The following is a 288358-nucleotide window of genomic DNA, read 5'->3' on the forward strand; positions in this document are numbered from 1 at the left end:
AGTTAGAAGACGACATTAGGTGTGCCGACTGCTGATTGTCTTGGTAAGCTTGCAACACAGCTAGAGGCCAGTTTAGGTAATCTTTGCTCACAGCTGTGACTCCTCACAGCCTGCTCTCCCATGATCCAAAAATATCAGCCAAGCGTTTGCTTCAAGTTTAATAATTAACCTTAAAATAATCTACAGAATGGATCATTGGCTGAAGAAGGGGCATCAAATAATTTCACTCGGGGGATTTTGGTAGTTTGCTTTTCCATACAAAAGCAAAGTTTATAATAAATGCAATTCATACCGAGTTTGATGTGTTCCATTCATAACAGTGACTGGTGTGCTTTTATTTCAATCTATATACACCATAGAAGTCTCAATAAATGCATAAACTATAAAGAATTTCCTGTGCTGCAGCAAAGTGTCTAGTTAGTTCTGTAAATAGGGACTTGTGGCAGTGATGACAATTATTTCAACAGGATTTCCTCAAACAGTGAGAGTTTTCAGAACCATCTCTTATTGTAAACGCATGACTTCAGTTTGGCTACAACTGATGCCTTCCTACCCAATAATTCATAGGCTGATGGGAAGATAATTCTTTTTTCTTTGCCTCCCCAGAGGCCAAAGTATGGTCACATGAGTTATTTTAAAAACTTTTTAAAGAAACACTATATGCACACACTCTTTATTTGGGCATTAATTCAGTAGTATGATTGGTGCATGTTTTTCCATTTCTAAAGCTTTGGTTTTCATTCACCTCTGGGCTGTAGTCCCAGCCTTTCATAGGCTTCCAATAGGTAAGTTTAATTGGCTGAACTATATATCTGATGGATGCAAAACCAACGTGGTATAATTATCTCTCTAAACACCTTTTTGTGGATAAAGGCAATCAATTTTAAAGGAAAACAAAATATTTCTTCCTTTTTGGGTGTTTGTCTCATATATTGAATAAAAAAAGTTCAAATTAGTGATTTCTTACAAGTATATATCCATAAAATTGGTAAAAGAAATAAGTTACTTGTAATTTTTTTTTTCTGAAAACAGCACAAGTGGAATAAAAATCCTATTCAAAATGAGAAAAAAATAGAGTACTGAAACAGGTAGCCCAGATTTCATTCTTTTTGCATTGAAAAGAAAAAGCCAACTCATCCAGAAGGAATAGGAAGAGAAGAGAGGATTGGAGAGGCAGACCCTTGTGATTTGTGCCATTGTAAAAGAGATTCTGACGTGTCTGATCCACTTATAGCACCACACATTAAAGAAGACAAAGAATCCCTCCTGATATGTTGTTTCACCTCAAGAAAGTGGGAACCAAGCCTTCTGCAGAAAAATCTTACACCAGATCCTGGGCAGCAGAAAGAATCTGGGGCTACATTTGCTCACATCTCAGCTGGAAACAGCCCTCTGGGCTGGAGGGACTGAGCTGCTGTCACCTCTGATGGCCCAGGGACAGCAGTTTTCCCCCCAGACTTCTGGTCTTGAGCACTTGCCTCCTTCTCTTGGAGAAGTCTCCTTTGTTCAGAGGGAGTATTTTCAGTATTTTCTTAACATGTCCCCCTCATTCTGCCTTGCTTTCTCTTCTGCAAGCTCTGCAGCACAGGCGTGGGTGGGAGCACGGCCTCTGCCAGCAGCACCGAGGATGAGCAGTCCTGACTCCTTGCAAATAGGAATTCAAAGACAGCATCAAGGCCTAGCTCACAGCAGGAGACCTTTCTCACCCAAGAAGAGCACAAACGCCTTAGTTATGCACATATGGAATTCCTGCATGGGTTCAGCTTTTCTTCCTCTGCATCACTGAAAAAAATCCACTTTTTTCTAATATCATGCCCAGACAGTAATTGCCATTTGTTGTCCAGACAGATGTAGTCTCTCTAATTCTTAACTTTCTCAAGTTCTTCTTTCCGCAGTGCCAACATTAAAGATCAAAAGATTAGCTCAAATACGAAGAGTAGCATAAAGGGCAGATGAATTCCCAGAGGTACAAGGAGAGGCAGAGGGAAAAAGAAAGGAGGAATATCTTGGTTGATGGCAGCATGGTTGAAGTGTTTGTCTTTAAAGTGTTCAAAAGAATATAATGGTGATCTAATGAAATTTCAGTCTTACCTTTCAAGTACTCAAATATACCCTGAAGCAGAGTCAACTTTCTTTATTGTTAAAGTATCACAATAAATGTTGTATGGTTTAGCCGGATTTTTGGAGGTTTTTTCCTTTTTTTTAAATTTTTTTTTCCTCTTAAATGAACGTTCGTTATCAGTGTACAAAAATTTTTCAGACAAGGGCTCACAACCATGCTACTGAAATATTTTTTTAGAACTGTGTTCTTCAGAATAATTTTCAAAGGTTGACTTGACCTTCAAAAGACTATGTTATCTGTCCTTTTTCTTGTCATTTGATCAAAGAGGCTTTGCCTCTGTCTGGACAAGAAGAAATCACACAGATATTCCTTTCCTTTATTTTCTGGGAGGTTCCACCTTAAATTTTTATTTCTTGCCTTGCTAGACAAAAATTGGTGTCTGCATTCTAACTGCTGACACCAGCTTTCACATCCCTCCTGAAATTTATTCAGCTAATCGTGCCTTTTCAGTTAATACACTTACATGGAACTAATAACATAATCAAAACACTGAGAGGTTCCTTGTAATAAAATATACCCTGCCTCACTATGTTTCTAGTCTGACCTTGACAGTGAGCTTTTTTTTTTGCTTAAAGTAATTAGTTAGATGGCTCCTACTCCCTCCAGAAATTCCATTGCCTTTTGTGATCTGAGGGGTGTCTGAAATAATTGCTTCAGTGTTTTGTCAGTTTTTCAAATCATTGCCCAGCTGGGCTTTTTCTTTTCTTCATGGACACTAGAGTAAGGACTAATTTCTAACACAGATGAGAGCTTCTAGGTGAGGTGAGCAGGATCCACGGCACTGGTCACCAATAAACTAAAGTCATAAAAACCCAGGATATCTGAACCCCAAAACAGCACAGGTGCACCCGAATAACAAGAACCTGTGGCATGACTAAGAATTGAAAAAATAGAACTTTTTCCGTGCAACTTTTCTTCTAGATAAAAGTAAAAAAATGTGTTGGCTAGAAAACCAAATGATGCATATTAATTTGTAAGGGGTTTTTTAATGGCTATTCAAGGCCATTACAGGGAAATGAGTCACAGTCCCATTTTCTTCTACAGTCTGGACCTCCAAATGGGACCACACTTTCCATGAAGCACTGTGAGAGAAAGTTCCTCACAGCCTCAGAGCCTAGAATGCAGATAGGGATAACCAAACCTTTACCCTGAGGTTCTGTGGCCACAAAATATTTCAAATTATCTATGCTCTTCTATCAAGGATTTTTTTTCCCCAAAGGAAAATAGCGATATTTTCTGTGGGAAAATCTATCTCAAACTGTTTACAGTATAAACAGTTTCATCCTATTTTTCTCTGTCTACCTTGGTACTTTTCCCCTTTCTCAAATTCCTCAGGGAAAAAGAGCCTTGAAAATGGAGAAAATGAGCAAGATTCCCTGAGCATGTTCTCTTTTTATTTTTTAGAAATATATTAGACCTCAAGGAAATTGTATGTCCACATATAAGTAAAATATAGTATTTTACATTCTTGTAGAGAAATTTGCAAAATAGTCATTGTCTGAAAGGACATCCTCTAGAAAATGTGTAAAGCATCAAAATGTGGTATTTTAGAAAATTTTGTCAGGTTCGACTAAGAGAAACAGTACCCTTAGCTTGCAAAATTTAGAGCCAGAAAAGTACATTTCATTCTTTTCTTTCTTCTTTATAAATCTTTTTATTTTTAGAATAGTTCCTAATGTGTGACCCCATCATCTAATGTTACATAACCTGAAACTATTTTTTTTATATTGATCATCTCTAGCCAAAAACTTGAGCAGTAGGCTCTACTGTTGGATCTGCAATGTAAATGACCTTTTTTCTTTTCCTATGCTAAATTTCTGATACAGCTGGTGCAAATTCTGTGCAGACAGGAGAGCAGCAATCTGTTCTTACAGAAAAAAAAATGCAGAGAAATTGAGAATATTTTCCTTATCGTTACATGAAAATGCTGCAGTATTAACAACAGCATAAGTTGACAAGCACAAAGACTCCAACCCCTTTACAAAAACATTTTTTGAAAGATGTTTTCCACCACTGAGCCTTTTTTTAAAGGATCTTTAGAACGGAAATCTAAAAGAGAGTTTGATCATGCATTTCAGAGAATATAAGGCTGAAAAAATTCCATATGCTGCATTTTCAAAACGGCAATAAAATCCAGTTCATATTCCATTTTTCATTAAAGATATATAGAAATGAGTAACACTCGAGAGTTATATAAAGGTTGTGCCAGTAAAGCTTTCTTTCTGCCTTTATCACTTATTCTATGTAGGTCATAAAATTTACAGAAAACCTCAACCCAACTTTCAAAACATATTCTCTCTCAAAATACTTATCAAGTCTTTTAATATCCTTCTTCATTTACAGACATACCTGGTACCCTAGGTCTGCCTAGGTACACCTCTGGGAGACAGAGAGAGAAAATCAAAATATAAGATATATGCTTTAAAGATTGTGATCATCCATCAAAAAACTTGGGTTATCCAAGTACTATATATGTTTAACTTTATTACAAGCTTTCATGTGATAATTGTAGCATTGGGAAGCTTTTGAGATGTTTCATTAACCCAAAAACAACTTTAAAATCTCTGATACAGGCAAATGCTGGCTATTGTTACAGTGCTCACAACATGGAACAATGCTCATGCTTCACATTTCTGTGGTTAAGTTGGACCAGAGTGACTGAACAAAGCAGCCTAAAACTAAAGCTAAGGATAACACTACTGTGAGTTCTCTAGAAAGGCCAACATGGCAAAATTTTATGAAAGATAGGATACCCCAAACTATTGCTCTCAAAGAAGATTTCCGTTTGTTTCAGAATTTCCACAACTTAATAAATATGCTTCATGGAGTTTGAGTGATTGATTTCCTAGCTTTAGCTTTATGCACAGTTTCACTTTTCAGCCTGCCAATTGAGGATCATCACGCACAGTACTAACCAACTATTTGTTTTTTAGTGTAGCTACTGGCTGATAGCTCCTTACTGAAAATGCTCCTGCTGTTCCACGTGGCATATAAAGAGAGAAACTTACCCAGTCCCAGGAACAACTAAGAAAGTCACAACATGGGGACTGTATCTCACAGATCTTACAAATAATTTGAGCTCCAAGAAATGAAAAAATAAATAAATAGATTCTAAACTTTACAGAAGAAACCCTGAAGACGAGCTGACACTTTCTTTTTTTATAGAGGATGCTGCCTCTGCACTATCTGTAAGTCATCCATTTCTTGTGTTGGACATGACGTGTATTTATTTATATTACAGAAAGATAAAGTCCAAAAAGTAATTCTGGATTGAGCTAAGCATTTGCCTACTTAAAAGGTACTCATGCTTTTCCCTCCACCCCCCAAAACCCCAATTTCAAAATTTAATTTTTAACATTGACAGCTTGGTCAATCTGAAATCCCAGAAGAATTGAAGTAGAACTGAATGAACAAAGTTAGGAGTCAAAATCATCTGTCTTTTAGCAGAGGCTTATTCCTCAATAACAAAATTATCTTTTCTCTCTGACACTGGATGTTAGGTGAAGTGGACTCTGCTTTGTTGTCAAGCTCTGATTAATTAGCTTGTGAATTTTGCAATTCCAGAGGCTCGAGCATGTCTGTGTAATTTGCACATTGTATACATAGTAAATAGAGAGTACACTGAGCTCATTGGCAGACTCCTGTTATTGTCGTATAAGGCTATCTAAACAGAGGGGTTTTTTTAGTGCAGCATTATTAATTCTTTCCCTATTATTGTGTAACACGAGGAACAGAAGGCTTTTATCTCCTTTGTTGGCTGCAGGCTTTCAGCAAAGTTTAAACATGTACTCTCTTCTGCAAGTACAATCTGGTTCAAAACTAAATGCAAACAAATGCAGGTTGAAAAAAGTTCTTCAAGAGAAACTTTCTCTAACAACATCCTTCCCCATAACAATCAGTTCCTGATTAGGACTGACCAGTCTTCACTCTTCATTATGGATTTTGGAGTCTGATCTTCCTCTGCCTCATATTTCTCTCTCTGCAGATGTGCCAAGCTTTCCTTTTCAGACACACCCTATTACTGCTCTCCTCCACTAAAACTGGTGTAAGCTATGCAGAAGCCCCATGCTCCCAGTCCTTCGCACCAATCCAGGCAGCTCTGGTCCCAGTGTCCCTGTCCCTGTGCCCAGCAGGCTGTCCCCACTACTGCAGAAGCAGCACTATGGGCCCGGGCACCAGCAAGGCTGGAGTTCTTTGGGACTCACCCAGCACTGGCCTCCCACACACATGCGGACTTGAGGGAAACCTCTCTGTGCTGCTGAGAAAAGGATGAAAGGGATAATCCTGCCAGCACATCAAAACAAAAAGGGAGGAAGATGCAAAAATATTTAAGGAAATAAAAAAGTAGACAATAAAAAAAATTCCTTTTCCATATAATCCCTTTCTGGAGGCTTTACTGTTGAACATCTGGATTCAAAGCTATATTCCATGTGGGTTTTTGGTCATTTGACCCTTGTGCATCTCACCCAGCATTTTGCTCGTTGGAGGCCCTTGTGTTTGTCTGATGGGTAAATAAAAGTAATTGGCATTAGCATGAACCTGAAATAACTGCAGATACCACCAGTACATGTGAGAAATCACATTAAACTAATTTTAACCTGTGATCCTGCCCTTTCTCAATGGAAGTTCTCTCTCTGTTTAATGAGGTGTGTGTCAAGAGAAATCTGCAACGAACCACTTATCTGATTAACCAGGCAAAAGGTATGGGAATTAAATACCAACAGACATTTCTTCTCATGCCTCAAGCTTAAACATCCTACTCCCTACCCTGAAATATACACTTTAATTCTGTATTTGGTGAGAACAGATGACAGCCTCTGCTGTAAGACTGAGAATCTTGTAAGTAGCATAATTTCAAGTAGCCAGGAAGCTGCCTTCTGTTCTGTACTGGTGAGTAGAGGACTCAGTGGGCTGACATACATTTCACAGCTCTGCATATTAGAACTCCAGATTTCAATTATCACTTCAGGTACACATGAATGAGAAAAGAGGGCAAAATTGTAGTGAAAAGCTCTTGCAGGCATAATTTGTGCTTCTTAATGTGCTTGGTTATGAAAGAGGAGTACAAATGACCTACACAACAATGTTTAACAAATAAGAGACTAAAATGTTGGTGTGATGATTAGCCTTTGGTTTTCCAGCAAAGAAAAGTCTCCATTACTGTATTCTTGTGTATTTTTTCCCTAACACTTTCAGACTGTACTGGAGATTCAGATCAACAATCAGAAACATGTGCTAGCCCTCTGTCAGGGATGACTACCAGATTTCACCTTGATGACCATCAAAATCAAAGCAGAACATCTTGTGAAAGAAAAGTGAATACAGAAGGAGACCCAAAGAATTTTCAGCATTACTTCCTTTAAATTACTAATACTCTGAGCCATAGATATTTTGTAATCACTGATCAAAGTTTTTCAAACTTCACCTTTGAGATCAAGGGTATGGATTTTCAAATTTTCATTTTTGAGTGTAAGAGAGCTTACTGTCAAAAAGTCTCATAGGTGAGATGAATAACTATGTGTGCGTTTCAAAGGGAGGGAAAAGTTTGAATGTATCTTTTGAAAATTAGCAGCTTGCCTAATGGTGAGATTAGATTTCCTATTGTTTCCATGTGACTGCTGGCATATCATAATACAAGAATTCTAGACTAATTTTCTGTGCTTTGTTGTTTGTAACAAAATTTTTTAAAAAATTATTAAAAATTTATTTCTTTTTTCTCTTTGTTTCTACTTCATCCTATGCATACTTTGAACTGAAATCCTTAAAGAGACAACTGTTTCATCTTACAATGTAGGCTGCCAGAGCAAATAAGCAAATCAAATGAGGAGAAAAAGTAATATAAAGCCCTACTGTTCAAAAATTTTGGCATACCCCATTGTTTTCCATCAGCTGGACATAAATTTTTTGGTGCTACACATCTTAGTTTTTCATGTGAACAACAGTTATGTGTCTGGCTCCCCACCCTCTAGCAAACGCACTGAGAGCAGCCTGAGTCACTCTGGATGCCCATGGTGCAGGCATGCACATCTGAACGGAAATCATGGATATTTTACTGCCCATAGAAATTGAGCTAGTGCTGTCTGTGGAGTATAAATGCAATTCATTGTCTGCTGAGGCAGTCAATAAAGTTTGTTTGATTAGACCTTCACTATAAAGCAGGACAGGACTACTTCAGATGCAGACCCCCAGTGGACAGCTTCAGCTACCTAAGTATAGATGTCTCGTTTCGTGTTAGGTGCCGTGGTACATCTCCTGGAGCCTTCCGTAGTCAATTCAGAGCTGGGCAGATCTATTGGAACTCTTGGCTCAAACATACCATCACAAATTTAGAATTTCATGACATTGTACAACAGTTTTAAACAGACCTAGATGCCTCTGGACCCTAGAGTAAAAGCACGGAATCCCAACTGTCAGGACAGGAGAGCAAGTGAAAATATGAATGGCTTCCTCAGCTTAGCTCCAAGCCCTGTAACAGTTTACATGCGTCACACAATGGCAGTCAGACCTGAGCCCGTGTCATACTACTGGCCTTTGGGAATTTTCCTACAAAATGTAAAAGAAACCTTTTTCTTTTCTATTGGTGCTCTAGTCGTAGCTGTTGTTATTGCATTTTGATACTGTCTAATCAAAAAAGTCAAGTATTAGATCAGCAGGAAGCACAAGAGCAGAATCTGACTTTCAAAAATCTGATCTGAAGCCCAGGCTCTGGGCCACATGGGTTCTGTTTCTACTTCTTCCCACTAGTTTCCTATTCTTACTCTTTTCCTTAACACCACTGCAGTGAAACAGCAACAGAGAATTAGACCCATTCTTCTAATTTTTCTGACTTTCTTTCCTGACCCTAGATGAGCACACTTCTTGTTTCCAGGCTGGGACATATGTTTTGTGAAGTCATCCAGGTCTCCCTCTCCACTGAGCCCTCTCTGTCTGCCTGCTGCTGTGTTTGCCTGTAAAACACACTCTCCCCTGCTGACTCTCAGCAGGCTAACTGCTGGCATAGATTTTCACATTTTCTCTATTGGATAATTACATGGAAGGACTCCACATGACTAACATTACTTGTCTCTAAAGGTTCTCATTGTCCTGGGGTGCTGAAGCTAAAGCTGGACTTCCATCCATGATCCCACAGAAGGAATGCCAGGGGTTTTTCCAATGCCTGCCCTTGTGCACTCCAGGCTTCCCTTGCTGCATGAAGGTTCTAGATCATTCCATGGCACACTAGCTAAAGGCAACCTCATACAGACTCTGCTTCATTTCTACAAGAAACATAGTTCCTTGAATGAAATTGAAAAATTCACGCCAGAATTGGAAACATTAATTGGAAGTCCCTAGGAGCATGTACAGGGGAGCTACATACCTCCCTCGCTCCCGATTTAGATGTCACTCACTGTCATAACTGATCTCATTGCTGCAGTTATGCACACAGTGAGGACATCCTTGGAATCACGGTCGTAAAATGTGGAAAACACTGATGGACTGATACAAAAATATCTTAATTGGTGTCATATTCCTAGATTTACCTGTGCCCCCTAATCTGCACAATCACTGTCATGTACAGAAGGTTCATGGAAAGGAGGGATGAATGTTGTGGTAGGGTTTCTCTGAAGAATTTCCAATCTCGGAAAGGAAGCTGAAGCATTTAGATACTAAATTGGGAGGAGCTGTTGACTCCCTTGAAGGCTGAGAGGACCTGAAGAAACACCTTGACAAATTAGGGAGCTGGGCAATCACCAACCACAACAGAGCCAGATTCTGCTCCTGGGACAGGGCAACCATGGTTGTGTGTGGAGACTGGGGAATGAGATGCTGCAGAGCAGTGCCACAGAAAGGGACATGGGGGTCCTGGTCTGTGCCAAGTTGGACATGAGCCAGCAGTGCCCTGGCAGCCAGGAGGGCCAACCCTGTCCTGGGGGCATCAGGCACAGCACGGCCAGCTGGGCAAGGGAGGGGATTGTCCTGCTCTGCTCTGGGCTGGGGCAGCCTCACCTCCAGGGCTGGGGGCAGCTCTGGGTGCCATGATGTAAGAAAGGTATAAAACTATTAGAGGAGAGCCAGGAAGATGGAAAAAGGCCATGAGGGGAGGCCATATGAGGAGTAGCTGAGATCACTTGGTCTGTTCAGCCTGGAGAGGAGGAGACAGGGGAGACCTCAATTTGTCACAACAGGATACACACAAAATCCAAGTTGTGTTCTGTGTGGCATAATCATGTCAAAAGGTCACTGGACTGATAAGTTTTTAAGATTTTCCTGCTAAATAATCCTCTCTTAAGTTGTCCTTAATAGAAGAGATATACGCTTCATGTATGGAACAATGACAATAAAAAGGCGGTCAGATAGAGAAAGTGTCAGGAATATGCTGATATTTTTATAACATACATCAAATAAATCAATCCACTTACCCTTCTCTTGAGATGCCTTGGATAACTACCTTCAACGTGTCAGTGGTTTAAAAGAAATTGTGTAACCTTGAGATATAGTGATCCAAGCATTCCACAGTTTCATTCCACCTTCTCTCCCCCTGCTCTGTGCAGCACTGTGTTTGGCCATGCCTGGCTGTCAGGTCAGGGCAGGGCAGGGCAGAAGGCCTGACATTCCAAAGGCTGGCACACTTGGCTAGGGCTTCTCTACTTCTGTGTTTCTGTACGTGTTATATAGGCCTGTCACTAAAAAACAAATATACTGGATGTCACGGCAATAATAACTCTGATACAATGTGACATTAGGCACATTCAGAATCAGGATATGGTGTCTGCTCTGACCACATTGCTCAGTGTCATATGAGGCTTTCACTCGTTACCTACTGAAGTACTAAATATTGATCAAGAAGCATCCCTGTTAGCTCCAAAGGCTCCACAGCTTCGGAATAAGGATACACTAGGATCTCTGCACTCTCTAATCTATTAGGCAAACTGAGAACATCAACACCAGCCTCTCAGTCTTATGAAAATTTCAATTACAGATCTTTTTGTTTTGAGAGGTGTTTTTAGGTGATTTTTTAAAGTCTTCTCCAGCTACACTTTTCTTCCCCTACCTTAAGCTAATTTCTGTGTATGTTCATGGCAAAACAAATTTCAATTTCATGCATCTAGATTTGCTTCTGTAACTGTTTATTTGATAACTGCTGACATGCTTATCCAATCAGAGAACAAATATAATTTCTTTTCAGTCTATGAAATTAAATGGTGGGGCCTAAATACACAAAATTAACTACTTTCAGATCCTTCTTCCTATTATCTTTTGAATCAGGTATATTAAAGTGAAAAATTCATGCAGTGAAAAAAGATGTCCAGAGATGATGTGAAGTAAAAAAAATGACTGTTGGCTAACATAATACAAAGTGAGTGTAAATGACCTGGTACTTTTTCATAACTGCTGCTGCTATTCACAGACACCACAGAATCACTGTGATACTGTACAGACAAGGCTGAACTACCTAGCAACCCATCATGGATGTTTCAGTCAATACAGATTACAGTACAGATGCACTGCAAAAGAAGTCCTTTATGTATCAGCTGTTTAGGGACTTGAAAAACACACAAAATATTCATGTCAATCTAAGAAAATACACTAAAGGATTAGAATAACATCATGCCTCTTTGCTTAATGTTTTTGACAATGTGTTAAAAGTGTGGTTAATTAGATACAGAATAATGTAATCTATAAAATTTTTAGCTCTGCATTGGAAAACAGTCTTCTAATTTAGACTGAAGACACTGTGCAGAGAAAATTGAAAGGAGATGCAGTAAAGCATATTGAATAACCATCGGTTTCTTAGAAATTTTAAAAAAGGATTTTTAGATGGTTACAATTAATCTCTTGCTTTACAGACTAGTAATATTACTAGTAATGACTACCTGTTTTCACAGAAGTAAATTCACTTTATTGAAGTTCCCACACTTTAAAAGACATCCTTCTGACTGGCATTCTTGGAAGATGGTTTGTTCAACACTTTGGATTTTATAAATGAACATGTAGATTATCCTGCACTGTTACATATTTTACAAGTACCTCTGGATCCATAATCCCAAGGTGTACTGGACACAAAAATCTGAGGGAAGTACCGGAATTTCACATACAGTCATTGGGGAAAGCCAGAATCCAATAGGACTTCCAATGTCAGCTTTGTATGTACTAACAAGAAATGAGAGAAAATATTTTCTTTCTCTACATCTTTCAATGCCTATGAGAAGAAAATTATAGCCTGAAAACCCTTCCTGAATTTCCACATCCCTTCCCCTTCATCTCTCTCACAGCCTACTAGCCACACAGGTAGCAGGAGCAAGCAATTTACTGCCTCAGATCAAGCCTGTAGCTCCTCATCAACACTCTTGTAAAAGAGCTGAAGGCAAAGCCTAACCCATCCATTTTCCATTCAAAAGTGGAGCCAAAGACCAGAGAGGAAGGAGCCTGATTTTGTAACTTTGCAAAGATGACACCACCTTCCTACAAAGGAACTCTCTCTACTCCTGTACTACTTCAGAGTGTAAAGTTCTGATCCCATTAGTCTAAGATATGCTGCAATCTCTTGTCCTCAAACAGCAGCTTCAACATTCCTTCTACCTTCAAGGAGACTTGTAAGGTCACTCACTGCCATGTCAGCTGCTAGGGGAAAACACAGGGAGTGGCAGGAAAGGAGGCAAATTGAGGGACATCATTTGTAATGTAAGATTTTTCCACAGGGAAGGCAACTACATCTACCCTTATTACCACAATGAAGAAGCAGATGAAGCTGGAAGTGGTGCAAAGGAAACACAAAATCTGAGTGGTTTTGCACATTTACAGGGCTGGAAGCTAATTTTCTCAATAAAGAAAGGGCTGCAAGAATTTCCAAGGAATTATGACCTAGTCTGTCACAGAGGTGCTTGAGAAAGCACTTATCTTTTCCAAGAAACTGAAATTATTCTTTGGGCTATTGGAAGTTGAACCATTATTCTTTTCCAAAATATTTTTCTTCAACTCTCCAAATTCTGCAGCGTGCTTTTGTGAGTGCTCAAGTCTGCATGACAATTGTGATTCATGGTGGCCTTGAAATCTGTGAGGTTCAGCCTCTCTATCATCAGTTTCATAGATGAGTAGATACTGTTTTCAGCCTTACCTGTATTTGGTCACTTGCATTTTTACTTGTTATGGCACTTCTAATATAGCATTCTTCTCTGCAGCAGCTGTTCCTCAGCTCATTTCAAACATTTCCAATACAGTGCTGTGATGAATGACTAAGCTGAAATGGTTACAACTCTTTGTATAAGGCTCTTTAACTGAAACCAAAGGGAATTTGGTACTTTCAGCAAAACTTGACCTGACCATATTAGTAAAGAAAGATATTTCACAACCTGGTGTCATGAGTAGGGAGTCAGAAGGTAGTCTGACTTATGCTTGGTTGGTTTTGGCACACAACTCTCTGTCATGGTCTTCTGTCAATAAAAAGGACACAAATCACTGTCTCCAGAGAAAACCAATACTGCAGTGTGTGATATTCAAGGCCCTACCCAAGACCTACAAAAGCACCTCGAATATGTTGCTAGGAAAAACTTCCTTATAAGAAAAAAGGAGTTGTCATTAATTCTTTCCTAATGTCCAAGTCAACTCAGAGATGATATAGACATAAGGAACACCTAGTCAAGAGTATTAGCTGTGTTTATCTGGATCAATCTAACAAAAGTGTCAGAAAGAGAATTTAGAGTGTTATTTGTTATCTGAAATCAATTAAGGGCTGTAGAGATAATATCTTTCATTAAACACGTATAATCTTTAAAGGGTAAAGATATTTGATTTTGGACACCTGAGATGTTCTCACATTCCAAAAAAAAATATATATACAGAATAAGACTTCACAGCTATGGAGTGGAGCCAACTGCTCTAATTCAAAGAAGGTATGTCAATCAATCAGGTAGGGCATTGGAGGGAAATAAAAATTGATACTTGCTCAACAAATTACAGGAAGGTAAGAAGTGATTATGGCCACTCCCATAAAAAGCTGCTGATAGAAGTCTTCTATGCTCTTTAAAGGAGCATTCAAATACAGAAAAACAAAGTTCTTGTTCCATACAAGTGTGTTTCTCAAACATAATAGCAAAGTAAGTTTTTCTGCACTGACCAGCGATGTTTGCGGCCCAAAAGAAGAAGAATTCAAATATTCTCATCACTCTCAGACAGAACTTCATATTTCATGTATGAAATATGAAACAAGATATTTTCTAAGTTATAGAGTGGGACCTAGAAACCAGGCAGTAATTTGTGAATTTGGGATTGGAAGCTAGAACCACTTTTGTCCATCTTTTCCTTGATATGATCACATTGGAAATTAAAAAAAAAAATCATTGCGATGTCAAATTACATCTTTATTAACTGACATTAATTAGCCCAAGAATCTGATTCACAATTAGTATGCTAATTTCACACAAACTGCTAAAATTACTTTTTTAAAAGCTGTGCAAAAAGATTGGATTTTAATTTGCTTATCTGTAAAGGGCTCACATTTTTCCTTTCTTACTGGCTTGCTCACTGTTGGAATGCCACTGTTTTGTAAACATTCATCTCTATAACATGCTATTACCACCCTCTCTTTCATTATCATCTCATAGCACAAGATCTTCTAACTCCCAAACATACCAATAAAGAGTCCTTCCCCTTAGTGCAATTCAACAATAAAAGTTACTGCAACAAGAGGATGTTTCCCAAGCAAATGATTGTAACAGTCTGGATCAGGTAAATAAATCTAGTTACTACACCAAAATATCAGCACAAAGCAAAAGCACAATTCTATATCAGGAAACCAGATCTGAAGAAGACAGAGCAATGTTACATGTGCATAGCTCCAGTCTGTGCCAAAACTGTAGGAAACTACCGAATAAGTAAGGAGGAAAAGACTTTACTGAAAAGCATTATGAAGGTGACAGATTTTAATGATTTTACTAACATATACTCTTGCACATCCAAAGGCAGCCCCTACCTTCAAAGTAATCTCAAAACCTATTGAGCACTCTTCCCTTGTGTTCTTTTAAGAAGCCTAACTTCTTTTCTGCCTGGTCTATTCTGGCTGTTCCAAAAGACTCACACATAGTGTTGCCACACCTGTATTGATGCAGGTAATATCTGAGCCCTACTAGTATTCTGCATCATTTACAATGATTTAGACATGCAAAATGAGAAGCGATCATGCTGGTAGAAAACATTGGTTATAGTCAGCTGGCCTTGATTTTCTTACTCAGAAGCTTCTATTTTTCCCTTCTGCTTCCCTGAGCTTACTGAGACAAATTGGATGAAAATAAATCGTATTATCAGGTCAAACAGACTAGATATGATTATTCATGGGCCAGACAATTGTTCTGAGAAAATTTCATTGACATCTAAGCCTGGGAGCTTTTACATTTCATTTTATTTACTTCTGTTCTGCATAGAAATGAATGAATATTACTTATTGACAGAAAGAACCCTTAAAACACCGTGGCACAGAAGTCTCTTTCACAGAACTGTCAGAAGAGACACGAGGTGACTGGTAGCCCTTCCTACCCAACATCATCTCTCTGAAGCCAGCAGGCTACAAGTCAGGATGCAGTGCAACCTGGGGAGGCAGAAATGAGGTAGAACTGTCTCGCCCAACTCTGGCAGCTACTGCAGTGGGATGCAAACTGGGAGAAAGCAGAAAGCCCCTAAACTTCATTGTATGTCCATGCCTAGTGGTGAAGCAGCTATGAAGAAGGGGAAGAAGCACAATCTCTAAGCCTGTACAGTAAGAGAGGGAAGATTTCAAGCATCTCTTCTCTTCCTCCTTCAGTTCTCAATACAAATGTGTTGCTTACTCATGCAAAGCCACAGTTCTTTGCACCCAGACCCCTCCCACAGTTCATTATTGCTCCTAAGCACAAATGTATTGAGTACACATCAGAAATTGCATTATCTTGAAATAGCTGCACTTTTCATCATCCTCCCTTCTCCCATCTTATGTCTGCCTTAATTGCTTCAATCAAAACAGCTCTTAGAAAGAAACATCAGCTAGACTGAAGGTACTTAGCAAGATTTAGGTCCTTCTGTTTCCTCCCACATAATGTTAGCAGATGAAAATAGATGGCCCTCTACAAACAGATGATCTGTGTATTACCTGACATCATATTCCACTTTGCGACCAGAATGGGGCTGTTTGGAGCTTTTTATTCCGAAAATTCTAAAGAATGCTCCTTTTCCCTGAATCTTGCATTTTACAAGTGAGTTACCGTTCCCTTAGGTCAGAAAAAGGAAGCTTTGATAGCCAGAGACAGCTGCAACATAGCTGATATAGTATATCCATTATGAGTTTGCTTTAGTCACATAAAAGTTCTGTTGATTTAAGTATTCATGTGTGTCTAATTCTGCTGCATGAGACAGAGTTTTCAGGCATCTGTGTGCAATATATCTTTCTATTTACCTCTTCCATGTGAAATGAGGGAGTAGTTTGTCAGTCTTCATCCTGATTTTTTTCCTCTGTAGTGTTCCACTTTGCCTTTTGCCATGCTCACATCCCTGCATCCCACTTTTCAATGCAACTTTATTTTGGCAAGGAAATCTCCTCAATTGTCATTTACAGGTGGTAAGGGAACAACTGGCACTGAAATTTTTCAATTTGCATCACATAGGGCTCTTGGAAGCTTTAAAATTCCAACTTATTTTGAATCACATTTCCTAGAGATCAAGTAAAATTTCATACAAATTAAGGGGGGTTCCTGGCTCCTTCTAAGCCCATGCAACTCTGATAAATCAAACCAGCTTCCCTAAATTTAAGTCAGCTGAAGCCTTGGTCCTGACTTTTTCTACTACAAGAAGCTTGGAAATGGGATAAAAGACATATAATAACAGATTTCTTGCACAAACAGATGGAATTTTTAACCTTTAATCTGTCCAGGTGTTGAGTAAATCTTCCTTAACTCATATATTGTACCTCTTTAAGTAGAAGAAGGGGCTGGAAGTAACACCACTGATATTGCAAAGTACACTACAGGATTCACTGCATCATCTAGCTGTATCTTGGGCATTTGAGAAAAAAATGAACTTATCCACATGCCTAAGATTTCACACTAAATTTCATTATATTCCCCATGAAGTCAGTGCAGTTATTGGCTTTGATAACTGCAGAGTGGGCATTTTTATAAACAATGGTTGTAGCTTGGTAGCACAAATACAAACAAGTCTCTCCGAGATCTGTTGGCTGAATGACACCTGTTGATATCCCAAATAATTGCTAATTAATTGTAATATATTTAACACAGCATCTTATACAGCAGTAGGTCAGAGGCATATAGCAAGGCTGTGGAAACTGAGCAATGAATAAAGCAAAATATTAATAAAATAATATTATATATAACTCCATACATGTTAGAGAGGAGCTTCAGACAATGAGAATAAATTTAAAAATAAATGTAAAAATATGAAAAAGACAAGGAAAAAAGACAGGCAGTAATTATCATAATTAACATTGGTTTTGTTAAAAATAGGATTTCTTTGTATAGCAGGAATTTAAGAGAAAAAGACAATGACACCATATTTGATTTAGAACAGGCTATACAGGAAAATCCTTCATACAAAATGAAGTGAGAACAAGTGTATGCGGCACCTGGTACTTCCTTCAACACAGTGCAGTTGAACCTTTTCTAGGCAAAGTAGTATCTTACCATGGATGCTAAATATAGACTTCAAAGAGACAATCATGGGACAAGAGCACTTACTTACACAGCCTATACTTCTTTTTAATAATATTTTAAATTAATTTTGACTTTGTATTGTCTGCAATTTCCATGCCTTGGGTAATTTTTTCTAAAACTGGTTTAGCAAAAAATATACTATTTGTTAAAAAATATTTTAAAATCAGAGAATATCCTCCCAAGAATAACCATTACATGAAAAGGTCTGTGCCTTTTTAAGGAGACAGTTCCTTCAACAAGGGCTTGATATTCATGTCTCTTTTTCTCTTTTATGGAATGAAATTACTAAAGGACCACTAGAACACATTTGCTGTATGAGAACTGGCTGCTTTACACAATATGAGATGGTGCTCAACTTAGTCATGAGATGCCTTGGGTACTCTGCTAAAGCAATACAGTAATACAGGACTGGATTAATATGATGCAAGAGTTTGCAGAACTGCCTTGTACACCACCATGGTTTGAAACTGATGGATACCACAGTCCATAGGGATATTTTGTACAAAATTTTAAGAAGCTTGAGAAAACCTTCCAAGTAAGGAGATGTATTTTGAGTGATAAAAAATAAATAATAGCAGAACTAAAACAAGAAATCAGAACTCTACCAGTAATAGAAGTGCATACAAAACCCTAAAAAGTAAAAGAAGTCTCTTTGAATGTTACTGTAGGAAGTATAAGTATTTTCCCTTGCTCAAGAAAAAGTCACTCAAGCACAGCTGCAAGAGAATGGGATTGCACATAGCTCAATCCTGTCAGCCCAGTTACATATAGGAATTGTTTTCCACAGGCCACTTGGAAAGGGAATTATAGCTTCTCTCCTTATATTCTCTTAAGAACTGCTGCACAGCCTTGGGTCAGTCTTGTCCCAGGGATAGATCTTCATCCCTTGAATGAATAAAGGACTTTATTAATCAAGTTCTTGAGTGGAAATTTAAAAAAAGCATTAGGCTTTCATTCATTTCTTAAAATGATCATTTGCTGGCTGCCTGATTTCTCACATGCAAGACTGTAGAGAGACAGATATGTCATCTGGTAACATGTTATATTACATTTACCTTTTATAATGTTCTCCAACAGGTGCTCAGATTGTGGCCTACATCCAAATCATGAGGTCAATGTCTAAATCATAGGGTCATAATATATATATATTTAATTAATGCAATTTATAGGCTTTAAAGTTAAGACATATTTTAGTATGCAGAGGTATTTGGTGTGGCCAGTAGAATTTTATGCATCCATCCACAGAGCTGTAAATTGATTTTCTACTTGAACTCCCAAGGTTGCTCAGTAATTTCAAACTATTATAGAAAGATAATTTTCATTATATTTTCAAAGATCTCATTAAAGAAGAAATTTGGGGTTAACATCTTCTTGCTCTTCATTTTCAATAAGCATTTCTGGGAATCTTCTATTGCGTTTTTTAAAATGTAAATAACATGCACACTGATTTATAATTTTTGTGCATATTGTCCATATGTATGCAACTGTGTGTGAAAAGGAAGAAATTAATTACTCCAAAGCTATAGTTTATCTGTTAAACATATTAGTTACATATGGAACGCAGAACCAGGATCATAATTTTGTGTGAAATATGTGTCACTGTTTTGCAATCCCAACAGGCGGCTGACATTGCTAACATTCTGTCAATTTGCATCTTCTGTTTTCATGTTCTTTTTCTATTATTATTTGTTACAATCAAAATAACATTAGACAATCTTTTACCTCTCTTCCTTGCAGCCTCTCCAGGAAAACACACAGGCTCCCACACACTTACAAACAAAACCAGCACAACTTAATCAAACTGATTTTTTCCGATGAGAAAGCAGCAGAGATTGTCACGGCAAATGCGTTACTGAACTACTGCAAAGCCGTGGGGAGAGAGCGTGGTGAGTTATGCCAAGCCATCGTCATTCAGGTCAGAGAGTGGGCACGGATACCAAAGCAATCCTGAATTCAGGGCTGCAATCCTAAATCCTGTTAGCAAACAGCTCATTGCAGCACAGATCTCAGTGCCTTTCACTGGTATTAATCAGCCTGGATAGACCCTTAGGCCGCTTAGCCAGGCTGCCTCCAGCTAGCCAGAGCAGTTTAGTCTGATGCTCACACCACTCTTGCCTGTGCAACAATGTGTGGTGGTACAGTCTATCTTTAGAGGAGCCAGAAAGAATGAAAATCAACAAGAGTCATGAGATGAATTTATTTCAGTGATTTTTAAAAGCTCACCACAGTTAAATTACTGTATGAATTTCTTCAGCATATAAATGAAATGCAGCTCTGCAACTGAGGTTTTATTCTTTAAACATCCAAGAAAAAATGTGATATATATTCAAAGATTTCTGCAATTATTTCTGTGCTGAAATTATGAATCTATTATTTAAAAAAAGATAAATAACATTAGTAAGCAGACTACACCCTGTAATGATCATTTTATCATTTAGATGACTCCAAGGTAAAACCTATATATTTTCTAGCCTTCCTCCAAATTTTTATATAATCCTTCTGTCAGGATAACTTTCCTTAAAGTCTGAAATACATCTCAAGGTTTTATTTGCAAAGGCAGGAAAAAAAAATTTCTATGCACAGGGAAATTACCTTCCTAGCATAGGCTCAAAGCTAATAAAATCTTCTACTTAAGATTTGTCTTTATGTCTATTAATCAGTATTTTCCAGCTTTTTTTTCCTCCTCTTGCTTTTAATTTTTTTTTTATTGCTACTAAATGGTATAAAATACTGTTCTAGATGCAAAGTTGTGTATGTGAAGCATTGATCCTGCAAGTGATAGCAAATAATTGAAGTATGTACTGCCAAGTCCTGAGTAATTTATATGCAATGTAAAACCATACAATCACTTGCAGAAGTCTGTCATGGGAAAAAAGAGAAGTCTAGAAGATATTCAGAAGCCTTTTTTATCTATCCATCTACCTATCTGTCTGTTTCGACATTTTAGCTTGCAGCAGTTCTCAAAATGATTGCAATAGTTAAATCTGTATCTTTGCTCCTACTTTAAATCCCAGTCTTAAGAGGATGAGAACTCAGAAAAATTCCCTCCAGGCTGGTTTGACATATGGTTTCTGACAACACTGCCAGCGCTGCATGGTGGAAGAAAGACCAGATAAAATAACTTTCAGGAGGAATCTTGTACACACCTAATCCCACCTAGGACTTCACCCAGACAAGCTTGAAACCTGGTTGAAATGCAACAGATAAATCATTAGTAATTACAACTTCATATCTCATTTCCCCTAGAATAACAAATGATTCCTCATACTCATGTGGCCTAACAAGCCTTCAAGTTGACTCCTTATGAGCCAAACTATGACTTTTTCCCAGTACAATTATTAATTTGTTCCTTTGCATTGTACGTGGAGCATCACCAAAAATGATTATTCTTTTAGCAATTAGAATACTGTAGTCATAAGTATTTACTTACTATATCCCTTCAAATTTCACTAAGACATTGAGTCCTTACTACAATCTAAAATTAATGTGATCACCTCCCTGCCCTAAACAACTTTTAAGGAAATTGTCTGAAAGAAGACACCTGCTGCAGCAGAACAAATCAAACAAGAAAATTTTAGGAGAAGCCCCCTTAGCCACTGTTTTGGACTATACGTTTTAAAAGGCTGACAAGAGACAGATGACGTCAGAAAATAAATAAGATACTGTTGGATATTTCATATCTAACGTTTTCTTTATTTTTTGAACTGTCATGGTTCAACCCCAGCTGGCAACTAAGCACCAGCCAGCCATGGACTCAATTCTCCCTTAGTGATATGGGGCACAGGATTGGAAAAGTGAGAAAAATTGGTGGATTAATATAAAGATAGTTTAATAGGCAAAGCATGGTGTGCAGCCATCCCCAGGAAAGCAGGACTCCATCACACATAGAAGTTGCTTAAGAAGACAAATGACATCACCCCGAACATCCTTCCATTCTTTCTTCACCCAGCTTTTTATTACTAAGCAGAACACCATATGGCCCTGAGTACCCCTTGGGTGAGGTGGGTTCTGCTGTCCCAGCTGTGTGCCCTCCAAACTCCGTGTGCACTCCAGCCTCCTCACTGGTAGGGTGGGGTGAGAGGGTGAAGAGTCCTTAGCTCTGTGTAAGCCCTGCTCAGCAGTAACTAAAACATCCCTGTGTTATCAGCTCTGTTTTCAGCACAAATCAAAAATTCAGTCCTGCAGTAGGTACTATGAAAAAAAATACCTACCAGCCAAAACCAGCATATTAACCAAGGGAAATAATTTCCCTTTCTCCCCAAAAACCCTTTCTCACTTGGAAACCAGTAGGAAAAACTAAATAAAATTGCAATTAACCTCCCACTCCTTTCCATATTTAACCATAAAAAAAATAATGAAGTTGTAGCTATGATAAGCCATTCCACACAGCATAATGCTACTAAGTTGCTCTCCACACATTAAAAAAAAAGTTTAAAATCACATGGGTCTGATTGCCATTTGCACAAAAGCCACTAATCGCCACTTTGGCAGTATAAAAGAGCTTTGAAGTGGGTACAAATTCTTGTTCTGCATTCTTATTAAGGCTCCTTTCATCTGTCAGAAACATCTAAAAAAAGACAATGGTAATGTCTGTAAAAACTTCCCATCTCACTGTAAAACACACAATCTCATAGTAGCTGTTTATCACAGTGTAAAATTCAGGGAACCTACAACTCAAGAAACTACATCAAAGTAACTGTGTCTTGTCTCCTCTAGCACTTTACACTTAACTGTCTGCCTATAAAAGCAGTGTTAATAGAGTTTTCAGAGAAGAATATAAAATGCTGAATCTTATTAGATTCTATTAGATTTGAATAGGGTACCCAGTTGTTATCCCTGGGTCTGGCAGTAATGATCACTTCACTCTACAAAGGCAGGCTTTTTAATAGGAAAGGGCTCTGCTATTTCACCCTCATTTTAATCTTCCTGTCCTATTTCAGAATAACAGGTATCTGTTTTAAACAGGAACATGTGATTAAATCTTTATTAAGAAGTTCTGAATCAAAAACATTAGTAAAGGGATTCTTGTTTTATAAAAGATGTTGATGAGGTGCATGTATGGATATATCTGTAGGTATGAGGCATGCACCCATACAGGACAAAACACTTTCAAACGATGTTGGGCATACAGGTGAATAACAACTGATGTCACTGGAAACAGTCTGAGTGTACAAGCATAAATAAATGCTCTTGCAAGAATCACAGGACTGACTATGCTCTGACTCTTCTCTCATCTACCTTCATGACCTTTCCTTGGCCTATTTTCTCTAATCATCCTGCAAAGTCTACAGGTCACAAAGCTCAGTGCTGCTTCCAAAGGTCTATTACCATCCAGACTAAGTTTTTCTGGTCATACTGCAATCCCCTACCCCTGGTCATTCATGGCTGAGACAACATCAAAACATGAAAATATTAAACAAGAGAGTAAAATGGTTTATTTTCATTTGTCCTGTACTTCAGCAGTGAGATTGGTTCAGAAAACAATCTGCAATGCACCAGCTTAACATTGTACTAGGAAACCACATGGCAAGACCCACACAAAACAGCTTGAATTTCCTAGCATCACTTATCAAAAACAAAGAATCAATCTATTAATTTAAAGAAACACCAAAGAAACAAAACAACAAAAAAAAACTCCCCATGAATCTCCAATGACAACAAGAAAATACAACCACAACAAAACAAAACTGAAAGAAACCAGATGTAAATTTGAGCAGCAATCATATTTGAATGAACCCTTACACCACGACAGTGTTTGAGAGAGAGCTCTTTGTGTTTGTGGTCTTGCATGATGAATGGTTTTTACAAGCCTGTTTCAGACAGCAGAGTGGGGTGAGTAAACTCCAACAGTAGCTTGGGGAGAATGCCACCAGCCAATAGGGTGTAGGAACAAACAAACAAGTTACTCAACTGAGAAAATTCAGGAAATTATTTTCTACATCCTGGACTAGTCTGTCTGGTTGCATTTCTCCCCATCCTTAGCTGTAATTCCTTTGGCTCATCTTAACATTTGAAGATAATCTTTCCCTAAGTGATTATTGATTACTACTTTGAGTATCATCTACTGATAGCTGACTACTTGCTGTGCCTGCAATGTGCTATTGCTGCTGTCTGTGCAATGGATGGGTTTCAATCCTAAAGGTTTTTATGCTGATTTTTAGCTGCTGCCAATACAAGGAGGGCATCTAAGCACACAAATGGTATGCTCCATTTGTAGGAATACTCTGATATGAATATTCTATGAGCTCCTTGTCAAGGAAATTGGTTTTGCATGAATCTTAATTTTAAGTGACTAAAGGGATCACAAATATTATCTTGGTGATTGGTTTTGTATCATTCTTGCAGCTATGTTTCTAGTTATATAGAAAGTTTTCTGGCCCCTGGATAAGAGCGAACAATTCATCTCCATCCAAGGAACATATGCTTCTCAAATAATACCTGTAGATCATTATTAAAGGCAGAGTAATCGTGATTTAACCAAGCAATATGTATAAAGTTATTTTAATATTTTCTCATAAATCCCTTATGCTAGCCATTTAATCAATTAGGTAGAAGTCCACTAAAGGCCTGCTAATTTGAGAAAAATCTGCTGGTACAGAGACTTACAGTACTTCAAAGTGTCCTCTAGACATTATTTTAGAAATGGCAGATTGAAAAAAAGGTCTTTCCCCAAATAAGAGAGTAGCTCTGCACTGCTTTCAGGAGAATTTGGTTGACTAGCCCATAGCTATCACAGCAAATGAAATTGAGGGGAACCAGAACACTGTAAAAGTAGGAATTGTGGTCTTCCAATGCTCTCCAGTAACACAGACAATATATCCAAACAGTACCTCACTAGCCATATGCACTGCAAATTTCAGTTCCTGATCCTGAATTAGTTGAATGGGCTCAGACTGTACATAAATGTTCTTCTACTGGTTAGCAAGCATATAATCTTATTCTTGGAGAATATTTTATCAAGATAGACTGAATAAAATTGAATGACTATTTCAACTATTCTGTCATTTTTTCCTGAATTTTGGCAGGCTATTCTTTACTCAAAGGTTTAGTAGGGCGACATGACAAGTCTTACTGTTGTGAAGGTAAGTAGCTTTTAACAGCAATGTTGAGTTACTCAAGAGAGAAAATTTCAGTCCATAATTAGGGAAATAGAATTCTTCGCTGTCACAGCAGCACTGGAACATCTCACATCTTTAGTTTAAACAAATGTGTGCCACTTATGTCATAGGAAATCTACCTTTCAGTTTGATCCTTTTGGATGTTTGCCAGCATAGTATTGAGGGCTTGAAAAGCGAATCTTTTAGTGGTACATAATCCTGGCACCTGGCATCTTTAAAACCATTTCCTGTCAAGCCAGCAGAAACAGATGTTCCTGTCTGTTTGGCAGTGCTGTTGAAGCAGGTTAAACTCTCTGTATCTATCTTTATGAGAAGGAAAATCTTTATCATTTTTCTGATCATTATTTATCTAAGAATCATTAATCTGCTTTACAGTTTATATAATACAGAAAATACATGAGCCCTTCTCTTTGGCCATCCACATCTTATAATAAATGTGGTAAACATTTCTTACAGTAACTATCCTGGGTGCTTGTAAGGAGAACTGACTTCAAATGATCTTCCACTCTTTACCTCATTGCCTTTCTTCTTCTCTTTTTTTTTAGTTTTCTTTCATGGAGTGTGGATGGACTTAGTACAACTTGCAGGTTCAGCTAATGTTATCAATCTAAACTTTAGTCTCAATCAATTAAGATGGTAAAATGCATAAATTTTCACCACTGGCTAAACAAAAGCAGCTATTCTAAGAGGAGTATTGGCTATAACCATGGTGACCTACCAACACAAAACCTCTGCACTGTCTTGTAACTGTGGTATTATAGTTATTTGTGATATCAACAGCAACCTTTCTTCCTTTCGCATTTATATTTTCAAGAAAAAGAAGCTTCAGCCATAAACTCCTAGTTACAAAGATGTTTCATTCCCCTGATCATACCAGTAACTTTTCCCAGCATATGGCACTATGAATAAAGAGAATTTCACAGGGACTGTGAGGGCAGCCACAGCTTTAATGCTTCCTTGTCTTTACTAAAACAGCAGAACCAAACCTGTTCCACTATATTCTAAATGCATGACTGCATTTTTGTAGTGTCTTCATTTCAGGAATACAGACTCATCCTGGTATCAACTTCTGCAGTCCACTGACTCCAACACCACCCAGCTGCTACTAAGGTTTTGTATCAAATGCACATTCATTGTGTCTAATAAAATTAATTCAACAGTACCTAAAGAAATAGCTGAAGCAGCATCAGAGCCATTAATGTTTCTCTCTGAGAAATGACGAAGTGAAAAGGCAGCAAAATACTTGGAATGTTAAAAAAAAGACTGAATATTGTGTTGTTTTTTAAAAAAGGAGCAAAATAAGAGATTATGGACTATATACTGACCGTTTTTACTTACATTCCCAGCAGATTTTTTAATAAATAAATAATTTAGATATTGGCAAAAAGCTTGCAAAAGACATGCACAATGGCTATCATGTACTTTTGAAAAACACCTTGTGTTAAATCAGTCTATATCGTCTTTTATAAGCAAGATAGCAAAGACTCAAGTCTGGACATGAGCTATCTGATATTTAGGAATTTTTACTCCAGGTAGCTCAAATGATGCTTTCACAACCAAGTTATAAGCATATGATCTAGATTTAAACATCATACTTTTTGTTGCTTTTCAAAATAATGTATTTTACTAGTAATCAAATTGAAGAATACCTAGCATAAAACTTCACCTGGGTTTGGGTTTGTCTTTCCCTTCATGGCAGGAATTATGAAATTGAGTTTATGCTTTTGAAATCTGCAAGAAATGTGAAAGTGGATAATTCAAATGTGAATGGATAATTCAAAGTAATCTTGACAAACTGGACACAGGGAGTAGAAATAATAAATAAAATTCAAAGGGTGATAAGGGGCAAGTTGTACACTTGTGCAGGAAAAATCCATTTAAACAGAATACAGAACAACTGCTCAGGAAACACACTTCAGAGTAGGGTCTGAGATTACAGCAGATGACAGCTGAATATGAGTCAACAGTGCCACACTTGTGAAAAAAAGTAGCATCGTCTGCAGGTCATACTGAAAGCATAAGAATCTGCAATTCTTGAAAAAAATTCATGCTGAGGCAGCTGCAGCATCTGGATCATTTTTGATCAAAACTTTCCAAATAGGAAAGTCCAAAAGAGAATTAGAAGAATGATGAAAGGACAGGAAATTCACCTGTCATTTGTTTAGAACAATTTAGCTCATGGTGTGAGCTAAAATCAGGAAGACTGAAAAAATTAAATTTGTCTAAAGAGGAGAAGATTGAGGAGGTAGCTAATAACTAAGTATGGCTGCCAGAGAGAATGTCATGCTAATAAGAGCTAAGATAGGTAGATAGGAGATTGAAATTGTACTAACAAAAGTTCAAGGAGGACTTTAAAGACATTTTTCCTTTGGTAAAGATAAAGGAATTAAACTGCTGAAATAAACTGCAAAGAGGAAAGGGAGAAGTTGTTTAAGAATAAGCTAACTGAGCATTTGTAATGATATATCTCAGAAGGTACAGTGGACTACCTCTCCCCCTCCCACCACCAAAAATGCCTTCTAGTCTTATTTTTCTGTTATGCTTTTCCTTCATTCTGTTACATTTCCTTTGTCTGGATATGGATTGGACTATTTCTTCATTTGTTATGTAAGTGTTTTATGATATTAGCTAAATCCCATTAAATCATCCCTTGGGAAGAGTTATCAATTATAATATCAGCCTCTTTAAAGTTAATAAAATGTCCATTTCTTTGAGATATGTCACTTCAGCTTTGCAGTTAACCATCCTGCATTTGAGCACTGCCGAGCTGTTTACTGTTGTATCTTTGAGATTTGACAGATTTTATTTGATAGATGGTGATTTATTCTTTCAGCATATCAACATTATCCATTTAGCTAAATAAATAATACTACAGATGAGTATTAAAATATAAATGGCTTACCCTGCTGCATGGATGAAATAATACTTTCTAGCAGGCCACATTCTTGGAATAAAAAGAATAAATTATTATCATCACTTCCAAGATTCCTAATAATTTACAAAATATATTCTGTGTTATCATTTATAGGGGTACCTCAAACAAAGTTTCACTATTTTATGACCTGAAAGCAAAAGGTAAACTACTAAATATAGTTCATATTGTGCAATGGAAATGCCAATGAAAAATGCCTACCTCAAAGAAGAATTTTAAAACCAAACCTCCCATTTGAGCAAGAATTTGTCATTTAGAATAGTAAGAGAAGCAGTATTGCTTATTGTGCAGATCACTTCTTCCAATATCAGTTGTATATTTTATTGGTACAATTACAAATCAGTGCAGAAAGGGAATGATGCCATCAGTTATTAATGTCTATAAAAACATTGTTGTAATAGCTTTAAAAAGAGTTAAGTACTGGTCCTTAGGGAAAGCTGGGGTGCCTGTAGTCCAGCCAGTACAATGTAGGGATGAGTGGCACTTAGATGACCCAAAAGTCCACTTGTTGGTGTTTGCATCACTTACCACACACAACTTTAAACTCCCTTCTGAAGGCTCTCTTGAGGCAGAAAAATTGTTTGTGTGTGGAATCAATCATCACTCTTTACTCCCAAAAACAGGGTGGCCAGAGCCAATTAAGGCAATGCTTATTGAGGGTGATCCCCAGCCCTTGCAAACTCCAAAATCATTCTTGCTCTCTGTCTGGAAGATTTCTGTTGGGCCTAGGCCCAGGCTATCATGGAGTCCAGACTGACAGACCTGGAACAGTGCCCTGGGGCTGGCACTGGTAGCTTGCCAACTGCAGTCTTTACCCAGCTCCTGAGGCACCAGTCAGGAGTGGACTGGTTGTCTGATTTCAGACCTCCAGACTGAATCTAATTTAACTGAGGCATTCACTGGGAAACAGGAAATGGACAGAGATACCTTACGTACAGCCATTTACAGTCACATATACTCCAAAATATGAGTCCAGACACCACTGTATTGCCATCATTTCCTTTTTTTTACCTGAAGAGAGCCCCAAAACACATATGGGGCTCCTCTGAAAACCTCCAATGTTCACCACTGATTGCAAAAGAAGGTTAGGGGTGTTTTATAGATCCTCTATATCATCTTGCAATGCAGTGCCCAAGTTAAAGGCTCTTGAGAAAACACTTCAGGTCTTACCTTAGACAAATTATAAAAGAATAGTTGTTCCATAGTTCTGAAGCAGCAGAGGAGAATTTGCTTTCAGGATTACTCTAGAGTGATGAGTTCTTTCCTGTGAGGGTGGTGTGACACTGGAACAGGTTGCCCAGAGAAACTGTGGATACCCAGTTCCTGAAAGTGCTCAAGGCCAGCTTGGATGGGACTTTGAGAAAACTGATCTAGTAAAAGGTGCCCTGCCCATGGCATGGGGGTTGGAACTAAATAATCTTTAGGAGGAAGGTCCCTTGCAATCCAAACCCTTCTATGATTCTGTGATCCAACTGGAACAGAAGATACCTGAGAAACTTGAATAAATTTTCCCTAGATGTCTTCCCCTGTTTGCAATAACTACAGACAGGGACTACAAAACTTCATGTAGTTTTTAAATGACAATATAAGGTTACATCTATCTAGTTACATCTAACAGAACAAATAAATTGAACTACTACATTAAGGCCTTGTTCTACCTATAGTCTCTCTGTTCAAATCTCCTCTGACATCCTTGGCAGTTGTGTTGTGGACTCAAATGAATTACAAAGAACAGAGGTACAACCTGTTCTGAATCAGTGTGAAACCTTTGCATTAAGGCCATAGCTCCAGTTTCCCCCCAAAGTACCATGACTTTTCTCAACTGATTTCATGGAAGTTTTCCCAATAACCTTCAGGACTTGGGAAAAAAAGAGCCCTTTCTGAGCACTTCATAATACTGATTTAGTACTGCAAACCTCACACTTGCCATTCCAATCTTACTTTACATATTGATGAATATCACATTTCCTCACCCAACTACTAGCAATCTGCAAAGAATTGCCTGCCATTGCTTTGTTTTCAAAATGAAAAAAATTTCTTTTAAATCTGGCCTTTCTTTGTGTGCCTTTCCTTTACTCAACACTCATATGCAGGTGATGTTAAAGCACACTATGCAATCCTTTAAGACTGCATTACCCATGGGTATGCACAAAAGAAAAAGTACTTTAGTATGAAAAATGAATGTAATATACAGTAGAAATAATCTCTGAATCTCAATTAACTTGGCTTCTGAAAGATTACAAAGCAAAAATCAAATTTTATTTTATTTACTAATTTATTGCCTCCGGTTAGCATATGCTGTTACAAAACACCTTGGAATTGCTGTCAATAAGAATTGAAACATCTGTCTCAATAAGGTTCTATTAGGTAGCTGTTGTGGTGTTGTGAGCGTCCCCAGGATGAGATGAGAGATGAGAATTTGACTCCAAGTTCTCAGAAGGCTGATTTATTATTTTTAACATTAGATTAAAATAAATTATATACTAAGTCTATACTAAAGAAAGAGAAAGGAGTCATCAGAAGGCTACACAAGAATGAATAATAAAAACTTGTGACTGACCAGAGTCCCGACACAGCTGGACTGGGATTGGTCATTAAGTTAAAACAATTCACATGGAACCAATGAAAGACTCACCTACTGCATTTCAAAGCAGCGAAACACATGGAGAAGCAATCAGATAATTATTATTTACATTTTTCTCTGAGGCTTCAAAACTTCCCAGGAGAAGCAATCCTGGCGAAGGGATTTTTCAGTAAATATCATGGTAACAGGTAGCAGCATACATGTTGGGGACGACTTTTTTCCAAAAAAGATTTTCACACTGGCAATTAATCTTTTAGCTTTCTGAGTGTTCATTCAGAGCATAAAATTATTTAGGAGAAACTGATAACCTGACAATATCCATTTGCCTTCCTCCTATCCCTGACATTGCTGCAAGTCCCTATTAGTTCCCACTTCTTTGGAAAGGCCATGAATCGGAGTGGCTCATGATCATATTTGCAGAAATCACACAATTGCCTAGATACAGGTTTATTCAAAGAATGAAGCCTTCATTAAGAATGTATAAGGCTCTAAAAATACAATAGACACCACGTCTAATAGTACAATGCACAATGTCAATTTGATATGGCATGAAACAGTCTTGTAGAGAAGATGCATTTCTGACTGGCTTTATATGTCTTTTTACCACCATATTTGAAAATAGGCCTGGATGCAGTACCAGCAGCTTTTTGGTTTCATTCTTTGCAAGATGAAGTCTAAAGATGACAGCAGTAACTATGAAATGCAAATTCATAATAGCCACATGGAAACAATATAAACTGTATTATAATGTGTTGAAGATATCATAACTCACTAAATTGAATACTCTACCAAACTTCTGAAATACTGCTGGGAGTTGGAAGATTATATGATAAGCAGTGCAGATTCTTTTATTGCCCTGTCAGTCCATCCTCATCCTCACCATTAAGTCTTCCATTTATTCATTTGTCTCGGTGAGTCCCTGTAAGCCTTTTCATAAAATGGAATCCAGGGATTTTTCAGGCTCAATTTATCATACAGTAGAGTTTGAAACATCATATCTTTCCCAGAAATTTATTGCTGTGTGACTAATAACTTTTTTCAATGACATTGCAGACCCAGCCACGATAGAAATATCACAAAGTTATGACCATTTGTCTGGGATACAAAACTGCACAAAAATGAGTTGATGCTTTCAGTAGATCACTGCTCTCAGCAAGACTCATTACAATAGACACTAATAACTCAAAGATTAGACTGACCTAGGAAAACTATATTCCTTAGGTAGTCTTCTTATGATTCCAGGTCACAGACATGCCATATCAGTTCTATCAATTTGACAGAATAAACAATTTGGGCTTCATGGAAATGTTATTAAGATGTGGTCTTTAAAACACTGTTTTTTGAGAGACATAATTTTCAAAGATAAGAAGCTAAAGCAAATGCTATATTAATGTTTTTAGTGCTGATGTTATTTGCATGCATAGAGGCAGAATTTTCCATGTATTTCTATGGCCATGCCAATAATCAGATATAATTTCCTTGACTAACTAGGTATGTGACACACTGAATATGTATACTGTATGTGATTGATGTCTACAGTATTGCATGTATTGTTACAGGTGGCATTGTGGTTTCACCTGCTAAACATTTGTTGTGCAGTATTCAGCGCTTGTACAGTCCTTCACTGTGCAAAAACACTTTATGTTAACTGTAAATACCAACCAGGTTAATTAAACCTGATATGCAGCATACTGAATATGGACTTGCAATACAATCAGTAAACAGCACTTCGATCTAGGAAACATTGGTTTTACTCCCGACTGCTCTGGATTCTGTGGTTCTGAATAACGTCTCTTAATGTTTAGTCTTCCTGAGTGATGTAATGACAGATTTATAACTGCCTACATAGGCCTTAACTTTAAGGGTCAGTGCGTTCAGCTGGTTGCAAGTTTTTCCAGTCACAGATGCTCCCTGAGATGGAATCACATTGCCCTAAAAACTCACTGTATCCCATTAAAGTAGTCAGTAAGAAAAATTAAATTGCCTAAAGCTCCAAGGAGAAATAGCATAAGCAAAGGGGACTGGTAAACATAGAGGCAGGACACTCAAATATTTAGGTTTTTATCAGTAATTTCATCCTTAAAAGATATATTTTTAATCTAATTTAATAACTTTAGTGCACTTCCTATTATCTTTAGCTTTTTAAAAACTATTTATATTTTTTCTGGAATCTTTTCCGTTTTATAGATGAAAATTGCTTGATATATGTTTTCTTGTTTTCTTCAAAAAACTAAGAACAGTCACTTTTTCCTTTCTTTAGTCTCACTCAGTAGATAAATCATTTTGCAGAAAACCTGCATGAAATCTAAAAAAGCACTAAGTTGTCCAAAGTGCAGGCATTAATGGCATCTGCAAAAGAGTTTGACAACCTTTCCCATGTTTCCTACATACAGTTTATTTGTTTATGGCTTATCAGGAAAGTAAGCTTTCTGAAGGTGTTTGAAGTTGTGTTACTGAAGACAGGTAACAGCTGACAGCAAGCAAGCTGACAGATTCTTTGCTTAGAGTGCAAGACACAGCTTTTCAGCTGAATGATGGAGGTATCTGGTTCCAATGTTGGCCTAGAACTCTCCACCTCAGCAAAATGCTTTAGTTTGACCCTCTGCTGTGAAGCAGAATGTTTAATTCCATCCAGGAAATTCAGGAATCAAGCCTGCATGCATATTGCCAGAAAATGCTCTAACTGAGGAGCTCTGCTGCTGCAAAGAAGCCAGTGGCTTGTTCTCCCATAGAGTGTGCTTTTTACACTCATGTTCCTGGCTGTAGTGGGAAGGAAATCAAGGAGAAAGGTGGTTTACTGGATACAGCCCCTTTGGCACTCCCTCTTTGCATGTTTAGCCATTCCCTGTTTTGTCTACTAAACACAGCCACAAATGTCATCTTTTGACATCCACCTTTCCCCATTCACTGTCCTCCAGCTTTGTCTCAATTGTATTCCTGAAGCCAGGCAAGTACATCTTTGTGCTGTCACCCTGGCTGCCAGGGCAGGAAAGGCCCTTGGGGGCCCTCATGCATATGCATTGTCCATTTGTATTTTTCTCTTTCTCATCATTAATTTTTCTGTTCACTGACTAGTTTCAAAGCTTGTTTTATGGAAAGGTCAACACCTGAAAAACTATTGTATATACAACACTTGTAGCAGTGATCAAGCAGATCATCAAGCAGGTGATGAAGCAGAGAATAAAGAACCTATTAACACCCCAAGTAAACTGTAGGGTGATGCAGGAGCTAAAGATGTCATTGGTGCCAGAAAACATAAGGGAGATGAAGTTCTTCCTTTTTCCTCTCTTTTCCTCGACGTAATAACCATGAGAAAGCTTCACTTGGATTTCACAAAGAGACACACCAAAATCAGATAGTCATGGGACACAAATCTGAACAAAGCCAAGATTTTTAATTTCCTGTATTCAAAAGACTACTTGGAGCACTCTATTCCTGATAACATTTTCACACAACAGTAGCTGAAGCAGCTATCATGTAGGCATAAGGACTAATTGTCAACAGATAATTTATGAGAAAGGTTTTGGTTTGTTCTGGTCACATATTGTCAATTCACAGCCAGATTCCTACTAATGAAGTAAATCAGCAGGTATTTCTCTTTAAGTGTGTATAGGATATTCACACATTCACACTAGAAGAGAGTAAATAGTTGTATCTGTTATCCCACATTTAACTGCAGTGGCTCCTTTGGATAGAAAAAAATCAATCAATACCACAAGTTTTCACAGGAGGCATAAAAAGCTCCCAAACTTGTAGTGATTAACTTGAAAATGCCTCAGTGAATATTTTTTCTTTTTCTGTCTTAGGGCTAGTCAAGCAGGATGTTCTGGCATACAGCTGGAAGGATGATGGCCAACACTTGTACTTTTGTGTTCTGGTCCCTGAAACAGGTGTTCTAAAAAGACAAATGCACTTTATAGACCCAGAGATTATCAGGGTTATCGGAAAGCAACAAACGTAAGAAAAGTTGTGGCTTATATAACAATAGCTTCAGTTTTCTATGGAATAAAAATAAGTAGACCCATTATTGAATTTAAGAACAGGATCAAAACGGGATTTTTGACAATAAAAGTTGAAAGAAGGTTACCTAGCTCCCACAGCAAATATTAAAAAAAAAAAAAAAAAAAAAACAACAACAACAAAAAAAAAAAAAAAAACAGAAAGAAAAAAAGAAGAAAGAAGACATAAGAAGCCCATATGAAATACCAGAGAGGAAAAAAGGTAGCATTTCAGTTTGTTGCAGGCATAGAATCATAGTATCATAAAATGGCTTGGCTTGGACCCTTGATATCATCTTGTTCCAGCCCTGTTGCCATGGGCAGGGAACCTTCCACAAGACAAGGTTACTCAGAGCCTCCTCCACCCTTGAACACTGCAGGGATGGAAAGTACACAAAATCTTTTGATTTATAGATTTTCTTTTTTTGAGTACAGATGTATAGTAGAAGATGAACAGAGAGGACACTAAGAAAAAAGGAGCTGTCTAAAAGTCATGCAGCTATCACTTAATGTCCAGGGACTTGACTAGACCTCTTCTTTTTAGGTTGGCCAGATGGATGAACTAACGAAAGGCAAAACTGAAGCAACACAGATATTCAATGTATACCCTAACAAGCTCATTTACAAATAAACTTAGAATTTGCTTTCAGTCTTGAGTGGTGGAAAGCAAAACTTTAGTAAAGAATGATGCTTCATCATTGCCTTGCTTTGCTCGTGTGTGAGTGTAGGAATTACATACTCTGCCTCAAATTCACATGGAATATTTTCATTTTATTTTCTCAGCCATGAAAATAAATATTTATTGAAAAGCAACATAATATTTCATTTTAGTACTTAGGATTTTTTCACATCTATGCAATAATTGATACCATGAATAAAATCATTACTGTACCCCTGATAAGACAGGAAACAAGGCCTTAAAACTCACTATATTGAATTTTCTAAAAGACACTGGTGTGGCAGGCTGATTTTTCATTAAAGTGGAGTAGTCTAAAAAACTAAGGAATTACTCATCCTACTGAGGTACTGCCCATGCAGTGCAACAGTTTCCTGTAGTGCTTTGTTTAAAGATGCATCTTTGCAAAGGCTTCCAAACATTCAAAATACAACTCCTTTTTCAATCATTTCAATTCCAAATATTCAAAATACATCTCCTGTTTCAATCATTCCAATTTCAGTAGGATCTGCATGCTCCATTTTCTTTCAAAGTCAGAGGAGAACATGGTTCTGCCTATAAGAAATCTACAAAAGTCAACAAGACAAGATTCCTCTGATGCTGAATTACATTGCACTGGTGAAGTTATTACTCTTACTATGAAGGACCAGGCAGACTGATTAGAACATAATGCAATCATGCTTCACGATGCTCATGCAGGGGGATGAGGAAAGCCATTTACTTGCTGGTTGGTGTGCTACTCCCAGCTGTATCTAGTGCCCATCTGAAACATTCTGGGCGCTGGCTCAGACTGTGGAGCCAGCCAGTCCAACTCAGGAGTGCTTAGCACCAGCCCTCTCTATTTAGCCAGGAGCAAAGCAGTTGGAATGCCACCAAACTGGGCCATTGGAAGAAAAAACAATCAAGCAGTACAGATGATCAAGGCCCCAGTGCTTCAAATAATTTCCTGACCTGCTTGTTTAGTCCTTGAGTTACCTTGACAGACGGACTGCCACAACACTCTGCTCTCTCTGTCCCTGTAACCTCCTACAATGAAAGTAAAATTGAGAGATCATGAAGCACATTGATTATGAGCAGAGGCTGGAAACACAGGAGTCACGCTTTTTTCAACATGCATGCTGAGAATCACCAGTTCTTGAAACCAGCAAGAGCAGATGTATGACAAAGTACTACTCTTTAATGTTGGGTTACTATTGAAAAAAAAAGTTTTTTTGTTTTCCTCAAGGCTTCTTCTAAAGGAGTTAAGCCTACCATATTGCCTGGAAGAAAAGACTGCAGTTTTACTAGCCTTTGACAACCAAGTAGCCTACCGAGAGGATGGAAATAATAGAGAGGAACCTGGTTTCCATATCTCTTTTATCAATTTACAGACACTATAAATTCCAATATGCAGCCACAGTTGCAGAATAAAAAGATGCCTGTTTTCTGTATCAGGCATCCTTCACCCATAAATTGTTCCAAAGCTACACTCAGTAAACACAAAATGAAAGGAAAGGTGCAACAGGAGGATTTCATACTCATGAATTTAATGTGAAAAGTTTCAACCCCATTTCATTTATGCTCTGGTTTGGGAGTCCCAAAGTAAAGCTCTGCCAAGGGAAGAGCCCTCATCTCAACATTTCTGGAAAAGCCCAGCTCCTTCTTGTGATCATCTGTACAACACTGAGGTCATTTAAGCTCTCCATCTAAAATAACATACAAATAAAATACTACAGTAACTCATACGGGCAGCAGAAAGAACAGGCCTCTGAAGCATCCAGATCCTATGTAATCACACAGAGAAAGGAAGAGAATAAATTTGGGATTCTTTTGTCAAAAAACTAGAAGAGAGTAGAACTGGGTTTTCTTTTTTAGTTTTTAGGTTTATTTTTTTTTTCTTTTTTGAGAGTTTGTTGGTGTTTTGTTGTTTTGGGGTTTTTTTTTGGTTTTTTTTTTTGGTTTTGTTTTTGTTTTTTTTGAAAAAGCATAAATCTTTTTCCAAGTTCTTAGGGAAACAAAGCAAAGAAAAAGTCTTTCCAATGCCACAGCTAGACAAGGTCAAACTTGGTAAAAATGTCAACCCATGTAAAAATTAACTGAGCCCTTTCTCTAGTACAGTTTCACAGAGAAACAAATCATGCAAGGAGTGACCTCACTGAAAACCACATATTTGGTCGAATATATAACATATGAACATTCAGTTTTAAATATCTTTTTACTTCTTTTAATCTTTCCTTTTCTTTTTAGGGGGGAGAGGGGGTAAAGAACATTAAAGCTGCCAATGGCTTACTGAAGAAAAGAGTCAAGTGAACTCAGCTGAATTTGTAGACAAGCAATCCCCTTATGGGCATCACAGAATGACTGAAAACTACCACTGGTCTTATAGCTCAAATGCAGCTTCTCAGCATGTCTTTCTCCCTGTGCATAATAAAGTCAGAGACCAATTTTTTTCGTGCCAGAAGCCCATAACTCACCCAACAGCTTTCTTCAAATTTTCTGCATGGGGTGAAGGAAGGGGCATTGAAAACATGAATTAAACATTGGAGGGGAAAGCAAAACAAACAAAAAATGGAAGGGAGGTTTTATTTAGTTTTAGCCTGAACAATAAATGTTTGGGTTAAATTATTTCTGAATATTTCTAAATATGTTACAATTAGCATCTTAGACAGTTTTCATTTTATGTGCTGTGCCACTGATTAGATATAACTTCACTGAAATAAAATCAAACCAGAAATTTAGCCTATTGTAACAGATCTTGTCATTCTCAAAGGAAATTTTCCAATGTTTCCAGCCTATTTGATGTTCAAGTTTATTTTGTCATTCAGTATAGGATGACCTTGGCTACCAGTTAACAAGGGACATTGTCTACTTAATAGAGCTGACAAAAGGCACATAAAAGACAGTGAAATATACATAATACTTACTAACTATGACTAAATCCCACAGGGCACAACTTTAAGAAAGAACATTTGTGTTCTGTAATCTTCCATTATGACTGGGGGGTTTTATTTCTCCTACAGTGTCACAAAATACTGGCATGCAAAGCCTCGGTCTCCATGAAGTGTATAAATCTAAATGAATTTCCTTATACACTGAGATTACAAGCTAGAAAAAAAAATCGGACAAAATAGCCAACTAACAGAATGGAAATTTAAAAGCTAGACAAGCTAAGAAAATGAAGAAAGTAACTCTTGGCAGTATTTGAGAGAAGTCATCTAGAAGGATGGTGAGGAAAATAGACTAGTAGAAGAAACTTGGCTGCACCACAGATTCTGGCCTTGCAAAGGCAGATATCACTTCTCAGTTCCACCATAATAAATGGCGCAGTACACAACTAGATAAATGTGATTTATACATATAAAAAATTATTCAACAACAGGGAAAATAATCTGCTTTGTGAAAGGAAGGGTTAAAGGATTTCTCTTCCCATTACTTCACATTATTTGTCCTATGTGAAGAAGTGCACTTGAGTATTCCATGGACTACATTTATGAAGGGAAAATAAATCTTTTGGATGTAAGCCCAAATAAAGAAGAAAGAAAGAAGGTACAGCTGACAGTATGTGACCTGGCTTCTTAATGTAGAATGGGGGATAATAACTCAGAGACACCAGAGCCTTCCAAACCCACATGGTTATAGCTGAAGATATCATTTCAGATAATTCAAATTATGGTATATCTTCTCTATGTCCAGGGAGATCCAAAGGAGGCCCACTGTGATATTTTATAACCTAAAAGCTAGGTGCAATCTCCAGAGGAGCTGATGGCATTATCTGACATAAGAGCTGCAGAAGCTTGTTTTCCAAAAACTGTGCATAATTTAACCAACTATTTTCCTGCACTCTGTTTTCTAGATGGAAATTTTTTAAGCTTCAGACAGAAAGAGGACAAAAGTGTTTATTACATCTGAGAGAGATAAAGAATTTTCTTCCAGATGACCTTTATACTTGCGTGCATGTATTGCCCAAAAATTAAAGTGGGAAAATGCAAATTATTTAAGCTGCAGTAAAACCAATATAATTTATTTCCCTTCCCTAAGAGTTATTGTCAAGACTACAGAAACTTGAAGCAGGTAAAGAAATGAAATTAATTTTAACAATGATTCTTTGGCTCAAGTGAGTGAGCTATCACATTCTTATAGGCACAAACTCTTCTTTTTAAACAGAGTTTAAATTTTCTGAATTCTACTTCTAGTTCCATGAAGGCTGATGCATACATAAAAATTAAATAGTTGAACAATTATTTGCATATCTAAAGCCTAAAATGTAGCCTAAGTGAAGTTTGACATTACACTCAAAAGGACATTGCAGTCGACATCTTTAAAATGCCTGTTTTCAACAATCTAGACTTTGATATGGTTTAAGACCCTCTTGTAGAGCAAAAAGGGGCATTTTCCAAGAGAAGCAGAGATTTTACAAAAACACTTTAAAAAAATTCATTCCTATGCAATCTTTGTTTTTTCAGTATGTTTAGCTATGCCCATGAAAACATGAAACTTTTTTTTTCCAGCTTGCTCTTCAAGACTGGCACAGTTACAGGTTTAACCTTCCCTCTTAGACCAAGACAAATTGCTCTATCATTGCTATTTTATTTTTATAGTCATTACAACCTAAAATTTTGTCTCAGCAGTGTGGCTTTTTATTGGCCTTTTGAAAACACTGGGTCAGAAAATTCAAACTATAAAGCAGCCATTACTTGGTTATTGATGCTAACCCTTTGATAGGTCTGAGGAAGTCAGGTACATTATGTCTGAGCCTTTGAACATTTTTTTCCTTTTCATTTCAGCAAGCATTAACATCAGAGACATCAAGCTAATCCTTTCAGCTTCTAATCAGTGTTGTGGACACTTTTATTTCAGCAACTGAGCCTCTCTTCAGCTGCTGAGAATTTCAGATTGAAATGTTAATGATTCTAAAAATGTCACTGAGATGACAGTGCCCCTTTCTGCTGCCTACAGTTTTGTAGGAAAACAAAGTTACTGGAAGAAACACTTAGTGCAGAGGAAGTACAGCCCGACTGCAACCATCCTACAGGTGTAACCTGACATTTTAGAAAAGACACTATCCTAAAGTACCACTGTTAGTAGTCAGCATAGATCTGTCTGCTCTGGTCCGTGCCCTCTTCACTCATCCTGCAGGAACTGGGTGTACTTTCTGCTATTCAGTGGTTTCACTAACCATGTCCTGTCTGGTGAGCTTCCCTGATGATCTCTGTGAGATTCCATGAGAACCCCAGACCTCAAGACTAGACTTTTCCTATAGTGTTACTTTACCTTCTCCAGAAGATACCTATGTTGTCCACCAGAGAGATGCCACGGAGAAGCCAGAGTGAGTGAAAGGGTTATTTTCTGACTGAACATGTTGAATGCTAGCATTTGTTCTTAAATAATCAAGCTTGGCTCTGCTTTCTTTTCTTCCTCTCTTGCGACCAAACAGCATGAAATAAAAGTGAAGAGAGTGCTTTTAAATTTTTTTTGAGCAACATGGAGCTCAAAAAGAACGGATCACACTTTAAACCCCTAGGAAAAGGAAAGAACAAAAACAAAAACAAAAACAAAAACAAAAACAAATGAAAAACAAACACAAAAGCAAAAGCAAAACCAAAAATTCCTTTGTTATAAGCCAGGATTTTCATATAAGTCCCAAAGTCCCAGATCTCAAACTCCAAAGAGAATATTAAAGCTTATTACAATTAACCCCCCCAAATCACAAGAATTGAAAATACTAAAAAATTTAAAACTTTTGTCCATTATAGAAGTGCACTAAAGAGCTTAAAAAGTTTTCATATTTTTTCAGGGGAATAAACTCTTTCTCTTCTACCTGCAAGAAAACTTTGATTCAGAGTGAAGGGAGAGACAGCTACTGATGCTTGCCAACAAAATGAGGCAGAGAAATTGTTCCTGCTCATAAAGGCACAGACACTGCTAGAAAGAATATCAAAATAATAATTGTTCAAGATTTCTAAAACCATTAACAAATTTCAAAATGTTACTATAATCAAACATTGGTCAAATCTTTTTTGCTTACTAGCTCTTTTCTTATAACAACAACTCCAGAATACTTCAGTACTGGTGGAATATTTTGACCAACCTGGCTGAAAGTATATATGCAAAACACTTAATGCAGAATTAAGGAACCCAGAAACCATTATAAACCCATGATTTTAATCTCTAATGTGTGCTGCTAAATATTTTTAAATTTTTAAAATATTTATTAATAGTGTCTGCAGTCAAAATCAGCAGCAAAACCATTTTTTACAATTCTAATACAAATTAATTGGTGCAACATCTGCAAAATCTTATCAGCACTGTCTTGCTAAGACTGAGAACTGATAAGCAACTCCACTATCCCTCCATCACACTTTTTTATACAGAATCAATGTTTAGCAAAAGGAGTGGTGTTAGCGATTGTTATCTGCCATATTACAGGCCATTTTGATATATCATGATAGGTCAAGCTCTTAAAATAGACATCATGCTTCAGAGCTTCAAGACTTCTAAATTTTGTGATAGCTTTAATTGACACACTTCTAAAGAACCAAGTCCTCTTCACTGATTTTATTATATGAACAAGTGGGGCTGCAACTAATTTTTCTTGATGGGTAAGTCAGGTACATTTCCACTGAAACAAGTGGGCACTGGTGTTTCATTCTCTTCCATTCTACACTGTATATGGTCTGCAGCAGAAACTGTCTTCATTTTGCCTGAGTCTTTCTAGATGGGTGGTGGTGTTTATTTAGTGACCGAATTTGGACTTTCTGATAGTTTATGTACAAAGACTTCACAGTTCTCAACAAAATAGTAATTTTTATCTCCAAGCCTTTCTTGCAGTAATTGCAAAGGAATATGGGTGCACAACACACAGAATTACGGTAATTCTTTCTAGTAACATTTGTCATTGGTAAACGTGCGTTTCGGATTTATTCACAAGTTCCTCTCTAAGCAGGGGCAGGCCTGGTTTCACAAACCTTCTCGGCAAAACACAAGACTTTCTGGATTCATGTTTGAATTTTCTTGAATTGTCACTATTCTGACCTAAAGACAGGTCCCATATTTTCCCAAGATGGATAATGTTGGATATCTTTTTCCTGCCATTTTTAAATGCACCTTGGTCCTGCTTATGAAACAATCTATTTCAATTAGGTAAATATGTGCATACAATGACCAGCTTTGTCTTCAAAGCATTTTAAGGATATTCCAGCCTTTTAGAGCATTAGCCTTTTCTTGATTAATTTGTAATGTCAGTATTAACATCTGTGTTATTCTTTTTTAAATAAGGAAAAAAATTCCTCAATGATCTCTATTGACCAAAGTTTCCAAAATAATGTTTACTTTCGCATCTTTGCAGTTAAATTAAAAGTCAGTACTAACACAAGCAATAGTTTGCCAATAAATGCAAACTACTTTGGCCTTTCCTGAGTCCTTCTAAGACAGCTCACTCCTAGAATAAATGACAGTAGCATTTTCAAAGCTGCTAAATTATTCCAATCCTACTGAAGCAGATACTGTCTGGCATGAAGGATCCTAAGACTGGTGAATCTGAACAGACAGGAGTAACTGAGTGAGCAGACTTCACTGTTAAAACTGTGATAAAGAGCTTAAGATAAAAGGAGAGATTTATATTGAAATAGCAGCTTACAGTAGCAGATCAGTTTAATTTACTCCACCATGTAGTAAGCAAAAAGCGTGTAAAAGGTGGGTAGACAGATTTGACTTGTGGATCAATATTCTGTTGATCTCTGGCCACAAAATAATTAATCTCTGCAGTGCAGGACAAAAGTAAAGGGGAATTTAATGTCAAATCAGTTAACCACAATCTGAAATTGAAAAAGCAGTATTGATAATGATGGTTAGCACAAGTTCCTCCTATTAAGTGATATCATCCAGTGCATTCATTGTAATGTATTAATTACACAGTGCAGTCAGCTTGATCTCCTAGGCTAACATCATAGCAATCAATTCCAGCAGCGTCTCCACCATTCTGTTAAGAACTACATTTCCTTAGCTGACTCAGAACTTCTTAGAGAAAAATTTAATTTCAGCTATCTGCCATAAACTCTCTTTATCTACAGAGCTCTTATTTCGGAGGGAACACAAGTCTTTGGAAAATAAATTTAGACATAATGCATCATTATTTTAATATATGTGGAAATTCCATTTGGAGACCAGCTTTATTTGTCAGGTGAGACTTTAAGAGACACAAATAGATTCAGTCTTCTTAAAAAAGGAAAATAAAAGAAAAGCATGCAGGGACTGATGGCAGAGGGGGTGATAGTAAAAAAGATAAAACAAGAGGAAACAGATAATTAAGCTCTTCCAAGAACAGGATATTTTTTAAGGAACAAATACAGACAGTGTGCATATTAAATTAATAATGGAGAAGATTAGAAAAAAACAAAAACACTATGCAATTGTACTAAAATAATAACTGCTTGAAATTACAGGAATATTCCAAAGACTAACATTCTTACTTCTGGGCATCCCCTCAAGTAGTTGATAACTCATCCCTTATTTTAAAAAAGTGAGATCTTGTCAAGTTCTCTCCTGTTGCTTTGCAGTTTTACCCTGAGTTGTTCACGTTATAAGTTCAAACATTTTTTTTCTTGTCCCTCATCAGAACCAAGGCTTCTCAGTTTTTCTCATGAAAGAGGAGTAGCCAAACAGACACATTGACCATGTTGGACTGAGATTTATTCACTTAATTTCAGCCAGCTGCCAGAGCTCCCTGATCAAGAAGTAGCACTGAGGTTCCAGTGCCCCCATGGGACACAGCATTGCCTTCCCACACAGCCATAAATCAGATCTCATGGCATCAGCTCAGTGCAAGAGAGACCCCTGCTAGAGCCACATCCACTTGGGTGAATTTGGAACAGGGCACTTTCCCTTTGTCACAGACACTGCTGTAAAACTAAGCCAGGTAAAATCAAGACTCATGTGGTGGGACACCTCAGCAAATGTCTGCTCTGAAACTAGTCACTCAAGGATCTCCCTCTAAACACAGAGAAAATGGGTTTTTTTTAAAGGTTTGGGTTATCTGATCCATTTTAGCTGTCCACAAGCTAAATCTCAGAAGCTCCTGTTTCTCTCCACTGACTACAAAACAAGGTTCAACAGCCACCTTAGGTGTAAGAAACCACAAGAAATATGAATTTGGTCAGATAAATGCATTGCCTACTCCTTTCACTGGCTCTCCATGTATCATCCTTTATCTTATTGCAACTTCTCAAAAAAGCATTTTTCCCTATCATGCACTCTTTTTTTTTTAAACAACCAGTTATTTACCTGCAACCTCTGCTATTAAAGATCCTTGAAATGAACAGGATAGAAAAAAAATAATATTTCAGGAAGACTTTTTGCATGAGTTAAATGAATTTGTTTTGAAACTGCTTCAGATACAACAATTATATCAGTCATTAGGGATTAAAGAAACATTCTTAACCCACTGTAACTTATTGTCTGCATCTGTAATCTACCTTGAGGAAGAAACATGAACCAGAGCTACAAATACTTGAAAGATGTAGTGGAAGACCAGCAGAAAGAAAAAAAAAAAAGACAACAGATAATGTAAGTATGTAAAGGGGCAGTATTGTCAATTAGAACTAATTTTTCAACAAAAAACCCTTTCAGTGTAAATATTCATACTACAAAGGCATACTGCCTCTGCTGTTAAAGAGAGTATGTTTGTAGATTCACTGGGGGAGGTCGAGAAAAAGAATTGTTGATCCTTCATCATGATCTGCCATTATTGACTGTACTAAAAATGAATTATGGCATTTTAAGATACTTACTGATATTGGCAAAACTCTTCCTGAATGAATCACTGCACTAGAAATCAGGGAAGAACTATTTAATCAAGATCACTGGTCCAAATGCAGGTAAAACTCAAATGAGTAATTTCTAAACTGAAGCATATTGGTAAACCAAAAAATTAATTACTCCTGAATGAATTACAACTTAAATTAAAGTAACGCTACCAAGTACCTGCAAGACATGAACATTCTTAAGTGCATCTTGTTAGCACGGCAATATCAGGACCCTATTCCCACTTCAGAGGCACTTACAGCTCAGCTCTGCAGGATGCCTTTTTCCCCTAGTTGCCTCAAAATGTCAAAGGAGGTGTCAAACATTTAAGTACCTCTTCCAAAGTGCCAAAGGAAATATTACAAGGGTGTCTCTAGAGTCCAACAGTGATATCAGAGAAGTAACCAGGTTAACTCAGGCAGCTCTCAGCAGAGAGCAATGCCAAACAAGCAATTTTACACCAGCTCCTGGTGTATATCCAGTGGTGATTAGCTTACCAGTTACAGGTTACAGGTAATGTGGGCTTAAAAACAGCTACATCCATACCTCTGCCAAAGGGGCTTGAGTCAGATGTACACAGGGGATGCCCAGAGAAGAAACAGACATAGAAAACAGTTCAAATTCAAACCCATCTCCAATGCTTAATTTTTAGACTAGATCTCATTGTTTATATTCCAGGTATTTTCCTTTGTTGCCACAATGTGAGCTGGAGACATCAGAAAACATGTGGATGGTTCAAATATTCAATATTCAAATATTCAATAAAGTTAAGTGATGGATGTAGACTTGTTTTCTCTGAACTCTGTACCAAACCATTAAACATTTGATGTTACATTCTCTGCTGCTGTAAAGACAAGTAGTTCTACTTAATCCCAGAGAATTGCACCCACTCAGACCTGTAAAACAATCTAACCTCCTTCAGTGATGAGTTTGCCTGCATATCACTCAGGTCAGAAGCACTTGTCTGTGTTTTCTTGGTTTCTACCTTTTAATGGCTGCACTTTGCCCTTTTTGCCAAGAGGGAGCTAGCAAGCGAACTCAGAGCAAGATATTATTTTTGAGTATGAAAAATGTTTATGCCCCACCAGTCCAGCAACCATTCCTTTTACACTAATGAGCCGTTAAAATCTGTGTTAGAGGATCACTAATCTTTCAGGAGGTTAACATGTAGCTCATCCAATTCTAACACTTTGATCACAGAAGCAGGATTTTTGGGAACAGAGCATGTTTTATTAAAAAGAAAAGGAAACACATGGAAAGAGAAACGCATTGTTAAGACTTAGGAGTGCCTGTGTTATTTCAGATATTTATACAGGAATAAAAGCTTTGACTCTGATCCCATTTTTTCCACTGTTTTGTCCTGCAATGACATCAGCCTTCTGACATTATTAAAGTCTTGAAAATGCAGAGTAGTATAAAGTCAAAGATGGAGCAGAGAATCAATTATGACCCATCATAACAGCACCTCATAAGAGGCATCTCTTGTGCATCTTCAAGACATTAAGCATGGACTGAGAGAGGCTGGCCCCCTTTGGGACAATGGAGGTCACCAAGAGGCCCCCAAAAATGGGGAATCTCCAAAAGCCCAGGTCACCAAGTGATGCATGGTAGACACAGATAGTGAAGCTGGTACTTAAGACTCTGTAACCTGAGTTTTAGCCACAAGGAAGAAAAATATCTCTAGTGGAAACATGAAGCTCGAAGGGCTCATACAGTGCAGCAAGCAGAATGCCTATGTTCCCAGTAATTCTCAATTCTCAGCAGTATGCAACTCAGAAACCAAATCTGCAGAGATAAAGCTGGAATGTGCCCTTGTTTTCAGCAGGAAAAAGAGGGGTGGTTTGGTCTCCTGCCCTCTCCTGGTGTTAATACTTGGTTGTGCCCTTGTTGGCCTCAGCAGACATATTTATCAACAGCCAGTGAAAAAATAGCCTTCAGGTCACAGCATCTCAGTCACATGCACTAAAACCTCCTTTTTCAAATGCAATCATTTATTTTTCAGCTACATCTCATCCTTTGAGATGGATCTTTACGTTTTAATTCACCTATGAAATTCACTGGAATTATTCACAATATAGAAGAGGGTGCAGGGTACCCAGCTATGCTGCATGTAGTATAAGAAAATTGAAAATCAAATAGGCTTACCAACAGCTCTCTGCTCTCTACAGTAACCTGTCAGCGCCGCTTCTCTGCAGCAAGTGACAGCAACAGGAAATGATGGGATGCTGACTGCTCTCTGCACTGCTGGGACCCAATAATACAGTATTTCCTTTGTGGTACCAGAGGAGCTACCTAGACCTCAGAGATGAATTCTCTAAGGACCCTGCAAAATATTATCAGCCTCTTTCTGAGACATTTGTAAAAACACTGAAAAAATGACTGAGTGATCTCCTGCTGCCTGTAGCTGATGCACAATTTGGTGAGCTCTGCAGAACTATGCTAAACAGAAGCATCTGTACATTTCCTGCTACTGCTATTCTAGGTTGGCTGTTTCACTGTAGCAATGTAACAAAACACATACCAAATTGGAAAACTGACTGTGGCTGTTATGGAGATTGCTTTATTTTATTTTATATCCTCACAAATTATCACAAACTATTATTAGCAGATCATGGAGGTTTTTTTCAGTGCTCCAGTCACTACTCGAAGTTCTTTGTTAGATAATTTCCAATAATCTATTCTGAATGTCAATTAAGAGTGTTCAAGGTAGGAAGGGTTTTGGCTGGGTAGTGAGCACACTATCTCAGTTCCCAAACAACCCAAATTCAACTCATCGCAGGCACTCATCAGAAAAAATATGGATCTTTAACTTTTCAAAACTTTTATGGCACAGTGTCTTGATTTGAAAGACAGGTGTCTGCTAAGGAAGGCAGGAGCTCCCCTTGGAATGGAAAAATATGACCCCCTTCTGAATTTTTATAATTTTGAAATTAAGGGGCTTTCAGGCAAAGTCATGGGAATAGGAAAAACAGTTCTTCACTAGTATGTATAATAAGGCAAACAAACAACAACAACTACAGCATTAACACCAAACAGAGCCGGGAACCCAGTGTCAGCCTTTCCGCTGTGGCACCTTTCCGCTGTGGCGCCTTCCCATGCAGTTCCGGTCAAGGCCAGCGGGGGCACTGGTGGCTCCTGGTGGGCGGGGCAGGCGCTGTGATTCCCCCGAGGCTGCAGGGGGCGCTGTGGCGCGGGGAGCACGTGGTGACAGGGGATGCGCATGGCGACAGCGGGAAGGGATGGAGAAGGGATGGAGGAGTTTCTTTTATGGATCTCCAGAGGGCGCCGGGATCCGCTGCCCATCTGGATAGCAAAAGGAGCTGTAGCAGTGTGAGACACAACTGCTCACGTTGAAAATTTAAAAAAAGGTTTATAAAACCTTAACAAAAATAAAACAAAGGACTACATAAGGAAAAAGCTGCAGTGCTGGGAACTGCCCCTCGTGCATACTACGTGGGCAGTTCATCTTCAAGACGGATGCTCAGTCCTTCATACCCCTGGGGGTTATTGCATCAGCCAGCCCTGGCCCCTCCCAAAATCGGTCAGTCAGCTCTTCTTTGCGATTTATCGGTGGAAACCATTTTCTTGTAACTTGATTGGAGATCAGGTGTTGCCATGCCACAGCCCCAAAGCACCAAGCTGGTCCATTCCCAACTGCCCCATGCAAGGGATGCACATGCACACCTTCTTTTTTACCTGTCCTAGACAACTCTGGCTGTCTGATGGCAACAATACAGGGGGGGAAAGGGAGCTATGGGGAGAACAGAGGACATCTAAACTACAATAACATAACTATACATCACTAAAGCTTTTCTTAAGATTCACACAATAGTTATCTTTTAATTGTGAGAGCCAATCATCTCATTATTCATCTATAACAGCATGAAACCTCTGGAGAAGCAAGCTAGAATGGCAGGACATCTGGCAGGCAGAGGGGGAAAAGCTGCGGTGCAGCACAAACCCGGAGCAATGGCAGAGGTACGGTGTGGGTTGGGCAGTAGCAGTATAACTCTGGGGTACAGTAAAAGGTTCCTTGGGCTTTTCTCATCGGCTCCAGTGGTCCCAGCTCCTGGTGGGGCATCCACTGGCTCTGGGCTCCTCGGCAGCGGAGCAGCAAAAGAAGCCAAGCGGGCAAGATCAGTGTCAAAGCATAAAACAAAAGCCAACAACAACAACAAAAAAATCCACACCCAAAAAAGCCCAAAAGCAACAAAAAAAAAAAAAAAAAAAAAAAAAAAAGAACAAAAAAAACCCCAAAAAAACCAAAACCAAAAATAAGCAGGCAAACCCCACAGAAACTGGAGGATCCCTGGTCAGAAATACCAGCCAGGCATGTTCAGTCTAACCACCCACTGGAAGAGAGCAGACTGCCTCTCGCCTTGCCCCCAGCTCTCCCCAGAAACCCTGGCTCAGCTTCCCTTTGTCGCGACAGCCCCAGAACTAGAGAGGACGGCAGGTGGATGACAGCTGCCACCCCTGAGCACACAACCAAGCAAAACAGATCAAAAACCCCAAAAAAGGGATGGGATAATAAACAATCCCCAAGACACATAGCCTGATTCATGCATAAGAAAACCAAATCTCTTTATGTTGCAGAATAGAGAGAAAAAAGCATCAGTTCAAAAGCCACTCTGTGCACTTCCCATATGGATATGGCAATGAACAGTGTGGTAGAAAGAAACCTGTGTTCTGCTGTGTCTTGGTTTCTACAAGTAAGGAGAGGCAAAAGACAAGAACAGCAAATAGATCAAAAGTCCCAGAAACTCACAAAAAAGGATGAGTAGACTCAGCTCAGAGAAGAAAAGAAACAAGAGATGTTCTAATAATGCCATGCAACCAAGGAGGGTGAAGATGGGGCAGATTACACTTTCTCATTTGTAAACAAACCCGTGAAGACCATGTCCTTGTTGTGCTCAGTGTCACTTGAGAGAACAAACCAGGGTTTCAGAAGCCCCTTTTGGTCCATGTGCAGGACAGAGCAACAGCACCCTGCTCTTGCCTCTGCTTCCAAGTAAAACCATGTGATTGTTTCTGCAAATGCCCTAGCAAAGGGCTGTGGAATGAATGCACATTTATGTCCAGACTAGGCCCTGTCCAGTAGCTGCCTAGTTGCTCTGGCTGCATTATTTTGCTGTTAAACAGCTCTAGCAAATCTTTGAGAGTTACCCAAAACAATGAAAAAAAATTTTAAAAAGTGCCAATAAAATAAAATAAACCCTCAACACTGAGCAGGTGACAAGGATATTTTTAAATATATTTATTTTATAAGAGATAAACAAGACTACTTTGCAGGCAGAAACACCTTCTGTTTCTGTTTCTTCAGAAATATTTTCCACAAAGCAAGCATGAATTTCAGCCATTTCTTATCAGAAACTGAAGCTGACTAAATCGTTCAAAGAGCATCTGTTTTAAAAATACCCTACATCATATTGTAGACTTCAGTGAAAAAAAAATTAAAAAATCACATGCAACTGGATGTCTAAGAGATTATAAATCTAAGGAGACATGTACAAGGAGAGGTAAATTGCTGTGGTTTAATATGGTAGCTAATTTTGTCAAACTGCCCATTTTGTCTGACAAACATCCTACTAGTTATTGAGTTACAGCTTCTTCAGTATATTTATTGATAAGAATCAAAGGATTATTCAAGTTGACTCTAACCGGCATTACTAATGAAAGACTGTGAACTTCAGTATGATTGAAACAATGATAAATTAATAAACTATTTGCTCCTTACTACATAAATGTTCAGATGCTATTCTTACTCCTAGACATCAAAAATTTTAGGAAAAGTAAGCCAAAAAACCTTTAAGAGTGGAGGTTAGAGAAGGAGGGGGGTGGGGTGGTGGGAAAGGTATCCTAAGTGTAATCTATCCAGCTTATCTAGAATACAGACAAATGCAGTGAGCTGGCAGCAGTTTATAGTGCGACTCCATAAACAGTTGGCATGTAGATGGCATAACAGTACCACTAGTCAAGTGTAAATCTGTGTGCACTGTGTTCAGGACTGCAGCTAAGAAACTTTAACTATAAAGACTACAATGGAACAATGAGTAGGTTTTACTGAAATATAAGCATCAAAACCCTCTTTCTCCCCATGAAAAAAACAAATCCTGATCCTTATATTACATCTGATGTGGTTTAGAATGCCTATAGTTGTTTTTCTGTGTTTCCAGCAAATGCACTAAAGAAGACTCATGGCTGTTTTAAGCCCATACACCTTGATTTACTAACCTACCTCACTTATTGGAACTGTTGCAGAAGAAGCTGGATCTGTATGTGATATATTGGCAGATAATACTCCAGTTTACAAAAAGTCATTACTGTTTATCAGAATCATGTGACAAGCAGACTTGAGAGGCATGAAGTAAATGAGCAGTTGTTACATGTGAATTAAGTAAAGCCAAAACAAGATGCATGATCCCCTATTCCAATCTTTTCTATAGTTCTTCCTGATTCTGCTTCCCCTTATTTACCTGAAATAAAGTCTACAGACTTTCAATATCCAAAAGGATGAAGAACCCACTACTCCTCATGGAAGGCACTCACCAGTTTTTTGATCAGAAAAAAAGTTTTAAACAAAGTTGTCTTTCCTTCACAGCCTTTGGCTTTTACCTCTTCCCTGCACCACTGACACACATTAAAGGTGTCTCCCTGTCACTGCTTCAAAACCACGAGTAACATTCTGTCACCACCTGCTTAGCTCCTGCAACCTGACTGAAATTGTAATTTAACAGTAGGCAGAGGTGTTGGGTGTTACTGAAGAACAAGGCACTGGGAGGCAGGCAGACATTCAAAGTTCTGGCCACACAAACCATCAGGCATCTCTGAGGAAAGGAACTCTGAAACCCTCAAGCTGTGACCTCCAGGCTGTGCCTTCAGCAACCAACAGGCTGTGTTCATCCTGGAGTTCCTTCCTGTAGATCCCTGGATTTTGCTGAAGAAGAACCATCCAAGTTTCAAGGTGTGGTTACTCACTGGCTCACTGTCAGAAACAGTGCAAGATAAATGTGACTTTGGGCAACGCTGCTATTTGGAAGTATGTATTTTGTCAAATTTTCCTGCTTTGCATGGAAAAGGTACCGACAAGGTATCTGAGGAGAAAACAGCTGGACTACAGAGAAACTTCCAAAATGCTATTCGGAGTCTGAATCCATCTAGTTTCAAATTCATGATTTTCATACCTTCTTCAGTAACAAATATTCTCATAGTTCCCTAATATTCCTCCTAAAACACCTTTAAGTTTTACTGGTTTTAAATCTGGACACTCTAGGTACTTCATCTTACTGTAATTCTTACTTCTATACTTTATTTTTTTTAAATAGCAACTATTTTCTTAAAATGCATTGAGAACAGATGTTTCTAGTTTAAAAATTCAGCTAGTAACTGCATTTGGTAGGGGGAGGGAAGTGGGGGAAAAATCCACTTAAAGGCATAGGGAAGGGGAAAAGGGGGAAAAAATGCTCATTTCTGTAGCAATCTTAAACAGCACTTACATGTTTTCAGACTTCTAGTCTTGCCATGTTAACAAATGTTAATGGGTTCAATTGCAGACAATTTTTAAAATTATTTTTGTATTTTTAAGGAGATTGTCTATGTCAGGCAGAGTGAGCATAGTCTGAAATATGTCTGAAAAAAAATAGCAGCCCCATTAGATGCAGTCTGAGATGCATTTAAAGAAATGAAATAAGGGGGTTTGATGCTATTCTAGCAGTGGCTAGCAGTATTCTGATAACACTGCTTGTCTTTTCATAAGATGTATCATGATCTCTTAGCAGGCAAAACCAAAGTCTCTTGCAGTCACTGAGGCAGGCGGATTTGATTCAAGAGATATATCACAGCTTCCCTCAACACAGCCCAGGAACATGGTGTCGGACACATGGAGCTGGCTGGGGACATGGAAAAATCTTCCTTTAACCAAGATAAAAGGAAGTTTTATCATGCTGTGTTTTCATTCAGAGTAAGAAAACAGCAGTCACTACACGAACAGCTCATAAAAAGCCTGACACGAAGCCAATTAAGAAGTAATACGAAAATTTCTGCTGTCATAAAAAAGTTTCAGATCTCACCTAAACGGTTTTTGAAGTCCTTGATGAGACTTATCCCTGAAATCCTAACATAAAGAGAATTACTGTAGTTTTTGTAAACATATATAAAAAAGCATACGCTCTTCAATTTTATTGCCAAAATTTATTACTACTCTCTGGTAAAAATTAGAGTGTTCCCTTTCTAAAGTACTCATAAAAAGACCAGAAATTCTGTCAAAGCCTTTTGTAGACATGTTCCATAGAAAGGCACCATTAAAATAAACTGCATCTATACTGGTGAGACTCACTAGGAGCAATCATTCTCCATACTCACATGATTCCTGGACTCCTCAAAGGTCATCAATAAAGAGACATACAAGGACATAATTCACAAAGGGAAGTCATGTAGTGCATCCTGTCCCTGGGCACAATTATTTCTGCCTAAATCACTCCTGACCTATGTTTATTTACCCTAATCCTAAAAATGGGAATTAAATCTTGCCATTTCAATGAGGATCTATTGGGCAAGCTTTGGTCCATTTCCCTGCTCTTCATGTCATCCCATTGGCTTCTCTTGTTTTCTCTTTGTTCAATATTTTTTCTTTCTATCAGTGGTATTTAATTTCTTCAGCTTTTTCAGTTTTTTCTCTGTCTCTTTGTTTGGATTTCTTCCCTGATTTCTGGATTTCAGTGGGAATAAATTTGGCAAGTTTTGGTCCTTTTCACTGCACCTCATTTCATCTCAGTGCAATTGCCTTTGGGCTCTGCATTTCAAATTTTCTGTGTTTTTTTCAACTGTATTTTTATTTGAGCACATCTCCTTTCCAGAGTGTTTGTTCCCCCCTTTTCCTTCAATTTAAGAAGAAATTCCTTCCAGGAAAGGTAAAGTAATCTTGTGATTTCAATAAGGATCAATTGGGCAAGATTTGGTCAAGTTCCCTGCTCTTCATGTCATCCTATTAGCTTTTCTTGTTTTCACTTCATTCACTATTTTTTTTTTTAAATTTTTGTGGTATCTCATTTCTTCAGATTCTTCTTTGTCTCTTTGTTTACATTCTTCAAGTTTTGGTTCTTTTCAGTGCATGTCATTTCATCTCAGTACATTCGGTCATAATCACTACATTTCAAATTTTCTGGTTTTTTCAATTGCATTTTAATTTGGTCATATCTCCTTACCAGAGCGTTTGTTTTGCTTGGTTGTCTGATTTCAGGATTTCATTTCTTTTCCTTATAGGAATTATTTTGTCATTTCTGTTATTTTCACAGGCACTTCAGACACATTGCAGAGCTGTTAACACGTTAAAGTGAGGTGTTTGCTCTCACCTCATCTCATGGCCCTAAGATTTTCTTTCTGTGTGGCTTAGGATCAGTATATACCACTCCTGGTCCTGTCCTTTTTTGTACCTGGAGTTGTAAAAGGCAGAACAGGCAATATTGCATCTGTACTTACTGGCCTTAGCCCATTCCCATGTCTCTACAAGTCTCTCCATAACTTGGTGTCTGTGTCGTAAGAGAAGGTAGGGAACCTGTGGCTGTGTGGCTAAGGACTTAGGGCCAGAGCCTTGCGTGAGCCTCTGGCTCTGGAGAAGGAGTGGCAGCTGCCATCTGTCACACCATGGACAACCCCTGCATGCTGTGTGGGCTCAGCCAGCCTGGCCTCCCCTCCATGCCCCTCTTCCTGCCCCTCTTCACCTCCCCTCTGGGCCAGCACTCACACAGCCTTTGCTACACTCATCCTGAGCCCCTCTGTCAGCAACAACCAGCATTCCCCCTGGTGCCACTCTATCAATTGAGGGAGCCACAGCCAGAGGGAATGCCCAGGCCTTTGGCTGCCTGGAGAAAATGGGCTGTCACTCTTCAGCCTTGTTAAATGTTGTGAGATGGATAAACCCCAGAGCTCAGGCCCATGGGGACATTGTGGCATTTTCTGGGCTCCCCATATGGAGAAGGAATTGAGAATCTGACTCCATTTTCTTAGAAGGCTATTTTATTATTTTATGATCTATATTATACTAAAGAATACTATTCTAAAACTATACTAAAGAATAGAGAAGGGATACAGACAGAAGGCTAAAAGATACTAATGAAAAACTCATGTCTCCCTCCAGAGCCTCAACACAGCTGGGCCATAATTGGTCATAAAGTTAAAACAATTCACGTGAAACCAATGAAACAATGACCAGTTGGTAAACAATGTTCAAACCACATTCCAAAGCAGAAAAACACAGGAGAAGCGAATCAGATAATTATTGTTTTCATTTTTCTCTGAGGCTTCTCAGCTTCCCAGGAGAAGAAATCCCGGGCAAAGGATTTTTCAGAAAATATGATGGTGATAAAAAATGGCCAACATGGTGATCTGATGTCACTTCTGTCTCTGTAGACAGCCTCTTGGGCCAGTGCTGTGGTCACCTCACAATAGTTTAGCCCCAGAAGTCACCCTTTATTCTCTAAATTTTATGTCACAAGTCATAACTATATGAATGGGTGTTCAATCACTTACTACACAATTCCTATATTTTAGTAAATACTGAAAACAGAATGACTGCCATGTTGGCTGTTGCTGCACAGGATGAATTGCATTTAGCTAGAGAATGATGACAAAGCGCTACTCCGTTCACAGCCCTATAAATTGTTTCTTGGCAAGGTACTTTTGTCCTGATCCAAAACAAAGTGCACATTGTTTCTTCCTTGGTCTACTTTTGATTATTGTCAAAATTATACAGATTTACAGACTTTATAACTGCCTTCCAAGGTAAATCAGCACTAATTTTATTTACAGGGATATAAAAGAACTTTAGGAACAGAAAGTTTAAACTGTCTGCCAATTTGAGATGCCCAGCCTCAAAATCTAGTTTTGCAGGTCTCTTAGCACAATATTTATCATTCGTCTCATACTGACTTTGTTTTTGTAACATCTGTGTACCACCAAAATCCCTAGGGATTGGTATTTTTCTCCTTTGAGCACAGGAAAATAGACTACTGACATATATAAAGATGTCTGTCTCTTTAGGTACATAGACAATTGAGTCAGTGGAGAGGGATCAGTACTTCCACAGCAGATGACCCCTTTGATTAAGATGAATAGCAACATTAAATGTTCCTGTTTCTCTCCACTGACTGTAACAAGAGTCTAACACAATCAGTCCTAAGGACAAAGGATGCCTCTTCAGCATCACAGACTGGTGGTTGTGGAGCAAGTCCTCTAACTACATGAACTGTTCTGCTTCCCTAAGCCTTGATTCTGTACACCAATATTTTAAACACACAAGAGCAGGAAGTTCTGGGTGTCACCAGGGCTATTTATGCAATCTGCATGGGATATTTATTGAATAATACATATAAACAGTAGCATCAAAAGCCTTTTTTCTTCTAATTTATTATTTCTTATTCTACTCTTAACATGATTCATGTTAAAAAAATACTTCAGTACTATGTTTATAGCTCCCATGGGTACTTGTGCCATGTAGCAACACCCTTTATTAGGGATAAAATCTGAGCAGGAAGGGAAAAAGTTAGGACTTTATTATGAACAGATTTCCTCTCTGCATAATACTGAAAAAAATATTCCTTCAGCAGCAAGGTGAATGCAAAGGTCAACAAAAATAAGCAATAGATATCTTCTCAGACTTGCCAAATCTACTGTTCTGCCCTTACCATTCTCTCACCTTAAGAATAAGAGAACCTATTCCAAGTTTTTGAAGCCAAATTTCACACAATGAGATTTAACAGAAAATATGTGTATTATTTTTTTCCTAGTAGCTTTGCTCACAGAAAATTTGACTTTTATTTTCCTATAATCTCTTTCAAACACCACCATTTAGATTACCCAAATCCAAGTTTCTTAGTTTATCCTATACATGTCAACAAAAAGTGTTTTTCCTCCCAGGTATGTAAAGTGTGTCATTCCCCAGGCACCAAGCAACCCAGCATCCCTTCTGCCCTTTGCATGGCACAAAGTATTATGTTACTGTGAGTGGTGCAGGTCTTGCCTGTTCTCACCTTTGCAAATCTTGGCAGAGAGGTCCCTGCAGGTTCTGCTTCTCTGCTGCTGGCATCCATCCCCTTGCACAACAATATCAGCCTAGCAGTCATTGTCTGTAACCTCTGTCAAAAGGATGCCTGATCCCAAACAGCTTTGAAGCTAAACACAAGGGACAGTAAGATATGGTGTGTGGGAAATTATATCACTCTCACTTTACAGAAGTCCACTTTTCTACTGTGCCCTATTTGGCTGCAGTTCAACATGGGCCAAAAATATTTCTTGTATTCTCACCTGCCATAGTTTTTCCTTCCCTTCAAGAAAAACACTATTTGGTAGGAAACAGAAAAAGTATGTGAAACCAAATAGATGTCATAGCCTTCTGACCTGGAGTAAGCCATTTCCCAGCACCTTCAATTCAGATCTTGCCATTTAATTAATACACATCAGTAGAACAAAACAGTCCTCTTCACCATTAATTGCAACTAGTTTGTGACCAGTTACTTGCAACTTATTTCAGGCAAGCTTATAAGAGGATGTTGGCAGACATATTTTGGTAGTAGTCCTCAATATGGAGGACCTGACCCTGCACAGAATACCTGAAGAATCACTCTATATGCCTGAGAACATTGTCCAAATACTCCGACAGGCTGGATGCTATGACCACTTCCCTGGAAAGCCTGTTCAGTGCTCAGCTACCCTCTGGATGAAGAACCTTTTCCCAAAATCTAACTTACACCTCCTCTGATTCAGCTTCGTGCTGTTTCCACAAGTACTTTCACCGGTCATGACAGTGAAGAGATCAGTGCCTATCCCTCCTCTTCTTCCACTCATGAGGAAGCTGCAGACTGCAGGGAGATCTCCCCTCAGTCTTTTCCAGGCTGAACAGACCAATTGACCTCAGCTGTTCCTTGTAAGGCTTCTCCTCAAGACCCTTCAACATCTTTGTTGCCCTCCTGTAGACCCTCTCCCATAGTTTAATGTCTTTTTTATGTTGTGGCACCCAGAGCTGCCCCCAGCCCTGGAGGTGAGGCTGCCCCAGCCCAGAGCAGAGCAGGACAATCCCCTCCCTTGCCCAGCTGGCCGTGCTGTGCCTGATGCCGATGTTCTTCGATGGTCATCTACAATCTTGGCAACTAAAATTCATAGTTCATTCAACTAGTGGAATCATAGACTGAATAGGAACATGGGTTCACAACCCTTGACAAATTTCCAGTACCTTCTTCCCTCTGCCCAGTCTGCTTTTTCTCTGGTATAAAAATATATCCATCTTAATTGATCACAGTTGTAATTTAGTTTGATACTTACTGTGTTACTCCTCGTGGAAAGTTTGTTCCTCTAACAGCTTGTCTTCTTTTTGATATATATATAGATATATATGTATATACACAAAAGCTAGAGAAATACAAATATTCCTCATTCCCACAAGCATTTTATTAAGTGCTCTTCTGTCTGTTTGCTAGACAAATGAAACAAAGGCTTTATTACTCTACTCAGTGATCATTTTAGATCATGGTTGTCAGCATGATCTATTGTCAAACAGAACTTGCATCAGGCTGTAATTTTGTTTCCTTTGGAATGCTGGTTTCTGCACAAAATGGACATTGCTTGGTGTAGACAGGAATGCTCTTGCTCCGAATACTTTGCAGATTCAGCATGAGGGTGACCCATGAATTTATACATTTATATAATTTTGTTTTCCCTTTTATCCCAAATAATTTTCTTATAGGTTCCAGGATATGATTTGTTGATTTTGGTTTGGCACTTCTTTTGTTTCTGTTGGTTGGTTGATCTGTCAGGTACCGAGTGCATTTTTCCACTGATCTATCTGTCATAACCTCAAGTCTTACTTTTATAGCATTAATGGTCACCTCAAACCCCATCATTTTATACAGGAAACTAAGTGTCTTTCTCCTCACATGCATCACTTCACATAATTTCATTTTATTGCCCAGTCACTCAATCTCATAAGCACCCTATGTAGATCTTCATAGTGATCACCTGTCTCTTTTATTTTTAATAGATTCATATCATCAGCAGACTTTGAGACCTCAGAGCTCACACTCTTCAGCTCATTTATGAGTATGTTGTCTGGAGAACAAATGTATACTGCACAGAGAAGAGCTCTCAGTGGAAGGTAAGTGTGAACCTTCAACACTTTGACTTTGGTACGAAAGCATCCACCTGGAAATTTTGTAGGACTGACTGTCAAATGCCAATGGTTGGAGGATTGCACAAATTGTCATTTGGATGTTCCCTATGGAGATGGGTGCACTAGGCTGCAGTGGTGCAGGCCAGAGAAAAGTTTTCCACTCACACATCAGAGGAGGTAAGGAAGTAGTAAATCCCAGATAAGATGGGAACGTTTGTGCAATATGATGACTACATATAAGTAGTAGATGACTCATATAAGTTTTTTAAGTGCTCTAGTTATAATTTGATAGAGTGAGGAAGATACTCTGACTACTTCCCAAACGACCAGAGCCATTGGAAGTTCAAACAAGACAAAATCCAATCAAAACTAACATTGATGCTTGAAGTGAAGTAATAGACTGTTGGGTCAATACCTTGACTTCACTTCAAGCATCAATGTTAGTTTTGATTGGATTTTGTCTGTATTACTTCATATATTTTGGTTGTGAGTTGGTATTTTTATACAATGATGATCTCACTGAAACAAGTTACATTCCTGTTATGAAAGCTGGTTTGTAGTTGATATTGCCTTTGTCATGCTTAGGGTTTTAAAATAGACAAAGATGTAGACTCAGCTTCAGACATAGGAGTAACTGTGTCTGAACTAATGTCTATGGAAAAGAGTTCAGAATATATATATACATAAAATTATATATATGAAATTTTAATGTATAATTCTATATATATCAAATTATACTGGATACACTTTATAAAGTGGATAAGCTTTATAAAGAGTCAGGATGTTCACAGACCCTTATTTCTACACCTCTGTGGCCAAACTGCAAAGTCATCTTATCACAGCTGCATGAAGCTCTCTATCCATTTCAATCACTTATTTGGTAAATAGTTCCATATTGGAATGAACCCCCATACCAGAATTTTAATATCTAAGAATAATTTTATGCATAGTGTTACTCTCTGGTACACTTGAAGTTAGATATATCTTGGATATAACAAAGCAATCATTAGTGGAATTCTATTCTGCTCTCAACTCAGGATCCAGTATTTTCATCCTCTGAGCAGAAGGCAAGATACACTTGTTGGTCTTACTGTAATGACTTATCTAAACAATAACTGAGAGCTTCACATCTCATTATTTCTTACTTTTCCACTATTTCATAGACCTAAATAATCCTCTTCCTGATGGGTCAGTTTGTGCCCAACAGTCCCAGAACCAACGCTACAGTCTTTCCAGATGATCTCATTTGAAAGACTCGTTCCACCAAACTACTTAATCATTGCAGCTTTAAATGCTTTGGTAAAGTTTCATAATTTCATAATTAGTCCACTAACTCTTTTGTTATATGATGTTCTTCTTCTGATAAAACATTAATCTTAAGTGATTTTGATATTTGTATTAATATAATGGAAGTATGCACAATTTTGTCCTTGTCTTTAGAATTCCACTGAAAAGTGCCATTTTGGAATGGATTGATTAGGTTTAATCACAGACCAGATTACTAAATATTACATATCCAGCATAAACAATTATTTTGCTCCCTGCTATTTTATGCTGGCCAGGAATAATGAATTATTTGTCACTATTTGTGGTGCCAAAGGTAATGGTTTTTTTCACACAAAGACAACTGATCACATTTTTCATTGCAGCAACTTTTCAGTTCTTATTGTCTCTTGTGAGTTTTAATGTATGTCATATCTACTGTGCTAGGTCATCTTGATGGCTTTTTTTTTTTTTTTTTTGATCCCACAAAGTAATCCTGCACAAGATTTAAGCTGTGTGCTTAATGCGTCAGGGCATCCAAGGGCTTTTTCTATCACATTTACTAGCACTACTTTTCAGTGACTCCATTTTACTTGCAGGTCAAGGCATTGCTAAACCACAGCCTTTTTCCATTGAGCATTACTGGCCTTCCAGAGCCAGAACCAGTCCAGGTAAATTAGCACAGCTCTACTTATTTCAGTGGAGAAATTCTTTCTATTGCCTAATCCTTTCTTTCTTAGTGTTAAAGCTTAGTAAGGTCATCTAGTGAAGATCCCACATAGGAATCAATTGTCCAGCACAGTTATCAAAAACTAGGGAAATAAAACCCCAGCCACATAAAAGAACTCTGGTAGACTCCAGCTGTTCAGAAAATCATTTGTTGTAGTTTGATTATGTGTTATTCCCAGGTGACATTTATGAGCCTCATGTTATTTTTTAATGTCTGTAATAATCCAACAGAAAGTGCACTTGAATAAATTCCACACTGCATTTTAGATGATGTCACTTTCCTGGGAAAATTGTAGCATTCCTCATAGTTTAAAATTTTTCTGAAGTCTGACTTCTCCATTTTCTAGTTCTAAACTGATACACCTGTGAACTTCATGTCTTTTTTTTCCACACACACATTTTCTCTGCTTCTTTTGTGCACTGGATCACAAAACCAATGGTACAAAGATCATGGCAGTGTTACCTATGCTTTGGGAAAGGCTGCCAACTGTCATAGGCAGTGATCAAATTCAAATATTGTTTCAAAGAGTCTTTTTTCCACCCACTCTGTAGAAGCCAGGCTACCTAGAATATGATTCAGTAATGAGTGGTGTTGTAGTAACAGAAAGGGCTTTTTCCTCCTGCTTTGGGTGTGACTTCCTCTCCTGAAATGGGTGTCCATTTTCCAGTGAATCCTAGACATTCTTTAAGGACAGCTAAACCCATGTCTTGCTCCTCTAAGTAAAAGTATTTTTGAACTATAAGAAAGCGAATGCTTCCTATGAAACATATAAATTACACTTATAAAGAAGAACCAGTTCAGAGAATATAAGGGAATTTGTCTATTTATCTATTGGTTTTTCAGGACTGTGTACAAAAATACCCTAATAAATAGTATTTTAAATACTGACATCCTCTAACAGTAATTCCCAACAAGTTATGGTACTTATAATAAAAATGAAATCCAAAATATATAATACAAGGTGACTTCGTGAGAATATATTGGTGTCTAAAAAAAGAAAGCATTCAAGCTCAGTGTGCAACAGTGATCAGAATGAAACTCCTATGTGATTTGCCAGGAAGTAATTTACATAGATATTGTAACAACTTAGAATTGTTGGAAGGTTTTTGTTTTTATTATGAGAGCAAATCTGATTAAAGAAAGTAACTTTTTGATTTAAAAATTACTGCCTGGATGTTTTGCCCCAAAATCTGTCCTGTGGGAGTGGTGTTTTAATGAACCTGTGAACTTTTTGTCTTTTTTTTCCCACCCACACATTTTCAAGCCAATCGGGCTGGTTTTTCTAGAGTATTTGGTGCCATTTAAAATGCCTTCTGTATCCTGTTGGGCCCTCAGATGCTACTGCAGAAGGGAACAGGCTTCTATAAGTCCTGAGTGGTACAAGTAGGCTGCAATGAATTCTCTAGAACATTTCTAATCTTACATACATTTTAGATAAGTGAATCATACTATGTATGCTCCAAATAAATAAAAAGAATTGGTGTGACACCCAGAAGAGCTTCTGCATCATTGCCATTTCTGTGCTGCCAAGCTGTGAGAGCATGAGGTCAACTGAGTACAAGGAGAGCCTCCTCAGACCACTTTAACAAATTTCTCCAGCCTCTGTATCTCTGTCTACTCTCAAGCATATGGAAGAGATGCCACAGTGATTACTCTGTCAGCAGGGCAAGCTGCAGATTTGAGGGCTATAGAATTGCACAAAGTATTCCATAACATTGAGCCACAGAATGATTTGGGTTGGAAAGCAATTTAATGAACCCCTAGTCCAACATACCTGCTATAGGCAGGGACAGGTTTCACTGGATCATGCTGCCCTAAACCTGAAACAACCTGACTTTTAATATTTCCAGTGGCGAGGCATCCACAAAGTCTCTCGGTAAACTGTTCCAGTGTCATACCACCCTCATGGTAAAAAAAAAAAAAAAAAAAAAAAAATTAAAAAAAAATTTCCTTACATCTATTTTAAACCACTCCTCTTTTGTTTTAGAACCATTGTCTCTTTTCCTGTTACTACAGGCCCTGTTAAAAAGGTCTCAATTTTTCTTATAAGACCCCTATAAATACTGAAGGGCCACAATAAAATTCCACCTGAACCCTTCTCCAGGCTGAATAATCCCTGGACACATTACTTCAGGTGCTGTCTCATGAGACAAGTGATGATTGTTAAAATTCTGTACATACTCTGTTCTTCCCTTTCTGCAGTAGCATCAATGAAGGAGTTGTTCTGTAAAACACTTTCCACTACTTAACCTTCTCTTTTTCCCTTTACTTGACAACTTCTCCATTCCTAAGAAATCTTGTTCTTTTGCTTGTAAAGGATGATAAATACAGAATCGGCCAAGTAATTAAACCTCCAACCTCTTTGTTTTCTAAGTCTTGTCTTATCTTTTTATTTTAGAGGGTATAGTATACCTCTATAAATATAGCTAAATCAGTAGATTAAATATTCTCAAGTCTTGTTGTGTGAACACAAAGGTCATTTGTTCTGATGCTGTGCTGATTCTGTAGATTCTCTTAAGAGAAATTAAAGGCAACCCTACTGAGCTGGGCTGCTCTATGAGTATGGACCGTGGGAATTCCTGCTCTCTGGAAAAGACTTCTTACTGAGTCAGGAGCCAAACATCTCAGCCCCCATCACAGACTGACATGTGCCCGGTCTTACCCAGGATAAGAACAGAAAGCATCTGCTGAACCTTACCATTGGAGGGATGGGATTAGTACCTGCATTTCTGCACTGGAATGTTCAAATTTCATGCAGCCCTGGGAAGGTGTCCAAGACTTCCATAATTTGATCACTGATATTTCCATATATCAGTTTCACCTGAAAAATACTCAGGTTCTTCACTTAGAACCCCCATGTTCCAAAGGTGTACTGGAGGTACACTACTGACCTGTAGAAATTCATAAAAAAAGATAGCAGGGATGGATTTTTCCCTCATAGCAGTGAGGCAGCCCAAAAACTTGGATCTTGACAGTGGTATCAATCAACCATTAAAAAAAAAAAAAAAAGTTATCACTTTTTAATCATATATCAAATTATGTAAAAAATCTATAGGAAGACTAAAATGAAAAATAGCAGAGATAGACTTGGCACATCTAAAAAAGCACCTGGTAGATTAACAGAGGATTTAGGAATTTGTTTAGCTCTTTGAAAATAATTCATTTTAGTCACTACACCTTTTTTTTAAATGGCACTTGAAATAATTTTCAATATCTTTAAATTTCTTAAGATAATTATGTTTCATATAACATATATCTGAAAAAGAGAAAATATTTATTTAGATATATATTTTAAACATTTTTCTTAGTAGCAACTGTGTATTTTTTTTCCATTTATTTTCCCCCCAGTTGTTTTCTGGGTGGTTTCTTTGGGTTTTTGGTGGGGTGGGGGCGTTTGTTGGTCTACATCCTTGGTGTTGCAATACACTGAGAAGTTGGGACACAGAGAAAAGCTCTGTTAAAAGCTTTCAGTAAGATTTCTCTCTCTACTGCTTCTGTGGTTCCCATTCTACTAAATAATTCCCATTCCACAAAATAACTAAGTGGGTGCTTATACTTAGGTTTGTAAAGTGGTTCAATTTGAAGATGGATACTGCAAGGTTTAAAATAAGGCTCAGACATTTTTCAGACTCAGGGCCTCATTATTTTCCTTCTATCTGAGGCATGCTGTATCAAAGGGCCTCAGAAAATCATCCAGCAGTAACGTAATCATAGATGCCTGAGAAGACAGGCATGGAAAAGTCCGTAAATAATGGCAAAGCTTTACTTTATTTGAAATAGTACAGCTGGAAAAGCCTTTACGTAGAGGCTCTTACAATTTTATGGCTTGCCAGTGCTGCAGGATTTCTGCCTCCCTTGAGTGGATGTGCAGTGAGAAAGCTGAGGTGACAGCTATCACTTACTGAAATGCAAGCCACTACAGCTAAGCAGTGTGTATGAATTTCTTTTACAAGCCACATGTGGCTTTTATTTGCCTACAGAGTTCAAATAAAAATGCTTTATTTGTGAAATTGTCTTATGCACCTTGTATAATTTATACAGTTCAGAATGCCATTTAGCATTCAATGATAATGTACTTTGCAGTTGAGCTAATTTGTAATATGTCTTATAGAATGAAAAAATTGAATTTTGTATCTTTCCTATTTTATTTTGTATCAAATAAAGTAAGTTTTGCCAGGTCTAAGTTTTGTCAGTATCTTCCTACTCTGATCCAAAAAGAAAAAATATCTACATGGAACAGCTCTATATTCTGTGGCAATAAGGATTAACAAATTGCACAAAATTTGGATTGGGGGTATTTTCAGTCAATGAAAAATACCCCCAATAACTAAAAAGTCACAATAAACTTTGGCAGCAAGATGAACTTTGGAAAAATCCTATTTACTAATGCCTTAGGAATTCATACTGAAACTCATATTGATATTTCATTTGCTTTGACTTCTAGGAAACCATCCACGTATTGGATCTCAAGTACAAGAGAATACTACAGAGAAATATACTAGAGATTACTGAGTACAAGATATTTTACAGAAGTGCCCATTTTTGGGGCTTTATATCTCATATAGACAGGTGACCCCATAAAGAAGTGTTGACTGCAGAGGACTAGAATTTAAATCCGATAGGTATTTGACACAGCTCTTCCACAATCATCAATTCCTCATCATCAATTTAGCACCTTTGAATCTGCATATACTGCTCTTTAAAAAAGCTGTCCAAAGTCTGCCAAACTCACAGGGCCCTGAGAATTTAATAAATAATATTTGAAAGGTAGATTCCTGTCTTAGTATTGGAAATGTTTGATAGATTAATGTGACTTGATTAGGAAAGATACTGGAGGACACAAGGGTAGGAATTAGGTGCCCAAATACATTCTAGAATCAGCCTCCTGCACTGTAGGCTTATTTAAATGTAGATGTTTACATAGTGACTGAGACTGGGACAGTCATTTTTATACTACATGTGAAAATATAATTCCCAGAAAAATCAGTCATGCTAAACTGCACCAAAGGAGTAAGGAACCTCTACTTCATAAACAGCAACTTGTTTTTGTTTTCTTTCATTTTTCTACTTTAAATTATACAATGAATACGATACTAAATCTGGGCTACTTCTAATTAGGAATATTTTCTGAAAGACCAGTTCCAACCACTAGTTTTTTATCCCATTTCACAGCAGGAACTAATTTTCCATAATAATTCAGTTGAACAGATAATTTGCAGTCCTTTTCCACAATATTTTGGAGACTTATCCTATCTTCAAAGAATTTTTGCTTCAGTTTTGTGTACTAATAACAGATCAATTGATTAAAGAACTGGATCAACTGTTTTTGACTCAAAATAGAGCCAAATTCCTCAACCTTTTAAATCTTAAATAGAAAGCAAAGTCCAGGGCAAATTTCTTGATGGAAAATACTGTGAAAGCTATGTTGTAAGAAATAAATAACATTAATGCTGAGGAGGTCTTACAGAGCTTGCAATAGAAGTCTCTTTCTATGGTGGTTTGAGATGATAATATACATTAAATTTGGTGGATCACACTGTTTTTCTGTGACTTATGAGTCAAGAATCACAAAATCACTGATTCATTAGGCTGGAAAAGACCTCTAAGATCATCCAGTCCAACTGTTAACCAAGCACTGCCAAATTCCCACTAAACCATGTCCCCAGTACCACATCTAACCTGGCCTTGATCACTCCCAGGCATGGCACATGCACAGCTTCTCTGGACAACTCATTCCAGTGCCTCACCGCCTTCACAGTAAAGGATTTCTTCTAATATCTGACCTTACCTTGACCTCCTTCAGTTTAAAGCTATTCCCCTGTCTGCTGTCACTACGTGTCCTTTTAAAAATCCCTCTCCAGCTTCCATCTAGGTTGTTCTTGGGTACTACAAGGCTGCTTTATGCTTACTCAGGAATCATCCAGTATTTCCTGTTTCCTCTTGAACTCTTAGCCTCAATACATTTTGTACCAATGAATGATACTAGTATTTCACTTGCTTATCTGTTTGGTTTTTTTTGATGTCAGCTTCACTCATGTTCATGTGTCTGCAGCTACACTTACTTCAACATCTCTTCAAGTCCTGTAAATTTGGAGTCGAACTCTGAAAGTTCTCCCCAGAGTATGGGATTAGCTTGGAGAAAGAATAAATTATGCACAAAAGCATTATATTCTTCTCCTGTACATAATAATGCTAGCATGAGAGAAAAATTAGCTTATTAATGTCATATGAAGTCTAAGAGTTTTAAGAGATAGTCCAATCTGGTATCATATTGTTTTCCTCTTTTATGCTGAAGAAATGGTGTTCTCTGATGTAATGCTGCCAATCTGCCCTTTCCATTTTCTGTTACAGCCAGACTAATTTTTATGTATCTCATGCCCTTTGGGTCTAAAATCTGCTTAGTAGTACTAAGAAGCCAAGTTTCTAGGTGCCTTTGAAATACTAGAGAAGAGAAAGCCAGAAAGATTGTCCAGGGTTCCATTTACCTTGTATCTATTTTAAAAGCGCATTAAATCAAGAGCTTAAAGCACCCTTGCTAATTACTACTCACTATAGTTAATCATGGGACAAGATGGTAAAACAGCCTACTGAATCATTTGGATAGACTGCACAAGGATTTGATCTTCTGTGGTGCTATGTCTTGAATTTCAAATTGCTCAGAAAATTCAAATCCATTATCTAAATCAGCTAAACACTGCAGCCTTTGGGTTCAGGGCTAATACCTGTGTACACAGGATAATAATCTCCTGCCTTCTCAAAAGTTTTGAGCATACTAGCTGGCAAGTACAAGTTACTTCAGTTATAGGACAGAAAGCCAAATATCCACAATATTACAATGTGATATGGTATCTACCTTGTCCTTGTAAGCAATTAGAATGAGGAATGACTAAAAGTTCCACTCTCCCTTGTAAATAATAAATCAGTACCTTCTAAGAATTTTGTTCTCTCTTGCATGCATGACATTAATCCTATGATGCCCCTGCAAAGGTGGGCAAGAAGTATGAAAACAGCCAGACATGGTGGATCTGCTGGGGTGGATCTGCTGGGGTGGATCTGCTGTCACAGCAGATAACAGCACCTTTGGATACCCTTTACAATGCAGGAGGTACTAGAAATTTTTCTACTGTGTACAGCAGCTGGCTTACCCTAAACCTGGCCTTTTGACAGTCCTCATGAATAACAAGGGCAATTACTGAATCTAACTTCAAAGAAAAGCATACACAGAACCTCTGTTGTCCAGTTCTTCTGTAAAACAATGACAAGTTATAATTAATAATGCATAACAGAGGTCTTACAGAAATTAACATATCTTGAAAATAGCTCAGATACAATTTAAGATACCGAATGATTGTAATTGCATCAGTTCCACACAGTATATTACAGAAATTGTATTAAAGACATGGTAATTCATTATTATTTTTAGTACTACTAAAAGAACCCATATACAGTTACAAGGTGTTAGCTGAATTTGCATAAGGATACCAAAGGAAATCTAATACTCCAGAAATGCATCCAAGTAGTGTAATCTCTAAAACAAGCAGATAAAAATCCTTATATTTGCTGGAATCAGATCCCAAATTTCTATGTGTATATTCTCCGGTATTTACAACCTTAAAACCATAGACATGAAAATCATAATCTTGCTTACGAAAAGAACATTAACTGAAAGTCTTTTTCACTTGCTTACTCACTTACTCAAATACCTAGGGTCCAGCTGGGTTCATCCATGAAAACTTTTCCATATGCAAAAAAATTGGGTCTTAGAGTAGTAAAAAATGAATCACTGATGACATCATAAACTGAACACAGGAGAGGATGGCTACAAGGTCTTCCTTATGTTGGTGATGGGCATCTAGCTGATAAAAAAAAAAAAGTTTTTGAAGCCCTCTTCTCCAGCAAATACCTAATTTATCAATGTCAACCTGACATACAGCCTACTAATCATATTAGTTCAACTGACTGAATTAGCCACACATTTTTGGCTAAGGGAATGATAATACACTGTGCTGAATAAGGCTGCTCTATTATCCAAGGTTTAATGGTCTGAAATGACAAATGGTTTGGTTGGAGTTTGGATTAAAACCTAGAAAAATATGTATTGAGGATATTGGTTATATGTGATTTTCTCTTGGCCCCACAATTAAACTGAAATTTTTTTTTTCCTCTGTAGATTGCTGCTGAAAAGTCATAGCAAGATACCAAGGAACTGGTTTTCCTCTATATTATCTAGAGCAGAGCTCATTTTGCAACAGATGACACATGAAGAAAGAGCTGGACCATTCAAAAAAAAAAAAATCAAATATAAACAATATAGGAATTTTCTTTTGTCTAGGAATAGCTTCTTTCCTTTGATCAAAAAGAATTCATATATATTATAAGCCTTATAATGAAGATGAAAACACAGTGATCCACAGTATCAAGATGAATATGGTACCAGAACCAAGATGAATTTCCATTACATTAAAGCTCTTTATAAAAAGTTATTAATTTGAAAACATGTTTTACAGAAATCATAGAATTGTTTAAGTTGGAAAAGGTCTCTAAGATAATTAAGTTTAACCCAGCTCTGCCAAGTGCTCCACTAAACCATGTCCCTGTGTGCCACATCTACACATCCCTTAAATACCTCCAGGGATGGTGACTCCACTACAGCTGTGGGGTGCCTGTTCCAGTGCTTGGCAACCCATTTGGTGAGGAATTTTTTTCCTAATATCCAATTTAAAACTCCCCTGGCACAATTTGAGGCCATTTCCTTTTGTCACCTGTTACTTAGGAGAAGAGACTGACACACACCCCACTGAAAACTCCATCCAGCTCCACAGACTTATGTGTATCTAAAGGGTGTACCAGCTGCTGACCATTTCCCTGGGTTACAGGGACTTCACTCCGCTCCTCATCCCTGTCTTCCAGCTCAAAGGACTGGCTACTGGGGAACAACTGATCTCAGTATTATGGACTGAGGCAAAGAAGGCATTAAGTTCCTCAGCCTTTGTTGCTAAGTGTTCCTCTGCATCCAGTAAAGGATGCAGATTCTCCTTGGCCCTTCTGTTTTTGCCATTGTATTTGAAAAAGCATTCTTTGTTGTCTTTTATGGCAGTAGAGAGATTAAGTTTTAGTTGGGCTTTTGGTCTTTTAATTTTCCCTTTCATGACCTCTCAACATCCTCACAGTCCTTGTGAGTTTGCTTGCCCCTTTTTCCAAAGGGTTCCATAAACTCTCCTTTTCTTCCTCAGTTCCAGATAAAGCTCTCTGTTTAGCCAGCCCCTCAGGCTTATCTTTTGGCACATGGGGACAGCTTTCCCCTGTGGTTTTTTAGATCTTCTGGAAGAACGTCCAGCCTTCCTTTACTACTTTGCCCTTCAGGTCTGCCTCCCAAGGGACTCTATCAACTGAACTCCTGAAAAATCTGTGCCCTATCATGCCAGGGCTCATGGGGACATAGAGCAGTCATAGAGGAGTTGCCTTTGAGAAACCTATATGGGAACATGATGAGAGCACAATGTTCTGACTACGTATCACATCCTTTTTTTAAATGACTCAAATAGAGTGTGGAAAACACAAAGTAAAGCGTTTTTTAAAAAATAAAAAAGGAAATAAAAATAAGTTCACCAAAGCACTAAATCAGAATAAAATGAATGAAACCTTTAAATGTCGTTTCAGTAACTATGTGCAACAATGGCCTTAACCAAAATGAGTAGAGAAAATTTAAAAGGCCAAGCATGGGGATCTCAATATTTGTTTGTCCTTTGTACCTTCTACACTGCAAATTAGAGGGAAGAAGGGGCAACACTCAAAGGCTAAAAATATGGTCTCTCAGCACAAAAAGAGCAAAAGCATAAAGAGAATGCAAAAGATGACAGCATTTGGATAAAAGCCAGTCATATAAAGATATCAGCACAGAATAATAAAAGACACTGGCACACATCCCAAATCAATTATGGAAGATTAGTGCAGCATAGGCCAATACACCTGGCTTCAGAATGTGCATAACAAAGTTCAAGAATAGCTACAAAAAAGGGAAGAAAAACTGAATTTCAGGAGATTGTAGGAAAATGAAGGCAATGTTAATTATAAATAAAAGGAAGGCACAAATGTATTATTATTTCACTACACCTGTTTATCACCTCTGTATGAACTACACAGCTCTAAATTTACTCATCACAGACTCCACCTAAGACAGTGGGTATGGAACATATTGAGACACCTCATCCTGTTACCAGGTAGATTGTCACTTGATGTTCAGTACTTTAGAAAAGATACAAATTGGTATAAGATCCCAAAAGCTGAATTTACTCAAAATGTGAGTCATTCTTACTAAACCAAGCATGTCTAATATGATGCATTTCAATTTTTAAAATTAATAATGTTTTATGGAGACTAACAAAAGACTTCAAATAGACTACTGCTCATGAATCAGTACTGCTTGTAAATAAGCTTAAGGCCATTTCCATCACTCCCTCAGAAAAGGAAACATGATTGCCTTGGGTACCTTAAAACTTAGAGTAAAGGTAAAGTAACACATAAATGCTGTGCAGGGTAGTTCAACATACATTAATAATTGGCTAGTGGGGCTATAACTGGCAATTACTTGGACTACAGCTCAGCTGTCAATCACATTGAGACTGTGACTGAAAATACCTACAGGAAGCCATGCATTAAATTCACCTACTGATCAACTGCTACGAACTACCATTGCTGATTTACTTCTTTAAACTATGGCTCTTTCCTCAGCATTATGTACTGAATTCCAAGCTAAGTATGCTCATCTTCCTTGGAGTCATTACTTTTCTTTCTTCATGCTTCTCAAACACCTAACAGAAGAGCAAGCCTCCTAATTTTACATCTAAATCTCTGTTTACACTATTAAAAGTATAACAGACTTTGAAGGGCATTTTCAGACAAACAGAAAATTGCCCCTTCAACCTCATTTGCTTTTTCTTCTGTATATTCAGCACCAGAAATGAGAAGAATGCATTATTATTGCTTCTGTAGAGTTATTATCGTTATTTTGTTATGAAAACGTTAAGAAAATGTGATTATAAAATAAATTGTAAATCATAGACTGGTTGCCTGCCTCACTGTCACAAAGCTACATTACTAGAACTGAGGTCCTTTTCATTACTGATTATATCCAATGAGGGACATAAGATCTTTCTCATGCAAATATATGACTCTGTGTGTGTTTGTGCAGGTGTGAAGAGGTAAAAGTGTCATCTGTAAGACTACAACAAAAATAGGCACATAACTTCCATTTCAATTACCTAAACAAATTCCTTCTCTGTTAAAACCGTGAGATTTGATCAGAAAACATTGTTTGAATGCTTTTGTAAAACCTGCAATAAGCCTCCTTTATCTTTTAATCCAAGAAAGAGACTGATCATTTTTCCTTTTACAAATTGTTCTTTTCAGATCTCAGTGACTCAGCTGATTTTTCTCCAGATTAGTTTACTTTGACACCTGACCGAAGACCATAGCTGCAGATTCTGTAGTTCAAAGCAGGGATATTTCTTTCATCAGTAAACAGCTGTAGATGACTTTGTTGAAGTTTTCGCTTGGCGTCTTAGATCTGCACCAGAACCATGATGTGCTTAGTCTAACACACAGCTGTCTGTGTATAGCATCACTATGTGACTCTTTGTTCTGCAGATCTGCACAGGCTAAATTCAGATATCTAATTGATAAATACAATTCATTCCCACCTCCAGTGACTTTTGATATAAACTAACTGGTAGTAGAGCCACGCAAACAGCAGTTCTCAAAAAAATCTTGGTTACTCAATGAGTAGTCCCACAGTTCTTCTTTAAACTGTGGGTGGAGAATGGTAGCAAAAAAAATGTGCTGATTTGGTCAGTGTTAACAGAATTATTAAAAAGTTCATGGTCCATTTCTCTTTTTCCTTCCCAAGTAAATCTGCAACAGCAATAGAGATACAATTGTAATGCCTGAGTATCCTACTGTGGCTGAAGATGATGCACTCTTCTGAAAATCAGATTTCCAAAATTAGTAGGCAGTTTTAGCAGTTTGACCTTTATTTAAAGGTCAAAATCAGTTTTCTGGTGTCATGTGGTAAACTAAATCAAGTCAGACTCAGAACTGATGCCCCCAAAGCCCTTTTACAATATGTTGGATGTTTATGCCCTGCCTAGGAAGGTCACAAGTTCTCATACACTGTTCAGTGGGTTCATAATGGCTAATAAAGACCTCACATGGCCTATCCCTGCTTAAAATAAATTTTCATTGCAACACAGCCAGAGTGACCCTGCAGCAGAGCCTCTAATGCCTGATCTCACTGACTTACCCCATCCAGGGCAGCTTCTAAGCAAGCCAAGTGCAGATGAAAAACTTTGGAAGGAAGTACAGTGGTATTTAATACTGTTTGGTGAGATTGAAAGACTTCAAAATATCCACAAGACTACACCAGGAAGGCACATGAAAGATGGCTGGTAAACTTAACATAAACTGTGTCTGAGGAACTGTGAATCAAGCACAACAATCACCTCCTGCCAGACACCGTAATCCCTGAGCTGTTTTAAATGATCATATCACACACTTTTCAGGGCTTAGTCAAGGTCCTTCTTTTAGACAAGCCTGTCACATCAGCATGCAAAGTCATTGCCCACATGCAATGGGACAGTGCAGCCTTGTCAGGAAGAAACAGAGAGAAAACTTTGTAAGGAACGTTAGCCTAATGAGTTAAACACTGACTCTTACTTCCATTTGTTACCTGATAGTTTTGTGCAATGTGACCCCAGACAAATAATTGCAGTTGATGATTTCCCTATTTCTACAGTGTGAATTCTACAGTGTCAACAAACACCTAGACAGTTTCCCATTCCTGAGGATTAGGCCATTTTTGTGAAAACTCTTGAAAATTAAAATGTCCTTAATAACTCCAGAGGAATGCTGAACATAGCACTAGAGCTGAGACATGCACTGGCACAGGGCTGCCCTGCAAGCTCTGTTGCAGACCACAGGACTGAGAAATGATGAAAGCTTCTCAGGGAGAGCTGGTTAAATTACCTGGTTAATAGGTTAAATTACCTATTATCAATTTGTTCTCTTTTCCTACTCTTCAATCTCTTTTCAAACTTTAACTGTTTGAGCTGAAATGCAACATTTCAAGTGTTTGCCTCAGGCTGATGTCTTTTCATTCCCACTGAATAACTATTATACTGCTATTAAGATTGACACGGCAAACTTTGAAAAAGCATTCTGTGCAAACTTAGTTTGGTCCCTTGTGCACAGCTATTGCAAAGACAACTAACAAATAACATGATCTGAGACTATTTTGTTCTTACAGTCTCTGCCTCTTTTAGTGCCCAAAAGGGAGGTCAGCAGAGAAAGCAGGATTCACCTGCACTGCCTCCAGATGTGTGCAGCCCTAAGGTCGACAGCTGAAGTAGACAGTTTGTGTTTCCCTTAGTTTCCCAGAAAAAAAAAAAAAAGGTACTTCAGGGTGCAACTCAGTTTATTCTTAGACACATTAACACTGTTCAAAACCTGTCAATTTTTGTCTATGTTACAGACATATTTATGATTAGATGCAGGGTTTTATTTGGCAGATCATATACTAGTTTTTAATTTGGATGCTACAGTGTATAGTGAAGTACATCATCCCTTTTCTCAAATGGGATTGGGGTGCAAAAAGATTAAGTTTCTGTTAGTTGTAGACTGAGATTTATAATGTTTGGTATTATGTAACACTACACATATTCAAGAAACAGCGGACAGCAACTGTTAACTTCAAATATAGTTATGCATGCTCTGAACTTTTTCTAATGAGACTCTACTGTCTCCAGCTGGGCATCCAGAAAATGAGAAACATAGAGCTGAAGACCAGCTGTGAGAAATCTGGTTTGTGTCATCTGTGTAACAACACACAGGTGGGTGTAGAAACCCTTCCATGACACTCAGCTGCCTCAGGGATTCAGTTTTCTTTTCCATCTACCTCCTGCCCCACTCAATTAATGACTTTAAACACTGCAACAAACAAATTAAAGGTTTTGCAGGCTATCTCCCTTTGTACTGCAAAGTCATGATTTATCTCCATTAGGTGTATTTAATCTTCTGAAAAAAGTAGTTTTCACACATAGTAATTACAACATATGCCAAAAGGTGGCTGAATTAAGTTTCATGAAGTGTTTTATTTCAGAAATGTTTTAACTCCTGATTGGTAACTTAGGTTTTCTTAAGATAAACACCTAAGACTGTGCTAATCATCTGCATTTGTCCTACAAGGCAAAGAGAAGGCCATTGGAGGTAGGGCAAGGGTTAGGGGAACTCAACACTTCTAAGTTAATTATGAAAATGGCATATTGGATCAAGCACCCTCTGGTGGCACCTGATTTTCTCTCAGACTGCAAATGGAATATACAATGTCTAAATCAGATTTAGCCCTCAAAGATTTGTTTACTGTTCTAATTTTTGTTTTTTAAATCTATGTTTAGAGCAGATTACTCCGACATTTGTTTATTGAGCGCATCAGTATTTTAAAATGTCCACAACTGCTGTAGGAATGCACAAATCTTTCTTTTCTTTGTATTTTTCTACTGCATGTTTTTATCTTGTTCTGCCATTCCAGTGGTCTCCAGAGAGGCCATGGTATTTAATCTAATACTTCTTGAATTAAAAATCGAGCTCAATAAATGACAAAGTATATTTTACTGTACATGCTACTTCCTAGGAATGCATTGAATTAGTATGCCTTGTTGGGTTCCCCCCCAGGAGATTGATTTAGTCTAATGATAGTGCAAGGTCATTAGCACAGTATCAGCATAAATTCTGCTTAACCAGTGCCAGGTGATTAACTAGTTTGTGTTAATGTGTTGTGTGCATAAAACTGTGAACTCAACTCCTCTGTATGACAATGTGATCTCAAGAAAGATTTGGGCAGCCTGAATGTATTCCCACTAATCTGGAACCAGAGATAAGTCATTCTCACCAATGCCCCTAAGATAAGTTGAAGACTCTCATTGCCATCCAAAGCAGATTGGATAATATTTTTTCTTAGGAAGCTGATTTAAGAACTACATATATTTAAAAGAAAATCTTAAGCATGCTTTGTGTGCTTTCTCATTATTTATAAATCATGTCAATTTGAAAATCTGGTTACTTGTATATTTTTATCAGTTATATATGGGTTCTGGTATTTTTATGATCTAAAACAATCTTCATTAAAGAAACCAAACCCAAACTGTAAGTGCAGAGGTACATTTTACAACAGCAAGGGTGACTGGAAGGTTCTGCACATGGGTCAGGACAATGCCCAGTATCAGTATGGACTGGAGAATTAAATGGATTGAGAGCAACCCTGGGAAGAAGGACTTTCATCAGTGGATGAAAAAATGGACATGACCTGTCAACGTGCACTAATGGCCCAAAAAGCCAACCACATCCTCAGCTGCATCAAAAGAAGCATAACCAGCAAGGCAAGGGAGGTGCTTTCCCCCTCAATTCCCCATTTGTGATACTCCACCTGAAGTGCTGCATCCAGGTCTGGATGCCCCAGTGCAAAAAAGACAGCAACCTGTTAGAGCAGGTCCAGAGAGGGACCCTGAAAATGGTCCAAGGGCTGGTATACCTTTCCCACAGACACAGGCTTACAGAGCAGGCAATATTCAGCCTGGAAAAGTCTCAGGGAGGACTTTATTGACTTCCTTCAATATCCAAACAGGGCTTATAGAAAAGATGAGGAAGACTTTTTACCAAGACCTGTAATGACAGGACAAGGGACAATGGTTTTAAAGCAAAAGAGGGGAGGTTCAGATTGGACGTAATACTTGTTTTGGTTTTTTCCATTGTGGGGGTGGTGAAGTACTGAAACATATCACTGATAGAAGTTCTGGTAGTCCCACTGCAGTAAATGTTGAAAGTCAGGTTGGATGGGGCTTTGAGCAACCTGATGTAGTGAGAGATGTCCCTGCCCATAGCAGGGAGGTTTCCCTATGTGACCATTATTGTTCTTTCCAACTCAAACCCTTCTATGAGTCTATGATAAAAGCTCAGAGTTTCGCATTTTTTACTTTTATGTTCTGGATTTTTCTGTTTAATTATGTCAAATTATTGATTGCAAATTGACTGAAAATGCTTCATTTTGCTATGTCTATGAAATGCAGGCAAATCAAGAAAAAATATGACAAGTTTGCTTTCCAACAACATAACTAAAGTCAGTACCAAGAGGGTCAGCAATGGAGAAATCGTTCTCCATTCTGCATTGCACATTTCTCACTGCTAGCCAGAATCTTCCCTATTTATGAAGTGGTGTTGAAAAATTCTTGAGTGGGAAAGAAAAACAGAAAAAAAAAGGGCTGAGGTTCTTGGATGATGAGATTTAGGAAATATGTATATTGCATATGTGTGCCCAGACCTCAAAAGGGAATGAAATTACCCATACAGGAATGAAAAAAAAAAAAAAACCCAAAAAAAAAAAACCCAGCATCATGGCTTGGCAGTTTTGGAACACTGTCAACAATATGAGTCAGTGATGTTCTGTTGAACTTAACAAAGGATTACATGCAAGTTGTAACTCAGGAGGACAAGAAAATTTTGCACAATTAGAAGGTTTCGTCCTTGTCAAATCCTTAAAATATTTCAATAAAGCTATGATTATCTGGGTGGCTGTGTAGAGGAATTCACATAGGACCCATATGTATGATGGCTGCTCAGAACTTCAGCCTTGGGAAATTGAGGGGAAGTATTTATCAACAAAGGAAGATATTTGAGCTCTTACATGTCTTCTGAATTGAGCACAAACTGCAACACAGTAGATGACAAGAAGTTCATGTGCCAACTTTGTTGTGCCAAGACATGAGTTAATGGCTTCAGCATCACGATGCATTTCAGTCTTTATAACAATGCTTGGGTGATATCTCCTAATTTGTTTACAAGATAATTTACAGAATTTGAAAAGTGTTCCCATGCTGAAAACATGCTGAAGAAAAAAGATGCTGAGGTCAAGAGAAGGCATATACATCTTGCCCCAGAGAAGAGAACACAGAGCAGCCCAGAAGGAATGTCTGGGCAGTATTACACACCATTACTGTTCTTACTAAAACTTGTTGTTTTATTTGTAAAGTATTATCTGCAACATACAGACAGAAAGCAGGAATTATCATGAAAAATTATGAGTCTGAAACCTCAGATCCTAGAAATACTATCAGTTGTAAAACATTTCCAGAATTTCTCTAAAATTTTAGATGTCAGTTTTCTAACTCAAATGTATTTGAAGACAAAATCTGTCATAATTTTGACAGGTGCAAAGAAATTGATCACAGGAATAACACAAGTGGTTAGGTAGAAGATACAAGAGTTTGAGGACAGCTCTTTTACTAAATCCAAACTAATAGTTTCAGATTACTGACATCCAAATATTTAAGACTGAGCACAGGATCCTGATAAACCATTACTGTTCATCCACAACACAAGATCCAGAGGAAAAAATCAACCAAATTAAAACCAGTCATTAATCACTTGAATTACCTAACACTGATGGTGGGCAATTCTGTGTCTCAAGATACTGTAAAATTGATTTCCTACTTTAAAATCAAGTTTTGATCTTTTCTTTTTCTAAAAGATACCACATTTTTAAGCAAACAAAGTAGGAGGTCAGACAGCAAAACAGTTTAGCTTATTAATGCAAGAAGTCAATCTATATTATGTCAGAAAGGTCTCTTCAGCTTTAAATCTACAAACCTGGGAACAGGGCTACAGAAGAAATACAGTCTTTTTGAAGCCATTGCTTTCTTATTATGAAAAGCTTACGAGAAAACATAGCCCAGTATTTTTAAACCTGAATTTATGTCTAAATGCTGGTCCCACTGACATAAATTGTGGGCAAAAACCCTACCTGACCTCAGGAAGGCAACATTTCCTATTTCATTGTGGATTATATTCAGTTTTTGAAAGCATGACTCTGAATATTGCATGCACACTAGAAGTCAATTGGTACTGTATCTAGGTACCAGGGCAACAGTCTGAGTGACATGACAGTTTCTCAAAATTTAATATATCAGCATGTTCAGCTTGGGATATTGTTTTTCTCCCCTTCCTACGTGCATGTTGGTGCAATATTTCTCTCAACATTTGCAGTGGAAAACTGTCCAAAAGTTACATAAAGCCAGCAAAATTCATTTAAGAGTTGGGACCAGAAGCACATATATGAAAGGGAGAAGGGCGCAGCATCCTGTAGCAGTGCATGCACAAAAAGGAAAATCAGAGACTGGATAAATCAAACCTGCCTGCAGCTGTTCTCAAGAATGGGCCAGACAAGTGACTTGCACCACTGGCTGCTGGAGGAGGACAAACAGCAGGTCTGTGGCCCAGATCTAATATTCAGTGTTTTAACATGAGGTTCCACAAATCAATGCTACATTTGTAGTGACACCAGACAGCACTGCTTGAGCTTGTGTTTTATAGGTCTGGTCACCTAAAATGATCAGTTTCACTGGGGATTTTCTGTCTGTGTTGTCGAATCACTGCCTGCAGGCTCAGGTAGTAAATCTGGCCATAGATCGCTGTGCTGCACTTTTTTTCTTGATGTCATGGTGCCTGGGGCAATTTTCTTAGTAACACATGACTCTGCCTGTGTTTTCCAAGTCCAGACATATAATGGCTTTGGTCTAATTTTCCTTACATTCTTTTGGTCTTCCATCATGGTTACAGTTGTTTACTTAAGAGATATTTCAGCAATTTTGAGATTTTTCTCCATCCTACTCTATGTACCTCTGCTCATTCTTACATCTTTGTCACAGATTATAAACTAGGGGATGAGGTCATTGCCCTCATATATAACAAAAATCACAGTGCCTGAAATTAATTTTGGAGGTTTATTTTTCTTAGTTGTGGTTTTCCAAGAAACTGCAGAATCACTTAAAAATTTATCTGTGGCTTGTAGTATAGAAGATATGAACATGCTTTCCTCTCTTGCCTTTACAGACTTTCTAGAAGTGATCAATAGACCCCAAGAGTTCCTAAGCACAGCTTGAAACCACTTGACTGGTTTTAGGAAAACATCAAATCTTGCCTTTCAGATTTTCAGTGGTGAAGAACTTTGATACCTCCATAGCTTTCCACAGAGGAAAATGTGCCTTTTACTTCTAACCTTAATTTGTCTGTCTCCAGCTTTCACCTTGATATGTCATTGTCCACTAGACAAAACAGCCTTCTAGGATCAATATCCTACCTCCGGGAGGTAGCTGTGACCCCTCTGATTTTCTCCTTGACAAGCTAAATGGCTCGCGATTTTTTAAGCTTTTCCCTTAGTGGCATATTTCTCAACCTCCAGCTAACCCTGTGGTTTTCCTCTCAGTGTTTCTCACTTTATTATGATCCTTTCTAAGACTTTATTCATAGGAACTTCAGGCAACAGTCTAATAATAACAGAAAAAGGCATAACGCCCCTACTTTAACTGATATTCTCTTTTTAAAATAAATATTCAAGGATCCCAGAGAAAACTCACAGATATCTTGGATTTTGCTACTTAATCAACATAGCTCAAATTTTCTGGAAAAACAGTGCTTTGAGCTCCACAGACAAACTGTATTACTTTGGAGCATCTCCCAGTCAAAAATGATAACAGAGATGGCTACAGCCCATTTACTTTCTTGATAATCTACCCCCATCATTATTTTCTGCATCAGTGCTTTCTAGAATTAAACACTCTATCCTATAACTATGAATGCATTTTTCCCCTGTACTCTCTTCATAGTCAGTGGAAAGAAACTGGACCTGCCAAACCACCCCAGCACGACCGCCTAAAACCTCTGGGCTAGAGGGTCCTCTGATGGGAACCCAATTCTCTCCATGAACAATGAGAAACTTGCAACTGGCTAACACCAGGCACTTTCAGGGGACTAAAACAAGGTAAGGTAGATGCCACAGGCACTGGGAAGTGCTGTCAGTGGCTATTTTGATGCATAAACTGGGCCAGGGCTCAGCTTTACACTTATATCCAGTAACTACACATCTGCTTCAATATATCACCAACACTATAAACCATCCTATTGTTACTCCCCCAAAGCTTTTGTCATCTTCAATAGTCATCAGTAATAGCTGCAATTTTCACAGGCCGTTGTTGGAAATGCATGTCACAGCATATGTCACAGTAGAGACAGCCACTACACACAGAGTAGCACCATACAATTTCAGAAAGCACCTGCCCATACAGAGTAACAGCACACTACTCCAAAAAGCTTTGTGGTCTAGGCTTTATTGCTCTTCAGCCCAACCTTTTACACCCCTGTTCATGCATTGCACCTGTGTGCCCTCTGTTCCCTTCCCTGACTGGTCAGTGCACCTGGGCATTCCCTGTCCCATGACCTCCAATGCTGCTCACCTGCTTTTCACAGCTGTAGCCCATTGGGGAAGAGGCTTGGCTGCAGCCCCACTCCCAATCACCACAGACTGTGTGCCTACAAGTGTAAACCAGTGCAGAAGTAAAAAATTAGCCTAAGTGGCACTCTGTCAAAGAGAATCCATTTAATAATTTTCCCCTTTTTCATAAACATTTTTAAGCCTGTCATTTAAGAAGTTTTGAAAACACTTAGTATGCATGGCTTTCATTTCATATGATTCAAATCATGCAGTACCAATTGGTATGTTATGAAAGCTATAATTGGATGCTATTCTACTAGTCATCCAGATTTCCAAGTTGGCATGATAAGATTTTCCAGGTTGCTAGAACACAATTATATTATTTTGTTTTTAATTTCTATTAATTAACTTTTTTGTGAAGACTTTTTTATTAGGATCCCAATTGAGCTGACAAATCTATAATTACTTAGATTTCACACTTATACATCAGCGTGTCTTTTTATGCAGCAACCATGACTTGGTATAGGTCTTCCTATAGAAGCCACCTGATGCTTTAAATTATTCCAAGCACTTAGAGTGCAGATTAGCCAATGTGCTACAATTTTTGCCAGAAAGCAAAGACCCAATGATATGCTTATAAAACTGTCTGAGTAGAATCCAAACTTCTCTCTCTTTGCTGAGGGTTCTATGACACCTTATTATAAAGATATTTTTCTGTCTTTTATTTAGTCTAGTGGTTTTGAAAGTGAACTGTAGAAGCTGTAGCAACAGTCATAGGAATGCAGGCCTTTCCTCTAACAGTCTACCAATGCATGTTTGCTTTGGTAGACTATTAGAAGCATTTTGCTTCTCTGTCCCAAAATCTTTCTGTCCACCTGTACATCAAATTGGAAAATCTGGAGGGTTTTTGATACTAGGGATAAAATAAATATTTGATAATTCATAGAGCTAGGCCTCTGTTTTGGACCCCACAATGTTATTCCCTGTTTTCTGATCTGAGAAAGAGACTTGTCTACTAGAGAAATATTGTTTTGCTTTAAGAACAGAGTGGCACTATCCCATGCTTTGTACAGGGAGAAACAGAAATGTACAGTGAGCATATGATATTAGTTACATAGGGCTCCTCTTAGCAGGTATCAAAGCCACAGGTGGTGGAATCCACTTGCCTGTATCCATCATTGTCTAGTTGATAAGGCCTCATGCTGTTTGCTTGAGAAGTCTCTAAGCAACCAGGTATCTCTGCTACATAAACATGAATTTCATCTTATGTACCAAAACAGTATGTACTCTTAAAAATGAAAAAGAAAAAAAGTGCTGAGGAAAGCTCACTTCTGTGCCCTGGTCAGCTTGAGGAAGTTTCAACTTACAGTCTCTATCAAGCCAGGGAGCATGTCAGCCAAACAGCTGTGGACTGTTAAAGACAAAAGTCTCTTTTACTCTTCTGTTAAAGTTGGACCTTTGCAGACAGCAAGGCATGGGGCCAGAGAGACTGTCTCTATACCCAGGTCTTGGGAAGACATATGAATTTTATATAAGCAAATTTATATGGATGAATTTCAATACAGAAAGAGAAACAACCTGGGAAATACTGCCATTTCTTGACTGAATTGAGCAATTGCTCAGATACTGTCGAAACATCTTTTGTCTGACTTTTGGCTGGAAGGTAATCTGTCGTTCTTTCTCTTCCACATTAAAATGGCCACTTCTCCAAAGAGAACCAATTACAGATTCCAGCATCCCGAATCTAAAAGAGAAGGAGAGCCTGAAGGCACTAAGAAAGGCAAGACAAGTTGTGGTAAATGTCAGAAGAGAGTTGGGGAGCAGGGATTCTATTGGCATTTTCTGGCATTTACCCTGTAAGGTAACTGGAGCGGCAGACCCATTGACTGGATGAAGAGAGAACATCTCCCAGGCTCCCCCATACTCATTCATTCTGTGTCCTCTATTTGACATTCTGTTTCTATTAGGATGATTGAATTGGCCACCTTCCCTCTGTTCACTAGTTCCCCCCTGAAATGGGCACCTAAAATATAGTCACATCTGCTCACAAATGAAGCACTGTTGGAGTCTTTCCATTATCTACCACATGGGAGCAGGATTAGGTTCGCTGTCAGTTTTGGGGAACATGAAAGGGATAAAGGAGCATGAATTATGCATAACAGAATTGCACCCTACTGGTTTCCTAAGACATACAAGATGTTTCAGTCCCATTGTCATCCTAGCATGCTCTTGGAGAAAATGCTTCACACAGCCAGAGGCAGAACTCACAGTGTAGCAGGACTCATCCAAGACTCCTGATACAGCACCATATTGACATTCTTCTGCTAATGACGTATGTTTCATGTTGTTAAAGATCTGGCAGCATATAACCGTCTGTTAGACTGGCTAAGACTGCATAAAGTGTTGTAAGAAATAAACTGAGTAGGGAAAAATTTATTAGAGAACTGTTAAAACCTGAGCGGGTTCTTTTTTATTTTGGGGTTTTTTGCATCTTCCTTTTGATTATTTTCATTGCAACTAATGGAAAGAAAAAGAATATTAAACTAGCAATCTGACTACAACCCTCACATACTTTGGTTTAGACCTAAACTCTTCCAGGCAGTAATACAATATTTTAATGCCAGAACCAATTTAATGAGGGTCTAAATTAGTAAGAAGTAACTTTTTATGAAAAGCTTTGGACGGTGCTTGGCATGACAGGAGAATCCCATATATTTCTCCCAGGGACAACTGCGGATCATTCCCCAGTTGTCCCACTAAGTCTTCCCACCCGCCCTGGCACAGCTCGGACATTTGAGGCATTCGGCCCAGCGATGACTTTTACGCGGCCACCGCGGGCCCGAGGGTGACGGGACCGCCGGGTGCGCGGCCCCTGTGCTGGCGGAGAGCCCTTGGCACACAGTTCCCGTCCTATCCAGTCGCCGGGAGCGCTCACTCCGCACCGGGGACAGCCCCCTCCCCGCACCATCCCTCCTGCCACTCTGCCCGGAGTGGGGACGGCGCGGCCGGCAGCTCAGGGAGGGCCCGGGCACCGCTCCCGCCCCCTTCCCGCGGGCCCCCTTTCCTCCCCCGGCGCGCAGAGCGGGCGCTCCCGGCGCTGCAGACCCCGGCTCCGGCGGCTCCGGCGGCTCCCGGGGGCGGTGCGAGGCGCGGTGCAGCCCGGCGGCGGCCGCGGGGGAGCGCGGCTGCGGCAGCCCCCGCCTGCTCCCGGGGCACGGCCGTGCTGGGCGAGGGGAGTGGGCGGCGGTGCCGGCCCGGGCGCTGCGCACCTCTGCCGAGGTTGGCCGGCCCAGAAGGGCAGCCGAGAGTTCAGCATGCAGGAAGTTTTGAGGCAGCTCGCAGAGTAGCGCGGCGGCGGTGACCGCTGCCTCGCGTGCTCCGGGGTTTTGAGCTTTTTTTACGGGGATTGTGCCTTTTTTGCCCCCCGCATACAACTCCCCCAAACACGCAAGCAACCCGCAACAATCAAAAAGTCCGGTAAGGGGGAAGAGAACACGAGCGAGGGAAGCACCCTCGGCGGGAGAGGAGAGCCCGTTTCTTCGCAGAGACACGGTCCCGCTCGCAACTGGTCCCAATGCAACTGCTCATCCTCCTCCTGCTCTACGCCGTCGTCTGTGCGAACTTCTGCAGCCGTCAGGACACCACCGCCCCTGCCCAGAGCGGATCTATAAAAGCCCTGCGGGCTTCCAACATCAGGCGAGATGGTAGGTGTCCTGCTGCTTTATTTATTCCCAAGGACTGCTTTTGCGGGGATAGCCCTTAAGCGCGCCTCGGGGCTGCCGCTGCCCCGTCCCAGCAGCGAGGGCCGCTTGCCCAGAGGGCGACTGGGGTCGGTCCGGGGGGAATCCCGTCCCGGGGGGCTCAGCCAGGTCGTGGGGTCGGTCCCCGGGCTCCGGTCCCGGCGGAGGGAGGTGTGTGGGATGAGGGAGCGACTCTGCCCGGCGGCTGCACCTCCGGGCCGTCCCAAACTTCTCGGGGCAACTTCGAGGAGGTGTCCGGGGAGTCGGCGTGCCGTCCGGGCTTCGGGACGGGGACAGACAACGCGGAGTGCTCGGTCCCGGCTGCCCAGGCGGGCCCCGCCGGGCGTCCCTCGGCACCCCATGGCCCGTGTGCCCGTGATGTGCCGGCGGCGGGGCAGAGCGGGGCGAGCGGCCGCTTCGTGGCGGCTCCGGCCGCACCGGCGCCGCTGCGGGGGCTCTCAGGGGCGGTGTGTCGGGGGCGCTGCCGTCGCCCCAGGGCTCCCTGGCGGGAGCGGGATCATTTCCCAGCCCTGCCACGGCCTCGCCGCCTTCGACTGCTCTGAGAGCTGTCGGCGTGCTGCTCGCCGGGTTAGGGGATTTCCTTGCCGGAGGGTCTGAGCCCAGGGCTTGGTGCTTCCCTGGGCACTGCCCCACCAGGACTGGCCTCGTCCCTTGTGCTGGCCGGGGATGGTGCGCGCCCCTCAGAGCGGCAGCGGGTCTCGGACAGCGTGGGAAGGGTGTTTTCAGCCTGAGCTCCCCTGCTGTTCCCTCCGGGAGCTGCCGGCAGGGGATGTCCTGGACAGCCGAGGTGCTGCCAGGGTCGGCAGAGCGGCAGTGCGGGACGCAGGTGCCTCCCGTGAACGTGGTCGTGTGCCGTGGCCCCACCGGGAGCGAACGGCGAGACTGCATAGAGAAATAGTGAAATTCACTCTGGAGGTGAATTGCAGCACTGGACTGACTTTCAGTTTGGGAAGAGTGATGGGCCTTTGGCCAGGGAGCAGCCTGGAATGTTCCAGCCTCACGTGGGAGAGCTTGCTTTTGCACATTGCCGTGCACCACCTTCGACGACGGAATGCAGGATGTTCTCCTTGTGAATGAACAGAGTTAACATCAGTCTTGAAGTTAACATCTTCCAGTTGACAGCAGTTATATATTTTATAAACTCTTTTCAAAAACCCAGGCCCTTGAGCCTTTTCCAAGACTGTATTTGCCAGTGTTTATTTTCCAGCATGTATACAATGCATATAATGGGTATACAGTTGATTTAGGAAGATGTTTTTGTTTAAAGTTTGGAGCCATATTGTATTAATAATATTTTTTATTCCTTTCCTAGTCCCTGAAAGAGGACTTAGAGAAGGTGGAGGATATTTTTTCTTATAATGCAAATGTTGAGTCAGGAAGCAGGATAGAATTGCAGTTCTTTCTGATACAGTAGTCCAATTTAATCTCATCAAAGAAAAAAAAAGTATGTTTTTGCAATAAAAGTACATTTTTGTTATTTCTGTTTCATTCTTTAAAATTATTCTGTGTTTTATCAAGCTTCATGACTTTTTAGCCTGCCATCTTCGTAGAACTGAGACCATCTCTGAATATGTCTAAGCAAGCTTGCATCCAGCTCAAACTTCAAACAAGCTTTTTCATTGAAAACTTACATACTTAGAACATCAAAATGTGTATTACACTGATCGTCTCTGTATAGTCAATGAAAAAATCACTAACCCCTAATATAAATAAAATTTTCATATTAATGGAAGTGTGATGGGTGTTTTACTCCTCAGAAGACTTCCAGTGGTGAAATTGCTTCTTGGAGTGATGAAGAGAACAAGCCTTTGAAATGATTAGTTAATTGCTGTCTTTCTAGTTGTGATAATTTAACAATCTGATTAAGCTTTGCACCTTTAAAATTACTGGAGGCAACTTGTAGTGATTGATCTTTGTGGGTACCAGGTGGACTAAGACTGGGGCTGTTGGAAGGTGGCAGATGTATGTGTAATTACATCCTACTTTCATCTTTGCTGGGACATGTGGGCCTTGCAGTCTGCAGTGGATGTGCCCATGCCAAAGTCAGACACTTCTGCAGTTCCTGAGTGGATGTTACAGACGTTCTGGAGAGGTCACAGACTTCATTGAAGTGCAGACCCCTAGCATGCTGCTGCCTTGCTCTCTTCTCTCCCTATCTTGGGAATTTTCTCTGCAAAGGATGGTTTGTTTTTGTGTGGTGTTGCAACGTTTAAAGCAGATCAGCTGCTGATCTCCCTGATTTTACTCAAATGAAACTGTTGCTTGAGTTGCTTGACTGAAGGTCCATAATATTTGTACAGCCGGAGGTTTTGAGCAGTATTCCAAATGTTGCATGCATGTGACGGGCTCACAAGCAAATGCTTAGACCACAGTTGGCTGTAGGCCACTAATAGTATTTCTTTCTTTTGTAATTCGCAGTGGTGTTTTTGTGTTGTTTTGGTCTGAAGCAATTATATGGAACAGCATGAAAGACATGTGAGTTGTGTTGCTGAGTCAGACAGTATTTTTTGCTTTGTAAATATTTGCAGATATGACAATACAGAATGGATCTGAGAGCATGCAGTACATTGGGGTAAATGTGTTTCAACAGTCTCTCTCAAAACACACAGCAAAGATAAAAGTAGTTTAATATTGTGCTCTGGATTAACGATCATGATTATTAGATTTTGAAATTAAAAGAGAAGAGGAAATAAGGCCTATTCAGCTTCAAAAAATATCTTAGGAAGTTCAAGACCACCTGCACATTTTATTAAAAAAAAAAGCAACCCTTTGAGTTCCAGGTCCAGTGGTACTGTATACACAGAGTTTAATATGAAGGCTTGGTCTTGCTTCTGGCCAAAACAAACCTTTGCAGTGTGCATGATTCAGTATTACCTTTCTTCTTGCAGACTAAAAGAAGTTGGCCTATTTGTAATTGCTCTTACTTAAGGCTGAAGTTGATCTGATAAGAAATCTATGGAGGAGGGCAGCTCATACGAAAACTGCTGTTTAATGACTACCAAACCTAACCAGACAGTATTTTCTGCTGAAGATATTAAGAATATAAATAACTTGCTTACCAGACATCCTCTTGTCCTAGTTGAAGGACAGTCATTGATGACTCAGCAGTCCAGTATAGCACTAATCAATTTTTTAAAGAGTCCTGGAGGTGCCAGCGACATTTATAGCACAAGTACTGGTATTCACTTAGAGTGTTTATTAATGCTATTAAGCTAAGTACTTTGAAGTTCATCAGAATAACACAGAGGTCTTCCAGATGCTTCCATTTTGCTATTTTGACTCAGTTTCCCAGTTTGCAGTGTGCAGGTAATACTACCTAATTACAAGAAGTCTGGTATTTTGTTTCTCCTGTTTTGGTTGTTGATGTGTCCTCGGAGATGAAAAGTAGAACATAAAAAGTCCTAAATAATATTATTTACTATATAATGTCTAACTGAAACATCACATGCTTTTTCTTATCAGTTATTGAATAAACATCTGTTTAGTATAGGGAAGTATGCCTAGTCTGTATCTTCAGACGAAGCATCACCATACATACTTTAAACTTCAAACTCCAGAGTTCAAAGAAAAGACAGAACAGAACAGACAGCATAGTGTCAGGTCATTTCAGTGTATAAACAACTGAAAGCCATGGAATCAGTATCTTCTGATGTGGATTTGAAACCATAACATCAGATGACTCATGATAAGATTCCACGCTCTTGTGGTTTTCATTATGAATCCAAAAAAACCTGGAATTTTCAAACTTTGCTTTGCTTGTGTACTACCAAAATACAAAGAAAAAACTGTACTTTACAATTCTGGATAACTGTCCACAGCTTTTGGCTCTTTAAGGCCCAGTCCAAATGGATGCATGCCATAAACTCTTGTTCCTTGTATTGGCTGATGCCTAATCACAGGGAAAAGTGTATCGTAATTTGGGCAGTATTCTCTCACCAAACAAATGTTAAGTGTCTGTCCGGGGAGAAGATTGTGTTGTTTTTTGTTGTTTGGTTGGTTTTTTAAAGAGGATAGGTTTAGATTAGATGCTTTAAGGTCCCCTCCAACCCAAGCCATCTTATGATTCTGTGGTATTAGGAGAAATTCTTTCCTGTGGATGTGGTGGGGCCAGATGTGGTTGCCCAGAGAGGTGTGTTCAAGGGGTTTCATCAAGCTGGTCTAGTGCAAAGTGTCCTTGCTCATGGCAGGGGGATTGGAAATGGATGACCCTCAAGGTTCCTTTCAACCCAAGCCATTCCATGATTCTGTGATTGTATGTTTCTATGATTTTATGAAGTGTCTCTGGTATCACTAGTGGTCTAGAACGTCACTTTTGGAATGCACTTACTGAGTTATTTTATAATAGGCTTGTATACATTTTTTTAGAGAACTCTGGTAACATAAAATTTTGTCAACTGTAAAATGGCCAAAATAAATTGGTTTTTACAGGCTTTATTTCCTTGTTTTCTAGATTTTTTTATAGAAATATGTATTTCAGGCTTCATCAGTTTGGAAAAAAAGGCATTACTAATGTCCCTGCAGTAATGCACTTAGGTCTACAATTATCTGACTTTGATGATGTCTCTTATCTGTATAATTAACAGTTTGGACTGAAATATCAAAGCATATTGCATGAGAATTCCAACCCTGAGTCAGCAGCAAGCAGCATAGAGGAATTCTCTAAAGGAACTTGAAATATGTTTTATCAGGCAGATGTATATCATAGTGTAAGTCACTATAAATTCTTCAGTCTCTCAAAACTTCTTGGTTTTCATTTGGGGCTTTTTTAAATATTACTGTGAAACTGAATTAGGCCTAATTCTTAAAGGGCTGGAAGACAACACTTAATAGTTGTATTGCTCTGATTTGTAGAAACTGAACAGTGCTGAAAATCTAAAATAACGTTGGGAGTTCTTTTCCACCGTTTTGCCACAGAGATGTTGTGTTTCATAAAACATCTAGGAATAGGCATAAATAGAAAATTCACAGGAGATCATTGGTGCAGTAATGTTCATCATGTGCTTAACTTTGACCATCTTCATAATTCTGCTAAAGTCAAGGGGTTCAAGTCACACAGGACAGTGTAATAAGAAAGCTGGAATAGCTTATATGTAAATGAGGTGAGTAAAAATAATTGTGTATTTTTTTATGAACCGAGTGTACCAAGTATTTGCAAAATTAGGAATCATAGAATTGTTTAGGTCACAAAAGACCTCCAAGACTGGCAAGCCCAGCTGTTTACTCAGCACTCTTACAGTTGGCCTTGGGCCGTAGCTCCAGCCTGTCCAGGTCCCTCTGCAGAGCCTTCCTGCCCTGCAGCAAGCCAACACTCCTGCCCAACTTGCTTTTATCTGCAGGCTTGCTGAGGGTGCACTCGCTCCTCTCATCCAGGGCATCGATAAAGATACTCAGCAGGACTGAACTCTGTTGAACTGACTTGTGAGCAGCCACCAGCTGGATGTAACTCCATTCAGCACCACTCTCGGCACCTGGATAATAGGGCAGTCTTCTATGCAGGAAACAATGCATCTCTCCTAGCCATGAGCATCTGTTTTCTGCAGGATAATTCTGTAGGATATGGTGTCAGAAGCTTTACTAAAGTGCCTTGGGACTGGCTGAGACGGCGTTAATTTTCCCACATCAGCCCTCACAGTGCTGTGGTTTGCATTGGTACTTAGAAAGGTGTGGGTGACACAGCAGTGTTGTGGCTACTGCTGAGCACTGCTGGCACAGCATCAGGGCCATCTCTGATATTCTGCCCCTCTCAAGGGGCTGGGAGTAGGAAACGCCCTGGGATGGGACACAAATTCAGGTCCAGATTAACCAAAAGGGGTATTCCATACCATATGACATCAGCTCAGATATAAAAGCTAAAGGAGGGAGGACGAATGGGGGATATTTGTTATTTTTCAGTGTTTGCCTTCCAGAGCAATCACTACATGAGCTGCAACTTTTATTCCTGGGAAGTAGCTGGATATTACCCCCTGATGGAAAGTAGAGAATAAACTTTTTTTCTCTTTGTTTATACACACCAAATTTTTGGTTTTTTTTTTTTTTTTTTGGTTTAGTGAAGTGCCTTATATCAAGCTACAAGTTGTTTTCCATCTTACTATATTGCTTTCCCTCCCTTGTCTCACTGAGAAGGGAGTGGTAGAGAGACTTGATGGGCACTTGGCGTCCAGTCAAGATAAACCCATTACATAAAGTCCTGGCAGACAACATCCAGAGCCTTTCCCTCATCCACTGAGGGGGTCACCTGGTCACAGAAGGAGATCAGGCTGGTCAGTCAGGACCTGCCTTTCCTACAGCCATGCTGCTGGGCCTGATACCCTGGTTGTCACGCATGTTCTGTGTGATGACACTCTGTGGACTAGCTGTGCTACGACACTGCCCTCATGGGTGTCACATTTGCTGACCTCCAGTTAACTGGACCTTCCAGATTTGCTAGGACTATTGGCAAATGGTGGAATGTAGCTTGGTGAGTACTTCTGCCAGCTCTGCATTTGCAGAATAAATATAATTTTCATCTTTAGAATATCTTCTAATATAGCAAAATAGATACTCGCCTATCACAGAATACGTTTAGTTGGAAGGGACCAAGAATGATCATTGAGTCCAGCTCAATGATTTTAATTCTCAAAAGGTTTTAGCATGATCCCAGCCCCAAAGAAGGGCTGCCCTGGCTTGCTCTGGCTTCTGTGCACCTGCAGAGATTTGACATCAGAACACTAAAGGAGTCCTAAGAAATACCATGAAGGCTCTCTGTTGGCATTCTCTGTAGTAAGACTTTGCCCACTAATGCAGGGAAATTTAGTAGTAATCTTTTAGTCAGTTGATTCAAGCTGTATTGAAGAATTGCCTCCAAAATTCCTGCAATTGTATCTGTGAGGTTGATTACATTACACCATATTTTGGATAAAAAAGAGCACTTTTATAATTGCTTCTGGGGATGTTCTCTTAGCTGAAATACTGGATTGCATAGAGTTTGGCAGTTTGTTTCAAATCAGTCTCCTGTTTACAAAGCTAAGGAAGTGTCCTGTTTTGTGTGAAACTGGAGATACTTTCTCTTGGGAGTTTGGGTTTGGCTCTAATATTTTTGGTAGTGAATAAATGCTCCATGATCTTGAGCTTCCTATTGTACTTGAGTAATCTTCAGTTTCATGTTTCTGTTTTGATCTGTATCCCACGCTGTGAAGGCCAACATCCCATGTTTCTGCTTTGTTAATTTGAGCTCTGTGTATTTGGAGATGGTGGAGGAGGACACACTTTTACTGTCTGTTCAAACTTCATGCTCATGTGTTTTAGCCTTGCTGTGCCTTGGGACTTGATGATGTTGAGACTCTGTAAAACTATTTATTAAGCACTTAGGTCCATGAAAAACTTGAAAAATAGCCATCTTGACTTTTGTTGCACTAAAATCAATGACAGACCTTCCATCAGCACTTCTTGTGGCAAGGCCTGGCACACAGTTCACACATAAATTAATACAAGATAAAATAAAATGCATAGGAATTCAGTGATGAGTTTGTAATACAGTCAAAGACTCATAGAAATGTTATATTTGAAAAAGACCCTAAGATTGAGTTTATCACTAAACTGTATCCCTTAGTGTCACATCTACACATCTTTTAAATACCTCTAGATGTAGTGACTCAAACGTTGCCCTGGGTAGCCTGTCCCAGTGTTTGACAGCCCCTAGAGTGAAGAAATCTTTCTTAATATGCAATCAAAATTTCACTTGGTGTTGCTTAATGACACTTGCCCGTGTCCTATTGCTTGTTACTTGGGAGATCAAGCCCCACCTGGCTGCACCCTCCTTTCAGGGAGTTGCAGAGAGTGATAAGGTCCCCCTGAGCCTCCTTTTCTCCTGGCAGAACATCCCCAGTTCCCTTGGTCACTCTTTGTCAGGTTTGTGCTCCAGAGCCTTCCTGAGTTTTGTTTCTCTTTGGACGTACCTCAGCCCCTCATTTTCTTTCGTGTAGTGAGGGGCTTGTGTACAGTATCAAAGGTAGGATGTTTGGTTAGTGTCCATACACTGAGACAAACCAAACAAATCCTTTGCACTGATAGAGATGGAGGGGTAACTGATGTAGTTACAGATTGTGTAGCAAAAATGCAGAACAAAGCCTTGTATTCAAATGTCCAGTTTCTTTTTCTCCTATACTGACTGCCTTATGTGTCACACACAGGATATCCTACAAGTGACTTCAGCTTCTAAACAAGACTGTAAGGAAACTTGTCCATATTTTTCAGTGTCTTGCATTGTTTCTGTTTGTGTTTTAAAGAGGCTCCAAATGTGATATGCGGGGTTTTCTGTTATTGTTTCTTTTTGGATCAGTTGCAAAAGATTTTTCTCATAGTTGAATGTATTTCTAAACTGATGTGACTCAGAAAAAGTGGATTGAGGATGAAGCAGAGACCCAGACTGGCTAGAGAGAAGGAATAAAAATAGATACACAGAATGTTGATCACCAGATGTACTGTGGGATCTAGAAACCCTTTATGTACTGTTCTGCCCTTAATTTTTCAGCCAGTTTTCTTGAAAGATAAATCCTTTGCCTTAGCAAACTGGTGGCAGTAATGCTGAGTGAGAACAGCAAGTAGGTGGTGATAATGCCTTGGCATTCTTTGTGGAGATGGACCAACACAGCTTCTTAATCATGATTCCACAGCAGGGATAATCACTGATGGGAGTGATTTCACTCACACATCCAGATGTCAGTAAAAGGGTTTAAGACCTCCTTGCAGAAGCCTACAGGGAATTTTCTGCTTTGAAATTGATAGAAACCCCAAAGTTACAGCGCTGTTTTGCTTTATAGATCAGGTTGTAAGTCTGTTCCCTTGCTCTGTCAGCCACATTCACATTGCTTTGTTATGCTTCTGAATGTTTGGCAGTTTGCACAGGGGGATGCTGGTTTGCTTAGTCGCTGGCCATATGGTGTGACCTGGGGTTCCCAAACCCCCAGGTATGCATGTATCACAGCTACTCTAGTAAGATGTCTTTGAAATTGTGAGAAGGGGAAAGGGATTGTTTTTTTTCATCCTCCTAATTGAAGAAGACTGTTCTGCACCTGAATAGGCTTGGCTTTATTTTTGTTTGGAATTAATACTTATCACCCAGGAGAGCTTATTGACATGATATGCATTTCTCACCAGTTCCTGATATTTATATCAGGATCCTGGAAAATTAAACTCTTCTTTTAAGCAAAATACAAAAGTCTAGCATCATATGTAGCAGTGATCTGGCTGCTCCTAGTATGTGTGTGGTCTGCTGTTACATAATTAGCCTGTGCAAGCGTTTGAACCTCCAGGGTCAGTTCTCTGCCAGCGCACACGCCCTGTTTACAGCATACTCTGGGTGTCTTGAGTGGTGCCGCTGAGAAGTGGCTGCAGTGACAACCACATCTTTGCAGAAGCCTTGAGTAATGTTGGGGTGTCTTGAGTCTGTTCTGGGACCTGCATGGCAAAGCTTGATCTCCATACATACAGCCTTGCCTCCCAACAGACTTCAAGAAATGAGGAATTCTCTTGGCCATGTGACAACATAGAAACAAGCATCACTCCAGAAATAAACTTGTTTGCACCACAGAGGAACCTCATGCTATACTTCAGCATACATCTGAGGACTGATCCTGCACCTCTGTTGTTCCCACACTGGCAAGCAAAGGAGGATGAGAAGTGGATCAGTATGGCTGTTCCTTGCTCTTTCCCCAGTCTCCTCACCAGTCACAGCGCACACAGTAAGCCTTTCCTGGGCAGTGTACATGCATTTGACAATATTTTCCTGCAGGCAGAATCACTGTATGTAAATACCTTTAGTTTCAGTGTCAGGGTTGAGCCCTGGCAGCTTGGAGAGGCAGAAGTGCCACCCACAGCCACGGATGGGCAAAGACTGGAGATCCTTACCAGGGTGCAGCCATCCTTAAAATGCTGTGGCCTTGCTGTGTGTGCTGTCCTACCTCCTGTCTACGTTCCTGCTCAGAGCTGCCACTGTTTTTGCAGACTGAGAGCCATGTGCCGTACATGAGGTAAAATAAGAGGGCATGTGAATAGCCAGTTTTGGAGAACAAAGAATTACACAAAATGACAGGGTGATGTCCTGTATAAAAGTCAAATATCTTGGTTTTCACATGCTTGCCTGAATATGACTTCAGTGACATGGGAGTTAAATAGCGGTCTCTTCTCTGAAGAAACCCTGGAACAAAACAGGGAAAGCTGTTATTCTGGTTTTGTTACTTTGCACTTTTGTTCTCTGGGTTTGGTTTCATCTAGTGCATAAGGATATAGAGGAAGGTCACGAAGAAGAAATCACAATGACTGGATATGTCAGTTCAGTTTATTTTTTTGAAGAATGACTTTAAAGGCCTTTTTATCAATGTGTGCAGGATATTTTTCAAGGCTCGCAGGAGCTCCCTTTTATTTTTGTACAGGGATCTCGTCTCAGGATTTGTCTCCAATGACCGTGCCATTTCCTGATTCTCCTGCTATCTTTTGTGCCATCACCAACCTTTGCAGGATCTAAAGTTAAACCTTGTCAAGCAGATTGCTTTTCAAGTTTACCTTAGGCAAGGGAAAAAGTGTCACCTGTTTTTCTTATCAGAAGTGAGACAAAATGTATTTCTATATATGTTTTTATAGTGAAATGATTGCAAATTTAAGTACATGTCATTGCAGTTTTGGCAATGAATTGCTAGCACATCAATTTCAAAAAGGTATTTGCAGGTAGCTTCAAAGGTATTTGGCCAAACCAGAACAAAAATACTGTGAGCTGCCTTGCTTCATTCTAGGGAGGTACCCAGCCTTGTCACCTAATGCAACTTCTCCTTCCCTTCTGTTTCCAAAGCTGGGAGAGAAGCATTTCCTTCAGTTATTTATTATAAATCAATATTGTAGATTTTTTTAATTCTTATTTTATAGTTACTGTAGCTAACACAAAGCCTATTGTTAAAAGACAAACCACTATGAACTCCACTATATTATAATTATCTTGCTGACTTGATGTTCTTTCCAGTTAAAAGTTGCTTAAAATTGCCAGATAAAATGGAGGATCTGCTGCCAGCACGTGAAACCAGGCAGTTCTCTAAATTGGTTTTGCTAGGGGTTCCTGTGTGTGCAGCAGCAGCTGGCAGAGCTTTTCACAGGGCACGAGTGGGGCTGGGGAAAGAGCTGACGCCAGGAAACCCAGGGGGCTCCACTGGGGGCTTGGCTGAACCCCTGTCAGAGCTACCTAAGACACACACTGTGCTTGCTTATCATGGGCACCAGCAAAGAGATGCTACCCATTATGACTGCTGAATAGTTTCACATAGAATGTCCACTTTTTCATGCACGTATGCACAGCATTTCTGTTAAAAAGCTGGTAAATTTTGACTGACTGGTGCTGACATCTGGGGCTCAGAAAAAGAAAATTGAGAATAGACTGGCAATACTTGAAGCTCAGGATTTCTAGAACCTGTCAAATCCTCACATTTACTGTATTCAAAACAAAGCACTGCTCTCACAAACTTTTCACTAAATATTTGCTTTTAAAATAAAGCAAAGGAAAGCAGCGAGAAAGAATGAAAGCATCAGAGATATTTTCGTTTTGGTTTTTGCCAGGACGTAAAAAAACCTAAAAAATAAAAGCACTGTCAGATCACTGAACATGTGGGTTTAACCTGAAACATACTTTTTAAAAAAAGAAATTCAAAACCACATTAGGTACAAAGCCGAATTGACTATGCAGCCTTGTTAAATGTTCAAAATAAAGAAAACAGATGAACTAAAAATCTTGAAGTTTTTTTTGTGGTGGTGGTGGTGGTGAGGGCGGTTTTTATGTTTTGGGTTTTTTTGTTAGATGCATTGTAGGGCCAGACACAGTGGGAGTAAAGGGTGGAATCCTGTATGTTCAGCCAGGTGCATCAGCAGCCATGTACTGAGTGCCATAAGGAAGATGAAGGAGCATCAGCACTGCTTCACTTCCCCAGATAATCTTCCCTTGGTTGTACCAACACATTGCAGTAGAAGGGGAGGGCTTGTTGTAAATGACTGGGAAGGCAGAGAGAAGTTGGATAGTGTGCCGAGACTCCTCCTTGCTTCCTGCTGAAGTGACAGCTCCATGTCTTGCTGGTGAATGTGGAAGGGCATCCTCTTGTTTCAGTGTGCATTGGAAGGGGCTCACTCCTGTGTCTGTATCACTGAAGCCTCATCTTAGCCCTGTGTCAGCAGGCAATCTGAGATATTGCCAGATTTCACTTTTCCCAGTTCCTCCATGTGGTACTGCAGCTCTGGCTAAGAAAAAGATGTCCCTGATCATTGCAGGGTGATTGGACTAGATGACATTCAGAAGTCCATTCCAACCAATTTATGATTAGATGATTCTATGAAAAATAAATTATGTGTTCAGTCACTGCATTCCTCAAAGAGCTGTGTGGGAGAGACTGTCCATGTGCGCCTCATGTGGGATATATATATATTTTGTGCGTTTGTTTGTCAGTGCATGCAGTTTTTACTTCCTGTGGAAAATGGACACTAGGTGTAGATCCTGTCTTCACCTTGTCCCCATGACTGGGAATAATGGAATTTTAAGCATTGTGTGATTGTATTCAATTTACAAAAAAGTAATTTACTGTAATTGTGACCTTATTAATGTAGTGTGATTTCAGCTGCAACTCACCTCTTGATAATGAATGGTAAATAAAATGCTAATCTATTTTACAGTTTTTCTGTTGTGAAAGTTCAGGTACTCAGATAACTTAATTAGCACTAATTTCCCCGGTACACTGATTAGTGTCTCAAATTTGTCAATTTTTAGACATCTTTGCTAAAAGTCGTCAAACTATAATGAAGCTGTTATTGCCACTGTGGCTTGAGGGCTGTCTTTTCAGTAATAACTGGTATCTTCACATTCATACTCTATGAACCCATATTTGACTTTCAGTAGAGAAGAGAAGGAATAGTAAATATAACAATTATGGCTTTTCTGCCTTGTGGTATGAAAGGAACATTACAGAAAACATGAGAGGGAATGTATTAATGTGTGCTCCACTCTGGATTTGCTGTATGAATGCTGTCCTGTATGCAAAGAAACATTTGACTGAGGAATAGAGTATCTGGCATAGTGTCTCATAAATCCATCAGGATCACTCAGTCAATACTGGGACAGCAGCTGATTCTGTCTAATTTTAAGTATGTAAATTGTGAGTTACTCTTTTATTATCCTTTAGTGATTACTGTCTCTGTCCTTATATTTATTCCAGTAATTCCTAAACTGAAAAAGGAATACCTCAGACAGCTCCTCATAAAGGTCCTCTGCTGCAACATGATTGAGGCTTGCATTCATCATGCCAGTGCTGGGGATGTCAAGTGAAAGTCTTACTGATTCTCTGGAGTTCTCTGGTTTCTAGTGCTCTAAAGGATCCAGTTTTAAGACCTTACCATATTCTGCCACCTTCTCCCACATCCTGTTTGTCTAAGAGAGTTGGTTCCTGTGCCGGTGTGTGCATAGCAGCTAGTCTGTCTGTGGAAAGGTGATCAAACAGCATGCAGTCTTGCTTGATTCTAGTGCAAATACCTGTTTCCATAGAGCATTACAAAGATAATAGGCAGTGTCTATGCTGTAACATTTTAGTTTTTTTCCTTTGGCTCTTTCTGCTGGAATAATTTCAGAATAATCCTTTTCTGTTTGCCTCTGTTTTGCAAAGAATTCCTGACAGACCGAGTGACATTGTCAGCCAATGATAAAGTTTATATGTCACATGTAGTTAGGATTTCTCTCAAATCAGTGCAAAGTTTTATAGATTCATTTAGGCTCACAATCCCTGGTGGTATGCATGGTCTCAAGCTGATGCTGATCTCTCAGTTCCTGAGACCTAACTCTGAATTCAGGTGTCAAAATGGTACAATTTTGTTAACAGGCCCTACAACCTTCTATTTAAAATCTTTCTAATCCTCTCTTGTTTTGAAGAATTGGTATGATATGGTGTTGATGAAATTAATAGCTTTTTGAAGGTCTGTTTACTTTTTCTGTATTGTTTATATCTGTTGCATTGCAAACTAAATGCTGATGGTGCTGCTACACTGCAGATTATTCTGCACAAATCTCCATGAAATCTGCAAAATTTTCTTTTCTTTTACCTAGGGCTCCCTTGTGTAATAAAAACATTCTTAATAAAAAATGTTTGCTACCTAGCTTGAAAAAGAAACCCATTTGAAATTATGGTAGCTTATTTGAAATTGTGAGCAAAATGTCATACTTAGCAAAATGTAAGACACGTTACTGGATAACTGTAAAAGGCTTTCATTGAAATCTGTTAAATTCTATGTGAAATTTTGCTGTTTTCTTAATTATGTATGGAAGTGAAGAACTATTTTTATCTCTGGAGGTCGGCCCAAGTTTTGCAACTATAGCACAGTCAGATGCAGTTCATTAAATATAAGTATGGACCACATTTACAGTAGGTTGGATGATAGTTTTGGCATTTCTTTTTTTTTTTTTTTTCAAAATCTGCAGTTTTCAATTGCTACTGTACAGAAATTTTGCTTTCATTATTCCTGTTTTCAATTGATCTGAAGTTGTAGAGTAAATATTCATTATTCATTTTGGTCAGTTCACTCAAAATTGAGAAGTTAGTTTGGGCTTTTTAAAGTCCGCAGACCAAACAGATCACAAACAGAATAATTGGTTTTCTCTTTCAGTCCATAAGTAAAACCCAAATGTACAAAGTCAGCACTGCAGAGAAAAACATCCAAAATAAAAATAGGAACGCACCTGCACAGATGCTTTAGAAAATATTTAAATTTTCATTTTATTTTTGTGTCCATGAATCATTTCAGAAATATGGCTGCTATTGGTGAATAGGAGAAGTTGGAGTTAATTAACAGGCAAATTTTCTTTTTACTAAGTCAAACATGTTATGGCAATTCTTTTTCTGATATTTTCAATACAATTAGGTGTTTTTTCTTAGCTGAGAACTATTTAAATTCTGAGATATAGATATTTTAATTTAATTCTAATTCCTGTATAAATGGAGCTTACCATAGTCAAAACAACTTTATTATGAATATGTTCTCTGACGTCTTAAAATCATAAAATTCAGGCTGCACAGTACATGTATGATGAGACAAAATAGATTTAAATATTATTAAACATAGCTCATCTTCCTGGCGAGCAGAACTGCTTGATCTTGTGCTAAGTTATATTTAATTGCAGACAGTGTGTTCTTGATGGTTGTGTCTTTAAATATTCTTTTAAAACAAGCAATCTCAAAAAATAAAAATGAAAACTCAGAATAAAATGAAGAGATAAAGCTAGGCTTCCTACCTGTACCTTTAGAACTGAGCTGAAATCTCAGATGTGATTCAGTCCATCTGCCTATCTCCACAACAGATCAGAAAATCTGTCATGAAGTCAGTCACTGCATCTCAGGTCCTGGCTGCTGGCCTTTGAAAGGTGTGTGTATGTGTATGTACAGCCATCTGTATCTGTGTGTTGGTTTGCTGTGTGCTTAAGGGATTTATACACATTTACATTTACATTCAGTCTGCCTTTCCTTTTAAAGGAGGCTGAAATGCAACTGGTTGAGAAAAAAAGTTCATTTTAAAAAACTTTGGTGGTTTGAAAAATGGGACATCCTGCTAAAGCTTCCCTTACAATTGAGGGGGAGAAAAAGGCACCTGCAGAGAACTGCTCATGCCATTTGTTTTAGATGTCTGCCTTCAGGTGGGATGAATTACCTTCTGCATGTGTCTTCTTTTTGTTCTCAGAGCAAGTCTGGGGCAAGTAGGTCAATAGCATAGCAAACTCACAAAATTACCTACAAATATTTCTGGTTTTATTGCTCTCTGGGAAACATGGTTTGGATCTTCTAGATCTATTCAAAATGCTGCATTTTTAAGATAAGACTAAAGATTTCTTCAGAGTGATGAGCAATGACAATATATAGTTATATTCTGACTAGTAAGTCGTAACAGTCCATTACTCTGCAAAATGCAAGCTTCAAGAATAAACATTGATTACCAATGCTTCTGGGATAAAATGTGGAGGGTTGACACTACTGTTGGAGTATGAGAAGATTTAGGATTAGATTTGGCTTCCTTTTTTTTTTTTTTTTTTTTCCCCAGGATCTCAGGCAGTTATTCAATAGACTAAGGCCAGCATATACTTCACAAGATCTTATGTTAGCAATTTTTTATGTGTACAGAGGTCAACTGAGATTAATACAGCTCACTCCTGTCAGCTGGTTTAGACCTTATAATGGTATATTAGGGTCTGACTCATGGAGAATGAATTTATCAGAGGTTTCTGGCGGAGTCTGAAATCACTGCTTGTAAGGAAGCAGCTCTTGGCCGCACCTGGTTGAAGGTACATAGTCACAAAAATAGAGCCAGGGATTGCTGCAGAATTGAAAGTGCTGGAGGGAAAGAGGATTGATTGAATGCTGCAAAGAACATCATAAATCTTGTTGTGGTAACATTTGTAGGATTATACTTTGGGTGTGGTCTAGTTGCACGAACATGTAAGTACAAACACGAATTTACATATTTTGAGCCCAGTACCTCTCTACCTTCTGAGTCTTTTTAGTTGTGTTTGTCTCACTGCTCAACCAGCTCTTTTCCCTTTCCCTCTACTAAGTCTTCCTGACCAAACCCGCTCAGGCATAGTGCTGACTGAAAGATCTGCGCCTGCAGCCCTCCTCCCTGGAGCAGCTGTAGTGCATGTAGCCACTGACTCCTGCCTGTGTTCTGCACCTCACACTGTGTGGTGGGAGATACTTGCTGCCCATCTGCTGCTCACGTGTTGTAAAATACTGTGTTCCCTTGTTGATCAGAAGATACGAAGCAAAGTAAATAATCCCAAATATATTTAGAATTTGTTTTAGCATTTTCTTCCTTAAATTACCTAAATGCAGATATAAAATGTCCAAATCTTACTGTGTTAAGGCTTAAGCATAATTTATTTTGTTCAAATCAAGTGTAATACTTTGTGCTGTTGAAGTATTGCAAACTTAAGGCTTTTTACCTCATTGGTAGGCTGCCTTACAGAGTTCCAGAAGTGTTTGGACAATGCCCTGAGGCACATGCTGTGGCTCTTGGGGATGGTCCTGTGCAGGACCAGGAGTTGTACTCCTTGATCTTGGTCAGTCCCTTCCAACTCAGTTGATTCTGTGATTCCATTATTGTGTGGTTCTGTGAATGTGAGCTGCATTCTAAACTTTTCCCAGTGTTAAGGCATGCCATAATGTTCTCCCTCTGGACTGACTGCTGAAGAGGGAGGATGAGGCTCTTCCCAGCTCCCTGGGAGACATTATTACAGTCTCTCTTCTCTCTCTTTTCCTGCTAGTCTTCAGAAGGCTTACAGAACTGAAATACCTTTGAGGCTTTATCCTCAATTTAGCCAACAGGTTCAACAGTTATTAGGGAAACTCACAAGTGGGAATATAGGCATAGAGCAAATCCACACTGGTGATGTTATTGAGTGCTTATGGATTAAAAATAGATTTTGTGTATACCTAGAAGTCCATTTATGGAAACATTACAGGATGAAATCAGGCTTCAGTGCTGCCTAAGCTCTCATTTCACAGGAGTGTGGAATAAACTAGCAGTGACTTCAATGGGAATAGAGTATTGGGAGCTTTCAGAAATCCCCATCCAGTCATATTTTTATTTCTGAGAGAGTTATGAGTATTTCGGATACTAGAATTTAAACACATAAAGGAACAAAGTCAGAGTCATAGAAGGTATGGAATTTCTCTTGTTTTTCAAGCAGAGAAAATTAATGTCTCTTTAAAATGGTAATAGTCAAAAGAAATTAATGAAAGCAAGAGCCTGGAAAGATTCTGTTCCATTAAGAATGAACATAAGCTTGTATATCTAAACTTGCCAGTAAAGGTAGTTAATGTATAATTCCTATCTGAAAGTAGAACAGATGCATAATATAAATGGCTGTTTGCATGGGAGAAGTAGTAGAGATGTAAATCACGTTTTGGATATTAGACTGAGATTTATATTGTGTCAGGAACACCATGAATCTGCAAGGTTTGTTTAGCATTGTGCAGTAGCTCTGAAACCAAAATAATTGCAGCTAGAAACTGAGCATTCTCTGACCATCCAAATACTGTTTCTGGTTCACACATACAGAATTTACAACACAACTAAAATTTCATAACTCAGCATGCTCCATTTCTTTCTTTTCAAGAAAAGACACAGCCAGCTCTTACCCAGCCCTTTACATTATTTTCTTTCAACTACTCATGTTAAAAAAAAACTTATTTGCAACTTGGATGTTTGTCTCCACAAATAATTTGTAGTTTAAATGGTATAGCTATTAACTAGTCATCTTCTCAAAGTTAAGCATGAAAAGCTGATATACACAAACATTCAGAGGGGGCTTTGGGTGTTGCTTTTTTTGTCTTACTGCTTTTATTTGGTTAAATTAACTGCACCAAAAAGAAAAAAAAATTGTGTATGTATATATATATATAAAATAATAATCATAGTAAAAGACCTAGTAAGTAGAAATGCAGAAGTGAGAGCATGTGTTAATGGCACAATACAGAAAAGCCATGGGGCTTTTTCTTTGGGGCTCTTTCTTTGACCCTCTTTGGGAATATAGTGGAACCCAATTTAAATGAAAAACAGTAATTCTGTAGAGGTCTCGTAAGGATTTATTTACTCAATAAATTCACTCGCAGAAGTTCATGTGGTAGAAGTCTTGATTCAGAATATTTCTAAAGGTATTTGATTGCATCTAATGTGAGATAAATGGTTTAATATATTTTGAGCAATGCTAGGAAACTTCTGGACTTGACCATATGCCCTGGAAGATAAAGACATTACTATCTTTGTTTCCAAAGTTCAGTACTGGACCCTGAATGAAATTGAATAGAAACTGTCCTTAAATTAACTGAATGTTTATAGGGCTAGGAGTCCAGATAGAATTAAAAAAAACCCAATAAAGCCATGAACCAAAAGATGTTTTTCTTTGTTATCTAATATTACAGAATTGCTTATGCCTGTTGTTGTTTTAAGTTGCCCTTTGAGGAACTTGGCATGAGCACTATCAGTAGAGAGTTATCAGACTGAATGACTGATTTGACCTATTTCATCAGGGTTCTTTCTTGGCCTCTATTATTATTGCACTTAGATTAAACGGAAAAGCAAAGGCAGATGTGTGTAATATGTTGGAGATAATGGTTTCTACAAGCTGTGGCTGGTTTTCATCTCATCTGGTTATTATCTGTTGACACACTGAAAAATTCACTCGGAAGTGATCAGAACCAAAGGATTTTAGCATCAGTCCTCTCTTGGACTGAATAGCTGTCCACTGTGGGAAGGGCTAGTTCAGAATGAAGGAACTGAAGAGAATAATAGCATTTCATATCTGAATTTTAGTCTGCAAATTGAAGGCTTTCAACATGAATTAAAAGTAAAGCTTTTAATTAAAAGTAAAGCTCTTCCTGCATCTCTTCATCTTTTCACTTGACATCTTCATGAGGTTCACAATTGTTAAGTGGCTTTTTCTTCCTCCTTTCTGGCTTGGTCTGAAAAATGCTGAGAGTCATGGCTCAAATATAACAACAAATTTAAATTTGTTTAAATTTAGAGTAGATCACTTGGTGTCCTTCACATTTTGCAAACCTGTGGTCTCTCTACCCTAAGCAATAGTCCACTTTCAGAGACTTGTTTTGCATTATGACTGGAGTTTCCTTATCTTGATTGCCCTCTCCCATTCTGCAACTGAACTATTTCCGTCCTTCATTTTCCTGTGCAGCTCATTCCACTTTGTATCCTTCAGTAGGGGTAAGTGTCACCTCACACTGTCTACAGGTTGTCTTACTCTTCTCATGCCTTTTTTATTATGCTTCATTAAACTAATTTTTCTGGGGTGTGAAGTTTTTCCCATTAAGGAGGATGCATCTGTCTTCTGGCTAGGGAATATTCCTAAGGTAATTTCCTTCTCCTCATGCTTTCTATGAAATCCTTTGCTAAAATTCACATACTTCATTCGTGCCAGTACTTCACCTTTGTCCCTTTTCTTGCTGACACTGCAACTGAAAGGGTTGCCTCAGTCCAAGCATACAGGTCAAGTGAACTCCATCTTAAAAATAGTATATTCTTTGCTACTGCTGGTACTACTTGGGGGCTGTAACAAAGCTGCTTAGCAGCCTTCCTACCATTCTGGCCATGATTTGTAAGTGCCAAGTTTTCATCTGTTTGCTCCCAGATGAACTCTTCCCTCCATGTTGGGTGTTTCTCTTTCTTTGAAATTAACACCGTGGTGTATTTATAGAAAATGAGCATGTTGTGTACCGATAAGCTGACCCTTGCTAATAGGAAGATGTTCTGAGTAGTTTTGTTTCCTAATCCCTTCTGGAATGCAGAACTAGCACGCTGGTCTCCAGTTTTAGCACATGAGGGCTATACTGCTGTTCGAGCAGTGGGCAGCGTATTAAGCGTGGCTGAAGTCTTACAGAGATGACAGATGAATTAGGTTCTGGGTGCTAAGCTATTAAAATGCTTTCCTGAGTGACAATAAGTAGTTTTATGAGCAGTGAGCTAATAGAGATTGGTTTCTTTAGGGTTTTCAGACTTTATGATGAGAGCCAGTGTGGATTCCCTGATACCTGGTAGGGGTCCTCCAACTGTGCAGCCTTTTCCTGAACCAGTGTCATTAGAAGAATCCCTTTTCTAGCTGGCATTCTGTTTTCTCTTAACTTGCAGAAATACTGTACTTTGCAGCCTCTTTTTCCACCTCCCATTGGTTCCAATGGGCTTGAAGGTTAAATATCCAGTAGTGGGTATTGACAAGGAGGCATGGTGACTTAGTGTGCTTCCATGGATAACCAGCTCTAAAATTCTGTGTGTAAATGTATGTCTTGTACAGGATCCCTTTGGCTGTTGAATGCTATTGTGCATGCTTCAGTCAAAGTGCAATTACTGAATTATAGCTCACCAAGTGAACGTGTCACATGCTTAAAAATAGTAATATACTTTGACAAGAAATATATATGACTGAAGAGTTTTTGTGGAAACAGTTTGAAGGCTGGTATCCTACCTCTGTCTAACACAGTTCTTTGTGGAAAGTGGAGATAATGATACTCTTGAAATACCAGGCATCCACACCCCATTGAGGTGGTAAGCGTTAGAGCTCTAAAGCTTTGCACCTCTGGGATTTTCCGTTGGCTTGAGTGTAAGAAAGTGAGCAAGATCCTTTGACACTCACAATTTACTGGGTGTTAAATACTTAGAAGAATTCTCCATCAGAGTCACAACTTCCAATAGCCATTTTTTGAACCTCTTGTTTTCAAGAGACATATTTTTTGGCCCTGAAACAAGATAACACTCAACTCCCATCCCATTGACTTCAGTAGCATTCAGCTTCTTTATGTCCATGTGTGTATATCCTAAACAAAGGGCTGATTGCAGAAGTGATATGAACCAGTGGCCTAAAGGTGAAAATCTCCTTCCGAGATGCACTGTCAAATCCTCATACTTAGAAGATCACAGGGCTGCTATGTGCCAGCAGCTAGAACTAGAGGGGCTCTCAGCAAAAGTTACATGTTACTGCGGGGTGAAATGTGATCAATACTTTATATTTGATATTATTAGTTGGTGTTTTTTTTTTTTTTTCTGTTGAGGGGAATAATGTGTTTCAAGAATGAATGGGGTTAACATAAACAGTATAGTAAAAGAAACTTGAATACAGTTTTAGGGTGGAAAGACTGAGGAATCTGTCTCTTACACTGAGATCTCTTTCCACACCATCTGTGTATTACTGTTATTTCCATTGTGGTTGCTGATCACCATGTGGACGTTGAATTGAAACACTGATCTCACCATCTCTCTCATTTCTAAACAAAAGCTGTGTTTTTTTGAGTCTTGGAGACCTTTTTCTTGTTTCATGCCACTGTAGCTTGAATGATTCCAGCAGAAGTAGGGTGCTGCATAGGAGAGGCCTGATGCATTACAGCTGCAATGCTGACAGTGGCCTTTCAAATAATGCCATTGTGGTGGGCTCACATGATTGGCATCAATGCTGGGGGTTTTAGCCCAGGGTAGTTATTCTACAAGAGTTCTTGCAGAACTGGCAAGCAAGTTATAGACCAGAAAAAACCACCAGATTGATTCTGGCATTCTTCATTAAACAGAGTGCACTATTTCATCAAAAGGTTACTTCATTGCAATGACATATTTCTGAATAGGGTTAGAATAAAATTTTTGTTTCATTACTTAAATATCTTTTTTAAAAAATTTAAACTTGCTGGAATCCATTGTTAAGTTATTCCACTGGTTTGGAGTTAATTTAATCTCATTTTCAGTCTGAATTTGTCTAGGCTTGTCTGAACTGTAGCAGCTTGCTGTGCCTCAAATATAAATATTTGTGTTAATGGTAATGAGAATAGAAGATGTGAACTGGCTAAGAAAATTTTCAGTCTGTGAATTATCTCTAGTGTGAGAGACTATTCCCAGCATTTTAAAGCAATAAAACAACTTGTTCTTTATGTCAGTTTTATATAGTTTTGTCACTTAAGAGGCTGACTGGAATTCAAATTTTTCAAGATAACTTTACACTTTATTACTAAACTTTAAAATAAGATGTGACCTGAAGTCAAATAGCCCTGCTATACTTATGTGAGGTATATGTCAGGATGATTTCCAGACTCAGAGCAGCTTATGTTCTACCAGTGAAAATCATGGTCATAACACAGCTGCTTTGCCAAAAATACATACCTTGCTTTATATCCTGGATCCTCCATTAAGGTTGTTGTTTTGAGAAGAATTTTTTCCCCCATGAAGTTGGATCTGTTCCTTTCCATACAGGAGAACTCTGGAATTGGCTATTTTCTAGCTGATAAATGGGGACCTCTGTCTCCTGTCTCCTCCCTGTGTTAGGGCATGTTGCGTTCCCTCTGACGTCTGCTTTATGTGTAATACCACGTCTTCCTTTTTCCTTTCCTATCATGAAGAGAGATGGTTAAGTTTTGTTTGGGAAATATTTGAATCCAGCAAGTGTCTCCAGCAGTGGTAATCCTTCAGATTTGGTGAAGCTTTATGATACTTCATTAGCTCCACACATAACTAATCTGAGATGTTACCTCTTGCTTAACAGAAGCAAGGGATTGTGGTTCAGAATGTCATTATGAAAAAAAGAAGTAGTGAAGTTCACTGGAAATTATATTAATCTATTAATTGTTGTAATGAAGCTTTCAAATACCAAGGTAATATTCCAGAGAGTTTGAGAGTGGTGCAAAGTCAGGAAAGAGTGAATAACAAGTAGTTTTCCAGAGGAAAATAAAAAGAATAGATTGTGGAAGTGGCAAGCTTCCTGGTTGGAGAATATTTCTAGCATTATCTAACATGCCAGTGAGACAGTGAAACTTTGACAGAGATCTTTCTGTATACAGTGTTAAATATTGTGCAAAAAAAAAAGCTAACATGTGTTGTCAGTTAGTGATTAGGGGGTAATGCTGATGAAATAGTTTGCCAGAGAAGATGAAAATAGAAAAAGATATCATCTTGTTTACAGGGAGATGCAGTAGAACACAGACTTGCAGTGGGTTCAGAGTCACACACTTGCACAGATGTTCCCTGAGGCTGCCTTATTGATAGATTTTTTTCCTCACTGAAGAATATCCCCTGAAATGGGGCAGAGTTGGTGACACCTTTCAGTTCATCTCACTCAACGATTTAAGCAGTGTGTATGTGAAGCTGTTTATCTGGGTTCTGTCTGCAGGCAGTGAACAGTGACGGGCTCATCCTGAAAAGTCTTTACCACACCTCAGACTGATGTTAAGGCAAGATGATACTAATCCCCTCATCTTTCCTTTTTTTCTTTTTTCCTAACCTTCTGACTGTCCTGTGGGACTGGTTTTACGCAACAGAAGTCTGCATCTCACAGTTAACATTTCAAAGCACGCTAGATGTTTCTTTCCATTCAGTTAAAAACTTTGGTTAGGGCATTTCTTTGATCTATGACCTGTCTTCTTCCTTCTGTTCCTTATTTTATTTGTCCTAGTCCCCAGGGAAAATATATTAGTTTACATTATTTTTTCAACTTCCTTTCTTTCTCTTTGTAAATGAATAGGCTAGGCCATGTGTTGCTCTGAAGAGGTTGTAGCACATGAAAGATGTTGCACAACTGGAACCAAAAATGGCTGGAAAAGCTGAAAGCTATGTTAAACTGCCAATTGCTGTGTTTGTGTCTTGTTGCTAGAGAGAAGTTAACACAGTTAATATATGGTTAAAAAAATTGTGTAAAGACTCAGTAGAGAATAAATGAAAAATCACTTGGAATGTAGAATGTTTACTGAGAGTCTGTCCCTCATAATTTTAGCATCTTAGGTTAAATTGGACTTTTCCTTGCACGGCACAGGCTGGAAGCTGCTGCACTTTTGTGCAGCAAAAATGGGTTAATGTGAGTGGTAGCAGAAGTTGCAGAATGGAATGAAGTGGAATGAAGGGATTTCAGTAGGTGTGATCATGAATGACCTCACTCCTTCAAATCCTCAGGAGAGCCACACTATAACCAGAATAGATGCTAGATAGTTGCATGAAAGTAATTCTTAATAGGGTTATTTTTGCCCCCAAGGAGAATGGACTGACCTTTCATTCAGAGGTCTGTTACTTGCTGGTCTACTACTATTCTATAGTACATATGTATTTCTTTCTAAGTATACCAATGATAATAGCAAGTAGCAACATTCAGCTAAAGGTCTGAAGGTCAGGAAGCTATGAGCTGGGGAGAGAAGAACAGCCTGTGCTGTAGCTGGGCTTGGTGAGAGCAGAGCAGGAGGAGAGAGGAGCTCCTTGCTCCTGCTTTCCTTGCTCCATTTGCACAGGAGATGGGTGTCAGCATCTTGAGGTGCCAGCTGCAGTCAGTGTCAGGGCTGGGGAGGGCTTTGCTGGGCAGAGGATGTGCTTCTGCACCCCATTTGCTACAGTGTGATGCTTGTCTGGTAGGAAATTCCCTGAATTTAAAATATTCAAAGTTCACTAAGTGGCTGTGGTGGCAACGCTTCGCTGTGCCTTTTGACATTGTTCAGTAACACTGCAGTCATTCAATTCTCTCCTTCCATTTTGCATAAAGGAGAGGAGATTGCTGTGCCTTGGGGATAAATGTGGACATTCCTCTTTCTTACCCTTATTGATTTCCTGTTATAACTTGTAGCATAATAGTGGTAATAGCTCGAATACACTGTTTTTCTCAGTAATAAATGATGTGATAAAGCACTGGTCCTTTTGTCTTTTAATTTGCTCTGGCAGCCACATTAAGGCTTTTTACATAGCACAGTGATAGTTTTATTACTTTATTCAATTAGAACAGCAGACAAACCTGAATGAAGTATGGAGGTACAAATGTAGTTCACGTCTGGTTCCCAGAAAATCTCACGTCCAGAACTGGATATTTACTATTACACACAAAATGTCAGATTTAGTCTGTGCTTGTACATTCCAGCTCTTTTGACTGTGGAGGAAACCCAAACATTGAATTAGATGGGGTAGAAAACTTCAGATGGCTTATCCCACCTAGTAAGCTCTTTGGCTGTAGGGACTGCATTTGTGTATACCCAGTGCAACATCGGACTACCTTAAATACGTTTTGCCATCAGCGTAGATACAGAGCTCTGGATAACTGGGGAAGCTTTCCCAAGGAGCTGGGTAAATGCCTTGGTAGTTATTTCACCAAGCTTTATGGTGCTGCACCTGTAGTGTTATAGGTATTCAGATTTAGGTGTAGTTTGAAAGATAAGGCAGGGGTTTCCATGAATTACTATTGCAGCAGACCATGCCATAGTCATGTCTGTGTTCTGCAGTCTCTGACTCGAGATTGATCTGGAAGATAGCACTTATGTAGTATCTCATCTCCACCAAAATTCTGGCATGATCCATGATCCATACAAACTTTGTATTGTGACTTTGAAGCTAGTACTGTGTAACAATTGAGAAGTGGCTATGTCATCTACATCTCACCCTCAAAGCTGTACAGTTCTAATACAATATTTTAATATACTGATGATTTTTTTTTAATGTCAGGTTGCTGTACTAGAAGCAGTAGCAGCTACTTCTTTGTACAACTTCTTAAAGAAAATGGATTTTTAATAAATAGTTTTCTGGGTGTTTGTTAAATGAGATTAAGTGATGATACGTAGAATATGATATGTAGTATCTTTGCACACATGTTATCAGGGCTCATTGAGTGACCTTTAAACTAGATTTGAAGGGGAAAGGATTAAAGCCAGAGGACATCACACTGATGTTTGAGAGATTGTGTGCTAGCTAGGTGATTCTGTCTGCCATCTCAGTGGAAGTTGTGGATGGACATCCAGTCAGCAGTAAAGATGGAAGGGTTGATGATGTGCCTGAGAATGGTCACACTGGAATTAGGACTTCTTCCCCCAAAAATGCAATGGGATCAGTAGCCCTGTGAAGTCTATCAGCAGCAATGCACACCCCATGGGCAACAAGCAGGAGGAAATAGAAACAGTGGCCTAGCAGGAAAAATTGTGACATTGCCTTCACAGAAATGTGGGATGACTCACACAACTGCTGTGCTGCAATGGACAGCTACAAGTTCTTGAGAAGAGATAGGCAAGCAGTGAGAGATGATGGGGTGGTAGCCCTGTGTGTTGGGGAGTGTCTCAGTTGTCTGGAGCCTAATGATGGTGACCATAGGGTTGAGCATTTAGGGGTAAGAACCAGGGGGAAGGCCAACAGGGCAGCTGTCCTGGTGGAAGTCTGTTACAGGCCACCCAGCCAGGATGAGGCAGCACGCAAAATATCCTGTAAGAAGCTGGGAGAAGTTTCACAATTACTAGCCCTTGTTCTTGTGGGGGATTTCAGCTTACCAGATGTCTGCTGAAAGTACAACACAGCAGAGAGGAAATATTCCTGGAGGCTGTGGAAAAGACTTTCCTGAAGCTGGAAGCTGGTGAGGGAGCCAACTAGGGAGGGTGTCCCCCTGGACCACCTGTTTGTGAGCAGAGAGGGACTGGCGGGCAGTGCAGTGGTTGGAGGCTGTCCTGGGCACTGCAGTCATGTTTTTGGTTCCAGTTCCTCTGAACTTGGACTTCAGAGGGCAAACTTTGATCCATTTTACAAGGGTAGCCAAAAGAGTCCTTGGGAGTGAGCCACAAAGGGCAGATGGGTCTAGGAAGGCTGGATGGGCTTTGAGAAGGAAATCTTAAAGATGCGGGAGCAGGCTGTCCCCAGATGTCAAAGAATGAGCCTGTGGGGAATGGATGGCTGAATGGAGAGATCTGGGTGGAACTTGGGAAGAAAAGGAGAACTTGTAACCTTTAGGAGAAGAGGAAGGCAACTCAAGAGGACTACAAAGAAGTACCATGAGGTTATGCAGGGAGAAAGTGAAAAGAGCCAAAGCCCAGCTAGAACTTAGACAGGATAGTGCCATAAAAGACAACAAAAAATATGTTTTCAAATACCTTAGCAGCAGAAGGGTCAAGGAGAATCTCTATCATTTACTGGATACATGGGGAAATACAAGCTCTCTGGGGAAATGGATGGTCACCACCCCAGGAGGTATTTGAAAGACGTGGTGCTTAGGGACATGGTTTATAGTGGTGAAGTTGGGAGTGCGGGGTTAATGGTTGAACTTCATGATCTTAAAGCTATTTTCAAATCTAGATGATTCTATAATTCTGTTTCATGGTTAAGACATATAAACATTAGCTAATTATTTGTCAAGAAACTACTTGCACGTTGGTGATGGCAGAACGAGAACTGAGGTCACATGCCTTCCCAGGGGCCACAAAGAAATTCAGTGCCTAATACAAAGTAGTTTCTGGCTTTCTTGGTGTAGCCTCTTGCACACAGAGAGCCTCTTTTCAGCTGTGCAAAGACTGCAATAACACAAGGTCGAGCCAAGGAATATAAAATAAGAGGAAAGCTGGAGACATTTCCTCTGCTACACTCTCCCTACTTTCAGTAATCAATATCACTGTGGAGGCTTGCTGAGCCATAGTTTGCATCCAAACTATCATATTTTACAGCTTATGATGAATCCATCTTCTACAAATGTCTAATATTTTTTAAACTCATGTAAACCTTTTCCATTTCCTGTTACAGCGAGCTGTACAAGGTAATTATGTGCTGCATGGAAGCTATTTGATTTTGCTGCCTGTAAATGTTCTGCTTATATTGCACAATGTCCATTTTCCTCACTGTGATGTGACTTTCATCCTGTCCCTGTGCAGAGGGTAGGAGGTTTTGGAGAGTGTGGCTCAGAGTACCTGGCTGAGCATGGGTACATGGTGACCATCTTTTTGCCTCTTCCCCTGTGCGAAATTGTGCGTGACTGGAGTGATTGGCCTCTTTACATGGCATTCCTTGGCTATAGGAAAGCAAAGGAATATCCTTTTCATTTTAAGTTCAACCCAACCATTTCTTGGTCTGCTTTCTTTTGGCAGAAAAAGGTGTCAGTGGCACTTTTGCTCACTTCCTGGAAAGAGACCAAAGTGAAGTTATATTCAATGAAATGTCTGACCTTCCGCACACCCTCTGTGTTGCTAACATGCTGTCCCATTTTCAGCCTAGGAATAGAAAGGCATTTAATTCTTAAAACCACCAGCCAGTTATTTCAGTTAATTTTAGTTAAGCCTCCTAAACACACTTACTCCTGCTAATTAAAAAAGAGAAACCTAAAGTCACATGTAATGTGTTTTTTAATACACAACCAATTGTATTTTAAATGGTGGATAACAATAGTATGTAAGGTGAAAATTAATATGCATTGAGATCTGAGTGGTTTCTGTTGTTTCTTTTTAATACAAAGTTGAGGGGGAGGGGTGTGTATTTGAATGCTGGACTGGTTTCTTAGCTTTCACAAGAGAAAGGAGCAGGGAGGAGGTGGTGTTCTCTCTTAAAGCCAGTGTGATGTGGTGCTCCTTGCAGAGCTGGTGCTGATCTTTGTGCAGTAATGAGTACCTCTGGCATGAGAGGGACCCTGCAAATGCAGCAGTATCAACTTTGCAGCGCAGCATCTTCCCAGGTCTGCCAGCATTGCTCAGAAATGCTCAAAAGCCCTAAATGCAAATTTTCAAGGTCTTTCCGAGTTGTTCACTTTTTAGGTGGAATTCCCATTTGTCTCAGGATGGCACTTTTCCTCATTCCTTTGGATTGTTCATTGGAGACTTTCCCACATGTCTTCCCACAGCAACCATCTCCAACAGCATGACTATGCAGCTCAGCTCATGTTGTTCAGGAAAGAATTTCCCTTTCTCTTCTCCTTACAGAAGTAGGAGGGGAGGTGGCAGGTGCTTCATCTCTTTCCTGTGCTGGGCAGCTAGCCAGCAGTTTGTGGAGAATGTGTCACCTTTTGCAAAGATCTAACAGTGGAGGGAAAAATGTCATTGAGAGACCTTTCAAGTGCTTTTGAACCACCACTGGACTAACAGACAAGGATCTCAAATAAACTCTATAGGAATAAAATGCTTGCTGAAAGCTCATGAAACCTTTAATAGAAAATATGAAAAATAAAAAGTTATATTGGGAACATACTCTCAAAAGCTGCATACCTGTAGTATTTTATGTGTGATAGGTCAAAATGCTAACAGAAAGTTTAACACCTAATAAATCCTGTGGCTCTTTAGAGTAATTCCTCTTAACTCCTAATATTTCTTTAGGTCCTGGATGTAGAATACCTGTTCTGCAGGACTGCTCTGCTACAGCCTGGCTTGCTTTATAGTGGTTTTTTTTTTTTTTTTTTTTTTTTTTTTTTTTTTTTTTTTTATGTTTCACTGATTATCCATGGTGCTGTCTCCTGACATCTCCCCAAGGAACTTTCTTCCCCACCTCAGAGACTAAATCCTCCCTTAAGTCGATGATTCTCAATGAGATAATTGATGATCTGGTAGGTTAAAGGTTGGCTTCGGGAGATACTGCTTTTTCAAGTTCAGCTGGGCAGAGCAGCTGGGGTGTTGGCGAGGAATGGCTCCATGCCCACCAGAAATGCTCTTAAAGGAATGTTGTCTGTGTTTGTGCAACTTCTTGTGCTCAAGACATACCACACAGGGCCACCCTGGCAGAAGCCAAGAAAATAAACCAAACAGCTAACTCCTGCTTTGTCTTGGGAAGCCAAGATGCTTCAGCAGCTTCTGTTCCCTCAGTGAGGACTCAGGAATTAATTAAGGATCCTTGAGTTCAGACGTCCTGCATTGTGTGGGTAGCATTGCAGCGATGGTGGTGCTGGAGATCATGAGAGCAGCGAGGGGTCTGTGTCAGATATCTGGAAGTGCTGGTTGCCTGTGGTGGCAGCATGGGAAGTCAGGTGGAGTTAGGATTGTCCAAGATTCCCAGTTTTGTGGTTGCGACTCTCTCTGCACTGGGAACTGGAGTCGATCAATGAACCGCTTGTCCTCCTTCTGACCCCCCAAATATAACCGGGCAGCTCAGTGTGAGGAGAGTGGTGGGGTGTGTGGGCACTGTGGGCCTCTCCTCTCCAGCATCTCAGGCATAGCAAAGTTGGGTTGTAGCCATACGTTGTGAAGTAAACCGTCTTGTTTTACTTTTTTGGCATGAAGCATAGGTTGTTTATACAGGTATGTTGATGAATGATCTCTGGTTTCTGCTAGTGGAAATAAAGCAGGCCAGCATTGTTTTAGCTTTTGTGACCCACCGCTGACCAATTCTTGCTGCTGTTTCTTTCCTTGCAGTACGGAAAGGGGTTGGGATTTTTCTAGTGCCAAACCATGCGATTCAGGCAGACTTTCTTGTCTGACACAGCAGCAGTCTTTTTCTTGTGCCCAAACAGTGTTTGACATGACCAAATATCATTTGTATATTGAAGTTTTAATGAAGTGTTCTCTTTGAAGAAAACTGCTTAGAGTCTTTCCAGCAATTGAATCTCTGCAGATAGTGGCCAGGCTCTCCTGGAGTCTGCCAGCCAGCCCTTCATTTCTAGCCCAACTTTGTGGGAAGCTGTTGCAGAGCTGTTCAAGGACAAGTGCCCAGGAGGCTGTACGCTACAGTGAGGCATTCAGAGCTTCACCAGTGATGGTATTTTATCTCCTTTGTGCAGTAATACAGCAGAGCTAAGAAAAGACTGCATGACTGAGTGTCAGGTGAAGCTTTCTTGCCTTCATCTCTTCTGGATACAAATTAGGCAGTGTAAATTTGTCTTCTCCGAGTGATAAAGGACCTGTGATATTTTAAATTCACAGTTTGAAGAATTGAAGAACAGAAAGCAAATACTTCAGCAACATGATCTCTGAAAGAGGAGTTCTTCACACTGACTTTCTTCATTTTCTTATTTTTTGAACTTAGTTATAGCGATCATTTACAGGTTTGAATCATCTTCTATGGGAGCAAGAAGCAGTTTTGAACACCTTCTTTTTCGTATTTATTTAGGTACTATTTCTTCAGTCAATCAAAGTATGTGGTGTATATGTTTCACTATTTTTTGCAAGTTTTATCATTTATAATAAATTAATTAAACAAAATAACATTTTAATTATTGACTTAATATGTTTATTTCTAATAACTGCATTCAAGGCTTCAGAACTGCAGTGCTCATCCTCTCACCCTGTGCTTTTACTCACAAGATGAAATTAGAAAGCATGCTATCTCTGAAGCTTTTTGTTTTGGTTCTTATTTCCTCAACTCTTTGCTAGTTTCAGCTTTTAATGAATTATTCAGTGAACCAAAAATACTTAAATAAACTGTCAAGAAAGATACATTATCTATATTTGCAGAGAGACTAGTGCTGTCAGAATTAGTTTCAGCACTTGGTATTCTAGGTGCTTAACCACTGTCTTCCATTTAACTTGCTACTAATAAACCACTTTAGGTATTTGACTTGTTTTGAAACTTTACAACAAGCATGTATTATTTAAATTAGCCAGTGTAAGTAAAACAGTATTAATGTTATATGTTTTAACAGACATAATTCTTCTAATTTTGAGTTTAAATAGGGTTATTAGACACAGGTGAATTCAAATGCAATAGCACACTTTAAAAATACAGTGTTTACGTTCTCCTTGGTCCTTTCTTAATTGACCTCTACTCACCTGTAGTTGGACAAGAGGCACCCTGGAGAGCCAAGCTCCATCTAGTTCTTAGGTCAGAGACAGCTGAAGCTTGTGCAGGGACTTGAGAACCCTAACCACCCATTCATGGAATCACAGAACCTTTTAGATGGGAAAAGATCTCTAATGTCATCAGGTCCAGCCGTTTACCCAGCACTACCAGGTTCACCACTAATCCATGTTCCTGAGTGCCACATGTAGAAGTCTTTCAAATACCTCCATGGGTAGCGATTCCCCTGCTTCCCTGACCGTCCTGTTCCAATGCTTGACAGCCCTTTCAGTGAGGAAATTTGCATTAATATCTAATTTTCACCTCCCCTGGGGCAACTTGAGGCCATTTCCTGTCATCTTTTCACTTGTTACCTGGGACATGGCATCATCCCCAACCTCTCTACAACCACCTGCTTTTAAATAAGGTCCCCCCTGAGCCTCCTTTTCTCCAGGCTGAACACCCCCAGCTCCCTCAGCTGCCCCTCACAGCACTTGTGCTCCAGAGCCTTCCCCAGCTCCGCTGCCCTTCCCTGGACACGCTCCAGCCCCTCAATGTCTCTCTGGCACTGAGGGGCCCAGAACTGAGCACAGGATTGGAGCTGTGGCCTCAGCAGTGCTGGGTACAGGGGGACGGTCCCTGCCCTGCTCCTGCTGGCCACACCTGGCTGAGCCAGGCCAGGATGCCATCGGCCTTCTTGGCCACCTTCTGGGCACATGTTCAGCTGCTATTGACTAACACTGTCAGATTCTTTTCTGCTAGACAACTTTTTTTTATTATTATTTTTTTTAATTTAGATCTCCTCTTCATTTTAGCCTTTCCTATTCTTTATGAGGCTTTAAAATTGTTCTATTTCAGGAATCATGGATCAACTCCAGCTCGCTTTTTATTATCATGCATAAAAACTGTTCTCAAAGTGTATCTCAAAGTGTATTCTACATTCAAGGTACCATTTTAGGCCTTCCTTCTTCACTTCCATTCATAGAAAGGAGAGGTTCTGAATCTTGTGGTCTACAGTTCGGATAAAGCCACGTCTTTTGTCAATTTTTGTTCTTCTGTACTATGTGTCATTCTTTCTTCTGCAATACTTTGCTGGGGATCCCAGATGTTCATCAAGAATGGTTGTCTTGTCAGAGTCCCTGCAAAACAGCCAAGCTGGGAAAACAATGGTTGAATAAATTTGATGGATTGAGCAAACATTTAATGAGGACCAAGGGAGCAGAGGAGTGAGGCTGCAAGGAACATCTAAAGTAGTGCATCTGCCCTCTGTCTCTCTTCTCCATCACTTTGCTTGGGATGAAAGAACTGCTTGGGATGAAAGAACAGCTGCCTTCGTACACTTAAACACAGCAAATTATAGCAGAAGATTCTCATCCCAGACAGTCTGTGTATGCTCCCCTGCCAGCACAGAAGTGCCACAAACACACTGCAGTTGGGCTAGGAGAGCAATCATATGACATGGAAACAACTTGGTAGCTTTGTCACATAGACCACAGACCTCACTGTGAAATCCAGAGAACACCGATTCACTGCTACAGAAATTCCTGACCTCATCTGTAGCTGGGATTACCCTAAACTGATGCAGACCATTTCTGTTTTACTATTATTGCTACAGAAATTCCTGACCTAATCTGAAGCTAGGATTACCCTGAACTGATGCAGACCACTTCTATTTTAGTACTATTTTGGCAATGGTTTAACTTCTCACAATTGTCTTATTCTTGTGTAGGAAAGAAGGTACCTGAAAAATGGCACATTTAGTCTAATGGGAATTTTTTATCCAGCTTTGTCCATTTAAAAGTAAATGGACACCTTTAAGTAAGTTTCACCTTTTCTAAGGGTGTATGGAGGTTGAGCTCCTTTCCAGCCTCTCTTGACCAGCTACAGAAAAAGCCTTGAGGTGACAGAGATACCTTGGCTTTAGATGACTGTACTTGGATGAATCCTGCCTTGGGTAGCGTAACATGCATTTATTTTCTACTACTTAGAGGGAGAGAGGAGAGAAAATTACCTGTGTGAGTTCAAGCGGGTAAGTATCTTGGATTCAAAGCAGGAAGAGAGGGAGTGGTCCATTCCCTCTGGGAGACTTTTAAGCCAGGGATAGTTGCATGATATAAAGAAGCCAGCTCAATCTTTCTGTTCAGAAAGCATCAGCAACCAAGTAAGTGTCTGCTTTGCCTTCTTTTTCTGGACTTTTTTTTACTTAGAAATCCTGGATCTTTGTAAAGGCCTGCATTCCTCTCTATTGCAATGTTGATTTCATTGTGGCTTTTCTTGTTGAGAAACTTTATTGATGATCTTTCTGTTTCCAAATGTCTGAGCAAAGAGTGGCCAGAATATCTGTTTCAGATCTTGTTTAACGGCAGAACTGCCGGCTTTCTCATCGGGGTTGCTCTGAAAGCTCCAGCCTTTCCACCTCTGTCACAGGTCCCAGCTGTCACGCCTGCTGCCGAGGTCTCTGCCAGACGTGAGCCTTGCTGGGGGCTGGCAGCCTCTGCTCTGACCTGGAGCCAATCTCTGCCTCCAGACTCAAGCCCAGTGAGACCAAGAGTGGGGAGAGCTCAGCTCAAGGGCAGGCAGTGAATTTCCTTTGGCCTCAAGGAGGCTTTTGGGGATTTTTATTTTTTTTTACAAGCAGCATACCATTTGCACATTTCAATCCCCTGATAATGCCAGATAGTTGCAGTGAGTGAAACCACAGAAGTGGCCAGAGTTAGGAGAAGCCTTTCAAAAGCAAAACAGTTTAAAGTTATGGTACTTTGCCAAAATGTGTTAGGCCCAGATTATATCTAAGTCAATATAAAAGATTAAAGTAGGGGTCAGGGACAAGGTCAGGTATCAGGCTGAAGGTTCACTTCAGCTAAGAGGCAGCAATTACAGCCTGTCAATAAGCAAAAAGGACTTGCCAGACAATTCAAAAGCTTTATGAACAACCATAGCTTGTTTTCAGAGGAATATGTGTTACAACTGTAGTTTGTGTTTATGTTCATGAGATGAGAGATTCTTCACATCTTGGTGAGTGATTGGAGTGAATAGTGTGTATTGGGTTTCTCTTCTTGCTTAAATACATAGAGCTAAACACTCTATACAGTATATTGTCATATGTGAGAAAATTGGCACTGATGCAAAGGCACTTTCCAGTGCTCTAATAAACTAATCATAGTGCTCTCACAGCCTCAGACAGCTGAAATTTCTGTGCTACTCTTGTAGATGTTTTTTGCATTTGGGGTCAAGGAAACGACTTTTATTTGTATGAACAACTCTTGCTGGAAGGAGTGGCCTCACAGTAGTCGCACTGACATGATGTGAATTCAGGTTATTTGGAGGGAGCAACATAAGGAACTGCAGGATTGTGTTGGTGCCATTGACATCCATTACCTATGCTCCAAAGAAATTGGTGTCAGTAGCATCAGGGGGGTCATGGTGCCTTGTTCAGTTATATATTAGCATGTGGGAGAGGAAAACAGATTGCAAAGAGGACAGATGGTAAAATGATTCTGGGTAATGAGGTTATGATGAAACTGACTTGAGGTGTAAGGGTTGTTTATTTAAGGATCTTATACACTTTTTTATTGGGTGTCTGTTGTACCCCATGTGCTTCTATGGCTTCTTTTAAGTTGTTATGGAGTTGTGCTGAACAGCTACTGTTTCTGAGAAGTCAGAGCTGCAAATGCCCCAGTAGGGCTGGTCCTTGCCCCAGGAAGGGAAGTGTAGCCCAGTGACTGTCCTGGGCCTTCCACCAGCCAGCCCCGGATGACTGCTGTGCTCTGGTGTTCCTCTGTGACAAGTGCCAGAGCTCTTTCCTGCTCAGACTGGTATCCAGCTGGTTTGGGAGATTTTAAAATTACACATCAAACCCAGGGAAGGCTTTATCAGTCTTTCTCCACAATCGGTGGAAAGAGCTGTCCACCTCTGTAAGAGGGTCCATCCAGTTCCAGCATCAATATCTCTGGTGAGTGGTATGAACCATCCACTGTGTATTTTTGGTACTCTGGTGACAACAAGGGAAGCTTCAGTCTGATTTTGTAGGACTAAGGTTTAGTCTTCATTCTCTTTGAGATGACAATAAAGCTGGGTTCTGGCAAGGGCATGAGAGTATGGCTGTGTGGGTGGTTTGGAGCAATGATTTAGATAGTGCCTTGAATGGAAAGAAAACAAATCACAGTAATATATAAAACTTACTGGTTTCAGAGGTGGAGATATAGGTTTCCTCTGCATTTCATCAAGTGCAAAGTGAATAAATTTTAAATATATTCAGTTTTCTTTCCTTTTTTTGAGTAAGATTTTCATTGTTAGAGGAATTAAATGCTTAAATAGTTTTATTTTTAATTTAGTCTCTTAATAGGAATAGGTAGAGACGTTATCATTAAGTTTTGTTTGCTTGAAGGTTTTTTGGTCTCATTTTTAAATAGAAAATGCTCATAAGTTCCCTACCATTTTTGTACTAAAATTTAATACTGCTTTAATGGTTAGCTGTGATCAAGAAGAAACTGCTACTACTGTGCAAGAATTGTTATTCTGAAGCAAAAGACCAGGGTACTTAACACCTTTAACAAAGCTGTTTTAAACATAAGGTAGTAAAAGCTGACTCTGTTATTGCAGTCCAAAATTCTATAGCTGCATGTAAAAGTGTGCGTTAGAACTGTGTCATTGCCTCAGGCAGAGGCATCCCTCTGCTTTGTGATTGATGAATGTCATCTGTGCCTGCAACGTCCTGTCCTTCAGCCCCATAAATGCACTGCTCAAACACAGTGAATTTTCAAAAGTATTGTGAGTGTACAAAAAGTATAAATGTTTGAAATATTTCAAATATCTGAATTACATTATAGTGGAAATAACTGTGTGTTATAACTGAGACTCTGCCAGCGTCTCCTCTGCAAGTGTGTTCTGTTTTACATTCCCAAACACATGCCAGACTTCAACCACAATACATTTTCCTTTTATCCTTAACATAACCATGCTATTTAGATATGTACTTTTTTTTTAATGGCCTAGTTTTTGCCATAGTTTTTGACACTGTACACAAATTATCCCTAATGCATTTAGGCAGTAGACTGTAACTGAGGTGGAGCTTTTGTATCTTTTCTTTTAGTGCAGAAACAGTCATTATAAGGCAAAAGATGCCAGACATAAACTGGAAATCAAAATACAGTTCCACATTATTTCCTAGGTTCTTTCTCTTTCCTCATTAAAACCTTAAAGAGGCTTGAGTTCCTGACATGAGTTCCCCTTTCTCTTTTTAAGCTGATAATTGTGGGGGAACAGTAGTTTTGTAATAATAGTTTGCTGTGAAGTCCTATGCAGATGGAAAATGTCTGCATGCACATGTCTGCATAAGTAGAGTGGGAGAGGAGTATGGCTGCTTTAAAAGGGATGGCTGCATTCAAAGAGTTAGGGTCAGTGGCTCAGGGTCTAAGAGGTATTTAGTGCACTCTCAGAAAGCTTGCCATCGACACCAAGCTGTGTGATGCTGTTGAAACCTGTAGATTTATTTTCTTGTAGTTTTGTATAATGACTTAACTACATCTGCTGTTTAAAAATTAATACCATGTTTGGTGTCAGGAGTAAATGTACTCTCTAGGTTGAGATAATGGCAGTGTCTAATCTGCGGTGTTTTTTTGCTTTGAAAGAGAATGAATTGCAACAGATCAGACTAATTTTATGCCATCAAAATACCTATACTTATAAAATTATCTGTAAGGTTGTTGTAAACTAAGCAAATTATACCAGAAGGTCGTGAAATTCAGAAGCTCTAAGATTTGTGTTTGGAACTTGAAAGCAGATGAAACAGTGCAAATAAAATAATTCCTATGTTGTACTTTTTCATGTCATTGATCTTAGTTTAGTTGGTAATTGCTTTTAATGCACTGAAGATTCCCTCATATTTTTTCCTTCAGTCTTACACAATGTTCAATATTAAAGCATTCATCACCCAAAATTTTAGTGATATTCTTGTGGGGAATTATAGTGGAGCATCTTATTGAGCTGGTATATCATTTCATCATAGATAATATTTCTAGAAGTTGAAGCTCTTATATGAAATAAAATAATTTCGTTTTCTCCGATCACAATCACAAGACATTCAACAATTTAAAAAATGTCTTCAAACCAATAGATATTATGGCTTTGATTTCAGAAGAAGCTTTTGCAATGTTAAAGGGACAATACAAGTTTAAAGTTTTTGTTGTAGTAAAGTAGTTGACCTTTTACTGTTGATAGACATTTCAATCCTGTAGGAATGTAGTTTGTAAGTTGGTTACATTCTGCAAATGTACTGAGGGTGAAAGTATCAATGACAAGGATCAGTCCCTGTTCAAAGTCTGGCCTCTGGTTCCTGCACAAGCGAATAATGCTGCTGTGCACATGTTCCTGATACAATAGAAAAAAGGTTAATACGGTGCAGAATTTCTCAGTAAGAAAAAATAAAAGCTGTTTTGCTGAAGTGTGTGGAACAAGCTGACATGAAAATGTACCCAGGTTTTATAAGCCCTTCTCAACTTCAAATATACCTACAAATAGACCTTCTAGTTTTACTATGATAAGTGAGTGCTCTTGGGCTCAGATTTGTATACTACATGACGTGTCTGGAGGAGTTACAAGCTCTTGAAATGGGAATGGTTTGCTGTTTGTTCTGTGTGTATGTACTGAGGGGTGTAGGTAATTGCACATTGACCTTTTGATATAGCAGCCCTAACAATTGCTGCTATAATAATCATCCTCCTTTCAATTCCATGGGAGAATAGAAACTGCAGTTCTACAGATGGCTTCTAATTTTATGTATGAGCTTGTTTAGGGTCATCTATCATTGAAGAACATGCTGTCTCCTCATTGTGGCTTTTAAAAAGTCTGTAGCATGTTGACAGTATTGGATGACATATGATGCTGAATGCAGGCAGATCAAGCCATCACCACATGTGCATCCTGGCATCAGCCAAATTGAGTTGCTTTACTCCTCTGCCCATGATGAGAGGTGGTGGTGAACACTGCTGCTCTTCCAAGTGATGGTGAGTGATGGCCCTGCCCTAAGTGCTGGCCAGGTGTGGAGTGGGGCTTCCTTCTGTAAGGATTGTTCCCTGCAACCTTCTTTAAAACACTGTGATGACTGGAAATTAATCAGCTTCTGCTGATGTGATGTGGCTCAATGTTGCTCAAGGGTGTGGTATTACCTTTAGGGGCATGGATGTCTTTGAGAACAGTACTTGACTTGTCAAAGATCTGCTTTGGTTTGATTTTGGTTGGGTTGAGTTCTTTTGCTTGTTTGAGTTTTGAGTTTGGAGTAAGGAGAGAGCGTGGTCTGGTCATCTGTGGTGACAAGAGAAGTCAGTGCCCTTCTGTGACACTAATTCAAGGTTTAGTGTTCTGGCACTGTGCCTAAATCCATGAGCTGGTTTCTGCTGGAGAGGTATAATCTCAGTGAGCTAAATCCAGAGCTTCTGGCTAAGCCCATATTCAAGTAATAGTTCCATGGCTTTTCTGTAAATGTTAATGGTGTTAAACCAACAGAATGACTTCAGAAAGGTTCAAAGTGGCAGGGGGCAGGAATGGGTGTCCATGTAGTGAAGGAGGGCTTGACACTGGGACTACACTGTTGGGAGACATGAAGGCAGAACTGTTAACATGGTGGGAACAGAAGATCATGGGCAGATTTTGAGAGGGATCAAACACAATGTGAGAGAGTCAACCATGTGAGAGAACTTCCAGCAAAAGTTAGTGATAGGATAGAAAAAAGTAATGAATATTTTTTAAGACAGAAAATAACAGGGAAGGTGCTGCATCATGATCAAGGCATAGTGATGCTGACATTGCCACGTGCCTCACTTCAGAGGCCTCAACATTAATGATTACAGGCATTGAGTTATCTTTGTGCTCTCTGCTCCTAGAATTGACTCCAGTAGGTCCAGGAGATAGTGTATTCTGGGGATATCATGGAGAATGTTTGCATTGTGTGCATGCATACTGCCAGTTAAAATACAAGGAAAAGCAGTCAGTAACATTTTTCAGGTTACTGTTTTGGATTTCAGGATTTTTTTTTTCTCAGCTTCTCAATGTCTTCATCTTTCCCTATATCCATCTTAGGACTCCTGAATTAAGAAGTGTGAAAGTGGTCTTTGTTTCCCTGGTATATAGTGAATGTTTTTGTAAAAAAGAAATAGGAACTGCTAAGAGGAATCCAAGGAAGCAGCTCTTTCCACACCTTAAAAAAGCTACAGCAAGTTCATTCCAAAAAAAAAGAGGTTGAAAGAAATGTGGAGGACTCAGAGGAGCTAAGTGAAATTTGGCTTCAATTATATTAATGGTAAAATTTCTTAGATAGCCATGGAGCTATCTAGTGTTGCAGCTTTGGATTTAGTTTCCATTACTGCCATTAGAAGTACTGCTGTTACCCTGATGTAAAATGAACACTGTGGCACTTTCCCATCATTGTACAATACTGCAAGGGTCACTGGAAAGAAAGCCCACACTAAATCCAGGTATTTGCTTCGTTTACAAAGCGTTGTTTTATTGCTGATTTATCATGGGGTAGAAAGTGTGGGGAGGTTTCCCAGCTGTTTCCAGACACCTCCTGTAGGGACTCTCCCCTTCCTGACAGCTGAGGCCATATCCCCTGTCTGGCATAACAGTTGTACTGACAAACAAGAAAGATAGCCACAGAAAACTCCATGTCTTTAGTGTGTAGCCTTAATTCCCCATCTGTCTAGCATCCTGCAGCTATTAGAGATGGATAATTTTCCTGCAGGGTAGAAAATATTCCCTGGATCTGTGGATCATGGGGGATTAGGGGTGCCATTACAAGGCCACTAGCTGGAGAGGGTCTTCACATCTCAGGCAGGCCCTTTGGTTTGTTATCAGAAATGTGTGCGGTTTTGTAGTGACTTTCCTGATATAGTTTGTCTTAATTTATATTGTTCTCAGTTGCTGTCTCTCAAAGTTTTTCTAGCAGCTGTTTATCATTGTGGAAGTGTATCTCCAGTGGAGAGGAGCAGATGGGCACCTCGCTTCAGACTCTCTGGGGAATTAGCTTTGTGAGTCTGCCTTACAAGCAAGTTGGCTTTAGAATTTGCCTTTGTTTTGCATTTGCACTGCCTAGGAGTTATGAAGTTAGCATGGGCCCAGTGAATGTGTAGAATCTGAGCTTCAAATACATTTTCCTTGTGATTGTCCATGTCCAACACATTCTCTCTTGGGTTAATCAAGTTACTAACTATATTTTAATATGAATTCTGATGCTGTGTCCCTTCTGTCTGATACTTCATATGTCCATGTATCTAGATAAGTTCATGTGCGTTTGTGGAAAATTACCTCATAATTTTGCATAGCTATAGTAAAGTAAACTTAACCTGAAAAATTGACTTGAGAGAATCAGGAAACTGCCAGTAAAAGTTATTAATTGGTAGAGAAGAAGCTAATGCCTCATCTTCATATTTACAGGGATCTTCCTGTTGACAGGATTCAGGCAAAGCACCGAAGGTGCTTAAGCAATATCATGTCAAAGAAGTGAGTACATAAGGAAGGATGTGCAGGTTTGGAAGAGGCCTGCCAGGCTGGTAGCTCCATCCTTGTGATCTTGCATGCATGGTTGCATGGCAGAGTGGCTGCAGTTTTGTGTGCAGCAGAGGAGCTGGACATTGACCAGGGCATGGCAGTGATGTGCTCACACCCGAAGTGGGAAGGTGGGCAATTAAATAGCATAGGACTGTGATACTAGAAACAAGGCATTTCATAACCAGTGCTGTCAGAGGGAATTTATGGAGATGCGCTTGTGCAGAGCGATCTCGACAGCTGGATCCATTCTGTGTTATCCCAGAGAGGGCCACTCCCTGTTTCTCCCCCTGAAGCACCAGCCACTCTTCTAACAGCATCTTCCCATATCCACACTTCCTGCACAAGAGCCTGCCTTCCCCACACCCCAAGGCAGCAGCAGGCAGCAGCAACCCACTCACACCTTTTCCCTCCTTAGGTATGCTGCCCCCCCACAATGCGCCACCTAAGGTTATTCCCTCTGTCTCTAACCACCAGAAATAGCAAACTTGTCCCATCTGCTCCGTCAGAGTCAGGCAGAGGAGCCTAGAGGCCTGTGAGCTGGCGTGGGAGGAGGGTTGGCTGCTCAGCCAGCCATTCTTTGTGCTGCCCCAGGAAAGGCAGCCAGCTGAATGTAGGCACTGGGTTTGACACTCCAGCTGCCAATTGGGCCATGCTGCTGCAGCACATTCCAGCCATGAGCAGTGTAAAATGATACTCCAGGAGTACAGATGTGGTTTGATGGCTGGCGCTTGCTTCCCAACATTCCTGATCTGTGCAGCATGCTCATCTCACTTTCTCTTTTTTCATTTGATTGAAAAATGATGAATACACTGCTTTTCTGCTGTGTAGGAACTTGGGTCAGTTCTCTCTTTTGGCAGAAGAACAGAGGTTGTGGTACAACTTCCAACAACACAGTATTGCAAGCCTGTAAAGGCATCTGCTATTCTGCTTGTGTAGACTGCTTGTGTGCATGCAAACATGTATGCCCTCGGTGCTTTTGTGCTCTGAAAATGCTTTGTATTTTCACGCTGTAGGAAGACAACTATCAGGATACTAGGAGAAACAGAATGGCAGTCACAGGACAGATGAAGTCAGAAGGCACCTCTGAAAATCATCAAGACCATTCAAAGCAAGGTCAGCTGGAGCAGATGACCTAGGGCTGTGACCAGCTGCATTTTGAATATCTATAAAGATAAAACTCCACACTTTCTGTGGGCAGCCCTTTGTAAAATTTGACCATTCTTGAGACTAAGTTTTTTTTTAATGATGTCTAAATGAAGTTCCATGCATTTCAGTTTGTGCCCATTATTGCTTTTTCTTTGATTCTAGCTTCATCTTCTTTACACCCCCATCAGGTATTTACATTCATTGATAAGAGCTTACCTTCTCTGGGCTGAGCAGAACCAGCTCTTACAGCCTCCCATCATATGACAGGTGCCCAAGACGACCATAATCATCGTTGTGTACCTTGGCTGGGTGTTCTCAGTCTGTCCGTGTCTCCCTCAAGCTAAGGACCCCAGAACTGGGCACAGCGCTCCAGGTGTGTCTCAGCAGTGCTGTGCAGAGGGGCAGGGCTGCCTGCTGGCAGTGCTCTGCCTGATGGAGCTGTTGGCCTTTGTCACAGGGACACATTGCTGGCTTGTGTTGAACTAGGTGCTTACCAGGACCTTCTCTGAAGAGCTGCTCTTCAGTTGTTTGATCAGTCTGTCCTGGTCCTTGGCATTATTTGCTCACAGGTTCTTTGTTGAACTTCATGGGGTCCTTGTCAGCTGATTTCTCCTTTCTTTTTGAGGTCTCTCTGAATGGCAGCAGATCCATCTCATGTATCAGCCACTACTCCAAATTTGGTATCATCTGCAAACTTTCTGGTGCACTCTCCTCCATCATCTAGGTGATTAATGAGGGTACTAGGCAGTATTTAGTAGATGCCAGTATGAACTATGGGGTGCACCACTGGTGATTGGTTTTCAGGCTGGTCTGGATTTCATCTCACTGGCCACAGCCCTGTGAGCTTGACAGTTTTCAGTCACACTCACTCACCTAGACTATGCTTCATCTGTTCATAGCTTAAAACTGCAGTTGTTTAGCTTAAAACTGCAGTTGTTTCCTTGTCCTTTGTTAGCAGATCTCAATTCCTATTCAGCAGGAGGCTTGCATTTCCCCTTAGCTTTTCTGTTGTGGATATACTTTTGAAAGCTTTTGCTGTTGCCTGTAATGAGATTAAACTCCAGATTGGCTTTAGTTTTTCACAGCCCCATTCCTGCACATTCAAGCTGTTTCAGCATTTCTTCTGTCCTTGCTTCCACCTCTTACACTCTTTATGTTTGAGCAGGACCTTAATCATCGGTGGAGACTCTCTGCCACCTGCATTTACTTCCTGATTTTTAGGAATGGACTAATTTTGAGCTTGGAGGAGGTGATCCTTGAAAGTCAACCAGCTCTTGCACACCTTTTTGCTCCGGGATGATATCCTATGAAGTCCTTCTAAGCAGATCCCCTAACAGGCCAAAGTTGATTCTCTTAAAGTCCAGGTCTGTGATCCTGCTGTTTGCCATGCTCCATCTTCTCAGGAGCCTCACTTTTACCATTTCATGGTCCTGCAGCCAAGGCTGCCCCCAGCCTTCACATTTCTGATCAGTCCTTGTTGGTGAAGATAAGGTCCAGCAGAGCTGGACATAACTAAATAATCCTCAGACACAGGGGTTTTAAAGTTTGTCTGTGGAATGAGTTACATTTTCCTGAGACATTGGTATCTTGTATTTGTTACTTTTTATTTTTCTTCAATGAATGGAAATTCACAGCACCATTCCCCACAAGTCTTGGTCCAGCAGATTTGTACTGTGGCCTGCTCTGTTTTTGTAGGTGCCATTGCATGAACATTACTTCTCTCATCCACTAAGTATTATCCTGTATTTCTATGCAGTGGCACTTGGGGAAGCAGAGCCACAGTATAGTTATTCCTGGCCAAAATTTTTAACATTATTTGGAGACTTGAATGTGGACCATGTGAGCACCATTCTTTCTGAAAAGCCTTTTTAAATATAAGCCAAAATTAAAGACGTAAAATCATGTCTTTGTTCCCTCACATTGCAGAGGGATTAAGTTGGTTCTGTTGTCTTTTGTGTGTGCTTGTCACATTGATCTCTTCCTAGCCTGTTACCTGTGCCAGTATGAACATGTCTTACTGAAACTGGGCTTTGGGAAGAGACGTTAGTACACAAATACCTCAAGTCTTTCATCTGATACTGCTTTTACCAGGTTTAGTTTGAATTTTTTTGCTAGATTTGAATTCTTGCCCAAAGACAAGCCAATGTTTGGCTCTTGCCTTTCTCAGAAAGTGCTGGTGGTGATATAATCAGTTCCTTACTGTCAGTGTGTCACTTTTCAGTTGGCTAGCACAGCAATACATTAAAAACTTAAGTGGGTGGAAAACCAGCTTTAATGAATTAAGATGGTTCATAATTATTTCTAATGTTACTGTTCTCTGAGGACATAGTCACCCATGAATATGCTGCATTATTTTAAAAAAGACTAATTTCCCCAAAAGAGAAAGATAATTTTATATAAAAAAGCTAACCACTCACCATCTATGTAGATATTTCCATTTACTTTTTTATTGCAAGCAAATGTTATTAGCATAGTTCATAAACGAAGAATTGCAGTGAATAATATAATCTTGCCTTTTTCTGCATTTGTCTCCACTCATGGACCTCAAAGTTGAGTAGCTTTGGTGAAGCTGGGGAGAATATTTGCCCTGGATATGTTTAGGTAAGTCAATTTTTTCTTGATAAGAAGCTGTGCAGACCATAGGACAACATGGAATGTTGTATTATTCACTATTATCCCTTTCCCCCAGAACATTTTTATGACTGTCCAAGCTTTTGATCACCATCTTTTTACATTATCAAATTCACTTTCTGTGTCTAGAGGCTACAGAGATTAAAAAACTGATATCTCTTAGAAAATTAAGCTCCAACATTCATCTTCGGTATCTCTTCCTAGATCTGTGGCACTCCCTCTGGTACTTGCCAGGAATGCTTTGCCTGGGTATTTATAGCAGTATTTTTTTTGAAACTAAATCTTTTATGATAGGCTTTGGCTTTTGGGCTCATTTTTATTCCATATCTCTACTTCAGTTGCACAAGACCTGTGACATGTGGTAATCCAGTGGAATGAGAAGAGTTTTCAGTTTAATATAGGTTTACACAAGTTTTGAGACTTTGTGCAAGTTTTGGAATATAATTCAAACAACTTTTTCCAGTAGCATCATTGACGTCTTCCAAGTATTTCCTAATATACTCTGATAATTCTTGGCTTCATAACATATTAATCATTAAAGTTATCTAGCTAAAGAAATAACCTGAGTGAAATGAAGATTAGGTGAATGAGATACTGAAAATGCATCAGTAGGGATATTTCTTAAAGAAAAGTAGGTAGATCAAAGATCTCAAAACAGAAGGAGAGGGCTCATCTGTCTGTGTATACTCCCTTGGGTGAAGGTCTCTGATACACAGCACTGGGTCACTAAGATGATGGTTTAAGTCAAACAAGGCTGACCAGCAAGAAATCTCAAAGTTTGTTTTGCAAGTTGTGTTGTCAATTCACTGATGTTCTTTCTGCTATATACATTATGCCTGATATGAATTTCCAGTTGTGGGCAATTGCCCACAATTAATAGCTTGGAAGTGTGCTTATCTTGAAGAAACAAATAGTCTTTGATGTTTCTTGCATCATACCTGAGGGCCTCCCTCATATCTACTCATTCTGCTGACCAGGCCTCAGTCCCCTGAAAAGTCATCCTTCTCACACCTGACAGTAAGCTTATGCTTTCTTGGTTTTCTGGGACAATTTCAGCAAATGTGTAAGAGTCCATTACATAACTGCAAATTTAGCTTCCTTTAGAGTCCTAAGTTTTAGTAAAAGTAATGAGTTCCCAAATTTCTTAATTTGTCATCACTTTTCTATGTAGTTTCCAGCCCCGGGAAGTCACTCAACCTGATACTGTCATCCCATTCATTTTGTTTTTGTTTTTTTTTTTTTGTTGGTTTTTTTTGTTTGTTTGTTTGTTTTTTTTTTTTTTAATTTTTAGCTGTTGACTTCAATTTGAGCAGATCTAGGCCAAAAGATTGTTTTACCTGGTAATATGGTAAAAATATTACTTAATAACCTCAATGACTTAAGGGGCGAAGAAGCCTGGTTTTTTTTTTCTCCCTTTAGCTAATTCATAATGGTTTTCATCCTTTCTTCTTGTTACTTCATTATTCTCCCTTCTTTATTTGTAAACTCAAAATAGTTGTAGTAAATATGGGGAAAAAAATAAAAGAACCTCTCATTACGAATGCTGCTGAGATTGTAGCTCTCTTAGAAATACCTGTGGTAAGTTTCAAGGAGCTGCAATATTTGTCATGCTGTGATGTGCTGTGTGCTATGATAGCTACCCTGCTATCAACACTGAGATAGCTAATTTAAAGATAGCTCCAATATGTTCCCTTGAGCTCTGGTGACTCCTGGAGTGTTGACTGTGAATAAGTACTCTGATTACACAGTGAATGAGTATTCTATATAATATATGGGGTATACCCAACAAGATATTGGAAAATAGAAAATGGAAAATGGAAAAGGAATAGTGCTTTTCTCTGTTTGCAGGTATTCAGTTTCACTGTAGGAAATGAAAAAGGTGAAGGAAATTATGTGAAGGAAGTGCAGGACACCATCATAAGAATTACTGTCTTTTTCTTCTTGTGAAAGGGCAGCATTAAAATTGAGACCATCCCAGCAGCAGGAGCAGCCTCAGTGCCTTTCAGGAACGGGGAAATGCAATTCAACAGTGCTTGCATTTGTCAGCAGATCATGGGATTGGGAAGGGGGAACCCACATTAAAGATGTCAGCATTTCTGCACTGAAATTCAGGTTCCAGAATAGTGTATTGTATCATAATTATTTCCTTTACATTTGATCTAGTGAACTTTACTCCACTTTTGCAGTCCCACATCTGTTTTGTTGCACAGCTGTAACTGGTTTAGAGTCCCCATAATAAAAACGAAACCCCTTTTCTTTCAAAGCAGTCTGTAGTTTGGCAGGGAATAAAATGGCTACTTCAGCACTGGTGACAGAAAAATCTGCCTTTCATTGACAGAAATAATTTTCTCCAGACTCTTGTTTAGGCACACTGTCTGCAAATATATACCCTTAAGTACCTTAGGGGTTAACATGAGGCATAGAAATACAGTTTAATCTTTTATGCTTTGTAATAATTTTCTTTACTGTATTTCTCTGAGAATTCTTCTCCCTCTTATGCTGTAGTGTTTCATTCAATTTCATGCATTTCTCTGCTGAAATGCTGTATTGCAGTTTCACTTCTTTATCTTTTGTAATAAAGCACTTATTTTTCTTTATAAATAATTTGACTTTCTCTGCTAGTATTTTTTCCAGAATCCTCGTTTCCTATTCTGAACAGAAACTGTATGTAGTAGGGTGGTTTTACAATCCAAGAAGTTCTAGAAGCCCAGACCTGACCTGCAAAAATCTCGGGTTTGTAGTTCAGAAATACAACAAAAATAAATTTGGAGAGCAAAATGTTATTTGATGATCCAAACACAGCACAGCCTCTGAATGCTCTCTTCCTACTCTCAAACCAATGCAGGAAACAGGGACAAAACACACTGCACCATTTTTGTCTTGCATCCTAAAATATTTTTCAAATTTCTAGTTCCTTCTCAAGCTGCAGAGTCAGCCTTTGGTGAGAAAGAACGTGAAGCTGCCTCTGGGCAGTGGGATGGCAGATTTCTGCAGCAGTTGTCTTCTTCAGCCATTCTGTCTCCCTCTGCTTTCCACAAGTTCACCTCAAGCCATTCAGCAGGGAATTTACAAGCTATAAAACTGCATTATTCAGTTATGAAGTAACAACCTCATCATCATGACTTCAGCACGGGCTCGTAAAAGACAGCGTCAGATTTATAAGCAGAGGAGTTGCCAGCTGTGTCTAACAGATGGTTTGCAATGACAGACTTGCTGGTTTTTGTAACTCAAGGAGGTAAAATTCTGATTTGGTGTTCATTGGTAGCCTTTCTTTGTAAATTATTAAATGGGTTAAAAATAAAGCCAAATACTTCAAGCACTTTTTTTTGGGGACATTGGATGTGATTTTCTGCATTGCAAATGAATTCCCACATTCTTTATTGCTTTTGCAAAAGCAGTCATGATGCAGAAAAATGCTCTTCTTCCATGTCACAGTTTGGTCACTGTCCCATGTATAGTTTTTCAGTTTTCTGTTCTTTTGATGTTTTTTCAATATGACACCCAAGTAGCATGTTCACCCTGTGGGTTAAGTAGAGGGCTGGGGGCTCAGCTGCCTGCCTTTGGAAGGGTAAGAGGCACATTGCTTTGCCCTCCAGGTACTTCTTAACTCTGTTTTTGAAAAACAGAGGCCACATTTTCCTTTTTCCCTTTTTTTGGGAGCTCACCAGATCTACGTGGTCTTTCAAAACTAATTGCCAGTGGCTCAGAAAGGTCATTTATCTCACTTGAGGCTGTATTTCATCACATTTATTAGTGAACTGAAAAATACTAATGAAGGCATCAAGCCAGTTTTTTTTTTCCTCACAGAAGCATGAAAAAGGGTGAAAGACAATGATATCCCTTTTATTACCCACACATATCAGACTAAGTATTTGGACTATCTTAGGAATTCTTCTAAGACACAAAAACTGTTATTGCAGTCTGGACCTATTATTAAGGACCAGCTGGAACAGAGATATTGAGAGGGCTTTCACCTTACTTCAGAATAGCTGTTTCCCATTAACTCTACCCAGACTCTCTAATATTGCAGAAGTTGTTAAAAGGTATTTAGAAATCATTGAAAGATTAGGCATTTAAAGATCATTTTGAAGGTACAGAGTCATCTGCATGAATCTGGAGATCTTAGTAAGTCCATGACTTCCTGCATGGACACTTCTTCTCTTTTACAAATTAGCCCTGTAATATTTCAGCAGTCATGAAATTATGACATATTTAATTAGTAACATTGAGACTTCATGATAATAGCAACATAGTTCTCTCATTTTTCCTGATTTCATGAAATCCTGTAGCTCGTGGAAGAGTGGGATGTTGTCTCATTTTGGCACCAGTGGTGTTCTGGTGGCAGTCACAGTTTAAACAGAGACCATGTCTGCTTCTCCTTGCTGTGATTGCCCATCTGTTTCTTCACTATCATTTGCAATTATTTATCTCCAAATTGAGGAAATATAAAGATGGCTATTCTGGTTTTGTAATAATGGTATTCAAAGTCTGATTCCAGGTATTGAAAGTCTGATTCCACACCATTCTGAAAATAATAGAACCCTGAGTATAATATTATGCAGTGCAAGATTACAAACAAGAATAATTTCAAGAAAAACACTCAATGCATAATGAACTTAGCAAAATTAATAGTTGCTGACAGTTAGTGTTTGCCTGAAGGTCAGAGTGACAAGTCTGGTTGGACAGAGGGACACTGTGTATCATCATAAGCTTGGGGTGGCATGGATGTGTCAATGTTGCCAGCCCATTGGTGCGCTGAAAATTATTTCATTCTGAGTTGCACAGACTGTTGCTGTGGGGGGGGGGGGGTGATGCTGAAATGTGTTTCAAAAGGAAAAAATATTTTGAACATGAATAGAGGAATGGAAACAGCTCTTCAGCAGGTGGCTTCAGAGGTGAGAGGTGTGAGACATTGAACAGGGCAGTGATCCATGCTTAGGGGCAGTGTGAGCATTGCCCATGGTCCCTTGGAAGTGGTCAGAGTGAATTGTTCATCTCTCGATGGATGCCTGGGAGAAAATGGAGGAAGTCTCCTCTTCTGACTGCTTTTAACCTTTGCTCCAGGAGTGCCTTTTGAATAGCAGTATCACAAAGGTACTTTAACACATAAAACATCACGGTAGGAAAAAGAAAAAAGAAAAGGAGCAATTGTATGAAAATGCTTTAGGGGAGCAACATTCCTAAAAACACCATGTTAAATCAATAACATTCCTCACCAATGCAACATGAAAATGTGGTGATATTTTAATCAGCTTATACATTACTTTGATACTTCTGACTATCCCATAAATGCTGTGACAGTCCTGGAAATATGGGTAGATATTGCCACACACCTTCGGTTTCTCATTGTAATGTAACAGATTTTGTATAAGAACGATGACAAAGTCTATTTCAGCCCTATCATTAGTATTGTCATTTAGTGGTTCCTAATTACTCCAGTCTCCTTTGTAGACTTTGCAGTTATTTATTATTGATTAGTATCAATTGAGATTATAGAATTCCATAGATACCATAGCACTCTAGTCAAGGGTTGAATTAATAGATAAGGGGATCATCGGTGCAAATCATAGAATCACAGAGTCATTAAGGTTGTAAAAAACCTCCAGGATCAAATCTAACCTGTGACTGAGCGCCTCCATGTCAAGTAGACAATGACACTCAGGGCCACATCTTGTCATTTCTTGAACATTGCTTGAACACAGGGTGTTCAAGACTCCACCACCTCCCTGGGCAGTCCATTCCAGTGCTTGCCAACCCTTTCAGTGAAGAAATTATTTGGGATGTCTGACCTGAACCTCTGCTGGTGCAGTGCAGCTCCGTTTGCTTTTGTCGTGTTTGTCCTGTCCTGTTTTCCCACTGGTTGCCTGCGGGAAGAGGCTGACTCCCATACTGGGTTTGTGCCAGTATACAGGCTGCTTTTGCACATGTGGAGGCTAAAGCTTGTTAGCTTTTGTACAAATTGATTAATGCAATATGGGCATGGGCCCTGCTGGGGGTTTGAGTACAATTAACAATAATGATGCTTGCTATTAAAACCTGGCATTTATTAAGCACAGACAGACTTCCAAGTCTGCTGCAGCTGAGGGCTTGGGTGTGCCCTGTCCCATGTGGTGTGTATCATCTTCCTGAGCCACACCAGCGCTGGTGAGAAAGCAGGGAAGGCTGCAGGAACCACCAAGAGACTGCTTAAACTCCCTTTCCGAGACAGTTGTCAGGATCCTGGGAACAGGAAGCTCAAATCTTCCCTCAATTTAAAATTCCAGGTAGATGCCAAACCCATTGAGTTCAAGAAGCCTCACTGATTTCAAAAATTTGTCTCTGTTGTTAATTTTTGAAATTGTTAACTGCATTTATCTAAAAGATTGCATACATTTTCCACTGATTTTATCATGGCTTTAATTTAATATAAGACAATTCCTACTTATTTCTTTCTATAGAAAATGCTCAGAAGTCAGTTTTATGTTGGCACATCAGAAAATGAGACCAGTTGTACTTCAAAACAACACTTCAAAGGTTTTATTGATTTTTGGGGTCTTTTTCAGAGGAATGTTTCGTCAAGGGCTTTCAGTGAAGTTCTTTCTTCAACAGTTTTAATATACAGTGCTCTGAAAAGTCATAATATTGTCTTCTTAAATGATTAACCTTTGAGGGCAAAAGCATCAATGCCTGAGGAGTAGAATAAGTTGAGACTGATGTATATTAGTTAGTAGTGCAGGTTTTTCTACTTAGATTTACAACATTTAGAACTATGTCCTGGCAGGAAGCAAGATGTGAAGGCAATTTTCAGTTAAAGGTGTCTTCTCTGGGAGCACATGTTCAGCTTCTCAGCTTGTGTGGATGTGTGCAAATGTGTGCATATTTTATTCAGTCTTAATCTACAAAATCTGAATGTTGCAATGTGATCAGCACTTCATGGTGGTCTTTCTAAATTTTATACAAGATTACACTTGTGAGTTGCATGTGTTTATAGGTAGAGAGAAGGGTGAGAGGGAACAAGGAGAAAAAAAGGTGTTCTGTGGGATATGAGATAAAAATTTTATTGTGAGTCTTACCGGGTCTGTCTGTATTGCTGGAGATGAGCCATGGCACAATTATGCACTTTTCTTGGAAGAGTGCTGATAAAACCCTTGTGTCACACCAAAGCAGAGGGGAGGTCTGTGGTGGAGATGGATCAGGGAAGCTCCTGGACAAACAGCTACAGTGCTCTTTAAAATTATCTGTAGGATTATTGTTCGTATCCATTTGCTTTTAAAGCTACACTCGATTCTCTCATATGGCCTGGAGTTTATCCTTCTAATTCTGTGCTTGGAGAGAGAGCTCACGCGCCCCTGAGGGCAGCCACCGCTCAGCACACTCCAGAGCTGGCTGGCACTCCACCCACCGTGTGGCTGCACCACCCTCCAAACATCCCCAGTGTGTCTTGGAAGGAAGGGCTGGCTCGGCTCGGGTCCACTCACAGTCCCACCGGGCATTCTTAGGAGTGACATCTCTTATGAAGACTTCATTCACTTCCTCCTTTTTCTTTTTCTTTGTCTTTTTTTTTTTTTTTCCCCTCAAGATTGATGACTGTGCTACACTTTGACAGCTTGGGATGAGTTTTTCCAAGATGAATATGTGACCTAAGCCATATTCTTTTAATTATTTTCTTTAGAAAAATTATGACCAGAAAATGTCAGGAATTTCTGGGGATAAAGCAGGTGGGAAATAAGTTTGTTTTCTGTTCTTGATAAATGTGTTGACTTTGAGTAGCCATAACTTCTCTGTATTTTGATGAAGGCATGAAATTTGTTGGGGGGTGGTTGGTGGTGTGGATGAGGGGCTGAATTTCCTATTAAAAAGTAGGTTTTGTTGTGCCACTGCTACACATATCCAAGAGAAAAGTTGGGTATTTTTTGGTGCTGAGTGGATGCTCTGTGGAGCTCCTGTGAGTGAAGCCATGTGGAGCATCTCCTGGTTGAGGCTGAAGATGAATTTCCCTGTGGTCACACCAGGGTTTCTGTGGGGAGCACAGGGCTACCTGTGCTTTCTGTGACATCCCAGCTGGCTGGGTGGTGTACAACAGTGCTGTCTTGTGTAGGGGAAGCGCTTTATTTGCCAATGATCACCAGGAGGAAGGGAGTGCTCAGGAGGGGCCCCACACTCTGCTCCTCCATCTCCAGGCAGTGGGTGATGTGCTGCCTCATGTCAGGTGTGTTGTCTCCAGCACAGGAATTGGAGCCTGCACCCGTGCATCATTGGCTTCTACAGCATTTGGGGTCTCGGGTTCACTCCTCACAGCTTCCTCACAGACTCCTGACTCCAAAGTCATGGTACTCAGAATACCCAAAACTGGCAGCGCCGGGTTGGAAATCACACTCCTCCCACTGACCCCAGCCAGCAGTTGTCACTGATAGTGGGAGTCCTGTTTTGGTGTGTGGTCTGTTTGTTTCTAGCCTGTGTAAGTGTTTAGTGGCTTTATCTTGAAAGTGAGGTAACTGATATGCACCCCAGGGGTGATTTTAGATGAACTAGGCACTTTGTCTTGTGCATGCAGGTGAGTTTTTTCCAATGTAAAGAATGATCACATGGTTTGGGGGCTGGCCATCACATTTATGTTAACAAAAAAAAAGACAAAGAGCCAAGGTTTGTGACGCCACAGCAGCACCAAATGGTGGAAGGGGGAAGAAAACATAAATCAAGACCTGCTCTTTTTAACCTCATTATTCCACCTAAGGTGTGCTAGTTTGGGGAGGTTTATGGATAAGAAACAAGGAGGAAGAAATGCCTGCATATCCAAGCTTGTGCTGCTCAGTGAGAGCATAGAATCAAAGCTGGTTTTCAAGAAGAAGTCAGAAACAATATATTTCTACAAAATCAGATAAAGTTGTCAGTGTTGTCAAGTATTGTAGTGTGTATCAGATTGTGTCAAGTCTGTTACAGCCTGAGTGCTGTCTCTCTGGTTTTGAGTTAGTGGAGGGGAAGAAAAAGATCTGAAATGTGTGGTCTTGTCCAGAAGAAAAAGAACAGTGAATCTTTTTTAAATTTCTGCAGTCCCCAGTTAGGCATGATCAAAGTACTCCTGAGGTATTTTAGCTCTCTGCCTCTCACTAAAACTTAATACAGACCATTCACTTCAAGCTGTGTGTGAGAAGCCCCCTGTTACTCCAGTGAGTGCAGTGTATTGACAGCAGGGCAGGCAGACCAGAAAGCCAATTAATCTTTCCTGAAATCCCACTTGCTGTTGTTATAGAAGCTATGGTAAATTCTAGTAGCTGGTTAAAACTTGTGGCAGTGGTCCCCAAAGTCCTCAGCCCTCTTGGTATCACCAGATACTGTGATGGTCCTGGTCAAGGTACCCAGGTGTGATGAAGGGGACTGAAGCAAAGAAGGTTGCTGGACCTTGCCCAGGAGTGAGCAGGCCCTTGGTGGATGGGATGGGTGCTCCCCAGAGTCCCCAGAGTGGGGCTGGAGAAACCAACAGCCCCATGCCTTCGCCTGCAGCCTCCTACTTCAAGGTGGGCATTGCCGCACCGAACAATGAGCATCCTAAAGTGAGATGATTCACATGCTTCTGCCAGCAGATAAATATCTTAATTAATTCTGAATCCACTGAATGTAAATGGAGCTTATGTGACAGGTTTAGTGGGATTTTCAGCAGCAAAGGTATGACCTTCTTCAGCATTCCAGTCCTGGTTCTGCTAAGGTCACATTTCCCAAAGATAAACCAGTCTTATCCTCTGCCGTCAGTACCATTGGGCATCTTTTTTGTCCTGAGTCTGGCATGAATGAAAAAGAAGAGGAGGTTACTCTGACCAGGTGGAGTCCAACACAAGCAGTGTTAGATTAAATTTACAAACTATTAAGAGCAGTCCTGTGGAGAAGGACTTCAAGGTACTGGTGGCTAAAAAATTAGAAATGTGCAATGTGCACTCACTACTCAGAAAGCCAATCATGTTCTGGGCTGCATCCAAAGCAAAGCAGCATGGCCAGCAGGTTGAGATAATCCCAACGTGAAGTGCTGCATCCAACTCTGAGGCCCTGAGCCCAGAAAGAATAGCATGGGTCTGTTACAGCAAGTCCAGAGAGGGGCCCTGAAAATGATCCGAGGAGTGGAACACACCTCCTATGAAGATAGGCTCAAAGGGTCAGGAATGTTCAGTCTGGGGAACAGAAGGCTAAGGGGAAATATTACTGCAGGCTTTCAACACATAAAGAGGCCTATAAGAAAAAGAGAAACTTTTTACCTGGGCATTTAGTGTCAGTTCAAGGGACAATGGCTTTAAACTGAGAAGAGGGTAAGTTTGTATTGGATGTGAGGAAGATATTTCTGCAGTGATATGGTGAGTTTCTGGAACACGTTGGTGAGAGAATTTGGGGATATCCTATCATTGATAGTTTTCAAGGCCAGGTTGCATGGAGCCTGATCTAGTGATGTCCCTGCCAGTGGCAGGGGGTTGGACTAGATGTTCTTTGAAAGTACCCTCCAATGCAAACCATTCAATGCAAACAAGTTAGCATAATAGCCAGTATCTGGTCTAACCTTGTCAAAGTTTCTGTGGTTATTATATGCAGGAGAGTGTAAGGGAGCATAAATGAGTTCCTCAATGGCTGGTGGGGACATATTTCTAAGTTACATAGCAAACTAATTATGGCAGTCAAGGACTGCAGATCATAGGACATAGTTTATAATCAAGAGTTGATAGCACATAAGAAGTTATGAGTAAGGCATAACAAAGTTATACAGCCTTTGGAAGTCAGGACAAGTACTGTGTATGTGCTACAGTGGAGTAGAGTGGGTCAGTGAGTGATGTATAGGTGATGTAATGAGATCAAAGGCATAGGCCTGCAAAAATGATGTTTGCAGGAGTTTTCAGGATAGATATGAATGGTGCACAAGTCCTTGTGATGAAGGTGGAGATGACAGCTTAGACTGCGTCTCAGCTTGCTGTGAGATAACAGGTACAGCTTATGCATGGCAAACATAACAAATAGAGGACCTGGAGTGAGAAGGTGCTGCCTGCCAACACTACAGATCAGAAATATGATGGTAGGACCCCTATAAATGAGATGTAAGGGACTACCTGTTTCTTTTTCTCCTTATCTTTACATCTTTTGTCATAAATATCTACTTTATTGGATACAGCAAAGCTCAGCATGTCAGCTGTTAATTGAAATGAGTTAGCCCAGGCTTGGGGTGTGCAGCAAGGCTTTGATGTCTCACTACCTGGCAGTGATGGTTTCTTAATGGCTATTGTATTATGTGTAAAAGTACACAGAGAAGTCTGTGAGCATTGTAGTGTCAGGTTTGGGGATTTGCTCCATTTTCTTGTTTAGAATTGCGGAATATCAGGTGTTTTCAGTCCTCAGAAATGGGACACTTGTACATGATTTGTGATTGTCACATTAGGAAGGAGCTTGGCACTCTGTCAGCTTGGCACGCTGTTGAGTCTGCAACAAACTCTTGAATGGGGGAAAGCAGGCAAACAAGGAATTTCAGACTCTGGCCCCTGAAAACCATGAGCATGATCTTTTAAAAATAAATGGTTGTCATAAGTTTGGTTTTGAAGCACTTCAAAAGGACTTTCATGACTAATAAAACTTGAAGTTGTTTATATTAGAGTTTTACCTTTGGAACAAAACAAGTCTTCCGTAAAGATCCTATTCCTGAAATCCAAAAAACCAAACCCCTTCTTTGGGCTATTTCTTACCTTGGAAAATTTTTTCCCCGCATTGTAGCTCTAAGTAACTTTTTTAAAGCTGCTCTTTTTTTTGCTGAGTGTAGCATATCAGAGCCGCCTGACCCCTGACCTGAAGTCCAACATGATGTTCAGCTCCATTATAGAGCCTTGCTTGCTTTGAGTGCCCAGACATGGGTCTGCAGGACCATTTGCTTGCATCATGACAGCTCTGTCAGATTGGCATCCTGACCTGGCTCTGGACCTCAGGACATGGAGCAAACCAAACAAATTATGATTGCAGAATGCCACCATCCCATGGTCCATTGCTGGGCTGGCTGAGCTACACGCAATTCTTGCAGCAAGCATGGGCAACAAATACGTATAGCCCATTATTTAATTTTTGACAACCAAATGCACACAACCTTATCTCTGCTAGGACAGATAATCCTGAGAGGGCAGGGAGTGAATTTTGCATGTATTGTTCATGCTTGTTAGAAAACAAAGAGAATGCAGTGACACTGGTCTCGTTCCAGGCGTTCAGGTCCATATGTAATTTCAGAGACATGAGAGGTCACACCAAGTGCTGTTGAGGCCTTCAGATCCCTTTGGCAAAGGACAGGAACTCCCTTCACCTCAGTCTCACCCTGAGCAGGGGTGAAGCTCTGTGAATAGCTACCTGGTTCTCAAGGTCAAAAGTGCTGCTTATTGAATATGGACTTATGAAAACAGCTATTTAAAAAAATATATTTTTTCTATGCTATATGCCTGACTAAGTGTGATCTGAATGTCTTCAGAATATTAAGGAGTAGCTGCTGGGTCCCATAGGACTTTTATCTGACTCACATTATAAAGCCAAGGTGCTGCTGCTAAGGAAAAATTCTGCAAGGTTCCTGGAATTTTTTATAGGGTCACAGAAAGCTATCTCCCCTGTAGTTGAACTGTACATATCTGTCTTGTAAATTGTAAATTTTTGCTTGTATAAAATGGGGGGTTTGGAGAAAAAAAAAAAAAACTCACAAAAAAGACTGCAAATAAAAGCCTTCTCCCCTTATAGTAATTGACGTCTTTATTGCTTGTTTGCTTCTACTACTGCTGCTTTAAGACATTGTCTAGATTGCACAAAATTTCATGATGTTGCCACCATAACTGTGAGTTTGATTAGTTGTTCTAACCCTCTTTTCTTTACCCAATATTGTAATTGGGTTTTTTTTGCTAAGTTGACCCTTCCTTTTTTCTAAACATGGGTTCCCTATGAAGGCTAAACTAAAAGTACCTGTACAAAAAAAACCAGACAATACTGTTTTAGCAACTTCTCTTTCTGTACACATTGACCTTTTCCATCAACAGAACAGCCATTGACACACATGCTCTTTCCAATGGTTAGGATCCAAAGTGGAATGAATTGATACAGTTGCTAATCTATTTTTCTGCCTTTTTGATAGGTGTGTGCTTTCAAAGCAGCAAGTAGGAGAAGTGGTTGGGTTCCAAAATGAATTGTGACAAGTAATGATCCTCATACCTGTCAAACACATATATATGCTGTCACACTGGATGAAACTGAAGTAGAGATGTTGTCTGCTTTGCTAGATAATTTCTGGGAAAGGACAGGGTTATTAGCTTGAAGCTACTTTCTCTGCATTCCTTTTCCATCCTTCATTTTACTGATTTGAAAGATATTTTAGATGCCATGTGCAGTCCGTGAGATGTGGTTAAATCCTTCTCAGAGTCCATCATTGGCACAGAATTTGGAGAATTAAATTCATACCTGAGTTTAGTGGAAAAAGAATACCGTTACTTTTCTGATGTTGTTTTAATTAGTTTTGCTCATTATCCCTGGAGGCATCTAGAAGAAATCAGATTCGTGAAGATCTATTCCATCCTGGTGCTGAAATCAAGCTGGGGGACTCCTGTGTGTTGAGTTGTTAATATTTCCCTGTAAGTAGCCAAGTGCCATATCTCTATCCCATATGCAGGTATCAGTTATCACAAATATTTGTGTCTGCCAGGCTGCTCCTCTCACATGTTCTCACTCTGCTTTTCTCTGGCCACAATTACATCTGTGCCATAACTTATATTTTCTTCTAAAAAACATCATTGTAGAGGTGTTACCACCATTTCTAATTGCCCCAGCCTTGGCCAACAGCAGCCCCATCTGATTTTGGGGATTTGCCAGAGATTGGCTCTGCGAGACATGGGGAAAGCATCTGGCAGCTTCTCACAGAACCCGCCCTCCTACCAAAACCTGGCCTCGCAAAATCCAATGCAGCATTTTGTCAGTTAACTCCTGATCTCTGATCTTCACATTTGAGGTTAAGAAAGGGCAATTTCGGCATTATCTGATTTCCAGAGATCTCTCTGATCCCTCTTATTAAGACACTCAGTCTGAAACCGAGTGGGGCTGGCCTTGGAAAATGCTGTCCATGAACCCTTGGAAAATGCACACCATCAAGGTCAGGTGCTTGCTGTTCATGTCAGGTTATTCTGCCCATTCCGCCCGTGTTTTACTGCATGACCTTGAAGGGATCAGTGGAGTGCTGCAGCCATAGCATCTTTGGGACCTCTTTGCTAGAGTGATCTTTAGAATGCTGCCAAATGCTGTGAAGTAAAATTAATAAGGAGCAAGACAAAGACAGCAGAATGTCTTAGTATAATTGAACTCAGGAGTTGGGCAAGCAAGAGAGAGGCAGTAGGAAACCAACCTTCATTCGTTCTGTGCAGAGCCATTGTTTCTAATCTAATACATTTTGACTGTGGGCTATAACCTGTATGCTGTCAAAGTTAAAATGCATGTTCATGATGTTCTGTTTTGATTTTATCATTTGGGAACTTTTTGTCTAGCAATAATGTATTTGTTGATTCTTGGATACATATCAATACTTACCTTGTCCTCATTTTTCTCTTTCCTTTTTTTTAACTGACACTGTGATTATAAGCTGTAGATAATGGATTTAGATAGTGATTTGGGTTTGGTGTGACTGGCTTATTGGTTTATTTATTTATAAATTAGATAGCTAACTGCTGTGTGTTAATTCTCAACTGCTCTGAAGTCACCTCTTCGGTGAGGTCTGAAAGAAGGGGATCCCAAATTTTGCTTCCTTTGTCTGTGTATTGTACTCCAGCTTCAGCCATGGGCTTTCTGAATGAGGGTGGCCCTGAGTGTCCTTAAGACCTGTCTAGGTATTACTGTGGTGTGTTTTAGCACCTTTAGGAACAACGAAGAGGCATGAACAATAATTATTTTCATACATTATTGAGTTTCTTTTTCACAGTAGTTTTCACCAGTTCTTGTATCAGTGATGCATATAAAAACACAGAGAAATAATACTGCTTTGAGCTTTGGTTATGACTAGACTGTTCTCTGTAGAAATTCTCCCTCTTTGGGAATTATTTATCTTAGTGCTCCATAAAGCTTGCTGTTTGTCACAAAAATATACTTAATCCAAATTGCTGACTTTTATTTCTGGAAATTTGGTATTGTGCAATGACTTCCCTGAAGCAAACAGTGCAGGAGAGAGTGCATCAGGTTCAGATCTTGGGTCCCTGGTCAGTTCTGAGTCTCTTTCTCTAATGTAATTGCAATATCTAGACATAGAAAATGTAATTAAAAATGTTGCAGGAAAGCCTGATTGTTGTAAGAAAAATGTTCTGAATTATTTGAATCCAGTCACAAGTACTTGTAAGACTACAGTAGGCATAAGATTTTCACATTTTGGTGGCGAAGAAGACCAAAGTAGTGTTGCCCATGTTTTTTCTTTAGCAGAAACAAATGAGTATTGCACAAAACAATTGTATTCTGAAGAGGAGCAAGTTCTTCTTCTTACAGGGTGCATAATGCTTATGCAAGATGAGTAATTTTTGATATTATGAATTCTGTCCACGGCTTCTCTTTAATTTCTTTGCCTGTATTCTATGTATTTTTTTAAGGAAAGGCTTGGAAGTTTTTAAAAGAAATTTTGATATTAATATATGTTTTTAGCAATCACTTTCTAGTGGTAAATTATTCACAAAAATTTAAAAAAAAGTTGAAATAAAAGTTATTGATGTAATGCTGGAGTGTTTTTCCTTTACAGGTTTAGGAAAATGTCTGTTGAGAACACAGCTTTCTAAACAATAATTGAACCTTTGTATTCCAGATCAGATGTCACTTTGAAAGGGAAACGTTAGCATTTTTTCTTCCTGTCTTTCTCTTAACTACTTTTGCACTGCTTTTACCATCAGTACAGCCCCATTTTTCAGCCTTTTTCCTCCAAAAGAATCAAAGTCAAGAGTCGATTGCATCTATACTGTTGCCATGGCTGGAATACAATTTCTTTTTCTTCAATATTTTAAGCATGTGCTGCAACCCCTGAATGGACACAGATTATTGAACAATAGTAAGATAATGCAGAGAAATCTTCAGTCTCTCATTGTGTTGAAAATATTTGCTTTATTCTGCCTTTAAAGATGAATAGTTTTGCTGGGATACATTCAGTTCCTTTGATGTTTCAATATTAGAAGCTATAGCTCTTTCAGATAATGTTAAACAGAAGTGATATTTCTGTTGAAATCTTGATGGTTGGCACAATTCTCTCACTAATATGTGAACCAACTGAAGGGACCTTAATCTGATTCCTTAATCTGTGCACCTTAATCTGATTCTCATACTAAAACACTTGGGTTCAGAGAATATGAGGCGTATTGTGACTGGATTTTAAATGTGCTTTGGTCAAGGTTTTGGATTTGGATTTGATTTTTTTTCCTTGTTTTTTTCATCTGTCAAATTCCCTGGGGAGTTTTTCTTTGACTTTAGTAGCATTTGAACAGGGCACATAGGAGTCTGAGAAACACAGTTACCTTGCCAAGGAGTTGTTTTCCTTGATCTGTTTAACCAAGCATTGATTTTGCTCCCCCATGTGCTCTGAATGCACTTCAGAATTAAAGCCTGCTGTTATTAGCAGTTTTTAAGGCAGGGAACAGTGTGATGTCTTCCTGAGCCTCTTTAGAGAACAACAGCATCAGTGCGCCTAGAAGAGCTTTGCAATCTCTGTGTGTTAATTACTGCTAAAAATTCTTACAATAAAGTAGGTATGATTCTACTTACGAGTTTTGCTAAAACATGGAGTCCAGCCCGGGCCTCTCACTGGCATGCAGTAAGGAAGCCTGTTGTTTAAGTCAGGAGTGGTTTAGCTCTTCTCCATTTTCCTCAAGCTTTTCACTTCCAGGAGAAAAGCTCTGGTCCTAGTGGTCTGGAGAGTGTGCTTCGTCTGCCCTTCGTGCACTCCCCAGTCTGGCATGAGAAGAAGGGAGATCTTAAAAAAAATCCACTTCTAAACTTCGCCAGTGGGACCCAGACACAAAACCAGAGAGGATCAGTGAAAATCCTGTGCGCCCAAAGGCATTCTGATTTTTTTCTTTTTAAGCCAATTCAATTAGTCTAACTAAAAATGTTAATTTTTCTCGCGAACTTCCTTTTCTACCCTCAGACCACATAGTGTTTTTCTGAAAAATGATGGGCATATAATTAGTAACGGATGTGGATATGACTTGCTTTTTACATGTTTTTCTCTTACTTGTCATTGTTGCACTTACCTGGTTTTTGTGCTCCATCTCCAGTTCTTTTCCTGTCCTGCCAGTTGTCATCACAGCAGCTTTTGCAGAAGGGTTTTATGTAACCATATGGTGCCTAGCTCAGGAAACGCCTTGAATCCTGAGGACTGCAGGTTGCTGCCATGATGCATTTTGAGAGCAGCAGCCATGTCATGGAGAGACGTGTTGTCACTGAAGGTGTCCCCAGGCAGATGCGGCGTGCTCCCCTGCCAGCCCAGGAGGAAGGCTTCCAGGAGGCTGTGGGCACGTCTGTCTGTCCTGCACTGTACGCTGCGCAGCAGGAACCAGCGGGGTGCTTTTTCCAGAGTATTGTGTATCTGTGGTTTAGTTAGGTGTGAAAACCTTCTGTAGACCTTACTGTGTTCAAACAGGAAAGCAGATTGAGAAATGTGTTGCCTGTCATCCTGACCAATGATATACAAGCAGTCTGCTGGGGTTTTTTGTGTGATTGCAAAAGGAGGGGAGGGAGGAGATGGAAGGCTCACACAGCAGATGATGTGATTGATCAACATGTTAACTAGTGTAGCAAAATCCCATCTGTTTATATGGTTTACATCTTTCCCAGCTATGAAACAGGGATGAGGAGAAAAGAAGCACAGAAACAAAATCCATCATAAATGAAAAATTGGAGCCCAGTCTTGTTACTGATGAAAGTAGCACAGTTTCAAGAAGAATAAGATTGTTTCTTAAGAAGGAATCTGCGTGAACATTCGTTAATACTATCCTCCTCAAATTCTGCTTGGCAAGAAAATGGGGCTTTTTCTCTCCCAATCTCTATTTTTTGTTCAAAATGTATTAAAGCCACTGGGTGTCTTCTGCAATAATCAAACAGAATCTAGATTAAAGGATATTATAACAAGGGAGCCTTTCATAACTAAGTGCTACTCAATTGTGGTTGGAGTTTTTCAGTTTCTGTCTTCTTGGTTGCTCTCATTCCTGGCAGTGGAAGTGAGCGGGATAGTAAAATATACTGAGATTCACCCCTATTCTGATAGTTGCATTTCTTCCTGTTAAAATATGATGACACTTAAAAAATTATCGGTGCTGTGAGGAGATTCTGTGGAGTAACAGCACCATGTCTGCCTTGCTTCGTTCCATAGTTTCTACGAAGGAAGTAGCTGAAGTGGCTTTAATTCTGAATGAAGCAATGTTTATGGTTTCTGTAATCACTGTTTACTTTCAGTAAGAGAGCTTTTTCAAGTAATGGGAGTAAAATATATTCTTCTATCAATCTGTCTAAACATTAAGAATGCTATGTAGAAAACTATTCTAATTTAATCATAGATGTACTCATCTAGGGGGAAGAAAAATCACCAGAGGCATACATGCAGAAATGTCTTAGCTGTGTATGCAGATTCTCAAAAAAAGGGCTGTGAATGTATAATTCTGCCTGCAGAGAAATTCACGCTGTCAACATTTTGACTTCTGTCACAGTATGCGTGCTCCATGGCATGCCTGATAAAAAGCTTTTGTAATCTGTCAGAAAATAACTATGATCTCTTACAAACACAGAATCAGGGGTAGTTCGTGTCCAGTCAGTCTGTCTTTGAGATCTCCTGGTTGTGGGCTGGGACAGAAGGTGGAAAGTAAAGACCTGCAGAAGCTGTGATGCTCACAGATATCTAAGAGAGGTGGCAGTTTTACAGTGAAGTTAAGAAATACAATTCTGCCAGAATTGTAGAACAAATGTGATGCTCAAGTGGTATTTTTGGATCTAACCACAATTTGGAGTACAAATAATATGAGTAATGACAAATGTATTGGTTCTCCTTATAAAGTAGTACAGTGTCCACTCTCCCTGAATTGCAGATTTTGTCTGAATCCCAAGGTAATTTAGATTGCTTTGGTGGTATCTCTTCAACACATGACCTCCTAGGACTCCAGTCTTTTTCCCATTTTGTTTGTCAACACCTGCCATATCAGAGCCTTGGTCTTAGCCTGCAGGAAGTAACTGTGTGTTAAAAATATTTCTGCTGCTACCATGATGCTAATAATTTATAGCTCTAACATGTCTCATATCTTTTACAGCAGCCAAGAAAACTCCCTTCTCTTATCTGCCACTGTTTAATTTAGAGAGAAATACTTTTTTCATGTTCTCTCACTAACCTTAGATATTTATGGTAGCATCAGTTGCCTTGAAAGTCTTTGTATCCTGCTCCTTAATTTTTGTATCTGAGAGAAGATACAGTCTTCTGGCTTCCCCATAATCAGCCATGTGTTATGTTCTGGTGGAAAGCTGTTCTCTGCAAACCTTTTTCTCTACAACAGTTGGTGCAGTGTATGAGCTCTTGTCTTTTTGGGGGAGAAAGAAGTTGATCTTTATATCCATTCTATTCATTCTCATTTAAGAAAAAAAATCCCTGCTTTTTAAAATTTTTCTTTTCTTTTTCTAACCTGTAGTTGGCTTGAGTTGATTTTTTTTTGTTAATATTTCTTTTTTTAAAATGGTGCTGCCAGTGGACCTTTTTGAAACCACCTCCTCCAATTTTTTTTTTTTTTTTTTTTGAGCTCTTGGATTCAGCTCTTGGATTTCTTCATTAATTGTTATAGTACATAAAGACTGATAATTCTGCATCTTGACAAAACAGCCACATGTATTTGGAGAATGTGAAGTACTCAGCACATATATAATTGATTCCTAGGCTTTTAATGATTAGTTAGCATTTCTTTCAGGGCTTGCTTTTTTTAAAAGTGGTCTTTTTATAGCCATATGGAAATATTTCAGATGATTAAAGAAAGGGAGGAAAAAAATCCCTAAAGTTAAGTATTGTATGTATGAATCTGGCATTTACAAGATTTTAGGTGAATTTTGAAATAAGGCCCTGAAAGTATCTATGTGTTTACCTAAGTGACAGACATTACATTAGTTTTTAAAGATCCACAAATGGTATCGCATCTGAGTGTTTTTTTAAGTCGTAAACTATGTATTTCAATGTCAAATTCCTATTTCAAAATCTGCGTTTTAGCTCTGTGCAGTAGTGGCAATTTTGTGACCAGGAAAGGAAAAACCATGATAGGAACAATTGCCTGGGTGAAGGCTTGATTTGGATCACATGAGCAATACTGGTTTGCACTGGTTGAGGAGCTGAAATTCTCCTGAATCACATGGGAGTCCCCAGTGCATGTGGGTGAGACTCTCAAGGGTGCCTGACTTGCTGGCCTGATTTGCCAGCAAATTCTAACAGCACTAAAGGTGTGTAAAGAGTGAATGAAAATCAAAAATTTTACTGAATTCAGCTATTACATTTATGTACAGAAGATAATTTGGAAATGACAAAAAACCCCAATATATTAATACTTGCGTAAAAACAAATGCAAATGTTTCCCTTTGAATCAAACAACTCAGTCCATGTTGATATAATTAGGAATCTTCCCCAACTTAACCTGCAAATAAAAAATAACATGCATAAGTTCTTCAATTCTGTTTAATAGGTCAGAGAGGCACACCTTGAATTTTCCCTGTGAGCCAATTAAGTTCAATTTCTCATGAGTTCAGTGTATCACAGCACTGGGCACTTATTGTTGGTGGTCCTGCTCAAGTTAAAGTTTTCTCTTCCCCTTTTCACCTCCTGCTTTGGTCAGATCCTCAGCTGGTGTAAATAGCTGTGATCACTGTAGGGATGCTGCTGATTTACACAAGCAGGTGGTCTGGTTCCAGGCTGTCTTACTGCTCTATGAAAATGGATTTGGTGAGCAAGCTTCTTTTGTAAATTTCTGAGCCGAGTTTATTAACATCTTAGTATGTCTCAGACAAGCAAGGGTTTTTTTGGAGTGTTTTCATTTTATTTCTTAGGAGAATGTTATGTTTATTCTTTCTTTATTACTTAAAGGCTGCATTGGAGAAACAAATTGTCCATTGAGATGGGTTTAGTGGGGCATTTGTTTTGTTCTTGACAGAATGGTTCTCTGCATCCATTAAAAAGTAGGAAGAAAAAAGAAAGGCATTTTATTTAAAGCTTTATTGTATGAAATAACCAAGCAAATGTGTATGTGGCTAGACTTGAACTGGTAGGTTGGGGACCACCAGTCCCTTAATTAAAGTGAATGAATCAGGGAGGACTCTCAGCCTTTACCTTGCAGCTGTAGCAGACAAACCCTCAGCTGGTGGGAACCTGGGGTTCTGCTGGGCTTTTAGGGTCTCTGGATGTTTTTTGGGGAATGCCACCGCCTTCTGCATGTCAGGACTGACCCGTGCTGCTCCTGGGCAGGGAGGGAGGGAGGGAGGGAAGAAGAGAGAGAGAGAGAGAGAGAGGGAAGATTGCCTTCTCTTTGGCAAATATGTGCTGCACAAATCATGGTAGTGTTTGCATATGTCAGTGTGGGCTTAAAAATCTCCTGTAGACCTGTAATTGAGAGAAGTGCAGGTATGTGGGCAGCCTGTGGCATTGCATACTCCATCGTGTCCATAGCCCGTGATGCCCCTGTGGAGCGCAGTGAGAGCGATGGCTCTGAAACACTGCCCCTCGTTTTGGGCAATGAAAGGGCAAAGACTGGGCTGGCAAATCTGCTGTGTGGGAAGGAGGTGGCATGGAATGTCTTGCTGTGATTCCACCAGTGCTCTTGGAGCCTCCCTTAGCTGGTGTCTGCTCCCCTCCCCTACCACTGTAGCCGAGTCCAGCATCTCACTGGTCCTTGCAGCTGCCCAGTGCTGCTGTGAGCAGTGAGCAGAAATGGCCGGTCATGCAGTGTATCAGTGTCTGTAACAGCTCATGAGGTTTGCCAGGCGGGAGCTTTGTTTTAGTAGCAAATGAGAAATGAAGGACTGAGAAAGATGGAGCTGTTGTGAGATGGGGAGCGCCTTGAAAATGCAAAAAATGAACCACTCTAAATAAAGTAAATCAGTACATAGGCCAGCAAATGATAGGACAGTAGTACTAAATACTTAAACGTCTCAAACCTGATTTTAGTAACATACAATGAAGCTGTCATTTACCAGAGTTGTCAGTTACTTAATTATAGTTTATACTAGATGTTATTTAAGGTCATACTTGTGTTATTTTCTTATTTACAGTCTAAACTATAAAAAGACCCAGAACATTTCACCCCAGGGAATCCAAAAATGGTTGCTGCTATGTTATCTAGAGTGTCTGCTGTAAAGTAGGACTTCTGAAGTCTCTAAATCAAGAAAGGTTTAAATTTTCATCCTTTGATGGACTTTTCTTCCATGACTTCCATAGAAAAGACTGAGAGAAACTAAGGACGAATAAATGAAACAGGTTGGATGTTCAAACAAGAAAAAGAGTGGTCTCTGGAATTCTTGCCAATAAATAGATATCAGAAAAACACAGTTTTGACACCAAATTTGTCATTAATCCAGCTTTCATATTTGTTATTCCAAGATTTATTTTTTTTCTTTCTTGTGTCAAACACATGAACGAAAACATTTTTCTCACATAGTATATTCCATTGCTGTTACAAGTAGAGATGGTTTTTTTGTCTTACTGGACTGTAATTCTAGATGCCAAAAAAATATGCAAAGCCAATTGAGTGGAAGCCATTTGTTTGGGTAGTCCAAAGAGTGCCAAGGTATCCTTATGCATTTCAAGCAATAGTGTGGAAAACAGTTTTTGCAGGAAATGGTGCAATATGTCCCTGTCTCCCTTCAATAGCTCTGATACAGAGTGTTAATGAAATGATGTGAGAGTACTGTATTTACTGGACTTGCTCACCCTTTTTATCTCCCTTACATAAGCCTCTTATCTGGCTCCTCTTTGCCAAACAGCTGCTCGGAGCTGTGTTTAATACACGCAGCTGTGCCCTCTGAACAGACAGGACCTCAGCACATGGTGTTCACCCAGATGTGCAGCATCACTATCAGCACGGAACTGGGGTGACACAGGAGCAAAATAGTCCCCTCTGACCTCCCCTTCTAAAACAGATGGAGGTTAGGCCTTCTCACCTGCAGGCTGCAAGCCTCGGTGGCTTGGTGTTGATCTCTTGGGTTTCACAGCCTCTCGGGGACCTATTCTGGTCATGCCTCAGCCAAGCATCCAAGTCCTACCTGCTGTGCAGACACGTGAATACCACCACTGTGTGCATCTCTCCTTTTTTGCTGTGCAATCTACATCAGGAAGAGTAAAGCAGAACCTGAGATTGCTCCCTTAAATCCTCTGCTGTGATATCTACAGGCAGTTTTCCTCAGTATTATGCTTTCAGCTAGGTGGGGGCAAACTGGGTTTGGTTGGTTCACCGTGTCTCTCTGGAAGCTTTAATGTGAAGGGGTGCTGGTTGTGCCTACTGGTTACCCTTGAGTCATCTCATGTGTCTTCTGAAAGCTGGAGGAGTGAAATGTGTCCCTTTGTGTTCCTGCTGGTGAGATCTGTACCCAAAGCTGGCTGAATTTTTCATCGTCACTGCTGCATTCTTCTTTTAGTCAAACATTTCACTGAATCCACAGTCAAAGATGACTTTGAAGTTTGGCTTTGTCTCCAGTGCAGCTGCACAGGGGACTCAGCTTTCCATTTAAAAGTGAGAGTTCATTGAAGGTCTATGAAAGTGAAGGATTATTTAATTACATCCTGATTTGCCAGTGGTATACTCAGCCCTGCTCAGAGCATAAAGATACATAATGTCTGCTCCCCGTGGAGTCTTAGCAAAGTTCTGGTTATCATTGCCTCCAGACAGGTTTCAGTGTGCTTTCATCTGCTCACGTAGAATCTGTTGTGCCTCTAACTTAAGAAACCTAAGAGTAAGTTAGGCTTTTCCTTTTTTTCCATCAACATCCCCCCATACACTCTAGAAAGAATGTTTCCAATAACTTCCTCTTGGTAATGAGCCAAACAGCTGTATTTCCAGAAAGGGCTTGGGAAGCTGAGGTGTGTAAATCAAACCTTTGGAGATAGCTCTTTTTCCAGTTTTAGTTTTGGCTTATGGTGGTCAGGATGTGTCTGTACTGGTATGATAGATGATTGCTGCCCATGGTATAGCAGCTCCTGAGATTGTGGGCTATGCTGATATGCACCAGTATCATCTTCCCAGCCGCTGGTCCCTAAATATTGGCAGTGAATGAGCTCTCCTGCACTCCAACCATGTGTAGTTTTGTTCCTAGGTGAAGAACTAAGGAAATGTCTAGATGATCCTTTGGTGCAAGATCATAACAACAAAAGAAAGCCATAGCCAAGAATTTTATGTGCCTGGAAACTTCGTTGAATTGCAGTATCTATCCACATGACAGCTCTGCAGCATTCTGATGCCAAACCTCCAGAGAAAATCCTAAGCACTTACAGAAAAGATCCCCCGCACTTCAAGTTCTCAGTACTTTCAGAACGCATGACTTAATTTACTTTCCGGACTGGGAATTTTGTTTCTCAACATGGGTTTTATCTAAATGATGTAAAGCCGCGCCGGTGGCCCTGCTCATATTCTGCCTTCATTCCCGGAAAATATCTCAATGTCTTCTGCTCTCCTTGCACCAGTGCTGTGGTTTTCAGCACAAGAAAACTGAGACACGGGGGCAAAAAATAGGCTGTGGTGTGCTCTGCTCTGGTCTGAACTGTCAGTGACTGATGACAGAGTGCCTTGGAGCAGAAAGTAGAAAAGCTGCTGGGCCTTTAATTTTTGGCTTAATCTGGAGTCCTATTCCTTGCGCCAAGAATTTTTCCTGGATTTTACCTCTATCCATTCCTTGGAAAATGGACAAGCCATCTTTGAAGCAATATCCAGAACCTATCTGTCTCTTGAGAGGAGACAGAAGTGGTCTGAGTTTTCTTGAGCAATTAGAAGAATCGCAACACAGGCTTCTGTTTCCTTGGAGGAGATTAAGTTGTGTCCTGATTTTGAGAATGGAGTTCATTTTTTAGCTGTTAGGCTACTCTACAAAAAGGAACAGACTACTAACAATCATACTTTAATGAATTGAGATCTGCCTTTTTTAGAAAAAGATTAAGGTAACTTTATGCTATTAGGTATTTAGTTCACCTGCCTTAAAGGGACTGAAGTATCCCCACAAGCTTTTATCTTTGTGCAGTTGGTTGGTGTGTGCACTCTAAGAGACAAATAAATATGCCCATGGCAAATGGAGTCCAAGGAAAGGTTGTCTGTTAGAATACTTTTGCCACACTTTCCATTGTAAGAAGTGACCTTTCACTCCCTTTCAGAGATTTTAGATCTTCAGTGCTGACATGGAGGGTAAGGAAACATCACATCACAAGAGAAAATTGCCTTGATTTGTCTTATGGAACAGATCTCCTTCTACTGCCTAATGTCCCAACATGTGACCTCCACTCTGTAATTGCCTATCTATCTGCTACAATATGTTCAACATGAGAAGACTTTCCCCTTTTGATTGGATTTTCTTTTTCCTTCTATCAGCATTTTTTTTTCTGTAAAAAAATTCCATGTCTTGTTCAGACATAGAAGTGCTTGAGTGAAACAGTTTCTAAAACAGTATTTTAAAACAAATTCTCTTTTAAGACTTGAGCTATGCCAGATTTATGAGGCAAAAAGTTTTTGTTTGGTTGTAAAAAACTAGAAAATAATGAAGGGAAAATGGAAAAGGAATATATTTTTGTATATATATGAATATATATTTTCAGGAGAATTTGAAGGAAGCTTCCCATAAAGGTCTAGTTTCTTGAAGCCAATGCCCAAACAGGAAAATTCAGAGTGTCTAAGTTCACAGTTTGCTGTTTCTTTGCAAAACGTTATGAGCCAATGTCCAGTGTTGGTATTCGTGTTTAATAGCAATTGTGTCTCTAATGGCACCATCTTCTCCAAGGCACTACACGAGTTTTATGTACCAGCCTTCTTGGAAAGATGTTGGCACTCACTGCAAACATCTGCTTTAGTTATCATGTTTCCCTTAAGCTCTTTGGAGCACCAGGAGAACCATTTCCTTCTGTATTTTTTTCCTCACTGTTTCTCAAGGTTTTATGTGTTTTTATGCTCACAATCATGAGGATATATGCATTAGTCTTACTGCACATTATTAGAGCTACACATTCTTGATACACACATTTTCTTCTTTCATACTTATGAAATTCCAAGGAAAAAAATATATAAATATACAAACCTTCAGTTTGCTGTTGATTTAAGAGTCCAGCAGAGGTGCATTGCAACACTACCACTCATCATGAAAGAGCTAGCAGTTAGCAAAGTGTTTTATATGTTTGCCTAACATATGTTACTTTTCTAAAGACACTTTTGCATTACTATAACACATTCAGGGTGTTCTTTTGTGTAGAAGAAAATCTCTATCAAGAAGTCAAATAAAAGCAAGTAATACAAGTCGCTGCTAAAAGCAAACTGCTCTGAGTTTGGTATCTTTGCAAACATAATTAAGGAGTTGTTTTCTCAGCATTCATCTGTGGAAGTCTGGTGAGGCCTCCACTGCAGCAGACAAAAGGAGGGCCTTCACCCCACCAAAATGCAGTCCTGTCTGTTCTTCATTTCAGGACTATTTTTCAGTTCTGTATGCAAAATGCAATTATGGTGGTGACCATTTCACAGGGAAAATAATACTGTTAACTGCAAATAAAACTATGCTTATTACAGTGAGAAGCATAGAGGCAGGCTGTCTCTTTGAATTATATGCCTGGACTTCCTTATCAATTGCTCATTTACTATTCTCATAAGTGGTCTTTGCTGAGGTCATGTTCAACCACAGATTGTGTACCACCAAGACTAGTGGGGTTGCTCTGCACTGAACCACAGGCAGACTACTAACCCTTCTATTACTAAATGGATGATAGCTCTGAATTGAATTTTAGGTGTCTGGAGTGTTTTCATTCTTTGATACCTTCTGTACTGGTGTTGTGCCCTGACTAATCTTGTTTCTTTCAACTAAAGCTCAATTTTGTTTCTTTTATAAATCCTCTATGGATATATTCTTCTAGCAAAGATCTATACACAGCTCAGGGACTTGGAGTGAGCAGATTACATGTGAGGTCTGAATTTAGCTGAACATGCACAGAGCATCTTTTGATATTACCTCTGTGACAGAACAGGTTGTGCTTTAGATTTGAACTGTGATGTTGCTTGGAGTATCTTTCCTGCTCCTGATAAAAAGAGGAGGCCTGTTAATAAGAGAAAGAGCAGGTACCTTCTTTGAACTCCAGTGGCAAACCAGCCAAGTTGATAGTCTTTCATCAGCTCCCATGGGATTTAGGTTCACTTTTTAATTGCTCATTTACTGGGTGGTAAGTAAGATGTTAGGTGGTGTTAAAATGCTGTTCTCTTTTTTTGGGTCTTGATGCAGCAAACTCCTTAAGTATGGGCTTAACTATGGGTTTGTTGTGTTCTTGAAATAAATGGGGTTATTGAAGTTGTATAAAGCTGAAAGCAACTTGAAGTGATGTTTTGAATGGATCCACTGCCTTAATGTACTCCTACATACACGTCCTTATACCGGATTGGCTGTTTCTCAGTTTACTGCCTCTATAAGAGACAGTTCGGGTCTTTTAGCTGGCTGGGAGTGTGCTATACCTGTTTTATCACTGAGCATCCCAATCCTTTCCCTCCTTTGGTTTGCCTTCTTGGAGAACTGCTGGTGAATAGTGATGGGAGCAGAGCTGACTTGCATGAGTTTGGCCTCTGTCATTAAAAGGACAGAGATGTCTAGGACTGGTACTACCATATAGGATTATATTCTGCATTAGAAAGCAGAGGTGTGATGTTGTGTTCACTGTCTAGGATTCAGTTTATCGTTTATATCCATTTAAACAAACAAACTCACAAAAAATAAAAGAGCAAATCCAAAAAAACCTCTTTTTTTAACAAGGAAAACGATCTTACAGTTTTACGTCTTCCCAACAAGTTGTGACCAGCTATGGCATACACTATTTTTACAATGAACCGTGTCATCTTTTCATTTGATTTACGTTGAACCTTATGGATAACAAAGTTTCTGCTTATTGCAGGAGAGTGGGGAGTAAAAAAAAAGCCAGTGACTGCCTAAACAGGCTACCATAAATACAACTCGCTTGACATTCCTGTCCCTGAGATGAGCTGATTTGTGGTCTGGATTCAAAAGTGTTTTACTGTTCTTTCTCTGTAGATTCAGCTATGTAGATCAGGCTAATTTTCAACTGGAGGAGCTGAAGAGCTATTATTCTCCCTGAAGGTTATCTCATTTGTTTAAAAACTGGTGGCAAACCACTGACTGCTGTATTTATTTTTTTTTTTTTTTTTAAGACAACAGCAGTGGGGGAGCAGAGTTATATCTGGAAAACCCCCATGTGCAAAATCCCAAGGTCCGTTCCTGAAATAACAAATACTTTCATAAGTAATAAAATGAACTTCACCACGGTTCTCAGAAACTCTCTCCTCAGCTGTACCAGAGGGATGAGCTCATGAGGTTGTGCTCCATGACATTTCAGAGGGTGTATTTCTTGTCATAATATATTCAGAATATGGTATTTTTTCAGCCTTTACTGCTGTATCAAAGTTGGTTGACCAACTTTCCCAAGGGGAAGAAAGACAGAAGCAAACTTAGAAACAAAACAACACCTTAGGAAATGTGGGAAGTGTTGAAATTCAGAAACCTTAGAAGGGTGGAACTAAGTATTCCATATTGTTGCTTAGGTCCTTAGACAAGGTCATTTTCTCAATTCTTCTTCTTTCAAAAGGAATTGACACTTACAGACTCTTCTTGCTGGATATATCACAGAACAGATGTCAGATTAGCTATTATCAGTTAGAAATTGCCTTTTAGATTGGTTGGGATTTTTGAAATTATTATTACCATTTTTTTAGTGAAGGACTTCATTGCCTGTTGAATGATGATGATGTTACAAGCAGACTTCTGTCTATAGGAATAGGCATGTCATGACTAGGAGGAGTAGCTTTAAGAGGGAAGTGTTGATGTGTTGCTAAAGGTCACAAGGAAGTGCAGGCATCCAGAGAAAACACGGGATGAAATTCATCTTTCTGATTCTTGCTGCTCCTGCAGCATGGCCTCACTGGGAATGGGAAACATTGGATGCACTGGGCATGCATGGTGAGGCCTGTCTTGAGACAAGCACATTTTCCTGAATATTAAACTGTACATCCCAGTTCCCTCTCTGACACCCAGCTGCACTCCTTTCAGGGTAGGAAGGCAAACACTTTGGAAAATGCAGTTGCCTTGAGCATTTAAATGGGAGCTCCTCTAATTTGGACAGCTGGACTATCATGTATGCCATTATGTTTAAAATTTGTGGTTGCGAAAGAATTAAGAGGGGGGAAAAAAAGGAGAGATTAGTTCAGATTAATAAAATATAGAGCAAGCTGCTTCACAATCAGCTCAGACTCTCTACAGGGAATTGCCTCACTGAAAAGGATGTCTTCCAGATTCCTTCCCATTCATCTTCCTTATGAGATAGTTTTTCTCCCCCAGTGCAAGGATGAGTTTGTGGCTTCTGCCATCTAGAATATCCTCCTCCTGTTTATGGCCTAAATGGCCTTTTTGCCTTGTGACTTAGCACCTGCTTTTATTCGTTGTGAAATGATTTTATATGCTTTTTAGTAAATGTGACAGGCAGTGCATTATGTGCTGTCGTGTTTTATTTACTCCCATAAAGCATTATGGAATACAGTTAGAATGTGACATCCAGGACACGGAGTAGTGCTGCATTGTGTTGTGTTACAGCATGGGACAGTTCAGTGCCTTGAAAGACACACTGTCTTTTCCTTTGCCTATGCCTTTTATTAAGTGGGTTTTATCCCAACTTTTCCCTTGGTGAATGTGTGATTTCCATGAGCTCCCCCAGTGTATCTGATGAGGACAATACTTGCCTGCCTGGAAAGGTCTTATTTTAGTCTCATAGATTTGTTGATACAAAAGGTGTGAGAGTTGCTCACATCTCCTCGGGCTGTTTCCCAGATGCTTGATGATTCATGTGAAGCCAACCTCCTGGGAGCAACTCTGTGTTGACTGTGTTCTATCTGTGAAATCCTAATGAAAATCACCTTAGAAAATTCTGTGGTGTTTGATTACAGTGCTGGCTACACCACTTCAGGTTGTAATTTGGTGCATGGTGAGGAGGGTGAGAGGGAATCAGGCTGTTTCAGAGCTCCTGAAGAGTCTGCTCCAGCATCACATGAGGGCTCTGAATAGCTTTAGATTTCATACCATGTGGGCTATAGAAACAGTATTTATGGCCATTCTTATAAAACATACTTTATTCCATTACGGAGAGGGCTTTTCCTCAGAGTGGAATATTTGAATATCCCTTATTTTACTACAGTGAGAATTTTCTCCCCATGCTTCTCTGCAGCCTTTCCTCTACAATGACTTTATAATTGCCGTATTTACCATGGTGGAAATAACAAGTCACTGTGCTTTGATTTATAAACTTCATAACACGTGCCGCTCTATTGCTTCATGTACCTGTAAAACTTGGATACTGCAGAGCTGTGCCAGCCGTGACATTTCAGCACTGGTCTTGGTCAGGTGTGACTGCCTTGCAGGCAGGGCACTGCAGTCTGCACGATTCAGAGTTTAATTTAAATGAAAAGCTGTGACAGACCCTCTTCTTGACGTACAAGAGAGAAAATAGTGCTCATTCTCAGTTGGTGTGCTGTGTGCACAGATGTTTTGTTTGGGGGTATGTGTATGAGCACATTTCAGAGATACTGTCCCCAGAACTCTTAATTTCAGCAGCCGACAACACGAGAGTAAAGCCTTTGCTAGGACTGCCCAGGAAAAGGAACCTTTCCCTCAGAATCATGAACCAGATTGAACGAAGCAGTGAAGTGCATGGTGACAGAGGGAAAATGACAGTAGTTTGCTGTTCAAGAAAGAAGAGTAATGGACTGTCAGGCACAGGATGAGTTTTGCCATGTTTTACTGCTGTAACTTTTGTTCCAACTTAGGGAATGGTTGTTTTTAACTTTAACTAGATTTGTTATCATCAAATCTGGTTTATTTTTATCCCTTTTCTTGGACGTTTTGGATAAAGTCCCATGAAATAGTGTCCTCTTAGCGTACTGGGTGTTTTCAGAGTTCAGAGGTCCTCAGGATTTCAGTAAGAGCTCAGTAGTGTTGGCTGGACATTTTGTTTCATTCCAGATCAGGGGAAAAAAACCCCACAGATGTCTTTTTTGTCCTTTTTTAGAGTAAAAGCAAATACAAAACAGACTTCAGCATAGATGTCCCTGATGAAAATTGCAACAAAACTAATAGGTGGGTGGTCTTTATTTTTACCAAATTGGCACTTTTCCAAAGCAAATTGTTTGGTTAAAGCAGAACGAAACAAAACTGACTAGTTCTGCACTTTTTGAACTAGGGCTGTGTTTGCTTAGAAAGGGTGGCTTAGAGTGTGAAAGCATCTTAGAAAGATGTCACAGTTAGGTCTATGGAGATAGTTTTATAAGAAACATAGACTTTTTTCTTCTGAGTTTCAGGTTGTTTGGAAGCTAGAATTACTGTGCTGTCAGAAGAGTACAATGAATGGTTAGACAACTGTGCTTTGTTTACAGCTGCATGCAGGGAGGTATTTACAGCCAGAAACCAGTGAAAAGCAACCTAAAAAATAGATGTACTAATCAAGAAGTTTGTACTGTTTGTCTGGATTCTTCTTTTCAATGAGCATTTATAAAACAAGTATATTTATTTCATATAAAGAACTTAGAAAAATTCAGTCACACATTAGATTTTATTTTAAAAGTGAAGACTTAGATTAGTGTGTGTGACAGATGGCTACGGCTCTTTGCTTTGGTTTTGTATTTCCAGCATTCGCAGAGTGGCCTGGTGGAGGTACTTTCCCCCATTTGTTCTTCCTCAGTAGCCAGATTCAGGAGAAGGAACCAGTTTTCTATTTCTGTTGCTTGCAGTGGAACTGGAGGTTGATGTGGCATTCAGCAGTGTGGAATGATGTTCAGTTTAGGATAAAGACACCAGAGTGTGTGTGTTTACATGAAAACATGTGTCCAAATTCATGTAGATCCCCATACATCATGTGAGGATGGACCACAGGTAGCTGACCTACAGGTGGAGGCTCAGAGATGCATGTCTTGACCGGGAACTGAAACCTGCTGTCATCTGAATGTTGCCTTGGAGCCTTCTGATCCTCAAAATTTCCCCATACTAAAGTTGTCAATGCACAGAAGAATGGTTGTTTGCAGTTCTTTGATGCAAAATGACCCAAATTCCAGTATCAGAAACAGCTGGGCAGTGCAAGTGCACCGTGCAACTGAGAAGGCATTTTGGCGTTTAGAGATCTGGATCTTGACACAGTTCCTGTAATCCTTGGAGCCATGGATTTATAGCAGTGGAGGATTTACCTTGGTAAAAGTGAACTTTAGGAACAATTGAATATCTGTTCACCAAAAATTGTGGAATTTTAATTAAGTGAAGGCTTGACTATTTGTCTTGAAGTTGCTGAGTAAGATGGTTGATGGGATAGGATCTGGCCTCATTTACATTGGTATAAGCATGGAGTAGCTGTTTGAGTAAACAGACCATAGGCAGAAAATGGTTCAAACCATATAAATAAAAACATGATTTTAAAATCATACATGTTTCTGGGAGGAAATACTTAAGCACAGTAAAGAAATATAAATTCACCCATACTCACTTTCCTGCAGTCCTTCATTGCTGCTTTTGTTCAGAGGGCATTGCTCCCCAGAGCACAAAATTTGGGAAGCAGGAATATTTACATTTTTCATTTCAGTCTTTCTTCCTTCATTGTTCTCAAGATTTTATTAAAGTTTAATTCTGTTTTAAAACCAAAGTGGTGAGAATGAACTTACATAATCAATATAAATGTAAAAAAATAATTGTACATTTCTTGTAAAATAAAGAGTCTTTATACTTGAGTTCTGTTGTTCTTACTGTTTAATAGGGGATTGAATAAAGAGAAAATACAGTGTACTTCCCATTTAATAATAACTGCTCCTAGACCCAACATTTTATAGACTTGAAATGCTAATAATAATTGTGCTGTGTTATAAACTGTTGTGTTTTTTGCCTTCCTGTAACTGGAGCAACATACTAATTTCTACAAGTTGTGACTACTAACAGAGAGCAATCACCTCACAGACTTGTACCGAAAGGAGGAGACCATCAGCGTGGCAGGGAACGGCTGCATCCACAGTCCTCGCTTCCCCAGCAGCTACCCCAGGAACCTCCTGCTCACGTGGCGCCTCCACTCCCCAGAGAGCACCAGGATCCAGCTGGCTTTTGATAATCAGTTTGGGCTGGAGGAACCCGAAAATGAGATCTGCAGGTGAGTGCCAAGTGAAAGTTTGCAAAGCACTTCCTAAGGACCACCTTTGAGCTCACTGGCATGAGGCTGCAAAGCAAAATCAGGGCGTCTCTGGATGGGTCTAGGATGTCCTTGCAAGGAGGACAGACCTTTAAGGGGCCCTCCCAGCTGAAATTGGACTTTGAGTTCATAAATAAACTGAGCTGTCCTGGACCCAAAGCAGTTTTGTCAGGTTTTAGTCCTTCTATAACATTTTAAGCACAAGGTACTTGTATGCTCAAATCCAGCTATCTAACAACATAGGTGCTACTTTAATAGGATTTTGTCCTCTATCACCTCTGCCACATTTCAGCCAGGCAAGAAATGTCTTTTTCAGTAGGTGAAGGGCTCTAGAAGGTTTGAGTGAGTAGGTAAGCATTTATATTGGGATGTGAGGGACAGATAAAAATGTATTGAAAAATAGAATTATGTTCAAATTACTTGCTTATCTTTATTTTTACTCTTCACTGGTACAATTCCTTTTAAAAATTTCAAATGTAGGTCCACAAATATCAGTGTACTGATGCATGCTGATGTGTCTGTAAATCTGTTAAAGCCTGCTCTACCATATCCCGGTGGCTTTGGTTCCCCTTTTAAGCAGAAGTGACCTTAAGCTCAGCTAATCTGGTTGATTAACCTAGGTGGATAAACTGTTTTGCATTAGTAAAGTACAGAGGTGAATCTTGCCAGCATTCACTAAAACAGTATAAATCCATGTGTTTATATTTCTTTTATCCTGCTTTCTTTTCTGTGGGAGAAAACAGGCTCAGGATTCCCATGCCCTCCAAAAGGCAGATTGCTGTGATGCTGCTTACTTGAAATGCTCAAGTCTCAGCCTCCAACTCTGCATGATCGTGTTGTTACTTACACCTTATCTATGCACAGAACTTGGTTGTTAGTGTTTCTGCACACCCAGCCTCTTCTTATCTTATCTTTGTCAATTAATTTGTGTTTGTAGGGCTTGGCATCTCTGCAGGCATTTTACAGGATGGATTTTTTTCCTTATTTTTCTTTGTTAAATTTTCTGCATTACTGATAGAGGGAACCATTCCCGCAGGTTTGTTTTCCATGTAGCAATAAAAGAATGCAGCCTAAAATTGGCTCTCCTTCCCTGCTCCTTGGCAGGTCTGCTCTGGTGATGTTGGTCCAAGATCAGCAGCAGAGTCAGTAACAACAGTAACCTCCCAGTACCCCAAACGCTTTCCCAGATTCAGAGCCTAATGCGCACAGAAGCAGCCTGTTAATATTTACATAGTGGATAAACTGTGGCTGACCTTAAAGCATTGCAACTTTGAAACAGAGGGCTAATTTACTGCGGAAAAAAAGATGAAGTATTGTCTGTCAAAAGCCATCAAATGTAGTGGCACAGTGAGGGAAAGTCAAGCTGTTGCTGGCATTATGTGCTTGGAGAGCATCTTGGAAGACAGTCTGCTTGCTTTTTCCAGAGCAGCTAATTTAAAATGCAGAGAAAAGCAAAGACCTTCCATCATCCATAGTGCTGGAGAAATATCACATCCTTTTCTGCAGTAAAACTTACCCTAGAGTTTCTGGAAGACCTTTGTTTGGGTAGTATTATTTCCAGAGTGAGGAATTTTTTGGTCAGACAGACTGTGATGGCTTTAAGTCTTTTAAATACTGTATGCAGTTGGATGTTTTGCTAATGCTCAATATATTTTTCAAAACTCGATCCCTTCTGCAGCTTCAGTCCCTGGCAATTCCTGCAGTGCTGCTTTAGAGAGGCAGCCAGGGCTGTTTTAATTGAAATGAATGCCGAGAGCTAAGCATGTGCTTGAAGGCATACTGGACAAGTAATTCAGGACCTCTGCACCTTACCTTGCTTTTGTGTTTGCTTTTGACCTTAAGCTTTTTTCTCCACAAACTTCCTAGTGTTTTCTTTCAATTTTTTATTAATACTAATTATTGTAATTTGCATACTATTAAGACTGACCTGATTGAAATTCATTCAGGCTGAGGAATGAAAAGGTATATTTTAGCAGAGCTATATTTCTTCAGAGCTTCTGAAGAAGGAGAGGAAATATTCAAGGTCTTACAGAATGTTCAAGAAGTGCTGTTAGCATTTCCACAGGCACTTGATAAGAAATGATTCTGAAAAGCAATTAAATTACCCAGCCTCTGAGGCTCCTTGGATGCACAGAAGCAACTGAGAATACGCCTACTTCCATGATCGTTGCAGCAAAGCCTCTGCTGTGGAAAGCAGATATAATCCTTGAAAGTCCGTGGATTTTCTCTGTTTTTTTCTGCTTAATCTGGCTTCTGGCCTCCAAAAATGGGGAGGCCAGGCAGGACAGCTTTTGCCAAAGCTTACAAGGTTATCTGCTGCTGAGCACCACAACCCCTTGTGTTGGAATAGGCATTCACAATTCCGTGCTTACCAGGGGGCCAGGGTGGATCCTTGGGAGCTCTGCTGGGTACCACATCCATCACCAGCAGGGAGTGGGAGATTGAGACAAGTTTATTTCTACCTGGAACTAAATTTTGGTGTGCTTCAAAAAAAGAATATTTCAGCAGAGTTTGGGCAGATTTAAGTGGTCATAGTGGATCTCTTATTTTCTGTTCTGTGCAATTTGGCATTGGTGAATATAAAAGCAGCAGAGCTGGTATTCTCAAACCACATAGTACTTGTGGTTTTTATCTCTTGGGCTCTCAGCAGAAAAAGAAAAGCAGGTCTGTTATTTACAGAGCTATTCAGCTGCCACAACTGGGCAGGGAGGAGGGTGCTTGGCTCACAGACTTGGGGGTGGGAAGCAGTGCATTGCTAGCAAGAATCACTCAACAGTCCTGAACTCCTTCTTTGGAGGGAGCAGATGCTTTGATAATAGAAAACATTCCTGGTAAAGACCTCCAGGGTTTTAAAGCTTAGCTGTACTGTGAGGATGGCACTCAAGCTGCCCCTCTTGTCATCACCTCTGCCTCTGTGGCAGCAATGTGTGGGGCCTAATTCTGCCTCCAAAGATATTGACAGATATTTTGTCATAGATTTAGTAAAAGCAGAACTTCATTCTCTGTCCCCTTTATTCTCCAGCTCAATAACTATACTCATTTATGTATTTATTTATTTATATTCATTTTTACCCAAGCAGGCAAATGCACAGACTGGAGCAGTGAGTGCTGCCACTGTGTCCCTTCATCCCTGGGGTTTGGTGCCTTCTGCTCCTGGCAGTGCCCTCTTTGGGCTCAGGAACCACTGCTGTGGCAGGGGTGCCTGGCCAAGATGTGACTTTTCACAGAACAAGATGTGCTGTTGCATTTTCCCTGGTGACAGCATGCAGATGTCCCCCCACTGCAGCACACAGAGCGGCAGCATGCTTTCCTGCTTGAAAGCTAGACATAAATCTTTCCAAACAAGATTCAGGAGCAATGTGCCACCTACAAGGGAGGTCCTAAAAAGCACCTTTCGGTATCATGCACTGCCCTGTGTCCCTCCAGCACCTCCCTTTGCTCCTGGCACAGTGGCTGCCCCTCTCTAGCCCTCTGACCAACAGAGCAGACTCCTGTGGCTGCTGCTGCTGCTGTAGGGAGTTGGGTAACCACCACAAAGTGCACAAGTGCTTGCAGCTGCTCAGGTTGGGCAGCTTGCCTTAAATAATATTTTATCAGGTCGCTAAATTATTTACCCACCACATGAAACGCAATGTGTATGCTTACTGTATACTAAGCACATGCAAGTGCCTCTTATTGCTGTTTTAACATGGTAGCAAATACTGTCATGTTCCAGGAGCACAGAAATCAGTCATTTGAGCACTCAGGCAGTAGCTTGCAGCTTAGTGTATTTAGTGGTGCACAGACTTGTCCACCATTTGTAATATTTAGTCAGATGTTTTGGAGTGGAGAACAGGGGACAGATGTCTTTGTGTCTCCAGCTGTGCTCCTGTCAATTTGCAAGCACCTTCTGTAACCAGACTCAGCAGAAACTAATTCTTCATACTGTTTTTCAGGTATGACTTTGTGGAAGTGGAAGATGTGTCAGAGACCAGCACAGTTATTCGAGGGCGGTGGTGTGGACACAAGGAAGTGCCTCCAAGAATAACATCAAGGACAAATCACATAAAGATAACCTTCAAATCTGATGACTACTTTGTGGCTAAACCTGGATTCAAGATATGTTACTCTCTAGTGGTAAGTCTCCTAGGGGTAATAGGGGTAAGAGACAGCTTGCAGTGTAAAAGACCATCAGTTCTTGAAGACTAGATAGTGTAGCTAAATGTGGGATCAAAACACTAAATGACTGAAAGTAATTTTATTCCAGCAACTGCATTAATGCAGATCAAAGTATTTTTGAGATTGTGTCATTAAATATAAAATAAAGTCAAGTTCAGTTCAAGATTTACTCTAATTACATGTTTCAGAAGCACTAACACTTTCTACACTAAATCTGCACTGCCACTGCCTTGAGAGATGCTGCAGAAATAGCAAAGAAATGGCTGCTCTGTGAACCCCTTTTTCATGTTCATTCGAGGTCAAATAAAAATACCTTGAGGGGTTATGGCTGTGATTCTCAGATAAAGAGTAGTTTATCATGTATTCAATGAAAGTCTGCATGCAAGACAGTGTGCTAAGGCTCAGAATGTATTTTTAATCAGATATCAATGTACCTCTGTGTATGCAGAAGTATGAGTAGTGTATCATGTACTGTTTCAATGAGATTAAAATCTCTTTTTTTTTTTTTTGTTTTTATTTTGGTTTTGTTTTAGGGAGCAGGAATGATCAGTACACTTAAGTAGATTTTGATACAAATATGTATTCCTTTGTATTGCCCTGATTAATAATATAATGCTTTTGGTGCAGTGTAGCTCGAAAGAGGCAGATTTTGCAAACACTCAGGAAATGGTAAGCAATAATTTATTATACTGTCATCATTATATTTTCCTATCCATCACACTTCTTATTCCTTTTTTATTCAATCCACTGTCCTTTAACAAGAATAAGAAAGCCTGGAATAGCAATAACGTTGTAACAGGAAAGATTCATTGTTTGAGTCATTTCACTTCCACCTCTTGGCTTTGCATGCATGTATGCCTGTGTATGCTAAAAAGAGTCCATAAACAGCACATTGTCAAGACAGAGCAAAGCTATAAAGATTTTGCTCCCTTGCATTTAAATTGTTAGGCTTCTAGTGGAGTAAGGCATTAAATTGTAAGTACATCCTGAGCTCTAATTTGAAGATAATCTACTAAAACTCAAATTCAGGCAGAACAGTCTATGAAAGACCACTGGGCATAAAAATGAGAGTGAAGCAGCAGCCTTTCTTTATACTGTTTGTATTTCAGTGCAGCCACAGAAACTGTGCTGCGTTTAGCAAGTTTTATTCCAGAGAATATACAAATAGTCTGATAGTATTAGGCTTTCCAAAAGTGAATGCTATCACTCATAAGACACAGGACTCTCTGCACTAGAAAGCTCAGAAAAGGCTAATGTATTTATCTAATTTCAAAACTAGGGAGTAAACTGAGAATTTGCAATCTAGCAAATCTATTTACAAGAATAATCTCTAAGTGCATCCTCTGAATGAACCACTGCCTTATTTCAGAGAAGAGCCCTGGTGATTGGTGGTATTTGTGAGATGGGGGCTGATTTTCAGTTAGCTGCTCTTCAGATTCCAAGCCATGCAACCTAAAAGTGCAGGATTAATTCTGAGCAGAGTCAGCCCTTATTCCATAGTATTCCATAGTCCCCACAGTGGCTGGAGTGCAGTTCAGAGATATCCTGAGCACTGCTGACCCCTGAAGGTTGGACTCGATGTGTGTTTCTAGTTGGTAAACCAGGGAGCATTAATGAAGCATGCAAAAGCATATGGTATTTTCTATGAGATTAAATTAAGGAGCTTTACATGGCCTTTTTTCCTTCCCTTCGTAACCTTCTCCAACAAAGGGTTACTTCTGGGGCCTTTCTTGGAACATGGTGCACAAGAAATGCACAAATCTCTTAATTCCATTGCTTTTTCTTGTATTTGGAGTTTGGTTGTGTGTGGCAGTTGTTTATTTGTATACCAGACTCTGATAATTTTCCAGAGAAAATAAGTGATTTGGAATTTATTGATCAGCTCCATCTTCCTGTGCATCATGCCAGAATGACTGGGTAAATTTCTCACAGTTACTCATGCAGCCAAGCAGCCTTGCAGCCCGACTCTTTGGCCTCTCATTAATAAATCTTCAAGGAAGTCAGTGAAGTTCACTACATTTGATGCAGATCAAGCTTTTACTTAGGTCAGCACTCTACATGAGGCACAAATAAGGCACCAGAGAGCTTAGCAGAAACATCCTTCACTATCTTTGTATACTTGTGTTTTTCTGTTAACTGCATATTTCAGTACTATTTAGAGAAACTAAAAGGGATTATTTTTCTGGAGAAGACATAAATTAGACTTGCATCACTTGTATCCATTTGCCTTTGTGAAGGCAATAGGAAGTAAACACCCTATGTAGGATGAAAGGGCTCACTGGGATTAGAACTTGGACTGATTCTGGAAAATTAGACCAAAAAGATACAAGGATGATCTTTAACAGTATAAGGTTGAAAAGTATATGGATACATGTAATTATTTAACTGTCCCAATATAAGAGAGCGACAGGGGAGAAAAATAAAGTCTGACCATCAAATTAGAGCATTTAGGAACTTTTGCTTGTCAAGGCTGTCTCCCCTGTCTCCCTCCACCTTCTTCCTCCTCTTCCCTCATCTTCTGTGTTTTGGCACCTCTGCCTCTGCTCTCCCCTCTGTGGATCTGAGGGACTCAGAGGGCTGGAAGGGGAGCAGTGAGGGGGGTCTTGAAGGCACAGGACAGGTTCAGTATGCTGCTGCCTGTCCCAGATCTGCTCTTCCCTCACCAAGTTACAGCATTCCCTGGAGTGGGAGCTCCTGGGTGGACCTGACTCCAGGAGTCAGGAGTTGTGTGTGTCCCACTTCCCACTGCTGAAGTCAAATTCCCTAAGAGTCAAAAGTGTCCTAACCTCTCTGGAAAAAGTCCCTCCTCCTGTGTGCTGGTTGCAGGAGGAGGTAGGTGTGCAAAGCTGTTCTCTACACTCGACACTTCACGTTCAAAGCCCCAGGTTTGTTGGCTTGGTCTGGGTATCCACACGGAGAATTGTTTCCCTTGAACCTCTTTAAAAATCGCCCTTTTCTTTAAGGCTCACAGATCTAGAGCAGAAATGGTCTGGAGCAAGACCTAGACAGCTGTTAGGCATGAGCCTCATGTGATTGCAGATTTTTTTTTAAACTCCTCCCTACCGTTATCACCTAGAGCCTTAATATTTTTTAATCCTTTTCTTGAATTGCCTTAGAAATATTAAATTGTGTTATAGAAGGAACTGAGGTATTCTAGGGTGGTGGGTTTTTTGTTTGTTTGTGGGGTTTGGGTTTTTTTTGTTGTCACACATAATCATTCACAACAAACAGCATAGAAATCTGTGAAACAGAGGAGGATAAATTTATATTATCCCCTTTTTCCTTCTGAAGTTCTTTCAATGTCATAATTCTGGAAAGGGGTGTTAGCAAGATTCAATCCCATGTTTTACAACTTCATTTGCATGGGCATTTTGTGTAATAGTCTAGGAACTCATTCAGGAACATGTTTCAACAATAAAGGTGAATGGAATTAAAATTCCCAACTGTGCATCTAATTTCATTTTAATGAGACAGCTAGAAAATGTTGGATTCCATTTGCTAATTAGAAACATTATTTTAAGTTTATTGTAAAAGGCACATATTTGTTATACATTTATGCAATAAATTCCTATTGCTGTACTAATTGCTTGATTAATCCTAAATGAAATCCATACTTTGGAATTTTGACTAAAATCATTATTGGAAACAAAGACTACCAAAAAATCTAGGAACATATGCATATGTACAAACATGCATGTCTATAAAGGTGTAAGGATACATGTACATCTTTTTTACATACATACACGTGGTATTAAACAGGAGCACATAAGAGCATTTGTCCCAAGATAAGCTTATGCATCAAAATATCAAGGTGTTAAATCGTAAGTAGTTTTGGCTTGTTTAAAAATCAAGTTTTTTGGATAAGGGAGCCATAAAAAATTAATGGAATGGAGGAGGGAGGAACTTTGAGTTTGGATCCATATGTGAAATTTTACAGGGAATAGCTTTCTGCTAAACTCTCTGTATATAGGTCACCACACCTATGATTGAAAAGAGAGCATAGTCACAAACACAATAAAATTTACTTTCCCATGCAAAGAATATTGACCAGTCAAAGTTTGCTCAAATTCTAGGCTTAAACTGTTTAATACTTGCCTGTTAAGCTCCAAAGAAAACAAACAAAATTGGAAGAGCAATCAGAAAATGAAAATGAGAAAAATAAGAAGCTGATCCTGAACTTGTATTCATTGCTATCACTCTGAATTAAGTGACTGGTTCCCTGTGTTTTACTACACTTGTCTGCACAAGTAGTGCAGCAGCAGGCTTAAGGGTTTTTTTAAAATAAGTCAATAAATAAATGCCCTTAAGAGTTAACACGATCATAAAAAGACTCACCAGTGGGAATACAGATCCATAAAGATCATAAGGAATGATTAATTCTAAACTGAAGCCAGCCTGGATGGTGCAGGAGTCTGCTGCTGTACATCTGGTTTAGCTTGTCAGTTGTTTCACTGAATGGACAGATAATTCATTTCTGCATCCGGGACAAAATACTCTGCCTCAAACTCCATGTAATATATCTCATGTGACAACAGGAGTGATAATGGTGCATCTGTACTTTCCCTGCTATTAGATAATCCACAGAAGGAATCCCAGTAAATTGCTGGGAGTACAAAAGAAAGGGCGTGAAGTGGCCTGGCATGTCTTGGTTAATAAAGTGATTGAACATGAAATAGATTTCACAATGAAGAAGGAAGAACTTAATTGTGACCTTTTGTCAATTCTTCTGCTACTTTCTCTGATTTCAGTTTTGGTTGCCTGACTTTTTATAAATACAACCCATGTGCAAAACAGTTAACAATCTATATGATGAAACTTCCATTTTCTTCAGTTTTGACAGAAAACTATTTTCTGTGTTTTGCTCAAGGCATACTATCCTCATAAAATTATCTCCCAGAGGCTCATCTTTCAGGAGAGAAGTAATTAAGTCCTAGGTTCTAATTAGATAAGGCTTGCTCAAAATCTTTAACGTTACTTCTCCAACTTCACATAAGCAGGAAATTTAAGAGATTATCTATGCAAAATTAATTTTTTGTTTTTATTTTGGCAGATGTTAAATTTTTTAAACACCAACATAAGATGACAGCATGTTAAAAAGAGATATTACTTCTTGGTGTATCTTGAGACATGGAGTATTTCAGAGTAATTTTATATGGGGAGGAGGAATGCTTTCCATTTAATAAGGGCTCCTGAGTGTCCAGCAATCCTCAACCTGCTGCTTAATTCACAGGACCTAACCTGTCCCTCAGGAAAGTTTGATGAAGAAAGGAAGGTGGCATGGTAGAAAAGCAATGCAGTGTGTTAGGCTGGCAAATTCTAGTTCTCCCAGTGCTCAGAGCAGAACAAAAGATAGTGAAGGATACAAAAAAAACAAAAGTGAGAGTCAGCTTGGCAATAAGGAAAGGGTATTCTTGGATTCAGAAGGCATGTCTGGATGGAGCATTGGCTGCTCCAGAGACAGCCAAAGTTTCTAATTAAAATATTCATCCTGACATTTGCACCAAACCCAAGAGCTTTTTCTGCTTTCAGCATCCTGTCACACCTTCCAAAACCCTAAACCTTTACTGACTGACTCCCAAGTCTTGTCTTCCCAGTCTGTTTTCCTCCAGGGTGGGAAAACCTGCAGGTTTTCAAGTGTGAGATGCACCAGCTGAATGCAGCACATGAGTCACAGGCAGCCTGGGGGCTGCAGCCAGAGCAGCCAAGCCTGACATGACCCAGCCCTTCACAGTCAGTTGTCCCAGACTGCATTGTCCCCCGGTATCCCCTAGGCTGTGGTCCCAATGGAGTCCTTCTCCTGGCAGGTCTTCTGAAGGTCTGATGCCCCTTCCATGTTTACTCTTGTCTCAGACACTAAGATTGGTCTCAATCCTTCTGCTACGTGACTCTCTAAATTTTAAACTTCATTGGGAGTCTCCCTGTTTTGTGTCTTAATTTTAAGGCATTCAAAATTCAGAGGTTTCAGGGAGAAGAGGAATCACCTGCCAGCTTGGCATTAGAGGATGCTGCAAGTACTAGAGGGAAGGACTGATATAGGATTGTCCAGGAATGGCAATGAAACAGTGGCAGCAGCAAAGACAAAGGAGGACAGTAAAATACAGTCCAAGTTCAGAAATAAAGGTTTTTGTGGATAAGGCAAACACACATAGTAGAAGAGTCAAGTCCACAGAGAGAGAGAAGGCCGCAGAAACACCAAAATGCCATGGTGGGAGAGGTAGGTGAAGCCCCAGACAAGCAAATATTCTTGAAAACAAAAGGAAAATTTGCAAAACTGAAGGACAGAGAGGCTGTGGCTAACAGTATCAAACTGGTCCATGCACACCATGAAAGAAGGAGCCTTCCCTCCTTCTTAGGAAGGTATTCACTTGTCACCTTTTCTTTGCAGTCACATGAATACAGTTTCACTTGGACTCAAGAGGGTGAATGGCAATAGGGAAACATTTTTAACAAGGCAATGAAGAGAAGGAAGGATTTGGGTAACCCAGAAGAGTCCTGGTGGCATATTTCAGAAGGAAAAGAGGAAAATGGATGGGTGATATTAAAGAGGAAGTGGACTTGAAATAAGGAAGACTTTGTCCAGGAAAGGAGGGAGGGCAGGTATGGATCAAGTGGAAAGCAAGACAAAAGTAAGATCATTTTGCTAGATCAGCCTCTTTTGGCAAAACCTCTGGCTATGAACTTGAGGACTGGGTTTGAATATATTTCAAAAGTGAAAAGAGTTGATTGGGAGTGTGAATGAGGAATTGAGTTATGGCCAGGGAAATACAGACCTTCTTGCAAGGAAGATAGCAGAAGCAGTGGGACCATATAAACACACAGAAGCTCCTGGAAGCTGTCAGACTTCAACTGATAAAACAATTGTTTTAATCAGAAAGGAAAATAGACCTTAATGCCTGTGTTTTCTCAGCTGCAAGCATGTGTGCCTGGCAGTTTTGTTGTTTGAACAACATGAGGGAGAACTGGCCATTTGCTCTCCTCTGTCCTTGATTTGCTGACAGCTCAGTTAAAGTGTGGCTTCTTCGCAGCATGTTGTCATTGATCTGTCTTAACATAGCAGTAGTTCTGCTAATCTCCAATTCCTGCTGAAAATGCTACATCTTAACTCCAGTCATGTGCTATTCACTGGATGAGAATTTACCAAACTCATGGTGGTGGCCAAGAATGAGGAAATGAAGCACTTGTCACCTTCAAAGGACTGTACAAACACAAATGTTTTATTTTCAAATCCAGTATCCTGTCCTGTCTCAAATAATTGATTCTAGCAAAACTTAGAGGCATTTAGGTTCATTTAGGATGGCTTTAGATTTTGCAGAATTGCATTTCCTGCAGTCAGAACTTACCTGTTTAAAGAATTCCTGAGGAAATTAGTGACCGAGAGGAAATTTCCACTTATTTCCAGGTAAGTTAGAGGAACAAAAGACACCAACAGGGGAAGATCATCATATGCAGTACAAGAGGGTTACTTACCCTTAGACAAAAACTATCAGAGACTCACAAGCCTTATTCAGTATGACGATGATTTCTTGCAAAATGCAGCAGAAGTAAATTGGAAAGTGCAAATTGCAAGAAGCACACATTCATATTAGCAATGAGATCATGGCATGTAAGAGTAGCAGATTAGAGTTACAGGAATGTTGCAGTTGTTGGAAGGTGTGTGTACTGGTAGAACAGTGACTTCAGTATTTTAATTGAATGAAGGGAGCTATGGTATCATAGCAGCTGGCCATGATCTTGCCACTGTATTTGACTAAGTGAGGGCATGTATGAAGATTCACAGTAAATCATCTGCCCTGTTTGCTTTTATGCGGTTGTGGTGTAATCCCAGAAGGAAATTGAGCACCACACAGCCACTCACTCATGCCCCTCCTCTCTCCAGCATGGTGGAATGGGGAGGAGGATTGAAGTAAAACTTGTATGTTGACATAGGAACAGTTTAATAATTGAAAATAAAGTAAAATACAGTAATAGTGATGATAATAAACAGTAAACAAAAAGTGATGTTCTGTGCTGCGTAATATCCCTTTGGTCAGTTTGGGTCAGCTGTCCCAGCTCTTTCCCAGCATAAGACTAGGAGAGAAAAAAAGAGTTTTTGACTTAGGATAAACATGGCTTAGCAAAAACCTAAATCTGTGTGTTTCCAACACCATTCTCTTTCCAAATCCGCACTGTAACAGCTACTGAGAAGAAATTAACTCCAGTCTAGCTGAAACCAGCCTAGCTGCATAAAAAAATTCAGTATGAAAGCTAATCTTTTCCCTGTTCTTCAAATGTCAGTTATAGTCAAGAAATCTCTGTTAAACAAAAATATGGAGTACAAGAAAATCAGACTTCCAGTGAGCCAGAGTTCGTGATACAGATTGCAGCAAAATTGTTCTATTGGACAAGTAAGAAATTAAACCCGTTCCCAAACTTGGGAAACTCTTATGTAGTTGTTTTAATTAGGGAAACAAATCAATGATTCCTAGTAGTCTAGGAACTTTTAGAATTAATTTTGATTAGAAAATGGATAGAAGATATTTAAGATGTTTTTTATTAAAACTACTCTGGGTAAATCAGTTCGTTTTTAAAACGATTTAATACTTAAGGTTTTTTTTAGAGTTTGCCAGTATTAAAATCCATAATTCTACTTACCAGGTGTGTTGGACAGCTTTCTCATGGAGTAAAGCAGCATTTTTAATTAACATTACAAATGTGTAGGTAGCAGAAAGTTAGGCTGGATCCAACACCAAAAATCATAGTGCATGAAATGGAGGGGTACATTTTATGTGCCATAATGAGCATAACCTGGGAGGAGGCAAAGACCACCCTGTTCACTGTCTTTGCTTCCCATGTCTGTGCAAATAAGCAGAAAATATAAATATCCTGGAGCTGGTGTTTTGACACTGTAGAAGGGACAAACCAGTCACAGCTTTAATTCAGTTTCTGTTAGAAGACATAGAAAGGCCTCATAGCTAATTTGTCTTCTTGGAGTTGACCATTAAGAAGACACCAGAAGAGGAGATGGCCAATGCAGTAGCAAACTGAGCCAACATAAACACCCAGTCAGTGCTGCTGGTAGACTTGTGATCCTCTTTTGTGTCTGCACTAAAGAGGAGGGTAAATGCAACCATTCTCCCCTGTTAACTAATCCCAAACAGCACATCAGTATGCATGAGCATGAAGTGAGTTTGTACTGTCAGACTTTTTTAACAGCACTCATTATTAACCTGTCGATCACATGAGCTATTTGTTTGAAAAGCTGGACAGTTTTAGACCATTGACTTGAGGATGTAATGCTGTCTCTGTAAATCCATCTTCTGTCCTTTGCTTCCACTTCAGCAACAGTTGAAGAATTTTGGCATGTGAAATGTTCGTAACATGAAGAACTTGGTTTGGTAAACCTGGAGGGTGTTTCCTGTTTCCTAAAAGTTTAGTTAAAATGAAAGATTTCTTGGGAGAAGAGAGGGGCTATGCTTGATTCTATAAAAAGTTTAATTCTATTGCAATGCTGCAACAAAGTGTTAATTAACTTCTGGTTCTTCAGTGTGGCAACACTAGTCTGACTTACTACCGTGGCCACAAGGGAATAGGAAATAGCCAGTTATTCCCAGGCCCTATTCCTGTTGAGCAGCCTCTGCTCTAGATTTTCTACAGAAGATGAAGGTGCGCAGCTTAATTTAAGTGTACCAACTGTGTTGGAGAAGAGTAGGAAGTCAGTCTGCTTCCTCTGGAAGTCTGTCAGAAGCAAATACCAAAAGTGGTATGGTGCATTGAAACATGCTAGACCTCCAGCTGCACTGAGGAACTTGTGAAAATCCATCACAGCAGGTGTTGGTTGCAAGTTGTCTTTTAAGTCAAAACAAGGATTGCGTGTCTTCACAGCCTTGTGTAGGGAGAGGCTCGAAGGCACAACTTCATGTTCTGTGCTCCTCCAATACTATTTATTTGACTGTGTGTCAGCACCTTGCAAAGCCTGGCAGCACAATCCTGCTCTTGTACTGTTCTAGCTGAGTTTGGGTTGCAGAGTCTCTTTCAGCCTTAGCACTGTTCAGTGTGTTTTTGCCATTCTTGGCAAGCCAGGGAACACAATGCATTGTGTATAATGGGTGTTTAATTGCTTACATAATAAATCTTTGCCTTGTTTGTTGCAGCAGCTGTAACTGCTGTAGACTACTTACATCTCTGGATCAGATGATACTGATTGTTTTAAGATTACTGAATCTAAATTTAGGCTTTTTTTTTTTCCCCAGTAATGTCTAATGCAGACAAACCTAGAATTCTGATGCGAAGTGATTCAGTCAACTTTCCTTCAGGACAAGAATTTTCTGTATTGTAAATTCATTACTTGATCATCTAGTATAATTTTTAAATATAACAAGCACATACAGAATATTTAACGATGGACTAATACATCACTGTTGAAAGACATTTTTTAGATATTTGCAGTGTGCTTTCATGCTTCTTTGCTTTTTGCTTAGTCAAGCAATGATGTCCATATTTAGCTTTTAATCTTATCCCGAAAATCAAGCTATTTAATCCTCTCAGAGTTTTTGATGTTCATATCAAAACTACCCCAGATTCTCCTAACTTTTTACAATGTCTCTCTGGGTCTGGGGGTTCAGGCATCACCAGGGCTGTGTTATGGGTGGTGTTATTGTCAAAAATCATTTTGGCATCAGTGTCACCTGTCAGGTTATGCTTCTTAGGCAGGTCTGCATGGCAATTGCCAGCCTGTCTACCCTAACACTGGGAATGTGTCCTTTAATGGGCTTTCTTTTGTCAACTCAGTCCATCTTTGGGCTCCCAGGTTTCCTAGGCTCCTCCTTCCATTCAGCATGTAATCCAGAAACACATTAGGTTGCATCTTTCCACAGCAGACCTTCCTTGTGTTGGGTTGTAATACCCATGCAGTGATTTTTGCATGTCCTCAGTGAAGATGGTTGTGCATGCAGTTGCAATTTCCATGGGTTTGGATGCAGCATCATGACCTAAGGGAGAGTGCTGGCCTCCAGGCCAGGCTCCACCAGTGCCCTAACACCTGCTTACGGCCTGAGACCTTCTCACCTCAAATATAGGTACATCAATTGTAAAATCTCACAAAATTGACTTCTAAAAGACACAAGAGAATCAGGTGGTGTTCCAGCTTCCAGTCTGGGACACTGCCAGCAGGGTGGGCTGCATGGTCAGAGCAAGACTGATGAGCAAAGGGGTTTGTCTGCTGTGCTGTTTCATTTGGATGCTCACTTTCCCTGTGCCTGCCAGATTTACCTGGGTCCTCTCTAGTGTTAGAAATTACATGCCTAGAGAATAGCGAACAGCAATCCCAGGTTCCAAACCAGGAAAGTGAAAGGACAAAAATCAGCTTCACACCACACTGAGCAGCTGGTCTGGTGGGTGTGAGAAAGCTTGTTGCTGTTCTCATCCCTGCCTTCCTTCTTAGGTGGCAATGATGACTGGAGCACTAGGGATCTCCACACTTCCTTTTAACAAAGCTTAGTTTGGGTCTGACTCTGTAGCCCCCGGCACAGGTCATCAGATTGTCCTTCCTCCCTGCTGGGGAAGCTGGTTTGCTCTCAGGCTGCTGCTCTTGTTTGCTCAGCACAGTGGTTCTGGCTTCAATAGCCTTCACAGCCTTCACCACATTTCCAAAGACAGTCATGGTGCTGTGCAAATTGTGTTTTGTATGCATGCATCTTTATTAAATTTACAGCCTTTGGTTTTGCCCTGAGCACTCAATAAAGTCCATGCATGTCTTCATAATAAAATAGGTGACACACATGGCGGAGTGGTTTTGGTTTGCTCTTACACATGTATATTTACACGCACATCTTTTATTACTTGCAGGGTTCCTGTCATTTTTTTAGACTTGATAGGATAAATCTTAGTTGAAAATTTTTGGCTAAATGGCACTGTTACATAAAATAACTCAGCATGTTGCTGAGCTTTGTGCTACTGAACTGAACACCTCCTCCAGCCCAGGGCTTGGGTTCTTCATCATTCTTTGCCTGCAGCCTCATCTCTGTTTCAACCCACAGATTTCTCTCCATATTGAACTGATTTTGAACATAAATGGCGTGCCAAAAAAAACCCCCATATTTCCTATCTCTTGTAATACCAAGAAAAATTCAGTTCTGTTTTCCTCAATTGTCAGTTTGATAACTAGTCAGAGCTTAATTAGAGAAAGTCTGAGCCTGTAACAACACAGGGTCAGATTTTGCAACTCATCTGTAGCACTGAAAGCTGAAAATAGATTTTAGGTACATGGAATTAGTATATCTTCTTGTTAGATCATTTTCAGCAGAATCAAATAACAGCCAATTTTTCTGTGACCACTAATAACAGGTTTTTTTTTTTAATTTTAATAGTTTTTTTTCAGCAATATAGCTTAATTGTACAAAATGGTGTTTTGTGGCAGATAAAACTTATTTTCCAGGTCCCTTTCCCAACCTGAAGAAGCCTGTTTTTTTTTAAATAATACTTCTGATCTTGGCAGCTATAAAAATCCTTCCTTTTAATCAATATTTTTGTCCTGATCTTGTCCTTAGGTCATGTTTTGTGAAAAACAGTAATAAACTTTTCCTTAGACTGTAGGAATCGGGCACTATATTGTCTAATTTTGTGTTCCTGATTCTTGGCACTGTTGTTGTCCAGCCATGGAGCTTAAAGGCACACTCTTGCAGGATCAGACCCTCTAATAAGGAATCTATGTATCCAGAATTGTCAGCAGAGACTTTTCAATGGGATGTATGTAAATCAAGGCATAGGCACAAGATTGTTTACACCCATCACATTTTTAGCATGGCTAGTTTGGAGCTAGCACAGGCCCTGGGCTCTTTCTAATGCGCAATTTCTTGTGGCCACTCTGTTCTACAGGGTAATAGTTGTGTCTGAATGAGTCACACCGTATCTGATCAATCTCTGCCTCATTTTACCACTTAATATAGATGTAGCCCAGAAGTTATTACATGGAGGTCATCTTTTCTTTCATTTTCTTGTAACTCCTGACAACGTTGTGAGTGACACTGTTAACAGCATTTGTGAGACCTGGAATTCAGTGTTTGCAGAATTACAGGTAGGTTTGAAAAATAATTTTATCTTTGAGGAAAGAAAAGTGATACTTAGAAAAAACCCTGAAACCTGAGAAAACAGCTTAGAAAGTATGAGGCTAATTTTTCCTCTGTTGTAGGACAGGGTGAAAAAATACACCTTGGGATTGAAAAAATTTATCTCACACCAAGGTCTGGCCAATTTTTTTTATTTTGTTTCAATAAACTTGAAACAAAAAAAAAAATCCTGAAAGAACCTGGGCATCATGTGGACAAGTAGTCTGACTGCTCTGTGTGCTTTGTGTTGCATGCTGAAGAGGCCACTAGTGATAGAAATAGGCTGCTGAAAACTTTGCTTTCTCTACAGAAAATTGGGAATGCTCTGTTGGTGTGGGAACCTAAACCAAGCACAAAGCAATTGCTGTTTTTTTACAGATGAGGTGGAACTTTTGTGCCTGATTGGAAATGAGATCTTATTTCCCAATGTGCATTGTACTTACATGTGTGTATTCATCTCTGAGCCGCCTCTCCTCTAAGCAGGCATGGTACAGACAAGGTCTTGTGTGCTTATCTTCTGCTGATGGTTAGGAAAGAACCTGAGTGCATCAGTCATGTTCTTATTCAGGCCTGCCACCTCTTTTTGCATATGCATGAGTTGATACAGAAAAATTGGCATTATTTATCTCTGAAGAGAGAGCAAAAAGACCAACTCAGAGAAGATAATGTAAGGCAGCAGAAATGGGACACTCTGCTCCCTATACATATAATTTATCTCTGTCAGAAGTATGTGAAAATAAACACTGTTTTCTCACCTTAGCAGCAACTTTGTGTGCTGACAGTGCTAGCTCAGTGCTGGTTCAGGTACATTTTCCAGATGCATTAAGGAATAGATTAAAAGCAGAGACAAAGTTTGTAATAGCAGCTGCTGAAATTAGGAGTATTGCATGAGTGTGAGCTTACTGCTGCTGCAGTCCAGGTCTAGTCCTCCTGGACAAAGATGGACAAGGTAGCCAGGAGGGCTGTAAACAGTCTGTGGGTCTGGTACTTTAAAAATACTGTCTGATGTTCAGGAAATGCTCAAGAGTTTTTATACCATAGAACAAGGTCTTTCTGCAGAGTGTGTGAGAGCCCTCCCCAGTGCTTTCTCCTCATAAGCCTGCATTGCTGATGGAGGTGGGCAGCTGAATTGCCTGGCCTGTGCATACCAGCACTGCAGGGCCAGGATGACAGGGGTTTGGCATCTCCACAGATGGGGTATGTAGCTACTTCTGCAATTTATATCAATACTGATATCACATCCATGCAGTATGAACCTTACTGTGCCTGTTGTCTTGAGAATACCCATCTTCAGTTTCCAGAAGAGCTGCTTGCACCCACAAACATCACTTTTTTCTGAGGATAACCCTGTTCTGCACCCATAGGAAGGTGCAAAACATCCTCACACATCCCTGCCAGTGAGGAGAAGCCCTACCTGTGCCCATGTTCCCTGGGAGATGGTGGTTTGTGGTGATGTGGTACCCCCTTGGTGGTGATTTGTGGTAGTGGGTGTCCCCTTGGTATGGGGAGAGCATCTCTGTGCCTGGGGAAGATCTTTGTACAGGCATAAGTCACCCTCCATGCCGTGCCACTGTGTTACATTTCAGATTAATGTCATGTTTTTTTGTCTTAGTTCTATTCAGTCTCTTGGCACCAGTTCCTTTCAGAGTCCGTGTGTGCCATCAAATAGAGTTTATGGCTTGTACCTTTTTCTCCACTTACATTCTTTAAAGTGAAACCTTGTTTTTCTTACCTGCCACTGCTTCTGACCTCTGGTAATCCTACCATTTTTCTTTGTATTGAATGATGTTTACAACTTCTTTTTATTTTTTTTGCCAGTTCAATTTTCTGTGACATTTTCCATGTCATTAGTATAAAACTGAATTAAACTGTTTGTCTTGATTTTCATCACTTGAGAATATTAAGCCTATTATAATTTTACAGCCACCCTTAGTCTATTTGGTTATGCTTATGTTTAGTCAGAATTCAAATAAAATGTGTCACAGACTAATTGTGGCCCAGTACACACCCTCCTGGTCCTGAGATTATAGTCTCAGTTTGGTGTTTAGAAGGATTTTCAAGGCCATTTTTTTTGGTAAACTAATCCCGAAATGTTAACATGATTTTGTTAGATTGTTTGCAAAAGGTGGCAAATGTAAGGTGCTCTTTACCTGGTCTTTACTCATAGTATCGCTCACAATTGATATTTGCAAAATTATACATAAGATAAATGAGAAGCTTAACTGCTCCTAAAGTACTTGTATTTAGCTTTAACAGCAGTGGTGTTTCTGAGGAATAGATCTGGATCTGGAAGTTCAGTTGGAATAGTTTGGATTTTTCCTTAATTTAGCTCTTTGATGAAACTCATGTTAAACAAAATCCCCAGTCAGCAGTATCCTGTGCTGTGTGCAGTAAATTAACTGCTTTTGATCACATCAAAAACCTGGAAAAGCTACGAGAAAAGAGTTATTTTATTCTTCAAATATTAGGTTTTTTCTCTATTTTAATGGTTATTGAACATCTTAGAAAGCTTGGATAGCAGTCCTTTTTTGTTGTCCGAGAAAATGCAATGCCTTCCAGTCAAAGCAGGAGGGTGAACAAATTGCTTTGTTTTGCATTATCTGTGAAACATAACACATGGTCCTGCTGCATGCTTACTGCAGAATTAAACACCATCCTCTGACAGAGAGCTCAAAAACAAATGGATCCTTCACAAAAAATCAATAGGCTGGGATTACTGCTAGGATAGCTAATGTCCCTTACCAGTACCCTTCTACATTGTGTCCTCCGGTTCAGAGTTAAATTTGCTGAGCTCCATTAGAGTTTTTTGTTATTATTATTATTATTATTGCTTCCATGTTTCTCCCAAATCACGTCTGAAGATGTAAGTGTGCATGTCCGAGCACTTTGTACATCCTATTCATTTAATATTCCAATGGAAAACTTGGAATATTAAATGAAATTACATTGTATTTGTTAATGATTATTTTTCTGTGATTATGGACCATGTTTAAAGCTATAAAAAATGTGTAGAAACCCAAGTGGAAAGAAGTTAGAAAATTAATAGCTTGCTCCTAGGAGGCTTTCTCTCATTAATATTTTTCCTTCTATCCCTGGTACTGGGGCCTTTCAGTACATTACCATTTGGAATGAGTCACACCAAGAAGGAGGACCTGAAATAACCAGCTGTCACTGCCTTCTGTTAACTCTGAAAGAGTTTTTTGCCCACCTGGACACTACAGGGCAAGTGAAGTATCAGCTTTTCAGTTTTGCCCAGGGCAGAGTCACCTATTACCAGGGAGGCTGCTTCCAAAACCCTGCCAGTCAGTGTGGCAGGAGTTCACCAAAGTCCTCACAAGGGCACTAGGCACTGACCTGACATCAAGTTTTTGGCTCATGGGATGACTCTTCCCAAGCTCTTTTCCCACTTTGATGTGAAGCATCACCCTGACCAGGACTCCTCTGGATATTTGCTTCCCACTGCCCTGGCAGAGCCAGCATGGGGCATTGCAGGGGGACCAGCAAGCCCTGCAAACGGGGATGCCACCATGGCCCAAGTGTGCTTAGACACAGACCCAAGGTGAGCAAGGACCCCAGTTGCCTTCAGACTGCTCCACTGTCACTGCCAAAAGATGGGCACTGCAGACCATAAGGCACCAAGAGTCGCTTCTGAAAGCAGGTCTGCTTAACATGCAGTAGGAATAGAAAGGGAGTGAGGAGCAGATGCAGTGTAAGTGTAATTTAGCTGGATTGCATCCCTGGATTGCTGTAAGGTGAGCCAGGGCTCACACAGAGATGGTGAATGGCTGGCAGCCTATAGCATCAATGGCAGGAGAGTGGCCAGGGCACCTTCACACTCCTAAGTCTGACCTAGAATGCTTACAGGGCACTCGTCAGCAAAAAAGGTGGTTAAGCATGCAGGAATTTAGGAATAAAACTACACATCTCTTTATCAAAGAAACTCATTCCAGACTGAAGGATAGCCTGGAATGGAAGGAAGTGCTGTCTAACAGATGTAATTGGACCTCAGAGGAGCATCTCACCCAGTGTAATGCAGGAAACTGTCCCTTATGCTTGGATGGTACACGACTGTCAAAGGTCAGGTAGTGTAATGCAGAAGGGACTATCCAGCCAGGGACAGCTTGCTAATCCTAAAAGGTTTCTAAAAGGTAATGTCATAGTCAGTTTTATTTTTGGGGTGTTTTAGGGGCCAGAGAACAATCTGCAGAGTAGCATTTTAGTGGTTTTTGCAGCACTCAACAATGCTGAAGTTCATTGCTCATGAATGGGAAAATCAGAGTATCGGAGAGGCAAGCTGGATGACCTTGAGCAGCACAGAATTGATTTGCAGTGAAATGGAACAGCCCAAAAATGAGCAAAGAGGTCACTCATGTAGAGATTAATAGCAACAGTATTTGCTCTTAAATGGCATATCGCTGGTTATTGAAGAGGGGAAGAGAAAATTTCTCAGTGTACTAGGCATGTGACCAATGAGGCTGTAGTTGCATCTCTTCTGGAAAACTTTGTACAGTTCTGGTCTCCATGGTACAGAACAACCACATTTTTCTTGGACTGAGTTCAGGGACAATGGGGAGAAGAGGGCATTTCTTACTAAGGGCCAAGACAGCTTGGCTTGCTTAGTGTAATAAAACGGATGCTGAGAGGAGATATAACATCTCTTCAGAATTACTGCAGGAAGCAAACTTGGGAGAGGAAGAAAAGGATAAAGCTGGTACTTACATAAGTGCAATAAAGATAAATTTAGCTTGGAAACAGCCAACCAGTCTGAGGGATTTGGAAGAGACAGCCTAAGAGAGAGAGCCTTTCCAGTTTTGTGTCCTGGTGTTTAACTGCAGAATCAAAATTTGCCATTCAGATAAAAATGGCAAAGGAGGAATTGCAGAATATTTACAATGAATGTTAGTTGATTTGTGTTTTGTTTACAATTGCTTAACTGCAGTATACAGCAGATTAGCTATTAGCAAATCCCTTGTACATGGATATATGAGGACAGGTTTCTGTGATAAATGGAAAAAATAATGGTAATGCACAATTTGCACAGCTTGGTAATGAAGTCCTTGTGGTTATGAGTAGGAAACAGGATGCTCATAGGCATAATAGTGTCAGATGACATCTGATTTTTCAAAGGCTGTTGTCTCATTTGAACAAGTATTATGTGACCTTTTAGACAGATCATTTAAAGTCAGTGTCTTGGACATTCTTCCAATATGCACCCAGCAATGCCTATTTCCAGGGCTTTGTGAAGGATGAAGAGGAGTATTGATGAAACATAACTTACTAAATACATTCTTCTGCTTCAGTTTTACTTCAGCTTTTCATAAATTAATGTAACAAACTGCAGTTAACCTAAGGCATTATTACAGCCTTAAACTTTTGAAATTTTAAGTATCTTATGTTTCCCATTCATTTATAGCTAGTAAATGTGTCAGAAAAAATCAAGAGGGATTTTATATATTAATTTGCACTAGTATTAACTTGGTTGATAAGGTTGTAGCTACTGATATGTAGTGGCTTCAGAAACCAGGCTTCAGAAACTCAATTTATGTCTTTTTTGAGGGGCAAGAATCACACTATTACACTTGAGATCAGACAGTTTGGTGGCTGTCTGACCTTTTGTTACTGACTATAAAATACTGTTGTCATGGATGCCCTGCCTTTATGGGACTGCATCAAAAAGTAGAAAAGAAAATTCAATATGATTAAAGTTATTTGTTGATTTCTTAGCTGTTCCAGTAACAGCTGGTGTCAGTGGTAAAATTTGCTCATAGTTCCAGTTTGGATACTGCTGCCTTCACATTACAGCTACCTGGATTTTTTAATGCTTGCACTGCCAAATGAAGGAACTTGTTGACATTGGTAATAGGCTCTTTTAGCAGAGGATGGGTTATTATCTGGAGAGACAAGGTCAATTCTCATCTAACCTTTGTTAAAAACACTGGCCTGCACTTAATGTTTCATTGCAAGGCATGATTCCCAGATTATGAGACATCATTGTTGCTCGCTCTCCAAATTCAGTAACTTTTATTTTTATTAAAGTCTGGTCACCAGAGCTGAACACTGAGCAGCAGCAGTTTGACCATTACTGTAAGAAAAATGCAGCCTCTCGCTTCCTAGTAGCTTGCTTTAGGTATCTTTCAGCGTCCTTAGGAGGTGTTAGTAAATATCATTCTGATACTGAATTAAAACCCAGTAATGTGACAAAATGAAAGTATGGTACAAGAAAAAGATATTTCAAAGTGTTAATCTATATGCTTGTATTTATAGAAATTGGAGTGTCCTAAAATGCTGCATGAGAAATTAAATTTAATCAGTTGAAGTGTATAAACTTGAATGTGTATCACAGCATTTTTTTGAATGGAACTATGATTTTTCTTTTACCTCTAACTTATGTAACACCATTTCTGTTATACAGCATGTTCTGAGTTTGGAGTTTATTTGCTTGAAATACGTGTCTCTTTGTATAAGAAATGTAATATCTGTAAATATAATTGTTAGTGAGAATATAAGTATTATTGCTTGTGGCAGGAAAAAAAAGAATTTCCAGGTTATTATATTTTGTTGCTACTATATACAAATACAAGTTTATCTGCTTATCAGCTACCTGTCTGAACATAACTCTGAATGCCATAGATACATGTTGACTGTTTTTCAACAATGAGTATCATTGAGTTTCTGTCTATTAACCTAAGTGTTAAGATAATTTTGTCTCTTTTTTCTTCAAGTTGCAATTTACTCTAATTTTTCTTTACAGACCTTCCATTGTCCTTCATCCCTAATTCTTTCATTCCAGGGAGAGCTCACAACTTCCTTTTGTTTTTGTACTGGACCTCTCTGAACATGCTCCATTTCACCCATGACTTGTTTCTGCGGGATCATCTGTGTGTCTCAGTACATCCATTAGCCCCGTTCTTCTGTAAATTTCTAGAAACTGCTTTTCTTTTGGATCATTTATAATTATGGTGTCTAAATACCACAAATTGGATGACCACAGGCAGAGCTCAACGCTTCAGCTTCTCTGTCTTAATTTTTTCTTAGTTTATTCTTTCTTCCTCTTTCTCATGCTTATTTCCCCAAGACCATGCCGGCATTTGACCCTTTCTCCCTATTTGTCTTCTGAGTACAAGGGTACAGTAGAGAAAGTGGCTCCTTTAGGAGAGGACCTTACTGAACCAGTGAGCCCAAATCATCAGTCAGGGTACTGCCTGTAATCTAATTCTTAATCACAACTCCTTTGAGAACCTTTCCCACTCACTGAAGTGGAGAGCATCACCTCAGCTTTCATGAGCAATAGTTTGTAGTTGTTTTGTCAGGTGAACATTTTTTTTTTACCAAAACTAGTCCAATCACCCCAGAAAACTGCAGATTAGGAAAAAATTGAGAAGCTTATAGATTTGTGAGGCTGCTTCTTTGCACTGGAGAGAGCTGTCTGTGTGTTGTGCTCATCCTGTGGTTGTTATTGCCTATCCCAGGCATCCTTCCTCACAGTAGTCATGCACAAAGATGACAAAAGACTAATCTACAGTGAGAAAACATGTAAAAAAGGCGAAGAATCACAGTGCTTCTTGCTTTTAATTTGAGGACCAGGCAGTAACTCAGCATAGCTGGGAGGACTCGGAAGTTTTGCCACATGGGTGGTACAACAAAGTGAGTCATGACAATATGCTTCTCAAACTGGAAAGCTTCCCAGCCACATCCCGGGTATTTTCCTGATGTCTCTCAGTTCCTAATGTCCCTACCAAGCCCCATGGCTTCAACACAGCAGAGCCTGTGCTGCTGCAGGTTATGGCTGCAAATCATCTCCCTCAGGAATCAGTGCTATCTGGCTCTGCAGTCCCTTATATCATCGATAACTTTGATTTTGCATCATGATCTCCACTTGCAAAGACCTGGGTGGAACAGGGATTATTCCCTGTGACTCCTTGTCACTTAGTGGCCATCAGTGGTGAGAGACAGGCTATAAAGTCCATCTGCAAAGAAGAGAGTAGCTTTTCTTTGTCCAAAACAGAGCCAGGAACAATACATCAATGTCCATACATATTTAACTCTGGGGACAGACTCAGAATTTGTCTTGCTGAGGTGTAATTTTGGAAGTTGATGTTTGGAAGTAATTTTTCTTCACTGAGTGTAGCTGCTATCAGAAGGTGATTGGTAGTTCTGTTGTTCTGCCTGTATTTTTGCTGCTTGTAGAACAGTTAATTCAATGCTTCGCTGAAGTCTCTAGTAAAGTTTTTATGTTACCATGACACAAATACAAAAATAGAAGCACTGTTGTCAAGGTGATGTACCCAAATTATTACCACCCTGTTGTTCCTGATTCAGTAAGAAAACAGATGAGAATTTTGGTGTTTTTTTTAATGTTTGAAATAAAAGTTTTAATGTTGTTTCAAGTAATGAAGAAGCAACAGCAAAACAACAGCCAAAGCCATCACAGGCAAATTCACATGAACGAGGTAGAATGAATTGAAACAGATAGCACTGAAAATAGATTTGTCCTTCAGCTTCTGCTAGGGGCGATGGTGAGAAGGAGGAGAGGGTTTTGTAATGATGAGAACCACTTTGATATTATTATTTGAAATAGCTGCGAGCAGAAGCCATAGATAATAATAATCTCCAAACTGTAGAGGTTGAAAGCACCACAAAGCCAAGAATGACTGCAGCTGCCTTGAGTGGTGGTGGAACAAAGCCATAGAGTTGTGAATAGTTTATGCAGATTGAATATAATCAGAGTTGAAATGTGCAGTCATCAGGTTTGAGATCCAAGAAGCAGGTGGTACACGTGTCTATATCAGGATTTTGGAGGGGTTTCCTGGCATGAACCAACTCAAAGAATCACAGACTAAAGAAACAGTTTTTATATCCTCATTTAGATAAAAAAGTGGCCCATCCCTTTGAACATAAGACTGCAGTCTTCTCAAAACATTCAGTGAAGCAAATTGTTTCTGTTTTAAAATAATGCTTTAGAACTCAATGCCACTTTTTTTTCCTGGAAGTGCTAAATGGAAGCTAATGACAGAGAGGAAATTATTTCCAAGTTCTGCAACTGGCAGACTTTACCAGAGGGTTCATAAGCTTTTCAAATACATTTTTATTTAATTTAAATTGCTGCTTGTCAAAAACTGGGCAACCAAATGTGTAGAGAATGTGGCCAAAAGAGGCATATTCAGAATGGTGTATGATCTGATTATAACTTTCAGATCTCTTTACTATTTTTAAGAAAAAATCTGCATTGAAAATTTCACCAGTTTTTCTTCTGTATTCTTAGCAGAAAATGACCACATAGTTATAAATGTTTTTATTGCTCTGCAGCTTCAGTGGTCACTTAGTGTTGAGATTTCTTAATTTCTTCTAATCTTAAATACTGAAGAAGAAGAAACAGTAACATTTTTGAATAAACAATCCTGTAACTTTTGAGGCATTAAATATTTTTCTATAGCAAACGGAAAACATTAAAAAACCAAGTATATTGATTCTGGATCTGAAAGCAGCTCTCTTCCTTCTTGGGTAAAGGAGCATTTTATTGGCGAATTAGCAAATTATGAGATCAATTTTTGGTTTTCCATTCCTAAGAAATAATTTAATATATGCAAATATATATATATGTATGGTGCAATACAGGATCAAGTCTAGCAAGCATCAGCTGTGCAGTTTCCTTTCCATTTCCCCTTTCAGTTGCCAGCTTAAAAAAATGCTTATCAGATACTGACTCAGTATGAAGTCGTGAGCACAGGCATTGATCCAGGTTTCTTAAACCTTTTCATTATATATTCTATTATTAGAAATTAAAATCTTGGTATACTGTCACTTCAGTCCACTTTCCTTACCTGCATATTCATGCTGATCACTAGCTATTCACTGCATGTCTGTGTTTAATAACCATTCTGTAATGCTCCCTTTTTTTTTCCATTTTTCACAGTTTAGTTATCCAATTGGAAATGAATAAAGCTGCCAAAAGATTAAAGAAATGGCTTCTTCATTATTTAGTAGTGATTGCTCATCACTGGTCAGACAAGTGGATTGGGATTTAGATGACCACATGTCAATATCTGCAGTTTTGACATCTGTTTCTAAGATCAGCCTCCCAGGTTCCCTTTATACAATGGAGACAAAAATCCATTTTCAGGGTGCACTGTCATCCCAAGTAAAGCTTCTAACCCAGATCAGATGATTTTACACCCCAGAAATGCCAGGTTTAGTTGATTGGAAATGGAAACAAGACTTGCTTAGATGTTAGCTTCATAGTTGTCCTAAGATAGATGTTATGAATCCCATCCCTGTGCTCAGATTAATCATAAATGCCAAAGATTCTGTGCAATGACACTGTTAATGGCAATGTACTGTGGCTGGGTTTTTTGATGTAACAATACATAGTGCAGTGATGATCATGAACTGTTCAGCACAAGTACCAAAAGCAGTGCAGTCATGTTAGGACTACTTTTGAGATGGATTAGATTATCCTGCTTTTCAGCTGGACTAAGTAGTACCAGGGAATTAGCATGTTCACATTCTTTCCAACAGCTCAGTTTGGCAACTGCATTAATACTCTGGTTGTAGACATACAGAGATGTTGTTTAATATTTATGTTGGCAGATGAATGTAATGTCCTTGACCAGATTAGGTTTTGCTATGCAAAGCAGCATAGATCGGGTTGGTATTATTATTATTACTGTTATTGTGGCTGATTATGATGATAATAATAATAACAACAATAACAATAATAATATTCATCCATTCTTGTCCAAGCAAGCACACAAGGATTTTATAAACATTGAAAAGGGAGGAACCTGATTAGAAGTAGCTTTATTGAGGAGTGACACATAGCAAGGGACTTTTGCATTAAAAATGGTTAGAAAAAGTGACAGATGTCGAATGCTGAAAATTTTTTAGATTTTGTAATTAATTTAGGATATTGCCTTAATGGTGATTTTTCCTGTGTGTTTCTCTCCTTAGGATGATTTCCAGCATGCAGCCTCAGAAACCAACTGGGAGTCAGTCACAAGCTCTGTCTCAGTAAGTAATTTCTCACTGTTTTGCCTGTCAATGGATTGATAGAGTGGCTTGAATCCAAGTCAATAAAATGGCATCTGTACAGAGAAACCGTGTATTCACCTTTGAAAGAAGATGAATAAAGTTTTTATCCAACTGATAAAACTGGACTCAAACAGTATGTTTTTAGGGATAAAAGATTCAGGAAATGCCCTTTGCTGTTGTAAACACATGAGACAGCCATTGGGAAACATTTCTTGTTTTCAAACTCATCCTGCCAGTATGAAAATACCAGATACAAACCTAAATTTTTAATCTATCATTTAATGTCTCGACTTACATGGAAGACCATACATAAAGCAGGCTGGCAGGAAAATGGATCTGGCATTTCATTGTCAATACTGAGATTTTTTTAAGTGTTTCCAATAAAATATTATATCTGAAGTCAGGTACAGTTACTCCACATTCAGCAGTGAATTGCAGCTTGGGAGAAAAATCAAGAAAGAAAAAAACCCAAGTAAGCTAGTAAAAAAATTTAGTTTTGTCTTCATTACATTTGATTTGTGTCATTGGCAAATAATCTGCCCTCTCTGCTGTTTCCCCGTGCTGGGGAATGGCACAGTAGCATGAGAATTCATAATATGGGCAGTCCTCTTCTGTGTGCTTTGCTGCCTACTCCACACCACGTCATGGTTCTTGTTAACTCCTCTTAAAACACATGAGATGGGGGTAAATGAGACCAATGTCTGAAGCATTCATGGAAGAGAGCTTATTAATAGTGCCTTTGTTACAGTAGCTGCCAGGAGTAGCTAGTGAATGAGCAGTGAATAAAATATGGGTTAATTCTACTGATAGGGGTCCAATTGAGGCAGCAAGTAGAGAGAAGACTCTGTGCTGCCAAAATTAGAAGATGTTAAGCCAATCTCACTTGTGTTTACTCTTGAATTTGCAAATGACACTTGCCCTTCATGATACGATTCACTAATTGCCTGGAACCAACTGTGCTGAAAGTCTTGAGGAGGGATGTTAGCAGGGATGAGCTCTACTGGATGTGCCAAGCAGGAGATGATAGAACAGGTTTACTAAAAGACACAGATCCATTTTTCATTCTAATGTGGGCATGAGAAAAACACCTCAGTGTAATGGCATATTTTGTAAAAAAATATGGTAGTCTGATGTTTGAAAAAGTAAGCCTAGGGCTCCCTCATCAGGTAAGTATGTAAATGAGACTAAGCCTATGGTAAATGCCATGTTAGTTACCATCCTTCGTGTCATAAAATGCTCAATATAACAAACAATAACCCAATATCCCTTTCATATTGAAAAATCAAGTTCATCTTTTTGCTTCTATATTTTTTTTCTTAAAAAAATTTTTAATATGTTGCAGCTAAGTAAGTTCAATACAAATATTACAGGTAGCAAGCTGATGCCCAAGGTCACGTGGAAACCTACAGCTAAACCAGAAGCAGAACCTCGGTTTCATTGGCTTTCCTGTGTCATTCCCTATCTAATAAAATATACTTTCTCCAGCACATTGCACCCACAAGTCCTTTTTATCCTCAGAGAAAATAAGGCAGGGAGATTGAGCAATTTTTCACAAAGGCACCAAGGAAAATGTCTGAGGACATCCAAGTTCTTCCAGAGAGAAAGATTCAGGGATTCTGTTATGGTCTTGAGAAGCAGAAGGACAAACTTAGACCTGTGAGTCTTGGACAAGGTGACATGCAATTCTGCTGATGCTCAGGTAGCATGGCAGGTCTGAGTTTCTTCTCTCAAACCCACAAGTAACTCAAAGACTCATTTTAGGATATAGACAGATTACAACTCTCAGAATAAAATTTTTTGAGTGAGCAAATTCTTTCTTCCATGTTTGAGGTCATACTACAGAGTTATATTTTCGCTTGGTTTTTTGTTTGAGTTTTTTCTCAGAGAGTTTAAAAAAATGCTTCTACCCTTAACCTATCACAGCAAACCCAGGAAAAAAAAGGAAACAAAACCTAACTCCTTATAAAGTTAGTTTCCATTATATGTAAAGTAATTTTATGACCAACAAAAAGCTGTGGTGCACATTGAATTGCCTGTCAGGCTCACTATAGAGATAGGAAAGTGAAAAGAATGAGTGAACAGAAATTAGGGGCAAGAGCACATACAAAAAAAAAAGATACCTTTGTGTTGCAGTAAATTAAAAATATACTCAGTGCTTTTAAGAACTGCAAAGGAGGTACATAATGTGGAAGATCTTCGCTCCTTGTTGCTTCTTACATTTCTTCTTGACCCTTCTTTGGATATGATCTCAGAAGTCAGATTATGACAAGCACAAAGCCTCCCAAAGCCAGCGCCTCATTCTTGGCAGGACAAAAGAGGGGCAGTTGGGTTGGCAGCTTTGAAGTTGTTTTTGGGCCTGTCACATGATGCTGCTGCCAGGAGGCTATCTCAGCTGTTGAAATAATTCCTCTTGATTTGGCTGCCACTAAGAAAAAGTTAAGCTTTCTTCTGTGTTTTAGCAAGGCTGCACAAATCTCTTGAGTAGGAGCTTTTATTTGAAAAGAAAATGGGGAATCCCAGCTGCCTGTATGAGTTTGACATGCCCTGCATATTCACAGCTTGACCTCCACTTCTGAAATGAAATGTGCAGTTGAACATGTGGGAAGAAGACTCCTGCACTGAGTAAACCACACACCTGTGGCCTGATTTTTATGCTCCCGTTTCTTCAGCATTCTTAGAGCATCTCTCTCACTTTTGAAAGGCAGTCAGGGGCTGATCTTTCCCTACTGGACTGCCATGAGCTCCACCAAGCTCTCCTCAGTAAGAAAGTAGTGTTTAGGCGCCTTTCCCTTTTGTAACCCCAGCCCCTGTGTTAGCACTCTGCATGATGCTCCTGCAGCACTGCTTTAGATACCAATGCTGTGTTCACTTTGCTGCTGTGAGCTTTTCTACTGCTGGGACTTACACCTCTCTGACAGTTTCTAGCCCACGCCATGTAGAAGTCAGGAGAGAGGCTTCAAGGGGTGCCCTCCTTTTTAAGGGATCATGAATTTTTACAGGCCTCTGCACTGTGCCTTGGCACTGCACTAGAAGGGCACTGTGATCCCAGGTGGGCCCACTGAAACTTCTTGGGCTGTTGGTGCTAAGCTGTAAAGTGCAGCTATGCTTTCTTGACTGCACTATTGTAATGTTTGCTGTTTCTTCTCTTCCTGGTTTTTAATGATTTTGGACAGTCCATATTTTCAGCAAACATATGCAGGAAAATGTGAAGAGTTGTTAGCTGTGTGATACAGCTTACCATTAAAGAGATACAGCTTACCATTAATATATATATTAAATATATATATATATATATACATTTAAACCATTATAGGAGGAATTGGAAGACACAATCCTGCAAACGAGTGAATTTACTCAAATGAGTTGACCCTCCCATTTTGACCTAACTGAGTGAAGTTAATCACAAAGATTAATAGTTTAACATATGCATTTACTTGGGAGATGAGGCAAAACAAATATTTTGGGAAGCCATTAATTTTAACTGGCATATTTCTGGTGCAGTACTTCAGAGCTGGGTTTTCATGAAAGAATTTAGGTTTCTAGGGGTTTCTCCCTAACATTTGAACTTATAAGACCAAACAATTTGTGTGCTATACTATGCCTGTTTTTGGACAAAATTGATTGTTGTTCTTCAGAAAGTAAGAGATCTGTATTAATACTTTTTCTTGTGCATATTTTACATACTGTTCGGCCTTGTGCTTGGATAATGGAAAAAGTGATATCAGGATAGTGAATATTTTGATACTAAATTAAGAATTTTAACAGTGTTTCAAGTCCTCTCCAATAAAACTGAAAATGCTGTAGTCATTCTGTCAAAGTCAAATTGTGCCGAAGTTCAGTGGGAACACTCAGAGAACTGTACTTGGTCCTTACTGGTGGAAAATAAGTATTCCATTTGGTGTTATAATTGTGAGGATACTACTATGCTACTCATCCAAATACTCATTGTTATATTGCTGAGATCGTAGAATTATAGAATGTTTAGGGTTGGAAGGTTCCTTAGAGATCACCTAGTTTCAATGCCCTTGCAGTGAGCAGGAATGCCTTTCAGTGGACCAGGCTGCTATCAGCCCTCTCCAACCTGACTGTGAACACTGTCAGGGATGGGGCATCCACACACTCTTTCAGACCTGTTCCAGTGTCTCATCACCCTCACAGTAAAGAATTTTTTCCTTAAATCTAATCCAGACCTGCCCTCTTTCATTTTAAAGCCATTCCACCTTGTCTTATCACTACCTCCTCTTGTAAAAAGTTTCTCTTCATCTTTCTTGTAGGCTCCCTTCAGGCATTGGAAGGACACAGTTAGGTCACCCTGATGCCTTTTCTTCTCTAGGCTGAACAATTCCAATTCTCATAGTCTTTCCTTCATCCCACTAATCACCTTGGTGTCCCTCCTCTGGACTCACTCCAGCAGGTCCATGTTCTCCCTGTGCTGACACCCCAGTGCTGGCGGGATCTCAGCAGAGCAGAGCAGAGGGGCAGAATCCCCTCCCTGGCCCTGCTGCCCACGCTGCTTTGGATGCAGCCCAGGACACCATTGGCTTTCCTGGCTGCGAACATATTGCCAGGTCATGTCCAGCTTCTCACCCACGAACATCTCCAAGATCCAAATATCATGGTTTTTTCTGTTTGTTTAGTAAGTTATATTTTTGGTAAAATGTCAGTTCGATGTCAATTCATCTTTGTTTTTTAATACATTTAATTTTGGGTAAAAAAGGGCCATTTTTCCAAGTCTCTAGCCATGCCAAAATTGTTGTCCAAATTGACCAGAGAAAGATTGTCTAGTGGACTTCTTTGCATTTGTCTTTCTCTGCTGTGGTCTCTGATCTGCCTGATGTGAAATAGCAACTGTCATTTCCATTTCTGTGGCTGCGGCCATCACAGTGCTTTCAAAAGACATTTTCATTGCTTCTTTGCATATATGCTAACCATCATTCCATTTGAAGACTGCATCTGAATACTGAAAGTCCACCAGTGGCAGTACTTTTGCTCCTAGCATCTCTCTGGGGTTTACTTGGAAATTTCTTGGTATCTCTTCTTAGAAAAAGAAAACACAGGTGTAAGAAAGTCCTGGTCCAAAGACTTGAAAAGATGGCCCGAAGTAACTGTTTCGCTCAGTAATGAAACAAGCTTGTCAGTAACTGTTTTCAGTTGTTTAAAGTGGTGCTGTGATTTATTCCAAGTACACTGAGATGTATGTCACTCTTAGGGGGTATCCTATCCCTCTCCATCAGTGACTGACCCTACGCTCACGGCGGAAGCGCTGGATCAGACCATCGCCGCCTTTGACACGGTGGAGGATCTGCTCAAACACTTCAACCCGGACTCCTGGCAAGAAGACCTTGAGAATCTGTACACAGACAGTGGGCACCATTATCGAGGCAGGAGCTACCATGACAGGAAGTCCAAAGGTAGGAAAATACTTTGGGACATACTTACACATACTTTGGGAAAAGGACAGGATATTCCTTCACTCCTCATAGGAAAGTCCATCAGTCAGGTGTTACATTCTGGCGCTCACGTTCCTGTTGGAGTCACAGGGCAAGGCACCACCTATTAAAACCAGGGATGTGTTGTTCAATCCTTAATCAGTTTCCAGGTAGGATCTCACTTGAGAAATCAGACTGAAAACTGCCCATTTTTATGATAAATTCACAAATAAAAACACAGGTCCACATGTAAAGACATATGATTCTAAGCTTTACCCTCGTAATCATTGCTTTTTGTGTAAAGCGTGGGGCTCCTAATTACCTGTGTTATCATCCTTCTTTAAATACCCTGCTTAGGGACTGTTCTCTGTTGAGTGAGGAATAATCACTTTTATCACATTGTGCTTAGGGAAGCATCTGGTGCAGACACCTGTATGTGCAGCTGGTTTTTTTAGGATGTGAACATTTCCTTGTTTTTCATTATGTTGGCAGGGAACATTATTGTGGTGTAACATCTTTGTCTGTAATTGAGCAAAGCACACATTTCTGGGTTATGTTTCTTGTTTCCTTCTGTTAGTTCAAATCATCCACCAAATGGTAAAGCAAAGGGGTGTTTAGCTGGCAGAAAGAAACACTATTGAGAAGTCACAGTTGTGCTCTGAGGGGCCTGACGAAATTGCCCTTCATGTGCAGTATAAATGTAGGAGGTCTGTTAGGAGTCTTTAGGATGGCAGCCATTGTAGTGTTCACACCAGATCTGGAGTTAAAAATTTTATTTGATTTCTCATGTTGTCATCTATTTTCAAGTTATGTAATCACGTTCATTCTTATTTGTAACTTTAAAATTATAATTCCCAAATCACAATTCCAATTCTGTGCAATCTATCATTTATTTACATCTCAGATCCCATCCCCCCATACCTTAAGCATGTTATAAGGAGCAAGAGAGAACTGTAGTCCAGTGTTTGTTACTTGTTATCAAATTATGAGGCTTTGCTCTTAAAAGGGGTATATAGACTATATCTGTATTAGGGAAAACTGTCAAGAAGTGTTCCCAGGCCCTGAAATACTGTCATTATATTGCTAAATTGTCAGCCTGGTCATTGTTGGGCATGAACCAGGATCTGGCACAGGCCCCCTGCCATTCATGTGCCCACCTTGACTTGGAGAGTAAGAGGTGAATGGCAGGAATGTGGGCTCTCCTGTGGCTGTTATCCTTGAAGCAGGAGAATAACCTCAGGCACCTGCAGGTTATTCTGTAGACACAGAACTGGTGTACAGTTTCCAAGACAGGTTGGCTTTCTTTGTTTCTGGGCTCAGCATTTCAAAGGAATCTTTAATAAAGCCCTGAGCACCCATTCAGCAAGAAGTGAACCGCTTTACTTTTCTCCCTTTTTGGCATGTCAGAAATTTCAGGCAAGCACCACCATTGTTGGGGAAAAATTTCACCCAAGTATCACTGTGTGACTTTCAAGAGTGTTTTGATCTTCTGTGGGTGTGTGGAACATGATCTGTGTGTCCCTTATTCATCCAGGCTGGATTTGATGCCAGTAGATATGTATGAAAAAGAAATGAAGGGTCTGTTCTGTTTTTAATAGAAGCTGATTAGGATCCTGTATCCTGTACTGGTTCTGTTCTCCAAATATCATTTCATTCTCAGATCCTATTTGGCCCAGTATCCCATATATTTAAATAACCACATAAGTATAAAATAGCATTTGATGCTTTATTGAAGCTAATTATGCAGGCTGCAGGTATCAAGCTGATCTGATAGTGCTCAGAAAATTCAGATGCATAACATTTTTCCAGTTACAGTTTTAATACTTGATTTAATAGGCTTTTTTGTTGGTGGTGGTTTGGTTACAGGAAAAAGAAAAAAGGTTTTATAACAGTTTGCCTTTTGTTTTTGAACTAAAGGCCAAATTCCCTGACTGTTATCAGCTCTCTGGGCTAAAGTACCTCACCACAGAGAAATCTTTTAAAAATTTCAGTTAAGAATTTTTTTTAGTCATAAACTTCTGACAAGATTAAAGGCTTGTTCTTGGAGGATGTGAGGAGTAATGAACAGCTTTAACAAATCCTTAAATTAGAAATGTTTGGTGGCTTTTAAACACAGACAGAGTGGATCTCTGAGGAATGTTTATAGGCACTGGGGTAACCTTGCAGCAAAGAGAGCAGTAGATTATATCATAATTTATTTCAGATACCTATCTGTTTCAGCTTACAGCTTAAGTTTTATTTTTTTATCCTAAGTTAGAACAGCCCTGAGGCAGGTAAGAGCAATTTGATGTAATCTCTGCCTATCTTTCACAGCATTTTCAGATCACACCATGTAAATGGTATAAATTAATCACTAATACTTTCACTCCTATCCAACCTTCTACCCATACCAAACTCTGGCACAAAATTGAGCTAAGAGAGGCAGTGTTGCTGAATACTAATTTTGATAACAGGGTCAGGTGACAAATGATATTTAAATGGTGTGTTTTCTTAATTCACCAATTAATAATCTACAACTATCAAGGTCAAAGCAAATAAGAAGTCAGTATTTTATCATAACTGAAACTCACAGAATCGGGGAATAGATTAAGTGGGAGGCCACCTCAGGAACTTAAATGCTCTTCCTCAAGGCAGGGCCATCAATAGAAGGTTGCTCAGGACCATGTCAAGTCAGGTTTTTAATATTTCCAAGCATGGAGGCTATTCGATCTCTCTGGAACCACTCTCTGAACAAAAACAAACAAACAAACAAAAGCCCCAAATCTAGTTTTCAGCGTTTAAATAGCTTTTCATATATTAAAATTTGAGTTCAGAACCTTTTGTTCTTTAAAAGTAGTCTCTGGCTCCATTCTTGCTTCTTCCCATCATTGCGGCATTGATGCTGATGGTATGAGGCCTAGCAAGGCCGAGTTCTGCATCCTGCCCCTGGGTCACAGCAACCCCAGGCAGTGCTGCAGGCTGGGGGCAGTGCCTGGGAAGCTGCCCGGTGGAAAAGGACCTGGGAGTGCTGGCAAACAGCAGCTGAACATGATCCAGGGTGTGCCCAGGCGGCCCAGAAGGCCGATGGCATCCTGGCCTGGCTCAGCCAGGTGTGGCCAGCAGGAGCAGGGCAGTGACCGTCCCCCTGTACCCAGCACTGCTGAGGCCACAGCTCCAATCCTGTGCTCAGTTCTGGGCCCCTCAGTGCCAGAGAGACATTGAGGGGCTGGAGCGTGTCCAGGGAAGGGCAGCGGAGCTGGGGAAGGCTCTGGAGCACAAGTGCTGTGAGGGGCAGCTGAGGGAGCTGGGGGTGTTCAGCCTGGAGAAAAGGAGGCTCAGGGGGGACCTCAGCACTCTCTGCAGCCAAACTGGGATTGGTCTCCTCTCCCAGGCTACAAGTGACAGGACAAGAGGAAATAGCGTGAATTTACAACAGGGGAGGTTTAGATTGGATATTAGGGAAATGAATTTCACAGAAATGGTCATCAGGCATTGGAATGGACAACCCAGGGAAAGTGGTGGAGATGCCATCCCTGGAAATATTCAAAAGGTGTATGGATGTGGCATGTGGGGATATGGTTTAGAGATTATTATGGCAGTGCTTGATTTACAGTTGTATTTTTGATGTTTGAAGGTCTTTTTCAGGCCAGAGGATTCTGTGATTTTTTGTATTCGTACACATTAATGTATGCATATACAGATCAGTCTTTTCCTAGATATCTCTTGCAAGTACCTGAAAGTTGAAGAGTGTGTGGATTAAATCCATATTTATGGTAACTCCATTCAGTCTACAAAATCTGATCTCACACCTCCACAATATTGATGCAATTCTATTAAGTTAAGTGCATTTCTTTCTACTGAAACCAAAATTGCATTTCTATTGAAATTTCTATTGCATTTCGTACTATTGAAGTGAGATATTGGTATGAAATATGTCTCACTAATAACCACATGAAGTTTGATATTTAATTATGTATATGTTCAGCAAGGTTTGCTGTTAACCACTCCAGTGAAAGCTGACCATAAAATCACAGTGCAATCCAGATGGCAGAACAGGACAGAAAAGAAAGGAGAAGATACATTCAGATTTTCACAATTCTGAAATGAGAAGCCTTGTATAAGCTGTAAACTATGGTGTATACCTAAATGAAAATATGATCGTTATTTCAAATAACCTCTGCAGTTGTAAATATACTCATAAAGGGTTGCTACCAATTTCTGCAATTTAGAAACTCTGAAATCATAAATATTCAGCTTTGTGTTCATCCTAGGTTGTTAGAAAAAAAGTATTATTTTAAAATAATTCCTTTTACATTTCTGTAATATATTGTAATATATTGATGATCTCAGTGTCATAGTAATTTGGTTATTAAAAATATTAAGCATCTCCAGAAAGATAACACTTTTGCGTTATTTAATACTGTTCATGGCAAGAACACAGGTAAAGAAGTAAACTTTCACAATTAAGCATTCACAAATGCTGCACAATTATGTTGAAGTTCTTCACAGACAGGTTTCTGTTCTTCTAGAGAGTCATGAGGAGGTTCAGACATGTTTCAAGGAAGCATCTTCATCCTAGTTTAAATTTCTGAAAGCATGAATTTATCTGGCTAATAGTATTAGAAGAGCTTCTAAGAGATACTGTTGAAAGCAGTTCCATCCACCAATTAAACATTATTTAACTTCTCCCACATACTTATTTGCATTTATGTTTTGCTTTTGTTTCTGATTTCTTACCTCCCATTGAATAAGGATTTTTAATTAAAAAAAGATCTCCACCTGTGAAATAGTTTCCATACAAACGAAGAAAGAAAGGAAAAGAACAAGGTCACCGTTTCTCAACATGGAAGTAAATCCAAATGTCATGGAGCTGGTACCCAAACAAAGGAGCTGGTACCCAAAGAAAGGGGTTGTCTTTAGAAAGGAATGGCATGGGGTTTTTTTTGTTTTCCCATAAATAAACCTTGGAAGCAGGAGCACATGTAGATAGATACATTCTGGTAATTTACAAGACTATCCCTTCCTCTAAGCTCATTTTCTTTTTTTGGAAATAATGCACAAGAAGCCTTTGGCTATCAGAGGAAATTAATCAGGTGGGACATTCTTGCAATAGCATCTCTCTCCAGTGACAGCTTTAGAAGTTAAATAAATAAACACTTGCTGGCATAGCCACACTGCTCTCTGGAAGGGGAATAGTGAAGTCAGACCATGAGTCTTCACAGAATGCTTCTGCTGTTCACTGCCAAATCAGTTCCCAAGATCAGGAAAGTTTCACCATGTCCTTAACAATAGTTTTTAATTGTCATAACTTAAAATGGTCCAGCAATAAGTTAAAATTTTAATGTTATTTCTCAGAGGCTTGCAAGCAGTGGCCAATAAATTATTGCAAACGTCCATGCACTCTTCCTTGAAAGATTCTGGGATGGCTGCCAGCAAGTTTCAGTGCACCAGACAGGGAGTGCAGGCATCACAAATGCCGAATGCTTGCTCATTCATGGCAAATTTGAATATTCCAAGTACATGGAATACCTTCTTAAATAGCTGATAATTTAAAGTATTCCCTGGGCTTAAAAACCAGAATATTTTTCCTACTCTTCTTCAGTTAGGAGCCAAGTTGTCTGTTGCATGCAAACTGCGCACATTCCTTCATTTCACAATCTAATTCAGATCTACATTCCTACCTTCCCTCTCTGTGACAAATGACATTTTCCCTCGCATGTTACATGGTGTAATTGTTGGTCACTGCAGTGAAAGGTTTTCTTATTAAACCCTTTTTTAAAATGCTAGTGAAACTTATAGCATGTTATTTATCACTGAAATAAGCTGCTCTTTTCCATTGATTTCAGTGAAGCAGTGTCCAATAGTTTGGCCTGCTTTTGCTACTTGACCTGTACCACAGCTGGTAATTGGTTTGCCTGTCCATAATAGGCCTATATATTTTGCCCTTTGTTCCATGAAAACAGTTATAATCCTACTGAAATCTTGATCTTTTGTTCCTCTAAAATAATAGCTGCTGTATTGAGGAGATTTGTCTTGGTGCTGTGATCCTACAGTAAATGCAAATTGCAAGATCTTCTTAGCTCATGAGAAGGATTTAGATAGCTCCCAAGTTTTCAGGTATATTTAACAAATTGCTTATTGTGATATCATTAAGCATGTGCCGTGGAACAATCAAAACCATCATCCATATGTGTTGAAGTCTAAAAGCCACAGGGTTTGGTCAAACTTTGGTATGGAGAAGAATTATTTTGTCAGTGTCAGAGCATTTAGATGATTTAACCAGTGGAAGATGAGACTAGGAAATTATATTTCATTTGTTATTGCCATATAATTGTGAGAATATAATTATGTTGGTAATCCAAATATTCTTTGTTACAATGTTGAGATCATAGAATGGTTTGGACTGGAAGGGACTTAGAGATCATCCAGTTCCAGTGCCCTTGCTGTGGACAGAGACTCCTTTCACCAGACCAGGTTGCTCAAAACCCATCCAACCTAGAACACTTCCAGGAATGGGGCATCCACAACCTCTCTGGATAACCTTTTCCAGTGTTTCACCAGCCTCACAGTAATGAATTTCTTCCTAATATATAATCTAAACCTATCTTTTCTTTTTTTTTTTGTATGAAGCAATATCCCCTTGTCCTATCACTACTTGCCCTTGTAAAAAGTCCCTCTCCAGCTTATTTGTGAATTTTCCAACTCAAGTTCAGCCAAACCATAGCTTCAGATACAGCACTGCTCTGAATGTCTTTGATGGCTTTTACAGTGCCTCTAGTTTACCTGCAGATCTTTAGCTGTATTGACCCCAGCATTATCCTGTGGGGAACACAAATATTGACCAGCTACCACTTGTACTTGGAATGGCTGACCATTTTCATCAAGTCTCAGATATTCCAGTTATCTACTGAATTTGTAGTCCACCTATTCCATTATATCTCAGAAATCTGGCTGCAAGGATGCTATAGATACTTTCAAAAATCAGCAGATGCCTCTGCTGCTTTCACCTCATCCAGCAAGACAGATGTCTCATCAGAGCCAGTTCTGAGGTTGGTCTCGTTAAATCTATTCTGGATGTTCCCAGTCACCCCCTTGTCTGTCATATGCCTGGGCATTGCTTCCCAGAAGGATTTGCCCCTTAATTTCATCATAGGCTGCCCAGTCTGCAGCTGCCTGAATTCTCCTTGCCTTGCCTTGCCTTGCCTTGTCTTGTGTTATAGGCTTTGACATGTGGTATAGGAATACCATGGCAAGGTGGCTGCCATCTCTTACACCTTAGCTCTGCTCTGTGACTGATGCATGAAAAAGTGTAGAATGATCAGATGTGAATTTGAAGCAGATAAAGTGTTAAAAGCAACCCTAACAGACCAACTGTCTTATTAAAATTAATCAGTGACCGGCAGCAGAGGTTTTCTTCTCAATCTTTAAGTCCTCCTTTTTCAGAATAAAACTTGGCATTAGCTGTCGTCTCTGATTTCAGTGCCTAGCTCTGATGAAAATCATAGAATCACAAAATATTTTGATGAAAGCTTCAAGGTAAACACATGCCATAAAGCTATGTGAAATGAGGATGGTTTTATTTAGAGGATTTAATGGAAGGAAGGGGCAAACATTGGCCCCCAAGTATCCAGTTTAGTGCTCCAGTGCATCTCTTTCATGTTTGCCTTACTTTTAAGCTGTCTCTGATGCAGACATTCTGCAATAGTACTTGGGAATTATTTGCATCCAGTCTAAAGAACCTTTTAGTTCTAGTTTTAAATTAAGGACTCCAGTGGTTTCAGACCTTGATAAGTAAAGCAGCTGGATTTCACACCAATCACACCAAGGCTCGGTTACATTTTAGTCACAGCAGTGAAGTGATGCATGAAACTGACTGTACTGTAAAATCTCATTCTTATATGGATGAGGAAATGTACTAGCTCCAGACAGTAAAACAATCCAAAGACAGGAAAAAAAATGCATATTAAAGCTTTCAGCAGAGAGAATTCTTTAGAATAAAATGTGCTCTTTTGTTGGGGGGCAATAAACTGTGGTCTAGAGCTTAGGATTTAATTAGGCAATGGGAACTGTTCTTGTGTGTCAGTGTGGTGCTATCAGAGTACAGGATACATTGTTCAGAGTACTCTGCATGCTCACCTTATTCCCATCAAGCACTGCAGTTCTGTAGAGCAGAGTAAAAAAGGGTGTAGGTGTTTACCTCCAAATGAATTTTAATGGAGGATGACTTGTTTGTCTTTTAAATTGTTTATTTAGGCTTTTCTTCTCTGCTTGAGATTTCTCATTTTCATTTTCAACATCACTAAAATAAGACCTTTCTGCTTATCTGAGTATCTCATAGATATTCCCCTGGATTGCTGCAGTGTCAGTGTGGATGATCCAGGCTTTCCCCTCAAGCAATCTCATTAGTGATGAAGGCAGCAAATTTTCAGCCCTCTTCCTTTAGTAGATTTTTCTGTCACATCAGTTGGCTGAAGTGAATAGTAGCCAGCTAGTGCTTTCCTTTACCAGTTAGCAAAGCTGATGGCAAAGGTCCTGGTGAGAATGTTTAGAGGTGTGGGAAACACTTCCTTGTGGAAAGAATTAGCCTGAAAGCCTGCAGTGAGAAGAGGTGGCTTCGAAGAATGACAGTGGAGAAGAAAATATAATCTGTTAAAACAAAGAAATCAATATACCCTGGACTTGCCAGTCCTGGCTAAGGACACTCACAGTGTATTTTTCTCTCAGTGCATGAGTATACCACCAGTCCCATTGATTTTGTGCTTATAGCAAGAGGATGATCTATACCTTTTCTGGAGAGATGCTAGCTCTCTGGAGAGAACCACTGAGATTTCATGGGGGAATGTATCGTAATTGCTATAAAATAGCAATTTATCTACTAAATTCCCATTGACTGAGATAACACCTTGTCAAAAAAGTGAATCTGCTACGATTTTCTATAATGGCATTTCTGATATTGATGTATCCTTGTCTCTTGCATATGAGCCTTTTTATTATCTCCAAGTTAGGATGTAAAGGTGCATGATGTTTACAAATCAACTGCTTTTTCCACAGTTAACTTAGTGATGTGGACAAGGCCTGAATCACAGAAAGTATGAAGTGTCTTTGTTGTAAGGTTTCACATATTTGTATTAAAGCACAAGCATAAGTGTTCTCAGAAGCAGAGGTTATGTTGACCTGTTAAACATGCCCTGAAAATCTAATATGTTCACAAACACTAGACTGTTATCTCAGTTCTTATTTGAGCCAATCCTGTTTTCCTGTCGATGCTTCTGTTAGCAAATGCTGTTTGGAGTCAAACTCAACACAAGTTCACATGCCCTCCACTCCTGAATGAATTACTGAGCTTTGAACACTTAGTTGGTAGACAGAATACAAAGGAAAAAAGAAGACAGAAAAGGAAGGAAAAAGAAATCTATTTCTATAGAAATAGTACTCATTAAATTTGTTGCTTTTGTCTGTGTCACAATTGTGGAAAATATATTTATAAAAGCGATTTTTGGTTTAGTTTTAGTTTTACATGCCAAAGCTAGAAACAGCATTTAAACTTACATTTGATAGTCTGTAAGTTATTTTTGTGGCTGGCTTTACCACTTGTTTACATGACAGATCTCACATACTAGGCATTTAAACATCAACCAACTACTGGCACTCAATGGGCCTATTAATTTTAATTGTATTTATTTGTATGCCTCTTATAGTAACACTTACCAGATAAAATTAATGCTGCTTAGATTGATTTCTCCATCTAAAAATGAAGTATCTAAATTCTATTCATAAACAGTACAGACAGGCAACTTGAGGAAGAAAGTCATGCAGGCTGTCCTAAATACTCTTGCCATGGAAGGGATGAATCACTCCTCAAAAATGTTTCTCTAGTGACCACAGGAAGGGCCTTGTTTTTGCTTATAATAAAAAAAATAGAACCTAGCATCTAAGTAAGCCAGGTGTAAACAGAGAAGGGAAGAGAGTGTCAGAGGTGGATCTTTTGCCCAAGGATCCAACTATGTGGAGTGACAAAGCAAATAAAATTATCAGTCTTCAGCTTTCAGGCCAGTATTTTACTGCAAACCTTCCCTGCACCTTTATAGTCAGTGTGATCTATGCTATGGCAGTCTGTGGGAGAAGGATGACAGCCTGGATGGCCACCTGTAATGATTTAAATTTGGTAGGCTTATCTGTTCAGAAATCACTCCTGTAGTTCACATATTTTTCACCCAGCGCCCCATTATTCTGTGTTATTGACTGCCCGGGGAGCAGCATCAGCCAGAGGAATGTCCCACACTCACCTCACTAATGAAGCTTCTTTTTGCATTGCAGTTGACCTGGACAGGTTGAATGATGATGTGAAGCGTTACAGCTGCACTCCAAGGAACTACTCTGTCAATTTAAGGGAGGAGCTGAAGCTGACAAATGTCGTTTTCTTCCCCCGCTGCCTCCTTGTCCAGCGCTGCGGCGGAAACTGTGGCTGTGGCACTCCAAACTGGAAATCCTGCACCTGCGTGTCAGGGAAAACTGTGAAAAAGTATCATGAGGTATTTTCATTCTTTCTTTGATACTTCTTTTGGGTATTTATTGCTTCCATGGATTCTGAAGTCTTTTCTCAGAGCTGTGTGTGCTGCTTGTTAAGAGACTATGCATGTACGAGAAAGGGGTGTTGGCAGTATTTATGTGTAAGTTAACTCAGAAGAAGTTGGAGAGAACTTTTGCCACCTCTGAGTGGATGCCACCACAGCGAACTTGGACAACCACTCATCCTAGTGAACTTTGTTTCAAGAATGAGCCTTATGTTAGACTGATTTTTCCCAGTCAAGGACTAATACAAAGTAAATGTATAAACCACTGGAAATACTCTTTTTAGTAGCACAGAGACATGGGTTCCTTGAGATATTTGACTTCATTTCCTCTTTCTTTAAACTTATGCTCACACTTGGAAATTACAATTAAGTCACTTGTAAACTCTCTTCCCTTCCAGATTTATTACTTATATATTACTAAAGCTGAATCATTCAGCCTTCGCTTTTTTTTCCCCCACTCAGCAATTTTTCAGGAAAGCAAAATTTTTACATAGGAACAATGCCCATTATTTAATCAATTCAGGATGCATCTAGAGAGGAAAAAACACAATGAAAGAGTATTTTGTATTCTTACCACTAACACAGTATTTTCAGATCAAGACATGAGCAATGTTTGTTCCCTAAAGTGAGCATATCTAAGAAAGTTACTTGGTAGTTGCCTTCCAGTTGTTGGAAGGTAGGGTAGCTGCATGCCATGCTGACTTAATTCTGACACATATCTTTGTAAGAGCCTGATTTACCACTTGGCTTAAGGCCCAAGAGAAAATGGACTTGACGGACTTTAAACCTGGATGTAATGCAGGCTCATAACATTAAGGCATTATCTTGAGAGACCCTGGGGCTGCAGTAGCAGAGGGTTGTTGAGGGCCAGAGCAGTGTGGTCACTCTTTTCAAAGGTAAGAGATACTTTCTTACACATAACTGCATCCTCCACATACTAGGACTGGAGAATAGTTAATATTTTCTCTAATTTTAAACAAGATGCAAGAGATGACCCTAGTAATTGCAGAGCAGAAAGCCTTATCTCAGTGTTAGAAAAGTTAATTGGAAAAAAATTAATAGTATAAAGCACCTAGATGACTATGAGCTGATAAAATTAACTCAGAATGCCTTATATATGAATAAATATTTATACAGCACCACAATATTTACACAAGAATGCTAAAAGGACTGGCATCTCCTGCAGAGAGCAAACAGTCAGCCAGACAAGATCAGACATGGATTAAAAGGTGGTTAAGAGATAAGGAGCAACGAGGTGGAAGAGACAAGCAATTTTCTAAATGGGAAAGGGCTATCTGAGGGTGCCCCCAGTACAAAGATTATTATTTCATGTGTGTTCAGTCTGGAGGGAGGTGAACAGAGAGGTGGCAAAAATGACAGGTGGCACAGGAGATAACATACTTGAACAGCAGAGAAGGCTGTGAGGAATTTCAGAAGGTCTTCGTAAATGCTTATAAATGCAGTTTAGAAAAGCAGCAAGCATTAGGATGAGACATCTCAACTATTCATTTATACAACTCTGGGTGTGTGAGGGGAGGAGGAAGAAATGAGGGGTGGAAATTGGGCTAAAGGTCAAGCAGTGAATCACTGTGAAGAGCTTCAGGAAAACAGTTTAGTGCAGTGACAAGAAAAAGACAAGTGACAGTCTTCTGCAGGAATGGAGATGAAGGGGTAATAACACAGTAAATATTGTGGTCTGGATAAATTGGTGTGGGACTTGACCATTGGTGCTTAAAAGGACAAAGGCAGGACTAGAAAAAATAAATAGAAGCAACAAACATACATCATGAGAGATGATGGGGAAGATATAGATCAAAAACATTTTTAAGGAAAGTGGCTCAGAAGTTTTGGATCATTTCATTTAGGAAAAAAACTAAAGAGAGGACACCGAAAGATAGGAAATCATGAATAGTAACTAAAGGAAAATTGGACCTTCCTAAGTAATCTTGTCATTAAGATAAGAACAAGAGAGAGACTGGAAGGAAACGAAATTAAAATTATAAAAAGGAATTGGGTTTTTTTCATGGTAAATCTGTATGGAATTTCAACACTCAACTATGAGTGGTGCATAATTCAGAAGATTTCTGAAAGAACCAGAAGTCCAGTATAAACTAAGGAATCCTGAGTTACAGCTGTATCAAAAATTAAGTCAACTGCTGACAGTAGCTAGAAAGAAAAGGGCTGATTATAAATATGTTGTAAAGCACTTATTTTCAGGTGTTTGGAAACAGGTAGTGCTGGAATACCAGAATATCACACTAGCCAGATATTGCTCAGCATCAGGATGTCACGACTTATGACTGCCCTAAATTAATCACGAAATTCAGGAAATTCAACATTCACACAAATGTATCACTGCTAATTTATTTTCCTGCTCATTTCTACTCTGAAAACCATATGAATTCAAGACAGTGTTTCATCTTTAACATTAAATGGCCTTTGTAAGTTTAAATTTAAATTTTATCCCTTAGGGATGAATTAACAGCTCACTGAGCAGATACTTAGCCTAGTGTCTCCCATTAACACGAGTGGAAGTCATGCAGATAAATTCATGTATGACATACTAAAGATGTGTCCATTAATTTTAGTCCAAAATGTTTTCCACTTTATTATTATTATTAGCCACACACAGTTAATCAGTTTTATTCTTATTCTCCTTTGACACTTTAATTTTACTTAAATACCAGGTGGAAAAGGCACTGAGGAGAGGCATCTCCACATGCCAGTTTTAGAACTGTAGAGCCAGTTTACTCTCTTAAAAGCCTATTTGAAACCCACTAACCTTATCCAAAGAGCCTTTACTTGCGTAACGAAGGCTGCAGCTTTACACTTTTGAAATCCCCAGCACCATTAATTTGGTTAAAAAGCTCAGCCTTCTACTGCCTGAGGACATAGGCCAGATTCAAACACAAGTCTCAGTTAATTTGATTTACAGAAGACACCAGAAGGAAATACTAGGTGTTGGAGCAAAGAAGGTGTTTGTAGTAGATGAGACTTGAGTCCTGCAGACTCTGGACCCCTTCTCTTGCCAGACAGATTTTCCCTATCCTGGAGCTTCTTCTGCTGAGCTCCTGAACCTGCAAGAGCTTTGTGTCCTGCACATGGATATGCTAGTCCTCAAAAGTAAAAGTGTCTCTGGAGATCACTTAAAAGTTCCCTGGCATTTCTGAGCTACCCAGCATTTCTGTGTGAGAAAGACGGGCAAATTTTCCAGAAGCAATAGGCTCTTTTTTGGTTCTGTGGCCAGTGCTGGAGTAGCTGCATGCTGGCAGCCGTGGGGACCCTAAAGTCCAGGGTGTTTCCTGAAAGAGAGGCTTCTAGTCCAGAGAGATTTCAAGGTTATCTTCTCCTTATGCTCTTACTGCTTTTTAGTTCCCTCTGAGTTGCTGTTCAAAGCCTCCCAGTGTAATCACTGAGCACTCTGTCCTAGCCTGGCCTCTCAGGACTAATAGCTGTCATGTGGAGCCTTTAATTCTCCCAAGCTGGAGAGTGCTGCTCCAGTTCCCTGAACGGAATGTACTGCTCTTTTCTATCATGTTTGACTGTAGGAAGTGATGCAAAAACAGGGAAAATGAGAACATGAGATGGCCACAATAAGGGGTAGGTTTTTCTTTATTGCCCTGGGAGATGTTAATCATGAGATCTTCAGTCTTCTTTATAGCCTGACTTTACCAAAATACTCAGCAGTTTTCAGAAATGAATGGGGTCATAACTTGGGTAAACAGATAGTTTTATTGGTGGGGTTGGATTTTTTTTTTCCCCTTGCTGGAGTCTTGTGATGCTCTGTGGTTTTCCATGGCTTCTGGGTTTGCTTTGGAGCAGAGCAAATACTCTGGACAAATATTCATGACTTACCACACAGTGTCACGAACCCTTCAAACCAAACAGGCCAAGTCCTGGCAGTGTCTGAAAACGTCTCTCAGGCATAGTCTGCCATGAGTGATACTGAGTTATGTTGCAATGCTCTGTGCAAGGGAAGGACAAAGCAGTGCATGGAAGTGGATGCAGCACACCTTAATCAAAGCTCAGCCCTACAGCTGTCTTAACTTTCTAAAGCGGACCTGATATAAAAATGTGCTTCCCATTGCAGTTAATTTCCTTAAAAATGCCTGGAGCTTCTCTTTAAAGAGGCACAGGCTCTAAACCTGGAGATTACTGAGCACAGAGAAGGTGTGGGGGAGCTCAGGCCAGGACTCAGTTCAGCTGTGGCTGTGGCTGTGCCATCCAGCCAGCATGTGCATGTCTCAGAGAAACAAGAAATCAGTTTCCCCATCTCATTGCTGTAACTGATGAGATGTGAAATGAGTTTCCCTGGGGAATAAGTGCTCTTAAGGTAGCAACCAGAATTTGTCAGAATGTATAAACCTCTGCAAACACAGTGCTGAGCTGCACACCTAAGGGACATAAAAGGAAAAAAGAAAAGTGGTGAAAGCTGATTGCAGCTTTTACCTACTTATCTGTCTCTCCTGTAAATCCTGATATGTTGTCGACTGTCTATAAGGTGATTCTTCCCCCACCCCTTTATGAAGCATTATGCCTCAATTCAAGTTCGATCTTGACTGCAGCTTGTCTGGTGCCTTCACAGGACATAGATTCAGTTAATTCTCAGAGAGAAGGTTTTGATCAGTGGTAGGGTGGCAGTTTCATAACCTTTGGTTGCCTTGAGAGAGGCAGTAGGTACCCCAGAGCACACAGCTCTTGTCACGAGTTGCTGGGCATAAAAACAGCTTCAACTGAACCCAACAGTGCAAAGGGAAAACAAGACAGAGGGAATATTATACAGGAGAAAAGAACACAGGAGCACAATAGAGAATTAAAAAGTGGAACTTCAGTGAGACAAACTTACTGCAGTGGAGTTAAGAAATGTAACTAATACAATTTGATGGTGCCGGGGCTTTTTTCTTTTCTTCTTTCATTTTTTGAAGAAATGAGAAGCAAACATCAAGCAGGCACTTGAGAGAGAGGACAATAATTCTCAGCCTATCCTTATACAGGGAAACATAAGAAAACTGGTCAAAAAATGATCCAAATGCTGCTGACAGAACAAAGGAAATTTGCTAAGGTATTAAAAGGAGCTAGAATCATCAAAGCAGTGTGCAAGGACTATGGTCTGATTGTTGTATGTCCTGGAGTTGATAGTACACGTATAAAGGAGATAAAAGGTTGTTATGGTAATAAAGGCATAGAATTAGCCTGACAAAAGAGTTAATTCATGGAATATTGTACAAGAAGCAGCAATGGGATTTATTTGGAATGCAAGTATAAGGAAAAAAAATGAGTCAGAAATTACTGCTAGGTCAGAGGATGAGCAGAGAGAACACAGAAGTGCAGTGAGAGAAAAAGGTTTATTTTAAACTAGATGAAAAATGAAGTTCTTTGGTTGACATCTGGAAGTTAAGTGAGACATCCTGTAACATGTCAGGACAGATAGGCAGTTTGGGACGGAGGAGCACCTGTGTCTAGTCAGTTAGAAAACAACAGCTGTAGCATAATGCACACATAATTCCTGACAAGATCAGAAAAAGTGAGGGTCTTGTTGATGTCACATATGTCAAAAACATCATCGCTTTAGTGAATGCTTCAGGTACTTGAGTTTTAAGCCAATTAATTTTTTCCCATGTTAGTTGTATTAAAACCAGGTGTTTCTTATACATACAAATAAAAAAAATAGAAACAATAATCTCATCTATATTTAATAATCCCTTAGTTTGCCTGCTACCAGTGATCAGAAAGCCAACTCAGTTTTCTTGTCTCTGATAACCTGTATTTATCTCTGGTAAGAAAGAATACATCTTTGGGTCTGTCATTGGTTTAGTCTATGTTCCTACTAGAGCAAAGGTCCTTGTACTAAATTATGAACCACATTCCCATGATACTTGGCTTCTTATACTCAGAGCACAGCTAAACCATGTGTGACCTTTGGATTAGATAACTTTCAAAGACTGCAGAGTAAGAGTTTTTATGTCTATCAGAACTTGGATCTGTGTTGAATGTTTTGCACTTTTGATGCTTCCTCTTTCATGAATCTCAGACAAATATAATTTGGTTTTCATGCTAGAATGGTGTTATTTTTAGATGTGCAGAAGGAGATTAGATAATGCTGCATAGCAGAATTTTAAAATAAGTTCTGCAAAGTACAAATTTTGCTATCTAAAATAGCATCCAGAGTCACTCACCATCCTCTGTCACAAGAATATGAAGCTAATTAGATATTGGGTAAGCCATAGTCATATTATTGATTTTCTGTAGGCTTCTTAAGCCAATCAGAAAGAAAAAAAAAGCAGATTTTTTAGTGAGGCTTCATTTTTCTGTTGGTGCTTAAAATACTGGTGAAGAATTTATAAAAACAATGTTATTGTTGTTTAAGTTATTTACTGATAAGTAAATGATAAGTCAAAAATGCCTGTGGGGAATTTTTTTGACTGGGTTTGCTATCTCCATTTGCTTTTTAATAAAACAGAAATCAGCCATCATGGACTGCCATGGCTAAATGTTGCCTGACTGCGAGGGTCAGTGATACCTGGCTAGGACCATGAGCAAATGCTGAAGGGATGGTTCACCTCATCTGCCTCTACCCATCTAACACTTTGAGTCCAAGCTTTGGGCTCCTTTCCTAGACCTCAGAGCTAGCCCTGCCAGAGGTGGGTGTTTCAGGTGAATCATGCTCTGGAGTTGCTGCTTCATTCCGGCTTCTACTGGAGACATGCCATGTATGGATCAGGGTGAACAAGTTCTCTCCAGCTGGGTCCTTTTCCTGGCAGTCACTGCCACTCTGCTGTCCTCAGCCCCACATCTTGACGTGTTAAGAGTTCTTAAGTGTTCTTACAGACCTGCTGAGATGATAGGAACCATCAGCCCTGACTTCCTGTGCTCCACAGGCGACACGAGAGCACCTGCTGCCCCCGGAGCACAGCCCATACACCTCCTGGAAAGGCAGTCCTCAAACAGGCTGCAAACCCCCCAGTTCCTTGGAGGGCTGTCCAAGTGATGCGTGGGCCTGACTTTAACGTGTGTGCCCTAATTCCACTTGAAGTTTTTCTGGTTTCAGATTCCAGATCCTGGTTTTTTTCGTGGCTTTGATCTCATTTAAAGAGGCTTTCAGAAACTGGCATCCAGATCCAATACATGATCAATGAGCAAGATTGCTGGCAGGGAAACACATGTAAGCATTTTCTTTATATTTCCTAGATCACTGCCCCCAAGGAAAGGAAAGTTGCATGGTGGCTACAGTAATCTTACCTTGAAACTTCTCAGATAGATACTCAGACACATCTACAAAGTAAAATACCATCCAGCATATTAGTATGCTCCTATGGGCCTCTCTGCACAGAAAATGCCCTACTGCCTTTTTTCTTGTGTTACCTTTAAGCACCAAATCCAGCTCAAAAGCAGAATAATGTCTTGATTTTATTTTAATTATTTTAATAGTTTGATAAGCATAATTTACTCCGTGTTTGATGAGAGGGACATGACTGTAGTTACATGCTCTTTGTGAGGCAATGATCTGAGTAGCTGAGGCACTGCAATTTGGTGAGAAGTGACAGACCCTGATCCTTTAATTTGAAAACTACAAGGTTGTTCCTTTTCACCCTTAAAAAAGAAAAGAAAACAAACAAACAAAAACAAAAAACAAGGCTTTTGAGCATTCTAGACCTGTCATATCCATATTTTCTTACAGCTACTGATCCCATGAAAAAATGAGTGATAAAGTGTCCTGAGCATAATTTATTTGAGCTGTTCTTATTAATTCAGTAGTTTCTCAGTTTTAAGGACATGACCTTAAACAGCAGCTATTTGCAGAATAAAGGGTTGTCTTCCTTCCACTGTGGTCACCAGTGGCCTTATTTCCAGATTCTTTTTAATTTCCTTATACTTAGATGAAAATAAAACTGTTAGGTGGGAGTGAGACAGGGAGCTTTGAATATCAGCTCTGTGATCAGCTATTAAAGGAGCTCTGGAGGGGGATCTGGACAGGCTGAATCTGAGACCACTTGTGTGGGGTTTAACAAGGCCAAGCGCTGGGTCCTGCCCTTGGGTCACAACAGCCCCAGGCAGTGCTACAGGATGTGGCAGAGTGCCTGGAAAGCTCTCTGGCAGAAAAGGACCTGGGGGTGCTGGTTGACAGCAACTGAACATGATCCAGAGTGTGCCCAGGTGGCCCAGAAGGCCGATGGCATCCTGGCCTGGATCAGCCAGGTGTGGCCAGCAGGAGCAGGGCAGGGACCGTCCCCCTGTGCCCAGCACTGCTGAGGCCACAGCTCCAATCCTGTGCTCAGTTCTGGGCCCCTCAGTGCCAGAGAGACATTGAGGGGCTGGAGCGTGTCCAGGGAAGGGCAGCGGAGCTGGGGAAGGCTCTGGAGCACAAGTCTCACATCTGAGGGAGTTCAGGGCGTTTAGACTGGAGCAAAAGAGGCTCAGGTGGAACCTTATCCCTCTCTCTGAGTGCCTGAAGGAGGGTGTAGCAGGTGGGATGGGCTTCTTCTCCCAGATAACAAGTGTCAGAACAAGAGAACATGGCCTCAAGTTGCGCCAGGGGAGGTTTAGACTGCATGTAAGGGAAATTTTCTTTACTGCAACAATGGTCAAACATTGAAACGGGCTGCCCAGGGAAGTGGAAGAGTTGCTATTCCTGGAAGTATTCAAAAAGCATGTGAGATGTGGTGCTAGGGGACAGAAGTCAGTGGTTGACTTGCTGGTGCTGGGATGAGGGTTGGACCCAGTGATCTCAGAGGTCTTTCCCACCTAAAGGACTCTATGATTTGATAATTTCAGCTGTGTTCAATCACTGTTTTCCTGTCTTGTTTGAGGAAGTGCCTGACAGTTCATTTTCTTATCAGCAAAGCATATATACTGTGCTAATGCTTCTTGATAAAAAACACAGAGAAAGTCCCTGAGCTGTCGGCTGGTCTGTTAACTTAAATACAGTCCACATCTTTGCTCTTATCCCATTGCATACTTTGATTTGTTCTCAGCTGGAAAAAATCAGATCTATCTACCCTATGATTTTGCAAACTGCCAGTCATCTGGATTGGTCATAATTTGCTGGAAGACTTCTTTAAATAAGGAATTTATCATGGGTTCATGTCAGCATCTGTACTTGATTTTTAAAGTACATTTTCCTTGAAAAGGCATCTTTGAAGTTGTGCTCTATTTTTAGCTCTGTAATAATTGCAGCAACCTGATTGGGTTCAGTTCCTTTGTGCTTGGGATGAGTGTGATACAGCAAATTGTCCTAGTGTCCATCAGGATTTATTGCATATATGGATGCAACCAATGTTTGAAATCAATTCAAAGATACTATATTTTTATTGCTCAAAAAAAAAAAAAGTAAAATTATGTTTCTCCATTTCTAACAGGGCAAAATAATTGTTTTCCCAACACAGTACAGCAGCATGTCTGTAACTTGCTTAGGCACAGTCCTTCCTTTCAGTATTACATAGGCTAAATATCAATTTCATCACAAAACAGAGAACAAAATAATAGACTCTGTTCAGTGCTTATCACTTTTGTTATATCTCATGACTTTTCTAGCCTCAAGGCATTAATGGCAGAGAACAAATTGTCTCGTCCTGAGAGCTGCTAACCTGCCTGCCCTTCCCCACCCACCCTCCACAGCATCTCCGGCTGTCCTTTGGCAAGTGCTTCACATTTGCTTTCCGAGGCTTTCTAATTCTGTTGAAAATGCTAATAGTCTGTTGATCTGGAACACAGCCTCTTATTCCCTGTCATTTAAAAACCATCTCAACTCTCGTTTGGTATTATGACATCAGAATACAGAAACTGCTTTGTAAAAAGGAAGAAAAAAGAGGATTGTTGAGTAAGAAAGTGATCTCTTATAAACCAGTATGATCTGTTAGGGCAGAAACATGGGTGCTTCAGTGAGGTGCTGAGGTGTTACAGACATTTAGGTCCCACTTCCCAGCTGGCCACTGGCTTTGGGAAGACATGAACTTAACGGACATCTCTCCATCTTTGAACAAGCAAGAGAAATGCAGCTGATCTGGCAGTCACTTGGCCAAGCCAGCTCCTTTTTACAACTTACAGCCCCCTTCCTAGGGGTCTCAGGATCATCTTGCCTTAATGGAATTTTTTTCAGAAAGGTCTATTATGATGCATGCTTCCCTAGGAAGTAATTTTGCTTTCTTTTTTACTTGACATTATTCACATTAAATTGTTCAGAAATCATTTAGGTTGAGGCAGGGATTTTTAAGATAAGCCAACAGAACTCAGATTCCACCGAAACTCAGTAGTATCTCACGGGTATTTTGTGCAAGCTCCTTCATCTCCTTCTGCCCTTCACAAGTATTTAATTTTTGGACCAAATAGGTGCTTCAGAAATTTCAAATTGCATAAAAAATGTTCCTTTTTCTTAACAGTAGAAATATTCTACAAGAGAGAGGAGGGGCAGGGCAACTCAAATAGGAATGGGACTGCAAAAATGAGCCAAAGGAAACCTGCTTGGTGGGTCGCAAGCAAAGGAGCAACTCTGGACATGGTTAGGAAGCTGCATGATACAAAGATACCTGATGTAGGAAAAAATACAGTCTGTCCAAGCTCCAGGAAAAACAATACAGCAGGATGTCAAAGTGTGCAAAGAAAAAGCTGGAATTAAAACAAAAATGTGTCCAAATTAATGATGACCAGGGCCATTAAGGGCTGTTGGTGCCCTTGGGGCCCCAACTTTCTCATCCTCAGATCTCTAACAGCGTTTTCTAATTCAATGCATTTTTGTTGATCCTCCCAGGTGCTGAAGTTTGTCCCTGAGGCTGGGCATACCAGAAGAAGAGTCAGAATCAGGAACAACATGTCCTTGGTAGACATACAGCTGGATCACCATGAGCGTTGTGATTGTGTCTGCAGTTCAAGACCACCCCGATAAAAAAGGAAAAACAAAGAAAGAAAAGAAAAAACCAGACACACTAATTGCATCTTACCGGACATTTACTTTCAAGCAGGATTGCTCTGAGGACCTTTACTCACTAATCATTTGAAATTTGCTACTAGCCTGCCTTTGCAATTAGCAAAAACCATTGCTGTGCTGATTAGTGTCATGGCAACCAAACAGATATATCATACATTTATGTATCAGCATCCAAGGATTTAGGATTGTGGTTATCTGTAGCTAGATTCTGAGGCTTGAGATTTTAAAAGCTCAATTGCAGTCCTTAGGCACACAGTGCCCACTGAATTTAAATACCAGGTGTGTAGGTTTCTGTGGTAGTTGGCAATGAAATAGCATTGTGTTTCTTTTTTACTCACCAGTTCCTACACTCAAATTCTGCTCCCATTTCTACCTCCTCAGCTCTCCTGATGGTAGGTATGGTTTTATGGTGGGTATAAATGAGGAGAGAATTTGAGCCTGTAGGAGTGCAAAATGGTTTGCCCCACTCTCAGAGGGAGCTTCTCAGCCTTCTGGCCTGACAGAGTGAGATAGAATGCTTCAAATCCATCATTACATAAAATCAATCACACATCAGAAAAGTCAAATCTCGCTGTTTGTACTGGAGCAAGTCGTGTGCTGAAGTTAGTAGATGCTTTGCCTTAGCCAGGACACTGAGGGTGGTAAGGGGTGCCGAGGCTGGTGCTTCTGCCATGGTGGCTCCAAGGCAGCCATCGCCCAAGTGCTTCTGCAAGAAGGGGCTGCTGCCAGCTCCCCAGGTGAATGAATACCTGTGGGCTGGGACTGATTTTGGTCACTACCTACCTGATGTGGATTCCAGCCCCTTGCCCAGAGTGGCCCCACAGTTGCCCAAGAGGAGCCCCTCTATGGAAGAAGGGAGAGCCAGCCCTCCCCTTGGATCCTCCTCGCAGCAGTTTGAGGAGTGCCGTGCTTCCCTGTGGAGGAGATGAAGATAGGGCACTTGTTTGTTGAAAATATTGATTTGTTTTGCAGTTGTGTTACTGGGAAACAAAACTGTGTTTGAAATTTAATTATCATTATTTGGTTTGGGGTTTCTTTATTTGTTTTTTAACTTTGTCATATATGCATTAATCTTAGTTATCTGAGGTTAGTTGTCTCATTCCAGCTCGTGTATTGCCATGGTTAAAGTGTTGACAGTGAATTTCTTTTTTTTTTTTAATTGCATTTTGCTGAAGCATATTAACTCATTAAGTAATGTCTGTCAGTCATCACAAATGTGCATCATTTATTAACTTTCAGAATATTACTAAATAACCACCTCATAATAAAATTAGCACTTTAAAAGCTACAGCATAGCTTCCTATGCCGTTTAAACTATTACAAAAGTGCTCTAGCTGAAAAACAAAAAATATATTTCCAAGCTGGCTTTAAGGATTTTCAAGTGCTGCTCCAAAAATGTAAAAACCAGGCAGATTTAAGTTTTTCAAAGAATTGGAGTTTTGATCATGATTGTAACAGAGGGAATAGGGTGGCACATTTAATGGCTGAGGTTTTATGTTTTATGGTAGACATAGGCTGCATCGAATTATCTTGTCTGTGTTGGCTCTTGTCTTTCTGTCTCTCTGAAAGAGTGAAGTAGGTTCACAATAATGCATTATAATTAGTGGAAAGTGGCATGTGCTATAAAATACAAGGCCTTCAAACCAGTATGTTTTAGTACTCCACAGATTTGTTACAAAAGCACCCTAATGTTCTCATTTTCCCTCTTCATCAACTCAAGTATTTTGTAAGTGCATTTTATAATTTTAGCAAAACTTTGCTGAAAGGTCCCTTAGAAATGTTGTGTTACTTTCTTTCCTGTACTTTAACCTTGGAGATTCAGAAAGTGTGGGGGTTTTATTATTTATATTAATTTTTCCTCTCTGGCTCCCAGATGTCTGTTTAAAAATGCTCCTGAATGCTTACTTTGGAAGTGATTCATCATTTCTCAAAGCAATTCACATTTAAAGAACAGCCCTGTAACCAAAGATTACCACCTTCATTTTGTAGTTCAGGACTATTTAAAGAACATCTCATTCTTTTTCTGTCCCTGGCTTAATAACAAGATTGACCCAGCCCTTCCATAAGTTTTAGCTAAGTTTGGAATAAATTTGCATGCAAGACCTTGGCAGTACGGATTGTTTCTGAGATACTGAACGCCTGTTTTGATCTCTGTCTGAATCATGCCTAAGCACTCTGATTTCATAGTTAGCATTGGTTGCAGGATACACAAAGTGCTCTGAGTCGTCCTTTGATTCCTGCCCTGCAAGGGAACTGGGCCACAGGCAGTGCTGTGCCAGGTGTGTGCCACACAGCACCGCCTGCCTGTCCAGTCCCACCCCAAGTGTTGGGAGGGGCACTTATGACTCCTAGTCAGAGGATTTCAGCCTAGAGGCAGCTGGGAGAGGCTCTCCCATAGTGTGCCTTAGCCCAAAGGTTGAAATCACACAGTTTGGGAGCATTCCTTGCTCTCCTTTGACTATATAGAACGATTAGAGCTAACTGAGTCAGATAAAGGCAGCAGTGGATGCCTGGGTCCAACAGAAAAATTCACATGCAAAGTAAAAAAAAAAAAGAAATCCTCTTGCTTAATGATGTTTTAACCTTCTTAAATGTAAGCTAAGTTGTCACAAATTTTAAAATATTACTCCTGGGACACTTATTAATTAATGGAACCAACTCAGTGCTTCCTGCTGCCATACAGATACCGTGCTCCCAGCCAGTGCAGGAGGGTCAAGGATGGGCTTTGTGTGGCAGTGTGGGGTGGGGATGATGACATACATGTGAAATAAGAAAAACTCCCCAAAACCCAAGCCCCAAGATGCAGTGACCCTGGTGAAACCAAAAAACAGCAAAATTTTTCCTTTTTATTTATTAGCAGAAATTGCAAAGGTGTATCTTCATACTTTTTTCCCTCTTTTGTCTTTGTATAATTGTTATGTTGTTTACAAACTTAAAGAACAAAGATGTTAAAAAAACCTAATCTGGTTCAGTTTTATTTGTGGAATTGGAAACCCCCCAAAACAAATACATTTTCAAAGGCAATTCAGAAAGAGTCCTGATTTCAAACCACTCATCAGCTTTTTATTTACTATATTCTTCTGGGATAGAGCCTACTTTCTCAAGTGCAATCCATGTATATTTTTTTTTATCTCAGTTAAATGCAGCTTTCCTAGCAGTACGTTTTACTTGGTGCAGTATGTAATGTGTCTTATTATGAAGAAAAAATAAATACTGCTTTTGAAAGAAGACACTCTGAGTGATTATTCATATTTGGATGAAGAAAAAATCAAAGACATTTCCACAACTTGACACCATCCATGCTCATAAGGTCTCCTGAATTTTAGGAGTCATTCCCAGGAGCATCAGGGAAGGACCAAAGTGCAATTTTGGGATAATCGAGTTCGAACCCCCGAGCTGGCAGAGCTGACAGCTTCCTTGTGGAGCAGCAGCAGTGTGAGAGCAGCACAGCATTTCTCAGAGCTGGATTAGGACATCCCCCCATATTTGGTGCTGATCTCAGCCCCTGCAGGCTTGGCATGGCTCCAGGAGAGACGTCTGAACTCATCTCGCTATAGCTGCTCCTTCCTGCCAAAGGAGGCTGCTGCAGGAGCTCTGCTTCTCTCCTCAGCAAGGGCAGAGCTGAGCATGCAATGCCTGCAGGGCAGCTGAAGGAGCCTGGGGCCTCTCGAGCTGGGCAAATTCGAGCTGTGCTCCTGGGTTTGGGCATTTCCTCCAGCTTTGCCAGAAGCAGCTTTTGCTGTGTTGCGGCAAATAGTAACCTTCAAAGCTTTGGTAACTACTTTCAATTTAAGGTTCTTGTGTTAAGCTGGAGCTGCCTTAGGCCTTCATTGGATCTTGAACTGAATAAGAACATGAAATTTTTGCCCAATTGATTATTCACGAGCCAGATCCCCTGTCTGATAAGGGAAATAGAGAGCATACAGTAGTCTGGGAACCCAGCTTTTTAGTCTGTCCTCATGCATGAGCACCTTTTTCTGTACAGTGCTACTGATCTGAAGCAGTCAGACATTCAGATGAGCATATTTATCCCCTTTGGTTTGCTCCTTGTTACTCAGAGAAAAAAATACTGAATATTTTTTCTTTTTTTTTTTTTTTTTTTAAGGCAGTCAGAAGATAACACTTGCTAACATTTGCTAACAAAGGAATAATTTCTCATTTCTCTTGCATACGGTGAACAGGGCCATAGTTCATGGGTAGAGGAGATATTTTTTGCCTTTTGGAAATGCACTGAATAAACTTCATAGACAGCAACTCAGCAACTCCAAAATGTTCAAGGATGGCATAAAGCTCCTCCCACCTGGCATTGCTACACACCTCCATAACTAATGGCTAGCTAACACCAGTTTGTCCTCAAGGAATGTGTAAGTGAAAGCTTTAATAAATCTGAAACTTAGGAAGCAGCTCTGCGTCTCTTCATCTGTAAAAGTATTTGGTTCACAACATCATTCAGGAACTTACCATCACCTTTTTCTAAAAGTAGTGGGTTTTTTAAATGTTCATCTTCTCCTTTTTGAAGAAGAGAATCATCCTCTAGCTAATTTTAAGAACTGTGACAGCTGTAAAAACACTTGCCTGTAAATTCAGTCAAGATTTTTCTTGCTCTTGTCCAGAGTGCACTGCCCATACACACTGTTGTAATGTAAATTCAGCAGAGGTCCAATTTGTACTTATTCTCCCAGGGACTCCAGTGCAGCACATAATGAAAATTTAGAAATCAGTATTCCTGTCCCTCATTATAGGAGTTTTAACTTTGTTTATTGACAGTCTTGGTCAAATATGCTGAAATAAACACTCATAGTTTATTTAGTCATTCATTGACAGGCTGTGAAAATCTGCTTTAAATGTTCAAAGTACAAATTCAATTTTCTATTTCTTTTCAAAGAATCATAGAATGGCTTGGGTTGGAAGTGATCTTGAAGATCATCTAGTTCCAAATACTTCTCCTAGAAATGGAATTTCCAAACCAGCAAATGTTCTGCCATGAATAATAGGAGGGAAATATTCTAGGTTCAGTCTGTCATTTAAAACTGATTTGACTTAAGATGGTCTGAAATTCTATTGGCAAAAATTTATATTTCAAAACTGAGTTTATATAACCTGCTTTTTGAAACTGAGTTTCAAAGCCTCATTTATGTACTGCTTATAGAAACTTGCTGTGGCACAGACATGCTTTAATAAAAATGGAAATAGTTATGTAATAACAGTTAATGTATTTGTTGCTCCAATTTCAAGCTGACAAAGATTTTTGCTTCACTTGAAAGAATTTCAGTTTCAGAGCTAGTACAAAGCAAACAGGATAAAAACGACTGTGTACCTTCAAATATTTTGACATAAAGGGTCAAATTCTTTGACATAAGGAAAAAACCCTTAACTTTTATTCAATGCATTTCCTTAAAAAAATAATAAGAGCAGACATCTTAACCTTTTTGTTTTGAGTTTGGAGAGTATCGTCTCAAGTAGGGGATACATCTCAAGTAGGGGATACTGAAATGAGCTCTCTCATTTCAGTCTGAAACCAGTTTACCCTTTCTGAGATGAAGGTGGTCAGGAGAACCACCCTTCATACCAATACAATTCTGTCAAATATTTCTTTGTGCTCCCTTTCTCATCACTTTTTGTCAAAGAATAAAAAAAAAATGTTGGTAATACTGTCCTTCCACTTGCATTTATTATGGGAAGAAAGAGGATTCCCTCCCTCAAAATGGGGAACCATTTTACACTGAAGAATCCCAGGCTGGTTGAGGTGGGAAGGGACCTCTTGAGATGCTCTTGTCCAGCCCTCTGTCCAAGGCAGGGCCATCTACAGCACTACAGCAGTGCTCAGTCCAGTCCAGTTGGGTTTTGAATTTCTTCAGGGACGGAGATTCAGCTCTTTTTACTAGATTATGTAGAGCAAAGGTGAGGCATTGGTTTTGACAAATTGTGTGGAGACAGAGAAAAGTCTGATGAGCCCTTGGACTTCCACTGAGGACAGTGGCTCATGGCAGACTCTCCAGTCTGTGATGACCCGGCCTTTCTCCCTGCCACATATATCCAACAGTATCACCAGAATGGTAAATTCCAGGACCAGAAAAAGCATCTTAGGTGGTGTGGGAAGGAGGCCCAAACATCCGTGCTGGAGGCTTTTCCCCCAATGTAAGTAACAATTTTTTAGCTTAAATGACTAAAGACTTCTGCCAGTGCACAAGATGAGCAGAGGGACACATGGCCCAGGAGGGAGCCCAGGTCACCTCACCACAGCAATGGAAACACCAACACCCTCCCTCCAGGCTGCCCTGGAGAGTCTCAGGGATGTGGGATACCCATCGCCACAAGCCAAGAGGACAGGGTCCCCATCACCTCACAGAGGGGAGGGTGTCACTCTCAGGGGACCGTCATGGGAGGGTGAATGCATCAGCCTCCATCCAGCTGCCAGACTCAGGGGCCACTAACACTGTTAAGCAAGCCATCACAGGGATCCTTATACACCAGGGAAGGACTGGAGACTGCAGTTATTTTGCAGCTTCCAGACATGTTCTCTCATTAAGGCATAGGAAAGCAAATTGTCCAGCTTTCCCAGAATATACAGGTCAGATGCAATACAGAGCTGAGCCCCCAGAGCATCTTCCTGAACTTGTAGAGCACCTGATGTAAGAGGCCTTCATTAAACTGTTCTGATACCCGGCAGATGGCATTCATTGCAACCTTTACATCAAAATACCAACCCTTGGATTCTGTTGCTAATTTATTTCAAAAGGTCATGCAAGGATTTGTGTGCCCTCAAGGAATTGATTGCATTATAGGAAGCTGCACTTTCAGTATTCAAATAACCCCACATTGGCAAAACACTGCAATTTTCTCAGTTAAACTGTATCTGAGCACCAATTACACAACTGATTATTAAATGAAGATAAGCCATGTAGGCTGCATGAAGAAGACTAATTGTTTTTTTCAATTAAAATAAAGGCACTTGGGTCCAAATTAGGACCCTGACAAGAAAAGGTAAGCAAATTAGTTTCACTGGGAAATGCGGCTACCGCATACCTGAAATGTTCAGGAGCAAATGAGTCAGCGATTTTAATAATCAAAATGGAAGTATCCCTTGAAAAGTCCTTCTACATAAAGCTAATTCAAGGAGGAAATTAAAACTAGTCCTTGCATTTTAATATCATAGCTGATTGCAATGAGCTATGGCCAGCATCGAGAGCTTTTTATTTTATCTGAGTTCTGGCTGACAAGCATTTTAAGAAGCTATGCAGCGTTCAGCAAATACTAAACTGCTGTTCTTTACCCCTCACAAAAGTGTTTATTGAAAAGCAGAGACTAAAGGGTACTCATTGGATAGACCAAAGCTCCCATGGACGCACAAATCTATACATCAAAAAACAAAACAACACAGAATGTTTACAATGATTGTGTGTGTATGCTGAGGGAGTTTTCTTGTGGCTGATGTGTTTACAGGCAGCAGTTTGCTTTTAGCTCCCAAAACACCATGTTGAATATTCATGTAGGACCCTACTATAAGTCGGCAAAGTAATAACCTACCTATCAGGTGGAAGTGATAACCCACCTATAAACCATATTTGAGGCATCTGCTAAGTGAACTGTTCCTCCGACTGACACCTCCTCCCTTTTCCACTGCATCCTGACACTAAACCAGATTAGCATTACACAAACTGCAATGTCTGATTCCCGATGACATTGACCTTCAGGAACGTGCAAATAAACACTCGACTACTGGTTTGACCAAAGAATCAACCTGACATTTTTAGCTTATCAAAGTGAAAGCTGACACACAATATTGTTATTTACTCTTTATAAAATGTGTGCCAGCAACAAAATTACAGGCAGCATAAAATAGGAAAAAAAGTGCCTATAGGTAAATGGTGGAAATTTTAAAAGGCCATTTTAAAGCCTTTAACTCAGAGAAAACTTATGGAGGCTGCATGCTCCAGAAAAAACAAATTATCTAGGTGGTCCTTGAAAACTGCAAAGGACCTTATGAACTTTGCTGCATGTAGAGCACCTGATAAGGTACCAAATAACAGAGAAACTTGCTGGACAGTAGTGTATAATAAATTACTCTTTAAGATGTAGTGATTTTTATTATCTCAGGAAGTCTCCAGAGTAATTTCTTTAACTGCATTTTGTTCCAAGAACCTGCTTCTCCTCAGTTTAATAAAAACCCCAACAATTCCCTGATCAAATGCATCTTGGGAACTTATCTGTGTATGTATGATTATAGCCATAATATATATAAATTTTAAAAAAAAATTGTATACAAGTATACAAACTATTCCATAACTCTATATTTAAAAATAGGCAGAAAAAGTTCAAATCCTCCACTAAGATAAAATTCATCAGCAGGCAAAGAGAAATATTCTTACACTGTAGGTAAATTTCCTTTCTTTAAAAATCACTGAAGGCTTTTAATACAAGTGCTCTGCAAGACAGTCTCATTTTTCTTCCAGGCTTCCATTGTTCACACAAGAAATCCTGAGATGTCTGCCTCAGCACAGTTACTGAAGGTTGTTAGTTGTAGTTCATTGAAACTCTTCAGCTGAATTTCTTTCTGTGCATTTTGCAGTTTGGCTTTTCTGCACAAGACTTGAAAGATTGCCAGCAGCTACACTTTGTCTTTTGGGTGTTAAGGCCTACATCAAAGAAATGTGCCTTTGATAGAGAAATGCAGTGCACGAGAAAAGAGGAAATGCTACATATACATCTGCCAAGGTTTTTGAATTTTAGACATTGCTGTTGACCTCAGATCTCTGTTAGAAGAACCCCAAGGTCTCACTGTCTCAATATATAGCAAATGGTGAACTGCATGAAAGCATGAACACCCCCCTTTCTTTATTTCACCTGCAAGCAGCAGCCTTGAGCTGTGACTCCTAGAAAACCCTCTAGCACTATCATTTTCATCCACGGTGATAATTAGTCTCAGGTTCATAGGGTCACAACCTACGGAGAGAGGAGACCTTAAAGAAGTTATCCAATATGTACTACAGCAGTCTTGACAGAGTGGGAAAAGACACACAAGGATGAATGATGAGTATGAGCCTTCTTTCCTCTAAAAGCAGCAAGATTAGTCTGGCTTTGAGACTTTGAGTCTGGCTTTCCTTCCATTCTATATCATGATTGTACCCTGTTATCAGTTGGATAATGAATGGAGTCTTTGGCCCAGAAACCCAGCATTGTTAAAATGTCTGGTACTGCATCTCTGGCCCGGCCTTTTATACTCTGACAGTCACAAGGCAGAATCAAGTCAATGCAGGGCAGCTTCCCTGACCATAACACAAATATCTAAACCAGGTCAGGGAAGCAGAACAGAGAGGAAGAAGCACTCCCTTGTCAAGGTCACCCAAAATCTCAAGTTGTACTTTGGTACAACTTGTACAGCTTTGGTTCCTAATGCATACCAATTAGCAGGTGGTACCATAAGAAGTGGGGACTGGTGAGGCATGGAAAGAGTATCTCATACAAGGCAATGCAGAGGATTACGAAGCCTTTCTGATGAAGGTTGAAGGCTGGTCTCAGTAGAAGCATTTGTAGATGGAAAGATGAATAATTGGACTGAGTTGTCACTGGTAACTAAACACACCTCTCCCTGAGTTTTGAATAAAGGTCATGTAGATTCACTGTTCCTACTTGATTGTGTAACCATTCCCCACCTCTTCCTTCTAAAACAGTGGTTTTACATGTTATTGCTACACAGGCCTGAACTGAATATGAGGTTAAATGCAATTATATTTGTTAAATATGGCCTTGAGGCAGCATTTACAAGACTAGAATGCAGATATGTTGGCATCTTCTGTAGAATGTAAGGTAAATTCAAGCACAAGCACACTATTGCAGTGCAAATAAATAATTTTCTTCATTGAAGAAAATTACTAATACAATGCTGTTTATTCACACTGCCTAGTCCAAGGCAGTTTTTGCCAACTAAACTGGCCATGATGATTACATCATCCATTATTTCACACTAAAATCCATTGAAACTAAAAATAAATGACAGATCACTGCTAAGTCCTCTCCCGTATCTATTGGCAAACAATGCTCTGTGTTCTTTCCAGTGGTGACTGAATGGCAGGATGCAATGTAACAAAATAGTCATAAAAACTGCAGAAAACAGAAACTTCCCGTCTATTAATTCTGAGCTGCCTCTTCATTCTGAACAGTTAGGACAGACTGAAGCAATGGGCAATTCTAAAGTACATTCTGACTAATAACAGGAAGACTGAGTTCCCCCAAAAGAATTATTATGAGAGAATGTACAAGTGGCTGGGAAACCTACCCTGCCCAACTGTTGTTTGGAATTCAGCTGAAATGGATTGCGTGAGGCAGAGGAAGCTATAGAAATTCCTCTTTCCTTCGGGAAGGATGGCAGATGGATTTATCACGCTTGTAGAGTACTAATTCTATTGAGGCGTACAATGTCATATATCATGTCATTCACGGTGTGGATCATTACAATTGTTTGGAGAGGTAGTTCTACAGGAAAATACCAATCCTTAAGCTCCCAAGCTTAGCTGGAGTACATGCTTAAAACTCAGAGCTTGGAATTTCCATTATTTATATTCCAACACAACCAGTTTGCTCCAGGTTTTTCAGGTCCCTCCATATCAGCTAGTGTGCAAAAGCAAGGTTTAATTTTAACTCCATGTCCATGTCAGTTGTTTTCCCCAGTGGATTCACAGGTCAACTGATTCTGGTCCACAAAGAAACAGTTATTCCTTCTGTGGTTGTCCTGCTGATTATTTTACATTAGATCTTGACTGCAATAAATTTATTTTGGTGGAATGACAGGGCAAACCTCTTTGTGCAAATCAGAGCAGCCATACTTCTCTTGAGCCGTAGTTTTCAGCTTGTGCTGAGTATTTATTTACCTGGATCAAAGTGATGTCACCACAAGTTAGAAAAACATTCTAAGACCACACATCCAAAAATGAATATAACTCAGGGTTTCAGTTTCCCCATATTTCCTGATGTGTGATATTATTTGGAAAAATAGTGAAACTTAGAATAAATATATAGATACCTTCTTCACAAATACTTATTTTCTGTAGAGGCTTTCCTGAGTTTTTGAAGATAAAATCCCACCTAAAACCATTTTTTTTTCTGAGAAAAGCAGCCAATTTTTAAAGCAGGTTCCTTTCCAACCTGTGCACAGCTGGTGATTTGGACCCCCTGATTCCACCTACAGTCCCTGCAGCAACATTGCTCAGTCAAACCTCATCGGCATCGGCCAGTGCTCATTCCTGAGCAATGGGTGCCAATAAAATGTGCCAGAAGAAGCTGAACTCTTGAGCTCTCCAGGAAACTGTAGATATTGCAGATGTAATGACAGAAACCTGGCACTCACAGGATTATTTTTTTAAGAGACATATATGCTAATTCTGGCTGCAGAAAAATAAAAATATTTATCTAGCTGTCCAACATAGCTGATTATAAATTCCCAGTCACTGTAAAGACAAACTGGATATTGAAAATCACCTTTGAAATTCAGAATTTTTGTAAAAACCTAATGTGTTTGTTTAATCAATGTTGGGCCAGCTGAAGTGTGTGGTGCATTAGTAAAATCCCAAAGAAATAATTCAGCAGAATAATATGGACAGGATAAGCAATATAAATTTGGGAAGAGACATTAGACTGAGAAACCGTGGTGCAGTATGCCTGGTGGGAACTTCACAACAGCCAAAAGCTCTGATGATTAACTCCCCATGACATTCAGGTATCACAGAGGATAGAACTGGTCTTATTAGTTGAGGAATGGGTCAAGGAGCATGCTATAAATTATGCTTTTGCTCTCTCAAAAATCTTCTCTGTGTTTCTTACTGTCCTAAAGAAATCCCAGATTGCAGAGAAACAAATGACAGAAGCCTTGCAGGAATTAAAGTGCAAGATAGGTACTATGGCATCTTATTTCTAGTGCTGTATTTCTTAGCAGCACTGGCAGAATGATAGAGAAGATACCATTTAATTTAATGCTGCTTTCATGCTGTAGAGAAAGACTGGATTAATTTTGTTTTGATCCAGTAAACAGAGACAGATTCTAAACACTAAAACAAATTTGTGCTGCAGTATATTTTGCAAAACATTTTTTTTAATTATAGACAGTAAATATCATAAGTGAGCTTAAAAATAATTACCTGTGCAGTTTTTGAGACAGAAAACATTGTCCAGAAGACCAATTGCAAGAACTGTTGCAATTGCAAGAACTGTTCTACAATGAGGTAGAAATATTTATATACAGAATATATAAAGTATCAGTTTCCTGCAGTTAAAAAGATTTTGAGTTTAAGATATAACTTTAAAGAAAAAAAAGAAGTGCCAGAGGGGTACAAGTGTCCCAAAGCTGGAAGCTGAGAAAAATTCATCATAAACTGGAAAATAAGTTAACTTCTGTGTTGTTAATTCTGGTCTGGTTTCATGGATCTGAGCATGTCTAGAGGGTACATCTTCAATCTCTGAATCTCAAAGAGACTTGTTCATAACAGAATTTCAGCAAAGCTTGTGTGTGCACGCTTAAGTTAATTTCTTGAAGGTAATGAGGTTTGGTAATGTTGTCACATTGACTTAGGATGGTTTGTACTTCATCCAAAAAGCTAAGTTCCAGTAGCTTTGATATCAGTCTAGTGGACTTTAGCTTATTCTGCTTGACCTCCACTGTTGCTGACACATAGTCATGAAGTGAGCTACACCATGGAAGTATCTGCATTAAAATTAACTGAAAAGGAAAAAACCCCAAAACCTCAGAATCATCACTTTAAGCTGTTAGCAAAGTCTGGCTGGGGAAGGCAGTATCACCTTGTTCCCTGACAGCATAGTGTGGAGCTTATTCAGCTTTGTATTTTTGCAGTTCAAGTAAATTCTTTATCATAAATTAGGTAATTTTAATAGTTAATTGTTTTAGCTAGCTAAACTCCAGCTTATAGGGAGGGAGGGAGGGAGGGAGGCAGGCAGGCAGGAAGGAAGGAAGGAAGGAAGGAAGGAAGGAAGGAAGGAAGGAAGGAAGGAAGGAAGGAAGGAAGGAAGGAAGGAGAGACGGAAACACATAAATTAAAAAAAAAAAAAATCCAACACCTAAGGAGAGAGCTGCAACTGCAGAAAATTATGCCTTTGCATGGAGTTGCAATGGCACAAAGTGAGACAATTGTGAAAGACTGTAAAAACCCTGCATGTTGAAAAAAGTAAGCATTCTGAAAGTGATCAATCTTGCTTTAATGCCCTTTTGATTACAGCTTTGTGATCCTAGCAACACCACCTGCCATGTGGAATAATAGTAAGATTGGGAATTATTCTTATTAATAAAATGTCATATTTTTCCTTGTTTGAATGTTCATAGCAGAACATGCAGGCATTTAAATATGTAATTAAATGTTACCTGCCACCCCTGCTGACTGCACAGTAAATAGTGCCAATTTTTCAACAATTTTTTTTGAGTAATGCTGTACTGCAGTCAGCAAATGATTCTTAAACCTCTGAAGTCAGAACAAATACACTGTAAGTTTTACACAGTCTTTAAAAGAGATGAAACTTTAACCACCTTATTAGTTGCCAAAAGCATACATTACCACTTTGGATTTTGAGGCAAGATTCAACAGCTTGCCAGAGAAGAAATACTATCTGAGCAGTGCACACCAGCGCTTTCCATAGAACTTACAGAATTTTACTATACCAGGAGGGGTGTGTTTTACAGCCAATAAAAGCATGATTTCATTAAGGAATTTTATCATATGCAACACTACATAAACTACCTCTTTTTTCACTATGAAAATTCCCACTGAGATCAACTGGGCAACTTTCCAATTTCCAGGCTAGAATTCTACGTAACAAACAGAATATGAAACAGTAGAAAATAGGTTTTTTTCAAACAAATTATGATTTCTAGGTAGTGGCTGGCATTGCCTTGTGAAGAATCCTGTTTCCCCACTGACGTAGAAAGTTGTGGTTCCATAACACAAAAAGGCCTCTGAGTGCTCTCAGGCTTATGTCAGGGCTCTTCCATGCTAGAACATTGCTGAGGCTTGCAAAAGAAGTTCCACATCAATCAGAAGCAAGTTTTTCTATGTCTTCTAGGATGCATTTTGATAATCTCCAGAGGTGTCCTCTCATTATGGCTATACAGGAGAAAAGAAAACTCTGATATTTGGAACCACTCCCATTCTTGCAATGACCAAAATGTAAATCAGAAATGAATACAGCAAAGATGGATTTAAGTTGCTACAAAGCACTTAGATATTTGACAGCAACTGATGAACTTCACTTGATCTAAGATCATAGAAATCAGTGAGACACAGCTTTCATTTCATTGCAGAACATAAAAAAGAAACATATTTATTCAAATTACATGGTTTAGGCATGGAACTTTGGAATTTGTGTAAACCATGAGATCCCTCTATAGTCAACAAGGGTGAGATTCAGTTGACCAGGTGAAGATGTCTATAACATAAACATTCACAAGCAAATCAACAATAAGAACATCCCATGTATAAAACATCCCATATATATATATTTAAAGATAGAGAAACAGACAACTTAAGATGGATTCCTACATTTAGTCAGAATAATTATGCCTGAAAATGCTTATTTCCCTACAGCAATTTTAACAGCATGTCCAGTATCTGCCTGTAGACCTCTAACAACAGGTGAGATGAATCTCACTGTAGGAGTCAAAGGTGCCTCTGAGGTGGGATGAAGAACCCGCTGGACAAAATTATGTGTGGCTGGAGCTGTGCTTCTCTCTTCCTATTTTCCTATCTTCCTTTACTGAATTTAATGTAATGAGATGCAGCTTCTACCTTAGGCATCTGTTAGGTATCTGACAGTAGAAATTATTGCATTCTCTGGACATTGTACAAGCCATAAATTCTGTTAATAATACGACATTTAATCACAAAAATTTAGTACCTAAGTCCATATTTAAACTAGTTTTTTCTCTACTCTTTCAAAGTTACTGAGTTCACCCAGCTGTCTTTGTTTTCTTCAGGAAGTATATGTTCCCAGCACTTAGACCTTAATTGTCTGTTTTAATTTAAGAGGTCTATTGAGTTTAAGAATATGCAGTGCCAGTGTAATCTGATACATGTGAACAAACAACAAAGTATTGACTGGGAAATTATGTAAACCAGATAACAAATGTGAATTTTCTGCAAGACGGTAAACAAGATAACCAAAGGCCAGTACAAAAGCAGTCTTGTTTAGTGTCTTCATTGTTGTCCTGTATATGGAGAAGTAAAAACTTTATCATATCTTTAAATGACAATACATAGGAGGTTAAAAAAAGGAAGCACAGTGAAGACAGTGCATTCTAAAGTCTCAGTCCAGAAGGACCCTATTTCTGGCCAGCAGAAATTACACAGATTTCAGTAGTGGGAGCCAAAAACCTCTGTGCCTTGGTGGACGACCTCAGTCCACCAATAAATACAATCTGGGAGATGACCAGCTGAGTAGAGTCATGATCAAAGGACAATTACCAATTACTGTTGGCACCAGGCTGAACATCAGCCAGCTGTGTGCTCTCAGTGCAAATAGTGCAAACTGCATCCTGAGATACTTTAGGGTGATTTTCATCAGCTGAAGAGAAGGTGGGTGCCCCCCAACATTTACCACTGATGAGGCAACACCAGGAATCCCATGTCTAGACTTAGTCCCTCTAGTTCAAGAAAAGCATCAAAAGACTGGAGAAAACACAAGATGGTGAGGAAACCTTGTGCTCATGGCCCATAGGGAAAGGCTGAGGAAATGGGCTTGTTTGATCTGATGAAGAGGAGAGTTTGGGAAAAGCTAATAGCTGTCAGTGGCTGCTTGAAGGAGAATTAGAGAAGCAGCAGTGTGAAACTCATTTTGATATAAGATGGTGTAAGAAGGAGCAACAGTCACAGTTCCTGGCTTGAGACATTCTGCATGGACATGAGGAGAAATTTTGTTTTGCAGCGATGCAGCCCTGGCACAGGCTGCCTAGAGAGATTTTCAAACCTCCATCCTTGGAGGCTTTCAAGACTCATGTCACTAAAGCCACGTAGCTATCATCTAGTGTCAGCAACAATCCTGCTTTGAGCAAGAGGTTGGACAAGAAGACTCTAGGACTTCCTCCCAGCAATTTAAGTGACTCTCCAAGACTTGCACTTAGTCCTTATACATATGAAAAGTATAAATGTCTGAGGACTTAATTTTCAGAAATTAGTCAAGTAATTTCAAGGCCTTTAAAAACTGCACCAAATATGAAATTGGCAACTAATTTGTATCCTCTTCCTCTACCTTCCTTCCCCCAGGGCAGATCAACTGCTTGATAAGGCACATAGCGAGAGGAGAAGAGTTGCCTGAACACTGATATTCAGGACTACATTTTTCAGGTGCTCTGTGGTATCTGAGACACCCAGATGGGATCAGCAGATGTGATACAAGGTCTGGAGAGTCCCAGACCCTTGCGGAAAGGCAGCTTGAGACCTGTATTTAGAAGACTGCATCCCACCCTATTAGTCAAACAATTTCTGAGAAAGCACAGTGGCTAGACCAATATTTTAGTGGAGCTTTTTTGTGTAAATGTGTCAGTTGTGGCAGATAGTTAATGCTAGCAATAATTTGATACTGCTGATTAACACATAAAATTGCAATATCTCATTTGAAACAATTTTCAGGGTCTTAGGGTACTTTCTTCTAGTATTTGTCATCAAACACACTGAAAAGGCTTTATGAATATCCTGGAGAATACAACTACATTTTAACCACTATTTTCCTTTAACACTGCTATCTGTGTATTCAAGACTGACACTAGTGATTATAAATAACAGTCATCCAAATTAATAACTGTAATACTACCAATTTGGGAAGAAAAGGAAGATACAGGATTATCTGGGCAGGGTTATAATTTGCTGGTGCACAACTCAGAATTTGAAGGAGAAGTTAAATATCCACAGAAAAACAGAAGACAAGCATAGCTATTTTTTTTCAAGATTATGTTTTTCAGCAGTTTTGTGTTTAAAAAAATTGAGTAGCAACAGTTAAAACATAAAAATATCTATTATGAAAGCCTCAAATTCACAATGAATTAGACAAATGCCCATGCTCCAGAGAGAAAAGGGTGTCAGGATTTGCTAAAGACACTGAGGAAATATAGGGATTTAGCTGACTCTAGGGACCTCTGGAACTTTTCATTATTAATTCCATGTTGAATCACCTGTACTGTTTTTCTTCCTTTGGTTGTTTTTGGCTTTTATTAATTTTATTTATTTATTTATTTATATTTCTAAAATATCAATCATCAAGAAACCAACAAAGATACAAAAATTTACCTCAATCACTGGTTGCATTAGACCCAGCAGAAAGCACAAACACAGATACACTGGGACACATTTGCATGTTCCAGTTGTCAGTTGCACTAATTAATCTTTGTGGAGTCTTTTTCCTAAGATATTTGGTTCTGAGTTTTATTTGGCTAAATTTAATAGAAGAAGATATTCTAATGAATTCAGTTCTTCTGTTATGCCAATTATTCACAGAGAATTTATTGGACCAGAATAATGTGAACACCAGTCCCACACAATTTTATTGCCTGTAATGAGAACCCAGAACATGCACAGCTCTATGGATGACCCCCAAAAGACATAAAAACCTTAGGAGAGGTAAAGACAACAGTGTACACTTAGACAAAATCTCTTCAGATATGGATACCAAAAATTTAAAATCCCAATTGAAACATCGACTCAAACACTGGAACCTACATACAGTCCCCAAACCAGTGTTTACTTTTTAAAATTTCTCTTCAAAGCTACAGCCAGTGAAAAGCAGCTGCTAACTTTCAGTGACATTTAGCAAGAGCTCTTCCATCTTTAGGGAATCAAAATTGATTTTCCACAGTTACCAGTGTAAAGACCCTTTGCCTGGGAACATACAATGATATCAAGGTCAGAGGATTTGAAGGCAGCAGCTTTTACAGGGTTGGACTTCAGCCATGTGATCATTACAACTACAAATTATTGTCTCCCGTTTTACACCCTGAAGTCACCAGCAATTTAAAAAAAAAAATTAAGCAAAGAGATTCCTGCAAATTCATGGAGGCTATTCTCTGAAGTCAAATATCAGGCTCAAAAGAATCTGATATAGGAGATAGAATCTGATATAAGAATAGGAGGCAAGGCAAAAATCAAAGCTAATAATAAAATAACACTGCACTTAGTGCTGGACCTGCAGTTGTTGCATGGTACAGCCAACATATATGCTGTTCTCTTGAATCCCACTGCTGTTGCTTTTTGGGGAAAGTCAGCTTATGCAAACAAGAAGAGGAACTTGACCTGCTTGGTGGATAGGCTTCTGGCAGGGTCAGACTTGTTTTTCCTTTATTAAGAAAAATATTAAGAAATATATTAAGAAATGGGACTTTAGAGTCCCATTTCTCTTTTTTTTTTTCCTCAGAGTCCCAACTTGTCTGAACAAATAATCGCTCTTAGATAGACAATTTATACACAGCATCTCTTAGGTAGACAATTTATACACAGCATGCACCTCCTCTCTGTCACTATTTTCTCCACATATCTCTGAAATTCTGAGCCTCTTCTACTGCAGACCTCAAGTATCATTCAGCCAGACAAGAAGGCAGAAGAAGGAAAATTTCATATGGCACTGTACAAACCAATCAGGAGAGAAAAAAATTATAATAAAATTCTCATGGCATAAAATAAGAACAGGGAGAGATCACTCACCAGTTGCTGTCATGGGCTAAACAGACTTGACTTAAGGAAATTACTTGAATTTATTACTACTCAAAATCAGAGTATAGTAATGAGAAGTAAAACTAATTTTAAAAACACCTTTCCACCACCCTTTCCTCCTTCTTGGGCTTCACTTAATTCCCATTTCTCTATGTCCTCCCCTCCAGTGGCACAGGGAGACAAGAATGGGGTTTATGGTCAGTTCTTATCGTGTTGTTTCCTCTGCCACTTCCTCCTCAGTGAGCCCTTCCCACCGGCTACAGTTCTTCATAAACTGTTCCTGCATGGGTCCCTTTCATAGGGTGAAGTCTTACAGGGTGCTGCAGCCTGGGTCCCCCCACAGGATCACGAGTCCTGCCAGCAAATCTCCTCCCGTGTGGGCTTCTTTCTCTATGGGCCACAGTTCCTGCCAGGGACCTTCTCCAACGTGGGCTTCCCACAGGGTCACAGTGTTCTTTTGGGCAGCCACCTGCTCCAGTGGGGTTCCTCCAGGGGCTTCAGGTGGATCTCTGCTCCATCATAGATTTCCATGGGGAAGCAGGGGCACAGCCACCTCACCATAGTCTGCACCAGGGGCTACAGGGAAATCTCAGCTCTAGTGACTGAAGCACGTCCTTCCCTTCCTTCCCCACTGACCTTGGGGTCTGCAAGGCTGTTCCTCTCACATATTCTCACTCATCTCTCTTCTGGACACAATTACATCTATGCAATAACTTTTTTCCTTCATAAATCTGTTATCCCAAAGGCACTACCACCATTGCTAGTTGGCTTGGCCTTGGCTGGTGGCCGTATGTCCGTCTTGGAGCCAGCTAGCATTGGCTCTCTCAGACATGGGAGAAGCTTCTGGCAGCTTCTCACCACTCCTCTGGTCCCTCCCAATTCCAAAACATGTCCATGAAAACCCAATACTCTGTAATACACTTTGGAGATCCATTCTTCCTTCACTTCCTTCCTATCCTGTGCTGAATACCAGGCTGTCGGAAAGGGTGCATTGCCTCACACCTGGGAGCAAACATTGACAGTTTTCTATAAACTATTAGATACTGAAGTCAAGATAGGACTGAATACCTTCAGGGTCTCTCTATTGTTAGTGGAAAGAAATCTGATTGAAAGAGAATCAGAAAGTAATTTATTGTATTCTTGCTACCACACAATGTAAAACCCTGTAGGTATAGGAGTTATATGACTGATATAAATGAATATATTAATTTACATATTCTTCTGAAGGTGTTGCACTGGGTATGATGTTTATCCATAGTTATGGAGTGCCCAGTAAAAGACTGAATTCAGAAGCTGTAAAGGGGCAGATAAATCCATGAAAATATATTTTTGAAAACGAGTCTGCCAGCTCTTAAAAAGATGTAACTGGAAAGGCTCAGAACTGTTAATTATTTGAACCATTTAAATGGGAAGTGCTGTTTTTGTATTTAACATTTCTGCATTGCACTAATCTGTGCTGGCAGCAGAGTCAATGAAAGGTTTACAGGGAGTTTGAACACAATGTGATTTTTCGTAGCCAGATAAATCTTACCTGTCCCCACTATCCTTATTATCCTCCTGACAATTAATCTAGCCATTGGAATAAATGTGTAATTGAGATATATGCTGCAGAGTGAACTTGCTCTGAAAACATTTTGCAGGAAACAGCCACAAGTGAAGGCTCAAGCTTTGTATGAGTTGTGTGTAGTTCTCATTGCTCTGGGGGACAGGAGTCTCATCTAGAAAACAGGAATGTGCATCAGTCAGGGAACTGTTTGACTTCCAAATTCATTTCTGATTCCACTTCAGTAGCTGTAAGGCTTTCCTAAAAAAAATCCAATTGCTAACAGCTGTGGGATTATCTCAGGTGTTTATTGCCTCTGTTCATCCTGATTGAAAACAAGAACAACAAAACCTGATCACAGGTATCACTTTGGATGAAAAGTGGAAATGAAATGGCAGAAACAAGAGGCAAAATTGACTGGATGAAAAATAGCAATTCCCTCATAATCTTCTCATGTAAGCTGCCAAGTCTTGCCCCAGAGGTACTTGCTAAGATGATAGCTATAAGAATATAAACCAAAAAGTCTTCCTGATTCACTCAGTCCAGTCTCTTGATATTACATTCATCCAAGTCATAAGTTTCTCCTAATTATCTTTAACAAACTCTGCCTTAAAGAGTGTTGATTTTCTTTCCCCAGTTGGAGGAGCTTTGGAGAAATCTACCAAAGATTCAGTCTTTAGAATTTTCGGAAATTTCTTGTAAATTCTGACCTATTTTTATTTATGATCAATTTACTTATACCAATTATGTTTTCTGCCAGAGAAGTCCTAGAGTTCAAATGACTCTTACTCACCTTGGAGAAATATTATCCATATTTTCACAATGAGCCAGCATCAATTTATTTGCAACCTACCTTTAAACCCTTTCTTTACACAGTAGCACCTTTGACCATTCAAAATCTCCTCAGAAGAGATCTACTTTGGAAGACCAACCAGACTGCTACCTAGGAAAAAGAAGAAGTTTGGGATTTTTTTTTTCCTTCTCAGGCTTTGAGGGTTTGAATTTCTTATTCTTGGATCCCTTCCCAGAATATGCCCTTAGTTCACAAAAAATGCCACAACACTAGCAGAACTGGGGGTATTGCACAAGAAGGCAAGTCAAATTCCAGCTGACAGGACAGAATATGTCTGGGAGGAAGCCTGACTCCTGCTTGTATCCAGTTACCTGGACATCACCCTTTCCCTTATGCACTGATAGAGAAGACTTGCTCAAAGTCAGGACAACCACCTGTGTCTGTCGGTAGCTGTGAAGAGTTAATACCCCTTTCTCTCCTCTCTTTGGAGGTCACTGCAGTTCTATGACTGATATCACATTGGTTGGGCAGTGTGAGAAGATCACTTCAGTGTAAGGTAGTCATAGAAGTGTGGGACAGAGCATATCAGCCTCAAAACACCTCTCCAAACAGCTGTTTCTCGGCTGTTGATGCAGGTACTGAGGGCTATGTGCCCTCATTACTGTCCCAGCTCACTGAGAAGATGGCCATTTCATTCAGCAGCACTACAGAGGGAGTTTCTATACTTCTTTGTGGGATGGGAAGGTCTGTTCTTCTGTCTACAACTCTTGGAAATGCTACAGGCAATGAGAAAGTGCCAGTAGAGGTAAATGAGTCATGCTGGTCAGTGGAGACAGAGGTCCTTTTCCCTGTGAGAACTGGGGATTCTTGCCTTAAGTGATTTATAAACTAGGTATCTCTACCCCAAATATTGGCCAGTCATCCTCTAGTAGCCTGCTTTTGATTCCTTCAGTTGGCTTAATTACTTTGTAAGGAACAAGAGTAGAGAATGAAATTTGGACTGTACGTACCCAGTTCCAGCCACCCAACCCACACTCTTTTCAAGGTTTGTGTAGGAGGATCCTGTCAGTAACACAGGTCTGCATCAAAGGTCACATCATTTCAGTGCACCAGCTCTAATGCTGCAATGCAAGCTATCTCATTTAGTGAAATTATAGCACAATTAATGGCTACATTAAAATAGAATTTGCATTGGGGAACTTATGACATTCCCATTAAAAACACATTAGTTCATAATGATTAACACTCTTTTATTGAGCATGGAACAAATTATTCTGTGGATGCTTTGTTTTACCTGTGCCCAGGAAAGCAACTTGCAAAAGTAGATAGGGGACATGCATTGTCTCTGTTGTAAATAACTATTCAGTGCCTGTTTCAAATCACAGCAGGTGGAAAGTGAACCTTAACAGGGCACTGTGCAAACAAGAACAGAAGAAATTCATAATTCACAAGAATGGCCAAGTGACTCAAAACCACACTTGCTTTCTCTATGACAAAGAGAGCCATGACCATTTCCAAAATTAGTGCATTGGACTGTATTTTTTTCAGTGATGCTAATCATTTTGAATTTGCTGAAATTATAACTTTGCAAGCTTGTGACAGCAGAGATGCATTGTTGCTGAACACACGAATCCTTCACTTCTTCCGCCAATGCTTAGATGCAATCCATTGGTGTGGTATTTGTAACTAAGCTTTGCAGAGTGCAGATCTTGATAGTGATGGGAAATAAAGCTGGATTATGTTTTGGAGTATCTGTCCTGCTGGGAGAAGCTGAGTGAGCTGGCACTGCTCATCCTGTAAAAAAGGCTGGAAAACAGGTGATGTTGTCTACAGTTATCTGATGGGATATTACAGAGAAGATGGAGCCAGGCTATTCTCAGACCATCATGGTTCTTCATGTTCCATTTGAGATTGACATTAGCCTAAGTCTGAGCAAAAACTGACCCCAAAACAGCACAAAAAGCTCTAGTAGCAGCTAGGTAGCCCAGAAGCCTTTCATCCTCTGCAGAAAATGTTTCTTTGATGCCATTCTTTTGCCCAAATGACTTTAAAGAAAGAGAATATTGTCTCAGTACTTTTCATTTTGTTAGCTACTTGGAGATAAAATATTCAAGGCTACTGGTGGGAAAGTGATGTTTCCTAGCTGGGCTATATGGTTTCTTATCCAAACCAAAATCCTACGAATTGTTAAAAGAATATTTAAAAAAGTCTCACTCTGAGGCTAAAATAAGGAGCACAGAGCTCTACAACTCAGCACTTCAGGAAATCAATACTCTTAAATAAAGGGTAGTTTGTTCATCTCCATATTTTTTCGTTAACTTAGTATTGCCTCTCACGTGTACCTTACAGGAGATTTTTTTAACTGGTCAGCAAGAGGGATGCTGAAAGACTAACTCCCTGAACATGGAGCAGAATACATTTTGATTAACAGGTCGCCTTGTTACCAGAATTAAGTAATTAGAGACAAAATATTTATAGATGCTACAAAGATGGAAATAGCAGCAGTAGCATAAAAAACAAGTCTCCTTGATCATACACTGCTGGGGAAATCATGATCGATTTATTCATGGCAGGCATAAATAATTTGCATGGGTTGCTTGTACAAAACTAATTTCACCTTCTGAATTCTTCAGTAGCAACACAAGCATCATGACGGTTTAAAACTGTCACACTGTTGAAGAAATAGTGCAGAGAACCACTCAAAAATTGCCCATAACCTAAAATTTGTTTGATAAAGACTAATCAACTTCAGCAATCACCTTAATAAAAATATCATTATGTTCATAGAAGTTATGAATGCAAAGATGCAAAGACAAATCTGTATTTTCAGAATCAAAAAAATAGTCCTAATTTTTTGAAAAAGGCACTGTATTTAAGGTTATGAATTTGGGAAAAAATTATCATGTACCCCTCATTTTTTCTCAAAAAGCTGTCTATAAACCTGGAGTTTTCTGTATTTATCTCTGACAAGAGGAGCATTTGGAGGGAGTTTGAGCTAAATCACTTGAAGGTCATTAAACAGCTGTTGGTATTTGTTTTGTTTTATTATTAAAATATTCCATTCATATAAAGCACTTTTAAAGAGATCAACATTTCTATGCATGATTCTTCATTTATTTCATGACAAAGTTAAAAGACCTTATAGACTATAGACCAGTTAAATTCTTCTCCACAATAATACATTTCCAATTAATCAGAAATGTAGAAGCCAGACAGGCAGCTATTGTCTCTTGCTTTTCTTTGTTTTCTTTATGTTTGCACTAAAATTTGCTATACCTGATTTGTATATCTATAATGTAACCATTTATTGGCATATATGAGGCAGCAAGATGCTTTCCTTTCTTCAGTTTTCTCTGTAGCTACTTTTGTATGCAGTAAATGAGTGTGGTTTTTTAAAGTATATCCTTGTGAATTTGCTAAATCTTGCTGCGGTGTTCATGGTAAAAATTTCTGATTTTAACTTTGGATCATTGTGCAATTTATGTGAGCTGTTTAAAAGCAGTTTCCGTATTTCAGTGCAAAATCAGAAAGCTGTTTTATTTATTTGTCATAATAAAATAAAATCTGCAGAAGTCTTCCACCTGATTCACATCCCACTTATGAAATGGCGTCTTCTGTTAATATTTCTGGAGGTATTTTGAAAATTTTCCTCCATGTGTGCATAGAAAACCAGCAGATTTTTTTCTCCTAAGTGACGCTAAATATGTGTTAGTGTACAACTATGCAGTAAAGTAATGGTTAGCCTTTACTAAATCCTATTTACCAGGGCATTTCTAGATAACTTGGATGTGTAGAAAATGGAAGGATAATTTCTCAGGACAGATTTTAAAGGACAGACTTAAGGGATATTTTGTCTGAGAGGGATTTATTAACCACTCCATTTGCACCCATAACTACTTGACATGCCCTAGGGAGGAAAAAACCTCCAGTTCTTGGGATTGGTACATGTTTTTGTGTAAGGAAAGGGTGCAAAGCAAAAGGTACAAGTGCAAGTCACCTCACAGTCTGAAAGGTGCTGCAAAGTGTGATTACTGTGCTTAGGTCTGTAAAGGTACTTGACCGCCCATCAGACTTGGCCTTTTCTCCCACCACCACCCTTACTGGCCAGTGGGAAAGTCCAGGACAGCTGAGTTAACAGGGGCTTCCCAAATTGCCTGCAAAGACATGGGAGAATGTATTGTGGTCTGTAGTTTCTTCCTCATGGGAGCAGGGCTGGCTCTCATACTTTCTCTGCAAGGATCCTCAATTACAAGGCTAAACAGTGACAACCATTACAGCAATGATAACTATGCAGTGAAAATTCCATTTGTTCTAGAGGAACAGCTCATATTTACTGGAAAACAAAGGTCCATCTCTGGTTTGTGTGGCTGAAAAAATCCTCACAGAAAAGGTATATTCATCCTAAAATGCTATGGCTCTATAATTCTTGCTGTTGGATTTTGCTTTAAACCAGGGTGTAACTCCTGCAACATCACATCCTTCTCTGTCCCCAACGGGATATGCCATCAGACAAACTGCACTCTAACAGATAGAGAATTATCTCACCAACATCTACAAATATCAGAGTGATAATGTTTTGCAAATAACAGTGAAAGAAATGCATTTGAGTGCTCATTATATTAGCATCCCTGTTAGAAGTACACCTCATCTCCTAAAAAATCTGCCAGTGTATGCATGATTACAAAATATGACATGGTGTCACTCTGTTCTCCACTGCGTAGTGTATTGCTTGACAGCTAATGTGCTTTGCTGCACTGTTATTAGCTGTCTTGCTGCAATGCAGTATGTTACAGAGAGTAACTCTGGTCTGTGTGCCTCTGACCTGCTCAGCCTCCAATTCACAGAGTTAATGCTGATTATCTTGGAATGGTAATAACATGATTTTCCAGTACACGCCACAGAAGCGATCATACAGTTAACAGGAGCTGTGACTGCCAGCCAAACCACACACTGAGCACAATTATCTGAGCCATTAATTGCAGTATAGCATTTCCTCTTGAGATAGCAATGATTAAAATTTATGCTGATAGATAGCTCTAGAGTAGGACTGAAAAAGGAGATTTCTGAATGCACATGCAAGTCACACCTTTGACAAGAACTTGCTGATAAGCCTGACAGTTTATCACTGCCGTAACAAGAAGGAGCGTAAGCAGCATCGATGTGAAACAGCAGCATCCAGTGGACTGAACACCAACACTGAGTTTTCTAGGCAGCTCCTGAAAGATTTGTGCTGCTGTCCATCTGCAGATGGTCTGAGCACCTCTTATGTAAAATCAGCAGGCATTATGAGGCATTATTAGACACTCAGCAGGAGCCTCTGTCCTTGTTTTTCCGAGCAAAAGCTGTGCTTGCTGAGCTGATGAAGCTTTAGAGTCCATTGGCCCAGATCTTCAGAGCTGGTCAGATAACTAACAGGTATTGATTTCAGCAAAGCTCTGAGCATCTGGATGCCCAGGCACTAAATCACTGTCACTGTATAGCCTCTCTGTCTCTAAGGGTTGTTAACCATCATCTAATAATGAATCTGAGAGTGCCCATCCTGGCAATGTCAATACCATGAGATAAGATTTTGTTACTACGTAAGCTTCATCCCATCAGCTGCTGGTGCAAAGCAGTCCCTGCCACTCTATAGAAGGTGATCTAAACCCAAGAATATCACAATCTGCATTTGCACAGATCACCCTGCTCTTAGCCAGCTGTGAGTTCAGCTGTGGCAGTGCAAGCTCAGCTGCAGAAGCCTTGTTGGTGGCAGCAGCACCCACTACCCCTGCTTGTAGCTGTCTGTGGATGGCCAAACCATGGGACTGGAGGCAGCACAGTGGGGGCTGGAGGGACTGGTGGTGTCCACAAAGAGCAACCCTCCTCACCTAAAATACTGAGAATATCATGAAAACTCCCCAAACTGCAGCACAAGTTGCAGAATTAACATATCATTGTGCCCTTGGTGAACTGCACATGCACACAGAAACAATGCAGCTGTGAGCATGGACCTGCACAAGTTGCAGCAGTCAGCAATATTCAGCACAGTTATTCCAAATGCCCTACTTCAGAGTGGGGACTGGGGAGATCAACCCTGTGCCACTTTTATTAACCTGTTTTAACCATCTAAACTCAAAAATCTGCCAGTCATGAGGAGTCATCACGAGGAAAAAACACTGCTGAAAATCAGCTCATGTTCCCCTTTGAGGAAAAACCCCCAAAAACAGACTCTGAGACTGGTGTATTCTGTTTTGGTTTTTTCTCCTGTGAATGATATTTTGGACCCAAACCCCTATCCTGCAACACAGCTCTGTGTGAATGCTGATACCCATGGCCTTTAGGTGCTGTAATCTGTATATTTTTTTTAGGCTTGAGTAACTGATTCTCTTACACTGCCAGAGCAGACAAAGCTTTGATGATCTGCTCCCATGTGGTGTACAAATTCTAGGACGACAGGACAAGGATAGGCAAGCATGGCTGTGCTCTGCAACAAAACATTTTTTCTTAAAGGCATTTTTTCTAAAAGCAAAAAAACTTTCAGGGTGGTAATACAATGCTTTAAGTTTTAAATGTAAGAGTCCATCTTATAAAATTTGATGCCTGTGTGAGGGTCCTTGGCTCCTGTGCATAACCTTGCCTATGCTTATAACTCTCTGAACATTGCAGTATTGCACCACCATATGATAAGTTCACCCAGTGCACAAAAACCCTCAGCCCCCACACCTTTCATATTTTTTGGCTTGTGCAAGCAGCTTGTGAGATGAACTGCATGGAAAGTCCAAGTGCCTTTCCCATGAACAACATCCTACTTACCAATAAGCTGAATATATTCTTACTTGACCCTTGTCTTCAAAAGAGTCTATCAACTAGCTCCTTCACCTCTCTTCAGTTCATAGTTTAGAATGAAGAACAAAGGTTCATGGGTTTGGATTTCTCTGGGCTCTGTAATTAAATAAGCAAACCACATGATAGATACAGAGAAATATGATAGATACAGAGAAATAATTAAGGATAGAGAATGTTGAAGAGATGCTGTAGGGTCAGGATTTTCTTGTTATGGGGACAAAAATTATCCTTGATTCCTACAAGAAGAATGAGGATTTCAAAGACAGAGCAATACACCCCACTGCATTGTGAGACCCTGAGAAACCGCAAATCACTTGTCCTTTAATTTTAATACTTATTATTACATCACTGAATGTCCACTGCCCATTAGACACCAATTACCAAATTGAACCAGAATCCATGGGCCATGTCTCACATGTAACTGCTTGCTATGTTTTTCTGCAACCTGGCTTCACTGGGAAAGAGATGTGGCAAATCTCTAAACAAGCACCAAACAATGCATAAAATGTGCCCATAAAATGACCCTCTAGAGCTTCTGTTTGGTGCTTGACAAACATTTCTCATAGATGTGTATCCCAGCCATCTGCTGGTTCCTGCTCTATTTGTTTTCTCTCTCTGTGTAGGTTGTTGGTATTCTCCCCACACTGGCTCTGCTGCTCAAGCAATCCATCACAGCAATCCATCTCACCTCACATGTCAGTAATGTTGTTGCCATTCAGGCAGCAAGACATGGGTAGAAATATGAAATAGAAAATGACCCTCTTATGTCAAGGAAAAAATAGACTGAAAATTGGTCATTGGCTAAGCCTGGTGTTTTTGGTCTCAGGAATCATTCCCTATTGTCTGCTATAGAGGAAGTTGTCACATCAGCACAGCTTGGGTACAGGACAGAAAACAAATCTTTGATAAATGTCAAAGCTGCTTTGACCCAAGAGTCACTGTCTGGGATTTCAGCTTTGTTTCCCAGTAATTACTGTAGTTCTCCAGACAATTATTTGCACTGACTCATGAAACAAAATCTCAACACAGATAAGGAAATTAACACAACTTAGTTTTAAATTTGTAAAAAAAAAAGACTAGAGCCCAATAGCCATAACTTCCTCATGGTTCAGTCTCTACCTGAGTTTCCAAGTGATTTCATTGAGATTTCCTCTGCACTCCCATTCCTGGAAACCAGATAATTTCCTTATTCACCTGAACTGCCTGGCCTCACATCTCAGCTCAGATCAGCAACCACACAATCACAGAACCATAGCTTTGAGTCCTTTGAACACCAATTTTTTTTCTAAGTAAAAAATTGTTTAAGGACAACTTCTTTAATTTGAACTTCATATGTTAGAGAACAGAGGACTGCCTTGCTGCTGGCACTTACAGGAAGGTGAAGCTACACATGATGTTAGGAGATTGCTAAATCCTGCAACCTGACAGGAGCAAGGCTGTCACATCTCCATAGCCCCAGATCCAGCCATCAGTGAGAGTGCACTGGTGTCCCCCAAAGGCACATGTGCATATACAGCACATTTATCCATCATATGTGCATATATACCTGGCTGGCCACACAGAGCATCAGAGCTAGAGAATACAGCTCTCCAAAAGACACAAACCACACCAAAATGGCCTCATTCTGTCCTCTGTCTGTCAGCTCAGGCAGAATGTCCTGTGCTGGGAAATGTGATCCTGCAAGGTGAATTCCTGCAGTAACTGGGCTCAGACACTCAGCTGTTTCAGCAGTTGTCCTGGGTTCCCAGTTTCCCCAGCTGCTGGCACTTGGACATCTGAGCCTCTGAGGCTGCCACCCTGCAGCTGCTGCTGTGGACAGCTCTCTGACATGCAAACACACACACACATACACACACACATCCAAAGGTGGGTCTCAGACATCCCAATTCCAGTCTCTCTGATCTGGACCCTCTGGTCCCTCCAGCAGCCAACTTGGTCTCTCCAGACACCAGAGTCTCTTTTTCACCAGATAAACAGGGCCCTCCAGCCCCTAGTCTCAGTGCAGGGGCTGTCACTGAGACACCCTGCACAGAAGACAGGGCTGTTTCCCTGGAAAAATGACTACAAGTGGGGTTTAGTCAGAGTCCAGGATGGACTACACTGGTCACACATAGGGCACAGCCAGGCAGGTGCCCTCACCAGCCCACAGGTGTACACTGCATCCCCTTATCGTACTGTTTTCCCACTCACCTCTCACCAAAGCACCTCAGTGCCCCTCATCCTTCACAGAACATCCCCTAAAGCCCATTCAATCCTAAAATATCCATTCCCTGCCCCTCAGTGGTGATCCTCACATCCCGTTGTCAATGGGGGGATGGCAACTCTTCCTTTGGCTTGTGGTGCTGAGGTGCTCCAGCCCAGGGCCTGAGGCTCCCCAGAACACCCCAGAGGGGTGTTGGGCCCCATGTCAGTGATGGGGACACCAGGAGTCTGCATGTCTCTGTGCCTTAGGGGCCTTCATGGTAGGGAACAAGCCCTCAGGGGGTTAGCCACCCTCTTTGGATGCCCAAAGAGCAGCAACCTGGGAAATATTTGGGATTCCCCACACTGATTCTGTGGGCTCCTCTATGTGTGGGGACCAGCTTCATGCTGCATAACCCAGCACAAAAACTATTACCTGATTTGCCAAAGGCTATGGCATTACACTGCATCAAACACTTCACTTTTAATCTTTGCAGCATTTAAGTTCTTTTAAAAACTTTGTCCTATTTTCAGTCACCAAAATGTTGATTAAAAAAGAAACAAACTAGGTTTGAAAATACTCATCTGAAGGAAGTCACTTAATCGCTCATTTCCTAAAATATGGTCTCAGGCTTAAGTTGTTTTTCTAGTGAAAATACCACAACAGGGTACATGTATTTCCTGTGGATCATGTTTCTACCTATAGGACAGTTATGAAGTACCTGAAAACTTCACCTGTGCCTGAACTCTCGAAACAGCCAAACTAACAGCTCAGGAGCAGGTTGTCAAAAATGAATCCATTCTGATGCAGCTGAACTCCTAATTAAACCATATTTTTTTATTCTTTTAAACTCCTTTCAATAGACAGGGGTTTTTTGTAGAAATAAAATAGAACAGGAAGCTGCTAACAGAATAATAATTTAGTCACTGAAAAAAGTTTTATTGCAAATTATTTGGTGAAGGAAGTTTTACTTAAACTGAAATGCTGTACTCCAAAACTTATATCATGGTGTATAATACTACCAGTGGGAAATAAAACACATCATAGTCTTGCAAAGAAGAATTATTACAATGTGTGAAACCACCATATAGAAAGGGATAGGCTCCCCATGGTCTGAGGAACTTTAGTTGCTTTGCTGAACAGCTAGGCTATTTTCAGAAACTCGGATACATTATTTATAATGTCAAGAATAATTATGAAAAGTCTTTTTCTCATATGTAATCGAAACTTACTCTTGCAGTTTTAAGCCATTCACCCTTGTCCTGTCACTACATGCCCTTGTAAACAACATCTCTCTGTCTTTCTTGCAGGCTCCCTTCAGGTACTCAAAGGCTGAAATTAGGTCACTCCAGAGCCTTCTCTTTTCCAGGGTGAACAACCCCAATTCTCTCAGCTTTCCTCAAATAAGAGGTACTACATCCCTCCGATCATTTTTGTGGCCTCCTCTGTACCAACTCCAGCAGGTCCCTGTCCTCCCTGTGCTGGTGCCCCAGAGCTGATGCAGCCCTGCAGTGGGCTCTGAGCAGAGCAGAGGGGCAGAATCCCCTCCCTGGCCCTGCTGCCCACCACTGGATGCAGCCCAGGACACGTTTGGCTCTCTGGGCTGTGGGAGCGCACTGACAGCTCATGGCCAGCCTCTCAGCCACCCCCAGGTCCCCCTCAGCAGGGCTGCTCTCCATCTCTTTCCAGCCTCTGTTGACACTGAGGGATGCCCTGACCCAGGTGCAGCACCTTGCACTTCATTTAGTAAAACCTCAGGAGATTGCCATGGACCCATTCTCAGGCTTGCCCAGGTCCCTCTGGATGGCATCCTGTCCTTCAGGTGTGTCAACAGAACCACTCAACTTGGTGTCCTCTCAAAACCTGCTGAGGGTGCACTCAATCCCTTAACCTGTGTCATTAATGAAGATATTAAGTAACTCTGGTCCCAATATGGACCCCTGAGGGGCATCACTTGTCACTGATGTTCACTGGGACTCTGAGTCATTGACTACCACCCTCTGGATGTGACCATCTAACCACTTTCCCCTCCATCTCACAATGTACCCATCACATCCATCTCTCCACACTGTACACTAACCCAATTAGAACAGAAATTAATACAGAAAAACTGCAATATCTTTAAAATATTTTATAGAGAAAAAATGCAATATCTTTAAAATATTTTATATAGAAAAGCCCTCTTAGTATGTCCTCCTTTTCTTTGGCGTTTTGCTCACTCTTGTCAGTGCTGCTCTGGGTACTGACAGTCAGTCTGGGGGTTGTCAGCATCCTGAGGTCTATGCATGGAGGAAGGCTGGGAGCAATATGTCTTCCTCCTTTTCTTCAGGAGAGGTTAGATGGTTATTCTGATTGTCTTGTGGTGCACATTGCATCATTTTATAAATTTTCTTATCCTTTTCTTATCCAGAAAAATTATTTTATAATTTTTCTTATCCTTTCTTTATTCCAAGTTATTTAGTTTTGTTCTGTTTTCTTTGGGACCTCAATAACTAATTTTCTGGAACAAGTTTCTCAGAGCAAGCCAGAGGTTTTCTCTCTCTCTACATTGTCTATACAATGAGTGTCCAGATGCTGCCTTTTTTAGGTTACCATATTTTATGCTTATTTTGCTGATAAAGAATATGGATTATGGGATGCATACTTTCTTTCCAGCCTCAAATCATTGATGGAGTCACATTTACATTCCAATCTCACCTTCGTTGCCATTTTTTTTTATTTTCTTCTCCTGCCTTAGTTTTCTCAGTTTAATTAGGGAATAAATTAAATCACAAAACATGAAATTACTGGATGCACTGGCATTTAAATAATTTATGAACATGTTGTTTGATACTCTGAATAAAACACTTGGGCAATGCAATGTTCTGGCATCAGGAACTTGCACTGCACTGTACACTTTATAATTGGCATATAGACTTCATACAAGTAAGATATTTGGCTTAGGCCAGGAAGGGTAACAGACATTGCTTTTCAGCCTACTTAAATTTTAATACTATTTTAAATTTTATTTTTAATTTTAAATTGTAGTCCATTTTAAATCAATAAGGATAAATATTCCGTATTCCATTTGTTGAATGATACCTAAAAGAACCATACAACATGGGGAACTTACTGCTTAAAATACAAGTAGTTTTTACACAGGATTCTAACATTTATTTAAGCTCATATGCCTCCATGCTAGAACATTTTAACAGACTTTTACAGTAATAAATGTGCAATCAGAAATACATTATACATGGTCAGCAGGTTGTGCAGCTTTGCCTAAACTGAACAAGCTGTTCAACTCACTCATCAGTGACCTGGATGTGGGGACAGAGTGCAGCCCAGCAAGTTTGCTGAGGATACAGAACTGGGAGGAGAAATACCCAAAGGCAAAGGCAGGGTCCTGCCCCTGGGGAGGAATAATCCCAGGCACCAGCACAGGCTGGAGGCCAAATGCTGGAGAGCAGCTCTGTGGAGAAGGATCTGAGGGTCCTGGTGGACAACAAGCTGTCCCTGAGCCAGCAGTGTCCTTGTGGCTGAGAAGGCCAGTGGGATCCTGGGGTGCCTTAGGAAGAGCAGTGCCAGCAGGCCAAGGGAGGTGATTCTGTCCCTCCATTCAGCCCTGGTGAGGCACATCTGGGGTGCTGTGTCCAGGGCTGGGCTCCACAGAAAGGAGGACAAGAAAGACAAGCCTTCCACTGGCAGTCCTGCCTAGCAATAGGACCTGGCTTCAGCTGCCCAGAAAGATGACAAGCTGGGGAAATGCTTAGCTGGCTTCCTGCCAGTGAGTAATGACTAAGATTGTGCACAGAGCATATCCTGAAATACTTTCCCTTGTTTGCTGGGACCTCGGATACATTCAGAAAGATTCCGAAAAAGGATGTACACAATGTTTGTATTTTTGTGTTGGGGTGATGCATGTAATAGCAGATTTTCTACAGTGTAGTTCAGCAGAAAACAATTCCCTGGATTCAGATCATCCCCATTTATTTTTGTCAATCTGTGTCTCTCAGCAGGTTTCATCTATCCGCATGTGTGCTTTCAATCACTATCAGGTGTCTTATAATCATTAGAAGAAATTATCCTGACAGCATTCTCTAAAACAGAGAGTCACTGCAATCCATATTTTATAAATGAGGAAATGAGATGCAGTAGCTGACACACACCATCCATGATGTCCATGATGAAGCTGTAGAATGATCCAGGTCCTTTGAGTCCCAGCAGGTGTCCCAGGCTGTGGATACAATAACTCCCAGTGTTAAAAGCACTGTTTTTCACATTTGAGAGGAAACAGGTAACAAAGTGAAAAATACTGCCATCAACATCTTAATTTATATCAGAGAAATAAAAAAAAAAAACAGATAAGAAACAGAGGTATTTTGTGAAATCTGTCCATTCCAAAACATGTGCTAGGTTTGGAAAAACTTTCATTAAATCCACTCACAAACTTATACTGACTCATTTTGATTCTGTTGAATCATTCCGGCTAAGGAACAGAACTCTTGCTTTTCCCATTACTTTGCTGAATTTTGAGCTGTTATCACTCTGTTGCCACACAACCTTTGAAGCATGGTCTCTGAACTCCCAATGGATGCAGCAAAGCTTCTAAATACTTGCCTAAAGACAGTAGGATAACTTGAGGTGCAAAGCTGGTAAATGTAGGTACCCCGAGGAGCTGTAGATTTCAGGGCCAGTTTCTAGTATCCCCTGACATAAGCAGTAATTTTTTCACTGATCACAGTGGGATTTGGTTCAAGTTCATTTTCACTTCAACTTGCAAAAGACATGAATGGAGTAGTAAATAAGGGAAATATTTCAGCCCTTTTGCTCAAGCCAGTCAGCTCACCAGGTCCACGCTTGCAGTGCGTGCTCACCCACAATTGCACAAAGCCATTCCTGTGCTAAGGGGCTGTCTGCACTTTCTGAGAAGTACTGAAAACCCATGAAGCAGAGCTCACTGAAATCATTGAAAACCCATGAGCTCAGAGGCTGCCAGTAGCTGCAAAGGCAGCAAAGACACTGCAGAATCTGAAGGACTGTGGTGAAGGTCTACAGGGAGGCTTAGCAGGCTTGAAATGATAAAGTGAGTTGTTATGTATGAAGATGTATCATATCGATTACAGGAGAGCAAAAAGCTTGTCCCAGACCAGCAAAATATAGGACAAAGTGAAAGAAGAAAAATGCGTATCAGTTCAAATGAATATGAATGATCAAATGAAGGCAGGTGCCACTTTACATCTCCCAGACATATTCATCCATCAAAAATTACATCGGGTATTTGTTTCAGCTGGGGCAGAGTTAATGCTCTTCCTAGTAACTACTATAGGGCTGTGTTTTGGTTTTGTGCTGAAACTGTGGATAACACAGGGATGCTTTCATTGCTGCTTAGCAGGGTTTACAAAGAGCCAAGGCTTTTCTGCTCCTCACCCCACCCCACCAGTGAGGAGGCTGAGGGTGCACAAGGAGCTGGGAGGGGACACAGCTGGGACAGCTGACCCCAACCAATCCAAAGGGTGTTCCAGACCTTATGGCATCACGCTCAGCATACCAAGCAGGGGAAGAAGAAGCAAGGGGGACACATTCAGAAGGATGGAGTTTATCTTCCCAAAAATGGTTTTGTGTGATGGAGCCCCGCTTTCCTGGGGATGGCTGAACACCTGCCTGACCGAAGGAAGGGATGAATTAATTCCTTGTTTTGCTTTGTTTGCATGCACAGTTTTTGCTTTACCTATTGAAATGTCTTTAATCTCAACCCAGGAGTTTTCTTACACCTTTCGGAGTCTCTCTCCCATGCCCCTGGAGGCAGTGAGCAAGCAGCTGTGTGGGGGTCAGCTGCTGGCAGCTAGACCACAACATCAGGGAACACAGGACTTCTTTCTCTTTGTCACACAGCCATCTTGTTCTGCTCATGTAGTGCAAGAGGAAAAAAAGGAAAGCCTAGCAAAGTCTTCATAACGAGAAACAAAGGCCTGTTGCCCAGAGAAATAGTGGAGTCACTGTCCCTGGAGTATTTAAAAGATGTGTGGGTGTAGCACTTAGGGACGTCCTTAACTGGGGGATTTGGCAGTGCTGGATTAATGACCTGATCAATGATCTCAGAGGTCTTTCCCAACCTACACAACTGTGATTCTATGAAGTCAGCACCTCTCTGTCGCTGTTAGCAGCCTCCCCGTGCTGCCCCATGCCGAGCAGGCTGCTCTTTGAAGGCAGGATAGGGAGGACCAGCATGGCAGCTGCCATGTCCAAGCCAGAGCACTGGAGGGGAAGCTGTGGAGACAAGGGAAGCAGCACAGACAGCGTTAGTCATGCCGGGAGGCAGGCAGAGGAAATGAAGCAGGAACGGAAACAAACAAGCAAACCCAGCTCAAGGCTAAGCTGCGCCCAGAACAAAGGTTCAACTAAAAAATAATTTATAGCATTGTAAACAAGAAGGGAAAACATTCAGCGCACAGAATGAGGAAAACAGCTGTGTCCATTGCTCTATTCTCACACCCTCCCCGCCAGGGAGATCCCCTAGGAGAAGTTTCACAAGCATGCACGGAATTCCCCTGGGAGGGCAGTGGTGACTGGGACTGAGGCTGCGTTACTTCCCAACCTGTGCAGAACCTGGCCCAGGCTGACACGCAGTAATGCATTTGACGTGTCTCAGCAACTGTGCCAGACTGTCTTGGGGCTCTGCATACCCTGTATTTCCCTGTCCAACTCATGGTAAACGCTAAATGGAAAGAAGAAAACTTCATAGTGCACTGGTATCTCGTGGGTTTTGATGATGCGCCCTTGGGGAAGGGAGAATCTTTTTGGTTGAGAAGGCATAGGACAAAACTGTAGTCTGGACCATGAAAAAATGCATTCTGCTCCAAAGAGAGCACAAATTATCACCTTAATTTCAGTGAAAAAGAAGTTGAAATGTTGAATTATTTTGTCTTCAAGGCTGAGGATGTGGCTTTTCCATGTCCAAAGAACACATTTAATATCTCATGCAATGAGATAAACATATCTAAATAATCTAAAATCATGGTTAAGGACAAAAAAGCAGTGAAAATATCTTGGCTACAAGATACTGGCCTAGGAATTGAATATTCTACACTTACAATATTCTTCCAAAGTACTTGTAACTGAGCACCCCTCTGTCAGAGATTCAGAAGCTGACAGGACAGACAGCAGATTGGATCCTGCTCACTGGTTCCCACATTCAAGGCTGCTCATCCTCTGGGGTTGCTGGAGTTTTCCCACTGACTTCACAGAGGCCAGGTGTCACCATAGGCACTGCTGTTTTGCTGCAAACCCCACTTCAGCTTCAAGAGTAAATCTGTAATATGTAGGGTCACACAACCTTCTCACCACTATCAGAGTTTTGTTGTAGGACTTACTCATCTATTGTGTTTCAATCATTTAGGGGGAAAAAAGACAAAATTAATTTATAATTCTTGCATCATTTTTAATCTCCTTTTCCCCTCAAAAGGTGTATTTTCCTTTTTCTCATGGAACATTTTCTCAGTTACAGGAAACCAAATACCCACACCATGGCAGATACAGGTTTCAGGTCTCTCCAGAGACACACTGGACTGGCTGTCTAAGTACCATTTCAGTTCTCAAGCCCTCTGCCCAACTACAGCCTAACGTTAAAGCAGCTGAGAGCCTAAACATACAGCAACATCCATTAGTTGCTTATGTTCATGTCTGCTTTTGTTCATGTCTGCATTCCTGTTCCAGTCCACCAACATGTCCCTGCTGAACTGCTGAGAGCTCCCATCACAGCCTCTGCTGCTGACCCCATCTGAGGCTAAACAAGGTGATTATCCTCAAAACACAGAGAAGTACATTTCTTGGAGCAGGTTAAGTCGAAGAACTCAGGGACTAGACAATTTCTTCTTTCTGGAAGAAAACACAGGAGCATGACAGAGAGTCATGAGTAATTTAACTACACTCTTCAGTAATTATGGGAAAGAAGAGAGGACACAGACCTCATCTATGGAGCACATTGGCAGTAGACTTTAAGGTCCTTCATGGATGGTAAAGTGCTGACCTGGATGCATTGATGGGAATGCCAAGAGCAGGTGGATATCCACTGCTTTTAAATGGCAGGGATCCATCAAATGTCTGCACCTATTACACACATCATATTTAGCTCACTGTGTTTTCTGAAAATTCCTTGCTTACATGCCAGTGTGTCTCCTTGCACTGCGCAGAGGAGCCCACAGCTGCACTGGAGGCAGAGTATTCCTGGCTGGCAGTAATGCCTGGTGACTACAGCAGCTAAGGTCCTGATGGATTCTGCCAGAGAAAATACTTAGAAATTATTACAACTTAACCTAAAAGGCTCAAATTTCAGGAAAAAGACAACTAAGTGTCAGAAATTGAAGGGCTTATACCTCCGTGCTGATGATTGTAACAATATTTTGCATAATGTACCTTCCTCCCCCTTAATGTGAAGGAGGAAGAAACTACATTTTAAAAGATTGCAAAAGAAAAAACAAAAGATTGGATCTCAACCTGATATTTTAGTGTAATTTTCCTTGTAGTGAGATCTACCAGACTGAAAAGCCTCCCAAGGGAAGGGATGGCAGCTCCAGCAATTGGGTGATATAAATGCTGCGTTCTGTGCCTTTGATAAAGCCTAAGAACCTCTCTCTGAACTGAATCTAGTCCAGGATATGCCTTTCTAGAGAAAGCAGAATGCCTAACAAAGCTCCCAGAATATTTACTTATTTTTTGCAGATTTAATGGCTGTGAGTTGAACAAGCATGCCATATGCTTGTAAGTCAAAGCATCCCCTTTATGTTTTGAACTAGAACTATTCCCTTGAGCATGAGCAAACTTGTGAAACACTTTCTTTATTTTCAGCCTCATAGTTGTTTTATTCTACCTCTTTCCAGTCACTTATTTAATGAGGTGTTGAGTTTCTAAGTAAATCTTTGCGAGGTTTGTTCTTCACGCTGCGAAGATCACGGCAGCCAGTGCTCGCCAGTCAGCTTCTGAGTTATGCATTCAAGGCGGTGATGGAACAAATAATGCACAATGGTTACTAATTTTGGTCCTACGGATATTGTAGCCAACATCTGGGACCTGTCTCTTCATATGCGCACATAGGAATTTTAAGTCAAAACCATCCAAATATAATCGATTGTCATTTCAGCAATTTTTTGGGGGGAGTAAGGAATTACAGTGAGGATAATCATCCCTAGATCTTTTGTCCATAGAGCTTGAGCATATTGCAATGTTCATAACCAAAACTCACAATTTAAAATGGAGAATCAAATTAATAGAATACTCTGTGTTGTGCAGGGCATGTGAAGAGCACATACTGTGGAGCCTTGTGGAAAAGGTGTTCATGTGGAAAAAGATTTTGTATTGGAATCCATTTTTCAAACCTTTTTTTCTTCTTTTCCAGAAGTTGGAAATTTCTACCAGCTCTGGTAAACTCTTAGCACAATGGCTTTACCATCCTCACTCAAAACAGCACTGACTCTCTAATTCTGAGCACCAACCATGTTGTAGGAGTCAGGGCTGACCAGATTTCATGCAGCTGTGGAAACTTCCTTCTGAACTGGTAGAACTTCTCACTGTAGGTTGACATGGAGAGCTGGTTTTGTCTCAAATCCACTTTTACACAGAAATACAGGAGTTTCTGATGATAGCTTCAAGCCTGGTGTGGCCCATGGCTCTGTCACCCTCTTTGACTGGCAAGCCTCTGGTATCTTTTGGGTTACTAAAGATGGGATTTGCCTTATTCCTTGCATCTTGAGTATGGTGTCTGGTCCAAGCTGGCTGTTTGAGCTCCTTTGGTCACTGAAAAAAAGAAAAGTGCATCCTCAGAACAATTTGTGTTATTTTTGAACAGTCCTCCATCACCCCAAAGGAAACTGACATTACCAGAATCAAGAAGATTTGGATGTCTGGAGTTAAGGGTGAGGACTGCCAACAAGGTTTGTTCATGTCTGCACAATTCTTTCTTTGTTGCCACATCTGTGCTGAGAGAACTCCTTACATTTCCCAGCTTATTTTGCTTTTTCAACACCAACCCTGAAAATTTCAAATATTTCCAAACAGCAGAGGGGCACTTGGTTCCTGTACCGTGTTTGGGTCTTTCCTCCACAACCACCCATACTGAAGCTTTGAGCTGCCCTTGAGCTAGGCAGGATCCCATCACTCTGGTCAGATTTTTGAAGGCTTTCCAATTAATTTCTGGAGGATGACGGAGGAAATTAATTTCCTTCACTATTAGCATTTTGAATCCTGACCTCTCTCTCCTGACTTCTAGAGATTAATCCACAGACAAAAGCAGTTGACCATACTGTGTCAAGCAGCTCTTCACAGATGAAGGATGGTTCCACCCTGACAAAATCAGTCTACTTTGTGTTTTATCATTTCTCCCAGATAGTTTCTATCCTGCTGCTGTCAGAGGTCCAGATTCTGTTTACACAAATGGAGGCGAGGTAGGACTTTCTATGGCCTGCCCTACCTCCATTTTTAAGATCTTGACATTATTGTTGTTTATATGTAAAGTAAACATGAATATGATCAGAACTGAACAAGAAAGACAAATAGGGGAAACAGATTCTGTTTCTTTCATTATCTTTCAATATTTAGGAGAGTTTGTAATTATTTTTTATAATGTATTCTAAAAGATCAAAGCTTCTTCACTTACAACTGCACTGCATTTCTCTGTCTTTACTCGGAGACCCACATAAGAGTAATAAATTATTTTCTTTATGAGAACTGCAGCATCTCAGGACAATTGATTTAAGCACTGCTCCCAGTTTTGACTACATTACTCTGGCTCTACACAGCATTCCTGCACTGATGACTTAGACAGAAGCTTTCTGTGTCCCTGAATTGTTTTGGATTTTGAGTTAATTCAGTATTCAATGCACAGTTATGACAAGACAAATACATGGCCGTGCTCATTGTCATCTGTGTCTGCACTATGCTATTAATTTGAAGCAATATATTTTGTGTGCACAAAATATTCTGTTTACCTGATTTTTTTTACTATTACATTACTCCTTAACTGAACTCAGAATATTTTTCTCCATATTTTATATCACTGTCATTTCCTGTCCTTCTACACACCTGTGCTTTTCCTAGGTGAATTAAACTCTGTGCATTTGATGGGCCCATTTCTGTGGAAGCAGAATTGCTGCTAATGGTTTTTTGGGTTCTTATTCTTAGTTCCATAAAACAAACCCTGTTAATTACATGCAGTATAAATTCCATCATCACAGATTATATTGAAAAAAGGCCTTCAGAGCTGGTAATTACTTATAAGAGGTAACTACATGACATTTTTTAAATCTCAACTTTTTTGCTGGTTTCCAGATGTCAGAAACATCCCGATGCTGGTGAAGCTGTTTCAATTGACAGAGTGAAACCCATCTGGGAGGAATGAGGAATAATTAGGGGGATACATTTGAAAATCAAGCAAACAGAATGAAAGGTTGACTGGGAATGGATGCATCCTCCAGCAGCAGCATGCAGAAATGGCCTTGCGCCTCAGTGCCAGACATGAGCTCGAAGAGCAGTGAGCAAAGATAAATTTAAAAAGTCAATATTCAGGTAGTATCCATATTGCTGAAGAGATTGTTTTTTCTCAGTTGTACTCTTGTGTTGTGACTCAGACCATTATGGACCAGGGAGTGTTAGCAGAAAGAATATTATATGATGCTTTTGAATGGTAAAACTGTTGGAAGGATCATCCTTTGTCCTGTGTTAGTAGGAGCCTGGCATTGTGAGGTGCTGATGTGTGGCAGGTGTTCTTTGAGGTTGCTGCAGGAACAGCAATTACAGCAGCAATGGAACATTTGACTTTATTGGCTTTCTTGTGCCCACCTCTGGCAGTGGTGGAAGACTACAAGCCAGTTCTATCTGCATGGACTGTACAAATAAACCCTTTTACCACACATTTTCTCCCACCCTTGTTGCAGGACAGAAGAGGGTGACTGTTGCCCACTTTTCTTTCTGCTAAGAGCAAAAGCAGCAACAAATTTTGTAGTTTTCTGCAACCTTTATTAGGACAAAGACCTCAGGTTATTAACGTGTGACAGTCACACTGCTTGAATCTATATATCTGTAAATTTAGAATCTAATGTAAGCCAACTACCTCGGACTACTGTTAGAAATAGTAATAACTTCACCCTTTCAATGAAATAGCATTGAGCTTGATCTTCACTTACTTAATGGATTTTGCCATAGGAATACAAGGTTTCCACACTGGCCCCAGATCAGGGATGCCATAGGGAGGTCAAATGCACAAATTGCAATGAAAAATTATGGTTGTAAATAATCTTGTAGAGATAGTTTATAATTAACATTTTTTAGCATGTAAAGGGTATCCTGTATTAAAGAGGCTTGACTTCCTTCTTTGCCAATATCATGCGTATAAGAAGAAGGGGAAGTTTAAAACAAACTGAAAAATGACTTGTTGGACGAGGATTCTAAATGGGTGCTTATTTATGATGCTATACTGAGTTAATGGGTTTTAGATTTTGGTATTTGATCAGTCTTTAGATTTTGTTATTTGTCTGTTCAAGAAAAAATCTGAGCATAAAAATACCATCTTGCTGCTTCTGAATGGTGATGAACTTCCATGGTATTGAGATCCTCAGACTAAATACTGTAAGAATACCTAGTGCTGTTTGCTTCTAGACGTCGATTTACTGCATATTTTTGTGTTTTACAAATCTTGAAACTGGAGATGCCATGGGGTCTGTCTGTGCACAAAGGCCCTGGTGAAACCATGAACTGAAGCAATCAGGTCCTGTCACGGTGAGCTGCCACTTGTACCCATATTGTGCCTCTGCTCGAGGGGACAGCAGTTGCTGCAGCATTCTCTACCTCTATTCTCCCTGTCTGCTGCAACTCTGTGCTATCATGCAGTGCCCCATCCATACCACAGCTGTTTTCCTTTCTGTGTATCACAGAGTGGCATTTTGCCTCTTGACTTCCCCCAGCTTTTCCCAGGAATTACTTCTTGTAGGCCTGATTTTGCACTGCTTTCCAACAATTCGAATCTAATTTCCCCTTTAACAACATTAATGCACTCAATATCATCTTTCACAAAACATTTTGCTCATCAGCTTTTCATTGATTTGTGCCTATATGGTGATGGTCAGGAGCTTTGTTCTCTGCTTTCCTTACTCTTACACAATCATGTCTTTACAGTGGGCCTGACAAGAACAGCACTCCCTAATGAGAGAATAAAGAGGCAGGAGGATCCCACTTTTGCAGTCGTGCATAGCACCCTAGCACCCCCTCTGCCAAAACCACCTGGAGCTGGGAGATCCAGGGTGACATCTGCTCCATCAGAGGGGCCTGACTCACTAATGTACCGATTAAGCACAGAGTGTGCACATGTATGAGTAAATTAAATGTGCCCAGGGTCTTTCTTTGGCCCTGGGACCCACAGGGCTGAACTAACTTGTGTCCATAGAGTGAGCTCTCAGAGCTTCCAAGATCATCCAGGCAGCCCCTTGGAAAGAGCCCTTGTGCCATATCCAGGAATAGTGTTGGTGAGGGTACTGGCAAGAATGAAAAGCTTATTGGGAACCCCACTAACAGGTCAATTTAGCTCTTGTGACCATGAACATTGTTTCACCACTGTTTAATCCACAGTCATTTGTGGTAGAGGAAGGGAAGAGAAGAATCTGCTATATTTTTTGTAATATTCCATCACACTTCCTTTATCTTTATCCTGGAAGCAGTAGAAATTTGCAACCCTGTGGAAGCTGTTAAGGCAAAAATGGCAATTTTCAGTGTAGCTAAACATGGCTTAGCTACACTGAAAATTGCTAAAAATCAATTCTATCACCCCCTGCTCCATCTCTCAGTCTTCTGAGTAAAATCCCACCTGGTGTGCTGGCTGGTGCTGGGCTAGCCTCCCTGTGTGGCTGTGGAGGGCCCTGCAAACCCATGTACAAGACGTGACATCCTCAACAGCAGCAGTGCTGGTGCTGGGAGTCTGCCTGAGCCTGGAACAGGTTGGCCAATAGGCACCTTCAGAGGCAGCTGCCTGACTTCGACTCACAGCAAATCTTATGTGATGTCATGTGTCACTGTCATATTGTCTAAAAAATCCCTTCGCCAGGATTTCTTCTCCTGGGAAGATGAGAAGCCTCAGAGAAAAAACAATGTTATCTCATTTGCTTCTCCCTGTTTTGCTGCTTTGGAATGTGGCTGGAGATTGTTTATCAACATGTTTGATTGGTTTCATGCGAATTGTTTTTAATTCATGGACCATCACAGTCCAGCTGTGTCGGATTCTGAGGAGTCAGTCTCCAGTTTTCATTATCATTCTTGTTAAGCATTCTGTCTGTATCCTTTCTGTATTCTTTAGTCTAGTCTTAGTATAGCGCTCTTTAATATAATATCATATCATAAAATAAAAAATCAGCCTTCTGAGAACATGGAGTCAGGTTCTCACCTCTCACATCGTCCTGGGGACCTCAAAAACTCAACAGTCATATTGAAGAATTATCTGTAGTCCTTAATATGAAGCACTATCCCCTCCTATCTGCTTCCCAAATGTGCAAGGAATTAAACTATCTTTTTAAACCTGTGCCTCTGTCTCAGTCAGGAAGGGTGCAGAGCTGGCCTTTTATCCCTGAAGGAAATGTAAGTTTTATTATTTAACATTTTGCAATCACAGTAGAATTCTTCCTTATTGTTCACATTCAGTGAATACATCTGAAAGGACTTGGACATCTAGCTCCCCAAAACACTTACTACACAATAAAGGTGAATCACCGTTTCCAAGCTCCTGGAGCTAATGCCTGTTCACCCTGGTCCATTTTGTGCATTGCTCACAAATCAGGTTTTTTTACTCCTCACTGCTCAGACCTTTTGAAACAGGCTCCTGCATAGGAAAAGCTTTTCTGATTCCTGTAATTTGTATGAGAGGGATTCAGTGAGACTGTTTTTTCCTGTCTTTAATTGCCTCCTCATCAGCTCAGTTCACAAAGCTCCCAAAACACAGCAATACTGTCCTTCAGCATTTTACTTTATGTTCATGTGAAAAGAAAAGCTCTGATCTGATTCTACCCATGGCTGAAAAGGATGGTGCTTTATTTTACTGCAGAATAATCACAGCATATGGATATAGAGACTTATCAAATGGTGTTCACGCATGAGCAAGCAACTGCAAGTATTGGCACAGTCAAAGGAAAGCTGTCAGGAAAAGATCATGTCAAAAACCAAGAGAAGCTAAAATTAAATTAGATGCCAAACATATTGAGCATACAACCAATAACAAAATTATTCTTTCCTTTTAAAAAACCTGTAAACAGCTATTTTTCATATGCTAAAACCCACACACCATTCAAATATTAAAATTATTTACAATAATTATTAGATGTTAAAAGCATGGAAGAAGTCTAAGCTGCATATGTGCCAAATGGTTATAAGTGCATCATGCACATAAATACATGAAATTGGCAAAATAATGAGCTGATAAACTCTGTAATAATTCATTATTTATTAAAATAGCTATTAACCATCTATTAAGCCCCTATACATAAATTTATAGCTGAAAGTTTAATAAAAATTCCTTCTTTCTTAGTCATGTAGCAATGACTCAGAACATAGCCTGCAATAGTATTTAATAATGTTTACTATGGAGCAGGGCAGTACATATCATGAAATAATCTGAGAAGAGTCTATTATTAAGGATTTGTTTTACAGAGCTAAAAAAGAAAACACAGTTGATTTTTGTGTTGACTTTCCATTACTAAGAACTATACTGTGAGATTGGAGGAAAGATAGGAAGAAGAAGGTGGGCTTTCTCTTTTCTGTATGATCCTATCACCTACTAACAGAAACAACATTTCTGCTACACGTGGTCACCTTGTTGTTTCTTACGCACGTACAAGGAATTTTAAAACAATAAATACTCCTGGAAAACACACAAAAAAAGAGAGTATTTGGAAGCATTATGCAGTCTCCAGCAGGGTGCTTTCCCTTGTCCAGCTAGATATATAATTCAGTCTCAGAGCCATCATATATTTTGTGTTTGCTGGGGCCCCTTGTGTTCCTGGAGCTCAAAGCCCATTACAAACAGAACTCCCCTTTCACAGTAGGGTGGATGATTATATATTGGCATTAATATTTCACAGTGATGAAGGAACCCAGCACCTTGCTTAGAGCCACACAGATGGCAGAGTGCTTTATGCCAGTGAAGATCAGTGGGATGCACCCTGCTCCCCAAGTCTGCTGAGCAGGATCCTGCCCAACCTAAGGGCTGTCAGGGCTCCTTCGTTTCTCAGATGTGATGCAAATGTCAAAAGAAAGAAGTTTTGCCTCTCAGTTGCTGGTCCTGCTGCATATTATTCACCTTAATGATATATCAGGCACAGTTACATCCCAGGGTCCCCCAGGAAAGATCCAGCATGCCACTCACAGACACATAAAATGAGAAATATTATCTGTCTGCAGAAAGAAAAAGGGTTAACTACAGTAATTTACATCTTATCCCTACACCAAATAGACTATAAATGAGAGAATGAAACAGAAAAATGTGTTTGCATGGTTTAAGAAAAAGCAAATATGCAAGAGCTGCCTAATTAGGCGAGAAGCTAGGACTGCACAGATGTTTTCATCTGTTCTCATGCCATCAGGAAGCATTGAACAACCCCACTACAGACACTGTGAGGTCATTTTTACAGAGTTCTTTGTAATTATATAACAGATAGCTCTTTGGAAAACAGCCCTTATTAATGAACCACAAATAGACTCCTCCCTGAGGCCATGTTAAAGCACATTGTATTCGTTGAGAATAGAACACTGGAAAGATGGGATGAAAAAAATCTCTTATAAGCTCATAGAAGCTCCTCATGAAATGCATATCTATTATTCAATTTTTATTATAGCAATGATTATGAGGAATGCATTGAGACACTTGTAAACTCTTAAATAAACCTGCATTTTAGACATATGCAAGATTTACTTCTAGATTCCATAGAAGACAATGGGTCTGCAAAATTCAGCTGTAAATCATTTACATTTTTGAAGTTTTGTATTAGTCCAGGAAAGATTTTTTTAATTTTTTTTAAAGTATGCTACCATAGGATACTACAGGTGCGGTAGCCTTTATAGTGCCATGCTTACAGTTCTTACAGATTCTTAGTTCTGGTCTTAGAGACATTTTATGCTGAAATATGTGAAGAAGAGTTTCCATTGTCAAAAGGCCAGAAAGCTGACCAAGTCCTTCTGAAAGCCCTGGATTTCTGCATCAGTTCTGATTATGGTCACTTAATATCTCTCATCCCAGATAGCTATACTGGTTTAGAAATACTATAGATTCTTGTGGCCCAGGCTGTGTCTTCAGTGCCTAAAGTTAGTCCCTAAATCTCTTCTTTGCCTGGATATTAGAGACTCTGGCTAACAAGAACCATTGAAATGTGAAGAAGCCTTAGATGCTTAGCATATTTCAAGATGTCAGACTGCTTTTACCAAAATGCTAATTAAGTATGTCAGATAAGGTAATGGAAATTCACAGCACTCTGAAAATTATGGTTATCCTTATTTTGGGGTACTGAAGAATATCCAAAAATGAGCAAAAAGTACAGCCAGCTGACAGTTTTCTCATACATATAGCTAGAAATGACATTTGCATCTTTCACTTCTACACTTCTCCAAACAAAATCCTTCTCTCAGCCTTCCTTGTCAATCAAACTCAATCCATCCTTGGCTCTGAAGCATCAGTTTTACACCCTGTGGGACATTTGCCTGTCTGCTGAAGGTGTTCATTCTGAGTACCACTTTGCTCTACCCTAGGCAGTAGAACAAATTATCAACATGCACCAAGGGACTAACGAGTCATCTGAGTGAATGCCAATATCTTGAATTCACACATGTAGTGGCCTTAGACTCTTCTCATAATCAATGGAGAAATTAGGGTGCCTAGTGTTTCTCTGATGGATTTTATCCCGAGTAGATGTCTAGAATGGACCAGCTGATGCACAGCACAGATTACCATTTCCCTCCAGTCATTATGAGCACGCTAGAGACACAAACTCAGCTGTAGCTATTAGCAGGGATGTCTACAGCTAGTTAGGATGAATCCCTCCTGTGCTTCTGATGAATGACACAGAATAGGCAAGGCAGCTCTCCTACAGTGAATTGAAGCCTTGCAAGAGGGAGCTCCTTTGATCTTATGCTTTTTAATGATAACATGGAATATTCAGATAAAAGAAGGAAGAAGACTCAGTGTGTAGCAATGTGATAAATATTCACAAGAATATTCTGGAGCATTGCAGAATAAAAGGACAACTGTTAATACAAATTTTGAGTATAACTGCAAATTTTGTTGGAAAACATTTGTGATCATCACAGATGCACTTGAATGAGTAATCTACCTCTTCCTAAATAACAAAACCCTTAATCACAAAATACAGAGGGCAAAAATGAGTTAACACTGGAACTCCTGCACTAAATAGTCAGGGAAATGCAAGTCAGGCTAAATATTTTGTATGATCCTCTCTTGATAATCTCAAACACCCTCATGTTTTTAAAGTGTCACTTAAGCCTACATATTCAGAAAGAATTCTCTGAAGAAACAAATATTTCCCTTGTATTTTTCAAATTACACTTGGCTCCTGAGTTTATAACTTCGTAATAGTACAATCTAAAAAAATATTTATATAAAACCAATGCATTTATATGCAATCACTTGATTCTACCAACTGGGTCCTTGTGCAAAAATGCAGAATTATTTCAAATCCTCAGGTGTAAATATCTGAATCTTTATGTTTTGATCTTGGAGTCAGAATGACCATCAACTGAGGCATTTTGGAAAGCATCTAATATGTTTTTTGGTGCTATAAGTTAATAAATATAACACATCTAACACTGTAAGATCAGTCAAAGCAGGAAGTCTGAATTAAGTTTTTGGCATGAACCTTTTTCACTATATTCATATAAACATTATTTTTCAGTGGCCCCAACTTTTCTGTGCAATGTGGGAACTTGTTTTGTTTATTTTGAAGCTGAGGGAAGTTAGCCAACAAAGTAACTGCCAACGACAATGTGAGAAAATTTCATGGGTTTTGAAGACTTCTCAAAAACTGGCCCTTATCTTCTTGTGACTACAGCAGGATCACAGGATATTTAGCTATATGATGTAAGTAAGCATAATGTAAATCTGCACATGCAAATTATACTTTTTTGATATAATAAATTCATAGGACCTTGCCAAAATTTGTGCTGGGGGGAATGTTTGGGTATATGCTTCCTAGTGATGTGTATGAAACTTATGCAATTGGTTCTCAAAAACATAAACTATCTATACTTTAAGTAGGCTCTCTTTGAAAAAAATTCCTTACACATGCAGCTTTTACTTACTGAAACAGTAAGTGATTGAAGCAAGGGAAGTAAAAAAAATTTCATGGCTGAGTGTGATTTACAAGCATTACTTAGAGTGGCTAATATTATTTGCTGAAATAATAAAAAAAATCTGCTTAGATGAAGGTTCAAAAATCCTTGATAGTGTTGTTTAAGAGCCAATGTGGACTCAAAACAGTTTTAGTGAAAAAGAAGAGAATATAGAAAGGATTTAGGATACTCTCAAACTGGATTTTAGTACTAAAAACCAATCTACAATAATTTCTGAATCTTCACATAAGGAAATTAATTTTCATTTTAATTAGTGTTGGACTATTATTTTATTGGAAAGATCTGTTCTAAATACACCAGCACAGAACTCTGTCTCAAAACTGAGCAAAAGCTTTTTGTCTAGGACAGTTTTAGCATGATGCTCTGAAATCCAGGTTGGCTTATTGGCTCACTGTGTCCAATGTGTGTTACAAATGCTTAGATTTTTTGCTAGTGGCTTGGATACACTTCCAAAGATAAAAATGGTGCTTGTTTTTCTGCACTTTATCCAGTGAGACATTACGATTTCAGAAGTCTTTTTTTTTTTTCCACAAGAGCACCACTAGGATATCTAAGAGAAGACCAAGCCAGCGACTGTCAGGTTCTCCTCTTCCTTAAAGCCTTTGATGTGACTCACAGCATATAAAGTCCACAACTTTCATCAGCATCAACCAGATTAGAGAAGTCAATGAAGTCATGTGGATGGGAGACTGCTGCCTGGATCAAATCTCTAGGCATAGTTCCAGGTTATTACCAAGCAGTTGGACACAGTTTGCCCAAGCTTGTTTAAAATGGCAACAATCTCCTCAAATCATGAACGGTTTGGCAGTCACATCAACACCAAAACACCAATCATGTAAATTTAAGGATTGACATATGTCTTCTCAATCTTTGATCTGTGGTCTTGACTAGTTCCCTCCAAACAGAGCTTTACCAGAAACTGCCTCCACCTGCAGTGCATGTATGGTTATTGTCAGGCTATGCATACGATTCATCAGCCTTGACACAAAAATATGGGCTTTTCATACAAAGTAACCAGATTTTGGCTTAAAAATAAATTTTCATAGCAGCCATCTTTCTGCTGGTTAAGTCATATGCCTAACTAGAACAATCTATGCTTCTTATTTAAATAACTGTTAAACTGAAAGAACTTTTACGTCATTAAAATTAGGAATTTGGAGCATGAAGAAAAAGTAATGTAAAGTTTGCTGCTCTTCCTAATACAATGATTCTTGGAAAGAGTTTCAGAAGCAGGTGCAGCAGCTGTGAGCATCAGACCAGCTCTTTGATTTCCTGTCATGTAATTTTTGCCAAAACTAGCCTCACCATTTGCTTTGCAGCTGTTAGGCAGTATTGGGTTGATTTTTTGGATGCAGATTTGTGTTAAGTGCTTCAGTGACCCATCTGACAGCAATAATTACTTGTGCCAGATGTTATTCCAACATGGATTTTATTGCTAAGGTAGCTTTGAAAAAAAGCTTAGACATGTTTAAATCCCTTTCTGGTCTTCATCTGTTGAAAAAAACAACCAAGCTCACAAAGGACCATATAGTGCTGCTGTGGTGATGTCCATCCATGAGGTCAGGGATTTTTAAAATATATAAATTTATATATTTATATGCGTAGCCAAATATAAAAGTCGAACAAGCTTTCAGCTTGCAGCTGATGAGGTCACTGAGCTCAAGGTAGTATATTTTGATTTGCTCTGATAATTCCATCATAAATGATATCTAAATGCTTATGACAGTTGCGCAATGTGTTTGTAGCAAGAAGGAAACTTGCATCAGGCAATCCTTTCTGCTTTCCCAGTAGGTTGCCCAATTTAGGAGAAATCTCAGTATTTGTGACAAAGCTAACATCAACAGGATGCCATTTCTCAGCAGAACAGATTTTTCATGAGATAGTTATGTACCATACCATGCTATACCACACGTATTTTCCTCTACTTTTTGCCCATGTGAGTATATACTCTCGGTCAGGAGGTCTTGTACATTTCTGTTCTTAATTCTATTTCATCTTTACAGTTAATTTTAGATTCACCCTCACTCTCCTAAACATAAAAAATAAGGAATGCAGTTTTTTATTAGAGATCTAAAAGCAAAGACTTTTTCAGAAAAAAAGAGATGTTACAAGTTTGTAATATCTAAAAAGATTTTTTGAATGAGTATGGTTTACTGCCAATCTTCATCCAAAAGATATTTTAATCCATAGGGTCATTTGAAAATTTATGCAAGTAATGGTCCATGAAATGATTGTAGGGAAATTAATAGAAAATTTTTAAATGTGGATCATGTGAAATATGAAATTTAAAAGTATAAAGACCACAGAAGAAAAATAGAAAACAGTGGACCCATCACACCCTATAGACTTAACTTGGGTTACACAAGATACCTATTTGCAGTGAGTGTGTTTCCTGTTTTCCACAAGCACGTTAGACTTCCTTTGGGGAAGTGAAGCAAAAAGAATGTCTCTTAATGTAATACAAGTTTTACTTCTGGTGCTTATGACTTTTTCACTCCATCCACATTTCAAACCATCACTGCAGGTATTAGCCACTCAACAGCTTTCATTTGCATTGATCAGTTGACAGAGTCTATTCTCAGGAGAATTAATCATTAAATTACATCCTAAGAGATACAGGAACGGCAAGCTCTGTGTTAATTTTATGCCATTCTTAATTTTTCATATCTCCTAGGTGCTGCAGGCTGTGCACATGAGGGTGTTCATGCATCACTTAGTAATGAGACCTATTTGAGTTTCCAAAACTTCTTTCTCATTTTCTGTATTCAAATAGTGTGAGAGCTGCAAAATACCAGATGATTGCTGCACAACCAATTCTGCCTGTGAATATATAAGCATGTCCTATCAAAATCAAAGAAAATCTCTTTGATTCATAAACTTTTAACTCATTTTGGTTTCCTTTTCCACCAGTTTAAATTGAGAATAATTCCAGGGAAATTGGCATTTCATGAAGTCAAAATTCACATCCCAAAAGATGATATTGAGCTATATTAATACTCATTCACTAGCAGATTAACCTGACCTATGTGAAAAAAAGCATTTTAAATAGCATAGAAAATACAAGATATCAACTGACTATTCTGATCCTTTGATAATAACAAACACATCTGAAATGTTACCATCAAAGAAACTCTGATCATTTCATAAAAGTTTATACATCTTATTTCCTTTTCCATGAAGGTTGAAAAAGAAATTTCTACAGTCATCAGAACGACTTTACAAGACATGACAAAACACCCTGGCTTTTTGTATGCTACACTGGACTCCACATGTACTGCCCAGACTTTTTTAAGTTCCTAAGAGTTCTATGACCCAGTATGCATTTGAGATATTGGACTAGAGTTAAAGGTGATAGGGAAGCTATATGGTTGAGGAAAGGAGGACACAGGAAGTGTGTGAACTCGAGTTCTTGGTCCTGCATGGTGCTGTTGAGCCACCACACAGCCATGTGCAACTTAGAGGGAGAAGTTCCCAAATGTAAGGAATTCCTACTCATCCACTGAGATTCTTTAAATGGGAGTAGAGCTCTCATAAATTTGTCTTGCAAATTCAGTTTGCTCTGGCTAAGTAACTCTACTAACAGAGAGCATTTGCCTGTGAAAAACACTTTTCAGAAGTACTTCATTTTGCAGCTTCGAAACAAATAACATGGGATTGTGTAACTTTACTCTCTGGGTGCACAACATTTTCATTGTCATTAGCCATAAGAAGCCCTTTAAACAGAGCTGGCTGATCTCTTTCTATCAAACTGGTCAGGTACCTCTACTCAAGCCCATCACATAACAGGTTGAATGCTCATCATGTGGCCAAAACATGACAGCCCTTGCTTTACCCATTCACCCCTGTCTGAAGGCTTCTGAAATAAAAAGGCAGGAGGGAACAGGCTTAGACAGATGAATTTTTCTGTAAGTCCAGTATCCTGAGCAGAGGTTGACAGCTTCTGAATGCATAAGTATTTCCATGATTGCTTTGTGGGTACAATTTTTAGGTGGTCTATATGAAAATGTTTGAAATTACTTGAGATCACTGATATATAGTATAAGGATATATAGTATAAGGATGAAATATAGGAGATACTGTAAATGTCAAAATTTAACATTGGCATTCTTGCCTTTTCCTGGTTAGTTCAGTGATAATTTATTATGGATTCCTTTGTAAGTAGCCAACAGAAAGATCAGAGGGAGAGGAACGTAAATTATGCAAAGCTTTGAAGCAATGTCCTTTATGCAAAAATTCCACGGCTAGAGATACAGTTTTAAAAAAGAAACTGAAGGTGAGGAAGGTAGTCTAAAAACAGCCATCTAAAGCTAAGCCCAGCCTGCTCACCTTCCCCTCTCTGGCAGCTCCACTTTTGCAAATTCATGGCTCACAGCAGTTCTCTATTCCAAAACTGTGTTTGTACCTTCAAGTTTTGATCTGTCAGAGCACAACAGATTAGCCCGGGCAAAGGAATAACCTTGGCTTTCTTAAATAGACTTTGTTTCTGTTTGATAAGTTCCCAGGAAACATATGACTGCAACTTTTGCCCTTCTTAGCTTTCCTTTCTCTGACTAACTCTGCATAATCTTCAGCATGCTCAAGCACAGTTTGAAGTGGGTTAGTGGTGGTTTGTAAATCCTAAAGGTATATATGCCAGTTAAAATATTCTGCTGTATCTAGCTTGGCTATTAATTAAAAGTCAATTAAGAGTTTCCACATCTCCCAAACAAATCTAAAGAATAACAATTACGTTCTGATGTTGGAGGGAAAATCTACAATAATTGTTTCTGCTGATAGGTCTCTTTCACATTTCAGTAAAGAGAAACAATACAAAATTAGCAGGAAAAAATATATTGAACAAATTGGAAGGTAGGGAGATATAACAAGCTGAAAGACTGAGTTTCAGGTGAATGTTTTAGCAGACTGAATAAGGAAAAAGTGTTAAAACTTTGCCTGTAATAGTTGCTTTGAAAAAGGTACATTAACTCTTCGGGTACTTTTCGACATGCAATATGGAGAAAAATTAGGTTGCTGCAGCTCCAGTCAGCTAAGTTTGGATTTTTTTTCAGTCTCAGGTTTAATTTTATCCTCACATTTTCTAATAACAAGAACTCGTGAAAAGTTTCATTTTTCTTGTAACAAGCCTTTGTTCAGCCATCCTGAAGGACCCACTGAAGAGGAAGACAAGCAGCCATTGCCATATCATCTCTTCATGCTTCCTGACCATCAGCCTGAAGTAAAAGTCATCATATCAACGGAAGAAAAAGTGATAGACTGCCTCAGGGACATGTTCTTCAATAGCCTAACTGATAGATTAAATTGTTTAAGGTCTCAGAGATAATGAGACTCTGCCACAGTTCTACGCACTATATTTTCTTGTGACTGTGTCAGCTCAATCAATTTGGGAACAGAAGTAAACTTCAGAGCAAGCCTCAGCATGGTCCTACTTGCCTTTAAGTTGGATATCATAGCACAAATACTTTATATGCCTGGCACCAATGGGAAACCCAAAGGTCATTGTTATTATGAACAATAAACATCAGAAAAAAAATCTGAAATATCCAAATAGTCAGCAAAAGCGACATACTAAGCAATAGGAACAGGAGCATACCTGAATTTCCCTATTTTTTAGGGCTACCAGACAGATGACTCTTCATATAAGCTCCAGTACCTGACAAGCAATTCCTGTATTAAACACTTGTTTAAATGGTTTAATGGCCTCCACAGTTTTCTAAACATAGCTGTGAGCAGGTAGGACTTAAGATGTATGACTGTACATAAATGTATAGTGATTCGAAAGCCCAGGAAGCAGCTTCAAGAAAAGATTTAGCAAACGTAAGTGTATCATGTGCAAAGTGTTGTAGGAACCCACTTCTTCATTTCAGGAACTGAGATCCATCCCAAACCCCGTGCATTGGTCTATCCTGGCTGAATATCTAGGCTTTCACAGCAAGAACAGGGGACAGCCAGAACCCAGTGTCCTACCCTGCATAACAAAAACAGTGAAACTTTTCCAATGAGTGAGCAGCAACCAATATCTTTGAGTCCTTATTGTTCCCATTAAGTGTCTTGGAAGACTTTGTTATAGTTCACGATGAGTCATCTATGCAATTATAATAGCAGAGCAATATCAAAGTGATAGATGAGCCTCAGGTTCCCTTGGAACTGAATGACACCTCAGTAACCACAAAGAGTGACTGGGACACAGCCAGTAATGTCTGAATGACAGCAAGCTAGGCTATTACTGGAGTCAGCCCCTATTGGCAGTGACAGAAAAGAAAAGGTGCATAAAACCTGCTCAATGGCTCATTCAAAGGAGTCTCGTAACTTCCCTTTACAGAAGGTAACACTGAATCTAGCCTTTACTGGGAAAATAATTGGCAGTCTTTATGTAGGGAACCATTAAAGGAGCTTCTCAGAAAGGCTCACAGTGGGGTGGAGGGATTTCCAAGAGCACTCCACATGCTGTTTTACAGCCAGAAAGATGCTCTTGTCTTGAAGTTGCTCCCAGTCAAGCAACTTCAACTGATTTTTAATTCAAGTACAAAGAATAGTAGAATGTGCAAAAGAACATTTGTTTGTTCTTTGGGCATCAGGAGGCAATGCTGTGCTGAAAGGAAAGTGCTACTGTCCACCTGCAACACAAAAGCTTCAGGGTACACACCTCTTCTGGTGGGAGGACCTGCAGTCTTCGGTACCACCTGTGCCCACTGAACAAAAGGAAAATTGAGTTTAATAGTTTGATTCAGGTCTATCATCAGGATAAGTTGTTTTGATGTGTTATGTTTACGTATTTTTCCTTTTAACTTGAATTTTTTTTGGATATACTTTAGTAATAGGGGGAGTCACTTGGGGAGAATCTTTCACTTTGAAGTTAGATATTCCTCCATCTATTTACCAAAACTGTTTGTTTAGAGCTTCTACAACACAAACTATACTTTGCATTTACAATGGAAACAAAATTGATAGAAGTACAAAGTCAACACATGGGTCTGGAAAAGGAGCAAGTCAGCTAATATTTGCTCATGGACACAGATATGTTTTGGAGTAAAAATATTCTACTACATTGCTGTGTGTTCTGTAAGCAGTTGTTCATCATATTGTCTTAGAGCCATTTCTCTTACAAGAAATTAAATTCTTCCATTCCCCCTCTAACTTCTCGCAGGAGAAAATGAAGTACTATGAGTTTGTCTCACTGAAGGAAATCTCTAGTGAAGTGAAGTTTTGCCTGCATAAGCAGTTCTGAGCTGAAAGCTTAATAGTGCTGCATAAGGACCTGGAAAGGGAACCTGATACAATAAAACCTGCGCGCAAGAAGATGAGCAAAAACAGCAGAGAGAAAATACAGCAGAGAGAAAATACACATGAATAGTAGAGGAGTCATAAACTACAGCCAAACTGATTGATGATGAAATTTTACAGTCTTTGTTTTATTTACATATTATCCAGTTTAGACGAAAAAGAAGCACCTTACTACTAAGCACAACATTCATGAGTCATAGGTACTTTGTGCAAATACATAATTCATGAAAAAATGTGCTGCTGAGTGAAAGAATGACATTGACCAGAACACTCCATTTGAACCTGGAAAATGCATAGAGAAATTAATCACCAAGCAAGCCAGACCACAAATATCTACCTGTCTTATTTATCTCTCATTTTCCCTTTTTTTTTCTCATGAGCTCCCTTCTGGGCTCATGAAAAAACAAAATTAACACTGCTGGAGTTAATTTAAGCATCGCTTAATAAAGTAAACTATTATTTCTTCACTATGAGAGTGATGAGATACTATCACAGGTTTCCGAGAGAAGTTGTGGCTGCCCCATCCCTGGAATTGTTCAATGCCAGGTCAAATGATGCTCTAAGCAACTGGTCTAGTGAAAGGTGCTCCTGCTCATGGCAGAGAAGGTGGATAATCTGTCAGGTTCCTTCAAATCCAAAGCATTCTATGATTCTATCATTATCATGCCAAGCACTGATCTCAGTTAGTTTTCTGCTAAGATAATATGTTTCCTGAGAGAAGCCTGGGGAACATTTAGTTTAAAAAGGATCAGATCTTTAAAAAGCTGATGTCAAAGCTCTTAATTTCATTCCAAACAGACCCTGTGGACTAGGACTCAAGAAAACAAGGAAAGCCAATGAGAGAAAAGAGAAACCTCTTTTATTTGTTCTTTTCCCAGGCCTATGAAAGATAGAGGATCTGAGACTGATTGACATGTTTATTCAGACAGAGGAAGCTAGAAAACAAACTAAAGAAGTGATTTCACAGTTTCAGGTCTTTTTTTGAAATTCACCTTTTAAAAAGGAGGAAACACTGATAAAACAAAAGTAGCCTGTGGCTACTTTCCATGTTCCAAAACAGGGAACATTTCATGACAGTTTGATATTTGTGAGGAATTTACCCTTTTACATCCATGCATTCTGAACTGGGGAGTGCAAGGCCCAAGATTAACAAAATGACTGCACAGAAAGTCTCCCTCCTTCATACTTTTTTCTAGCATCATGAGAATATTAAAAAAAAAAAAAAAAAAAAAAAAACTGCAAAGAAAAGTGACTGATGCAGAAGTTCTAGAACTCAATAGTGTTTCTGTGGCATCCCCTTAACCTGGGGAACAGCCACAAAAATTTCCCAATATCAAAACTTCAACAAGACTTTTTTTTTTAAATAAAAGGTAGGATGAATTAAAACAAAAAGAAAAATCTCTGAATGGCACTAGTACAATGTAAAAATTATGAGAGGGCAGAAACTTCAATATGCTTCAAATATAAAATACAAACTCTCTCAGGAAGGAAAAGGCATTTTGACATCTAATAAACAAGACTCCACCGTTAGTATTCCCATTGGCTGCTCTCTCCTGCCACCTGCTTTGCAACTGGATTTGACTTGAGAATCAGAATTTGAAAATGCAAAAAGGAATGAGGCTTACACCATTTCTCTGAGCAACTTGTGCCAGTATCTCACCACTCTGAGTAAAGAATTTCTTCTTAAGAGCTAATCTAAATATAGTATTTTTCAGTTAAAAGCCATTAGGCCTTGCTGCATGACTACATTCCCTTGTTAGAAGATCCTCTCCAGGTTTCTCATGCATACAGGGAGGTGCTATAAGGTCTCCATGAAGCATTCTCCTCTCCAGGCTGAACAATTCTCAGCCTTTCCTCATATGAGAAGTGCTCCATCCCTCTGATCATCCTTATGGCCCACCTCTGGACTCAGTCCAAGTGGTACATGAACCTCTGCTATAGAGCTCCAGAGCTGAATACATGTATAACTTAATTTAAACACAACCTGTACCAAAGACTTAAAAAAGGGAGGCAAAAACGCTCCCAGGTATGTTTCATGCACTTCTGTTAATGGTGGAGGATTGGTCTGTTCACCAGATCTGTACTTCATTTCTCATGGATTGATAAACAGAGCCTTTGCCATTGGGATTGGCACTCTTATTTAATTTTTTTTCCAGTTCTTGTTTCAATCTCCGTCCTTGGCAAGCCTGTATCACATTTCTCTGTTCAGTCTGCCTTTCCTCAGTGTGACTGTTTCCCTGGCCATTAACAGATACTGCTAACACCTTTCACAGGTTCTCCATTCCCACTGATGTTTAAAAATCTTCATACATGCACAGACCTTGCCTGCCTGTTCTTTTCCCAGCTAGAGTATCCATACTTTATACAGTGAAAATGGTAATTTTTCCCCCTTTGGTTTTAGGTTCTGGTGCCACTATTGACTTTTCCTCCAGCAAAATCTTAGAGCTGTGGGGATTATTTGATAATGCCTCTGAACCAAGTCCTGTCCCCTCTGATACACCATCTTTAAATCCATTGAGTTAACAGAAAATCATCCTAATTACATTATATATCCACAACTTAAACTTCACACGTAAGGTTTCCATCCATTGCAGAAGTCTGAGGTTTCTTGCGCTGCAATGTTCCTTTTATTCTCTGCCAACTTGGCTTGCATTCTTGCTCCTTTTGAGATTAATTAATTATTATTTTAGACCCAATCACTAACTGGAAAACAGTAATTGGACACTTTCAGGAATGAAAAATGGATAGGAATGAATTTTTTGATCCAAAGCTGCATGGCATAGAATGAGAAAATATTAAGTTGGGAGGGATTTGTGGAGACTACATGATCCAAACTCCTGTTCAAGGCATGGAGTCTGATTAGGCTGCTGACCAACTTTTCCAGACCAGTTTGCAACATTTCCAGAGATGCAGATTTCACAGCCTCTGTGGGCTCTGTCACATTCAGTCTGTAAAGTTATTCCCTTATGCCTAATGGGAATTTTCTGTATTATGACTTGCAATTGTTGGTTCTTCTCTGTTTATCATGCACCACTGAGAGAATCTGGTTCCATCTTCTCTGTAATTCTCTTCAGGTAGGTGAAGAGAGCAGTCAGATTCCCTTTCTAATCTCTTCTTGAGCTGAAAAAAGCCAGGTCCCTCTTTTCATGCATCTTGTGGCCTGGATTCCTAACATGTAATAGGGTCCCAAACCCAGACATACTTAAAAAAAGAGAGCAAAACCACATCTGATAAGTATTTTCTCTCAACCTTTGTTGTTGTGAAAAGATCCACTATACCAATCCAACACTTGAAGAATCACTGCAAATAATTCTTTCTTGGTAGCCTGTCCTCATTTCTATTTCCTGACAAAGCTTCCATCTGAGTTTCCCTTATGCATTTGACCTCCATCAGGAATTCCTGTTCAGCCAAAATGATCTCCTACAGTGCCTGACTCTTTTCCTGATGATCAGGATAAAGGAAAGAGGCTCTGAGGAGGGAGTCAATATTCAGACTCTCCTGTAAGCAGAATATAGACAAAATGCCACATCCATATTATATAGTGTTTGGCTTGGCCTCTCCTCTGGGCTCCCTGTGGCCCTACATCTCGGGCATAAATGCTGTTCCTGACAAATGTGAAGTACTTTCTCCAAAACAAGGAGGTTAATTCTGAGATATGGGTGAAGTTCTAAATATAAAAGGACTCAAGCCCTTTTCCCTAAGTCTGAAACTGCTTATCTTGGATGAATAAGCACTTTTTGAATAAAATTGTTAGATTTCAGGTTTGCTCAAATTTTGCTTTAGCTTTGCCAAGGTCATCTTTTAGTGTGCTTCTGTTCATGCTTATCTTCCTAAAAAAATTTTCCCATGCATCATGTTTCCCATAACTGTATTTCATTCACAATTATTGAATTTTTTCCAGTAAGCAAAGCCTCAGTTAGTATGGATACAGAGAAATTAATAAAGAAAATATTTATAAAAACAATTATGAAGATGAAAAATATAGAAAAATTCATGTGAAATATGTAGTATTATTGCACATAGGAAGCATATTTCTTGACTGGATGAAACCAGCTGAAACTATCTCTGTTCTTTTAGCACATGAGTAATGGTTAATAACAGGTCCTGGAAATACATTTCTCTTGTCATGATAATTCATTCAATCCTAATTCATAACAATGAACTTTATCAAATTTAATGTTGCCTTTACAGAAGAGAAGGGCTATTATTTCTTTTTCAGTGGTTTTAATTTCACTTCTTCTTTAGAATTTTCATTCAGAAAAATAAGTAAAGCAACTCATTAATATAAGTATGAAGTTCAAAATGGATGTATCAACACATATATATGATCATGGTGGTCAATATACATAGCATAGCATAACTCACCAGTTGTTATCTTCAAATGCACACAGATGTAGTGAATTTAGCAATATCTGCATATATACCAGGGCCAAAATACTGGGTTTATGTCTTGTTTTGATGCACAGCAAAATGTATTGTTCCTTGATATTTCCATTGATTTTGAACTCATCAATATTTAATATCTTAGTTAATATTTATTGATTTTTGACAACAGGGATCAACTTCTGGTTCTTACTTGGTACCTGCACCCAAATGAGGATTCAAAAAAAAAAAAGTAAGGCCAAGCAAAAAAGTAAAACAAACCCAAAAGAAATCCCAAAACTCAAATTAAATAGAAATTACTGTTTATGGTAGATCTCTGGAGAAAGAAGATCATAGAACCATAGAATTGTTTGGGATGTAAAGTACCTTAATAATCATCTAGTTCCAACCCCCTTGGACTTTTCATAAGTCTTATGATGAAAAACAGAACACACTGAGATCATATTAGCTACCATACAAAAGAAAGCAGAAGTCACCATACCACATTTTAAGCTCAAAATTCTTGGAAGCTGGAATATTTGCTTTCGGGAAGAATTTCTTAAGAAAGTAATGACATTGATGGTAACTGAGCTGAAGTGGGAAGGTTCTGGTTAGGATTCATCTCCTGTGTGCATGCAACTGTCTTAGAGGTTTCATGCATGACACACTGTTTTATTGTGCCCAGTTTCTTCTCACTACTCATGGAAGAAAAATAGATTGAAATGAGTTACCTATAGTTAGTTGAGATTAACATCAACCTGTGGTTAAGCAGGCACTAAATTTTAGTAAAACTATCAATGTAAGAAAACAATAGAAACAATTGTACTCTGTCCCATGGTTTTGGTCATAATAAAGAATATTTTTGCTATGTTTGCATACATATGCCTGCATATATACTTTCCATTTATCTTCCTATTGTGTTGAACTGCCAGTAACTGAGAAGTTGCATCACCTCCAGAAAAACCATTTCTCTCTTAATTTTCAACCAGGATGGTTGAAAATGGATGGCAGATAAATGATTGATCACCATCAGACCCTGAAAAGTTTTGCAAGCCTACTGGAGCCTTCGTTGGGCAGTGAATTGCAAAACTTTAGACAAAGTAGTTCTTTACTGATGTTTGCTGTACAGCTGCAGCCAAAATAGAAGCCTTTTATACGATTTTGCTCCCTTTTAAATGCTTAGAAGAAATAACCACCCTGTCACTTGTGAGTGGTGGCTGTAACTAGCATTGACTACTGGACATTGACTGTTGCACAGAAACCTTGGGATTTCACACAGGCTTCTGCCAAAAAGCAGAGCTTTAATTCCTATAACTGTGCTCTGCTCCATTCTGCTTGTGCAATCCAGAACACGTCTTCTTGGAAAAGTTGATGTTCAGTGCAGACATCATCATGAGGATGGAGAGTTGAGTTTTCTGGTTTGTATTCACAACTATGCCAATGAGTCTCTCATGCATCAGCATTTCCTGGTCTAGCCTCTCTTGTTGAAGATAAATAAGAATGCAGAGCCCAGAAGAAGCAGACAAAACTATTAAGAAGCTGAATACAAGATAAACCCAAATAAATCTGAGCAATAATAATCCCCAAAAATCAACCTGTTGATAGATGTCTTGCTGGGTTGACATAATCCAATCATAGTGAGCAAACCACTAACAGTGCATTGCTGGTTTCTATCAGAGTACCCACACCAGATATCCACATAGCAAGATTTCACAGAAGCATAATCATCTCAGTTGTAAGGGAAATCATGAGGCCACATAGATCATTGTCTTACTTGGAGTGGGTCAGTGTCCAGCATGAGATCAGGTAGCATGGATGTGTCTAATCTGTTCCCAAAAATTTCCAAAGACAGAAATTGTGTGATCTCCCTGGGTAATTTGTTGTGATGTTGAACTATACTCCTCATACACTGTTTTACTATGATTTCCTAAAAGGGGAAAATTTGATTTGTTACATTTGCTTAGTCTGATTAAGTCAGCTGCAAAAAAAGAGGCTAGTAACACCAGAAGATGGATGTGGGTGAAATTTAGAAGCCTAAATCCAAAATCAAGCTTACTGTTGCAAGAAAACTAACAACAGAAAAAGGACAGAATTGTCTTCCTCTACAGGGCTGCATTTAGAATTATGTCTCAAATGGAGATGCAGACCTATTTTCCAGGACTTAGAACTATGTAACCCCCATGAAGGGAATATGTCCTGCATCTTTAAACAAGGGGCTGAAAAACAAGACCCCAAGAACCATTCTTTGCCTCAGTACTTCCTGGAATTATGTTAGGTTGTTCAATGTTCAAGAAGTTTATAATCAGTCCTAAAATACTGCCTAAATCTCCTAAAATGAACATTCCATTCCATGGGCCATCACACCTAAAAAGTTTCTATCAGTCTTCATTGACTGTAATCACTGAGGTAGAACTGACAAAAACAAATTTGACAAAAAATTCAGCTCAACATTTTCCATGGGAAGACAATGATGAGAAGGAATGCCAAGATTTTAATAATACAATAAAACTTTAAATGATAACACTCGGCATATCTTTCACAGGGACGAGTAATGAAATTTAATTAACAGTCATATGCTTTGAGATCCTTTGATACCAAGAACTGTGTAAATGCAAATTAAAATGATTCTTTACAAAAAGTAATCAGTGAAATTCATTCCATACCTGATTCTGGTAGGGTTATTCAGGGAATAAATTCTGCTGAATGTAAACCTGAATAATTGTTTCATTGACATTAGAAGATGAATAAACTTCCACTTTCAAGTATCAAATAATGCCACAAACTAAGTACCCAGGACAACGACTGTACAAGAATTATTATACATAATTTTTACATATTATTGATGAATATCCTGTCTTTAGATACATGATAAATAATTTTATATTATTTTAATGATATTTTTCCAATTGGTAGTGTCCTTTCCATCGTGTTCAAATGGCTGAGAAGGAATGTATCACTTGGATACCAGTAAAGTACATTCTATTTCATTGAATAGTCTTCTGTCTTGTTCCTATTTAAATTCATATAACTTTTTTATTGCCTTAAATAGATTTATTAAGGGTAGAAGTGGTATAGATTGGGTAAGAACTAATGTATATGAGTTTTAAATTTTCTTTTGAAAGTACTTTGAAGTTTGTGGAATACTGTTCTGGTAAAGTCTGTTTACCATTAGAGACAATCCTTTATCTGATCCAAACAAGCAAGAATATTTGTTAATTTTCTGTTAAAGTGATTTTTGAAGACATGCTGAGACAATAAAAATGCACAAGAATGAGGAGTGCAGGGAATACTTCCTTTACTGCAGGAAATAAACACTTTTCTACCGTCTCCCCTTCTCTGCTTCTCCACAAGCACCAACTGCTCTCATTTGAATGCATCCCATCTAATGCATTACACTGAGGATTTTAAATTCCTTATTTCTACTTCAGATCTGGAAAGGGACTTGCCCATCTGAAAGCCTGTCACATTCTTTCAGAAAGAGATTGTTTAATAAAAACATTACCTCTGCCTATAAATACTGTTCTGACATTCTCCAAAGTATGTGTAGAGGTGCAGATGAGTCTGCCCTTGTGTATTCAGCAAATGCACCAGAGGATCCTTATTTTTGGCAAGCACCATTTCACAATGCCACATATCACCATAACTTAATACTGTAATCATGAAAAATGTAATCTGCCACACAACCCTTAAAATAAAGGTAAGCATTATTCTATATTGACACAGGGAACAAGAGTTAACTGTGTAAATCCCATATAGAACAGGCTCCTTCTTCCCACACAGAAGACAGTAAGGAAAGTAGGTTGCATAATTTTTATTTCTATAATTGATTATGTGTAAGAATCACCTAAATGCAGAAGACTTTCATTAAGTGAATCTTAACTGTTGTCCAACATTTGTGAATATTATTGACTTAATTACACGCTATGGTTAATTCATCAATTCATTGATTAGACTTTAGTTATCTTAGTCTGGAGAAATGCCATACTCAAATTTATTAAGTTTAATTCCAGTTATAGAATTTTAAGCCTATTTTGATAGATTTTGATTTTTCATTATTTTGCTATTAAGCCCATAAATAGGACAAGTTCTTGTGGTATTTTTTTTCATTCAAAATTGTAATAAGAATGACCTGAGCAAGAAAACAAAAGAGGCATCTATACAATTTCTTACTTATCGTTTTGCTTCAAAGCCTCATACTCACAGGCCAAAAATGACAAGTTATATCCTCAGATAAAGAAATCATGTCTGACTAATTAAGAATCCATATCAAATCACCTTGTTTACTACTTCAATTTAAAAACAAAACATAGAAAGTGCAAATATTCATGAGTGGATTCATCACATTTCATTTATGTGGGCTAAGAGTTAAATGTCAAATTGGAGTGGCTAACTTGTATCAGCAGAGACAAATAAGAGTCTTTTTACAGCATTTTATCTTATCTTATGAAAGATATCTCATTTAGGCAAAGGTCTCTGTTCTAGAAGGTAGTTGTCATTGTCTCCATTAGCTGTCAAGGGAGGCCCACAATGAGTTCAGACCAGGCATTTAACTTTTATACAGAAACTGGGCTAGGTAGAGTTCATGCCTAATATAGATAATTCCCCACAAATTCTCAGCTTTTTTCATTCATGGAAGTTGACTTGAAATCTTAGAAGAGCAATCTGTCTCATAAGCTTTAAGTATTTCTAGTTTCAACCCCAGATCAGAATAATTAGAAATTACAATCCTATTTCTTCTCAGTTATATATTAGAATGAAAGTGGAAGGCACCTTAAAAGTCTTGTTGCAGCAAGAAAAATCTTGGGAATTCTTAAGAATCTTAAGATGCTTAACCAAGTAGCATGAGAAATCCTAAGATACCAGTTCAGAGGGAACTGAGAACTGACTGAAAGCAGAAATACCTGATCCTTGAGCTGAAGTGATGATTAAGACGACTTTAAGCATGGATATGGTGCAAACTCTACAGTGGACTTTTCCACATTGCAGGAAAGCCTTGGACCATGAACAAAGGGAAGAAAGAATTCTTCACCATGGCTGGTCTGGGTCATGATAAATGTGAGCATTCACAGGAGTCTCAGTGTGAGTGGTGCCCACCACAATTGCTGAGTTCCCTTGCTTCTAAGCAAGAGGCTTTTCATGGCTTCCATGGTTTTAATGGGTTCTGTAATGAGCCACAAAATGCAAACCTCACTGCACATCTGTAGCCAGCAGAAACTACAAAACAGAATAAAAAATCACCTAGATTTTTCCTTAAACTTTGGATTAGGAAAAATGTTCAGGCAGTTTCCTCTGGGCTGCTTTACTTGCAAGCAAATGAAAATTGATTATTAGCCAAATTGTTCTTGATATTCTATGAATAGCACTGTTCAGAGGCAGTTTCCTCAGGAAAAAAGTAACTTGCATTATTTCTTTTCTAGTAAGAAACTCTTTTCTTAATCTAAAATCCTAAGCAAAGCTTTTTCTATCTGCAAGTATTAACCTCCTTTTATATTGGTTCATGAAGAATTAGGGTCACATATTGAAGTCATGGAGGGGAAAAAAGTTCAAGTATCAATTAGTTGAAATAGCCAAAAATTCTGTCATTCCTAAAGAGCAAAGAAAACTGTAGTATATACAAGCTGCATTAACTGTGTTCTCATGTTGGCAGAAATATAACTAATAGATTAATTTGCAAGCTAGAATACAAATTCATGGCAAGTGGAATTGCAGTCAGGAGCAACAACAGAGCAGTATTTCACTATCTGACAGCCTATGCTAAATACACTTTGCATTTTAATGCTGTTGCTACTTGCCTGCCTGCTCTTCCTTCTCTGTCAGGAGGCAGGTAATTTTCCTGACAAACAATACTGATAACAAAGGCTATGACCCACCATGAGTCATCTTAAAAAAGCTCTTGCAGACATTAAGATGAGATGCCAGAGCAGCTCAGACCAGAGCCTTTTCTCATTTACCGATTCAAATCCATTTTTTTCCTGCAGATGTTAAGCAGAGAGCAAATGCTCTCATCTTCATCTAGAGTCTGTGAATACCTACCCAAGACTGTGTGTAATCTGTCACTGATCCATCCAGATAGCAGAAGTTCTGCCTGCCTGACCAAGCCACCTTGGGATGGACTGCATTTTACCCATTAAAAAGACTTGAAAGCCTTCAGATGGATGAAGGTGCTGAATCAATTTTATATGCCTGTCAGAAAAGGCAAAACTTTTGTGCAGCATGTAGATCACCAGAAGTCCAACATTTTTAACATCTTTCACAGTACCAGCAAGACTTCTATGAAATTCTTGGTGATGCTTTTGGTTTGAAAAAATCATTATTGACATGAATGTTTTGAAATCCTGGAATATTCCTATAAGGTAGGGTTATGTTACCTAGTAAGCATGCATGTCCCCCTTCTCTCCCACTGAATTTAACAATTGTTTTATTCCTCTGTTCCAACTTTTCAAGACACATTATACACTTAGGTAAGAGTCAAATCTTGTGGAGATTGCCTGCTGGGTCCAATTGCAGATGTCTCTGGAAGCAGGTATTTGTACAAAAGCTGCTACCTCATCTGATCTACCATCACCTTCAAAGCTAAAATACAGCTGTCTTTAACCTGGCTGTGACCCTCAAATGATGTGTGAATTCAGCACTGAAGAGAGAGCATAACACTCTAGGAAGTTGAATTTGGTGATGCTAGAACTAAATTAGTATTAAGAAAACAGTAGGGCCAAAGCTTGACAATAGTGAACATGGCAATAAAATGCCTGTCAAGTGTCAGTTACTTGTTGCCTTCCTTGGGTTAAGTGGTTTACAGTCAGCTTTCTGATTTTCACTAAAAATAGCCCTAAGTTGACTGATAGGCAGTTTCCCCTTTATTTTCAGCAACTTTTGTCATACTATTTTGAAACCAGCTTCAGACTTGCTAGAAGTTAAAATTCCAAGCACTGATTTTCTCATTCCCTTCCTCTGATAAGGCATTAAGAATTGCAGCAAACAAGCAAAAGAGTAGCAGAAGACACTTAAAGACAAGAGGTGACAGGGGGATTCTTGCTTGAATATAGATCAAAACAACACTTGAGCCAACCCTGCCTTTACCTCTCCACCTGCTAAAACTTAGGGAAAACAACTTGTGCCTCCAGCAACTTTGCTTGGACCACAAATGGTCCAATCCCTCCTTCCCAATCTCCTCTCATACCTGAGTCCTGATGCTTCTATTTCTTCTTCCTACCTTCAAAATACATCCTTCTGCTGCTGCAAAGTGCCATTTAAGCGCAATACATGCAGGAGCCATGGGCTGAGGATAATCCACAAGCCATCTCCATTCTCTGCCCAAGCAGTGTGTGAAGCTTGATCTGCTCCTCCACAAGAAATGGTGCAATGTTTTGTGGCAGACAACCTGCAGTCTGTGATCACACTGGAGAGATTAACAAACTTTAACTGTCAATAAACACAGCTATTTTGAGATTCATTTGCAACTGCAGAGTAGCTTGAGTTCCTGCAAGTATGTTCTGTGAAGGGTATTTAAAGAGTGGGTTTCTTCAAGGTTCTTTGCAGGCTTTGGCACAAATATAAAGGAGAGTATCTTCAAGAAAATAGCACTCTTAGAATAAAAAATAAGACGCAAAACAAATCCACAATAGATAAATCAATAAAGGTTAAGGAAAAAAGGAATAAATATGTAACCTGTGCAGCTAATTGCAATATATATTTTCCCTCTAATGGATGAACTTCCTATAGCTGTTTCTGAATGGGATGAGTGTGTTCATCTGAAAACATAATTTGTCCCTTAGGGTAATAGCTGTTGTATGAGGACAGAATCAGGCAGCACTCTGATTAGACATATTTCAAATTGTCCATGTTTGTGCCCATTAACAGCTGGAGGTAGAAGGCAGTCCTAATTAGTGAGAGTGTTGGAAGCTTTTAAAAATAGAGATTGGAGAACTTAATGGCTGACTGGATAAATTAGGAATTAAAATTGTGTTTTGTGCTGTCTACTTCTGAATAACCCATGCCATGGGAAATAGTCTAAAAGAGCCTTGTAGAAGAGCAGACATTTAGACCATAATTAAGGACTAACTAGAGCAGATGTTCTTTTCCCTTCCCCCTTCCCTTCATCAGCTCTAGTGAGATTTGGTCCCAAAAACTGAGATTACCATAGATTTTAGCAGTGTCTCGAATTTTGATTCTTCTTCCTGCTTAGGATTCAGCTCAGAAACAGCACAGTGGCTATGGAGCTGGATCAGCTGACAAAAATGCAACCTCCTTCTTCCCCAAGATATAAGTCAAAAAAAAAAGGTTTTCTTCGAATACCAAGTATGAAAAATGCAG

The 288358-nt window shown here is 39.6% G+C and overlaps 1 protein-coding gene across 4 annotated transcripts; it reads left to right on the forward strand.

The window, feature by feature from the left end:
- Positions 1-84644: 84644 nt before the first annotated feature.
- Positions 84645-222233, forward strand: PDGFD (platelet derived growth factor D). 4 transcript variants are annotated; one of them, XM_058045207.1, is made up of 8 exons: positions 84645-85044; positions 163591-163795; positions 167770-167950; positions 168620-168661; positions 192022-192081; positions 197312-197513; positions 207828-208042; positions 218829-222233. In XM_058045207.1, the coding sequence occupies exons 1-8, from the start codon at positions 84915-84917 to the stop codon at positions 218961-218963; spliced, it is 1170 nt and encodes a 389-aa protein (XP_057901190.1). In that variant the 5' UTR covers positions 84645-84914; the 3' UTR covers positions 218964-222233. The 4 variants fall into 4 exon arrangements, with proteins under 4 accessions (XP_057901190.1, XP_057901191.1, XP_057901192.1 ...); XM_058045208.1 differs by having other exon boundaries at positions 163609-163795; XM_058045209.1 differs by lacking the exon at positions 168620-168661.
- The last annotated feature ends 66125 nt before the right edge of the window (positions 222234-288358 follow it).

The sequence above is a fragment of the Melospiza georgiana genome, chromosome 2 (genome assembly GCF_028018845.1).
Source record: "Melospiza georgiana isolate bMelGeo1 chromosome 2, bMelGeo1.pri, whole genome shotgun sequence".
Taxonomy (NCBI): Eukaryota; Metazoa; Chordata; class Aves; order Passeriformes; family Passerellidae; genus Melospiza; species Melospiza georgiana.

Bases quoted from the DNA above. Each gene is read 5' to 3' on its own strand.
- PDGFD (XM_058045207.1), top strand. From the start codon at position 84,915: ATGCAACTGCTCATCCTCCTCCTGCTCTACGCCGTCGTCTGTGCGAAC. The intron at 163,796-167,769 runs GTGAGTGCCAAG...ACTGTTTTTCAG, and splicing joins CCCGAAAATGAGATCTGCAG to GTATGACTTTGTGGAAGTGG. The intron at 197,514-207,827 runs GTAGGAAAATAC...TTTGCATTGCAG, and splicing joins CCATGACAGGAAGTCCAAAG to TTGACCTGGACAGGTTGAAT.